Source organism: Pogonomyrmex barbatus, unplaced genomic scaffold, assembly GCF_055798465.1.
Source record: "Pogonomyrmex barbatus isolate J1 unplaced genomic scaffold, ASM5579846v1 scaffold25, whole genome shotgun sequence".
NCBI lineage: Eukaryota > Metazoa > Arthropoda > Insecta > Hymenoptera > Formicidae > Pogonomyrmex > Pogonomyrmex barbatus.
The window spans coordinates 427,460-715,817 of NW_028297122.1; the positions used below are offsets into that span (position 1 = coordinate 427,460).

The 288,358-nt window shown below is 37.4% G+C and overlaps 1 protein-coding gene, 1 long non-coding RNA gene and 4 pseudogenes across 2 annotated transcripts; 1 reads left to right on the plus strand and 5 right to left on the minus strand.

Moving 5' to 3' along the window:
• Positions 1-25,607: 25,607 nt before the first annotated feature.
• Positions 25,608-151,043, minus strand: LOC148936275 (uncharacterized; annotated as a pseudogene).
• LOC105430555 (multicopper oxidase 3-like) lies at positions 51,032-214,101 on the plus strand. The gene is made up of 7 exons (XM_089078634.1): positions 51,032-51,378; positions 116,464-116,602; positions 116,813-116,942; positions 159,813-159,970; positions 192,484-192,757; positions 213,223-213,427; positions 214,056-214,101. The coding sequence occupies exons 1-7, from the start codon at positions 51,282-51,284 to the stop codon at positions 214,061-214,063; spliced, it is 1,011 nt and encodes a 336-aa protein (XP_088934760.1). The 5' UTR covers positions 51,032-51,281; the 3' UTR covers positions 214,064-214,101.
• LOC148936276 (uncharacterized) lies at positions 82,156-91,669 on the minus strand (annotated as a pseudogene).
• Positions 214,102-240,170: 26,069 nt separating the features above from the next.
• Positions 240,171-243,198, minus strand: LOC148936277 (uncharacterized; annotated as a pseudogene).
• Positions 243,199-249,109: 5,911 nt separating this feature from the next.
• LOC112552857 (uncharacterized) lies at positions 249,110-249,872 on the minus strand. The gene is made up of 2 exons (XR_003096807.2): positions 249,675-249,872; positions 249,110-249,589 (listed from the first exon to the last, which is right to left on the minus strand). It is a non-coding gene; the product is annotated as an uncharacterized LOC112552857 (long non-coding RNA).
• Positions 249,873-287,266: 37,394 nt separating this feature from the next.
• Positions 287,267-288,358, minus strand: part of LOC148936278 (uncharacterized) — a 4,300-nt pseudogene continuing 3,208 nt past the window's right edge.

Here is a 288,358-nt window from a genome sequence, read left to right on the forward strand (position 1 = left end):
GAGCAATTGGAGTCGATCCACAGGTTTGTTGGGATCGTCCCAATGTAATCGATCTTGTTGTCGTTTAATTTCATGGTGGATAGTATATTGCCAATACTTGCACCCTTTTTACCGCTTTTCTTATATGTAGATACGAGCAGAGCGATGATGTTAATGTACTTGTATCCCATGTTGCACATAATGGGATTATGGACGCTGTGACCACGTCTATGAGCATTCGTTGTTAACAGTATACTTTTATACGTTTGTTTATCATCTTCGGTGAATATAGCCTCATCGGGAAGTCTCTTAAAGATCAATTCGTATAATCCTGGTGTATCATTGTATCTCACATTATCTATGATTATAGAGTCATCTTTGTCAACATCAAATTTTTTGTCCGAGCATTGTACCACTTTTATCGAAATAAACACCGTACACATTTATCGATCGCTTTATCTATGTCATCACCGAAAAGAAGGCCCACGTACTTTCGTCCCAATGGTCCTAGCTGATCATGAAGCACCTCGCGGCTTCCTCTTTGCGTTTGCAGATTCTGTTTGATGGTTGTTTCGAGTGATAGTTCACTAACGTCTTTTGTTTCAAAAATATTTTCATTTCGCACGAATAGCAGTATTTTCGATGGTTCTTTCGGTAGTTCTTTCGATAATTCTGTCGATGTAGAATTGAACGTGAATGAATCTGACGCGGTATTCAATTGTTTTGTACGCTTTTTAGGTTGCGGTGATAATTTCAACCATTCAACATTCATCCAATACAAATCCCTGTTAGTAGTAATATTATCATCATCATCATCATCATCATCATCATCATCATCGTCATCATCGTTGTCTTCATGTTTTTTTTTCTTAATACCGATACCTTTGCAACATTGGCTTTTTTTTTAATTGGATGTGTTTCCTGGTTTAGACAATCTGGTTTAGAAGTTCGATGATGGGCTTGAAACGTCTCTCCAACGCTACATCTTCATCTATTTTACCAGTTTTCAAAGCGCGATATTTTTTGCGAATCGAATCGCTCGTTTTCGCAATCTGTTTCGCTATTTTCTCGCGATCTGTGGTGTTATCCATGTTGCCTGCTTGACGTATCGACTAATCGTGTTATGGTACCGTGAACGTGTTAAATTCTTTTCTGTGTCGCCCATTGATAAGCGGACTGTCCTTATCTATCACTAGAAATCCATACTCGCGCTGCCAACAATCACAGCATAACGCACAGAATTCATCGTACGACATGTTGGTATTCACGTGATCGTTGTAAACATGTTTCAAATTGGTATCATCCTGTTTGAATAGGATCAGCAGGTTCGCATTGTCGCGTATCAGATGTTTAGGTATCCTCGCGTACGTCTGATAGATATAGAAGCAATCGACGTTCGAGTGGCCCATCGAGAAGTATTCTCTCACCACATTTTGCTTATCGCATGCAACGTCGTCGAAGACAAAGATCGAATTGAAATGTGCCTCGCTCGGTGGAATGACGTCACTGTTGTTGGAAAACGTAAAGTAGCCGATTTCGTCGATCGATGTCAACAAAGTTTCGAGATATCGATATTTTGGTTGTTGCAACGATTTCGAGTACATACACGTTCTCGAAACGTACACCGTGCGGATTTTCGCACGCAAGCTTATGAGAACGTTGATTTTACCGCAATTTGATGGTCCGCAAATAATGGCGCGTACTCGGTAACGTTTCACCATGCTTGCGCTCCGTCGCGATGTCCCCCATCATTTGCGGTTTCTCATCGCAGTTCGCGATGCGTATCGTCAGTGGCTGTCGTACGAATTTCATGTTCGCATTGCGTTATTTAGGCTTCGATTGAACGCCTATAGGCGCGCGAAACCGCGAATCGCTCAATTGCAAAAACGTATCTCGTGCTGTCGCATCTTTCCGATATTCGGGACTTGAGCGCTGAGCAGTTGCACTATATATCGAAAGTCGTACTGTTACGCGTGTGCGACGACTATATCGATCGTGTGGGACAAGCTTCCGGAACATAAAGACGGAGGTTCGAACCTATCGTCGCTGTGTCAAGCATTATAACCAACCATGGCAACGCACACACATTGACGATCCCGCATCGAAGATAAAGGATTTGCCTATGTCAGCAGCAGTGTCAAACGAAAGCTATATTGGAGGTCTGCTCAAGCGAGCGATAAACGCGCTTCCTTTCGAATTACATATCCCCGGCTATCAGTTTTACGGCCCGGGTACTCGGCTGAAAAAGCGATTAGCCAGAGGTGAAACGGGCATAAATCCACTGGACGCGGCGTGCCGTGAACACGACATTGCGTATTCTCAGAGCAACGATCTCACCGACAGACACGCGGCGGACAAGGTACTCGCCGATAAAGGACGTGTCATCGCAAGAGATTCGGCTCTGAGCGAGAAAGCTGAAGCTGCAGCCGTTTGGACAGCGATGAAAGCCAAGACCAAGATCGGCATAGGTATGAAAGCGAAGAAAAAAGCTGGTAAAAAAAAGAAACGAATATTTCCAACGACGAAACGAGGTGGTATATTACCGATTTTGTCAATTTTGAGCGTTCTCGGGTCCTTAATCAACGGAGCGACCAGCGTGGCGAAAGCGATAAACGAAGGAACCGGAAGAAAAGCCGCGCAATGTCAGCTCGAGGAACTGCAACGTCGTGCGATGGAAACGCGCGGACAGGGACTGTATCTCGCTCCGTACAAATACGGATGAGAACTATATCTCGCTCCGTACAAAGACGAACGAGGCATAACAGCAAAAAAAGAAAAAAAGAAAAAAAACGCCAAAGAGACAATAAAAATACCTATGGGTGTAACTACCAACGTACAATTGGAACCAGCTGGCGAAGCGTATGCGCGTACCATACTTCAGAGGCATTTTTATGCGTGACGCATTACCGATTAGCGGCGCGCATCGAAAAGAGAACGGTATCGTAAATCTGGACGACACGATGGGTTCTGGCACTTATTGGATAACGTATGCAAAGAGACATGATCGTGTCATATGTTTCGATAGTTTCGGTAATCTTCGGTCGCTCAAGGAACTGATACAATATTTCGGAGACAATGTTATGATAGAGTACAATCGAACGTCCTATCAGACGTACGATCAAAACGTTTGCGGACAGTTGTGCTTGTGGTTTCTCCAAAGGGCCGACGCGCGTGAATTTATAAAGTCCGACAAAATGTCGCGACGTCTCAGTATTCTTGAACGTTGAACACTTTTTTCAACATGTCGCTGACGCTTACGCTGAGTGGGAAGAGCAGCGTTCTCGCGGCAAATTATTTTCCAGCCATAGATTTGAGTGATGGTGACTACGAGTTTGGTCTAACAATTTTGGAGACTTATCACACAATACCGAATATAAACGCTTCGAACAATACATTTTATTTTGGCAAAGACGCAGAAATTACGATTCCCAAGGGTTCGTATGAATTGCATACCATAAATGAATTTTTGAAACGTGAGATTTTACGGAAACGACACGACGCGCCCGATGGTAACGCTGGTGACACCGCGCGGCGATGACGAGATTGAGGAATACCCGATAGTGCTCCGCGCAAATTACAACACAATGAGGTGTGAGATTAAATGCGCCTACAGAATAAACTTTAACAAGCCCCATAACATTGGTCGATCAACATAATGAACGTAAATATTATCCGTGTAGAGTGCAATATGTGGGGGCATACAGCAACGACAAAAGTGTGCACACGATACACGAATTTTCGCCGAGCGTACCGCCAGGATATAAGATATCGGATCTGCCGATGCAGATCATTTACCTGCCAGTCGTATGGAGCATTACGGAGCTAACGATACGTATTGTTGACCAGAACGGATGATTGCTCGATTTCAGAGGAGAAGAGATCACTGTCAGATTGCACGTACGACGGCGACAGGGATAACGCGAGCGTGACATTTGAGATGCTCGTGTTGAACGAAGCGAAGCATACACAGACAGATAATGCATCTTTTACAAAGAAAACATCGATAATACTCGCTCATCCGGCTGCATCAAAAAGAGGAAACGCGTCGAACGTTAATAAAATTTTTACAAGCTTTAGGATTCGCGGTGCGCAACTTGTGAAATGACTGATATCCTAAACATCGAAGACGAGCCAATCTTCGATCGCATCGTCAAGATTGAGACTCATGCGTACAACCCGTTCGCTAATACAACGTTCGGGTATAGCGATGAGATAAGAATACCCATACAGCAATAGAATCTGTACACATTGCTGTACGAAAGCTTTCTATATATGGAGGAACTAACGAAGAACAGAGTCGAAGGATCTGATGTGGTGTTGGGAAATAATTTTATCACGTTCATATTCGATGAGATTCGATACGAGCTTGATGGTGTGGAAATTAATCGTAACAGAAACGTGGGCATAACTAACACGCTCAAACACTACGTAACAACATCATCCGACAGAAGCATGATTCTGAGGAATGTCGGCTGGGATGCGCGTACTAACGCGGATGGATATTTTAACTTTTGCGTACCTCTCTACGCACTGTTGGGATTTTGCGAGGATTACGGACGCGTGATAATCAACGCTCGTCACGAGTTGATCTTGATACGATCGCGTAACGACATCAATTGCCTGATGGGAAATTCGACGTTGGATCCCGTGATCGACTTATTCAAGATACAATGGCGATTGCCGCACATGTTATTGAGCGAGATAAAAAAACTATCGATGCTGCGCACTTTGGAAAGCGGACGATACTTAAACATAGCTTTTCGCTCGTGGAATCTGTACGAGTTTCCGCTGTTACAGCGTACAATCAAGCATTTGTGGGCCATCAAGACCACTACTCAGCTCGAGAAGCCGCGATATGTCATCTTCGCTCTGCAAACAAGTCGAAAAAACATCATGGCTGAGGACACGAGCCGATTCGACGATTGCAACTTAACCAACGAAACTCTATCTGAACTCAGAATGTTATCCGTACGACAATATGAATCTGAATTTTGACAAAAACAGATGATCCGTGTTGTATGAAACGTACGCGCGTTTCTGCAAGGGTTACTACGGATACGAGTATCTCGAGCCGAGTCACCGTCACATCTTTTCTACATAACGGCCCATTTATAATCATCGATTGTTCTCGACAAAACGAATCGGTCAAGAGCGCAACCGTAGACGAGATTGGAATTTGAGACTAAAGAGAACGTACCGATGAATACCACCGCGTACTGTCTCATTATACATGATCGTGTGATTCAGTACAATCCGTTGACTAATGTTGTACATAAGATCACTTAAGAGCATCGCTGGTATATGAGTGACAATAAAATCTATGATACATCAAAATCGACCGCAATCTCGAAAAATTGCTCGTCATGGTCATGCCAACGTTCATAGACCTGCAAGGTTTTCGTTGGAGGACAGTTTGTTGTAAAGGAGTTGCTCTAAAAGAACGGACCGTTCTCTCTTACTACATTTTCATAAGCCCTATACCATGGCATTTCCTCGCAAGTGCCGACAAGTCTCGCGCACGCTGGATGATACGTCATCACCATAGACTGCGATGAGACGACGGATCGATTCCATACAGCAAAGCTAAGAGTTTGATTACAAAGGCTGTGCACGGAAAGATGATGACAACAACGACGACGATGCTGTTATATATGTCAAGGGACACGAAAAACGACAATGGTCGTAGAATTTGCTTCTGAACGATGAACGTGTACATTGAGAAGCTGGATGCTGATTATAAAGACATAGATTCTCTGAACAATTTGAACGCTGATAATACTATGCGATGCGGATATTACTATACTAATTGCGTTTTACAAAATGTATTTAAATTGTTTAATTGGTGGTCAGATAATCATGAATAAAATAAATAAATATGATATACGAATTATGTTTTTGTTATTTTTTTCCCTTACGTTGATAATATTCTAACGATCGACGTACCGCTTCTTATCATATAACGCCGAGAAGTTTATCTTGCCAGGATGACTCATCGCGGACAGGAATGTAAGTCAGTGTATCGGTTATGCACATGACAAAGAAATTGAATCACGATTTAACAAAATGAAAACTTTTTTTAAAAATATATTAATATTTTTTTATTGCAAAAATAAATTATAGAATGGAATTTTATTTATTCTATACACATTCGTTTGCGAATCTTTGTTAATTATTTAACTATTTAATTATTCAAATGAGAATATCCTGTAGATAAAAATTTCACCAAACTTCTTCATCATCTTCATATGAAAGTAAACCAAAAAGTATCTGCAAATCAAATACGTCCTCGCGAGTACTTTCTTCCCATAAAAAGTGTGAATACTCCTTGTGTTGGCGACGCTGATACCGTATCCACCGCCGATGATTAATATTTATAAAGCTATTAATTTTGATATCATATATGCACAAATACTACAAAAAATAATTTAAAAAATCTCAATTTCACAATTCACAAAATACATCACATATCAAATAAAGGAAAAAAGAAAAAAAGAGAAAAAAAGAAAAAAGAAGAAAAAATTACATATCCCATTCGGGTGGCGTATCTGAATTTTTATAAGATTCCTTATTTACCAGGTGTATGCATAAGTTTTTTCCGGTTTTTTAGTAAAAAAAGACACGTAATTTTCAAGGGAAATTAATTTTTTTTTTATTCAAAATATTGGCCATCGGCTTCTACACATTTCGCTCATCTTTCAGGTAATTTATGAATACCATGCCAGAAAAACTGCTTGTCTTTTGCGGCAAATCATTCGTCGAGCCATTTTCCAACTTCCTCGAAATTGCTGAAGTGCTGCTCTGCGAGCGCGTGCCCCATTGATGCGAAGAGGTGATAGTCAGATGGCGCCAGGTCTGGGGAGTACGGCGGGTGCGGAAGGATGTCCCATCCAAGCGATTTCAAAGTGTCTTTCTGGTTTTGCTGTGTGAGACGGCGCATTGTCGTGTAACAAAATCACTTTGCCATGTCTTCTGGCCCATTCCGGTCGTCTTTCGATTAATGCGTGGTTTAAATTAATCATTTGTTGGCGATAGCGTTGTGTATTAACGGTTTCGCCGGGCTTCAAGAGTTCATAATACACAATACCGCTCTGGTCCCATCAGATACAGAGCATGGTCTTCTTGCCGAAGCGATTTGACCTTGGTGTTGATGGGCCGGCTTCGCCAGGTGAAAGCCACGATTTTTTCCGCTTCGGGTTTTCAAAATAAATCCATTTTTCGTCACCCGTCACAATTCGATACAAAAATGATTTCCTTTCGTGGCGTTGAAGCAGCATTTCACAAGTGACTTTGCGATTTTCTATTTGACGTTCATTCAAATCGTGTGGAACCCATTTATCGAGTTTATTGATCTTTCCCATTGCTCGTAAACGTCTGCTGATTGTTTCTTGTGATACATGTAATGCTTCTGCTAATTGCCGTTGAGTTTGAGTTGGGTCATCATCCAATAACTCCTGCAATTGCTCGTCTTCGCATTTTTGTGGTCTACTAGAGTGCTCACTGTCTTTCACATTGAAATCACCACTTTTAAATTGTCGAAACCATGTCTCACATGTTCTAATCGATGGAGCGTGTTCACCATATGTTTCTACCAGCAAACGATGACTTTCAACAGCCTTTTTCTTTTGATTAAATAAAAAAAACAATGCGTGCCGCAAATGTTCTTTTTCAGGCACAAAACTCGACATGATCACTGAACGATAAAACAAAGACGCTAGTTTTTGGCGGACTCAACTTGTGTGTGTTTGTAGTTTTAAATGTCAGACGAACAAAATGATGTATGTGTCAAATTAATACGCTGCGTACTTTTCGCTGGTGACATCTCTCTTAGTTAAACCGGAAAAAACTTATGCATACACCTGGTACACGGTTTCTATAACTGAGATACCATCGAGATATAATGTCTGTCAAATTACAAATATTGAGTTTAATATTTTTTACAATATTGAATTTAATATTTTAAACATTAGAAAGACATATGTGAATAAATATACGTACTGCTTCAGTTGGATAAGTAATTTTTATAAATCTCTAATATAAGCCAAATAATCAAATTCCTGCGATGCCTTTTCACTTGCCATTTCTTCCCGTTGAGCGTTAGACACTATGCGATTTTTTTGCGTTTTTTTTTGTATGCAATCACATCGGCTTTCTCTCATATTTGATTCTACTGTGATCCTGCATACCTCATGATCTATTATATATCATCTACAGTTTCTTTGTCCTTTTGTCTAAATCAGAGCATCATCATAGATCTCCCCGAATCGCAATTTGTTTATAGCAGTCGGAATATCGGCGCTTCTTTCTTAACACGTCGCGACACGTATGCCAATTTCCATGAAAAAGTCATCATAAGTCTCCCCGATTCGCAATTTGTTTATAGCAGCCGGAGTATCGGCGCTTCTTTCTCTTAACATGTCGCGATACGTACGCCGATTTCTAGGAAAATCACATTTTGTAATTTGACAGACATTATATCTCGATGGTATCTCAATTATGGAAACCGCGCAAATAAGGAATCTTATAAAAATTCAGATACGCTACCCAAATGGGGTATGTAACTTTTTCTTCTTTTTTTTCTCTCTTTTTTTTTCTTTATTTGATGTAATGTATTTTGTGAATTGTGAAATTGAGATTTTTTTATTATTTTTTGTAGTATTTATGCATATATGATATCAAAATTAATGGCTTTGTGAATATTAATCGGCGGTGGATACCGTATCAGCGTCGTCAACACAAGGAGTATTTACACTTTTTATGGGAAGAAATTACTCGCGAGGACGTATTTGATTTGCAGATACTTTTTAGTTTACATCCATATGAAGATGATGAAGAAGTTTGGTGAAATTTTTCTCTACAGGATATTCTCATAACGCGAGTTACTTTTAAATAATTAAATAGTTAAATAATTAACAAAAAATCCGCAAACGAATGTGTATAGAATAAATAAAATTCCATTGTATAATTTTGGAGCATCATCATAGGTCTCCCCAATTTGTTTATAGCAGCCGGATTATGACGCTTCTCTTAACACGCTGCGACATGTTCAGTCGTCAGTCTAAATCGGAACATCATCATAGGTTTCCCCGAATCGCAATTTGTTTATAGCAGCCGGATTATCAACGCTTCTCTTGACATGCCGCGACACGTTCAATCTCATGCGATGAGTCTTGTGGCGGCATATTGGCAGTCGTTGAAACGTCTTCACCATCACTTCGGCATCACTTCGATAATAATTTTGTGCGCGAAGAATCGCCAGTGCGCAAAAAAAATTGCTTTTGCGTGAAGAAATTTCATTGAAACGTCTTCGCAATGGCATTATCACGCATCATCTAAGGTACAACGATGGTTCTTTCGTGATATATGTGCAGGAACAGAATATTTATTACGTTGACAACAACCTTCTCGTTGATGTTGTGGAATTGCCATGGTCAGTAGAATTATATGAATTTATTAGTTCATTGGCTTCGGCGCAGAATGAGGAGCAAGAGGAGGAAAATTATCCAGAAGTCTCCTCGCAGGTTAATTCCGCAGTATGTGGATAAAGTCCCTCTCCTGCGGGTAATCCCGAATTGAAAGGGAATATAAGGAATATAAAATATTATATAAGGAAGGGAATATAAAATATTTCTTCTGGATTATTAAACATTTCTTTTGTGTAGTTTTTAAAGTGACATTTTCTTGGATTATTAAACATTTCTTTTGTGTATTTTTTAAAATGACATTTTCTTGGATTGTTAAACATTTCTTTTTGTGTGTATTTTTACGTGACATTTTTTCTTGGATTGTGACATTTCTTTTTGTATGTGTAGTTTTAAGTGACATTTTTTTTTAATTACTCTTCTATAACCTCAACCTGGTGAGTCTTTTTTAATTTTTTCTTTTTTATTTTTATTTTTTATTCGGCGGCGGCGGGCGCCCCCCCCCTCTGATGTCATGTCCACGCGCCCTGTCTACGCGCAATTTTTTCTTTATATCATCTTCGTTATTTATCTTTTCGTAATTGTTTATTTCGTAATTGTTACGGTGTTGAAGGCATCAATCATCGATTCAATCGCACGCTTAAGAACTGTTTATGCTTAATAGCACTGGGCCGATTTCGTCCAACGTGTGCCATTCCCACCCCTCCCTCCGGAGCTCTTCGGTTGCGCGCCGCCCTCCCCGCACACCCGCACCTCTTCGGAGGACCTTAGAACCGGCTTAGTATACCTACTTTGGTGATCACAAATTTTGTGTGTTCTCATCCTCCTGTGTGCAAAGGAGAAGGATTTTCTCGTTTCCTGTGTGCATTCGAGAATATTCGATGTCCGTTAGTTCTGCTATGTGCGCATAAATTTTATATATTCTCGTCTTACTGTGTGCGGACGAGAAAGACTTACTCATTTCGCGTATCTGAGAAAAGTCACTGACGTTATCTGTAACGCGGCGACAAGTATCGCGGGGAAGCTATTTTTGTGACGAGTAAAAAATGAAACGATAAATCGATTAACAATAGACCCATACACATTAAGAGTATACAATTAAAAAGTGCCCTGAAGTAGCGTGGATTGTCGGATAAAGGCAAGAAGAATGAATTAATTGCTAGGATGCAAGAAGCTGATCCGACGGGAGCATGGATCGAGCAAACGGCGCGATGACGGACCGCGACGCACGGATGCAGCACGACGAAGAAGAGGGCATGGCAGTTGAAGGTTGTGATTCATCGGAAATATCTCGTGTTCAACTTGAAGATGAATTGCGACGTCGAAAGAAATATTAGATGGAACAAGAAATCGACCTTTTACATCGTGAAAACGAACTCTTGCGAGCATCGCCACAGCATAGTGTGACGTCGACGGTATCACCTACAGCAGGGATTATTAAGAATATCGGCAGGTTGCTAAATAAATATCACGGATCTAACAATGATCTGTAGCGATGGAAAGAGCAGGTACAATTTTTGCCTATGAACTCGATGATAATACTGTAAAGATGCTCGTATCGAAATTGAAAGGCAGAGCGCTTGAGTGGTATCACTCACGTCGAATACATGGCGCTCAATACCGACCAGCTCTTTCGGAAGATGCAGCAAATGTTTGATCACCCGATGGCACGGCTAGAAAGAAGAAAAAGATTCGAGGCACATGAGTGGCAAAAAGGCGAGTCATTTGTTGATTACAGTCATAATAAAATGATGTTAGAAAATATGGTTCCTATAGTTGAAGATGAGATGATTGAATATATAATTGATAGAATTCCATCTGAGTCGCTCAAGGATCAAGCAAAGAAGCATTGCTTTTTATTGATGAAGGAAATTATCAAAGCTTTCGATAGAATCCAACTGAAATCTAATCAACCAACGAAAAGAGATAATATTCAAGAAAAGTATGTTAAAAGAAAACTGGACGAAGAAAGATTGACCGGGAGATGATGAAAACATCGCCGAAATCACAACCTCGAGGAGTGGTTAAATGTTACCAATGCAATGAAATTGATCATTACGCAAAAGATTGCAAGCAAGGTCAATGGTGGTGTTAGAATGATCAAGTCAGCTAAAACAAGAAAGGCTGTTGTTAGCAAGCAAGTCGGAATAGTTGAGGCAGAAGATACGGAGTCAGAAGATTGTAGGGATAAAATCGAAATCGAGGAAGATAGCATCTACATTATGAACACTAGAGACGAGTTTCTATGGACAATTCAACTCCGAAGAGGTGGAGGTGAGCCTGTAAAGTACATAACGAGGATTGATACGGGATGTCCTATCAGTCTGATTAGAAGTAATGAGGTATCCAAATTTGATTAGGCTGGTTGGTAAGGAATGGGACAGATATTAACGCGATATTAACGAGTCGAAGCTTCGTATGTTAGGAGATGTAGATGCTTCTATTTTATTAGAAAATGATCGAACAATAATGTTCGATGTGATACCGGAGGAGACGATGTCTATTTCATTATTGCTCGACAGAGATGTACTTAAGCCATGGGTATAGACTTACTAAAAATCCCGAGTACGATAAAGTAGTTATGGAAATATAGGTGAGTTAATATAGGTGAGATGCAAAAAACTTTAATCGTATTCATATTAATTGCAGTTTACCGCCGACTAATTTGTTAAGATTCCAAACTATCTTTGGAATTATTATGTCAAACCAAGCGATTAAAAGAAAAGACAAAAATAAGGGCGGAGGCTGCTATTATTCTGAAAGACTCAGCAATTCAATTCCTCGCAGGTTGAATTATAAAGATAAAGAAAATGTAAATAAAATTTTCGACAATTTACTAGAAATGAGAAATTGGCCGAGCAATTCCGAATACGCATCATTCATAGTGTTAACGCATAAGAAAAATGGCGAAATCCGAATGTGCGTCGATTATAGGGCACTTAATAAAGTAATAATGTGCGATGATTATTCGTTGTTTCTTATAGAGGATCAGCTCGATACATTGCGTGATAAACGATTCTTTAATAAATTAGATCTGAAAAATGGATTTTACCATGTGGTTATGGCCGCCAAATCTATAAATATACGTCATTTATAACACCATTGGGGCAATTTGAGTTTATGAGAATGTCGTTTGGGGTAAAGATCTCAGCAATTTCAACGGTTTATTAATGAGACTATGGCAAGCGTCATAAAATCGGGCAATGTAGTAGTCTACATGGATAACATATTAATAGCAAATGAGACATTAAACGTTCATTTTGACACATTTTGACTCTGAAGACTGTGTTCACATTATTAGTTGAGAATAAGCTCGAATTGCGCCCTGAGAATCTGTTTTTAGCGACGGAGATAGAATACTTCGGATACGTTAACACATGAAGGGGTACGGCTTACGGAGAATGAAATAGCCGCGGTATTGGATTTCTTCGAACTCAAGACAATGAAAGAAGTGCATAGCTTGGCATCTTATTTCTGCAAATTTATCTAGAAATTTGTCATTATTGCAAAATCTTTATATTAATTATTGAAGAAAGATGTCCCATTTGCATTTGGAGAAGTGGAGAGAAATGCCTTTCATATGTTAAAGTTCAAATTGATTGAGGCACCGGTTCTAGCAATTTATAATCCCAGCTTATACACAGAGCTTTATTGTGATGCTAGCATCCATGGGTTCGGAGCTATCCTGTTTCAATGACAACAAGATAAGAGACATCCAACAAGATAAGAGGTATTTTATTCTAATAAACGGACAAGAAGCAAGAGTTTAGGTACCATAGTTTCGCGCTAAAAATTCTGGTAATTGTCTTTGCACTGCGTCGGTTTCGTATATATTTGTATCTCTTTTTTGATTGTGTCTGATTGTAGCGCGGTTATTCAAACATTGGAGAAAAGAGACACGAATAGCTAAATGGAATCTTGAATTGCAAAGCTTTGATTTTAAAGTGATACACAGACGCGGATCACAAATGGAGCATATTGATGTTCTCAGCCGAGCATGTTCTTCGCGGTTTTGATAGTCGAAGACAATCTATTCGAATGGAATTTAATAGTGCTATAGCATAGGAACCCAGAGATTAGGCTGTTAGCGGATAAGTTGGAAACCACTGAAAGCTCTCAATATGAACTGCGCAATGGTCTTATTTACAAGAAGCATGGTGATCATCTCTTATTTATGGTACCTCAGATAATGGAATAACACGTTCTATTTCGTTACCATAACGAAATAGGACATGTAGGAATAGACAAAATGGTCAATATAGAATAATATAGATATTAGAACAACATATTAGAACAACATATTGGTTTCCAAATATTAGAGAGAAATGTCAACAGCACGTCCAAAAATGTTTAAAATGTATCTCTTTTTCCTCAGTATCAGGTAGGGTAGAGAGAGTACTTCATCCGATTGGCAAAGGTAGAACTCCTTTTGAAATGATCCATGTGGACCATGTAGGATCGATTAACAAGCAAATAGCATTAAAGAAATATATCCTAGTAATAGTAGACTCATTCTCAAGATTCGTCCGATTATATGCCACTAAAACTGTTAATTCAAAGGAAGCCATTATTTATGTTACGTCCGTGTTCTCGTCAGGAGGAGGAGAACTCGGGTGGACGCACGGAACCTCCCTTTTTCTCGCGGAACGACGCCGATCCGCGAGTCGAACGCGCGTTAAGGGGGGCAGGGATCGGGTCAGCGTCAGCGGCGCTATTACCCTTACCTGCGTCCGCGCTATTCGGTGGTCCGTTTTAGGTCAGAGAACCGAATCTCTTTGACCAGGGATGGACCTAGTGTGATCTTCAGGGAGCCGGGAACGGCGCGGGGTCAGGTTTAGGAGAAAAAAAAACTGTTTACTACCGAATTTTGATCAATTAATTTTAATAAGAAATAATAAACGTGAACTACAATCTTCTTTTCGTATACATAAAAGGTTAAAGTATTGATAACAAAAGAAATCTTGTACATACAAATATAAAAAAAAACGACCGCGGGGAAGGGAAATCTCTTAAATACCCAATTGCTCAAGTTGGGACAAGAAATTGGTGATAGCGAATGGGTCTATAGGATCGGGTTGTAGGTGTGGAGGAGGATTGGGGTGCGCGCTGCGGAATGCTTTAATCGGGACGAGGTAGGGGAGAGGATCGCGGGAAATGTACATTGGGACAGTATCGGTTATGGCATGCTTGGATATTTGGTCCCAGAATTGTTGGTCGGGTTTAAATTTCCTCGGGATGAAGAAGGTGCCGGGAGGTGGATGGGCGGGAGAGCGGGGGAATTGACGGACGAGGTGGAAGAACTTCTCCACGTCAAAGTTTTCCGGAGTGCACTGCCTCTCGAATTCGGCTGCGGAACGGAGGGCGGAGGCGTATTGGTGGAGCGATATTTTGGCTAGTTCCGGCTCTACTTCTACTAACCGCTCCGCGAGTTCTTCGGCGTGGCATTCGCGACGAATCCTTTTATTAGCCTTCTCGCGACGGTGTCGCAATGCCCGTTTCGTTGGTCCATTACGAATGGCATTTGTTTGGTTCACTATACAAATGAAGGTCAAATATGAGAGAAGTTGAGGAATCGAAATAAGGCAGCTTCACCGAATCAATCGGCGGCTTGCCCGGTTGGAATGTTATGGAATCGGAGGAGGCAGCTTCACCGAGTTAATCGGCGGCTTGCCCGGTTGGAATGTTATGGAATCGGAGGAGGCAGCTTCACCGAGTTAATCGGCGGCTTGCCTGGTTAGAAGGTTCTGGAAATGATTGTGAAGTTAGGGAAGGCAGCTTCACCGAGTTAATCGGCGGCTTGCCCTTTGGGAATGTTGGGGTGGGTTTAAGATAGATAAATTTTTGAGGAATAAATAAATAAGATGTCGCGAACCAAACTGCCAGTAAACACGCGGGAAAAATTGATAAGGTTGGACTTACTTTTTGTTGTAGCGGCCGGGGGTCGAAGAATGTAATTGCCCAGGCTGGATCACTGAATGGTTCGAGAATAAAGTCGCGCACAGATTCTAACTGTTACGGAAGGTGTCGACCTCGAGTGTATCAGGAAGAAGAGAGCGATCCGCTCCGAGTCGCGGTTTTTAAAGGGTTCCGGAGGGGTGGGAATATCTGAGGGCGTGATGGATTTCCGTGTTGGCTTGTCAAATGATAATTTAGGAAAATTATGAATATAGAGGAAGGAGGGAAGCGGTGTCCTATGATTTGTGGTCGTTTTTCCATTTTCAGATTTCCCAGCGAATGGTAGAATTAGTTTTTAGATAGATAGAATTTATTAATAAAAATTCTCCCGCTAGTTCGCACTCTTAATCGCTCATTGGTGTGCCAGCCAACGGCCACTAATCAGTTCTTCTTGATTGGTACTTTTTTGTGTTTCCCCACCAATGTGGGGAGTGTCATCCCCGAACGATCCAACGCGTTTCTTATCCGTTAGGAATTTGCTTTTGTTAATAAAAATTTTTTTTATTGGTAAGTCGTAAACTTGTCGGCGCCGACAAGGCTGTTTACCAAGGATTTTTTGATAGTGAGACATATCTCGGGAGAACGATTGTTTATTTAGAGTTTTTTTTTTTTGTTTGATTGGGTTATTTTTCTTTGATCGTTCGAAGTGCCCGTTTATGGATTAGCAGCCGTTAAATTTTTTCCTTCCCGAAAGAGAAGAATTTGTGAAGTCCCCCGGACGTAACATTTATCTAATTAATTATTTTCAGTTATAACACACCAAAAATATTAGTGTCCGATCGTAGTAGCTGTTTCGTTTCCAACTTTAAAGATTTTCTAGAGCAGCGTATAGTATAAAACATATCAAAATGGCTACCGGCTCCCCTCCAGGCTAACGGTTAGGCCAAGCGTATTAATCGATGTTTGGCCCCAATGATAGCCAAATTAAGAAGTAGCATATAATACAAGATACAGTGATATTGAATACTGTTTAATAATACTATAAATCGACCTACAGGAAAAAGTCCCAGCCAACTGGCTGGAATAGATCAGCGTGACCATGTCAATCATCTTAAAGAGTTCATGGAATTTAGTGTTAATGACTCGATCAGGGATATTGCAAATATTCGGGAAGCAGCTATAGATCGAATGCAGTTGGAGCAACAAAAACAAAAGGCATACTATGATTATAAGCATAAGAGCACTTCCCACTAGTTATAGAACAGGTGATTTGGTTATGGTAAGAAATTTTGATAACACTCCGGGAGCGGCTAGAAAATTGATACAGTTGGCCTGTATGAAGTGAAGAAGATGCTGAGTAATGATCTGTTGAGGATATTCAATTTTCAAATGGTTGTATGCGTGCGCAGATACATCCTATGTCGGTAATCATGCTCTGCTACTAAGAGCGATTGATATTATCAAGTCTTGTGTGTGACAATAAGGACATTTGTACGTTAATAAGTTTATTATACTGTATATGCATATTGTACTTGCTTTGTATATCTATTTGGCGTTTCTGAACTAACAGGGGTATGGGTCCAGGCCATACTCAGATGGCCAGTTTTTTTTATAAAAGAAAAAAAGGCACGTGTTTTTTGCCACATACGAAATTGCTTCACGCTGTTGCTGTTGAGATCAATGTTCTAAGTATTTCCTATTCAAGTAAATATCTGCTACGATTGGATCTACACGCATCGAGCTACACAAAGATAATTACGATACGTAATGCATGCAAGTGGAAGCCTTTATTGTAGCTCGGACTGAGTTACAAGATTGTAATTAGAAAAAGTCCGGTTCGCCGAGCCTTAGAAGTTAAAACTCCGAGCAGGATCATAGGTGGAAGGTTCTTCTGATCAAATATTATTACTCACTTTCGTTAAGTAGCTGATTTATTGGTATAGTTTTTTGACAATGTTTCGTGAATCTCGCTATTACTGATAACGATTGGACGTGTACAACTGTCTTGTTATGTATTGTGACTGTCCCTCTCGGTGATTTAGCGACCGTTTTTATAGTATTCTAGTAATGTCGTCTTATAATTCTAAATCGGACTGTATATGGTCAAAACGGCGCGCTCTTGGAAATTCCTCGTTCGCGCTCCGTTTTGGAATTTGCGGACTTGCTTTTGCATGCTTGCATTTCCGGCCGACGTTTCCGTAGCATCGGCTATTCCGAGATTCGAAAATGATCGTAAGAATAAGATATAATATGGCAAAAATATAAGGAGTAATTCGGGCTACAACACCCCTCCCTCGCCGGAAAAGAAAAACGGAGTGTTTCGCATTACAATTCAACATACATTTATAAAATTTTAAAATCGTGAACTTTCATTTCTTCTGCGCAGTTCGCTATTTTTTGTTTTCTTTTTTCTTATGATTACACTTATTATTCCTACACTTATAATTATAATTATTAATATTCCGCTGAAACCAACGGGGTACGTAAAATGTACGTTTTGGAACACGTTCGGCTTCTCATCTAGTTGTTTATTTAATTCATTTATTTTTGTGCTTAACTTTGTTAATTCTAACGGGTCTTTTATTATCGCAGTTTTATTTTTTCTGTGAGCTGTTTTGCACCTTTGATGTCTTTTGATATTAAATTGTATTCCGGTAAATGTGCTCGTACGTAACAGGTCTGTCGTCGCGTGACTATTGTTATTTCCAGCGTCGTTAATTTATAATCGCCGTTTAATTTTACTTTATCTATACCATTTATCTCTAGTTTTTTTATTTCCGACTTATCATATTGAATTTCTATTTTTTGATTTACTTGTGCGGAATAATCACACTTGTGGTTCCGTTAGCGTTAGCCATAATGAAGTATCAGAAATTATACGTCCTTGTTCGCAATTCTGGAGTTGTTCGGGCGCGTTTATATAAATTTGCACTTCGCATGACGCGTCCGTACCTATATGATAGACGGGAAAATTTTGTTCGCACATGTAAGTTTGATTGTTTTGTATGCACGTTTAGTTCACGCTCTTCTAATAATATATAGTGATGATTTTCTTTATCTATTGCTATTAAGGCATAATTTACCCGTATAAATGAAAAGATATTCGCGTGTTCGCGTATCGGAAACGGTATCGGTTTTATTAATTTGAATGTTATTTGATATTTGATGTGTTTTATGTTAATTTGAATCGGGAAAGCGATTACTGGAATTGGAAGATCGTGTAAATATCTGTTTTATCATAATACGCATTTATAGTCATATATTTCTGGATAGTGCGCCAATTTTTTATATTAATTTTAAATGAAAAGTGTCGTCCTTCTGTCAGCTGTGCCGCGGCTTCTCGCAATTCTCTTATGATATTCTCGAGTAATAGGCAGGTTTGCACTGTCTGTCTTTTGCTAATGATAGATAGTCAATAGTGTTTTCGACATCTTTGATCAGGTCCGTCATTATTGTCTTTAATATTAATATTAGTAAATTTTCATCCATAGCCTCTCGCTGCGTGTATTTTGCTAATTGCAATTCCATTCGCGCTACATTTTTCAGCCGATCTTCATTGTAACTTATGGTTTTTTTTTAATTCATTTATGTGGTCTATTATGGCGTTGATAATTTTTATCTGGTTTCTTGCAGCATGTTCTAAGATTTCTTGATTGTTTCGCAATAACTACATTTGCTCGTCTATGTGCGTCATTGGCATCCATCATATCAAATAATGTTTTGCTCATCGTACCAATTGCATTTAATAATCTCTTTTGCTCTCAGAGGCTCTATATATACTTTGTAAGTGTGCTAATAGTGTCGTTAATTTCTCGTTGTTCCTATGCAAAATTTGTAGGATATTTTGGCAAGTAAATCTGATTGGTCCAATACTTTTACATCGCTGGTTCGTCTGCTCTAAGTAATCTTGTAATTGCTGTACTCGTATTCCTAGAGCGGTGGTATCTAATTTGATAATTAACTTCTATGTAGTTTGTACCTGATTCATAAATCTAATTTCCTCGAAATATATCCCAGGATGATGGAAAAAACTTTTCATTTCAAATGGCGTTTTCTCCTGGATTTCTTCAGTGTCTATGATGGCCTATAAGGTTATTCTGTAATTATAATAAGTTTTCTTGAAAAAAAATTTTTTTTTACTGTTGTAGCGTCGGGACTGATGCGTATATTCTTTTACTTCACGAGATATGATTACTCTTATTTCGTTCTTCATTATATCTCCTCTTAGACTCTGGTGTTTATCTTTTAATTTCGGGATATCCTTTTCAAGATAGCACTTGCTTATCCGTTCTTTTTATTATATTAATGTTAGTTGTTTCCCGTGGATTATTACTAATAACGGGTGCTTTTGACGATGTCTCCTCGCGAGGCTAGTTTCTGTTTTAACAGTTCGCCCGTGTGCGACACTACGACACAACGCGAGTTAAGTGAGGAGGAAATCGTAAATAATTTCTCATCGTACAGTAGAACCTGGTCGCCTATTTGAAAAGTTTTCATTCTCGCGTTTCGGTCGTAATACTGCTTCGATTTTATCTTTTCTTGCTTTACACATTCTCTCGCTACTTGGTTCGTTGCACGGATCTTCTCTCGTAATTCTTGTACGTAATCGTCATACGAATAACTTATCTTTGGTGATTTGGTCAGACTTGTCGTTTCGCTCGGTGCCCGTAAATTAATTCAAATGGTGTGAATCCCGTCGCCGTATGTGACTTGTATTATACAAGCAACCATTGCGTAGGGTAGCTATTCGTCCCAATCTGTTTGGCTCTCATTTATGTAATGTTGAAGATATTCTGCCAAAGTTCTATGTAATCGTTCTAATGTTCCATTACTTTCGGGATGATAGGCTGTTGTTTGAATCTTCTCGATCTTCAACAACTTGCATGTATTTTTAAATATTTCACTCATGAAATTCGTGCCTTGATCGGTTAAAATCCTTTCGGGAATCCCGTGTTCGGCAACTATTTTGGTAACAAAGGTTTTTGTCACTATATTTGCTTCTTGATTCTCGGAATCGCTTTACTAAATTTTGTTAAATTATCTTGAAAAGTTAAGATATATTTGTTTCCGGCGTTTGTAATGGATAGTGATCCCTATATCAAGCGCACATTTTTCGGCGTATCGGTAATGACCATTGGTAGTTTGGTTTTTTGGTTTAGTTTATTTTTCTGACAGAGGCATTTGTTAATATAATCCTCCATATTGTGCGCCAATTATGTAGTTTAATAGTTTAATCCGGTTCAGAGTTCGTGCGACTCCTTGATGCTTCCCTGGCGCATCATGATATTTATAAAGTATTTGTCGCTTTTCTTCTGCAGTATATTCTCATTTTATCTCTTCCTCTTTTTTCGTCGTCATCGTTTCTCTCTTCATGTGCGACGGTGTTTAACTTGCATCCATCGAGAGAATAGGACCATCATCTGTCTGGAGTATCGGTCGTGGAGATTTGAAAGAATACATGTATATATGTATATTGTAATATATGTATATATGTGTATCATTGTATTGTTGACGTGTTATTCTAAACACGTTATTTGCGATAAATATCATCACATGCCTCGATAGTCGAAAGGATAAGATGCCTGCTCGGTAAGCAGGAGATCTAGATTTGATTCCTAGTTGAGGTGATATTTTTTCGCAAAATAATTACGAGTTTTTACGACTGGTTCGTGGTCGGGCCCCTTTGTGACGTACACCCTCCCTTCTTATTTGAGAGTCAAGAGTGATCGGACTTCTACTTAGTGCATCCGCGTTTGTATTTCCTTTGCCTGCCTTGTGAATAATTTCGTAATCATATTCTTCTTGAGTCTCCATCGTATCAATCTAGATCCAGAATCCAGAATCCTAGGACCAGGACCTAGATCTGTAACGCTGAATAGCCAAACTAATGGTCGATGATCGATGATTATTTTAAATTTCGTTCCGTATAAATATGGTCGGAAATATTTAACTCCCCATGCTATCATTAGAAGCTCTTTCTCAGTCATATTATAATTTCGTTCTGCTTTATTTAATACTCTGCTAGGCTATTGGTCGATCTTGATCTATTCGCCCTTGTGATAATATTGCTCCGATGGCGTAATTGGATGCGTCGGTAGTCATTAAAAATTCTTTAGTAAAATCTGGGTAATTTAATATTGGCTGGGTAATTTAATATTATAATTAATTTTTCTTTTAGTGTCTGAAAAGCGTATTGTTGCTCAATACTCCAATTAAATTTTTCCTTCTTTTTTGTTAATTTTGTTAGAGGTTTGGCAATTTTCGAAAAGTTTTGAATGAATTTTCGATAGTATCCGGCCAGTTCTAAAAATGACTGTATATCTTTCACCTTTTTTGGTGTCGGAAATTTCTCTACCGCTTGCAATTTACGGGGATCAGGTTGTATCCCATTTTCAGTAATAATATCTCCTAAATAAGTAACTTCTTTTTTGAGAAACTCGCATTTATCCGGCTGCAACTTGAGGTTATGGTCTCTCAGTCGTTGCATTATTTCAGTTAGTCGTTTATTGTGTTCGTTCAATGTCACACTTATTACTATATCATCAAGATAAACTAGACATCTGAGTCCTTGAATTCCGGTTAACATCGAGTTCATTAGCCGTTGGAATGTCGCGGATGCGTTTTTAAGTCCGAACGGCATTCTATTAAATTCATAGTATCCATATGGTGTAGAAAAAGCCGTTTTATTTTATGTTCTTCCTTCATAGGAATTTGATAATATCCGGATGCGAGGTCTAACGTTGAAAAATACTTTGCATTTCCCAGCTGATCTAGGATGTCTGTTATATTTGGTAGTGGAAAAGAATCTCCGATTGTTAGATTATTTAATTTTCGAAAATCCACTACGATGCGTAGTTTTTGTTTTTCCTTTTTTCCCGAATAAGAAGGGAGGGTGTGCGTCACGACGGGGCCCGACCACGAACCAGTCGTGAAAACTCGTAATTATTTTGCGAAAAAATACCACCTCAGCCAGGAATCGAACCTGGATCTCCTGCTTATTGGGCAAGCATCTTATCCTTTCGATTACCGAGGCATGTGATGATATTTATCGCAAATAACGTGTTTAGAATAACACGTCAACAATACAATGATACATACACACACACACACACATATATATATATATATATATATATATATATATATATTACAATATACATATACACATGTATTCTTTCGAATCCCCACGACCGGTACTCCAGAAAGATGATGGTCCTATTCTCTCGATGGATACAGGTCGGACTGCAGCGGCGACACCCTCCAACGCCATTGGTAAATATACAAATAATCCTCCTGGAGCACGACAGGAGAGATTGCATCAAGCATGGTTCGAGCCTTTTTGGGTACTACTAATAATGGCGCATTCCATTGACTCGTACTGTGACGTATTATTCCGTCATCTAACATCTTTTCAACCTGCCGATTTACTTGTTTTATGTTTCTCTGGCAATCTATAAGGTCGCACATTTACAGGCTATTGCTACGTGTATTTATTTCATGTGCTAGTCGTAGTGTAAGTCGTAGTGTCGTAGTGTAAGTCAGTGGAAGTCGTTCTCTACGTGAAATACGTCGTAGAAGTCAGAGTATATCTGCGTTAATGTCTTCTTTTCCTCGTGATTTAGATGTTCCGTCCGTAGCAATTTTTGTAAGCATTCCTGCCGTGACTGTACAGTACGGTCTTTGCTCTCGAGTAATTAATGCATGAGCATCTCCGCGGCGTTACCCAGCTGCACGGCGTCTAACGTTACACTCGGTGTCGTAATTTCAATAGTTTCGAAAGTTATATTAATTACAATTATTGGGCAGATATAATTATCGGGTTCTACCAGGCAGCTACCAATACTCCTGCTTCCGTTTTTTCAGGTTTCACTATTCCAATCTGATTTTGATTAATGATAGCTTGCACGATGGTTTCACTGCGAGGCGTCAGAATATACTTCTTGTGAGGCTACAACTTTAAATTTACGCTTTCTATTCGCAATATTTCCTTTGCATGATCGCATTTTGCTCGGTGTTTCTTTATGAAATCTATGCCGAGAATTCCTTCGTAAGCGATCAGGAAGTCATCTTTTATCACATACATGGTGTGTCTTATCTCTTCATTTCCGAGGATGATCGTGGCTCGAATCTTACCAAGAGTGTGAATCTTGTGTCCTGTTACGCCGGTGAGGCCTATTTGTTCCTCTCGTACTGACGTATTCCCTTTTAAATTTCCCACTTTAACAAATGTTAGAATAACACACGTATCCAACAAGAAATTCATTTTTCCTTTTTTTATTTCCTTTATTGACAAGGTTATCAAATCTAGAGTAGCGCTGACCCGCGTCTTGCCGATGTTACGTTCTGATTGTCCGTTTTTGGATCAACATTTAAGTACTTTTCCCTGGGATTGGACCGGTTTGTGAATTAATCAACCCCGAATAGGAAACGAATTTTATAAATTTTATCGCGGATCTTTCTTATTAATTTGGATAATTTATCTCGAAATCAATTTTTTTCAATTTATATTTAGGAATTTGCTTGATTATTTTAGTGTTAGGTTGACTTGCCAATTTTTTGCCAGTTTTAGGAATAATGGAAAGGGATCTTTATTTAAAATTATCGTTTGATTTACTGAAATCTTAGTCTTTTAATTTGAACTGCGCCCTCCTCTTTTGGGCATGAATACTTTTGAAATTAATTATTTATTATTGAGACTCTACATTGTATAATATTGATAGATTCGAATTTCGACAATTGTAATAATTGAATTTTAGTTTCTTGTACTTATGGTTCGATTAGCGGTACATTACATTCTTCTATTTCCAATAATGACAATGTTGTGACGTTCAGGTTAGATGTTCCGCAATCAAAGTCGATAATTCCATAGCTTTCTTCTATTATAAGATGTTCTGGATGAGAATTAAAAGAAAGATTTTCGCTTTCATCTGTTTTGAAAGAAATATTATTATTATGAATGAAATTGAAGTTGTTGCGCGGTACAAATTCAATTTCTTAGGTAATTGTCATTTTTTGGTTTTTCAAATTTTATTAGGATGAACGATCTTTGGTTTTCCTTTAAAAAGAATTTTGATATTTCCATTTAAAATATCTGTTATTATATGTGGTCCAGAATATTGATCACCTAATTTTTCTTTTCTTGGTTCACATAAAAGGAAAACTTGATCGTTAATTTGAAATTCTTGTGAATTAATTTTTCGATCATAATAATGTTTAGATTTAATTTTTGAAGCTATTAAACATTCTCGAGCCAATTCTTGTAAATTATGAATATTTGTCATTAATTCACATAAATAATCATTATATGTTTTTCCTTTTTCTATATCATTAATTATTTCATTGGACGATTGTTTGGCCACTTTGCCAAACACCAACTTATATGGAGTATATCCAGTTGATTCATGTGTACTCGTATTATAAAAGAAAGTTGCATATTCTAATAATTCATCCCATTCAGTAAATTTATTAACATATTGTTTCAAATATTCAATTAATACTAAATGAGATCTTTCCAAAGCTCCATGGCTTGTGGATAAAAGGATGTTATTTTAAATTGTTTAATTCGAAATTGTTTTGTAAATCTTTTCATTAAGTTACTCATAAAATTCGTTCCTTGATCTGTTAATATAGCCTTAGGGGTTCCAAAAATGCAAATAAAATATTTTAATAATGCGTCAGCGACTTTTACGGCAGTTATTGATTTTAAAGATATTGCTAAAGAAAATTTGGTTAAGTGATCTTGGATTGTTAGGATGTAGGAATTTCCTTTGGATGTTTCTAATAAAGGTCCAACTATGTTCATTGATATTTTTTTAAATGAAGAAAAGAGTGTGTCAGTTATTAACATAGATTGTTTGGTTTTGATTCGAACTAACTTTTTTATTTGACATTGTAAACATTGATTTATATAATTTCGAATTTCAGTATTTCTTTAAATTATCCCAATAAAAATTTTGTCTAATTCGATTATATGTTTTAGTTACTCCTTTATGTCCTCTAATTTTTGATGAATGAGCTTCTTCTATTATATCTTTTCGATTTTCAACTTCCGGAATTCTGATTAGATCGTGACAAATTATTAATTTAACTGGAATTTTGATAATAGATTCTCGAATTCAATTTAAGATTTCTTCCTATTTTATATTATCAATTTCTTGTATTTTAGCAATATTTAAAATTTTAATTGAATTTTCCTTAATTGCTTCTCGTAATTTATTAATTAAACAATGTAATGTTTCCTTAGTTATTTTTTCGTTAATATTATTTTTGCAAATAAAAATTAAATGAATTTTATTTCCTTTCTTTACTATTTCAATATTTCCTAATTTTTCTTCTTTAATTTTAGGAATTAAATTTCTACTTTGTAATGTTTTTGATCCGTCATCACAAGGTTTACCTTTTGCTTTTAGTTAAAAAATATAAATAATTTCCTTTTTGCATAAAAATTTTGTCACGACAGTTATTATATTTTGCTTTTGTCCGCGTGTCACTATCTGTCTTTCAGTTGTGTCATTTATTTCGTCAAAAGTCATTTCATTGTAAGTTTCGTCTTGTTCACTGTCATTGTCTTCGTCTTCGTCAAATTTTCCTTTGTTGTCTTCTTCAATATCTTTTTTTTCAATGTAATCATTTCTCATGGGTTTTGATCAGCATTTTTTTTTATCGTGTTCCGCCTTTTTACAATTTACGCAATATTTTTCCATCGCATTTACGCCGATGGTTTTTTCGGCTCTGGGTAAAGAAAATCGGTTTGTGTATCTACTAGTTCGACAATTTCGTCCGACATGTCCGATTTTTCCGCATCTTTGGCATTGCAGTATTTTATTTTCGCGGACGGATGTGCATACTGTATTCGCTTTTGCTCGCCCAAAATTTTCCATTGGTCTTTTAAATTTCTCTTCCGCGCTCGCGCCAGCGATGGCGTCTTGCAGAGTTGTAATGTTGAGATCGTACCAATAATTTTATGTCGTCTAGTAATCCGAGCTGAAAATTGCATAGAGCTTGCTGCTGTATGGTTTCCAAGATCGCTCGTTTATTTTCTATTATGTTATTTCGACCTTCTATCATGGACTCGTATAGCTCCATAGCTAGTTTGTCCGTACGTAATCCGAACGCTCTTGCCGATTCTCCGGATCTTTGTTTTAGTGTATTGAACTCTAGTTGCAAGTGTGTAATACTTTTCTTGCTAAGATAGTAAACTTCTAGCTCTCTTTTTAACTGAGCAAAATCGCGTATATCTCGAGTTTGAAAATCAGTCATAGCTTTGCCTTTTAGTTTAGAGCATAGTATTGCTTCCAGTAGCGTTCCTTCTTCCATCGGATTTGTATTTTTCATAGCGTATGATGCGGCACTTAAGAATTCCGGCAGCTTATGAGAGATTCCATCGAATTCTGGAATCATATCGCGAGCTTCTTTTAATCATAGATATCCCGCTACGGTCTCGAGTCGGAGTTCGTATATCTTCGAGTGTTCGTCCGTAGGTTATGTCTAACGGCTCGCGAGGTTGTTCATTAAGTATTTGTACGAATCAATTTTCGTTATAGTCGAAAATAATTTCTAGTCGACTGGTGTCGATGTACGTTGATGCTGGCTCGCTGTTCTACTGCCGCTGATAGCTGTAGGGTTGTCCTAGGTCTGCACTCAGCTATCTTTTTTGTACTCTTTCGATTGTAGGCTTGTTATTTTCTGACGGAGTCTTTTCCATCCGCCTGTTTTTCACAGATCTTGTAATTTGAGAAAGTTTCTCTTCTGCCTGCAGCCTTGGGGATAGTACTGCAGGTCTTATGAAAGTTACAAGAAAAATTTTTTCTGCCCGTTTTGCCTGCTAGGGCTTACTCTCGATTTCTGCTGGCCCAGTTAGCGATTATCCTTTCAGATTATATGAATCGTGGGGATAGTGTCGAAAAGCCCACCGCTGCCATCAAAATGTTGTAGCCCAGATTTGGTTACAAGATTGTAATTAGGAAAAGTCGGATTCGCCGAGCCTTAGGAGTTAGAACTCCAAGCAGGATCATAAATGGAAGGTTCTTCTGGTCAAATATTATTACTTACTTTCATTAAGTAGCTGATTTATTAGTACGGCTTCTTGACAATGTGAATCTCGCTATTACTGATAACGACTGGCTGTGACGAAGTACAATTGTCTTGTGATTGCCCCTCTTGGTGATTTAGCGACCGTTTTTATAGTATTCTAGTAGTGTCGTCTTATAATTCTAAATCGGACCTAAATCGGAATATATGGTCAAAACGGCGCGCTCTCGCAAATTCCTCGTTCGCGCTCTGTTTTTGAATTTGCGGACTTGCTTTTGCATGCTTGCATTTCCGGCCGGCGTTTCCGTAGCATCGGCTATTCCGAGATTCGAGAATGATCGTGAGGATAAGATATAATATGGCAAAAATAATATAAGGAGTAATTCGGGCTACAACATCTTGTTGATCAAGTTTGACGAGTGGGGTTATGTGAACGGAAGGAAGCCAAAACCGCAGGTGAGACTGAGCCTACAGCCAAATAGCGTGATAGAGAGCGATCAAAAGGCAAAATCGGACATTATTTTGTCAATAAGCCCATCTGAACTGCAACATGTGAGAGGCTGCATAACGTCACGAGAAGTTTGATTAAAACTGCAAGATATATACGCATCAAAGGGGCCTGCACGAAAAGCGACGCTCCTGAAGCAATAGACTCTGCACAAGCTGAGTGAAGGTGATGATGTGAGGGAACATCTGATGAAGTTTTTTGAGACTGTTGATAAGCTGGAGGCCATGCAGATCAATGTGAATAAGGACTTGTTAGCTATTCTGTTATTGTATAGTTACCTGCATCGTTTGAGAATTTTCGTTGTACAATAGAGAGCCATGATGATCTTCTTGATCCAAATGTTTTAAGAGTAAAAATCTTGGAAGAAAGTGAGTCTCGTTTACATAATAGAGAAAGTCAGTATACGTCTGGAACTTTGTATGTTCGCTCAAAACAAAGTAGACCTCAGGCGTCTAATTTAAAAAAATGGTAATTCAGGCTCTTGAGGTAAGCAAAGTTATTTCAAGTATAAGTGTTATCGCTGCAAGAAGAAAGGTCATAAAGGTGCTGACTGTCCTGAGAAGAATAAGCATTCAGGTATGCTTAGCACAGAAAATTATTTTGTGAGTTGTAATGCTGACTCTCTTGCCTTTAAAGCAGATAAAGTAACTGCTGGTAATAAGTGGTGTTTAGGTAATGGCTATACAACACACTTGTGTAAGGATAGAGATGATTTTACAGAAATGTTTCGCACTGACAGAGATAAGATAAAGTTAGCTAATAGTGCTATGTTAGACGTGACTGCAAAAAGTACTGTAAAGTTTATTACTGAAAACAAGTCAATTAGCTTGAATAATGCCTTGTATGTACCTTACTCATAAACTTGATGTCAGTCGCCAAAATAACTGACAAAGGGCATGAAGTTACTTTTAAAAGAAACTGTAGTTAAAAATGAAAAGAGTGACAAAATATTCAAGGCAACCAGATGTGGTAATTTATATTACATTGGAGAAGATTCTAGTCACTGTTATAGTATAACAAATGAAAAATTTTCTAACTTAATTTTGTGGCATAACAGACTTGGGCATTTACACTTTAAGGCCATTCAACTCTTGAAGCGACGAGGATTGATTGCTGGAAATGTGCCTGCTTGTCCGCTTATATCTACATGTTGTGAAGTGTGTCTTCAAGGAAAGCTGACAATATTGCCATTTAAATCAAGAGAAGAGATATCTGACCAAAAGCTGAAAATCGCTCATACTAACGTTTGTGGTCCAATGAGAGTGCAGTCTCGAGGAGGATCAAGGTATTTTATATCTTTCATTGATGATTGTACTTGTTATGGTCATGTGTATTTTTTGAACAAGAAAAGTGAAGTTTTAGACATTTTTAAAAAGTTCAAGAATGCTACTGAGACACAGACATGCTATAAAATAGTATATCTCCAATCTGACAACAGTACAGAGTATGTTACCCATAAGTCCGAAGTTTTTTTGTCGATTCAGGGTATTCAATGAAGATTAATTATTCAATACACCTGAACAAAATGGGGTTGCAGAAGGCGCAACAGAACATTGGTAGATATGGTACGCTGTATGTTAATTCAATTTGGATTGCCACCATCATTTTGGGCGGAAGCTGTGGCAACTGCAAATTATATTCGCAACAGATGTTCTTCAAAAACTGTGGAATTTAAAATTCCTTATGAATTGTGAACTGAACGAAAAGTAAGTTTTAAGCATATTCGTAAGTTTGGATCAAGACTGTGTATTTTGAACAAGAATCCATCAAAAGATAAATTTGTATCGAGAGGTCTAGAAGGAATCTTAGTTGGCTATTCTGAAAATGTAAAGACGTATCAAGTCTAGCTGACTGCTAAAAGGACAGTCGTAGCTTCGTGATGTGAAATTTGTAAGTGGTTTTAACAGCCAGGGGGAAATCGTCAAGGATCTCAAGTCTAAATCGGAAAACGGTGAAGTGTATGAGTATAGTAGTTACTTTCAACTTTTAGTGGAAAAACAAAGTGTTTTGATAGCACCTAGCTCACATAAAGCCAATGCTGATAATAAAGGGGAATATTTAGAAGAATCTAGACACAAGAAGGAGCTTAAACAGACAGTACGTCAAGAGAGACTCCTATAACTCAGACGCCTCAGATGAAGAGAGAACCCGGGAGACCTAAAAAGGGAATGACAGGAGCGCCGGGAGGGCCTCCTAAGATATATCTAAGATATATTCTGTAAGATATATTCTGTGATTCTCATTCTCGATATTTCGTTTATTGATACTGAAGATCAAGATTCACCAGCTGATCATGTTAGTAATCAAGAAAGTTCGTCAGATTCTAAAGGCGACATATTTGGGGAAGCAAACGTCATTTTTTATTCTGCAAATATTGTTAAGATTCCGTTCGCAGCTGTGAATGGACCTGAAAGTTCTGAGTGGAAAGACGCTGTCTATACTGAAATTAGAAATTTTGTGGAAAATGATGTTTTTGATATTGTGAACAGGCCGGCAAACCGTACCATCGTTGACTATCGGACTGTTTTTAACAAATAAATATGGACCAGAGGGTCAGCTAATAAAGAGAAAAGCGAGAATCGTAGCACAAGGTTTTGCTCAAAAACCTGATGTAGATTTTAAGGAGACATTTGCTCCTGTAGCACGTTTAAGCTCGTTTCAATTAATGATTGCTTTAGCTGCCCGACTTGGACTCCGTGTTCATCAACTAGATATCGAAGCCATTTATTTGAACGGCGTTCTTGAAAAGGAAATTTTTATGAGATCTCCACCACTTTTGAATGAAATGCTTCAGCAAATTGTAAACGAAGAAGATAAATAATCCACAATGTTTAAGCTGAAAAATTGTTAAAAAGTCTGAATAAAGATCAAACATCTAAATTGAAACATTCATTGATTCAATTGATCATACGCTATATGACCTAAGGCAGGCTGGCCGTAAGTGGCATGAAACAATTCACAAGGCGTTGCTTAGTTTAGGCTTGTAACCTACAAAAGCTGATCCTTGTGTTTATTATAGGAAAAATGATAAGCTAATATTAGTATTGCTCTACGTCGATGACTTTCTCATTGTAAATGAAAACGAAAGTTGAATCGAGAAGATTAGGCAAGGATTGTCCAAAATCTTTAAAGTCAAGAATTTGGGACTGGCATGTCGCTGTTTAGGTTTGGAGATAAACCAGTATAAAGATAGGATCACTCTTCCTCAAGGAGCAATTTATCAAGGAGCTCTTGGAACGCTTTAACATGAGCAAAGCTAATCTTGTTTCTACGCCATTAGAAGTGGGTAATCAGCTGATTAAAGATAATGAAGAACCAATCGAATTGGTGAAAGCTTATCCGTATCGCAAGTTGGTCGGAGGACTGATGTATCTATCTTGGGCAGAGGTGCAATAGGGTTTCATGAAGGAAATCGGATTATCTCAACTGTGTAAAGTTGCCCTGTATAATGATAATCGAGGAGCTGAGTTGTTGGCACATAATCTGATTTACCATAGTCGCAGCAAGCATATTGCCTTATCACTTCATTTGTTAATCGCTGCAGAAGAGTCTGCTGATTGTTCCTAGCAACATGTTCCTAGTGAAGAAATGTGTGCGGATTTTGTGACTAAAGGATTACCTCGCGATAGACATTTGTGTTGTGCTTCAAGAGTGGGACTTTTTACTGTAGAATAGAAGTTAAAGTCGAAACTTTGTAACTCGAATTGAAGGGGGAGTGTTGAGGATATTCAATTCTTGTATGCGTGCGCAGATATGTCCTATGTCAGTAACCACGCTTTGCTACCAACAAGAGCAATTGATATTATCAAGTCTTCTTGTATGTGACAATAAGGATACTTGTACATTAATAAAGTTTATAATACTGTATACGCATATTGTGCTTGCTTTGTATATCTATTTGGCGTTTCCGAACTAACATAATCGGTTGTTATCGATATCTTCGGATTTCAAAACATTCAAAAACTCTACAGTGGTCATACTGCTCATAAAATATTTTATTGTTATATAAGGTTATTTATGATCTACCATTATAATGATAGTTGAGAAAAGGTTTAATTTATATTTTATGATTTTTAAAAAAGTTTAATTTACGTTTTATAATTTTGTTTTTTTACATATTCATTATAAATTATCTTTAATTAAATACTATGTAACCAAATATAATTATTATATTTCGAGCATATAATCTTTGCGAATCATTACAAATCTGTATTGTATCCACGATTGAATTTGAGGGACCAAACTTCTGTCAGCATAGCCGAATTGTAGGTCATTTATCGATCTAATTTATTGATCGTATTATTGACAGTGCCTTGGTTAGACTGAGGGCACGCAATGAGTTTTAGAAAAAGGGAAGGAGAACCTGTGCAGCTCTGCAATTGAGAAGCAATAATAAGTAAAATGCAAAATAAAATGTCTTCATCTTCGTTATGAGAGTTCAGTATATTCATTATCATTCGATTCCCGGCACTTGACAACAGCAAATATACTACAAATATTATATCAAATTAAGATCATAATATATTTTAAATAGAATATAATATTTTCTATTTCATAGTATATATTGTATTTAACAATTTATGTTTATAAGTTATTTATAAGTGGGAAATAACATTCTTATAAATGAAACTTATAAATGAAACAATCTTAATTTTTAGCAAAATAATCTTTTTTAAATTATAAGGTTCATTTAAAACGCAGTTTAATTGTTCAGATCATAATAGTATTTAAAAAATTCCGATTCTTGGTTTGAAGAAATTGTTATCTTCTATTCGACATTTCTTCTCTCAACTCATGAAGATTATTAAATATAAATATATTTTTCTTGATGTAATTTTACAAAATTTTTTATGTAAACAAATTATGTCTTTAATGCTGTATAATTTTATTTCAATATTTAACATTCGGAAACAAAGATGTTTTGAAAATAAAAATATTTTTTTGTGTATATAATTATTAATTTTATACTATCAAGTGAGTTAGTTCCTATCAAGTTAGTTAGTTATGGAAGTAAATTTAATGCAGATAAATTATTTAATATGGAATTGGAGAATACTATCCTATCGTCACTATTTAACTTATTTAATACATGATCAATTATCTAATATTTAATATGCACGTAGTAAATTTCACTCACAATGTATAATTGTGTTATAATATTCGATAAACCAGCTTTTAAAATGAGCTAAGGCAAGAGAATTATTTTAAGAGTTTTATTAAAATAAAAGTTTATTGATTGAATTTATTTATAATTTTGTTATAAATTTTTAACAAATATTTAGATAAAATTCTGTTAAATTTTTTTATATATGTATATATTATGTTTTTTATATATGTATATATTATATATGTATATATGTATATATGTATATATTATATATTTTTTAACAATTTCACATTTAAATTAATTTTTTGTTTACTATGGCTATGTTTTGAGCATTATCAGTAATAAAAATCTATTCTTTATGTCTATTATAAATTTTTAGTGTGGACAATTTTTAGTACTCTTATAAAAGTTTGCTATGCATAAATTCATGGCCCGTGTGGGATTGCTAGTCCCCTATCGGGCGCCTCCCCAAGTGGCGGATTGGGGAACGCTCTCCGATTAGTACCGGGGGACTAAAACTGGCACTTACCGCAATGCATAAAACAATCGAAAAATAATATCCCAAGTGGCAGTCCGAACAGAATCTCGGAAAAGCCATCCTCTTTTGAGGTCGGCTTCATGAATGGGAGGGGGAGCAATCATTGCATAAACCGAAATTGATTGGCAATGCCACTCTTATAAATGAGTCGTATATAGGAGATGATAAACTGTCAGTAAAATTTGCACCTGAATCATCTGTTCACCTAAATAGACCAAGCTTCCAATCCTTAGTGAACTAGCCGCTAAAACAATGGGCGAGCAATGGATGGTCGTATCAACAAAAAAAGACTGAGAAATAGTCCTGACCATAATATTAAGATCAGTAAATAGCCTAAATTAAACGAATACTGGCTAGCTGCTGTAGTTCCAACTTCCAATAGATTGATGATCTTAACAATAACAATAATGACTCAGAAGATCCACCAAATCAAGAAGCACTGTCAAAACCTTCTCCGATTTTTGTTGATAAGGTAACATACAACCTCTCATTTAAATGCTTAACGATTTTGTCAAGACTGATTACGACCTAAGAATATTAAGGGACGATCAGGTAAAAATACAATCTAAAACACCCATAGCATACACTACCATAGTTAAGCAGTTATAACTGAAAGAAACTGAGTTCCATACATACAAGCTTAAAGAAGAAAGAAGCTTTAGAGTGATATTGAAAAACATGCACTTTTCAACGGAAACTCAAAACTGAGTTAAAAAACTTGGGGCACATAGTTATCAACATTTAGAATATCAAACAAAGAATAATTAAGAAATTTCTACCAATCTTCATAGTTAAGCTAAAATCAGATGCAAACAATAAGGATATATATAAAATCAGAAACTTGCTCCAGTGCCGCATCACTTTTGAACCTCCGCGCCCTAAAAGGGAGATGCCGCAGTGCGCGAGATGCCAGAGGTATAGGCACACTAAAACATATTGTCACCGTAAAGCTAAATGTATAAAATGTGCCAAGGACCACCTTTCAGCCGATTGTGCTAGGAAAGGGAAGTGTGACAGTCACCTATGTGCTATGTGGCGGAAATCATCCGGCCAATTATATAAGAGCTGCACAGTGCACAAGAAACTGCAGTACAATAAATATCCTAGCTTAAGACTAAAGAATAAATCCATTCAAACAACAGACAAAACAGTACATGTTACATGAAACAAAGTAGATAAATCTTATTCTAACATACAATTTGGCGTATGCGCAGAAGACCATCTCATGTAAGTCCTTCTATCAAGGAGGTTTCTAAAATTCAATTAGATCCTATGCCTTTGGCAAACAACACTGATAATATACAACAGCTAAAAATCAATGATTATGGGACAGATGAATACACTGTCAAAATTGTAAATTATTATTAACAGTATATTAACAGACTGACAGCATCTTCAACGAATTAAAGTTGGCAATATGGAATGCCAATGGTTCTTCCAACACTCACTAGAATTAAAAACATTCATAGCAACACAAAAATTGATATAATGTTAATCACTAAAACTTATTTTACGTATAAAAACTACTTTTCCATGCCAAACTTTAGATTCTATTAGACTAATCACCCGGATGGCAAAGCGCACGGTGGCACGGCTATCGTTGTAAGAGAAAGCATCAGACACTTTGTGTGTAATTCATTTAATAATAACCACATTCAAGCCACTACTATGCAGTTGAGGGTTATATAAGGTCAATTTAACTGCGGTCTATTGCTCTCCCAGATACTCTATAACAAAAGATGAATATATGGCATTTTTTAATACATTAGGACGAAGCTTTATTGCAGGAGGAGAGTACAATGACAAACACCTAAGATATTCAAAACATAAAAAACAACTCAACTTCTTAATTAAAAAATTGAAGAATGTACTTATGGAGTTCTAGGCTTATATCATCTAAAGATCGCCAATTTTCACTTGCAATTGATACTCTGAAATTAGACGTAATTTCCTCAAGACAATCTACCTACTGGCCTTCAGATAGGAAAAAAGTCCCAGACTTAATAGATTTCTGTATTATAAAAGGAATATCTAAGAACTACTTCCGATGTCAATCATGTTTTGAATTGTCCTCTGATTACTCTCCTTTTAGTCTCTTTGCATTCCCAAGTTTGTGCTAAAGCCGCCAAGTGCAAGCTGCATAACTATAGAACAAACTAGGAAAAATTTCGGGAGATTGTGGAAAACACTGTGGACACGGATATTGCTCTAAAAAGCGATGATGATATAACCCATGCAGTCCAGAGATTCAACGAATGTGCAGAGAGCTGGGAATCCACACCTATCAGTCACTAGTTAACCCTTATGCCTACATGCTCTTCAACAGTCAAGGAATTAAAAAGGATAAAAAGAGGAAATCGCGTAAACTTTGGCAATTGACGAGATATTCAAAACAGCTCAACTTCTTAATTAAAAAATTGAAGGATGTACTTAGCAAAGAGAGGAACATTGGAATTCAAGATTATTTAAGAAACCTGGATGTTACCGTTGCATCTGACTACTCGTTGGAAGGCAATGAAAAAAATCAACCAGCCTCAGCCCTCCTTTGCCCATATACGTGAGCATGATGGGAGCTGGGTAAGAAGTGATGAAGAGGAAGCAGTAATGTTTGCAAACCATCTCAGCGAAATATTTACATCGTTCGTCGAGGGGGATTCTCAAATAGTGTGTGAGAATTTCAATACACACAATATAATAAATCAAACGAGATCATCAATAGCGATATTCAAGGTAAAAGATGTTGGTAACATTATCCAAAAAATGGATTCTAAAAAAGCTCCTGGATATGACCTAATTACAGCCAGACTCCTCAAAAAACTTCTCCCAGTCGATGTCAAATTCCTGACATTCATTTATAATGCCATATTTATATGCCATATTGCGGAATTCCTTTGTTCCTCCTCAATGGAAAGTAGCTGAAGTCATCTTAATCCAAAAACCTGGTAAACCTGCTGAAGATATGAAATTTTATAGGTCCATCAGTTTGTTATTTCCGTCGAATTCCGTCGAAAATTATGAAAATATTAATTCTAAAGAATCTGAATCCATTTATCGAGGAGAAAAAAGATAATCCCTGAGTATCAGTTTGGTTTTAAGTGAATCTACAGCACAATAGAGCAAATCCACGGGATTGTAAACAAAATAAATTACAAAACTCTTTTCAAAAACAAAAAAGTACTGCTCGGCAGTCTTCCTAGATATATCCCAAGCGTTGACAGGGTGTGCCTGTTGACACGATGACTTCCTGAGTAAAATCAAGAATATATTTCCCATTAACTATTTTCTACTACTTCATTCATACCTAACAAATAGACTTTAGGGTTACATACGGTGACGTAACAATCAAGCTATTAGGTGTATAAAAAAGTTCTGAGCTTTAGATTTCATACAATCGAAATAACAATTTAAATTTTATATATCTTCTCGCCCTTTTGCGGCTTTAAAGCGTTGACATTTGGCCTTCTAAAATGCCATACGGTTTGGCGTTTGATGCACATAACCTCAAAAATCAGTAGTGTTCACGATGGCAATAAAAGAGCATATTCGATTTTCCATCCACTTCGCGTTTCATCTGAAGAAAAATGCTGCTAAAGCCAGTGCAATGATTTGTGCTGCATATGGAGAGAACGCTGTAAGTCATACTACATGTAAAAGATGGTATCAAAAATTTCGCCAAGGAGATTTCAGTCTTGAAAATGAACCGCTGGACGCCCTCAAAAGATTGAAACGGACGAATTGCTGGATATAAACTCTGCGCAAACTGAAACGGAGCTTGCGTTACAGAACAGCTTGGCGTTACGCAGCAAACCATTTCCGTACGTTTACATACGATTGGAAAGGTTCAGAAAGAAGGCAGATAGTTCCGCATGAATTGTTTGAAGACAACAAAAATCGTCGGCGTGACATTGCACTCACTTTGCTTTCAAAGTTCCGGAAAAAAGATTTTCTGCACAAAATCATTACAGGCGATGAAAAGTGGATTCTTTATGATAACCCTAAACATAGAAAATCATGGGTTGACTCTGGTCAACCTTCGACATCGACGCCAAAGCCCAATATCTACGCCAAGAAGGTTTTGCTCTGTATTTGGTGAGATTGGAAAGGTGTGTTGTATTACGAATTGTTACAACCGGGTGAAACAATCACGGCAGACCGCTACCAACAACAATTAATCAATTTGAGCGATGCATTAGAAGAAAAGAGGCCATTTACTGGCGTCGTAAAGTGATCTTGCTTCATGACAATGCTCAACCACATGTTGCGAAAGCGACTCAGGACCATATCTTTGCGTTAGGCTGGGAACTTCTCCCGCATGCGGCGTATAGCCCAGACATGGCGCCTTCCGATTACTACCTATTCCGGTCGCTGCAGCATCATTTGACTGATACACATTTTGTGAGATTTGAAGAGATACGAAAATGTATTGATGATTTTATCGCTTCGAAGCCGGTGAGCTTCTATCGTCAAGGAATTCGCAAGCTACCCGAAAGATGGCAAAAGGTCGTTGATGCAAACGGAGAATATTTCGCTAAATAATATTTTTTTGTTTGTTTTTGAATAAAGATTGAATTTTACAAAAAAAAGCTCAGAACTTTTTTGTACATAATAAAAGTAAAGCCGGAGTACCTCAAGATAGTGTACTGGATCCAACGTTGTATCTTTTGTACGCTACTGACCTCTCAGTAACAGAGGGAACGTTAATTGGGACCTTTGCCGATGACACAATTATTTTGACCACACATGATGATCCGACGATTGCCTCCAATAAAATACAAAAAAGCCTTGATGTGATCGATGATCTAAGAAATGGAATATTAGAATAAATGAATCAAAATCTGTACATGTCACATTTACAACCAGGTGTCGCGAGCGCCGAGAACGCAATCACGCTCACCGCTGACAAAGCGGATTGCGGCAAGCGATACTTTATCCGACGAATTATTATTTTACCAAGCGATAGCGATTACCAACGCTACCGTGCTAATCGCGCAAATATCGTGTAATCGTTCCACGTGAAGCAACTGTTAACCGGGTTGCGCGGCCCTTACGCGGAAAACCGCCGCGCGACCCAGAAATATACCGCGAACGCTGACGAACATGTTGATGACACGGCAAGGATCGGCCGCCTGGAACAGGATAAAAACGGAAGACCGATACTAGGAGAGGACTCGTCGAGATCCGTCGTGCCGTCTGTCGCGGTCCGAATTAAAAAGGACAATCTGTATCAAGTGTTAATAAAGTTTATTTAGTATCGAACAAAGTGGTGAGTGCCTCTTTCCCGCCGACTCCTTGATCGATCCCCGAAACGACCCGCACAACATTTCTGGTGGCAGCGGTAGGATCGTTTCGCAGCTACACCCAGTCATCTGGAAGGAACAAACGATCGGAATTCAAGGAAAAGGCCGGAAAAGAAGTCGACATCCCTGCGGCGAGAAAGAGCCGGTAGAGCCACAACGCAGAGCATATCAGTGACACCGGAGAAGCCACGTCCTACCGCAGCCAGCGCCACGTCACAAACATGCGAATTGCGAGCGTAATGTAAGTCATAGAAAATTAAGGCAAGCGCATTAGATAGCGAGAGAAGCGTGTAGGTAGATGTCGAACGAGGGAGTTAACCAAACTCCTGCCCAAAGAAACACGTCGTGGCTACATAGTGCGTCAGCCAGCCGAGCGCTCAGCCCGAACCCTCCGAGCCTCGAGCAGACGGAAAATTCACGCGATCCGCGCGATAACGTACGCCGCGATTTAAGTAATTATTATTCCGACGATAGTCTGACGAGTCAACCGGAATTACATCCGAACATTGTAATTGAACGCGTGTTTTCGCTTAGTGACATAGATAATAGCCTACTACCGAGTAGTGAGAGACGCGACGACGTTCTATTACAATCAACAGACGCAAGACCATAGCGACGGCACGAACGCAAGTAACCCTAGCCGTGGAGAATTCTCATTGACATCTTACGATAGTAGCGTGTTCGATCCAACCGAATTTTACACCGCCTCACGAAATATAATTCCAGCGGAAATGGCAAATCAACCCTCGGGCACACCGTTAAAATCGATCGCGGAAGAACAACAAGTAGTAAACAAAGAATTGGACGACGAAGTAAAAAGGATGAGAGCCATTTTAAGCCAGGCACACTGGAAATCTGACCCGGCGGAATCTTCGCACGACGCGCGAGATGCAATGTTGGTCGAGTTGATAGAAGGCATGTGAACACTACAGGGCCGCATAAGCCAACTAGAAGTCGTTAATTACGATCGGAGTGCAGAAAATGACGAACCAATAGAAATGACATACGGGCGTACACGGGACGATGTCCGAAATTCGCGAGATCCCGCACATACGTTTATGAAACTAAAAGAAGCCCGCGATATGATTCCGGAGATGGACGGATCATCGCGGAACCAAGTTCAAAAATTTTTAAATGCAAGCACGTATGCGATGAGCGAAATAAATCCTGCCGACGAAAAATCATTATTAAAAGCGATCTTGTGCACGAAACTAACAGGGAAAGCCATGCACGATTTCCAAACAAGGGATATACGCACGTTCATGCAACTGAAGCGCGAGATCGAGATGTGCTATTTGGCAAAGCGTAGCACTACGCACATTCAGCGAGAGTTTAATATAACCCGTCAAAAACCCGGGGAAAGCGCGCGAGAATACGGACTCCGCGTTGACAAACTAGCAATGGAACTCTATCAATCTATGGTAGAAGGACGCGAGCACACCGCGGAGCAACGAAAGGCAATCCTAGGTACGATACAAGAATTAGCCCTAGAAAATTTCCAACTAGGATTACGTGACGAGATACAAACAATAGTACGATCCAGGAACTATACGAATTTAACAGCCGCGATGCTAGGCGCGACAGCCGAAGAAAAATTAAAAGGTAGCCAACCTATAAAAATGTACAATAACGAGAAAGCTAGAAGCAACCAAGAACAGTATAGAAACCACAACCAAAAACTGGAGTGCCACAAATACGGTAGGCTAGGACATTTGGCGCGCGACTGTCGTTCAAGCCAATACATAAACAAATATCCGCTACCGCGAGCCGAACGACCGGCGAACGTAAATAATATCGAGAAATACTGCTCGTACTGCAAAAAGGCAGGTCATAAGCGCGACGAATGCTGGTCACTGAACGGCCGCCCGAGAAAGGGGCAGCCGAGACGCACGAGACAGGATAATGAAAAAGGGCGACAAATAAATACCGCTGTAATAATGAGAAAGAATAAGCAGCAAAGGGGGAGCGATGACCTATCGTTCACAAGCAGTGGCGACGACGAAGAAGAAGAGAAATCGAGAACAAAGATAACGCGAACCGTACGCGAGCATCAAGTGACACAGGTGAATACGCCTCATACAAACGCCACGTTAGACTTGATTACCCTGCCGATGCGAGAGACAAAAAAGGGAAAAACAAGTTTCCTCCTCGATACAGGCGCCACTTTGACATTAATAAAAGTAGGAAATCTAAAGGGAAACACACTAATGCGCGAAGAGCGTTTAGCCCTAACCGGAGTTACGGGCCACAAGATACACACACTCGGAAAGATAAGAGCAACGATAACGCTAGGAGACCGAGAGATACGGCACACTATGTATGTGGTAAGAGATGACTTCCCAATAAATTATGAAGAGATACTGAGACTAGACTTTTTGAATAAACAGCAAGCGAAATGCGATCATGGAAAAAACAAGTCCGTATTGGCAACACAACTTTCAAACTCTACCCGTACAAGAAAACCATGCTAACGCCTCGCAGTGAAACCATAATTCAGGCAGTAACCGATCGGAATAGCATTGGAATAGTAAATGCAGTCGAAACCAAACCCGGAGTTTTCATAGGAAATTGTTTGGTCATACCAGAAGAAAACGTATGTCCAATAAGTGTGATAAATACCACGAGAGAATCCGTGGAGATAACAACGCCGCTAGTCACGGTGGACGAGATAAAGACAAAAGACGCCGCACACATGTATATCATGGAGGTGTCAAGTAACGAAATAAGCGACGAGCCCATTCAAGCTCGTAAAGAAAAATTGCACAGACAAATGCGAACCGAGCATTTAAATAAAGAGGAAAAGAAAACCTTGCACCAGATTTGCGAAGATTTCTGTGATATCTTCCACCTAGAAAACGACCGCCTATCGTACACTAACGCAGTAGCACATGAAATAAATACGCGAGCAGATAGCGCACCGGTGAATGTCCGACAATATAGATTACCAGAGAAGCACAAGGCAGAAGTAAATAAACAGATAACGAAAATGCTGGACGACGAGATAATCCGTTCCAGCACGAGTCAGTGGAACGCATCCTTACTAGTAGTACCAAAGAAATTAGACGCATCTGGAGAGCGAAAACTACGAATAGTTGTGGACTTTCGGAAATTGAATGACTTAACAATTGGCGATTCTTTCCCGCTCCCGAATATCACTGACATACTAGACCAACTAGGAAACGCGAAATACTTTACAACATTGGATTTAGCATCGGGATATCATCAAATCCTCATGCATGAGGAACACAAACAAAAAACAGCATTCTCCACACCTTACGGGCACTACGAATTTAATAGAATGCCTTTTGGATTAAAAAATGCGCCTGCAACATTCCAGAGACTTATGAATTCCGTACTAACCGGATTACAAGGCCTCAAATGCCTAGTCTATCTAGATGACATCGTAATATATGGACCAAATTTGAAAGAGCATAACAAAAGACTAATTGAAGTATTCAAAAAACTAAGAGACTACAATCTGAAACTACAACTGAATAAATGTGAATTCTTAAGAAAGGAAGTGACATACTTAGGACACATTATCTCCGAAAACGGTATAATACCGGATCCTGCGAAAATAACGGCCGTAGCAAACTTTCCAATACCAAAACAGGTAAAAGATGTGCAATCCTTCATAGGATTAGCCGGGTATTATAGAAGATTCATCGAGAATGTTTCGAAGATAGCAAAACCACTAACAAAACTAACAAAAAAGGATGAGAAGTTCGCTTGGACAGCAGAACAACAGAACGCATTCGAAACATTAAAAGAAAAGTTAACGATCACACCAGTTCTAGCTTACCCAGACTTCACTAAACAATTTATAGTAACGCATCCGGATACGCCATCGGAGCAGTATTGTCGCAAGGGCCAGTAGGCCAAGACCGACCAATTGCATACGCAAGCAGAATTCTGAATAAAACGGAACAAAACTATAATACAATGGAGAAAGAATTGCTAACCATAGTATGGGCCGTCAAACACCGACCGTACCTCTATGGAACAAAATTTCAAATAATTACAGACCACAAGCCATTGATCTGGCTATTTAGTATAACAGACCCTGGTTCACGATTAATCAGATGGAGGCTCAAATTAGAAGAGTACGACTATGAGGTGATACACAAGGCAGGTAAAGGCAATACAAATGCTGATGCGCTCAGCAGAAATCCGATCGCGTCTGACACACAGATAAACAGCATCGAGCTCGACAAGGAAGAACGCGAATATAACAAAGAAGACAAGGAGCAAATAATGTACGAATATCATAATGCCCCCCTCAGGAGGGCATCAAGGCGTAACACGTACCGTAAATCGAATACGACTAATGCACAATTGGCACGGACTAATACGAGATGTGGAAGAATACATCGCCAAATGTGAATATTGCCAGAAAAACAAACTAAGTAAGAAAACCAAAATGCCTCTAGTACTGACCGACACGCCAGAAAGACCGTTTCAAAAATGCGCCCTGGACATCATAGGACCACTTACGGTCACCATGAAAGGAAATAAATACCTACTAACATTTCAAGACGACTTAACAAAATTTAGTAAAGCAATACCGATATCAGACCAGGAAGCAAACACGATTGCCAAAGAGTTCACCACAAAAATAATATGCGAATTCGGAATACCGGAGACAGTACTGACAGATCAAGGAACGAACTTCGTCAGTGAAATGTTCAAGGATATATGCACCCTCCTAAAAATAACGAAAATTCAAACAACCGCGTACCATCCTGAAAGCAACGGAGCCCTGGAGAGATCGCACAGGACTCTGATCGAATACTTAAGGCACTATATAAACGAGGATCAAACCAATTGGGATGAATGGATCCCATACGCGATGTTCACGTACAATACGACACCGCATACAGCAACGGGCTATACACCGTTCGAATTGATGTACGGGCACCGAGCAACATTACCTACGGCCCTAGCAGCGCCGCCGAAACCATATTATACATATGATAACTACGGGCAAGAACTAAGAGAATGACTCAGAGCCACACAGAAAGTAGCAAAAGAACATATTCGCGAAGCAAAACAAAAAGCAAAAAACTATGCAGATGAAAATACGAATACTAAAACCTTCAAAGTAGGAGATAAGGTCCTCCTGCATGACGAAGCAGTGCGCAGAGGACGATCGAAGAAATTGGAAGCACCATAGATAGGTCCATATCAAATAATCGAGAAAACCTCTGATGTTAATTACAAAATTAAACAGAAACGAAAAATTACGACGGTGCACGCGAACCGACTCAAACTATTCATCGAAGATTAGCAAACAACGCATACAAATAATTATTCGCAAAAAGCAAAAAGCAAAAGCAGTAAAATAAAGACATTAATAATAAAGACAGCATAAATTAGAGTTAGTAAAAAGAAAAAACTTGTCCCTAAACTTGCAGGATGCTCCTTATGTGGTGAGGAGCAGTACAAGCGACATCTGATTCTCGGCATGCTATTGACTGGGAATTGTTCTCGCACCAGCCAGGAATCTACTACGAGGAAATCGGTCAGCTGAGACAGGCTGAATCGGCATGAAAATTAGTGATAAAACTGAGCGCAAAAGAATTGGAGATCAGACATCAGCAATTGCAAGACTATATGGAGGAAACCACAATACAGTGCCGAAAAGTAATAGGCAACGCCCAGTTAGATTGCCGAAACATTATGAGGATAATAGAAAGAAAAAATACCAAACTGATCACGCTGTTGATACAAGTAGAAACGCTATACAAAACGATTGACAAATGACGAGGACTGCTAGATGCGGTCGGGTTGGTCAGCAAAATATTATTCGGAACGATGGACGCCGACGATCAGAAACTAATAGACGAGCAACTGCAAACGTTACGAACAAACGGCAAGGTACTGCAGCACGCAGTAGCAAATCAAATAAAAGTAATCAACGCCACAATAGCGCACTTGGACGAATTAGAAAATACTCTAAATTATAATGAAAATCTGATAATGAGTGCGACAAAACGACTAGAACAACGGTTGACCGAGTCCACACTACAGGCAGACGTAGACGAACACTTACTAATCCTGACAATGATAATGAATTTAACGAAGGACACGGAAAATATAATAGACTACCTGACATACGAGAAAAACGGAATGATACCGACACGACTACTACCCATAAAACATATAATAACAGCCCTCAAAGAAGCGGTTACACAATTAACCATAGGATTACACTTTCCTTTTAAAATCCAAATTGAGCACTGGCAGACCATACACACATGCATCACTTTTAGCGCGTATTCAGATGGTCCATACATATACATAATCTTGCGATTTCCGGTAGCATACCCTACATTTAAAGCAATACCGTTACCAGTACACGATCATGCGAATGTATTCGCCTACATAAAAATAAACCATCCCTTGCTAGCTATAGATAAAGAGAATCACCACTACAAATTACTAGAGGAAGTAGAGTTAGAACGCTGCATACGAGAAACAAACACATACACATGCGAACAGAACTTCGCGACATATTATGCGAAAACAACAGCACCATGCGAGGTGCAAATATATACACATACACCGGGACAGCTCAATTATTGCGAAAAGAACCATATGATATCTAACACACCATTGTGGATAGCATTGACGGAGGAGCAAGCGTGGCTCTACTTCACGGCACACAAGCAAGAAATTAGCATTAAGTGCGAAAAGCAAATAGAAGAGAAAATTATATTAGAAGAAATCGGAAAAATAAAACTAAAAGATAATTGCAAACTAATCACACCAAACGTAATATTAAAAGCACGAAAAATTGAGGAAATAAAATATATCCAAAACTACCTCTCCGAGTACAATATAACATTAGAAATAAAAAATAAAGACATCGATAAGAATAAGCTAGCCAAAACCGACACGTTACGACAAATAATTAAGAACCCCGTAGATTTAACCAAGTTAAGCATAAGTCTAGAAGAAATAAGAAAAACTCTAGAAGATAGCGATTATAACTTACTCAAAAATAAATACACTGTATACTCTATGGGAACAGGCACCTGCGTAGTAATAATAACTATAATAGGATTAATAACATGGCGCACAAACAAAAAACAAAAATAAAAAGCAAAAGAAAAGCGAGACCGCACAGAGGCGCCGCGACGATGCTATGTTATATTAGTCATAAGCACACGATTATATTACAGTTACGCGACAACATATGTAAACTAACAAGTAAGATCACCTTCCATCGAAGGGGGGGAGGGATGCCGCAAGCGCCAGGTAAGGGACACATGGAAGCCGAACCCTCCATGGTTCCCTTCCATCAAAGGGGGAGGGATGTCACGAGCGCCGAGAACGCAATCACGCTCACCGCTGACAAAGCGGATTGCGGCAAGCGATACTTTATCCGACGAATTATTATTTTACCAAGCGATAGCGATTACCAACGCTACCGTGCTAATCGCGCAAATATTGTGTAATCGTTCCACGTGAAGCAACTGCTAACCGGGTTGCGCGGCCCTTACGCGGAAAACCGCCGCGCGACCCAGAAATATACCGCGAACGCTGACGAACATGTTGATGACACGGCAAGGACCGGCCGCCTGGAACAGGATAAAAACGGAAGACCGATACTAGGAGAGGACTCGTCGAGATCCGCCGTGCCGTCATGTCTGTCGCGGTCCGAATTAAAAGGACAATCTGTATCAAATGTTAATAAAGTTTATTTAGTATCGAACAAAGTGGTGAGTGCCTCTTTCCCGCCGACTCCTTGATCGATCCCCGAAACGATCCGCACAACACAGGCATGAGACTTGTCCTCCTGTCAGATTAAATGAAATCCAAATTCCTCAAGCAGATGAAGCGAAATACCTGAGTATGCATCATGGACAGGAAACTAAATTGGAGAATTCACATATTTACAAAACGCAAACAACTAGGACTTAAACTAAGGAGGATATACTGGCTCGTGGGACGTAATTCGCAGCTAAATCTAAATAGTAAACTGTTCTTATATAAGAGTATAAGAGTCTAATATTCCATTCAAACCAATCTGGATTTATGGGATCCAACTCTGGGATACTGCTGCCAACTCATAGAGATTTCAAACTAAAGTGTTAAGAATAATTGTAAACGCATCAAGGTATGTGATCAATAAGACACTTCACATTCAAAGATCTGGGAATCTCGATTGTAAAGGAAGAGATAAGCAAAATGGCAATAGATCACGCTTGGAAAACCATCCTAACAATCTAGCCAGTAATTTTGCTAACATTGATTATAGGAAACATAGATTAAAGCATAGTATTCCTCAGGATTTATTTCGATGCAATAGCATTTTATAATATAGAATGAATCACTGGATTCTCTTCTTGCACGTTGTACTTTTCTACTACACACCTATTGTTAAATGTCTCATTCTTGTGACAGATCGCAATATCAGTAAGGGACAAAAAAATGAATTCATGAAAATATATTGAATTATAATGATAAATTAATTTATTAATAATGTGAGATTCTTGTAAAGAATTTTTACTATTGTATGCTATATCCACAGACTTCTATATATAATACTAGATCGCTAACGGCGATGTTTATGATGAAGCCGCATCGCCATATCGATTGTGAAGTAAAAGTCATATACACGGTGTAAAATTTTAAACTTATATATACTTTATTTTTTATAAATATCAATTCGACGTCATAGGCATCTTTAATATTTCTGAAATCAACAATATTATGTAAGAAACCCGATTATAAACGGGAGGAACAGCTAGAGAAAATGTTTGTCAGGAGAAAAAAGAACTCTTATCGAATCGAACTCCTCTTTAATATAGTTGCACTTTATTTCAGTGAATGTTACAAGACCAAATAAATCGCTAATAAGTCTTTATGCACGGGGCAATAAAGTCTTAATGAACAATCTCTTCGCGTTAATTCTCTCGAGTAGACACTATCCGAACGCTTCTGCCGCTCTATCCATCTGCTCCGAGCAACCTTGCTTGCTTACCGAAATTCCGGAGTTTTTTATAATACAGTCAGGAAGACGAAAACAGCGCCTTCCTGTTGGCATTAATGCCGCCTACAATGGGCATAATTGCCCTCTTCAGATAGTAGCAGTTGATAGTCAACTAGTTACTAATTAACTTAATTAATTTCTTACAATTATTTCTTATTTATTTAAATTAAACTGCATTCTTATTCTATACTTACTGCACATTAAACAATATTACATATTATTTTTCTTAAACACCAAGTATATGATATTTTCACACTTCTTGAGGACTTTGGAGACAATTCCAGGATTATAAGCAAAAAGAAAATTAAAAAAATTTTACAATAATCAATCTGAAAATAATGTCAACAAGAAATACAAAAAACTGCCAATAACAGATCATAATAAGAGAGGTTAAGTAAGTAAAAGAAGTTTATGTCTCTAGCAATGTCAAGCAAGAATCATGTAACAACATTCTTAAATAATAAAACATTTTCATTTCCATCCTCAATGCAAACAAATTTTGATAAGGAATCGTCATGTTCATCTCAAAATTCATTATTAGTACAGACCATTATTTATGCAAATTGTGGAGGAAGATTTAATTCATTAATGAATGTTGAAAGTGAGCAAAATGAAACTCATTCTGTTTTTGATAAAAGAAATGAAAAAGAATCAAAGTCACAAGTAAAGCTTTGTAATTCCTTTAAAGATAATGATCTCTTATTTTTATTTTTTAAATTCAGCTTATTTGACATACTTTATAGATTCTCATAAGATATATTTTCTTTTATCAGCTTATTGTGGATACACACACTGTTACAATGAAATAAAAATTAAATAATACTATGCTTCTGAAAATAGACAAAAATTGAATTCAATGCTAATTAACTAGGCAATCATTATTTGATCTATCAATCCAAATTATGCTAAGTCTATGATACCTTCCAATATACCATTGAAGACAAAAGAAGAGTTTCAAAAAATGGAAACATTTTTAATGGCTAATCATCTCAATTGTGCTGTGGTAAGTAGCTTTTGTAATATTTATTTAATATATATTAGATTAATACATATAAAATATTAAATTTTCGCCAATTAAAAATATTGATATCATTATTTCAGCCATATTAATTTTATAGCATAATTTTATATACAATCTAAATTACTTACATTGTGCTCATGAAGTTTTTTTTAAAAAAGCAAATTTTATTGCCTTATTTAAATCTCAAAATAAGTATAACTGAAATTTGTAAAATAAGTATAACTGAAATTTGACTTTAACTGAAATTTGTATAATTTTCTTATGAATTTAATTTCAAATTATAATATTATTGCAACTATTCGCGAGATGAATAGAATTTTCGGAGAAAATACTGTTTATAAAAAAAAGGTTCAGCATTGGTTTCCAAAATTCTATATAAGAAAATTATACATATTTCTGTAGAAGTTATACTTATTTTGAATTTTAAACAAAACAACTAAAATGTGCTTTTAACTAAAAGCTTTATGAATATAATGTACTTTTAGCTAAAAGCTTTATGAACACAATATAATAATATACTATAATGACACGTAATTAAACTATATTTAACATTATGCTATAAAACAAATAGCCGAAATTGTGATATCAATATTTTTAATTAGCAAAAATTAGATATTAGATATTTTATATAGCTAACCTCATATAATGTATATTGTTAATCACCTTTAATGATTATCATGATTGCTTAGTAACTTTTCAATATTATATGAGGTTAGCTATTATTTTTTATGTTCTAACAGCGAGATCTGTTCATTCAAAATGTACCAGTGCTTCAGGTACATTATCTGTTCTCTCAGAACGCAATGTTACAGGGAACGTTTTGTCTAAATTAATCTCAAATAGTCTTGTTAAAAGAATAAGTTGGAGAGGATCAGAAGTCAAAACAAAATTTGCAGACACAAAACTTTGTGAAGTTGTATTTGGTAGGATAATTAGAATTTTTTTAATTCATCACACACACACACACACACACACACACACACACACACACACACACACACACACACACACACACACACACACACGCGCGCGCAACATATTTTAATTTATCATATATATATATATATATATAAAGATAAAATAAAAAATAAGGAATATATATATATATATATATATATATATATATATATATATATATTCCTTACTTTTTATTTTATCTTTTTTTTAATATCCATATGATACAGGAATTATACATTAGTGTGTTTGTTTTGTTAAAAATATTTTATTTCAATTGTTTTTGCAGGTGCAGTTAAATTACAGTTTCCTGACAATTTTTTAGTTGAGACAGAAGCAAAGATTAAGCGGCTTCATTAAGATTAGCTTCATATATATATTATTATATATATTTTTCTCTCTATAATATATAGCTTTCTTTATAATATATATTATTTTCTCCCTTAATACTTTTTTCTTTGGTGAACTGAACTTATATTGTCTCTATCACTAATTTTGAAACATTAATTCATGCGACATTATGTAATTCATTTGATTAGGGATGCAAACATTGCCACAATGAAATGAAATTGTAATTAAAGTATTTTAGATATCAGAATCCTCCATATCATTCTTCTTTTTTATCCATTAATCTCTTAATACTTTTTTCTTTGGTACTGAACTTATATTGTCTCTATCGATAATTTTGAAACATTAATTCATGCGACATTATGTAATTCATTTGACTAGGGATGCAAACATTGCCATGAATAGCGAATACGTTTTGCAAACATCAATATAATAAGGCTACGCGTTTATTTAGCTCGCGATATCTTTGTGTAAATGATAATGTGAAAGCATATCAATGCTTCCGCGTTATATATATATATATATATATATATATATATATATATATATATGCGTAGCCTTATTATATTCCATTCTGAGTATAATATATATATATATATATATAATATTCAAACGGATTCGCTATTCACGATTCTAGTGTTCTTTCATCATGAATAGCGAATACGTTTTGCAAACTATATATATACACATATACAAGAGTATATATATTCTCTTGTGTGTGTGTGTGTGTGTGTGTGTGTGTGTGTGTGTGTGTGTGTGTGTGTGTGTGTGTGTGTGTGTGTGTGTGTGTGTGGTGTGTGTGTGTGTGTGTGTGTGTGTGTGTGTGTGTGTGTGTGTGTGTGTGTGTGTGTGGTGTGTGTGTGTGTGTGTGGTGTGTGTGTGTGTGTGTGTGTGTGTGTGTGTGTGTACGCATTAATAATGTAATTTCTGTACAAGTTTAGTTAATGAAATATTCTGCATTAACTTAAAATATGATAAATATTCAACAAATTAAAATCGACTTGTAAATAATGTTTGCTAAGTAGTAAACTATATGAGTTTGCGTCAGAACTGATAAGAATCGGCATTTCCATAAACAATTAAGCTTTTTTAAACAAAAGTTGTACAAAAACAAAAGTTGTACCATGAAGTTGTAAAGAACAGTTTCACTTCGAAAGTGTGTTCATAGAATTGTAACGATCGTAAACATGCAATCTTCTTTGTGGTTTTATTATAAGATGTCGTTATCATCAATATTTGCATTTATGCTATTTTGGATAATTTTTAATATTCAGTTTTGCAAAGGTAAGGTGTTATTTATTTAATATTCAGTTTCAATTAGTTTTCTTTTAACTATATATATATTTGGACAATTTGAAAATTTTTCAAACAAATAGACAATAGATGGCTTCCCTCGGCAAACTGAGTTTTCGTATCGAATAATTTTTACTTTTTCTGAATTTCAAGACAATGCTTATCACGAACTACGTGTCATTAAATCAACGATTTTGCAACGTAGCCTACTCAAAGCTAAATCTAAATTCACCTCTTCCCTATTAAATCGATAATAAAATTTGAAATCGATGAATCTCCCACTATTGAAAATTATTTTATTACGAAAACTATTATCCCAGCCAGAAATCGAACCTGGATCGCTCGCTTAACGCGCGAGTGTCTTATTCATTTGATCACTGAGACATGTGATAATATTTATCGTAATAACCGAACAAATAATTTTGAAAAAACGCTAGGTGCCGCATGAAGAATAACAATAATGATAATTAGAGCCAATATATGTTTCAAACAAATTATTTGATACAAAGTAATTATAAATACACAGATATAAAAACTGTCGATTGGTAAATAAAAAATAAATAAAAATTAATAAAATAAGAACTAAGTTAAAAATTGAATATAAGAATTAACAAACAAATAAAAATTAAAAACATAAAACCAAATGGAAAAAATAAATTAAGATTGAAGTATTATATAATAAAAAATTTAAAAATTAAAAATAATAAAAAGTTAAAAAAGTTAATTTTTTAAAGAAACATATATTCTCGATTGTTATCTAAAGTAAATTGGATTGATTCCAGAATGTATATATATATATATATATAATAATTATATTTATAGTTATAATAAACATAAACTTAAGAAATGTAAATAATATTAAAAAAAGATTTACAAATTAATTTAAAATAAGAAAACTATTAAAGAAATGATAATGAAAAAATAATTTATAGAAACAATAATAAAATTAAACTATTGAAGTTTAAAATAAAAAATAATTATAACAAAAGTTAAATTAAATTAATAAAAAACAGATTTTATATAAAAATTATTTATTTTATAAAAAACAAATAATAAATTAAGAACTGGAAATAATTAATTTACATAAAAATAAAAAAAGCTTAAAAAATGTGAAGTGAAAGCTTAAAAAATTTAAAATGCTGCCAATACAACAGTAAATTCCCGGGGAGCTCCGGGGAGCTCATAATATTTTTTGTAAGTTTCATTTTAGTTTCCAAAGAACTCGCACGAAGCTCCCTGGGATACCTCCTATGTCCACTTTTAAGAGCTCTCTGAAAGCTTTATTTAACAAGGGGAACACTAGGACTAAGGGTATTTTGATGCGCTGTATACAGTTCTTGAGCGAAAAAGGAACGATACGTTCTTGTCAATGGCCCATAGTTTCAAAGAAATTGATTTTTAAAAAATGAGTTTAGTCGACTGATATACGGGCGGGATGCTTTATATGTTTGATCATCGCTATTAAGCAAGAGCAGCTGTAGTACAATTGGTAAGACGTTAGCTTTATACGAAGTAGATCGCGTATTCAAATTTTTTACGTATACTTCCTTTTTTTATTAAAAATTTGTTTGTATCTATAATTATTTATATTATTGTAAATGTTCGAAAAAAATTATTTATTTAATTATATCTGTATATTTTTTGTAAATGAAATTTTTATTATATAATAAATATATTTCTAAAAAAACATACTCGACATACGCTACATTCTAGTGACTGTCTACCACCGAAAGCTTTATAGTCTCCCAAAGATCCATAAGATTAATATCCCACTCAGAATTATAGTCTCCTCCATAAACACGGCTTTGTATCTTTTAGCAAATTCTTACACGAAATCATTTTAACTAGTCTGGAATTCAATGATAGACATGTGAATAATAGCTTTGAACTATACAGCACTCTTCCGGGTAAAAAAATCGATGATAAAGACGTGTTGATTTCCTTAGATGTCCCTATTTACGAATATTCCTCTAGAGTTTGCTATCGATAGCGATTACAAATAGATGGGGTCTATCCGAAGAAAAACAACTGTACCTTTTGAAGAATTTATCGAAGCTGTGAGGTTTACTTTGTCATCAACCTTTTTCACGTTCAATGGGGTGATATATAAGCAAACGTATGGAACTCCGATGGGATTATCTTTGTCTCCCCATAATCGCTGATCTAGTTCTACAAGATCTTGAGAATACAGCCGAATAAGCAGAAATAATATAAACTTCCCGTTTTATTACAGATATATTGATGATCTATTATTAGCTGCACCGATGGATCAAGTTAACAACATTTTAAACATATTTAATGGTTTTCACGATAGATTCACTATTGAATATGAAAAAAATCGTAGCATCAGTTTCTTGGATCTTCTGCTGAGAATGATTGACAATACTATTATCATTGATTGATTTCACAAAGATACCTTTTCTGGACGCTACTTATCGTATTTGTCAAACATCCGATTTGCCATAAGATTGAAACAATATATTTTAATGAAAACAATTTAATCAAAATGATATCAATATGACGACAAAACTGTTGTTTATCGTCATGGTGTCAAGGAAATAATGAATATGATGAAAAATTGATACTATGAAGAGGTTATGCGCGATAAAATATTATAGAAAAATATGGAAATGAATATTTAGATTATAATTCTAGTATTATGTAGGAAAAACTTGATCAATGTCACATGTTGACATTAAAATGAAGGCATTATGATGAAATAATTTGTCTTGCTTGGTTATTTTTTATTTTATTTTAATTTTATTTTATTTTATTATTTTATTTAATTTTTTTTTTATTTTATTTTTTATTTTATTTTATTTTATTTTATTTTAAAACATATTCTCGATGTTATTTCGTAATGTGTATTATTATTTCTACATTTTTCAAATGTTTAGGTCATAATTGCGTTTATTATGATATTACTGAAGATTTTGTGCAGCTGATGTTTAAATTTACGTGCGTGGTTCACATTACGTTCGGTACAAAAAATTTTATAACTTTTAAGAATCTTCACTATGATTTTGGTTTATACATTTAGAACTGTGAGGATCTAAGGACAAGAATCAATCATATTAAAAAATTGTACATTTGCTAAGCTATTTTTCTTGTTGAAAGCGGCCATTGTTATCTGCTACAAAACGTGCAATATAATGTAGTTTTAAGTGTTTAAAAAGTGTTATAAACGCAAATGCAGGAAACATGGATAAAAGACCAATAAGTATATATTGTAGTATTTATTCATATTTGCTTATCGCATATTTATTTGACTCCGTAGGCCCGCAATCTATTGTAAGTAATTAAAGTTAAACTAGGTTAACCGATGTTTCTCAGTGAATGCGATTGTTTAATTTATTATAGATTATTACAGACTGTGTTTTAATATTCAATACGAAAATCGAATACTGAAAATCTATAGTATATATAATATAAAGTACTTTATTAGTATATAAATTTTTAGTGTTTGCATTGAATATTGAAAACACAGCCTATAATAATTAATAATAAATTGAACAACAATTTCATTTCATCTTGTAAATACTGCTTAACTTAATTTAATTTCAATTACTTACAATAGTGAACTCGCAATGCCAGATAAATATGCGATATGTGTAGCTAATATGTGCAGCAAATGTACAGCAGATGTAAGATATGACCTATATCTAATCTCAAAGGATCGCGTTAAAAGTAAAAATGTGAGAACTTTAAAAAAGAGAAATATAAAAAAATCTACATAGATTATACACATTTAAGTGCACTAAACAACTTTTTATAAGAATATTATAACTGTGTTCCGTTAATAATTGTTAATACTGAAAATCTATATAGGTTGCATTCCGTAACTCACTGCCTGTAAGTACTGTAATGCCATTCCGAAATTCATTCCAGTGTGCTGCGATAGCACTACGATAGAATAATGTCATAAATTTTGTCATCACTTTCTGCTGCGGCTACTGTAGCTAAAAAGACGCAGCAGTCACAGTACAAAATAATGACGTTCGAGAAAGAAGAGTAACCCTACTCGATGTAGAAATAAATATTCAATATAAAATAATAATAAATAGAAGAAATAAAAAGAAGATGCACAAAAAGCATTGCGAGAAAATAAAGTAAATAAAGAAAATAAAGTAAATAAAAATAAAGTTTAATATTTATTATAACGGATTCGATTATTCGCACTACACCAAGTTTGTATAAACATTATTATATACGAAATTATGCTTTAATTGCTTTAATTATTTTTCGAGAGATCGTACATCTACCTGATTTTTCATCCTTTTTTAAGATTGGCTCTATTAATTCTAATATAAAAAAAAATATATTCCGATGTAATCTAAAATAAATATATTTTAGTAAAATTACAGAAACAGTTTATTGTATTTACAAAGAACAAAACATTATAAAAATATATCGAAAGTGAATTTTAAATTCTTTGTTTGTATATCGAGATACTACATTTTCTACAATGTATTTTAGGTATAGAATTTGATCTACTTTTCTTTAATATTGTCACACTTCCATGACGGTCACTAGCACAATTCGTGCATCACGCGGAAATAAACAGAGGCTGTTTACAAAACAACGAATTTTAATAAACACAACAACTAAATACACAGGTCGTGATACAATCTCGCGCTCGCAATTCGCTCCTAAAAACCATGATTCAATCTAGAACGCCTTCCCGAAACGGAATTCATTTAAACGAAACCCATCTAAACCACAGATTCGACTTTCCGGACACTCGGAAGAAACTTCGAAGATTATTTAACTCCCTATTTACTTGATTTCCTTCCTACCTAAAACCGAGACATCCAAGTCCGTGCCAAACTGAAAAACGTATGTGCGTCCGTCCGATAAATCAAAATAATCAGTGCTAAAATAATCAGTGTAAAAGCATTTTCTTTTACTCAATATCGCGTAAATACAAATTTAAGAAAAATAGAATTTGTTTTTGTTTTCATTAAAACGGAAAGAAATTAATTAATGAATGACTGACCTGGCATTTGGCGTACTTCCTCCGAGCTCTGTAAAAATTCAACTTCATGCCGCTGCACTGCTCGCTCCTCTCGAAGAAGACGGAGCTCCTCCTGCGTAGAACGGAGAACGGCTTCCAAACTTGTCATCTCACCCTCCTCCGGCGTGCGCATACAAATCCTTTTTCTCGCCACACGAGTCATCGTTCTTATGCAAGATTCTCGTGCCTCATCGTTCGGTTAATCTTTCGATATTTCCCAACGCGACGTCCATTGTCCGTTATCCCGGACGAGCTTTCAAAAATGTCACACTTCCGCGGCGCTCATTTGCACAACTCACACTCGCGCATCACGCAGAAATAAACAGGCCGTTTACAAAACGAACTTTAATAAGCACAACAATTAAATACACAAGTCGTGATACAATCTCACGCTCGCAATTCGCTCGCGCATTTTCTCTCAAACCCGTCTCACAATTCTCTTCGACGAATCAATCCTTTAATCAATCAATCGATAAACATAAACAACGACGTTTTATATTAAATATATATATATATAAATTATATATACATATATATATATATATATATATATATATATAAATATATAAATATATATATTAATTATAATGCAATTATAATATTTTCACATAAACTTAAATTGCTTTCAGCAGATAATCAAGAGGGGTCCTAAGCCCCCCGGAATGAGAGAGGGATGGAGGGGAGAAGGGCAGTCGCAGGATTTCCCCTGGCGGTCGCGGGGTGGTTTCCCCGAGTGGTCACGAAGTGGTTTTCTCTGGCGGTTGCGGGACACATATACATACACATATATACACATACACGTACATACACATACACGTACACACACATACACGTACACGTATACATATTCGGTGAAAGCCCCAATTGAAGCGAAGATCGAATCGCTTCCCCGCGCGCTTTCCAAATCATCGGCGGCCTAATTTAGCAACTGTCATACTTCTTCTTCCAACTTCTTTTTTCTGTTCATAAATTAAACTTTTCCAGTTGCGCTAATTGATATCGATGCTCTCTCTTCTCTTTCTCTCCTCCTCATATGCGGCTGACGAGATAGTATTGCATTTTCTCCAGTATTTTCGATGAGCGGAGAAAAACATTTCGTCGTCGTCGTCATTGAACACTCGCTTTCACGAAAGTTTACTGCATATTTTTGGCGTCTGCTAATTTCGATCGGCTTTCCGATTTTGTAGAGAATATTAACACATTAGATGTCCCATCCCTCGATAGTGATGGCATACGCTTCTATCACCTTTCTGGGGGAAATTTCACGTTGAATAGTGGAAATCGGCAGCCGCGCCTTTTTATTCGATTAGGAGTCGTGTCGATTAGGAGTGTTTCTCTTCTTGTGACATATTCCGTCACATTGACCGATGGATGTGCCGTTACGTTTCGCAACGGAAAGATGTTAGATCACTTAGCGACAACAACACATTTCATCGTCATCGATCATTCGCTTTTCGCATTGTTCACACTGATTTACTACCTTGATGGTTCTCGCCATCGTAAACACGACAAAAAGTATTACCAAGAGAGAATCACTTGGATGCGCCAAACCGCGATATTTGAAAAGATAGGACGAGCGGTACGAATTATATTTCCATAGATAACAGAGTCCCATAGATAACAGCCTAAACACAGGATGCGCGCCTAATCGCAGCATCCTACAAAAACAAGACGCGCTAGACATCACGGAAAAAACGCCTAGACACAGGAAGCGCACCTTCCCGTCACCGCGAAAAAAAGAACGCATTTAAAAACAGGAGGAGCGATACGCGTTATATCCCTATAGATAACGCCTAGACACAGGACGCGCATCTAATCACAGCATCCGACAAAAACAGGACGCGCTAGACATCGCGGAAAAAACGCCTAGACACAGGAAGCGCACCTTCCCGTCACCGCGAAAAAAGAACGCATTTAAAAACAGGAGGAGCGACACGCGTTATATCCCTATAGATAACGCCTAGACACAGGAAGCGCACCTTCCCGTTGCCGCGAAAAAGAACGCGCTAGACATCGTGGAAAATGCCTAGATACAGGAAACGCGCTTTTCCGTAACAATAAGATGCTGTGTATACGTAATTAATAAATATATTAATAAATATATTAATAAATATATGTAATAGAAATAAATATATACGAGATATGATTACAATAAAAAAAATGTGAATCGCTATTAATACGCATCGTTGTAATATTTTATTAGGAATGTAAAAAGAGAAAAGAGGTAAAGAGGAAAAAAGATATTTAGATAATTTCGCGACGTGTTTTTTCCGCGCTCGCTACGCGCGGCTACCGGAACGGCGATAACAGATTCGTCTATCGTTTTATTTTATCGTTTTTTATTTTTTCTATTCTATCGCTATTTATGTTTTTACTTTTTGTTCTCTATTATTTACTCTCGTTCGATGAGAATGATCTCGCTATCGCGCAATAGAGAATAGAAACTAATAAAACTGTTATCGTGATCGCGGTTGAAATTTTCGATTACGTAGAGTTGATGGATGCGTTTTTTATAACGTGAGTAAAGCGCGAGAGGAGCGGGAAATCGAACTATCTTTGTTGCAGTTGGAGTTCCGGCGAGTCGTTAGAGATAGAAACGCGCGATCGAACGAAAATAAAAAATAAGACTTCGCGTAGAGCTAAGCGCGATCTAAGCGATCAATGAAAGATCAGAGCAATTCATCGCGTTGGCCTCTGCCCCTCGCGACTGATGGCGACATCGATCGAACGGCTTGCGCATATTTCGGTCGGCGACGCGCAATGTCGATTAGAATTCCGTCTCGCGCGATGACGCCTGCGCACGGGATCGCTGTAGTCGCGTGCGCGATAGCCGTTATCGCGGCGATTCGCGACTTCGCCGCCGATAGCGACGAAGAGGCGATTCAGTTTTTGCAAACCTACGAATACCTGGACGGCGATAACGTGCAAACGATATCCAACAACGCGATGTTGGTTCTGAGACACGCGATCGTGCTTTTCCAGGAGTATTACCATATAATGGGGTTCTTAACGAGGCTACGTTGAAACAGATGCGTAAATCGCGATGTGGCGTCAAAGATATATCGAATTTTGACGTGGACAAGTCTCCGAGGAAATGGGCGAAGACGCACCTCGCTTGGAACTTTCACTTGGCGAGAGCGAGAGCGTTCTACGAGTCACCGAGGTTACATTCGAGATGTGGGCGGCGAATTCGTCGCTGATGTTCGAGCACGATGTGATGAATCCCGATATCATTTCGGAAGGGTTTTCACACGTTCGTAGATCCTCGACATCGAGGTAGCCGAATATGTCCATCGTTGCTGGACGGACCAGATAACGTGCTAGCTCACGCTTTTTTACCATCGTCCGAAGTGTCAGAAGTGCATGTAGATAACGCAGAGAAGTGATACATCAAACTAACGCTAATCCTAACGATTCATCTACTGCATACGTTGACGCACGAGATCGGTCACGCGTTAGGATTATATTACAGTCCTCAGAAGAATTCGATAATGTACGCCTTCGTTCCCTTTAAGACTTTTCCCGTGCGATTGAACGAGGCAGATTTCCTCGCCATTCAGAATTTATACGGTTTAAGTCTCGGTGCCAGCGACGACCACGATCGCGATGCGCGACACAGATCCCGCGGATCTGTGCGCGTTGCGACGCGGTTGATATTAGAAAATAGAATGTACGTGGCGTATCGGCGCCACTTATGGTCAGTCGACGTAAATGGAAAATCTTACGACAGGTCGTTGTTACTGACGGACTATCTGCGTTTCCTTCCCGATAATTTTACGCGTTTGACGGGCGGGTATCGATGACCCTCGGGCCAACTCGTATTGTTTCGTAGACGATACAGTTTACATGGCAGAATATCCGAATTTTGAGCTAGTATCGGGTTGGCCGAGAAAATTGAAGGATATGAATCTTCTTCCTAATGCGAAAATCAACGCTGTAGTTAATACTAATGCGGGACGAATGTTCGCGATTTACAACGACGAGATCGTGGCCGAGATCGACGACTGCTCGATGATAGCTATCAGACATAACTCGTTGCACGCGATATTTCCGGGGATTCCACCCGCCGTAACGTCCGCCGTTCGATACATCGACGATAATCTGTACTTTCTCGTTAAACGACAATTCTTCAAGTACAACGAGTTTATTAGAAGTGTAACTATGGTTGGTAAATTCGATCCAAAGATTTTTGGTATCATGTGTCCAAGGGATGGACTGTTAGAACAATTGTGCACTCTTCTGAAAAGATTCGCTCAGATGAGGAACGTATTTTCGAGCGAGGACGATTTAGAGGAGGAAAGGAAGGAGGAGGCACGGAATTTTTCGTACAGTGTATAGAGCGAAGGATACGAAATGTTTACGATCAGTATCGCGTGATCTCTCCGATCGTAAAGATGTACGATATCGAGAACTCGCAGAGTTCCGAGACGCATCGAGTCGACGAGAGCGACGACGCGAGGAAGAGGAAGAGAATGCTCGACGATGACAGGTCGATCGCGTCGAATTATAACAACGTCGGTTGTACGAATAATCAAGTCAGAGTCTAGAACGAAAATATCCCTTGACTAAGACGGGATACAAGTTCCTCAACATATGCGTCACTCTTGAACATTTCTCGCGCGTGAACATTATCCTGGGAAATAGTGACAAGGAGATCTCGATATACGTGGAGGCAACTTCTCGAGCAACGACACGTTCTCTTGAAGTATCTACAGAGTACCAACGGAGAACCGTCTTTTCCGGCCCCGTCGCATATCGGAAATATGACTGTGCGTTTCGGAAGAATCAACAACCTGACGATATTACGCCTGGAAACGCCCGCAGCTCGCTTGGTCATATCGAAGGAAACGGTGAATAATCTGTTCGAGCTCGAGCATTGTGTCAACCGACTCGTTATCTCGTTGACCAAGATATTAGGAAAGATTGACGCGAAATTGGCGCGTTTCAAGGATCGCGTCCGCTAAGGATACGAAGAATATCTCGAGAGTCATACGCGATAACGATGCCTTCGATCGTAACGACATTATCGATTGCGAACTCGTTCTTTGGGATGTAAGATTGAGATGAAATAAAATGAGAGAGATATTGTAAAAAATGTTTTTTATTTGTACTTCCCCAAGCATGTATGTAAGTGATACGAGCGATAGAATATTATAAAAGAATCTGATTATAATATGATATAAGTAATAGTTAAATGCATCTGATTATAATATGATAAAGTAGTGAATCTGATATATAATAGTTTACAATAATCTAATATATGATATAATTAATTGAAAACAATCTGATATATGATATAATATGATATAATATGATATAATATGATATAAATCCTTAACGCGACATTACAGTTCCATGATACATTCCCATCGTTTCGACCACCAGTCGTACAATTTGCACACGTTTTCCATGGCGCAATTTTTCGCGTGACGCTCGCAGTGGAAGGCGAATGTCGTCCAGGGTGTTCAGGCGTCCTATATCCTCGAAATCCGCATCGATAGTCTCGATGATCACGTCGTGATCCGCGATGACATCGCCGCCGAGAATCTCCTCTAACCACTTCTTCTTTTCCAAGCTTTTGACATACATTCGTCTAAGCGCGTCTCGCGATCGGTTGCACACGCCGCTTCGAATCACGGGTTTCGAGAGTCTGTAGGCGACATCGCCGTCGCTCCACTGCAGACCGTGATGATTGACGGTTATCCAGCACGCTCTAGATTTTTCTACCTTTGTAAGAAGATTCCAGGATATTGCTTCTCGAAACACTCGATGAGTTAGCTCCTTTCCATTTCTTAATATCGCCACCTCTGTAACCGTAAATTTCTCCCGAACGGTAAAACCTTGCAGATCGACGAAGACTGTACGTTCGACATTGTCGCGAGACGGAGAAAAACCCTCGCGCTCCGCTCTTCTTTATACGTTCGTTATCGCTATCAAAACCGCGGTTTCCTGTTTTTTGCGCTCTGCTTTTCTTTATATGTTTGTTATCGCTATCAAAACCGCGGTTTCCTTTTTACGTACGACGTTCGTCAACAGGTTATACTCTACCACTCTATCGTGAATGAGACAATAAGCCGTTGTATTAGCCGGAACGTTCTCTTTCGAATTCTACGCGAACGTCGACGGTGACGTTCTTGATCGATTCGTTCTGGCGGGAACAATCGATGATTACGAGCGGACCGTATTGCAGAAATCTGGTGACAGTCATGAATGGTTCGCAGGTCTCGCATCCGTAATATGTCTTTCGAAATTTCAGATACATATCATACAGCACGGCGAACTTGTTACGTTCGAAATTTAGATTCATATCATCGTAGGAATAGAACTCGGAATTCAAATAGAGTTTTACATTAGTTAGCTTGCAATCGTCGAATTTAGAAACATCTTCCGACGGTACGTTTTTCCTTCCAGTCTGTAGCGCGAAGATTACGTATCGCGATTTCTCCAATTGCGTCGCCACTTTTATCGCCCACGAATGCTTGGTCGTACTTTGTAACAGCGGAAATTCGTATAGATTCCACGAACGAAAGCCCATGCTTAGATATCGTCCGCTGTCCAACGTTCGCAGAAGCGACAATTTGTTGACGTCATTCACGTGCAGCATTCACTACTGTATCTTCAACAGTGTGATCTTTGGTCTCTGACCTGAATGCACTACGACGCAATTGTTATCGTTGCGAGCGCGTATCAGAATGAGTTCGTGCCGCGTGTTTATCACTATGCGCTTGTGATCCTCGCAGAAATCTAGGAGTATGTTGAGAGGCACGCAAAAGTTGAAATCGTCTAATGCTATAGGCGGTATCTCTCATCCGGTGTTCTGTAAAACTCTATCTCTCTCGTAGCACAACGATACATAGTTTTTCAACAAGGTCGTTATTCCAATGTTTCTGCTCTTATCTGCTCCACGCCATTGAGTTCGTATCGAATCTCGTCATAAACATAAACGCGATGCAATTGTTAACTAGTTTCGCTCTCGTAACTTCCTTCACCGTATCTTCTTTCGCCGTACCTTTCTTCGCGCTCTCTCTCGTCGCGAACTTTCCCTCGATGTACAGAAAACTGTCGCACAGTAACGTGTACAGATCCTGCTGCTGTATAGGTATTCGTATCTCGTCGCTGTATCCGAACGTGTTAGTGTACGGATTGTAAGTGTGGGTTTCTATTCTCACGATATGATCGTCAAAGATCGAGGGCATCTCCGATACTTAAAATGTCATTCGCCATGTCGATTCTTCACGACGAAACCTAAAGATCTTAAGAACGCAACATTCGCGGCGTTCAATTCGTTCGTCCTTTCCTTGCGCACCTTCCTCGTCGTTTCGCGATAGAATCGCGGATGTAGCATTTGCGTCTCCTCTTGCATACCATTCGTTCAGAACGAGCATCTTTCGCTCTCGCGTATCTCTCTACTGCCTTCGTCGTCGCACGTGAAGTCGCATCGTTATCTCCTCTCCGCGAAAATCGATCGGTCGCCCGTCTTGATCCACGACTCGAAGCGTGATATCGGTGACGTTTCGCGCGATGATAGATAAATGATCGACATCGGAGCGTTCGATAGTTTATATCCCGGAGGAATGTTCCGGGAAAACTCGTGTATCGTGTGAACCGTGTTCGTCGTTGCTGTACCCACGGTGATATTGCACTCCACCCGAATGATATTAACGCCCATGATATTCACGGGCCCGTCGGACATGTGCCATTTGTTCGGTCGCACACGCGACAAGCGGATGTCGCTCGACGGGAAAAAACGGCGCGAAAGATCGCGAAGACTCAGGATTCTATACGTAAAAAGAGCGTTAAAGACCGGTGAGATAGAGGAGGAAATCGCGCTGGAGAAACGATTCAAACCGATCGTCCAGCCGTTGAAACTAATCGCCGAGAACACCGCGCGAGATGAGTCGACCGAGGGAATCAATCTGATCGCATTCGTCGGCGCTAAGAGGAAACGCGAGACTAACGACGAGCCGCCGTCGAGACCGACGAAGATATATGGGCGCGTTTCTAAGCGGGGACAGACAGAGCGAGATCGATCATGTTTATGGGGTGTACTTCGATATGAGCGGCTCGATGCTCGGCGACAGGCGATTCGACGTGGCCGCCGACGATAGCGTGATCGTGGGCGACGCGCGATATCCAAGTACGGGCTTATACGAGTTGATCTTCAAGAGACTTTCCGACGACGCCGTGTACACGGAAAATGACAAGCAAACGTACAAGAGTATACTGTTAACTACGAATGCCCATCGGCATGGTCACAATGCGCTTATGCCCGTTCTAGGGGGTTTCAAGTACAAGCACATCATTGTGCCGCTATTACTCGATAGAAACAAAATTGGCGCTGGTACTGATAAGACGAGAAAAAGAGGGATCGACTATGTTCCATCCGCTATGCGAGTGAGGGACAAAAGAATCGAGTACATTCACTGGAACGATCCCAACGAGCTAGTCGATCGTCTTCGATTGCTCGACGCCTCTTGACGAGCTGGCAACGACATTCACGACAACGAGATTCTGTCGATACTCGAGAAGCTTCGCGAGATCGACGCGATCGAATAAAACGCCGCGCGCGTTCGCGGTATTCCCGTTATGTTGGTGAACAAGTTCGGAAGACCATTGAAGTTGTTTGGCGGAGGCGACAGGGCACGCTCGCGACCATCGATCAAGTCCCTACGCTACGTGCGTAACAACGCGCTCTAAGTGACGATTACTACGACGCGAGAGACAAAACCATACGGCCGCACCGAGAACCAATACCGACGCCGCGAGGAAGAGCTACGTAGACAGCGCGTTTCGAGACGCGGAAACGAGAATCTCCGAGACGAGCGAACTCTCGGCGAGCACCCGAGCGTTGCTATCGGAGACAAATGAGAACACGGCCAGATCGATCGGCGAATTGGAGGCATGCGTAGGCAGATTGTTTCTAAAATATACGATACGCAGATCGCCGAGATTACAAGAAGATTATCGCGCGTGGTAAATTCGTCACCCGCGAAGACTTGATGTCCGTGAACAAATTCGGAAAGTCTCTGGAGAGGCAGCGCGACGTCGACGATCGTTCGACGACGCATCCCTGTGAGCGTACGTGCGTCGTAGCGCACTCTGCCTGAATCTGGACGACTACGATGTAGTCGATGTAGTTAACAGACGCAAGATACGCCATCTGGATACACCGATTGACGACGCTGACGCGACGACCAAGGGTTACGTCGACGACGCGCTTCGCGTAAGGAGGAAGCTCTAATAAACGAGCTACGAAAACAGCTGGAAAATATGAATAAGCGGATTCGGAATATTTTTCTAGTATTACGACGTAAAAACCGAAATGAACGTTCTACGACACTTCGAAAAGAAGAGGGAGGCCTCGCTCGTCGATCACGACAAACTAGGGGAGACGAGAGACGCGATGGAACGAGCGCTCGAGAAGCGAAACGAATTGCGAGAGAGAGATCTAAGCGAGATCCACAAGGTCGTCGACGCTCAGGAGAAACGGACGCGGAATCTAGAGGAATCACTGCAAAATTTAGAGGAATCCCTGCGAAATCTAGAGGAATCTCGAAACGAGCTCGACGCGTCGTCGACGAGCCGCGAGAGGATCTCTATGAACGTGGAGAATCTCGCGCGTAGCATGATAGATCTGACGAGAATCGCGAGAGAACTGACGGACAAAACGGTAACGAGAAAGACGCTGGACAAAGACGCTGACTTCGTTGAACGTGGGTAAAATGGTGACTAGAGAAACAATAGACGAATTACTAGTCGCGCTAAAAACGGATATCCCGAATACCACGAAACACGCAATTAACGTTTGGAACGAGGAACAAAAATGAACGTGCGAAGCGACGAGCATGAATAAAACTAGCACGAATCGCGCCTCCTTGTAAATCAACGATGAGCGTCGAGAAGAGGAGAGGAGCTTCACGCGCCCGCGCGAAGGAATTTCCCGCGTCGTCGAGTCATAGTGCGCGGTTATGACGACCTGGGTCGATGTCGTCGAGATGCGTCCGTATGCGCGATGAAACAAAGGTTACAACTACGTGATGATGGTTATCGATGTGTTGAGCAAATACGCGTGGGCGGTGCCGCTAAAGAGCAAGAGCGGAAGCCGCGGCATTGTCCAAAATATTTCGCGATGACGCTCGATATCCGCGAAATCTACAAATGGACAAGGACAAGAAATTCTACAACGCCTCCGTAAAAGCGGTTATGGATAAGTACGATATACGTTCACTATTAGACGTACTCGGTGATGAAAACGGCGATGGTGGAGCGATTTAATCGCACACTCAAGAACAACATGTGGAAGCTCTTCACGCTTAACGGATCGTATAGATGACTCGACGCTTTACCGTTTAATCTCGAAATATAATAATCGCGTGCATCAAACAATCAGAATGTGACCGGCGGACGTAACTCCCGCCGTTGCTAAAAAACTCCTCTCCATACCGGTATACAGTCACTTGAAAATCGCAGCTCGCGCAAGGTTCAAGGTGAACGATCCGGTACGCGTCAGCAAGTTCAAAACGATTTTCGAGAAGGGATATATGCCTAACTGGACGACCGAGATTTTTCAAATCGCCAAGATGCAACGCATGAATTCCGTGACGTATCTGCTGAAAGATTATCGCGGAGAGCCAGTGGCCGGAGGATTTTACGAATACGAGTTATTGCGAGTTTCCAATCCCGATATCTATCTCGTAGAAAAAGTGCTACATAAAAAGGACAATAGAGTTTTCGTCAAATGGTTAGGAATGGACAATACACACAACTCTTGGATTCATAAAACGGTTGTATTGTAATGAATAAAGAGTACAAAATAAAACGATTACTTATTCTACATTGGCAAAAGTATTTATACTACATTAGTATCTAATAACGGTATCTTATAATGACCCCACGCTAATGTATCGATGGAGTCGGGTAGTAAGTATCGCTTGTCGTCGTGAAGATTCAAAGTTAGCTTTAATTCGGACACAGTGTAAACCTTGTGCAGCATCGAGCGTATGCATGCCTGGCGTTTCGATTGCTGCGACGATTCGTTCAAGCAACGCGCAAAATCCTTGAACGTTATCATTTTCGCGACGATACTCCTCTTGACGCCCTTTATTCTCTTCGTATCGCTCTTTCCCAGAACTCTCAGAGCGTACATCTTCGCCCTGAGTCCTATGAACTCCGTCATGATCGCTCCGTTGTTCTCGTCCTTCATCAAATCGAGAATCTTCTTGTTCGCGCGTGATATATCGTACGCGTTGTCGTCGGGGTAATCGCTGGTGTCGAATTTCGCGATATCCCGCTTCATATTCTCGTAAACGTTCCGGCATTCCAGAAAATATATCAAGCTATCGGTGTCTGTATATATGATTTTGCATTTAGAGCGATAAAGCAGCATCATATAATCGTAATGAAAATCGTACAAACGCATCTTGGATATCTCTGAATGCACATACCGACGTATCGGTTTGTTAAATTTAACTTCGAGTTTACGCAACTCGACAGCCATGAGATTCTCGTCGAAGACGCTCCTGCTGTGAAAGTTCGGTTTCGCGATCAGCGCCTCCGCTCCGTATCTTCCGTCCCAACGCGTCACAAGCCTCACGTCTACGTAATCGCGCACGTTCTCTATTGTCTTACCGAAAACATTGTTCATCAGTTTATACAAATTCCTCTTGAACTCGTTGTTCACGTTCTCCGTTCCGTATTGAGCTCGATGCACGCGCGCAGCCAAGGAGCGATACCGCAACGCGCGATAGACCTTCGTCACGCGTAAACCGTGTCGCACGCACTGCTGAAAATTGCGATAGTGCGTCACATAACGCGACTTGTCGTAAAGCGTGGCGAGTAGCTTTTCGTTTCGATTTCCCGGCGGTCTCTCGCTCATCAAGCAGAACGGAAAATCCGCGTGGCCGTCGTGAAGATATCGCGGATACTCGAGATCGACTTCTAGAATATAACCGATATCGGAGTCAGGTGGCACGGACATAACGTCGAGACTCTCGACATCCTCAACCCACTGAAATTCCGCGTACGGTAAGGATTCGCACATAGAGATTATTCACGTCGTAGTATATGAAATACGACGACGATCGAGATGAGTCGTACGATGATTGGTTTGTTAACTCGCGCATATCTGTTCGAGCATTGATTCAGACCGCCGCGTATACCGCGCTCTACGAACATGATCATATTGATATCGATAAGCAGATCGAATCGAATGTTCGTGTATTTCAACATAGCGTCCCACGTGTATCCTGGTAATGTGAAATAATGCGCTGGATCAAAACCATAACTCTCCATACAGGTATCCCGAAAATTTTCAAAAACATCCGCCAAGAGAAGCATCTGTTTTCAAATATAGATCGCTGTACTCGCCGAGAGTCCACACGCGAAAACGCTCCCATACCCTTCGCGCGTGCTCGTAATCGCTAGCGCTCACAGTTTCGCCAGTTAGAGAACTGTGAAAAGCTTCGATCGGCGGTAACTCGGTCTCTAATAGTTTATCAACGCTGTCGACGTACTCGTACGGAAATACACTCTTGCACGTGAGCAACTCGAAATCCTCCGCGACGAGACCAGAGAATTCGAATCACACGATCCTCAATTTTTCCCGAGATACGAAGCTACTTTTTCTAAACTGGAATTAAGAAACTTAAACGAATCTACGAAACGTAGCTTAACGCAATTTTTCCATTTTCCGTACGTCGAATCGTTGACAGTTTTCAAAAACGCGATGTAATTCTCCTTAATCAGCAGTAACAGATCGACTTTACCTTCGAAAGCGTTCGCTCCTTGATAATAAAATATGCATCGTAACCGGATAGATTATGAAAGAAAACAGGAATAACGAACGCGTTCTGATAGTTCAAATTGCAGCTCGTATGCGCGGATCCTCTGTAACGTCCGGTAAGATGACAATGATCGCGCATGCGAACGTCGTACGGCCCAAAGATCCTTCCGCACACGTGACAACGTGTCGCCCTTTGAAAAGCGCTTCGCTCGTCCGACGTGAGCTCCGACATCGGTCGCGCAAAGAACCTTCCTCACGCAACACGCGAGAGCGCGCAGCTCCTCGACGAACCACGAGACGCAGTCGTCGCCTCGACGAGATCTGTACACGGATACGATTTCGTTGTACGTGTTATGAAATAATATCCCACGCTGAACGCCTTGTGATGTTGATGGGCGAATCTACCGTCGAGATTGTCTGCGAACTGTTGATCTCTCTTTTCTAAAACGCACTCCAGATCGACGTACACGACTTTCCTTTCTATCGTGATTGCGGAAGGAGAGTCACTTATCGTCCTCGCTCGGAAGAATAACGACGCAGTCGTTCGCTCTTCCGCACTCGACGTTATGCGCGACCAATTTCTTGTTCGAGTAAAAGTAATGCAGACATCTGAAAAAAACAATTTATAATTAATATAAAAATTTATCTCACGACGAGCATAGTTTCTCTTACGTTTACCGATCGCATATGTACTTTTTCTCCTTATGCGTGTTTATTTGTGATGTTAACAGTCGAGACAGGTGCTTTATCCATATGAAGTGACCGACGTTATCGCCGCGCCGACAGATAGAGCAAATTCACGTGCGTAGACTTCTTATTCCTCGTGAGCAACAAGGGAACGACCATGATATGTTCCTCTCTCTTTTCTCTCAAATGGCAAATACATTAATAGACAACTCGTTAAGTCGTTCAAATCTAGCGATGTTTCGTAGCGTCATAGGAAAGTCGATACCGTCGAAATTCAACACTAATGAATAGTGAGGATATGACGAAGATCTGTCCGGGTGTAGATCGACAGGATACAGAGCGGCTATCACCGCCCACGCGAAGCACGCGTTGTCGTTTGAATGTACGTTGATCACGGCTCTCTTATATCTTATCTTCGGAGGAAGTGACATCCAACATCCGTGCATAGGATTACACTTGTTCACATTGATCATCAAATTTAATATTCGAAGTACGCCTAACCGCTGTCGCGATCCTGAAATTCTTCCAGCGACGTCAAGATAACATCCTTAACATCTTTGTCGTACCATTCTCGTAAATCGGACATACCGAATAGCTGACAATTCCTCGTGCAAATGCTCTTATTATTCGCGACGAACTCGCCGTGAAACGCGGTGTTGACCTTCAAACACGCGTGCGTCTCGAGATCGATGCATTCGCTCGAGCACCATGTCCCTCGCGTCCTCAAGAAACCATCGGGATTCAACGTATTCGATGTTTACCATCGCACCCGTTTGCGATTCGCGAAGGCTGTCTCGATATCCACCCATTCGAATCTCTTCGAATCATCGTACCCTGCACCCGAGTAACTGAAACGTCGACTCAAAGCGAGTCTCGCACCCTCCAACTGCGTTACTTGAGAAACCAAAGAATTTATCGTTCCGGTAACCATAGGATCGACTCTATTTTCGCACCTGTTTCTCAAAACCTCGAGACATTCGACGCACTCCCGTTCCCAAACACGATAGGCGCATACCCTTTCAACTCCCGCCGCGCGCTCGAGAAGATTGCGATTCTTCTCCATATCGCAACCCCCATACGGTGTTACGCTGATCCGTAGAAACGACAAATTTAATCTTTCGAAATTCTCTCTCTCTCGCTATTCTCTCGTAGATCACCGCTCTGTCGCTCAGAGCGAGCAACGTTTCGATCTACAGTTTCTCTCGCGGGTTCTCTGTACCAATCTCTCGTCGCAAGTGATACATGGCCACATTCTAGCAAACGTCCTCTCTCTCCACTCCTCATCGTTGATAGGCGCAATAGTTTCGTGACACTCTAAACTATCGTCACTCTCGGTAACTCGCAACTATCGTTGCCACCAATATCGCCGTCAAGATCGCGATGCGTCACGTTATGATTGAACGCGCGTAAAAGCGGATCGTCGCTCTCGCTCGAATACAAATTGAAGCGCGACTTCTTCCATATACCACGTTCTAAACAATGAAAAAAACTGCCTCTCGCGACTAAATATATACTCCGAGGCGTCGAAGACGCGCCAAATCGCGAATCCTAAAATAACAACACGCGCGGCATCCTACATAACTAGAACACGCGCCTTCCTGTCACTGCGACAAACAGACGCGCTAGACCCCACGGAAAACACCTAGACACAGGACGCGCGCCTAACCGCAGCATCCTACAAAAACCTTTTTCCTCTTTCCTCTTTTTACATTCCTAATAATATATTCTCTCGTTATCATTAACACTCCTATGACGATTGCCTCGCGCGACTCCCACCTCTCGTCTCTCATACGTTCCCGATAACGTCACCCTCGGTATCGCAAATTGAAAACTTCCGGCACGTTCGCCTCTCGATCCGTTTCTACAATATGTAAACGAATGAAGAAAGGAAGGGAAAGTCCGTCTCTCTCTCGCGATTAGTTAATCGCTGCAACAACAACGATGCGTATTAATGGCAATTCACATTGTTTTTTATTTCAGCATATCTCGTACATATATTCATTGTTTTTTTACTCAACATATACTTATACATATTCTTATACATATATTCATATTAGTATACATATATAATCTTATACATATAAATCTTAGACATAGACTTATACTCGCGCAAATTCGCATTCTCTACCACAATCAATCTCTTGATAATTCGCGCATAGCAATACAGCCCTACTCGCTGTCGCACTCGACGCTTCTCGCCTCCCCGCGCACTCCGGGCACTCTCCCCAGATCATCGGCAGCCCGATCTATCAACTGTCGCACCAATTCCTTCTTCCAATCCGAATTCAAAAATTGAACTTTCAATTTCGCATGTTTCCACCAGTTGCGTTTTTTCTTTTTAACTATATCTTTGATGTTATACACGTACATTCAAACCAACTCGCAATCGGTCCCCTTCTCGCCCGGCTATTTCGCCTCAAGCTGTCGCCCAGCCTCCAACTTCGTCACGTACTGAACGAATCGGTCAGTCTCCTCCTTGTTTTCAAATAGGAACGCGAACAATGCATCTAAACCGCTGTCACAACTCTCGTCGTTCCTCCTCCTCCTCGCCGTATCCAGACGCACAAGATATTGCTCGTACTCGTCATCCTCTTCGTCATATTCAGACATGCCAGATACTTCCTGTATTCTCGTATCCAAGTCGAGGAAGCCTCCCTCGCTATCTCCATGAGTGACGCGCGCTCGTTCGTCGCGGAACTCTCGACGAAGCGAACTATGTTTTCCCCAGAACAATACGAGTTTAACGAACCTTACCGACTCCACACGTCGGTGACGATACGTATAGCGTTCCTCATACGCTTGGCTTCGCGTATACGCGCGATCGGCTCCGTTCCTCAACGAAGCGCCAAACGTCTAGACAAAAACGCCATCATCAATCGCAAATTACACGTCGTCAAATGCATACACGTCCACATCGCGCGCATCAACTCAAGAGAGTCGATCGCGTCGCTCTCGACTTCCGCCGATATCCCGTCCTCCTCTTCCCGCTCGATCGTCGGTCGTCTTTCTCGTTCCATCGCCACCTCACGTTCCATTTCTCTCGAGAACTCGAGCGATTCGTCTGAGAGCGATATTATTTCCGGATCCTTCAATTGACTCTCCGGAATATTAGACTGATTCTCCATCTCGCAAACTGACGATATATCGTCGATACCCTTGGTTAAATATATACTCTAAGGCAGTGTCGAAACCGCGACATCCTACAAAATAGGATGCGCTAGACCCCATGGAAAACGCCTAGACACAAAACGCGCTAGGCCCCGCGCGAAAACGAGACGCGCGCCTTCCCGCGCGAAAAATAGACGCGCGAAACTACGCATACGATGCGGGACGCGTGCCTCCCCGCGCAAAAACGAGACGAGCGAGAACGGGACGTGCTAGGCTCCGCGGAAGACGCCGCGACCGCCCGGAGGAAACCACCCCGCGATCGTCTAGGGAAAACCACCCCGCGACTGCCAGGGAAAATCATCCCGCGACCGTCAGAGAAAACCACCCCGCGACCGCCAGGGGGGAAACCACCCGCGACCGCGAAGGGAAATCACCCCGCGACCGCCCGAGGGAAATCAACCCGCGACCGCCAAGGAGAAACCCCGCGACCGCCAGAGGGATCCACCTTCTCCCCCCCCCGGATACGAATCCTCCGGGGATTCTATGACCCCCCTCTCCCCTCCACCCCCTCTCTCGCCCTGGGGGGGCTTAGGATCCCTCTTGATTATCTATTGCTTTCATATAAAAGATTCATTAAGATTTTTCTAATAATTTACTAATTCGCGTTTTACATAAACGATAAAACTACTGTGATTGTGTGCGTGCGCGCGCGCGCGCGCGCGCGTGTGTGTGTGTGTGTGTGTGTGTGTGTGTGTGTGGATCTAATATATTTTGTCTTTATTTCTGTATTTTTTCTCAATTTATATTTATTTACTTTTAAAAAATAAATTCTTCTTTTACAGAAATAAATTCAAGACTAATTCTAGACATTTCTATTAATGTAGATTAATTTTAATATTGGTTTAACTTTCTTTTTGTCTTTTTTTTAGTTCTTTTTGTCTTTTTTTTAGTTCTAACAATTAAAAAAAGATAAAAAATAAATTAAATTGAGATTAAAGTTAATTAAAGATTAAAGTACATTAGTAGAAATTGTTGTGCCGCTCCAGGTAACGAAGGGAATAAAGGCGGAAGGGGGAGAAGGAGCCACACAGTTTTTGAATAAACACTTTTTATTTTACACTCGGTGTTCGTTATTATCGAATCACCCGCGAACTATCACATTTCTTTAACAGTCCTACGCGTCGATACTCGTACGTCCATACCTCTAACTCTAAGTCCGCGCTTGATGCTCTCGTCCCTTTTTTATCGGTCCGCTGTTATGTGACCTCGGTCCTCATGTCGTTGTTGGTGCGTCAGCGTTTCGACACGTGTTGCCGGAGTCAGCATCCTTGCACATCGGTTGCAATCGACGCGTTCGCGCATTATTGTTTATTATTTTTTATTTCATATTTTAATTACATAATTCTCGGGTCCCAAGGATTCTAACTAGTCGGCGATCACAAGGTCGGGTTGCTTTATTTAGGTTGCCTCGTAACATTCCTCTCCCCTTGGAAAAAGAAAATGAGGGAGAGTTTTCTTTTAGCTTATACTAGTCGTACAATGATATTTCGAGACGCGGTACGCAATATTTATGCATTGCGCAACGCAATGCTATGCTAATCTTATAGTTAAGTTTTACATGGTTGTTATTTTGTTTTTACATCTATTTTTATATTTGTTTTACATTTGCTCTTAGTACATCATTGTTTCATCGCAAATCTTTGATGTTATGACGGGGGATTCTTTATTGCAGTTTCTCTTTTTCCTTATAATTACAATTATTATAATGGTAGCGATTACAATTACTATTAATCCGCTAAAGCTAACCGGATATACAAAATGGCTACTTCTGAATGTATACATATGTTCATCTATCTGTTCGTCTATCTGTTACTTCGTCTTCTAATATGTTTAGTCTAGCGAGTTCGAATGAATTCTTTATTATCGGTTGTAACTTAATATTTTTTATCGGTTGATTAATTCCGCTGCCGCGCGGCGTGAGCGTTAAATTAAAGTCTGATAATTGTGTCTATATATTTCATCGACAATTGTCACTTACTAATGTTACCTCGGACGTTGTTAGTTTACATTTTCCGTTAATTTTTATTTTTCCTGTGCTGCTTAGCTCTAATTGTTGTTCCGCACTGTTCCTAATTGTTGACACTGGATATTTATCTTTTGATTTGTTATCATCGGTGCGCAATGTGCGAGCGGAAGTAGTGTGTCCTGAATGTGTTCGCGCCTCTTGACTGGTGGTCGACCGCGCGGCAGAGAAGACGAGGTCGTGGATCGAGATAAGGTACCCCCCCCAACTCCCTGCGGATCCGGGTTTGTGCCACTACTGGGCAACGGGTTGTTCGCGTGTTGCGTCGCAATTGGTATGTTTTTCAATTTCTATTTATTAATCTTGTTATTATTATTATTATTATATATATAATTTTTGCTTCTATTAATTTTCCTCGCGGATGTTTCGTCATGCGCGTCCGTTATCTAATTTTTAATAAATAGTTTGAGTCGGTTCACGTGTACAGTCACGACTTTTCGTTTTTGTTTGATTCTATAATTCACGTCCGAAATTTTTTCGATTACTTGATACGGACCTATTGTGCTTCCATGATGCTTTTAATTTCTTTGACCGTCTTCGACGTACTGCTTCGTCATGCAGGAGGACTTTATCACCTACTTTGAAAGTTTTGCTGTTAGCATTTTTGTCGGCATAGTTTTTCGCTTTTTGTTTCGCCTCACGGATATGTTCCTTCGCCAGTTTCTGTGTGACTCGGAGTCGTTCCTTCAGTTCTTGCGCATAGTTATCGTACGTGTAGTACGATTTCGGCGGCGCCGTCGTAGGCATTGCCGTAGGTAGGCTTGCTCGGTGCCCGTACATTAATTCGAACAGCGTATAATCCGTCGCGGTGTCGTGTTGTATATAAACATCGCATATGGAATCCATTCATCCCAATTAGTTTGGTCTTCATCTATATAATGTCTCAAATATTCGGCTAGAGTCCTATGTGACCTTTCTAGAGTTCTGTTACTTTCTGGATAGTATGCGGTAGTTTGAATTTTTGTTATTTTCAAAAGGATGTATACATCCTTGAACATTTCGCTGACGAAATTCGTACCTTGATTCGTTAATATTTTCTCCGATATTCCGAATTCGCATATTATCTTCGATAAATTCTTTGGCGATTGTTTTTGCTTCTTGGTCCGATATCGATATTGCTTTGCTGAATTTTGTTAAATCATCTTGAAATGTTAACAAGTACTTATTTCCTTGTGTGGTGACCGTGAGTGGTCCCACGATATCCAGGACGCATTTTTCGAACGGCTTTTCTGCCATTTCTATTAGTACTAGAGGCATCTTAGTTTTTCTTAACTTGTTCTTCTGGCAATACTCGCATTTTGCGATATCATCTTCCACGTCTTTTGTTAATCCGTGCCAGTTGTGTGTTAATTTTATTCTGTTTATCATGCGTGTAGCACCTTGATGTCCGAGGGAGGCATTATGATATTTGTATATTATCTGCTCTTTTTCTTCCTTGTACTCGCGTTCTTCTTTGTCACGTTCGACACTATTTATCTGTCGCGCGCGATCGGATTTCTGCTAAGCGCGTCAGCGTTTGTATTGCCTTTGGCCTTATGCACTACTTCGTAGTCGTATTCCTCCAATTTGAGTCTCCATCTAATTAATCGCGAGCCCGGATCTGTTATGCTAAATAACCAGATCAATGGCTTGTGATCTGTCACTATTTGGAATTTTGTTCCATATAGATACGGTCGAAAATGTTTGACTGCCCATACTATGGCTAGCAATTCTTTTTCCGTCGTATTGTAATTCTGTTCCGCTTTGTTTAGAATTCTACTCGCATAAGCAATTGATCGGTCTTGGCCCACTGGCTCTTGCGATACCGCTCCGATGGCATAACCGGATACATCTGTTGTTAATATAAATTGTTTTGTAAAGTCGGGGTAACTCAGAACTGGCGTGGTCGTCAGCCTCTCTTTTAATGTTTCTTTAAATGCGTTTTGTTGTTCTGCCATCCAATTAAATTTTTCGTCTTTTCTAGCTTTGTCAGTAGTTTTGCGATTTTTGAAAAATTTTCAATAAATCTCCTATAGTACCCAATTAATCCTATGAAGGACTGTACGTCTTTTACTTTTTTAGGTACCGGAAAATTTGTGACGGCCGTTATTTTTGATGGATCCGGAATTATATCGTTCTCCGAAATGTGACCTAAATATGTCACTTCTTTTCTTAGAAACTCGCACTTGTTTGATTGTAATTTCAGGTTATAATTTCTCAACTTTTGGAATACTTCGATTAGTCGCTTATTATGCTCCTTTAAGTTTAGTCCGTAAACGACGATGTCGTGTAAATACACAAGGCATCTTATGCCCTGTATTCCCGCTAACATCGAATTCATTAGTCGCTGAAACGTGGCGGGCGCATTTTTTAATCCGAAAGACATTCGATTAAACTCGTAATGTCCGTACAGCGTGGAGAAAGCTGTTTTGCTTTTATCTTTGTCGTGCATTGCTATTTGATGTAACCCGACTCGAGATCGAGAAGTATTTCGCATTTCCGAGCTGGTCGAGGATGTCCGTGATATTCGGTAACGGAAACAAGTCTTCTATCGTTAAATTATTTAATTTCGGAAATCTATGACAATGCATAGTTTAGGTATTCCGGACGCATCGGCCTTCTTGGGGATACCCAATATTGGCGCGTTCCATTGACTTGTGCATGGTCGAATAATTTTTTATGAGCATTTTTGTTATCTGCTTATTTACCTCCGCCTTATGCTTCTCGGGCAGGCGGTACGGACATTGACCGGTGCGCTATCCGTGCGCGTGGTAATCTCATGTTGCACCGCGGTCGTGTGCGAGAGTGAGTCACTTTTCAAATGAAATATATCACAATAATCATTACATATTTGTTCCAACGTTTCTTTCTCTTCAATGTTGAGATGATCTGTGCATAATTGTTCTCGCACTCGTTTTCGCCTATATATATCCTCCTTTCATCTATAATCTCGGTGTCTTTTTTCACTATATTGAGCATTTCAGTGCTCTGTGTTTCTATTTCTTCTAAGTTTATCATTGGTGTGCTTATTTCAACGGGTTTTTCTGTCGTATTTATTATACTTATCGGACAAGTGAATTCTTTGGTCCATCAGACAGTATCCGATAAATACTCCTGGCTTCGATTGCTCTTGCCTTATTACCCCTACTTGATTTCTATTGATAAATGCTTCAATTATTGTTTCGCTACGTAGTTTCAGCAGTACTTTTTGGTATGGCAATTTTAGATTTGTTTTGCTGATACTTAGTATCTTTTTCCCGTGATCTTGCCTTTTGTTTGGCTAGGAAATCAATTTCAAGTATTCTTTCGTAATCCATAGGGAAATCATCTCTAACCACGTATACTGAATGGTGAATTTCTTCTTTTCCTAATTTTATTGTTAATTTTACCTTTCCTAGCGTGTAGATCTTATGTCCCGTCACGCCGGTTAACGCAATGTGTTTCTCACACACTGGAGTTTCGCTTTTGAAATTTCCGATTTTCATTAAGGTGAGAATAGCACCGGCAGTCTTTTTTTCGCAAAATAATTACGAGTTTTCACGACTGGTTCGTGGTCGGGCCCCGCCGTGACGCACACCCTCCCTTCTTATTTGGGCAGCAAAAAAGTTGTTTTACCCTTTTTTACTTCTTTTATTGGTTGTGTTATCAATTCTAACCCTATTAGCTTTATTCTGTACAGAATAATTTAATCAAATTGACATTAAACAGACATCATAATGACAGTCAGAATCACTATCAAGGTATGGAACGTTTTCCAGTCATGTAGCCATCATTTTGCCATCATTTTAATCACTCTTTTTGACATTATATTTTTGATCAATTTGATGACACATTGATATCACTTTGATTAAATTGTTTCCACTAGCTTGATGGACAGAGCGTTATTGTTGTCATACCCCACGTTTCAGTAGAAGAATCTCAAGCTTTGCATCGAAATCTTGTTAAATAACGACTGTTGACTAGATTTAATATTTAAAAACGTGATTTACAGAATAAAACAACTTTTTAAAAGGAAATTGAAATATAACAATTCTGAGAACATTTTGGAATGGCGACAGTGAAGAAGATCGAAAGAAATATTTTGTAATATCCTACTTGCCCAGCGTGTCTGATAAGATCAACAATTAGGTTTAAAATTGGGGTGGATTTTAGGGGACTTAACAAGCTCAACTTTTTCAAAGCACATAAAGACAAAACAGATATTACTAGTAAGAGTGACGTTATATATAGGGTGCATTGTAAAGATTGTAATGCATCTTATGTAGGGCAGACGAGGAGACAGTTAAAGACCAGAATGAATGAACACGATAGTAATAAGGTTGGAGTCGTCGAAACACTCGGTAATTACAAAACATATTTTGAAATTTAGTCATTCATTTGATTGGAAAACATCCAGATTCTAGAAGAGAATTCAATTATAATAAGAGACTGATCTCAAAAATGTTATACATTAAAGAACAACATAATGGAATAAATTTACAAAAAGATACTGTTTTTGAACGATTCGTATTTTGGTTTGCCTGACATACTTTCAAATGACAACAATTGAAAGTGATTGTATGTTGTTTATTGTTCATTATATACTTCTAATTACTATTGCTCTAAACTGTTGACTCACTTGTCTGCTTGCCATTGTTAAAACGAGAGCACACATGTCTTTTTAAACGCTCACAATCGTTGAAATTGGACATAATATAAGTGTAACTAATTGCAACTTCACTATTTACGTTCGGACACTAAACATTCTCTATTTTTTCATCTGACTCTGTTTTCTTTGCCTTCCAACGAAGATCTGGTTCACAATTTTATAAAAATAATTTTTCCTGACGATTTGGTTACCTGGTTTGTTTCAATTCTATATACAAAATTGTTAACGTTATACTTTTATGAATGACAAGATCATTTTTTTATACTTTTATTTTATACTTTAAACTTTTACTTTACACTTTTTAAGATATTTAAATTTAAGATATTTAAGTTAATTTTGTACTACTTTTTATCGATAATCACATTATGTCATAGGCAATAACTCATTTATATTAATTGAAGAAGACTTAGTAAAAGTCGAAACATTTTTTATTTATACAAATAAATGAATTCATTTAGTTCATTTAATAATTTTTAATGTGTAACACAAATAAATGTAACACAAATGAATTTAGTTTCTTCTAATTAAAGTAATTTAGTCATCGAAATTGCTCGTTTTTTGATCTTATTTATCTTTATTTATCTTTATGTATTGAACCAATTAAATTCCAACTAAGCTTAATCAATAACTGAATATCAAATTATATAATAAAAATGTATTTTTAGTTTTTTCTCCGTGTTCTATGAAAAAAGATCGCAACGCAAAATTCAAATTTTAAGAAACGTCCACGTCGTCGTCATTGGACAAAAATTTATTGTATTACTTCCGACATCAGAGAGCAATATTTTCACAAGATATGGTTCTTTATCCTTTTCTCTTATTCTTTTATTCCTTTTCTCACTTATTGTTTCTATTTTCCAGCGCTGTTTAGCTACATATTACGTGCGAATATAAGCACGCAGATATGTAAGCGTGCGATAATTTATTCAGATCGCTATATTGTCAACTCTGCAAGATTTTATTCTACAGGAGATAATTTCATTATTAACTAAATAAATTAATAGATTTCTAAATTTCTATAATACCGATTCTTTCGCGTTTATGAGAAAGAATTATCATTTAGAAATTGATTAGAGAAATTGTGTGTATTAAATAATTCTCTCTTTCTCTCTCTCTCTCTCTCTCTCTCTCTCTCCTCTCTCTCTCTTTCTCTCTCTCTCTCTCTCTCTGAAGACATAAGGAAAAATAATCGTAATTGTTAAATCAATTAAAATTGAAGCAAAAATAATGATAAGACGAAATATTTATGCTAACTTGGGTCTGGTAATGGTATAATCGTTAAGATGATATCAATTGTTCAAGATACAAGTATTGAATACATAGAAAAGATTAAACTTCTATTACCGTCAAATTTAGAATATTTGAAGAAGCCAGCATTAAATTTCAAGTGATGGATAGAGCTTTTGTTAAGGAACAATTTCCGTTATTATTGAGTTATGGAATTACTATTCGTAAAAGTCAAGGATTAAGTTTACAAAATACTATTATGAATATTGATTCTGTATTTCTGATTCTGAATTTACTGAAGGACAAATTTATGTTGCTTTGTCACGGATAACATCTTGAGAATGTATTTAATGTATTTAATGTATATATGTATGATTTATTAATGTTCCCTTCATAAATCCTTATTCTTTTACCTTAAGGGAATCCTAAAACAAAGGATGAACGATAAGGCCTTCCGCTAATGCCATCTAAACGGAATTAAAGAAATGTCGATAATGATTAACAATTTAAAAAGTTTATATTATTGACATGACTAATTCCGTTTACTGTCATATTAATTTTTAGCATTTTACTAAATAAATGAAAACACATGTATATATTGTATACATGTATTGTCAATGTAGTAATCTTCATGACGTTCGCTATGTTCAATATCCTTATAAGTCAGAATAAGAAGGACACTACATGTTTCTTAAAGAGAATATATATATACGCACATACATAGTGAAGCGACTTTTTGCTATGTCTATAGAAAAACATGGAACTATTTGTACTATTGCTATTGATTAATTATCTACGATATCTAGTATAAACATATATATAATTTTAATAGATTTTGAGATAACATTGCATATTCTCGCAGTACAGATATATATGTTTGTTTGTGTGTTGTGTGTGTGTGTGTGTGTGTGTATGTGTGTGTGTGTGGGTGTGTGGGTGTGGGTGTGGTGTGTGTATTTCTCCAATTGTTTACAAATAATGCATTTGTAATAATCGGTATCGTCCGAATAGATGTTTCTGGCATACATTTTTGCCAGTAACGTTAAACAGACGCTTCTGATTATTAGTTTCGTCCAAGTAGACACTTCTGATTTTTATTATTGGAAATACTGTAATATAAAATATAGAATGGACTTCTTCATTCTCATGAGAATGCAATTGATAATTTTTTCTTGTCTCTCTGTTTACAAATAATTTATTTGTAATAACCAGTACTGTCACAGTACTGACGCTTCTGGCATTCATTTCATTTTGCAAGTATCGTCAGAACGTTTCTGACGAAACAGACGTTTCTGATTATAATTTTTATCAGTACCGTCCAAATAGACGCTTCTGACATTGATGAAATACTTTTCATCATTGCACTAATTATAAGAATATAATTGTGGATAAAATGGTTATGAAAAGAGCGCTTTCTTCCGAGCACGTAATTTCATGTCACTCTCTGTCTCAATTTTAATTGTTTTGACCATACCGCGGCGGGTTTACGTGCGCAAGGCACGCATACAAAAGATGAGACGTACATATGCGCTCGACGCCTCAACTATTATGGGAGAATAGAATAAAAGTACTATCTTACTATCTCGTGCTCGCGACGCGTATGAGAAGAAAATAGAAATATTATCGTACTCTTTCGCGCAATATGTGCCGTGTGATGGTCCAGCATCTTTTGATTATCGTTCATTATTGCTAATGTAGTATAGCAAATGAATTGAAAAGAATAAACAGACATTAACAATGCATGAAGAGAAACGAAAATCGTTATATATAATCGTATATAATTTTATGTATAAAAATTATTGTGTAATAAGAATGTGTATGAAATTATTTGCTCAGTATAAATGTATAATATATGTTTCGAAAATCTTTAAGAAATTCACAGTTTTGAGTAATTACTTATAAATTCGACAAAACATTTATTGAACGATAAATGAAATAATCAAATTATATTATTTCTTCTTTCTCTCTCCTTTTTATTTGATATAAACAAAAATATATGTAACTTATTGAATTTGTAATTAATTATTTGAAATATAGTAAATTTTTCATGTTTAAGAGTCGGAATATATACAATAAGATTGTAATAAGAAAATAATTTCGTATTTATTCTCACTCATTTATTAGACTCTTCAGTTATTATAATTTTATAAAATTATATAACAGGTCATTATGAGTATGACAAGTAAAGCATATAACTATAACAATTTTCGAATTTCTTTATACATTATTTTCATATTTGCTTACTCTTTTTAATTCATATTGTATATATCAACAATAACAAGCGGTGACCAGGTAACGTCGGAGACGCTCGACGACCGCACGGTGCACGGAGCGCGAAAGAGTACGATAATATTTCTATTTCCTTCTCATACGTGTCGACAGCGCGAGAGAGTACAACGATATTCCTATTCTTTATTCACAGCGCATCGGTGCGAAACAGTAGGATGATATTTCTATTCTCTTCTGCCAACCCAATGTTGCCGAGCGCCGAGCACACACGTACGTGCTTCATCTTGCGTGTGTATGCCTCGCATCGGCCTATATTGCAGCGGCCGATTTCGAGAAATAAATTTATCCAAAATAAATTTGATGTGCGATAGTAAACAAGAGAATGAATTATGTTATAAATTGTATGTAATAATGCAATAAAGTATAGTCCTTTTCGCAAATGTCTGTATATGCATGTTTTATTAACTATTTCAATCTTGTTTACATCAAAAATATCAGAATCGAAACAATAGTTAACGGAATTCTGCATTGGTAGAGTGGCAATGTGTCAGAGTTGCCATGCGAAAAGCTCGCGTTCGATCCCAGCCACTCTCCGTTAGGAGATGCTATCTACTTTTATTTTCTTTTTTTTTAATCTTTTTTTCAACATGAACTATACGACTGATATTAAATTTAATTAGAATATAAAATTTTTAATAACATTTTATTTGCAAAATCGTTATGGCGCTGTATATTTGTAAATTTTTATCATGGTACGCGTATCTTTAAAAATATGAACAATTTACATATAATTGGACAAATATGTAATATATATATGTAGTATATTATTTATATATACACACATATATATATATATATATATATATATATATATATATATATAATAATATATATATATATATAATATTGTTATGTCCGTGGTTCTGGAGGAAAGATAATACCTTTCGTCAGGATGAGGAGAACTCGGGTGGACGCACGGAACCTTTTCTGTTCTCACGGAACGACGTCGTGAGGTCGATCCGCGAGTCGAACGCGCATTAAGGGGATCGAGTCAGTGACGTTATTACCCTTACCTGCGCCCGCGCTATCGGTGGTCCGTTTTTTGGTCAGAGAACCGAATCTCTTTTACCAGGGATGGACCTCATGCGATCCTCAGGGAGCCATGAATGGTTCGGGGTCAAGTTTTAGGGTAAAGAAATTGAGACGGAATTCGAGTTAACTGATTTAATAATAATAATAAAAAAAATGAATTACAATGTTATTCGGAAATTTCTCTGTGTACATTAAAGGGTTGAAATATTGGTTACAAAAAAAGAAAAAAGAAAATTTTTATACATAAATTTTGAATAATAATAAATAACAACAAACAAAAGAAAATCTGGATTTTATATACCCAATTGTTCCAATTGGGGTAAAAAATTGGTGATCGCGAGCATGTCGATGGGATCGGGTTGCAGGTATGGGGGGGGGATCAGAGTGAGCGCTGCGGAAAGCCTTGACTGGGACGAGATAGGGAAGAGGATCACGGGAAATATACATGGGAATAGTATCGGTAATTTGGTGTTTTGAGATCTGATCCCAAAACTGGCTGTCGGGTTTGAATCTTCTTTTAATGAAGAAGGTGCCAGGAGGTGGATGGGTGGGAGAGCGGGGAAATTGGCGGACGAGATTGAAGAACTTCTCCACGTCGAAGTTCTCTGGAGTACATTGTCTTTCAAAATCTGCCGTGGAGCGGAGGGCGGTGGCGTACTGTTGCAAGGTGATATTAGCTAGTCTCGGTTCTACGCCTATCAACTGCTCCGCGAGTTCTTCGGCGTGACCGGTTTCGCGACGAATCCGCTTATTAGACTTCTCCCGACGGTGTCGCAATGCCCGTTTCGTTCGTCTATTCGGGATGGCGTTCGTTTGGTTCATTTTATTGTAGCGGCCGCTGGTGATGGACGAGAAGTGTAATGGCTAGGCTGGATCGTGGATCGAATCATACGAAAAATGTAAGAATCGCGCACAGATTCTAACTGATAAAAAGATTTTTCGATAACTTCGGATGGTCCCGTCCGTGAAGGCGTGGAGCGATGAGAAGCGGGAAGAGAGCGATCCGCTCCAAGTCGCGGTTTTTAAAGGGTTCCGAAGGAGTGGGAATATCTGAGGGCGTGATGGATTTCCGCGTCGAATGATAGTTTAGAAAATTGTGAGTGTAGAGGAAGGAGGGGAGCGGTGTTCTGTGAATTGTGGTTGTTTTTATATTTCCAGATTTCCTAGCGAATGATGGAATTAGTTAGTAAAAATTTTCTCGCCATTCCACACCCTCAATCATTCACCTTCAATCATTTTTGGTGTGGCCGCCAACGGCCGCTAATCGTTTCTTCTTGATTGGCGTTTCCCTTAGTTTCCCCACCAATTTGGGGAGTGTCACCCTCGAACGATCCGATGCGTTTCTTATCCGTTAGGAATTTGCTTTTGTTAATATTTTTTAATTTTATTGGTATGTCATAAACTTATCGGTGCCAACAAAGCGGTCTATCGCAAGAATTATTTTTTTTGATAGTGAGACGTATCTCGAGAGGGATTTTTGTTTATTTATTTAGGGTTCTTTAGATCGTTCGAAGCGCTTCATTTTCAGATTAGCAGCCATTGTCTTTTTCCAAAAGAGAAGAATTCGTGGAGTCCCCCGGACGTAACAATATATATATATATATATTTGGGACACTCTGTATATATATATATATATATATATATATATATATATATATATATATATATACAGGGTGTCCCAAAAAAATAACTAAGCGATCATATGCAGGTAGAGCAGACTAAACTGAGTCAAAAAGTCCTGTACTATTTTACAATTTTCACAATAGTTAACGAGTTATTAATTCATGAAAATAGTCAAATTGTACCAGGTGTATGCATAAGTTTTTTCCGGTTTAACTAAGAGATGTCGTCAGCGAAAAGTACGCAGTGTATTAATTTGACACATACATCATTTTGTTCGTCTGACATTTAAAACTACAAACACACACAAGTTGAATCCGCCAAAAACTAGCGTCTTTGTTTTATCGTTCAGTGATCATGTCGAGTTTTGTGCCTGAAAAAGAACATTTGCGGCACGCATTGCTTTTTTTATTTAATCAAAAGAAAAAGGCTGTTGAAAGTCATCGTTTGCTGGTAGAAACATATATGGTGAACACGCTCCATCGATTAGAACATGTGAGACATGGTTTCGACAAATTAAAAGTGGTGATTTCAATGTGAAAGACAGTGAGCGCTCTGGTAGACCACAAAAATGCGAAGACGAGCAATTGCAGGAGTTATTGGATGATGACCCAACTCAAACTCAACGGCAATTAGCAGAAGCATTACATGTATCAGTGTATTAATAATAATTATTAAAATAAGAGCTTATTTTAATAATAATAATAATAATAATAATAATAATAATAATAATAATAATAATAATAATAGCAGGTCTTGTTAAATGGTCTTGTTAAATGGCTAATGATGTATTAAAGAACGTTCGAAGACTTTAGACATTTACAAACAAGTTACAAATAAAGAAATGATTATTTTTATAAAACATTGTTCATTTAATTTTGACCGTAAAATAGCTATGGCAATGTTATAAATATATTTTATCAATATTTATATTTTGTATTGTAATATACCGATGTCATGCAGATAAGAAATTTGTTTACGCACAGCTTTATTTACATATGTGCAAAAAAATCGTTGCATAAGCTTTCTTAATCCGCTAAACGAAAATAGAATCTTTTATATGTATGCAATATCTGTCAGACATATGTCTGTATTAATATGGAGATATGCACAAGCTGTGGTACTTCGCGACTAAAGGTACTTATTATTTACTATTAATCATCAAAGATATTTGAATTGAACCATTTAAGAAGACTATTATTATTATTATTATTATTATTATTATTATTATTATTAGTGTTGTTGTTATTATTATAAAATAAGCTCTTATTTCAATAATTATTGTTGCACTGATACTGTATCGACGAACTGCGTCATATTCGCCTTTAACGCTGTCCCGCGCAACGCGATATGAGATGAATACGTGGAACGTATATAGAGACCTTCTCGCTCATTTTCCAAAAATGCGATTTCGGAAAATGACTTTATTATAGGTCGTTGTATTCAGCATAAAATGCACTTTAATTTTTGTCCTTATAAAAATTAAAAAATTTTTTTAAATTAGGGGGGTGGGGAGGAGTGTGATAAAAATATAACATTTTTGAAAAATTTGAACACGTCATTATAAAGTACACTTGTAGCCACAAAATTTTTGTTTAAAACTTTTTTTCAAATCTTTAACAGTTTGAATGATACTTACTCCGAAAGGAAAAAACCGATTTTTTTCAAGAGATGGTTTCATCTCTTTAACATACGAGAACGCAGATAAAAAAATTATGTGTCTTATTTTTATCTATATTTTAACATATTCGAAGCTCATTAAAATCGATGAAGGACACTTCTGTCACTTCCCTTGTAAGTCGTGTCATGTAAAAATCCTAAATTTTAGGATTTTCTTAACACGTCGTGTTAAAAGAATCCTAAAATATGCTATAAGTAATTTAGTCATACGAGGTCTGAAAAGTTTTGAGCCTAACATAGAAACAAGTATTTTTTCGGTCAAATATAGTTTTATTTTTCAACATAATCTCCTTTTAAATCGATATACTTTTCCCATCTATACTCTAACCTCTTTAACCCCTCCAAATAGTAATTGGCGTCTTACTCCGCAAAATAGGCGTTTACGTATGTGATGACCTCCTCGTTCGATGAAAATCTCTGTCCTCCAAGCGAAACTTTAAGCTTAGAAAACAGGAAAAAGTCGCTGGGGGCCAGATCTAATGAATACAGTGGATGGTCAACCACTTCGAAGTGCAGTTCGTGAATTTTGGCCATGGCGACCGCCAAAGTGTGAGCAGGTGCGTTGTCTTGATGGAACAGCACTTTCTTCTTCTTCAAATGCGGCCGTTTTTTTGCAATTTCTGCCTTCAGCTTATCAAGTAATGATGCGTAATACGTTCCCGTTATTGTTTTACCTTTTTCAAGATAGTCGATACACACAATTCCGTGAATATCCCAAAAAACAGTTGCCATTACTTTCCCAGCTGATGGAACCGTCTTTACCTTTTTCGGAGCAGGTTCACCCTTTGCAGTCCACTGTTTTGATTGTTCTTTTGTCTCTGGAGTGTAGTGGTGGATCCAAGTTTCATCTACAGTTATGAATCGACGCAAAAAATCTGACTCGTTTCGCTTGAACCGCTCCAACAGGGCCTTGGAAATGTTCATTCGAATTCGTTTTTGGTCCAAAGTGAGCAAGCGCGGCAGCCAACGCGCGGATAGCTTGCGCATATCCAATTCTTCAGTCAATATATGACAAACGCGTTCTTTCGATATGCCCATAGCCTCTGCTCTCTAACCTTGATTCGACGGTCGTCCAGTACTATTTGGTGAACATTTTCGATGTTATCAGCGGTGATCGCAGTTTTTTGCCGTCCCGAACGCTCATCATCAACTGGTACGACCACGTTTAAATTCAGCTGCCCATCTTTTTACGGTGGCAAATGATGGGGCAGAGTCCCCCGTAAACAGCGTCCAACTCGATTTTAATTTGCGCAGGCGTATTGCCTTTCAAATGTAAGAATTTAATCATGGCACGATATTTAATTTTTTCCATTTTTACAAAAACATTGACATCGACATTGACAACGACTGTCAAACAACAACTGAGCGTCCAAAATGGCTGAAATTCTCACAAAAATCTTTCAAAGCATATACTATTGTAGTACTAGAATGGTTTTGACGAATAACGTTATCTTCATGTTAAGGCTCAAAACTTTTCAGTCCTCGTAATAATAAAGACAAATTCTTAATGTAAATTTAATAATATAAAAATGAGTTTGTTAAATATTAATGTGATTTTATTGATTAGGTATAGTAAAATTGTAATGAAATTTAGTCAATTATCTAAAATTGCAGCAAAATAGAGCGAAATTCTGTACAGCTGATGAAAGAATAAAAATTTTAACTTTACACAACGAAGGAAAATTGCAACAAGAAATTGCAAAAATTATTGATCGTTCTAGAAAAATGGAAAATGCATTAAAACTCAAAAATAATAAAAAAAAACTTGGGCCCAAGCAAAAAATCACATCTCGAATTGATCGTCAAATTATACGTGTTTCTAAGAATCTATTCAACTCATCAAATGAAATTAAAAATAAACTAAATCTTTCTATAAATGCAAGTAAAATTCGACGAAGACTTCAAGAATGTAATTTAAATAGTAGAGTTCCACTGCTAGGAAAGTTCCACATTTAAGAATCACGTTCCACGTTTAAAGAATGTGAGATGGAGATTACAATTTGCAAAAAATCATATGAAATGGAGTGATCCAGAAAAATGTAAAAAGTAGAAAAATGTTTCGTGGTTAGGCAAAACTAAAATAAATTTAGGGTCTAATGGAAGATGTTATATGAAGGGCTACATCAAATCAAGAATTGCTATCAAAGTATACTATAAAATCTGTGAAACATGGCAATGGCAATATAAAATTATAGGGAACATTTTTATAATAAGGAATTGGTCCAATTTATTGAATTAGAAATATTATGGATCAAAATAAATATGTACACATTCTTGAAAACATCATGCTTCTTTATTAAGGAGAACATGCCACTCATGTTTGGAAATTTCAAAATAACAACGATCTCAAATATACTTTTAAGAAGACAAAGAAATTGTTATTATTTATTTATTTATTTATTTATAATCCGTGCCTTTCGACTTTGGATGACTTCCAGCTTTACAACTACATTTTACTATACATATATTTAATATCCTAATCTAATACAATTTCCACTCCCTTTCTTATTACTTATCTATTGCACTGTTTATCTTCATTGTTCATCTCTCTCCCTATCTCTCTTTCTCTCCGTTTCCTGTTCCTCTTCTCTCTCCTTCCTGCGACCCTCTCTCCATCCTCCCTGTCTCCCTCTCTCTCTTCACTGCTCCCTTCTCTGTTACTATGCTCAGTCTCCCTTCATCCTTTCTCTCTCCTCCCTCTCCGCCTTTTATTCTGTCTATTCTTTTTAATATATCTTTTCCTTTTTCATCTTGTTCCAATATTTCTTCTATTGGCATTTCCACCTTGGTATCTTCACATTCTTTCAAGATGTGCCATATACTCTCCGTTTCTTTTCCGCATACTCTGCATTTCCTTTCTTTTTCTGCTCTCCAGTATTGGCTTCCTCTCGCTGTATTTCCGCATCTGTATTAAGTTCCTGTCCTTCTTCTTCATTTTTCCTCGTAGATACACTGGCATGTTCTCTGTTACTACGTGCCTATAGTACTCGTTAAATTTTGACTCTTCGATTTTTCTCCTTCTTTCCTCTCTCTCTCTCTTCTTTCTATTCGCTCCATTATTAGTTGCGTTATCCTTTTAGGCTCCTCGCTCTCTCTTCTCTCCCTCAATTCCTCTCTGCTTACTTCTGACTTCTCCATCATTATCCTTCTCTTCTTTTCCCACTTGCTTTCTTCGCTTTCTCTTTTTCTTTTTTCTATCTCCCTTATGCATTCTGTTACTAACTTCTTGTTCGTTTTCCTGTTAGTCTCTTCGTATTTGCTTACTCTTCTTATAGTCTCTATCCTTATTTCCCTCATCTTCGTCTCCTCCAGCAATATGTGGTTCGGTGTCCTTCTATCTAGTCCCAAGATCCATTTTGTATATTTCTTTTTGATCCTGTCTAGCCTTTCCTCATTTTTCCATCCCCATACTTCTGCTCCGTATAACGCAATACTTTCCACTAGCGCATTGAACATCTTCATTCTTCTCTCGAAGTCATCCTTAAACAGTTTCTCTCCAATGCTCCATGTTTGCTTCATCGCGATCATCGTTCTTCTCATTCTTTCCTCTAGGTGCCTTTTTGCTCCACCGTTTTTTTTGTGATATATCCCAGATATTTCATCTCTTTCACCTCCTCGATGTCCTCCTCTCTCCATTTCTACTCTCTCTTTTCTCTTCGTCCTCTTCCTCTTTCGAAAACTTTAGATTTTCCTGGACTTAGTAGTAAATCTTTCTTTTGGATGTATTTTCTAAGTCTCTTCATCATGCCTTTTAATTCCTGTTCGCTTGTTGCCAGTAGTACGATGTCGTCTGCATAAGTTATTGACCAGAATTTTTCCTTTCCTACTACTATTCCTCCTATTTATTCCTTTTTCAATTTCCGCCTCCAGGTTCGCCAAGTATATATTAAACAGCGTAGAGCTCAATGGGCCCTGTATTAATCCTCTCTTTGTTCAGAATATCTTTGATTTTTTGTTTCCTACCCTCACTATATTCTTCGTCTCTCTGTACGTTTCCATTATTCTTTTTCTTAATCTCTCTCCAACACCTTGTTTTTCCATCATTTCTCCTAGCTTCTTTCTATCCACCTTATCAAAAGCCGCCTTTAGATCCGCAAAGAATGCATACAGTTTTCCTTTCTTCCTCTTCGCTTCCTATTCGCCACATAGTTTAGTGTATACACCGCATCAATGGTTCCTCTTCCTTTTCTGAACCCAAATTGTCCTTCTTCAAGATTTTTCTCTACTTCCTTTTTCAGTCTTTCATTTAGCACCTTTGTATATATTTTGTATGCTGTGTCCATCAGCGTCACTCCTCTATAAATTAGTTACCTCATTCTTCTCTCCTCTCTTATATATTGGGCTTATTAGGCCGTTGTTCCATTCCTGCGGTATGCCTCCTCCTTTCCATATCTTGTTTAGCAGCATCACAAAAAAGTTTCCTATTTCTTTTGACATCAGCCTCCATGCTTCGTTTTCAATTTCATTCTCTCCCGGGGCTTTTCCCTTCTTCAATTCTATTAGTTGTTTTATTATTTCTTCCCTTGTTAATTCGTTCTCTTCCTCCTCTCTCTCCTGTTCTCCTTTTCCGTCTCCTTCTCTTCCTCTTTTTCTTTCATTATTATTTTATCTTTTGATCCATCCAACAGTTCCATGAAGTGCATGATCCACCTTTCTATCTCTATACTTTCGCTTATCTCTTCTTTCTTCTTTCTGTACTTGTTTATGTATCTCCACGCCTCTTCTTCTGTCCTTATTGCTTTTATCCTTTCCTTTTCTTCTCTTTCATGTTTGTGCTTTTCTTTCTTGCACCATTCTCTGTATTCTTTCCTCTTTTGTACGAATTCTTCTCTGCTTATTTTCCCTCTTTTTAGCCTTCCAAGTTCTTTCCTCAGTTCCCTTTTTTTCTTATTCCATTCTTTACTATTCCACGTCCTCCTTCCTATCTTCCATAGTGCGATCTTCTTCTTGACTTTTGTGATTGATTTCTTTACTTTTTCTTCTAGTTCCTTCCAGATTCTCCCACTTTCCGTCTGCTCACATTTCCATCCTACACACTTCTCATGGTATTGCTGTATTCCTTCTTCTGTCCATACACTTGTTACTTTTTCAATAGTGTTGCTTCTTCTCTCCTTCTTTCTGTCAGCGCCTTCCAGCTCCACCTCCAGCGGAACGTGGTCTGATTTAATTCTGTCACCTTCTTTCATGTTCTTTATCTCCTCCAATGCTTTTACGTTCGTTATGACGTAATCTATTACTGACGCTCCGCTTTCTCCTATGTAGATCCAACCTCCTACCTCTTCGCTGCTTCCATTTAATATCTATCCTCTCTCTCTCTCTCTCTCTCTCAGTCCGTTTAGCATTATAATTCTCTCTCTGTTTATCACCTTATCCTTTGATTTTCTTCCCCCTTCCTTTCTCCCGTTTCTATCGATCCTCCCCTGTTTCCTGTTCTTGCGTTGAAATCACCTCCTATTATTAAGTAGCTTTCCTTTCCCTCTTGGATTCCTTCCAGTAGGACTTCCATGATTTCTTCGATGCAATGACTGTATACTGTGATCCTCCATCTGCTGCCGCCATGCGCGACTTCCATTTCCGCCATTCCTTTGCTTATTTTCCTCGTGTTGATTAACTTTATATCCTTTCTTGTTGCCATCATGATTCCTCCCTTAGCTCTTCCTTTTTTATTTTCCCTTGTTGCTGGAAACGCTGTGCACTGGAATTCGTTAGGTAATTTCTTTGTGATTTTCTTCCATGCTTGTTCTTCTACCCATGTCTCTGTTAGTCCTATCACGTCGAATTTTTCAAGATACTCCCATGTGTCCTCTCTTTTGTTCATTATTCCAGCTATGTTCCAGAAACAAATTTTTAGTCTCCGAGCCCTGTTCTCCTCTTCTTCCCCTTCTTGTTTCTTCTGTCCTCAATCTCTTCTTCCTCCTCTTTCTTCTTCTAATTTTTCTTCCCTCTCATTCCATCTATATTCCTTACCTCTCATTGTTATTTTCTTGTATCCTACTCTTGCTCTTTCGCCTTTCTCTCTTTCCTCTCTCGCTATCTCCCTGAGTTTCCATTGCATTTTTCTTTCTTTCTTTGTTAAGTCGTTCTCTATGATTACACCTCTCTCCAGTTCCTTTTTTTTCTTCATGACCTCTTTCCTCTGTTCTCAGCTGTCTATCTCCGCTATCACCATGTTTCTATTTTCGCTCCCTTTTATCTTGTACGCCTTCCTTATTTTTATCTCTGCCTTTATGTTATCTTTTAGGAAATTCTCTACCTCCTTCTCCAACTTCTCCTCTTTCCAGTTGACTCCCTTAATCACGATATTGTTCTTTCTGTCCTTTCTCTCTTCTCTCGTTGCTCGCCTCTAATTCTGCTATTCTCTTCTCTAGCAGTTCTCTTTCCTGTGTCCATTCTTCTTTTTCTTTTCTTCTTTTCTCTTCTCTTATTTTTCTTTCTTCTATAATTTGTTCTCTTATCTGCTTTTTAAATCTTTCCATTCCTTCTCTGATCTCCTTCATCTCCATCTTTACCTCCTCCATCATTGCGATCATTCTCTCTTCGAAACCTTTTCTTCGCGCCTCTTCATTTCCCGTAGGCATAGTAAACTTGTCAATTGTCCCTTCTTCCTTATTCTTACTCCTGGTTCCTGCTACCGGTGCCATCTGCCGCCTCTTCTCTCACCGCTTTCGTTTCTTATTGGAATTCCCTAGTGTTGAAGTCTTTCTCGCTCGCGCTGCTGAGTTGGCTGCTTTCGCGCTTGCGCGCTCCAGTCCAGCGCTCTCCGCACGAGGTGTTTATTCAGCGTTGAGCAACTCTAACCTTCTTTGTCAACTTTCTATTTCTCCTTTTATTTTCCTTTGCTCTTATCTTTTTACTTCTCCCTTATTCTCTTCGTTTCTCCTCTCGTCTCTCCTCACTCACTGATCATCTCCTTCCCTCTGTTTGCTCTCTGTTCTCTATGTCCTTAATTATATCCTTCCACGGGCAAGGCTTCACGTCTTCACACTTCGCCTGATCCGTCGGAAGTCGACAAAAAAATTGTTTAAGGATCATTAACTATCTGTGATATCGTAGCCTTTTCAATCACTGGATCTTAACCCGATTGAGAATTTGTGGAGAGATTTAAAGATTACTGCCTCTAAACATAAAGTTCGAAATCAAAAATAATTATGAAAAATATTACAAAGGGAATGGACTATAGTCTATATTCATTGAACGATGTCGCAAGCTTGTCGAGTCTATGCCAAGGCGCTATGAAGTAGTAATTAAAAATCGTGGTCAACAAAATATTAATTATATAGAACTAATTTAATAACGAAATTTCTCGTCAACTTTAAGTATTTCAGTGCCAATTTTCTTGTTATAGCTTTATTTTTATGATTAAAAAATTTGAGACATTTATATTAGTTTATTATTTTTTTATTTTAACGTAAGTTGCAATAAAATAAAAATTTTTAGTTTGGTACATTTGGAGTAGATAATATAATAAAATAAACTTAATACAGATTTAAATTTTAGTATTTTTCCCGATTGTTGCTTTCTTTTCAGATGACTTTCCTTTCTATTTTCATGACTACCGCTCTATATATATATATATATATATATATATATATATATATATATAGCGAAAATATATATATATATATATTATAAGCGATTATATATATATATATATATATATATAGCGTTCTATACTATATTTTTAGTTTGGTACATTTGGAGTAGATAATATAATAAAATAAACTTAATAGATTTATTTTATTATATTATCTACTCCAAATGTACCAAACTAAAAACAAATTTATATATATATAAATATATTTATATATATATTTATATATATATAAAATTTATATATATATATATATATATATATATATATATATATATATATACATACCATATATATATATATACAGAATGTCCCAAAACTCCCGCATTTGAACACTACATGATTTTCTAAACGAAACAACTTTTTCCTTTAGCAAAATTGCGTGCGACGAATAGTTTTTACAATGGATCAAATTAAAAATGACGAATGAACACGCATATGTATGTACTCGTCAAGGCCGGCGCGCGTTTCTCAGGCTAGCGCGCGTTCCTCAGGTCGGCGCTGGTATCTAATCTTTGACGACTTCACGTACTATATTGTTTAAAATATAATAAAAGTTAACAAAATAAATATTGTTTTCATTCTTTATGTAACAATAAATAAAGAAATTATCTGATTTCGTAACATTATCTGGAAATAAAAATAAATGTAAATAATATGGTGTATGAACTGAGCATTCTATTATTTTAATTTCTGTGCAATTGCATATGACAATAAAAAAAATACTGAATATAACGAATACTTACGTGATTAATTACGTGTAATCATGAAGAGTCCAAAAATTATTTTTTTCATAATAGTGTTTAAAGATAAAATTTAAATAATATTTAAATTTATAATTTAAGATATTTTGAGAGAAGTTTGATTCTCTCCTTATTTTCTCAGAAAAAATTAATGTTGTGCGCAAGAAGGGGGGTAAATGACAGACCCCTAAGATTGAATAATATTTATGTGAGACTATCAAGATGAAAAAGGATTAGAAAAGTAAAAAAGAACGTGATAATGAGTTCGTAGCACGGCGTATAGTGGCATGAGAAGTTGCTCGGGTTTAGCGTCGCCAGTTTCGATTGTGTCTGAAGTGTGTCGCTAAGATGTCTTTATAATTAGAGGAACGCAAATCGGTTTACGTTCCTTCACTCCCTCTCATCGTAGCTACGGCTCTTCAGATGATTTTTTTTAATGATACCCAACAGCTCTAGGCAGAGACGGAACTTTGGAGCGGGTACTCCTTTCGTGAGGAAATCTGCGGCTATGTCCGTGGTACTAACGTGCGTAATGTCGAATACGCCTTCGTTCAGTGCTTCTCGCACAAAATGGTCTTACGTCTATGTTTTGAGCGTGCATGATAGACAGGATTTTTGGCTAATTTTCTTGCACTATTGTTGTTACATAAAATTTCTATTCTTGGTTCGTTATCGATTCCGATCTCGGTTAGAAATCGACGGAGAAAATGTGCTTTCCTTGCGGCTTCGCACAGTGCCATATATTCGGCTTCCGTTGCCGTCGTCTTCTGTTTACGCGATGCCCAGAGATTGGAGAACCATTCAAAACGAATATGTATCCTGTATACGATTTGCGATCGATCGGGTCGTTCGCCCAATCGGCGTCCACATATCCTTTGATGTGACCGGTTGATCTAGAGTATCTCAAACTGTTGTTCCCTTTAAATAACGTAGCACACGCTTCGTTGCACACCAGTGCTTTTCTCCGTGACAAGTGTTAAATTGGCTCAAGAAATGTACGGCGTGGTCTCTATGTCGGGTCTGGTACTGACCGACAAGTATAATACATGAGTGAACCTATTAATTCTTGGTAAGGGTGATCGGTCTCTTTCATATCGTTGTCGGCCTTGTCCAACTTACAGTTAACTTCCAGTGGCATGGCTACTGCTTTGGCGCTAGCCATTCCAAAGCGATTTAGAATGCTTTCTGTATATCCTCGCTGATTTATCGATATTCCATCTTTGCTCTGGTAGAATTGTATCCCCAGACAGGATTTTGTGATACCGAGATTTTTTATCTCGAAGTTCTGTCCGAGTCGATTCAGTAGATCATCTACCGATGTATTCTCTCTGCAAGCGACTAAAATGTCGTCAACGTAAGTAGCGATTAGTATCATGTCTTTCCTGTCTTTCTTGATGAAAACAGGGATCTGTTGATAATTTCGTGGCATCGAAATCCGATAATTTTTCGAATAACTTCTCGTACAGCATCTCCCAGCTTGACGGAGTCCATAAAGAGCCTTTTTTAGTAGACAAACTTTATCTCCTTTTTTCAATTTGCGCTTCATTTCGATAGCCTTCTGTCTCACATGACTCTTCGGTGGTTCATTTTCTATCAAGGTGCGTAATCCTCGATGAATATGGTTGGGAACTTCCATGTGTATAGTCTCGTTCAGGGTTCCGTTTAAAAACGCTGTTGCAACGTCAAGGTGATGTATCTTCATCCCGTATTTAGTCGCCAGCGATGTGATTAGACGAATCGACTCCAATCTTGCGACTGGCGCAAACGTGTCATCGAAATCAATGCCTAGTATTTGTGCGTAACTTTTCGCTACGACTCTGGCTTTGTATCTCTCGATTGTTCCATCCTGAGCGAATTTTTGGACGTAGTATTACTCGTCTTCCTATTATGCGTGCAGTTTCCGGTCAGGGTACTAATTTCCATGTATTATTTTTTATTATTGATTTTAGTTCGGATGCGATTGCTCGATTCTTCGACGTCTTATCCGTGTACCGCTTCTTTGACGGATATCTCGCTCAATCCGATGAAATCGATTTATTGTTGCATCGATTGGACGGTATTAAATAATTTTCGGAGTCTTCCCCTTCGACCTGTTCGTTCGAAACGAGGTCTCCCTCTTTTTCTTCTTGTCGTTACTAGAATATCTTCACTCTGACTGCCTTCTGAATCTACCTCGTTCAGTGGGGTGAATCTCTTCGTTGCCGTTGACATTCCTGGCTTATATGGATCTCGTTGGAAAAATCACTTCGTCATTGTCGGATTTTTCTTCGTCCTTTGGTGTGTCATTCGGAGGTTTTTCCTCCATAGAATCCAGCGCAGGGCTATAAGCATAGCGCAGGGTCTAATACTTTGATATCTCTGGTGATTTCTATGTATCTTTTCTCCGGAATCCATACACGCCTTTCGAGATTACCGAATAACCAACGAGAATTGCTGTTTGAGATCGCGCTTGGAACTTGTCCTTTTGGGGTTGCAGGTCGAATGCAGCCACATAGCTTCCGAATATTTTTAAGTGACTTAGATCAGGGATCTTTCCTGTCCATACTTCGTGAGGAATTTTTCCACCCAAGCTCCTGCTAGGACATTATTGCGCAAATAATTTGTCATATTTACGGTCTCGGCCCAAAGGAAAGATGGTAGCGATGACTCCAGCATGAGACAACGTGCCATTTCCAGCAGCGTACGGTTCTTGCGTTCTGCTGTACCATTTTGTTGAGGCGTGTGAGGCACGGTCAGTCGTCTCTGAATTTCACAATTGTTTAGAAAGGTTTCGAATTCGTTGCTCATATATTCTCGATCAGTCTCGATTGTCAGATTGCAAGTATCTCATTCTTTTTCCGGTGAGATTTTCGACCAGTGCTTTATATCTTTTGAACGCTTCCAAAGCTTTACTCTTTTGCCATAGGAAACGAACTTCGCACTATCTCGATGCGTCATCTATAAGTACAATGAAATATTTAGACTTAGCGAAAGATTCGCAGATATCCGTGTGTATAATTTCTAGCATGTCAATCTTTCGAGACATTTTTCTGATGAATAGTTTCCTCGTCATTTTTCCTTTGGCAAATATTTCACAGGTCTTGCTTTTCGCGCTTTTTCCGAGCTTCAGTCCTGTAACCTTGTCTTCTTTGACAACTTTGGCGAGATCTTTGTAGTTTAAGTGACCCATGAGTTTGTGACACATTTCTGTCGCTGGAGACGTACCATTATTGTCGTTTTTGAGTTCGACGTTCGCTGCTTTCCAGTGGCTTGAGCTGAATGCAATAAAGATTATTTTCATTTCGATTTGCCCGTAGCAGTGTGTTCCAGTTCTCGTCTGTTACTCTTGCCTCGTCTTTGTCGAACACGACTTTCATATTTTTATCGCAAATCCTGCTAACTGATAAAAGATTTAGACGCAAGTCAGGTACACAAAGCGCATTGTTCAATGTAATTATTTTATCGCGACCATCTTGCGATAAATTGAAGAATATTAACCTCTTTCCAATCACTTTTGAAGATGTGATTTGCGAGACTCACTTCTTCATATTTTTTTGAAAAATCGGATGTGAAAGAGCTCGTTTATTGCACATGTGCGAGGTACAACCGCTGTCTGTGCACCATGTCTCGGGATTGCCATGTTTTTCCACGTTAAGCGCTTCGAGACTCGTTAATTCCTTCGTTTTCTTGCTTCTGAAATCATAACCAATCATGGGCTTACATTTTTGTTGACTAAGTCATTCGTCGTCACGCAGAGAGACATTTGGTCAACGACGTTTGCATCATTGTTCCGTCGTATTTCTTCGGTACAGTCAGCTGCTTTATGTCCAATCTTTCTGCAGAGATGACATTTATACTTGAATGCCTCCTGTCTTTCCGAATTTTGCGACCTTTTGTCCTTTTTTTCGGTGCCATTGGCCTCTTTTGTTATTTGATTTTCCTCTTGCGAACATCACATTTGGGTTAGAATCGTTACTTACTCGATTTTTATTCTTTCTTGAATCATTTTCCTCGAGTATTTTCAGTTTAAGCGCTTCAGGTGTCGGCAATGTATCCCTGGTTTCGATTGCACATCGAAAATTTGCATAGCTTTTCGGCAAACTATACAGCAGCAAAAGATCACGATTACACACAAAAGATTCAGATTAATGTCGACATCCATTTCACCAAATTTGTCGGCTGTATCGAAAAATCTAGAAAAATGATTACGAATATCTTCGATTTCTGTCATCTTTTGTAGCATAAATTGTTTGATTAAAGTAGCCTTCTTCGCAGATCCGGTCGATCGGTAAAACGTTTGTAGTTTTAGTCAAAGTTCTCTTGACGTTCTACAGTCTTTGGTCTGTTTTAATTCGGAGGGCTTTATCGATAAGATGATGTCTGCTTTGGCTTTTTCATCTTCCTTTTCCCACTCACACAATTCTTCGGCTGCTGCGGCCTCTGGTTTGATCACGCTTCCACATACATAACCCTATAAATCGTTTCGGGTTAATAACGCCTGCATTTGTATGTCATGTGTCATAATTGTCTTTGTTAAGAAGTTCGATTCTTATTGATTCTTCAGAAGCCATTTTCGTGTTCGGTTTCCTCAGCTTTCGTATTTTGTAATGAGAGAAAATGAGAGAGAGAGTGAAAGAATGAGGAAGAAAACGTTCGACGCGTTGCGAGAAAAGGATAGAGATACTATTGTATTCTCTCACGCTCGACGCGTTGCGAAAAGAAAATAAAGATACTATCGTACTCTATCGTCCTCGATATGGTGGTCGAGCGTCTCCAACATTTTTTGGTTACCGCTCATTATTGTTATATATATCGATAGTGTATGCAATGAAAAATATAAGCTATTGATAATATAAATTATTGTTAATATGAATGAATCACAGTTACTGACAATATGAAAATAAAAATTGTTATTATATATAATCTGTATTTTACTGCATTTTACATATTGATATTTGACAATATGGATTGATGAGTGTAGGAGAAACAATGAGAATGAGGCGAAATTCTGCGTTTAACGTCGTGTTACTTTATTATCTCCGGTATTACAAAAATCTATTCTCGCGACGCGTCTTGGCACCTCTAAATCTCGAGACCGAATGAATCTTTCGTTTTGTCCGATCGATTGTTCGGGTATCATCCTTTGTTCGAGACGTTTCTTCTGTCATCAAAATATTTTTCGTCTTGTTATTATTCTTCGTTACAATTTGAATGGTTATAATTCTTGTTGTAGCCAGGTCTACAACCAATAATAAAAGTAGTCCGCATGGCAACAAAATTAGGACGCATGAACCTCGAAAAGTCTTTCGAAAGATGACACAAATGTGTGACCGCCGAAATCGCGACCAGTCTTTCGAAAGACCGCAGAAATGCATCGCGAGAACATTGCGAAAAAGTCTATCAGCAAATTCCTAAATTTGATGATCAAATCGAGCGTAATATTGATTAATCAATATCACGCAACCGATCGACGCAATCGATCAGAATGCTGACCAGGCATCGATCAGACTATATAACCGGTTACACAAGGCGGAATAGACAGAGTCGGGAATCAATCAAACATTACGTGTCGTTCGGAATCGTTACTATAATTATCGCGCAAGATATTACACGAGCACAGCGAAGTTCACGCGAGCCGTACTATCAACGTCTCAGGTGACATACTCGGTCGACGGCCGCCAGAGTAACGCGATACGCGCCCGCCGACGTTTAACCGTGTGTGAAAGAAATAATATAAATATTAAATCCAAGAAATTGTGCAATTGTTAAATAAATCAAATATCATAAAGAAAGTGTGTTAGTGATTTTAAGAAGATTTCCTTCCATTCGTTTGATCCTGCTCGGAATCCCAACTCCTTAGGCTTAACGGACCCGACTATCTCTAAAAATTAACGTTGTAGCCCATCCGGGGTACAACATTCTGGTTATTTATTATCGATGTTACTAATTATTTAATTCCCCGACTGCCAGTAATTAACTAAACCTCTCTAAATTTTACATGTCGGGACAATCAGAAAGATGCATGCAGACAATTATCTGCTCTGCTCAAAACAATTAAGTGGCATCTCCGTTTCGAAAAGAAACGAAAGTACTGTCGTTAAACTTGTCGCTCGATTCCGCATAAATATTCTTAACGATTTCGAATGACCCGGCCATGTGTGCGTAAAAGTGTGTTTTTTTAAATACGCGTGTTCGGCTTTAGAAGACGTGACAAACATATCGCCATAGTACCCCCCTGCCAGTGATTTACTCACGATATGAAGTGAAATATTAAAATGATGCTAATAACATATACATATTAATAACGTATAATAACATATAATAAATACTAAATAGTAGATGTGAATCTACAAAATATAAAACTTGCTATCTAAATTTTATTAAAACTGGCCAGTCGAGTCATTGATATCTATTCTGCTGTTATTTCACGTTGATTATTCGTCATATTGATCTCGAATACAGCAAATAAGCAAATAAAATAAATAAAATAAAATAAATAAGCAAATAAATAACATAAGAAGAAATACAGTTACATGAATAAAATAAGAAATACAGTGAAATAAAATAATGGATAAATACATAACTGAATAAATAAATAAATAGATGAAATAAAATAAAAGAAATAATGATAAAATAAGATATATTAAAATAAAATACTGACTACGAACTAACTACGGACATCGGAGTCAACTAATTCGATTCTGCCATGATGTATAAAAAATTAAATATAAATTGATTCTACTCTGATACAAATACATATGATTCCTCGTACTCTAGGAATCTGCAAATCTTATGCTCTTGGAATAAACTAAGACATTTGATAAGCTCAATTTTTAAAGTTTCGTACGCAGGCGGGTTCATAATGATGTCGCACACTTCTACTGCATAACGCGGACTCAACGTGGTGACAGCGTAACCGAATTTCGTAGCGTCTACTGTAATATCGGCGGCCAAAAAACTGCGGTTTACGATATTAAACCAAAATTCAGGATCGATTGGAGTGAACTCGGGCATTCTCATTCCTACTCGACTTACCTCGGCTCCCGGCGCGACGAAACTCTGCGGTTGCTCCGCCGCCATCTGCTGCACAGGCAATAAATGCTGCTGTTGCATCAATTGGAGTCGTTGCTGCTTGAGCGCTCTTCTCTCTTGCTCTAATTGCAATCGTTGTTGTTCTAAAAAATGCTGCTGCTGTTCCGTCGATTGCTGGATCGGCTCATCTCGCGTTAGCACTCTTTTAATGTTAGCTCGCTTTTATCTTTTGGTTAACCGAACTTCTTTTTAAACATCGGTCACACGAAAGTCATCCTCGACTTATCTTTATAATTGCACCACACTCGCGATCACCGATTTTATTAAATATATAATAATAAAAGAAAAAGTTACAATAATTTTTAATCGGGGTCACTTTGACAATATGGATTAATGAGTGTAATAGAAACAATGAGAATGAAGCGAAATTCTGCGTTTAACGTCGTGTTACTTTATTATTTCCGGTATTACAAAAATCTACTCTCGCGACACACCTTGGCTCCTCTAAATCTCGAGAATGAATCTTTCGTTTTGTCCGATCGATTGTTCGGCTATCATCCTTTGTTCGAGATGTTTCTTCTGTCGTCAAAATACTTTTCTTGTTATTATTCTTCGTTACAAATTGAATGTTCTGATTATTTATTATTAACGTTACTAATTATTTAATTTCTCGACTGCCAGTAATTAACTAAATCTCTCTAAATTTTACATGTCGGGACAATCGGAAGGATACATGCAAACAATTATCTGCTCGAAATAATTAAGCGGCATCTCCATTTCGAAAAGAAACGAAAGTACCGTCGTTAAACTTGTTGCTCGATTCCGCGCAAATACCTAACGATTCCGAGTGACCCGACCATGTGTGCGTGTATACGTGTGTTTTTCTAAATACGCGTGTTCGGCTTTAGGAGACGTGGCAAACATATCGCCATAGATAATATTCATTATAAACTATTAATTTTATATATAAAGATTATAAACAATAAAATAAATCTTAATACAATTGCATAATAATATATATTCCGAAATTCTTTTAAAAATTCGGAATAAATTAAAAATTTACTATGCTTTAGTTAATAAATTACAATGTTATATTCACAATGAAAACATTATGAAAAATTTATAGATTTATTTAAATTACATTTCAAAATTTAACAACGATTTACAACGTAGATAAAAAATTATTTAAGTAGCTAAATACAAGTGTGTTTTAACAGAAATATAATTAAGGAATAATAACATGTAACAATGCGCTTGAATCACCTCTTTCTCTGTAATTAAATTATAATTTGAAACGGCGTAAAATTGTATTTCACGTCCCCGACCGACCATCTCGGGATACGACATGGCGATCCTCCGTGATCTCGTCAGATAATTCGCGTCAACCAATTTGCTACAATTAAAATTCGAATAGTGAGAATTCACGTGAACGACGAGTGAATCACAATAATCCGTTAGACCCTCGTCGCTGGCTCCGCTACCGACCGGACCACCGAATATATTCGCGAAATCACCGAGCCTATTCGGAGAATCTCGCGAATCTCTTGGCGGAATCATCACCAGTGAAATCATCAGCCTCAGAATCCGAGTTCGGCCGACCTGTATCCGATTCTTCCCGATTTACGGCCGACTCGGGTATATTAGTTGACTTCGACGAATGATTTTCGCCTATTACCGATGAGACAGCAGAGAATTCAGCAGAGAATTCTGATCTCATTATACCCATCCTGATTCCGAAAGCGATTTAGGGCGCTTCCTAGGAGTTTCTGGCCGATCGCTCTCATCTCCGAAGCAAGCTTTCTCTCAAGCTAAAGCGCTTCTTAGCTTGGGACCCCAAAGCAAGCCTTTGGATGCAAACTTCCATCGCTGGTGGTGACAGAGCAGGGAACTTCCTGCCTCCGAACCACAGCATTTTCAAAGTCCTGATTCCAGCCCGAACAATTCATCTGAAAAGACTGTGATGAGACGAAACGCTTGACAAGTAATCAGCTGTTCAGTCACGCGACTAATACCGCGCATTCTGTGATCCCGCGTACCGTCGCGCATCGTACGCTTATTTTCGCGACGCGCAGAATTCGCGGAAGAGCCAAAACTATTGTGAAGATTCCCGAAATCCGCGAAGTTTTTCATAGAACAATGGACACGATTCTCGGATTTAAAGACTGAATTCCGGATAACGACCTAAATATTGTAAATAGAAAATGAAATTTGTAACCTACCAATCAGTAGCTGTAAATAGTTATCAAATTGTTTAAAATATATATAAGTGTACATATTAAACGCTTCTATGTTATTTTTCTCCGAAATCCTAACATCCCGATTGATGCTATCCCACGAAACATACCGATCCGCGAACCACGCAAATCGTTTTAACACAACTTCTCATTATTGCTAAAAATGGCACGATGAGTACATTCATACGTGACGACGCGAAGTGCTCTCTTCTTTATTGAAAGAAAGAAAAAAAAAACGAAAATCGAAAACGGTGCCATAAATGCGTCACATGCCAAATAGTGCGAGATATAATACGAACGCAAATTATAAACTATAAGTATAATAAACGAAACGTAATTTTTTGCGGAGTTACGTTATTTGAAATTATGCTAAATTTTAATAAAAATTGTGTGCTGTGTAATTTTGTTGACCAGTATACATAAACCAACATATACCAAAATCAGAAATGATTACTGCTTCAAAAGATATTATAATAGTTTAGATATTATAATAGTTATTGTAAAATTAAAGATGTTCTATAGATCATCAAAATTATCAATTATTTTCGTCAAATGAAAAAGCTCCACAAAATATTGCTTGGTTTTGTATTTCATGCTATGCAAATGCAGTATTACAATATTTATTGCATATAAATGTTATCAGAAAGCATTTACCCAGTAAACACAAATTATATATTATAACATCAACATTGTCACAATGAAACAGAATATAATACGTTATATTGAATGTACGTTACATGTAACATCTATGTTAGTTGTAATTTCACTCAACAAATCACATGGTATGATAGTATATCAATATAACATGTGACTAAAATGGAATATAATTGTTATATAACAACATAACTTCATTGCACTGTTACATAACATCAACATAACTTTATAGCATGGTATTGCCTCCCTCTCTGCTTTTCCCCCTCCGCTTTGCCTCTCCGTCTCGAGTATTCCCGGCCGATCGCTGGTCCATTCTTGATCGTGCTCCGCGAGCTTTCCAGAAAAAGCGCATCGCAGTGGCGCGGATTTCCCGCCACCGTCCGAATATTCTCGGCCGATCGCTGGTCCATTCTAGAGCGTATCCGAGAAATCGGCATGCGCTCGCTGATCTCTAAGCAACCATTTCTACGCATCGCGATCCCTGCAATCATAGGCCGCCAAGAATCTAATAGTCCCACCGAAGTATCTGCGAACAAATCATACACGTCAACTTTCGTAAATCAATGACAACCGCGCGATGCACGACCGCCGTTGCTAGGCAACCACGCTCGCGACAATTCGCAACCGCCTTAGAACGCAAAACACCGCGACCGTGAGTGCCGAAATCTCGACCCGATACCGCGATCTGGCCGAACAATAATCCGCCCGCGAAATATATAGTATTGTGAAATACACATGCATCAGGCATACGTATTCCTATCGTACGCGCACAAATAATCCAGCGCTTAATATCAGCATTTGGATGGATAACACTTACATCTCTTGTTATTTGTTGTTCAATTTATTTTACAATAAATTTTATTCTATTGTTACAAAAAGAAATTTCGATCAATTGCTTCTACGACCGACAAAACCCGTCCCGCCGATGAGCTACTCCGCGCCCAACCTATCCGCACCGCGACGGGAGAAGTTAAAATGATCTAGCGATCATTTTAAATAGTTGAACCTATTTAAAATGATTTCACTTTTCTCGCGCGGATAGATTCTGAGTCGGTTGTCGGTGAGGAAGTGGGAGCGAGAGATATAAAGAGATAGATTTGTAGATTAGATTGTAAATTTGTAGATTTGTAGATTATTTGGTAAAAATATTGATATAAATAATTTGCGATGTTGTTGTGATGTATCTTATTGTATAAGCGGCAAATAGATCATTTGTATTGCGGGCGAGGTATAAAGTTCTTTATTTGTAAAAATAGTAAATAATGGGCCAAGGACTAGTAAGAGTCAAGCGCGGATCTTATTGCGTATAATTTAATAACTATTTAATTAAAACATACACGATAATGTAATAAACGAATGTTTTAGCTCATTTTTTAGCCATCTTCAGCGCAAAGGAGTGATCTTACATACAAGTAGGGGAACAAAAACCGGTGCAGTGGCAAACAATCAGCAAAAATTGTGGTCTGTAGGCAGCGCGTTCCCGAACGAATCCTCGTCCATAAACCTAGTTGCATGACCGGATGGAATCATATTGTATGCAATAATTTGCGGTAATATGAAAAAAATTTACAGAAAAACATAGCGAAGAATACGAACCGAAGGTAATCCGTCGGAAAGCACAACTGAGAACTTACCACAGAACTACATCATTGAGCGGAGAAAACAGAAGCAATATGTACATGTACGTCAATACAAATATCCAGAGAGAATAATATAAATAATATATGGTCAAAAGACGGTCCAACTTTAAAAGTGTATATGAAAAATTTTATAAAAGCATTATGAGGAAAAAGCAATAAATGTCAGCGGTCAAATATAAAATGATCAAGATCATCGCCGGTAAAACACTGTGACTAAGCAATAAACAAATAAGGAGAAAAATAATATAATATTGTTGTCAATTATTAATAAAAACAGAATATGCCCGATTCAATAATTCGATGTCGGTTTTTAAATTTAGACCGTTCTTCTGTATATTGACCGTTCCTGTATATGTATCATTTCAGATATTATACGTTTAACATTTTACTTAGCAATAATCCGAAGAACTTCATATTCGATAATATTAACAAAAGATTAAAGTTTCTTATACACAAACAGAATCATGATTCAAATCTCGATGCGACAACTGAGGAGATGGACGATAAACTCGTGTGGTTCACCATTCCTTATGTTTCTCATATATCGGATAAACTTAACAGCATTTTAAAAAATTCTAATCTTCTTCTTTAAATTAGCTTTTTATAACACGAACAAACTTCGGAACATTGTTAAGGTACAAAAACATCCCTTATCAAATTCACAGAAAAGCAACATTGTCTACAGAATCGATTGTCTTGATTGCGATGCATTCTATGTGGATCAGACTGGACGATTACTTAATACTAGATTGTTTGAACACCGTAATCATATTAATCGCAGTTCGTCCACTCGCTCAATTACCGAACATAGATTGTTAACGGGACATGAATTCGATTGGGATTGTGTTAGAGTTCTGGATGTGGAGAGATCATATAATAAACGTATATCTGAAATGATACATATTCAGGAATAGAAGAACGGTCTAAATTTAAAAACCGACATCGAATTATTGAATCGGGCATATTCTGTTTTTATTAATAATTGACAGCAATATTATATTATTTTTCTGCTTATTTGTTTATTGTTTAGTCACAGTGTTTTATCGGCGATAATCTTGATCATTTTATTTTTGATATGCGTACCTGACATTTATTGCTCTTTCCTTATAACGCTTTTATAAAATTTTTCATATACTTTTAAAGTTGGACCGTTTTTTGATCATATTATTTAAATTGCTCTCTCTGGACATTTGTATATTGACTTCCGTACATGTGTATACTGCTTGCGTTCTGCTTTCTCCGCTCAATGATGTGGTTCTGTAGTAAGTTCTCGGTTGTGCTTTTTGACGGATTACCTTCGGTTCGTACCCTTCATTATGTTTTTCTGTAAATTTTTTTCATATTATCGCAGATTATTGCATACAATATGGTTCCAATCATGCAATTGGGTTCATGGACGAAGATTCATTCGGGAACGCGCATTGGATGTTACCTACAGACCACAATTTTTGCTGATTGTTTGCCACTGACATCGGTTTTTGTTCCTCTATTTGTATGTAAGACCGCTCCTTTGCGCTGAAGATGGTTCGAAAATAAGCCGAAACATTCGTTTATTATATTATCGTGTATGTTTTAATTATTATTTTAAATAATTATTAAATTATACGCAATAAGATCCGCGCTTGACTCTTACTAGTCCTTGGTTCATTATTTACTATTTTTATCAATTTAAGAGTCTTCCTATCACTAATTTATCGATTTCAAATTTTGTGTGATTGTTATCTATTTTCTTTATTTGTGTTTTCGCTTGAACGGTCGATATCCGAGTGTCGTGTCCGCGTGAATTGACGCGGTATGTACGAGACGCGCGCGGGACGCTTACATGCTTATCGTAAGTTATTAGCAAATACTTGATTTTCCCGAATTCGTTACGTGCTAATATCCTCTATACGGATTTTCTGAAGGTGATAGAGTGAATCTCGGGGATGCTGTCACTCTGACAACAAGGATATTGAGAGTTCCCGATTCCGCGTATTCCTTTGACCGTAGAGGCTTGTCCCGTCGTGTATCCCGCCTATGCTAGGGAGCACCCTGGTACTGGAAGGTAAACCAACGTTCGCTACTCTTGTCAAGAACACTTGATAGCGCCAGGGAGAACCTTGGTCCACACCATGTGTTCGGATGGAGTTTAGAGACTCTGAAGCCAAACGAACTCGGCCGTGCGGAGGAACGCTTCGGCATTGTTCAGAGCGGCGAGCGGTGATTGGAACGGAGGCTCTATCGTTGAGCGTACTCGGCCGTGAAGAATACTTCAGTACTTGTGGCTACCTTGCTAGGTATTCGGATTTAGGATTTCGATATCTCTTAGGCTTTTCTCTGATGAGATGTTGCATTCGAGACTCCGAGGACTCACCGAATGGATGATTTCTATGGAGAGTGAGTTCTTTTTATCCGAGATCGGCCACGGTATTTCGGTATGGATCGGATTCGGATTGATCGATCTCAGAGGAGAGCTCTCCGCAGTGGTGCTAAGGAATATTGCAAAATAGATAATGGTAATTAGAGTGGGAAAGGAATAGAAATTTGGTAGCGCGATGCTCAGAGCGGTGCAGGACGTTCGGAGACGCGATACTCGGCGCAGTGCGGGGAACATGTTCGCTCCGCGACGCGGTATTTGGTGCGGCGCGGGTAGTGTTCCGTAAGACTCATAAATTCACCAAATTCGCTCGCGGATTTTCCAAAATAAATCATTTTCGAACAATCCTTATGTTTGGCAAGATTAAAATGACGCATGCGACGCATTAAATTGACGCATTAAATTGCGCCGGTTTGCGACGTCGTGTCGCACTCCGCTCAGTGATCGACGGTCTTCGACGGATAATCAGTCGAGATAATCGAGACAAAGCGAGAAGAATACGTTTTGGTATTAATAGTGGTATGAAGTAATAAACTATATTTCATCATGGCTCAGATATTGAGAAAGGCCATACACAAATATATGTAGAGAGAGAAAATGTTGAATAAAAATTTATGATACGCAAGTTAAAAAGTAATTGTCCAGAAGTGCTAAAGTTATTTATATATTACTTCTACCAAAAAGTTTTAACAAGCTATGATAAAATATAGTATTCATTATACCGCTGTTAATTGTGTTTCCTTTTATAATATTTTATTATTTAAAGAAGTTTTTATAGTTTCTCTCTATCGCTTAATTACTTTTTATATTCTTTTATATATTAATATATAAGTTTGTATAGAATTTATTATTATGTTATGTTGTAATCATGTTGCAAAAAAAAATAAAAAAATATATAGTGTTTATTAGATGCTTAATACAACAAAATAAGTGACATCACAACAAAATTATTTTTTTATAAAAAGGTAAAAAGAAATTCACCAAGTGTAATGTGCACATGCAACATGTGTATATGAAAAATTATTATATAAAAGTATTACTTTTTAATGGAAAGAAAGTCTTCTTCTTCTTCTTCTTTCTCCTCACTATTACCTATGTGTGTTTTGGCTTCCTCAAAGATTTTATATCAGTCCTCTGTATCTGTGATCCTAACTCTCCAATCCTCATCTTTCTCAGATCCACACACTCTAATCACTATTTCTCTATTCCTCAATTTTCCTCTCAGTCTATTCCTTGTTGGTTGGAATTCCATAATCATTCCATGATTGCCCTTGTGTTCCTGTCCCTTGTGTTCTTGTTTCACTCCACTGTTAATTTCAAAGAAATCCGATATCTTGACCAACTATTGCTGCTTTGGTATCAGTTAATGTTAATTGCATTATTTTGACTAGTTTCGTTGGGATACTCATAAGTTGGGATACATAAGTTTCAGATTTAACACTAATCTGCTTCTGTTCACTGTATCGAACGCTTGCTAAGAAATCAATGAACAGACTATTTATATTAATGTTATATTCTGTTCTTTTTCAAGTATTTGCCTCACCATATAAATATGATTTATTGTGGAGCGGTTCGAGCGGAAATCGCATTGGTAGTCCCCGAGTATCTCCTCAGCATATACATTTAATTTTCTGTATATAAGATAGGAGAACACTTTGTAGGATACGTTCAATAATATAATTTCTCTGTAGTTTTTGCAATCACATTTGTCCCCTTTTTTACATATGGCGTGTATAAATCCCATCTTTCAATCTTCGGGGATCCTCTCTTTTTCCCAAATTATATTCACGAAGCTATGTAAGCAGGTCCATAGTTTCTGACCGATATTCTTCAGAAGCTTAGAAGTGATTGTATCACTTCCAGGGGCTTGTTCTTGAGTGATCTTATTATCTGAATGACCTCATTTAGTGTTGGGCTTGATACTTTAGGTTCTGCGGTTATGTAATCCTTATCTTCCTATTTCCTGATCTCGTTCGTTATTGCGACTTCTATCTTTACTCCATAGATCATGGAAATACTCTTTTCATCTTTTGAATATATCCGATTCGTTTGTTCGCACCTTTTCCTTACTATCCTTGCACATGTTTTCTCTTGATCTGAATTCTTTAGCGAGTTGCCTCTCTATAGAACTTTCTATATATAATCGTCTATTACTACTATCCTCGATTTCTTGCAGCTTTTTATTATACAGTTCCCTTTTCTTTCTCCTGCATATTTTGATGGTTTTTCTTCGCTTCATGCAATATTCTTCCCAGATACTTTTTATTTCTCGCTGCATAAACTTGTTCCTTGCTTCATCCTTTTCTCTGATTGTCTTCAAACTTTCGTTACCAAATCAATCAGAATTCAACTTTCTTCTGACCGTTCCAATTGTTTCTATCGCCTTCCTTATCTCTTCTAACTTCCTTCCACTCTCGTTCAACCTCGTTCACCATTTTCAATCTTCAGTTCCTCTTCTATTGCTTCCTAGTATCTTCTTTGAAAGGTCTACATTCCATTTCTCTGGCCTGTGTCCTGTGCGTTTAGTGTTACTTATTCTTTGTCTTACTATTGTTGCAACTAAGTGTCGGAGTTGCAATTTATTCCTCTGTATAAGCAGACAAAGGAGACATCTTCTTGATACTAAGACATGATCTATTTGGTTAAAGTTTTGGCTGCCAATCTTCCATGTGTCTTTATATATTCTTTTCCGTGGAAAGCAGATACTACCGATGATTAGGTTTTGTGCTTCCGTCAAATAGCATACTCTTTCTCCATTTGGATTTGTTATTTGATGTAGACTGTGTCAGCTATTCTTTTATATTATTCTTTCGGACCAATTTTTGCATTAAAATCGTTGAATATATACAATACATCGTGACTATGTATTTTTTGACACTCTTGGTATAATGCGTCATAGAAGACCTCCACATTATTCTCCTCCGCGTCCTAGGGGCGTAAACGTTGAGAATTGATATTTTGGTGAATTTTTCCAATAATCGGATTTTAGATATTCAGTTGTTTATTGGTTCAAATTGTAGCGTCTGTCTAGCCCTTTTTTTAATAATGAATCCTGTACCATATAATCCTTGCTTTTCTCCATCGCTATAAAATAGAGAATAGCTTTGGATTTCTCCGTGTCCTTTCCATCTTACTTCTTGTATAGCTGTAATATTCATTCCAAATTTAATCAGCTTGGTCGCAATCACTTGCATTCTTCCGGATCTTAGTATTATTTGTACATTCCATGTTCCTATGCGTAAGTTCTTGTAATTGTATCCTTGTTTCTTTATTTAAGTCGTTTCCGAGAATCTAGAGAATCCGGCTTCGTTTTGCTGAATATTCGTATCAAGAGATTTTTTTTTATGGGGAGGTCATCAGCCTCTCGCATAACCCCTATCCTAAAGCGTCGGGGACTCTTCTGTAGGGGTTACCATCAGTCAAAGTGGTTTTAAGGCGCCAAAAACTCGCCCTCATTCATCCTACTAGGGATAGGATTTGTGGCATCGACGAATCGACTCGGACGATTACTTGGTATTTAGTAGCAGCACCTGCTCGACACATGAACTGCCACTAAGACCCATTTACTAATCATTCACTCTCCTTCTTTATCCTTGGGACCATCGCATATGACGTGTACCACACGTGGCGGAGTTAATGGAAAGAAATTATTTTATAAAATAATATTATTTTTATTGTTGCAAAAATATTATTTTATTTTACAAACGTAGTGTTTTCTCATTAAGAAATAAAAAAAAATGTTGTCTTTGTGTCAATTAAAAAATTTTTCCTTCCAATCCAAGCAATAATAATTATTTTAATAATTATTTTCTTTTAAAATTCTATCTACCATATCAGTGATAATTCCTATTTTTTTATTGAACCAATAGTGGGAATTATAATTGAGACATCTTTCCGAGAAAGTTTGCTTGTGTAATAATCGAAAATGATTCTTCTCTCTGTATTAATAAGAAGCATGGCATTGAGGAAATTAAAACGACTATCTATCACTCTAACTATAAATTGTAGGCGCTCCTGTAACGAGTTAAATATTTGTAAGATAATGTATAACAATACAAGGAGTGCAGAATTATATATATCGTGCGTGCGTGCGTGCAGGGAGAGAGTCCGGGTGTGTTGTATACGCAATACCCATTTTTAACGCAATCCAATGCCAACAATGTAGACATGAGGTTTATCACTTATGTATAAGTATGTGTATGTGTGTGTGTGTGGCTGCCGTATGAATATTTAATGTGTTTGCGTTTTTGTGCTTGTGTGTGTAATAGTTATGAATATTATTTAAAAGGTATTCAATACATGCAGATGCATGCACCCAAATTCACACACAAACACACATTCGCACATATTATATACAACAACACATACGTAAAGCAAACACATACACAAAAGATCAAATTTCTGTCACATCCACATCATTAATCCTGGATAGCACAGGCAATGCACTCACACACGCACAAACATTATTTGTTTTATTTCTCTTGTAGCATCCATCTCTAAAATGATTCACGTAAAGGAACAAAAAAAGATCTCAGTTTAAACAAAGGTACTACCTTTTACTCGGTTGTGCTTACTTCACAATATTCTAAACGAACTTTCTATGAAAAATTAATAATACATCTTGATAAACATGTTTACGTATTCTTATATAAATCCGTTGGAAATTGACGACTAAGTTATTTGTTTCTATGAATGTTATAATCTTGTTTCGGAATAAGAGATTATCAATCTAATGTTAAACGCATTATTACATTTGTAAATATGTTTTTACTGATTCCACTTGTAAATATTGTGCTGCGTTTTTTGCGACATCTTATTTATGCTTATTGATCATTATGTAATTAATTCCATCACTTTAGATTTTTACTGTTACTGTAACAATTCAATCATGCAAATTTGGAAACTCTTACTGGTTGACTACATATTAATCGTTGGGCTATATAACGTTCTATTCTTTGACCTAATTTGTTTTTCATATGAAATTGAGGAATTAATTATGATAATTAGTTTTATTCGCATAATTGAACCGTTTAATTTCTATCTTTTATTGTTATTTATAGTTTTTTAATTATTTACTTGATTTTTATATATAAATTAATTATTTATATACATATTTTTTAATCGTCTATGCTCATGACTTATTTTAGATTTAAAATTTATTTTCTTGAGTAATCTCCGATCCATTGATTTACTTTTGCGACTGCTTTTTATCGTTATTTATTGTTTAATTACACTCGTATTGATCTTAGATATATCTAATCACTGATATTATCACACCTTGAAGATTAAGTAAGTCGAAATGTTTGTATATCAAGCAGATTATGCGAATTGTTTTAATAGATTTATTTCGCTTAAATACATCTTTAAATACATCTCATCTCGTTGCTCGTTAATTAGCTTTTTTTTATTTATTGTAATTGAAAAAAGTTTGATCTAAAAATGTATTACTTCCATTCCATATCAAGCTGGGACTAATGAAGCAATTTGTCAAAGCTTTGATTAAGGAAGGAGATTGTTTTAAATATTTTGATAAAAAATATTTAAAAATATTTAAAAATATTTCTGAATATATCGAATGCTAAGTTGAAGAAAGGAATCTTCAACGGATAAATACATTAATGAAAGTTGATCAGTTTACAGTTACAATGAATAACGTTGAGAAAGCAGTTTGACAAAGTTTTAAAAGTATGACGGAAAAGTTCTTAGGTAACAACAAAGGTAAGAACTATAAAAGAATCGTCGAAACTATATTATCGAACTATAACGAATTAGAATATTTTATGAATTTAAAATTGGATTTTCTCCACTCTTACTTTCCCGAAAATCTAGGACTCTATAGTGAAGAATATGGTGAGCGATTTCATCAAAGCCTGAAGGAGATCGAGAGAAAATACCAAGATAGACGGAATAAAAATATGATGGCGGATTACTGGTTACGAAAAAAATCTACAAGAAAGAAACTGACACATAACAATAAAGCAATTCAAAAGTCATTCGAAGAGAAAAAATACGATCATACAAAAAGAGTAAAAAATAGGAGGTTAATGAGATTATTGGTTTATCTGTGCCTTGCCTTCATCGGATTATTTCGAGAGCTTGCCTTCACTGACTGGATTAATTCCAGCTATTGTCTTCTTTGGCCGGATCATTTAGAGATTTTGCTTTCACTGGCTGGATCATTTTGAGGTCTTGCCTTCATTGGTCGGATTATTTTGAGATTTTGCTTTCAAGGATATTTGGGATATATGGGTTTGGGGTTTATAAATTGAGAGTTCAAGAGACTTGGTTTAGTTAGTTTATTATTTATGATTGCGATTCTACGTAAATAAGAATTTATAATCTATGTTATTTTAATTTGCGATGTGAATTATGTGATTTTGAATCTTTTTATCACGTGTATTTTATAAATGTGATGTAATATAAATTTTTAGGAAACGGATTTTGTTTCAGCACATCAAAATATATAGGAAACAGTTGGTCTTCCTTCCAGAATAAAATACTTTTTTCTGTGGTCTTGTGTAATTTTGTTGATAACTGTATAATTATATCTGTTTAAAATCTCTTGTATCTAATGTGATATCATAAGTTCGATATGTTTACAATGTATAGAAATGAAAAAGTATAATTTGGGAAAGTTATCGATATGAATTTCTAAATATATAATATATTTAAAAAAATGTATTTTAATGTGTTAAACAGGATATTGGTGGTGGACAGAAACCCAAAATTACGTACAGTTTTCAACACCAGAAGAATGTGCGCGAGAATGCCGAGATAACGAAGCACCGAAATATTGTTATTATCTTTTCGTCCTTGAATATTACACAGTAAATGGCTAGTATGTATTTATATATATTTTATTTATATTATATTATTTTTTTCTTATTTTTTTCTTACATACTCATCACATAGACGCGCGTCTGTGTGTGTGTGTGTGTGTGTGTGTGTGTGTGTGTGTGTGTGTGTGTGTGTGTGTGTGTGTGTGTGTATTATATACATTGTTTGTATGAAAAACTATTTCTTATTTTTCTTTTTTCATTTCGTCTAGTGCATGCAACTTCTGCGATGTACCAGTGAATGACTCAAGAATTACTTCGGTTTGTCAGTGCATCATAGGTGATGGAGTTGAGAAAACAGTATTTTCTATTAACCGCATGATACCAGCTCCAAGTATTCAAGTATGTATTTTGAAATAATAATTATACAATAGTTATACATTGAATTATTCAAAAATAAGATATACATTAAAAAAATAAAATTTAACTTTAATATTAATTTTTAAATGATGCATATTCAGCATTCTAACATTTTTTTCTCAAGCTCTAAACTGCCATAAACTTTTTATGTTATGTTTTTAAGATATAGAAATAACACTATGGGAAATAATATGGATGTTTTTTTATTTTTTATGTCCAGTGGACTCTACGATTCTTTTTTTTCCTAAAATATGTGTTAACATAACTTTTTTTTATTATTAGTAAGATATTATTGCGAAAATTAATGTGTGTATATATACATGGTGTCCCGTAGCAGGTGTAACATCGCTCGTGAGAAGGTACACGGGAGCGAGATAAATGAAAATGTCATATCATTTTGCGATATTCGCAATAATTATTGAATTATTAAATATTAAAATCGCACAAATAAGAGCGGGAAGAAAACGCTTGCCCGCCTGACCCGTAGGAATACAAACAGGAAGCGTGAACAGTGGCTGCTATCTTTCCTCTCGCTGCGTGCGCCCCACTCATCGCCAAGCGCCGAGTGGCTATGTCGACACGCTGGGTCGTCCAAAATTGCGTGCGATAAGTAGTCATTGCAGGAGAGTTGGTTAAAGTTGACGAATAAGTGCTCTTAGCTGTGACGCTCAGGGCAGGCGCGCGCTCTTCGTTCCCTTATACCTAATTGTGTAGTATTTATAAATAACATCTTAAAATGCTCTTTTATAATTAATTTTAAGACTGTACTTAAGATTGTCTCGATTATGAATATCTTAATCTTTTTCCTTATTGTATTAAGTTATGATTCTTCTCAGATAAATTATCTAAAATTAAAAAGTAAGCGACTTTTTACATTTGTCATTTTTAGATTACTTTCATTGAAAGCAAATTTTTCAAATTTTATTTCCTATAAAAATATGCACATTCGAATTTGAAAATTTTAATACAATTAAACCGTTATAATTGAAATCATTATAATTTTGTAAAGTGATCATGCAATAATCTGCATGGGATTATTTTAAAGAGCAAAACCTTTCTACTTTTACTTCCATAAATTGATATTCATTGCAGTTTTCTATAAGCTTTCTAATATTTCATTTTTTTGTAATAAGACTTGTAACTGCATGTTGTCAGTCGTTAAAACGTTTTCTTTGAATTAACATGGGATCACGCGAGAATCGTTCTGAGCGCGATGTGTCGCCTGATGTTTCATTTAATGATGAGTGCCTTCCAATGTTATATTCTCAGAAGGGGATGATGCGAAACTGGAAGAATTTTTGAGTGATCCAGCAACTCGGGAGCATTTTCGTCGCGTACAAGAATGGTTGCGGATTGTTAACTGTTTCTATAATGATATTTTTCACATCGACGGATTCTATTTGATATTTCTAATGACCTGGCTGTTGGAATTATAGAATTGCCGTAGTCTGTAGGACTCTATGAGTTATTTATTTGTATGCCTAAGACAGTTTTGGTTGATGTAGAAGTTAGTGCGGAAAATGATTCAATAGATAATCGTACGGAGGCGGGGAATGTCCTTTCGGGGAATAATTCGGAACAGTATTAATAATTGCTATTTTAGTTTTACGTTTTAGTGTAGTGCTTATGTTTAGTGATCATCTTTAATGATTAGTTTTTTGGATATTCCTATTGGACGTTTCTTCGATGAGTCTTTCTTTTTGTTTTTTTATTTTTATTTATTGATTTTGCTAAATTCTTTTTAATCGAATTGTACGCATGATTTATTTTGTAATATTAAATTAAAATTTCTTATTCTCTAAGAAGAGTTTTTTGGTATCGAGAATTGGTATCGAGAGAACGCGTTTTCTTTCAGATATTATTACTTTATTCCTATTTCGCTTTCTTAACTAAGGAGTGTTGTTCTGTGAATCTTTTGTATTTACTTTTCTCACAGTGTTTATCCTTCTTCCTCTCTTTTTCTTTCTCTAAGTCATGTCTTCTTTATGATAACCGCTTTCTGCTTGCTTTTTATTTTATATTATATTAGTCTCCTTTTCGTCGTTTTTTTAACTGTAAGGATATCTCCACGCGATTTTAATATTGTGATGGAGGATTATTCAGTAGTGTATGATTTACGCTGGGTCATTACAAATTTGCCCGGCGCGTTCTTAGATTCGGACGTCGCTCGTTTGAACATTATGTACGTGCGCGCGTGCGCGCGTGCGTGCGTGCGTGCGTGCGTGAATATGCTTAGTTTTAATTGCTTAGTTTATCTGATTACTTTTGCTGTTTGTGTATAACTTCTTGTGGACCATACAGGATTTTATAGTTGCTCTTCGTATTAGTAAATTCTAACATTTCCTTTTTATTATCTATTTTATGTTTACTTTTCTCTTAATTTTCCACGAACGCTTGTAGTTGCATGTACGTTCGCGTGTACGTTTATTGTGCGGCCCGCTTTTATTTTGTAATTAACATTGCCTATTTTTTCTAATATTACATAGGATCTGATTCATAATGCATCAACTTGCTTCGATCATCCTCTGCGTACTGTCTCGTCATACAATAGCACTTTGTCTTCTTTGCTAGACTTGTCTTCGTCTTTTTATCGTAGCGTTCTTTCGTCTTTTATTTTCCTTCGCTTTCTTTTGCTATTTGATTCGCTCGTATTCTTTCGCGAAGCTCTTGCGCATAATCATCGTATGTATATGAAGATTTGGGTGAGCTAGTTACGGCCGTATGTAATGATGCCTGTAGACTAACTCGAACGCCATTAACCCGGTGGCAGTATGCGAGTATATGCGGTATTGTGTTACGCGAATATCGTATACATTATCCACTCATCCCAATCTGTCTGGTCTTCGTTGATATAATGTCGCAAGTATTAGCTTGTTAGCGTTCGATGCGATCTTTCTAAAGCTCCATTTGTTTCTGGATAATAAGCCGTTGTCTGTAATTTCTGTATTTTCAAGAGGTTGCACATATTTTTAAATAACTCGTTTACAAAGTTTGTTCCCTGATCGGTTAATATCTTGTTAGGAGTTTTTTGTTACGACCATTTTTGTTACGAATTTCTTGGCTATTGTTGTAGCCTTTTGGTTTGGTATCGGAACACCTTTACTAAATTTTGTTAAATTATCTTGAAATGTTGGTATATATTTGTTTCCCGTTGTCGTAACGGGCAAGGTCCTACGATGTTTAAGGCGCATTTTTCAAATAGTTTTGTTGATGTATCTGTTAATATTATAAATGCTTTATCGCGTCGAACGCACGCATGCACGCACGCACGCACGCATGCAATTTATTTTGCACGCAATTTATTTTTCTGGCAATAGTCACATTTTGAGATGTATTGCTCAACATTTCGTTTTAGTCCTGGCCAGTTGTGATGTATTCGAGTTCTGTTTACTGTTTGTTCAACGCCCTGGTGTTCTCCTATAGGTGCGTCATGGTACTCATATATTTTTTATCTTCTTCTTTGTATTGTTTTTCTGGCGCGGCGTCAATCTGTTGTTCCTTCATTATTGCAGCCACGTTAATGCATCGACGTTAACGTTGGCTTTTCCTGGCTTTGTGTATTATTTCGTAAACTGTATTTTCCTAACTTTAATCTCGACCTAATTAAACGCAAATCGAGGTCTGTTATATTGAATAATTAGATATTAAAGATTTATGGTCAGTAATTATTTTGAACTTTGTCCCGTATAAGTAGGATGTGAAATGCTTTACTGCCCATACTATTGCAAGTAATTCTTTTTCGATCGTGTTATAATTCTGCTCCGCGCTTGATAATACGGTGGCGTATATAATATGCGGGTTGATCTTGACTTACCTCGTCTTGCGATAACGGCTCCTATTGCATAGTCCGATGCATCTATCGTTAAAAGAAATTCTTTTGTAAAATCGGGATATTTTAATACGGATATTTTAATCGGGATATTTTAATGCCGTTGTTAATTTGTCTTTTAGCGTGTGAAATGCATTTTGCTGTGCTGTGGTCGATTCAAATTTTTCTCTTTTCTTTCTAAATTTCGTCAACGGCTTAGCGATTCGTGAGAAATCTTCAATAACTTTTTTATAGTCCAATCCAACTAGTTCAATGAATAATTGCACGTCCTTTACCCTTTTGAGAGTGTAGTTTTGGATCCGATGAAATTCCATTTTCTATAATTATATGTTCTAAATAGATTACATCTTTTCATAAGAATTCGCACTTATTTGATTGGAGCTTTAGATTATTTTCTCTTAAGCGAAGAATTAATTCTAATCTTTTGTTATGTTCCTTAAGACTTCCTTACGTTCCTTATGGCTTCCTTAGTGTCGGTCCACAATAAGTATTTAATCTTTAAGTCATAAGAAATTGATCAATCATAGTCGATTATTCTTTTCATATTCGATTATAATTGGTCAATTTTTTACTTCTTAAAGCTTAAATCACCTATTGTGGACCGACATTTATATTCCTTAAGGCTTGTTACGTTCCTTAAGGACCATATATTACAATGTCATCGAGGTACTAGATATTTAATCCCTTGTAGTCCCGTTAAGATTAAATTCATTAGGCGTTGAAAAGTCGCAGGTGCATTTTTCAAACCAAATGGCATTCTATTAAATTCATAATGACCGTAGGATGTAGAGAAAACAGTTTTTTATTTTTATCTCGCTCCGCCATTGGTATCCGACGGTAACTTAACCTGATATAAGATCTAAGTGTCGGTCCACAATAGATGATTTAAGCTTTAAGAAGTAAGAAATTGACCAATTATAATCGAATATGAAAAGAATAATCGACTATGATTGGTCAATTTCTTACGACTTAAAAATTAAATACTTATTGTGGACCGACACTAATGTCGTGAAGTATTTTGCGTTGCCCAGCTGATCAAATATATATTATGTTGGGCAATGGGAATGAGTCCCCGATTGTGAGATCATTCAATTTCTTAAAATCAATCACAATTCATAATTTCGTTTTACTGAAAGCATCTGCTTTTTTCGATACGACTAATAGTGCAGCACTGACTTAATTATGCTTTAGCATTTCTTGAATTTGTCTATTTACTTCGTTTTCATTTTCGGGCAAACGGTAAGGGCGTACGTTTACCAGTGACGAATTTGTTCGTACTATATATATTTATATTTTGTGCTCTATTTTTGTTATGCATGCGTTAATGTGTTTCTAAGTGAAACACGTCGTTATATTCGCGACATAATTCTAATAAAGATTTTGATTCTTTCTGATTTAAATGCTCTGTGCGTGATGAATTCTGTATTCGTTCTTCTCGAAAGATTATGTTTGTATTTTTACTCCTTTACTCTCTGCATTGCGTTTACAGACTTTTGTGTTACATGTTTCTTCCATATCTATATCTTTTAGTGTTACTTGCGGTACTTAACTAATTTTTTCTTCTTCTGTTACATTTAGTATGCTAATTGAAAATGTATAATTTTGTAGTTTGACTAGGCAACATCCAAGCATCATTTCTTCTGGCTTCGTCAATCCGGTTTTATTTTGATTTACCGTGACTTGCACGATTGTTTCACTGCGCGGCCCTAAGATCACACGCCTGTATGGATAGAGCTTGAAATTTGTATCTCTGAATTGTACAGAATTTGTTTTATGATCAAATGCGGTTATATAATATATCACCAAATGAAGTCCGATCCTAAGATCACATTATTATATCGTATTATTTATATTCCATTGGCGCGTTATCTCGCACTATATATACCGAGTGTCGTATTTGCCTAGTGTTATTATCATGTCCTATTATGCAGGTTAATTTAGTTCTTTCTTCGTAAATTAGAACGTGATCCAATAAATATTTCAATTTTATTATCGTCGCTGATGCACCCGTATCAAATAAGAAGTTTATTTTTTTACCGTTAACTTCCGTAACAGATAATGTGATCGCGTTTAGTCCGAGCGATGTCCCCTTGGTGTGTACCACGCGATACTCTGACGCGGGACGCGGGGCGATCAATTTGCTTTTGCCGGTTTCGCTTTTTTTATTTTTAAAATTTTCTTTTCGCGAATTAGTAAAAATTTTTTCTGAATTTCTATTATCTTTTTCCGGTGTTCCGTTTAATGTCCAGCATTCCTGACGCAAATGTCCTACCTTTTGACAATAATTACATTGCTTCTCAATCATGTTTATGTGATTGCCCTCCGGGTTTCGGTAAGGTAAATCTGTCTGTATATCTGCTGCTACGGCAGTTGCGTCCGTAATGCCTTATTTTTCCGCATTTCTCGCAAGCTTTATGATTGTGCTTTAAATGTTGACCGATTTCGATACGCTAGAGTTCAAGTGCTTCGCGTTTTTTCTTCCGCGCTTGCTCCCGCGATCGCCTCCTATAGCATTTTATATCGTTGCGATCATATGATTAATTTGATCTCTTTATGCTCGTAACTCGTTTTGTAGTTATGGAGTGCTTGTTCTTTTATGTTTTCTAAGATAGCTTGTTCGACTGTATGATTTTTTCCTTCTTCTAGAGCGTATAATTCCAGCGTATAATCACAATATTATCGATTCGTCTGCCGAATTCTTGTGCGCTCTCATTCGATTTTTGTTTAAGTAAGTTAAATTCAAGTTACAAATTTGTGCGGTACTTCGTTTGCTCAAATGTTCTTTTTCTAATTCTCGCTTCAATTGTTCAAAATTTACTATATCTTGCATACGAAGTCCATCATAGTCTTGCCCTTGAATTTGGTGCAAAGGATGGCTTCGAGTAACGAGTGTTCGTCCGCAGGATGTATATTTTTTGTCGCGTATGTACTTGCGTTGAGAAACTCTTATATTCTGTATGCTACGTGAGATACCATCGATCTTTGGAATTATTACGGGCATCCTTCAGCAGGAATGCTAGCGCGTTTTCCGACTGATTTCGTATGTTCTGATACGAACGTTCGGGTTCGTAATAAATCTAACGGGTGAGGCAGAAAATCTTGTGATACTCTTGTTCATTCGCCTACCGGTACTTGTGCCTGCCGATCCGTTTATTTGCACGCGGAGGTCTCGTATTTCGTCTAACAATTCATGGAGTATGCTATTATCTGGCGGTGTGTCGATTGTGACATGGCGGTTCGTTCGATTCTCTTGTGGGCCGTTTCTATCTATTGCCTCAACTATAGGATTTCATTATCAATTTCGTTTTGTTGTTCGACGGGTGAGTGTGCCATTTCGTTTATTAATATTTGATATAAAAGAATCAAAAGAATTAAATATGCTGTCTCGCGAGTTTGTTCGGTGTTGGGTGTGAATCAGTCGCTTTTGTTTGAGAGTCTAACGCGGGGTGATCTAACGCGAGCAAACTATAATCTCTTTTGTCGAACGGAAATTCGCGTTCAGTTATAACGTGAACATCTTCGTCGCTTTCGTATTTTAATACATGGCGCACGCTGTCGCGTATTTCTACTGACACGTTTCTAGTGGTAATATTTGCGGTAATAGTTCGGTTCGTTTTTATGTGTTGATCGTGGCTTAGATCAGGTTGCACGCGCTGTAGTGTCCTTCACTGTAGACATTTGCTTTTGATAAAATATTGCTTTTACGATTTATATTAGTAGACATCATCGGATGCGCTTGCATTGTCGTTGTTACTCGTACTGGCGTATCAGTTGGCTGCGCTGATAGTAGTGCGTGTCGGTGAAGTGTCTTTGCTACCTGGTGTCGGTGGACATGGGATGACGCTGGCTCGCTGTTCGATCGTCGTGCATTGCTTCGTTACCATTGGACACTCGTTGTCTTAAGTCGGCGCTCACGATCAGCTGTTCCCGCTCTCTCTCTCTCCATTGGCTCTACAGCCCAATTCGGGCCCTGGCCTCCACCAATCTGCGTCTCCACTCATTTCTATCCCTCGCCATTCTTCTCCAGCTATCAGTTCCTATTTTTCCTCGCATCCTCCGCCACAACATCCTCTCATCTTCTCTTAGTCTGCCTCTGGGTCTCATTCCTCTCCACTCACTTTACAGGACTTTCTTAAGGATCCTATTTTTCTCCATCTTTATGACATGACTAGCCCACAGTCTTTGTAATCTTACAAAACCTGAGGCTGGTGTTTTCTTATATTCTAGCTCATGATTATACCTATTTTTCCAGCAATCCTAATCGTATATACGCCTTAATATTTTTCTCTCAAAGATGTTTATTTTGTCCATTATTTTTTGTGTCATGATCCACGTCTCACAGCCATAGCACAGAATCGGTCTTATGATAGTTATATATCCTCATCTTTGTTTTCCAAACAACTTCTTTACATCTGAAGGCTAGCATTAATGCAAAATACGTTTTATTAATATACTATATATAATATAACTATATATAATATAACCAACATTACTCTCCTCTGTATTTTATGTTCTTCCGACCCATCCTGCGATATGTTGGTTCCGAGGTATGTCAAATTTTGTACTGTTTCTGTGTTTTCCATTCGTGTTTGTCCTTTTGTGATCTGATCCGTTGCGGTCGTTATTCTCCTTGATATAGTTGATATCCTTAATAGTTGTTATTCGCCATGATAATTTCATCTGTGTATGCTGCTATTTGCACTGATTTATTTGCTAAGAGGCCCGTGCTATTATTTGCTGTCAACTATCTAATTATGTGTTCTAATGCTATATTAAAGAGTTAATCCATCCTTGTTTTAATTCTCTTAGTATTCTTATAGATCTCCGTGAGTTGATTTTGTACTCGTATGCCTGTATGGCATAGTGTAATTTGAATTAATCTTATCAGTTTCTCCAGTATCTCGAATTCCCGCATTATTGCACAGCTTCTCCCTATCGATCGAGTCATATGCTTGTTTGAAATCTACGAAGATGGTGGATGTCTACGTTATACTTCCAGCCTGTACTAAGTGTCTGTTTAACTGCAATTAGTTGGTCAATAGTAGATCTTCCTGGTCGGAAGCCTGCCTGATATTCCTGAATTATTTTTTTTATAGCTGGTTTGAGCCTCTTGTTTAGTGTAAATATATGTAAAGATATAAGATAAGTATATGAATAAGTATATGTAAAGATTTTGTACGCTGTACATAACAAGGATATGTTCCTATAATTTTTACACTGTAACTCACCTTTTTTATAAATGGAACACATAATGGATTTGTTCCATTTACTGGAGAGTTGTTCTTAAGTCCATATATCTATGATTAATGAGTGTAGTTCTTCTATTAATTTATATCCCCCTGATTTAAAGAGTTCTGCCGAAATATTATCTATAAGTAGTTGTTTCTGTTGTTTCTTCTTTGTTGTTTCTAAGTGTCTTTGTTGTCTCTAATACCTCCTGGATGATGAGTGGCTCCATTTCCTCGTCGTTTGTTTTTAGTCTCTCCTGTGTTTGATATTGTCCTTCTGGGGTTTATTCGAGAAGTTCGTTGAAGTAGTCTCTCCATACAGTTTTCACTTTTTCTACAGTTGACAATTTTTCCATCCGGGATGATGGACTAGATTCCCTTATGTATCTCCCGATGCGGGAAAGTTGTTGAGCTAATTAGCATATTTCTATTTGTTGCTAGGTCTATTAGTATTTCTCCATTCTCATTCGTTTTCATGTGTAGGCTATGTTTTCCTATTGTGCCCCTATATATTTCCTCTTTTCCAACCTTCGCATTCATATCTCCTATGATTAATTTTATGTCGTTTTTGGGGGAATTGTCATATGCGTTTTCCAAAAGCTAGTAGAATTCCATTTTTATATTTTCCTCCTGTTTTTCCGTAAGGCTGTGTGCATTTATAATTGACAAATCAAAGAATCTTGTTGCTAGTCTCATTCTGCATATTCTTTCACTGATTGGTTGAAAATCTAATATGTTATGTTCGAGGCTCCTATAAATGCCTATTTCCTTTTTTCCTTTCTCTTTTTCACTGTACAATATAATGTGAGATCTTGTGTCTCTTATTCCTCTTCCCTGTCATCTTGTCTCTTGTATTGCAGCTATCTCGATTCTATACTTTTTCAATGTCTCCTTCTGTGCCTCCTATCTGGTCTATATAGCGTTCTTACATTCCAAGTACCTAAAGAGAAGTCCAGGTTTCTTTGCCTAAGTCGTCGCTTGTATATCCGTCCCTTCCGAGGCTTCTTTGGTGGCTTCATAACAATGAGTTTTCCGATAGGTTGTCAGCCCATGACCAAACTCCCTTTGGAGATCCATTTCTTCCTTCCTTGTCCGCCTTGATCTTGCTTCCATCGGAACTAGTTATCTAGTCTCCGACAGGGTTGCTCAGATTCTCCAGGGTTCACCCGCATATCTTCTGCTACGCTTCATGGAGGTAAGAATAGAAATTGAATAGAAGAGGCTATAGGATGCTAGCCGGAATCGGCATCGGCATATTGCGCATGCACTACCCTATTTGAATCCCTATTCAGCTGTTCCCACATTCACTCATTTTTCCCTTCAGTCAAATTGTTCACTTATTATTTTCTGATTCCTTCTCTGTCCGCTTGTTTTCTATAGGTCTTGTAATTTTGATTTGAGAGTGAAAAGAAAAATTTTTTTTCTTCTGCAGCCTTTAGTCTGCTACTGCAGGTCTTATTACTAGAAAATTTTTTTTTCCCCTTTTTGCCCGTAGTTTGGTACGTCAAGGCTTATCCGTTCTACTGACTTGGTTAGCAGTGATCCTCTCAAGTTATTGATCTTGGGGATGGTTTTTGATAATCCCACCGCTGCCACCAAATTGTTGTACTCCGGATGAGCTACAAACTTATTATTAGGGAAAGTTGGGTTCGCCTAAAGAGTTGGAACTCCGAGCAGGATCAAGGGTAGAAGGTTCTTCGTAATCACTTTCGCTCACTTTTCGTAAATTAGTAGATTTATTTTATTAAATACACAATGAATTTAATGTTACATTTAAGATTTCGTTTAGCGCTGGTTTACAATATTCACACACGGGTTCAGATGTCGGGCGACACAGCACGGTCGCGATACTCGGAAGGCTGACGACTGTACGATACTTGACAGTCGATTATCACGTTTTATGAACTTAGCGACGGATTTTCGATGCTGTGACCGAATTGCAAAAGATGTTCACTCCGGTAATTATTTCGTGACTCCTCGTTCCCGTTCTCGATAAATCGGTAACTAATTATATAGTGACAATCAATGCCCGATCAGCGTTGTGAGTGGGTTCATCGTTCGATTATGCAGTATTGATCAATCGATATCGCGCACAATTCAGCTGGACGCGATTAAGGAATTCGTTGATCGACAATCATTCCTTTCGCAATGCGAAATCATTCATTTCGTGCGATGCGTTTCCATGGAATCTTTCCGTGAATCTTTCGAAAGATTGATCGCAGCTTTTGCTGTCTTGCACTTCTGCAATTTTTCGAAAAACTTCTCAAATTTACTGTTGCCATGCGGCTTATTAATATATTTAAATGTAGGTATGGCTACAACAATATGATATAATATAATAAATGTTTGTGCTATAATCCTTATACAATTTGCTTACTGTTTAAGTTTAACTGTTTACATTTTTCTTTGTGCCCAAATAAGAAGCGAGGGTGTGCGTCACGGCGGAAGCCGACCACGAATCAATCGTGAAAACTCGTAATTATTTTGCGAAAAAATACTATCTCACCCAGGAAATTTTTGTGAAAATTTCAGCCATTTTGGACGCTCAGTCGTTTATGTCAGTCGAGGTCAGTGTTTTTGTAAAAATGGAAAAAATTGAATATCGTGCCGTGATTAAATTCTTACATTTGAAAGGCAATACGCCTGCGCAAATTAAAATCGAGTTGAATGCTGTTTACGGGGACTCTGCCCCATCATTTGCCACCATAAAAAGATGGGCAGCTGAATTTAAATGTGGTCGTACCAGCTTGGCTGATGATGAGCGTTCGGGACGGCCAAAAACTGCGACCACCGCTGATAACATCGAAAATGTTCACCAAATGGTACTGGACGACCGTCGAATCAAGGTTAGAGAAATAGCAGAGGCATATCGAAAGAACGCGTTTGTCATATATTGACTGAAGAATTGGATATGCGCAAGCTATCCGTGCGTTGAGTGCCACGCTTGCTCACTTTGGACCAAAAACGAATTCGAATGAACATTTCCAAGGCCCTGTTGGAGCGGTTCAAGCGAAACGAGTCAGATTTTTTGCGACGATTCATAACTGTAGATGAAACTTGGATCCACCACTACACTCCAGAGACAAAAGAAGTCAAAACAGTAAACTGCAAAGGGTGAACCTGCTCCGAAAAAGATGAAGACGATTCCATCAGCTGGGAAGGTAATGGCGACTGTTTTTTGAGATAGTCACGGAATTGTGTGTATCGACTATCTTGAAAAAAGTAAAACAATAACGGGAGCGTATTACGCATCATTAGCCAAAATTCACGAACTGCATTTCGAATTGGTTGACCACCCACTGTATTCACCAGATCTGGCTCCCAGCAACTTTTTTCTGTTTCCTAAGCTTAAAGTTTCGCTTGGAGGACAGAGATTTTCATCGAAAGAGGAGGTCATTACATACGTAAACGCCTTTTTTGCGAAGCAAGACGCCAACTACTATTTGGAGGGATTAAAGAGGGTAGAGTATCGATGGGAAAAGTGTATCGACTTAAAAGGAGATTATATTGAAAAATAAAATTATATTTGATCGAAAAAATACTTGTTTCTATGTTAGGCTCAAAACTTTTCAGACTACCCTCGTAATATGAGGACAATTCTATCAAATATATCAATTGTATAATTCGGAGACATTTCCGTCTGATATGTTGATTGTATAATTTGAGGATATTTTTGTTAAGTATCGTATAATTTGAAGACAGTCTTTAATCAATACCTTCATTCAAAGAATTTGAAAGTATACAATGAATACAAAAATTGCCAACATTTTTTAATTTATTGCTCTATAAACAAAATTTTTTTGTTATATATGAAATAATATATGACTCATTAAACGAATAAAAAAGGAATATCTGAAAATATCCTTTGTATATATATATATATATATATATATATATATGTGTGTATATATAAAATATAAATGTACATATTTATATAAATATGAACACACACACACACACACACACACACACACACACACACACACACACACACACACACACACACACACACACACATATGTGTATGTATTAGGTGTACAAAAAAGTTCTGAGCTTTAGATTTCATACGAAATAACAATTTAAATTTTATATATCTTCCCGCCCTTTTGCGGTTTTAAAGCGTTGACATTTAGCCTTCTAAAATGCCATATGGTTTGGCGTTTGATGCACATAACCTCAAAAATCAGTAGTGTTCACGATAGCAATAACAAAAGAGCATATTCGATTTTCCATCCACTTCACGTTTCATCTGAAGAAAAATACTGCTGAAGCCATTGCAATGATTTGTGCTGCATATGGAGAGAACGCTGAAAGTCATACATGTAAAAGATGATATCAAAAATTTCGCCAAGGAGATTTCAATCTTGAAGATGAACCGCGTGCCCTCAAAAGATTGAAACGGACGAATTGCAAGCACTGCTGGATATAAACTCTGCGCAAACTGAAAAGGAGCTTGCAGAACAACTTGGCGTTACGCAGCAAACCATTTCCGTACGTTTACATACGATGGGAAAGGTTCAGAAGGAAGGTAGATGGGTTCTGCATGAATTGTCTGAAGACAACAAAAATCGTCGACGTGACACTGCACTTACTTTGCTTTCAAAGTTCCGGAAAAAAGATTTTCTACACAAAATCATTACAGGCGATGAAAAGTGGATTCTTTATGATAACCCTAAACGTAGAAAATCATGGGTTGACTCTGGTCAATCTTCGCCAAAGCCCAATATCCACGCCAAGAAGGTTTTGTTCTGGTGAGATTAGAAAGGTGTGTTGTATTACGAGTTGTTACAACCGGGTGAAATAATCACGGCAGACCGCTACCAACAACAATTGATCAATTTGAGCGATGCATTAGAAGAAAAGAGACCATTTACTGGCCAAGGACATCGTAAAGTGATCTTGCTTCATGACAATGCTCGACCACATGTTGCGAAAGCGACTCAGGATTATATCTTTGCGTTAGGCTGGGAACTTCTCCCGCACGCGGCGTATAGCCCAGACATGGTGCCTTCCGATTACTACCTATTCCGATCATCATTTGGCTGATACACATTTCGTGAGATTTGAAGAGATACGAAAATTGATGACTTTATCGCTTCGAAGCCGGTGAGCTTCGTCAAGGAATTCGCAAGCTACCCGAAAGATGGCAAAAGGTCATTGATACAAACGGGGAATATTTCGCTGATTAATATTTTTTTGTTTGTTTTTGAATAAAGATTGAATTTTACAAAAAAAAGCTCAGAACTTTTTTGTACACCTAATATATATGTATATAAGTGAATATATATATGCAAGAATTCAGTTTTTATATATATATATATATATATATATATATATATTCAGTATGTATGTATATATATATATATATATATATATATATATATATATACATATTGAAACTATGTATTTTATATATATATATATATATATATATATATATATTAGTGAATTTTAATCGCCAATAATTTAAAAACTATTATAGCCTCGACATTTTTGTATTAAAATTTTCGTCCTAGAATGTTCCAAAGAATCTGCTCTTAAAAGAAAATGCGTCAGTTTTGGGACATATATATATATATATATATATATATATATACTAGTCTTATCTATTGAATAAAAAATATAAGACACAAAGTGCGTGACTAATCATATAACTAATGCTACCCATAGACTATGAAAAAAAAGTCTTCAACAGAATGGATGCCAAACAAGAGTGAGTCCCAGTTGTGCACAGAATAAATTGGACACAGTGGCAATCGGACACATTGAAAATCGAACATAGTACTAATCGGATACAGTAGGAAATGGACACACGGTAGCTACAATCTGACACAATGTCAATCGGACACAGTAGGAAACGGATACACAGTGATTGCAATCGAACACATTGAAAATCGGACACAATCGGACACAATCGGACACGGTGTCAATCGGACACAGTAGGAAACGGACACAGTAGGAAATGGACGCACGGATAGTTAAATAGATAAATAGATAAAAGAGTCTGGCAAAAAAACGGCGATCTGCCTCGCGAACCAATATTAAGCATTAAAGTTGACGATTTTTTTAGTTTGGAAATCTGTACTACATCTGTACTACTTTTAACTCGATACAGCGCTCTGTGTTTGATTGCAACTACCGTGTGTCCATTTCCTACTGTGTCCGATTGTCATTGTGACCGACTTTCACTGTGTCCAATTTCAACCACTTTGTGTCCGTTCCTTATTGTATCCGTTTGGATCTGTGTCGGATCCATTCAACCTGCTGTGTCCGATTTATTCTGTGCGCAACTGGGATTTCTTCCCAAACAAGACGTGTAAGTAGACACATTATTATTTTATTAATACTTAAACATAATTATTTTTAAATATAACTTTTTAATATTGTTACGTCCGAGCTTCGGAAGAAAGGAAAAGTCGATTTAATTAAGAAAGAGAACTCGGGTGGACGCACGGAACTAGTTTTTATTCTCTCAGATCGTCGTTGAGGTGTCGACCTGAGAATCAAATGCACTCTTAGAGCATAAGGTCAACGTTGATGACGCTATAATTCCTATTTGCGCTAGCGCGGTCGGTGGTCCGTTTTTTGGTCAGAGAACCGAATCTCTTTAACCTGAAATAGGACCTCGTGCGATTTTCAAGGCTCGGGAATGATCGAGGTTTATTTTTAAAATAATTAAAACGTAACTCAGTTTAACAAAAATTTAATAAGTAAATGAAAGAAAAAAAAATACATAAACGGAGCTTGAGTCTACATTTATGTCTAATAACAATACTGATTAACAATACTGATAACAATACTGATTTGAACTTAGGAAATCGAAATCACATAGATCTACACGGTACAGAGGTTAAGGTTTACATGAAAATTTTATAGCGGTACATAATTGTAACTTCACATATTACAGGATTTCTTATTGCTCAAGTTGAAGTAAAAATTTCGTTATAGCGAACATATCGATGAAGTCGGGTGCAAGGTATGGCGGAAGATTAGGATGCGCTCTGGAGAAATATTTAGCTGATATAAGATAAAGAAGGGGATTAAAAAGATATATGGGAATGGCGTGATGAGATTGACGTTTGGAGATTTCCTTCCAAAATTCGGAGATAGGTTTAAACTTGCGTTTTATGTGAAAGACTCCCGATGATGGATGTATGGGAGATTGAGGCGGACAAGGTTATAGAATTTTTCTAAATTGAATTTCTCTGAACACTGTTGCTTGAATTCTGCCGCGGAGCGATGGCATATTCTTCTAATGTTATGATTGCGAGCCTAGGTTCCACCTCTATTAACTGTTCTGCGAGTTCGACGGCGCGTTCATTTTCGCGACAAGCCCGCTTGTTTTGCTGCGAAAGTGTCTTACGCCCATTTTTTTCGGTTGTTCGAGATGTCGGCAGATATTTTCACTATTAGTTTCACTAAATGTAAAGCTGGATTAGAGAAAGGATAAGAATATTGAGGAGCAGGGGAGGGCAGCTTCACTGAATTGATCGGCGGCTTGCCAATCTTGGAGCAGAAATTGGAGTTAGGAATTGATTATTTTCACCGAAAATATCAGCGGCATGCGAATCCTATGGATTCGTAACAGGAGAGGGGATTTAAGGAAGGAAAAGAGAACCAACGATCACGCGGAAAGAACTAAACGCGGAAAGAAAAATGATTAAGACAAGACTCACTTTTGTTGTTGCTGAGCACAAGTAGTGATTGAGAATTGATTGGCAGGATCCCGTGCTGGAGATTCAATGAAATTTTAAGATCGCGCACAGACTCTAATACTAAGGAAAAATGGATTTCACTGACTGCTCCAGAAGTTGCTGTCCTTCGGAAGATGAAGAAAATGAAGAGAGCGATCTGCTTTAAATCGCGATTTATATAGGATTCTGGAAGTGTGGAAAGGATGAGAGCGTGATGGATCTCTATGTTAATTTTCGAAGGATAATTCGGAAAAATTGCGAGTGCAGGAAAAGGAGGGGAGCGGCGTTCTGTGGATCGTGATTGTTTTTATTTTCCAGTTTTCCTGGCGAATGACGGAATTAGTTTATGAAAATTTCATCCGTCATTCCACCCTTAATTACTCATTGGCATGCTCATCAACGGCTGCCGATTGCTTTCTCTTGATTGGCATTTTCTTAGTCTCTCCTCCAGTTTCGGGGGTGTCGGCCTTGGACGATTTCGTTTCTCACGCGTCAGGAATTTCGATTTTGTATTTCAAATTTTATTAGTATGCTATAAATCTTTTGGCGCCGACAAAACTGTTCTCCACAAAAAATTGTTGTTTCCGGATGACGGACGTGTCTCGAGAGGAATTCTGTGTATTTTTTCAGAGTCTCGCGTTTCCGGTAATAAAAAAGAAAGTCTTTCTAGATCGTTCGAGACATTTTTGTTTGCCGATTAGCAGCCGTTATTTCTCTCCGAAAGAGAAGAATTTGTGAAGTCTGCCGGACGTAACAATATAATAAATACTTTTTCTCAGCATTATGAGTGACGCCAGCAGCGATTTTGGCGAATTAGCGACCCTGAGAACCAAAATTCAAACTTTGCAAAGCGAAGTTCATCGATTCTTAAATCGCAACTGGGACCATCACCACTGCCAGGGCCATCACCACTACGTAGGCCATCGCAGCAGCCGTCAAAAACGTAAGTAAGAACATTAATATTTAACACTACTATAGTTCTATTCGTTTCAACTGAATTTCCACAGTTAATCGTTTCCCTTTTTCTTAATCTAAAATTAATAAAATTTTAATTATTAAATCTAAATATTTGTTAACTTTTTATTATTAGAGCAAAAAGATGGCAGAAAAGTAAGAAACATGGCGGACGAGGACGTGACCACGGCCTACCGCCAACATTTTATCAATACTTTTATTATTAATACTGTTATAAAATTATTATAATATAAAATTATATATTATAAAAATAAATAAAGATATTACAAAAATAAAGAAATATAAATATTAAAAATAAGAAATGTTTATTTTTTTTAATACACACCGTTTTAATACACTCCATTTCCATTTTACAATATGAGATCTAACAAGAGACGAGACATGTTCCATTGTTCATTTTTATTTCTTCAAACACTAAAGTATTTCAGAATGTGACTTTAAAATTCATTAAGAAGATCATTCTGTTTTATTAATAATTATTAAAAATATTTTTAAGATATTTAAGATATTTGAGATGAGATATTTTTAATAATTCTCTTTAATAAATTATTTAAATAAATATAACTGTATTAAATAACACAAAAGCAATATTATTAAATAAAACTAACAAATACATAATATGGCAATAAATATGTACACGAATATGTATCTAGAAAATAAAAAATGCTAAAATACTAAAACGCTAAAATGCTAAAATTAGTTAAAATTAAACAACTAAACACAGTTATGAACTGTGTGACTACAGACAGTTACGAACAATAGGAAGCTAAGTTAAAATGTTAACGTAAAACGGTAATATATTTGTATCTTTATACTCATCTAAATAAGATAATTTTAATTTCACATTTAATTTAGAGTTTCACTATACTGTTATGTCCAGCCCGGAGTAAATTGTAAAATTAAGAATTAAGAATTTAAATGGATGAGAATTGAATGGTCCTCAAAAGGACGAACAGCTGCTCTCTCAAGAGTCAGGCGTGGAAACGTGATCTTGAGTCGAACGGACTGTTTATGTCTCGGCATTAGGTCAATGATAAAGAATCGCTATGACGCTTCGCTGTAGACGTACGTTCGTCGATCGTTTTTTTGGTAAAGAAACTTAATTCTTATTATCAGGGAAAGACCTCGTGCGATCAATGGGATGGGGAAAAGAGATCGAGGGATTTAAAGAAAATAAAAATTAAAATTAAACATTGATTTTAATTGATAAAATAAAAATACATAATAAAGAGCGGAAGAAACAAGAGAAGAAACATTTGTGTGTGTATACGAGAGTCGTTCGATAAATCAGATAAAAAAGCAATAAAATCACATTTTCCGGAAAATTCTTTTTCACTTTTCAACATAATCTCCTTGAAACTCTAAACACTTAGTCCAGCGATGTTCCAATTTTTTTATCTCTTCGGAAAAGTAGGAAGTCTCAAGACCTTCAAAATACGCATCCACAGCAGCGATGACCTCCTCATCAGACGAAAATTTCTTTTCCCCGAGCCAGATCTTGAAGTTTGGGACTAGAAAGAAGTCACAAGGGGCCAAATCGGGAGAATAGAATAGGGTAGCAATTCAATGAATCTTAATTCTTGCAACTTTGTCATTGTGACTGTGCAGGTGTGAGCCGGAGCATTGTCATAGTGAAAAATAATTTTTTTGCGCGCCAATCTCGGGCCGTTTCGTTTGCAGCTCTTCGTATAAATGATTCAGAAATGTAAAATAATATGCTCCTGTGACTGTTTGACCCTTCTGTAAATAATCAATGAAGATTCCTTGGGAATCCCAAAAAACAATGGCCATTATCTTCCTGACCGACAAAACAGTCTTCACCTTCTTCGGCGCACATTCACTAGACGCTGTCCACTGCTTCGATTGCTGTTTTGACTCGGGTGTATAGTGATGGATCCAAGTTCAGTCTACGGTCACGAATCGACGCAAAAAGTCTTGTGGATTGCGCTTAAGCATCTTGGAAAAATTTACCTGACTTATCGAATGACCCCTATGTATATATGATATCGCGGGTGTTACATAGGTACGGAGGCCATTGGGTAGGATTCTTATGAGGGAGAGAATGAATGTATGAGTGAATGAATCTTTGGTATGATCCTACCCGATAATACAATTAATATTCTCTGATTATCGTAAACTAATAATTACATAATCAGCAAACGAAAGAAAAATTACTAAAATATATAATAATAAAAATCGTGTATAATAACAAAATATGTGTATAATAACAGAAGATTAATACATGAGGATTAAGGAGGAAAGTATTCTTGATGTTCTTCAAGAGATGAAGTGATTAGGTCTATAGAATGGGATTCTTTGTCTTCTAAATCCTCAAAAAGAGGTTTGTCATCTCGAAATGGGAGACCTGGGGATAGGGTGTAGAAGTCGATGAATTATTCTGCATAGATGCAGTGGAAAATAACTAGGTGCGATTGGTTGATATTGATGTTGTAGGGGCGAAAGGAAGAACAGAGTTAAATGAGGATGCTAAAGGTTGGTTTAGGGAGAATTTAGGAGCAATAATAGTTAATGTTGATGATTCGATCTGTTTTTTCGATATCTGTTGAAACTTCTTGATTCAGCCCTGATTTTTTTATCGTTTCCAATCGTCAGAACGACGACGATGAGATCATTTTTTAATATCGCGTTGTCGAACTTTAGAAGCTGGGACTTCCGTTTGATTCACTAAGAAGAAAAGGATTGATCAATGCAGAGAGATATGAATGAGAAGTGCGTATGAGAGAGAAAGAAAAGGAAAGAACAACGGGAACTTCGCATAGCTCAGACCAGTTCAAAGAGAGAGAAAGAAAAGGGAAGACCAACGGGAGCCTCGCATAGCTCAGACCAGTCCAATGAGACTGAAAAAAAGGGAAGAACAACGGGAACCTCGTATAGTTCAGACCAGTTCAATGAGAGAGAGAGAGGAAAGGGAAGAATAGATTAGAATGTTATGGAGCAGAGAAACGAAATAAAAATCTGAAATTTATAATTAATTGATAATTAATAAATGTAAAACTCACTGTTGATTAGCTGGGACGGTTATCTCGAAAGAACAAGTCTCGACTTCTCTTCAGAAGGTTGGGATCTTCGAAGTGTTCGAATGGTTCGAACAGTTAGTTGAATGGATGGAAGTGACACTAATGAAAAATTATTTAATAATGCTGTCGCAGTTCGGAAGCAGCCCTATTTATATCAGGGTCTGAATCTTGGTTGAAGGGCAAGAACGGTGGCAGGAACTTTGAGATGTGTAAAGATAGGAGTTTACATTAGATATCTTCTTCGCTTCTGCTTGGCACGTGCCAAGGTGACAGTATTCGGACTTGCGACAGCTCTAACTTTGGACTAATAATAATAATAATTCTTAGCATATGCTATTTAAAATTCTTTTAAATTTTTTTTAAAATTAAGTGTATCATTATAATAGTCAGAGCGGTTGCAAATTTTTCTCTTGTTTTTTGAAATTCAATATAATTCAGTATCTAATCGAAGAGGAAATTAATATTCTTATATGAGGAAAATTATAATATTCGTCTTTTTGGAAAGAAAAGAACCATGGAGTCCACTGGACATAACAATACATATTCAATGCATTTGACAGGCTAGAACGTAGAAAAATCTAATTAAGGAAGCAGTATTACTACAAATCACCATATCATTAAATTTGATATATTATGTCTTTTTAGAGCATCATTTATATTCTTTCTAAATATTGATAAACTTTGTATAAATTTGCAAGAGAAAAAAGGTTAAAATATTTAAAAAAATAGATATTCAAAATAAATTAGGGTATTACAATTTTTTACCTATTTCAATTCTTTGTAAATAAATTTTTTTCAATCTCGTTCATTAAGCTTCAAACCATTAAGTTATGTCTGCTCGTTTATCAACTACTTGACTTCCATAATATTTTCTCTTAATTGAATGAAATACTGTAAGTACGAAAAAATAAGATGTTACGTACATAAAAAAAATGAATATTAAGAAATTAAATATTAATTATAGAAATTATAACCATTGTTGCGAACTTATATCTTTATTTAACAATATGAAATCTAACAAACGACGATGTTCCACTGTTCATTTCTACAATCTTTAAATGCTATCATATTTAAAATGTTTCTAATATTTCAGGATGTTGCTTTAAAATTTTTTTTTCCTGGACATTCTGAAAATATATGATACACATAATTTTAGTACAATATATTTCTTGTACTTTTATTAGTACAATTTCACTAGGAAGAACGTTCTGTTTTATCAATAATTTAAATATATCTTTTGATAAATTATTTAAATAGATATAATTGTCTATATTAAATGATTCGAAAGCAATATTATTAAATTAATCGCGATATAAAACTTTAAAACATTAACAAATATGTAATATATAGCAATAAATATGTACATAAATCTATATCCAGTTAAAAATATAAATCTGGAATAATAGAAAGTTATTAGTTTTATCTGCTCATATATTTATCCTAAAATATCATGTAAGAATTATCAATTTTTATTAGTATATGTACATAAAAAAAACAGAATTTAATCATTCCATGGGAAGAAACGTTCATATAAATTTATATAACCTTAATAGGACCTACTTCATCAAATTTAAATGATATGATGACTTTGTAGTATACAATTACTTATAGGAATATAAATCTAAATAATATTAAAACGGTCTCGCTTTCCCGCGCGGAGAGCGGTCAGTCGGTTATCAGGAGGGGAAGCGAGGACGTTGGAGACAAAAAGGTGTTATTAAATTGTTAGGCGATAATTATAACAAATAACGATGTTTTATTTGACTAATAGTGGTGCGATGGAATGCACCGAATCTTCGCGTTAATGTTCGTGGCCGTGGACGGGCGAGACGGCGATCGGCGCGCGGATAGCGCGTGAATATAAAATAAGATATCGCTCGGGCGGTCGGCGCGATACTGATCGCGGCGCGCAATTCGGTGACGCGGGGCGCACGCGGCGGCGGCGGTGTCGCACGTGTTCGTCGCGGGCCTTTAAATCAGCGTGGATTTAAACGTGCACGCGTGTCGCGGGTGTTGTCGCGAGGATGGATATTTCGCGAGGTCGGCGGATCGTTTAGATCGGAGAACGGGTGGGCCCGTTCCCTGCCGAGAGGGCTCGGCTGACGGGGGGTGCGCCCCTCGTCTGTCTGTCTGAATGCTGAGTGAACTCGGCCAGCCGGGGAGGGCTGTGTACGGAGAAGAAAGTGGCGGTGCCGAGTGTACTCGGCCGACCAGGGTGTACCCTGGTGCTCGGAGAGGTAGTATCGGGGAGAATCCCGATACTCGGCGGTGAAATCTCGGGAACGGCGGAGTCGGGTCGAGCGAACTCGACGCGCTGGGGAGACCCCAGCAACTCTCGGCTTGCCGTGCGAGCTACGGAGACGGCTTTCGGCCAGGCCAAGCGAACTTGGCGCGTTGGGGAGAACCCCAACAAATCTCAGGCTTGCTATCGGTTTCGGAGACTCGCTTCCTTGAGACGGGCTCTCGGAAAACGAGCTAGGAACAGGAGTAAACGAGGAGTGATTTCCTGTGGAGAGCGATGCCTTTTTATATCCGAGATCGACCTCGGTATTTTCGGTCGGATCGGTCGGATTGGTCGATCTCGGGGTTAGCATCCCTCTCCCCAGGAACGGAAAAAAAGGATCGGGGATGATTGGTTTTTTGGTAGGGAAGGAATTCGGGAAGGTAACGGCGCGGTGCGGGGTGGTTACGCTTGTGGACGCGGTCGTGGCGCGGTGCGGGACGCTCGCTCGATTGCGTGGCGCGGCGTCGGTGCGGCGCTGGACGCGTTCGCGCTCAGTGGTACGGTGTGTGGCGCGGTGCGGAGTGCGTTCGCGCTTGTTGGCGCGACGCTTGGCGCGGTGCGGGGAAATACCACGAAAACATACGTGTTTTCGTGGTATTCTCCGACGCTTCGGAGTTCGCGTATGAATGTATTAAAAAGGAGGCATTGCTGCCTCTTTGCGGCCACTGCCGCACTCCGCCTGGTCCCCGACGGATGGTCGGTCGGGGGAAATTCGGAGGAGGAATGGAGCGGAGAGATGCGCTCCGTTACAATATAAATAAAGTAATACAAAGCTATTATTATATTTTTGTCAGTTTATATATTTTTATAAAAATCGTGAAATAGAACAATGCTAAAATTAATTAAAATTAAACGATTATAAAAATTATTACGTAAAAGTTATTACGATTATAACGGTTACGAACAATAGGAAACTAAGTTGAAATGTTGAAATGTAAAACGGTAATATTTATATATCTTTCATCTAGAGTCTTAACTTTAATTTCGCCATTAATTTAGAGTGTACACATTAAATGTTTTTGGCAGACAAGAACGTAAAAAAATCTAATTGAGAATTTAACTGAGAGAACAGTATCACAAATCATTATCATTAAATTTGGTATATTAAGTCCTTTTAGGGCATCATTTATGTCTCTTCTAAACATTGATAAATTTTGTATAAACCTGTAAGGAAAAACGACTTTAAAATATTTAAAGAAATAAATAATCAATTTAAATTAAAACACATATTACAATTTTTTTATCTATTTCAATTCTTTTTAAATAAATTTTTTTCAATGTCGTTTACTATACTATTTTTCTTCAATTGAATAATAAACTTATATCTTTATTTAACAATTTGAGATCTAACAAAGGGCGTGACATGTTCATTGTTCATTTCTACTTCTTCAAACACAATCATATTTAAAATATTTCTAATTAAGATTTGTTATAATTTTTCAGGATGTTGCTTTATAATCCTTTCTCCCTAGATATCTTGAAAATATATGATACACAAAATTTTAGTACAATATATATTTCTTATACTTTTATTAATACATTTCATTAAGGAGATCATTCTGTTTTATTAATAATTATTAAATATACCTTTTTAAATTATTAAATAATTTATCATAATTTATGATAAATTATTTAAATAAATTATCATAACTGTATTAAATAACGAAAGCAATATTATTAAATAAAATTTTAAAACAGATCACTTTTTCGCCGGTTCGTATTCCGAGAGGATGTGTTAAGTACGCGGATATGCTCGTCGGTTTGTCCGGATTCGGAATGATAAAGACGAATAAATCCTTGATACTAATTTATTTATTCAGCAAGGAATTTTGGATGACAGATTAATCGATGGTCAATCGTGATGGCGACGATTGCAGCGCGTTTTATAATTTGTTAAGCAGCGGCGCAATTGTTATCCAATGGAGTGGACGCGATTATGTACAGCGGGGATAAGTAATTACAGGCAGCACGGATACGGATATTTACAGCGGTGCGGACGCGGATACTTACGGTGGGCGCGGTCGAGGATCGGAGCGGCGCGGATATTTACAGCGGCGCGGATCGCGGATACTTACAGCGGACGCGAATCGCGCGTATTTACAGCGGATGCGGATCGCGGGTAGATACAGCGGACGCGGATCGCGAGTAGATACTCGGAAGCGAGGACGGCGGCGACGGTTCACAGCGGCGGATGCCGGCGTGTTCGGTCACAGGGCGCAACGGCCCAGAAACACCTGGCGTGGCGAGTTTGCCGTATGTTGCGTTTATTGTTCGGAAGTCGGAGGAGATGCTTAGCCAGCGCCAGTAACTCCTGACTGGGGCAGCGAACACGCTACCTCGAGCGTCCCCGGCAAGCGGATTTGATGGATCGGATAGGAAACGGAGAATCGGCTCTGGCCAGTAACTCCTGGCTGGGGCGGCGTACTCGCAACCTCTGCTTGGCGAATTCTCAGTTCGGGGTCGGAATCGATTTCGCTAAGCGAGCCCGGCGGATGATTCCGAGGATCTATATATTTTCTGATCGGATCGGGCTTTTTTATACCCCGCGGATCAATAATTCGGTGAAATTCGGCGTCTCTTCAGGTCGATCCGCGAGTATTATTTTGCCGAACTAATTTATAATAACAAAATTATTAACAAACAGTTTCGTTCGTTATTTCTTGTATTTTAAGTGACGCGTTCGGGTTTCTCCGGGCGCATCTTCGCCACGTCACGCCAAGTAGTGCAGATTCTCTGTATGACCCGTAGGCCATGATTATTATTACAATAATTTAAGAGTTTATTGGCGCTTTCGTGCCTTTAAACCGACGGGTAGTCGGCTTTCGTCCGCAGGATGAAGGGTCGGACGGAACGATGCAGCGGGATGCATCGTTACAATTTTAACAAATACGTAATATATGGCATATAAATATGTACATAAATATTTGTCTAGATAAAAATATAGATCTAATAATAAAAAGTTATTATTATCTGCTTACATGTTGATCTTAAAATATGTAAGAATTATATCAATTTTTACTAGTATATGTACATAAAAATCAGAATCTAATTATTTCAAGGGAGTTAGAAACATTCGATGCCTTAAAAGGACCTGATGTATCAAATTTAATATGATATGACGATGTTGTGCGGGTCGTTTCGGTGGATCGGTCAAGGAGTCGGCGGGGAGGAGGCACTCACCACTTTGTTTTAATACCAATAAATTTTATTAACACTTGATATAGATTGTCCTTTTTAATTCGGACCGCGACAGTCGTGACGGCACGGCGGATCTCGACGAGTCTCCTAGTATCGGTCTTCCGTTTTTATCCTGTTCCAGGCGGCCGGTCCTTGCCGTATCATCAACATGTTCGTCAGCGTTCGCGGTATATTTCTGGGTCGCGCGGTGGTTTTCCGCGTAAGGGCCGCACAACCCGGTTAACAGTTGTTTCACGTGGAACGATTACACGATATTTGCGCGATTAGCACGGTAGCGTTGGTAATCGCTATCGCTTGGTAAAATAATAATTCGTCGGATAAAGTATCGCTTGCCGCAATCCGCTTTGTCAGCGGTGAGAGTGATTGCGTTCTCGGCGCTCGCGACATCCCTCCCCCTTTGATGGAAGGGAACCATAGGGTTCGGTTTCCATGTGTCCCTTACTTGGCGTTCGCGGCATCCCTCCCTCCCTTCGATGGGAGGTGATCTTACTTGTTTACATATGTTGTCGCGTAACTGTAATATAATCGTGTGCTTATGACTAATATAACATAGCATCGTCGCGGCGCCTCTGTGCGGTCTCGCTTTTCTTTTGCTTTTTATTTTTGTTTTTGTTTGTGCGTCATGTTATTAATCCTACTATAGTTATTATTACTACGCAGGTACCTGTTCCCATAGAGTATACAGTGTATTTATTTTTGAGTAAGTTATAATCGCTATCTTCTAGAGTTTCTCTTATTTCTTCTAGACTTATGCTTAACTTGGTTAAATCTACGGGGTTCTTAATTATTTGTCGTAACGTGTCGGTTTTCGCTAGCTTATTCTTATCGGTGTCTTTATTTTTTATTTCTAATGTTATATTGTATTCGGGAAGGTAGTTTTGAATATATTTTATTCCCTTAATTTTTCGTGCTTTTAATATTACGTTTGGTGTGATTAGTTTGCAATTATCTTTTAGTTTTATTTTTCCGGTTTCTTCTAATATAATTTTCTTTTCTATTTGCTTTTCGCACTTAATGCTAATTTCTTGCTTGTGTGCCGTGGAGTAGAGCCACGCTTGCTCCTCCGTCAATGCTATCCACAACGGTGTGTTAGATATCATATGATTCTTTTCGCAGTAATTGAGCTGTCCCGGTGTATGTGTATATATTTGCACCTCGCATGGTGCTGTTGTTTCCACATAATATGTCGCGAAGTTCTGTTCGCATGTGTATGTGTTTGTTTCTCGTATGCAGCGTTCTAACTCTACTTCCTCTAGTAATTTGTAGTGGTGATTCTCTTTATCTATAGCTAGCAAGGGATGGTTTATTTTTATGTAGGCGAATACATTCGCATGATCGTGTACTGGTAACGGTATTGCTTTAACTAGTTTAAATGTAGGGTATGCTACTACCGGAAATCGCAAGATTGTGTATATGTATGGACCATCTGAATATGCGCTAAAAGTGATGTATGTGTGTATGGTCTGCCAGTGCTCAATCTGGATTTTAAAAGGAAAGTGTAATCCCATTTGTAATTGTGTAGCCGCTTCTTTGAGGGCTGTTATTATATGTTTGATGGGTAGTAGTCGTGTCGATATCATTCCGTTTTTCCCGTATGTCAGGTAGTCTATTACATTTTCCGTGTCCTTCGTTAAATCGTTCATTATCGTTGTCAGGATTAGTAAGTGTTCGTCTACGTCTGCCTATAGTGTTGACTCGGTCAATCGTTGTTCTAGTCGTTTTGTCGCACTCATTATCAGATTTTCATTATAATTTAGAGTATTTTCTAATTCGTCCAAGTGCGCTATTGTGGCGTTGATTATTTTTATTTGATTTGCTACTGCGTGCTGCAGTACCTTGCCGTTTGTTCGTAACGTTTGTAGTTGCTCGTCTATTAGTTTCTGATCGTCGGCGTCCATTGTTCCGAATAATATTTTGCTGACCGACCCGATCGCATCTAGCAGTCCTCGTCGTTTGTCAGTCGTTTTGTATAGCGTTTCTACTTGTGTCAACAGCGTGATCAATTTGGTGTTTTTTCTTTCTATTATCCTCATAATGTTTCGGCAACCTAACTGGGCGTTGCCTATTACTTTTCGGCACTGTATTGCGGTTTCCTCCATATAGTCTTGCAATTGCTGATGTCTGATCTCTAATTCTTTTGCGCTCAGTTTTATCACTAATTTCCATGCCGATTCAGCCTGTCTCAGCTGACCGATTTCCTCTTAGTAGATTCCTGGCTGGTGCGAGAACAATTCCCAGTCAATAGCATGCCGAGAATCAGGTGTCGCTTGTACTGCTCCTCTCCATATAAGGAGCATCCTGCAAGTTTAGGGTTCAGGTTACTTTTCCGTGAATCCTCGTCGTGCATTTTTTGTGTGCTACGTTTAACATTATAAATTATTTTGTTCAGTCTGCCGTCGACCGTGGTCTATCGCGTGTCGTGGACGGGTTTTTGTTTCTTTATTTTCCATCATGCAGTGCACTAGGTGTGGTCGGGAACATGTTCCCATCATGTGTGGTGTGGCGTGCGGCGGTCATACCGCCTGGCGGCCCAACGGGTAGCCTTAAGGATGGCGTCCAGGTAGCCGTCCACGGTCGTCGTGAGTCCTGTATTTTTTTTTTTTTTTTCTTTTTACTAACTCTAATTTATGCTGTCTTTATTATTAATATCTTTATTTTACTGCTTTTGCTTTTTTTGCTTGTTGCGGGTAATTATTCGTATGCGTTGTTTGCTAATCTTCGATGAATAGTTTGAGTCGGTTCGCGTGCACCATCGTAATTTTTCGTTTCTGTTTAATCCTGTAATTAACATCAGAGGTTTTCTCGATTATTTGATATGGACCTATCCATGGTGCTTCCAATTTCTTCGATCGTCCTCTGCACACTGCTTCGTCATGCAAGAGGACCTTATCTCCTACTTTAAAGGTTTTAGTATTCGTATTTTTATCTGCATAGTTTTTTGCCTTTTGTTTTGCTTCGCGAATATGTTCTTTTGCTACTTTCTGTGTGGCTCTGAGTCGTTCTCTTAGTTCTTGCGCGTAGTTATCGTATGTGTAATATGGTTTCGGCGGCGCTGCCAGGGCCGTAGGTAATGTTGCTCGGTGCCCGTACATCAATTCGAACGGTGTATAGCCCGTTGCTGTATGCGGTGTCGTATTGTACGTGAACATCGCGTATAGGATCCATTCATCCTAGTTGGTTTGATCCTCATTTATATAGTGCCTTAAGTATTCGATCAGAGTCCTGTGCGATCTCTCCAGGGCTCCGTTGCTTTCAGGATGGTACGCGGTTGTTTGAATTTTCGTTATTTTTAGGAGGGTGCATACATCCTTGAACATTTCACTGACGAAGTTCGTTCCTTGATCTGTCAGTACTGTCTCCGGTATTCCGAATTCGCATATTATTTTTGTGGTGAACTCTTTGGCAATCGTGTTTGCTTCCTGGTCTGATATCGGTATTGCTTTACTAAATTTTGTTAAGTCGTCTTGAAATGTTAGTAGGTATTTATTTCCTTTCATGGTGACCGTGAGTGGTCCTACGATGTCCAGGGCGCATTTTTGAAACGGTTTTTCTGCCGTGTCGGTCAGTACTAGAGGCATTTTGGTTTTCTTGCTTAGTTTGTTTTTCTGGCAATATTCACATTTGGTGATGTATTCTTCCACATCTCGTATTAGTCCGTGCCAGTTGTGCATTAGTCGTATTCGATTTACGATACGTATTTACGCCTTGATGTCCTCCGAGGGGGGCATTATGATATTCGTACATTATTTGCTCCTTGTCTTCTTTGTTATATTCGCGTTCTTCCTTGTCGCGCTCGATGCTGTTTATCTGTGTGTCAGGCGAGATCGGGTTTCTGCTGAGCGCGTCAGCATTTGTATTGCCTTTACCTGCCTTGTGTATCATCTCATAGTCGTACTCTTCTAATTTGAGCCTCCATCTGATTAATCGTGAACCTGGATCTGTTATACTAAATAGCCAGATCAATGGCTTGTGGTCTGTAATTATTTGAAATTTTGTTCCATAGAGGTATGGTCGAAAGTGTTTGACGGCCCATACTATGGCTAACAATTCTTTCTCCGTTGTATTATAGTTTTGTTCCGCTTTATTCAGAATTCTGCTTGCGTATGCAATTGGTCGGTCTTGGCCTACTGGCCCTTGCGACAATACTGCTCCGATGGCGTATCCGGATGCGTCTGTCGTTACTATAAATTGTTTAGTCCGGGTAAGCTAGAACTGATGTGGTCGTTAACTTTTCTTTTAATGTTTCGAATGCGTTCTGTTGTTCCGCTGTCCAAGCGAACTTCTCATTCTTTTTTGTTAGTTTTGTCAGTGGTTTTGCTATCTTCGAAAAATTCTCGATGAATCTTCTATAATAGCCGGCTAATCCTATGAAGGATTGCACATCTTTTACTCGTTTTGGTATTGGAAAGTTTGCTACGGCCGTTATTTTCGCAGGATCCGGTATTATACCGTTTTCGGAGATAATGTGTCCTAAGTATGTCACTTCCTTTCTTAAGAATTCACATTTATTCGGTTGTAATTTCAGATTGTAGTTTCTTAGTTTTTTGAATACTTTAATTAGTCTTTTATTATGCTCTTTCAAATTTGGTCCATATATTACGATGTCATCTAGATAGACTAGGCATTTGAGGCCTTGTAATCCGGTTAGTACGGAATTCATAAGTCTCTGGAATGTTGCAGGCGCATTTTTTAATCCAAAAGGCATTCTATTAAATTCGTAGTGCCCGTAAGGTGTGGAGAATGCTGTTTTTTGTTTGTGTTCCTCATGCATGAGGATTTGATGGTATCCCGATGCTAAATCCAATGTTGTAAAGTATTTCGCGTTTCCTAGTTGGTTTAGTATGTCAGTGATATTCGGGAGCGGGAAAGAATCGCCAATTGTTAAGTCATTCAATTTCCGAAAGTTCACAACTATTCGTAGTTTTCGCTCTCCAGATGCGTCTAATTTCTTTGGTACTACTAGTAAGGGTGCGTTCCACTGACTCGTGCTGGGACGGATTATCTCGTCGTCCAGCATTTTCGCTATCTGTTTATTTACTTCTGCCTTGTGCTTCTCTGGTCATCTATATGGTCGGACATTCACCGGCGCGCTATCTGCTCGCGTATTTATTTCATGTGCTACTGCGTTAGTGTACGATAGGCGGTCGTTTTCTAGGTGGAAGATATCACAGAAATCTTCGCAAATCTGGTGCAAGGTTTTCTTTTCCTCTTTATTTAAATGCTCGGTTCGCATTTGTCTGTGCAATTTTTCTTTACGAGCTTGAATGGGCTCGTCGCTTCTTTCGTTACTTGACACCTCCATGGTATGTGTGCGGCGTCTTTTGTCTTTATCTCGTCCACCGTGACTAGCGGCGTTGTTATCTCCATGGATTCTCCCGTGGTATTTATCACACTTATTGGACATACGTTTTCTTCTGGTATGACCAAACAATTTCCTATGAAAACTCCAGGTTTGGTTTCGACTGCATTTACTATTCCAATGCTATTCCGATCGGTTACTGCCTGAATTATGGTTTCACTGCGAGGCGTTAGCATGGTTTTCTTGTGCGGATAGAGTTTGAAAGTTGTGTTGCCAATACGGACTTGTTTTTTCCCATGATCGCATTTCGCTTGTTGTTTATTCAAAAAGTCTAGTCCCAGTATCCCTTCATAATTTATTGGGAAGTCATCTCTTACCACATACATAGTGTGCCGTATCTCTCGGTCTCCTAGCGTTATCGTTGCTCTTATCTTTCCGAGTGTGTGTATCTTGTGGCCTGTAACTCCGGTTAGGGCTAAACGCTCTTCGCGCATTAGTGTGTTTCCCTTTAGATTTCCTACTTTTATTAATGTCAAAGTGGCGCCTGTATCGAGGAGGAAACTTGTTTTTCCCTTTTTTGTCTCTCGCATCGGCAGGGTAATCAAGTCTAACGTGGCGTTTGTGTGAGGCGTATTCACCTGTGTCACTTGATGCTCGCGTACGGTTCGCGTTATCTTTGTTCTCGGTTTCTCTTCTTCTTCGTCGTCGCCACTGCTTGTGAACGATAGGTCATCGCTCCCCCTTTGCTGCTTATTCTTTCTCATTATTACAGCGGTATTTATTTGTCGCCCTTTTTCATTATCCTGTCTCGTGCGTCTCGGCTGCCTCTTTCTCGGGCGGCCGTTCAGCATTCGTCACGCTTATGACCTGCCTTTTTGCAGTACGAGCAGTATTTCTCGATATTATTTACGTTCGCCGGTCGTTCGGCTCGCGGTAGCGGATATTTATTTGTGTATCGGCTTGAACGACAGTCGCGCGCCAAATGTCCTAGCCTACCGCATTGTGACTCCAGTTTTTGATTGCGGTTTCTATACTGTTCTTGGTTGCTTCTAGCTTTCCGTTATTGTACATTTTTATAGGTTGGCTACCTTTTAATTTTTCTTCGGCTGTCGCGCCTAGCATCGCGGCTGTTAAATTCGTATAGTTCCTGGATCGTACTATTGTTTGTATCTCGTCACGTAATCCTAATTGGAAATTTTCTAGGGCTAATTCTTGTATCGTATCTAGGATTGCCTTTCGTTGTTCCGCGGTGTGCTCGCGTCCTTCTACCATAGATTGATAGAGTTCCATTGCTAGTTTGTCAACGCGGAGTCCGTATTCTCGCGCGCTTTCCCCGGGTTTTTGACGGGTTATATTAAATTCTCGCTGAATGTGCGTAGTGCTACGCTTTGCCAAATAGCACATCTCGATCTCGCGCTTCAGTTGCATGAACGTGCGTATATCCCTTGTTTGGAAATCGTGCATGGCTTTCCCTGTTAGTTTCGTGCACAAGATCGCTTTTAATAATGATTTTTCGTCGGCAGGATTTATTTCGCTCATCGCGTACGTGCTTGCATTTAAAAATTTTTGAACTTGGTTCCGCGATGATCCGTCCATTTCCGGAATCATATCGCGGGCTTCTTTCAGTTTCATAAACGTATGTGCGGGATCTCGCGAATTTCGGACATCGTTCCGTGTACGCCCGTATGTCATTTCTATCGGTTCGTCATTTTCTGCACTCCGATCGTAATTAACGACTTCTAGTTGGCTTATGCGGCCCTGTAGTGCTCGCATGCCTTCTATCAATTCGACCAACATTGCATCTCGCGCGTCGTGCGAAGATTCCGCCGGGTCAGATTTCCAGTGTGCCTGGCTTAAAGTGGCTCTCATCCTTTTTACTTCGTCGTCCAATTCTTTGTTTACTACTTGTTGTTCTTCCGCGATCGATTTTAACGATGTGCCCGAGGTTTAATTTGCCATTTCCGCTGGATTTATGTTTCGTGAAGCGGTGTAAAATTCGGTTGGATTGAACACGCTACTGTCGTAAGATGTCAATGAGAATTCTCCGCGGCTAGGATTACTTGCGTTTGTGCCGTCGCTATGGTCAGATCTTGCGTCTGTTGGTTGTAATAGGGCGTCGTCGCGTCTCTCACTACTCGGTAGTAGGCTATTATCTATGTCACTAAGCGAAAACACGCGTTCAATTACAATGTTCTGATGTAATTCCGGTTGACTCGTCAGACTATCGTCGGAATAATAATTACTTAAATCGTGGCGTACGTTATCGCGCGGATCGCGTGAATTTTCCGTCTGCTCAAGGCTCGGAGGGCTCGGGCTGAGCGCTCGGCTGGCTGACGCACTATGTAGCCACGACGTGTTTCTTTGGGCAGGAGTTTGGTTAACTCCCTCGTTCGACATCTACCTACACGCTTCTCTCGCTATCTAATGCGCTTGGCTTAATTTTCTATGACTTACATTACGCTCGCAATTCGCATGTTTGTGACGTGGCGCTGGCTGTTGCGGTAGGTCGTGGCTTCTCCGGTGTCACTGATATGCTCTGCGTTGTAGCTCTACCGGCTCTTTCTCACCGCAGGGATGTCGACTTCTTTTCCGGCCTTTTCCTTGAATTCCGATCGTTTGTTCCTTCCAGATGACTGGGTGTAGCTGCGAAACGATCCCACCGCTGCCACCAGAAATGTTGTGCGGGTCGTTTCGGTGGATCGGTCAAGGAGTCGGCGGGGAGGAAGCACTTACCACTTTGTTTTAATACCAATAAATTTTATTAACACTTGATACAGATTGTCCTTTTTAATTCGGACCGCGACAGACGTGACGGCACGGCGGACTCGACGAGTCTTCTCCTAGTATCGGTCTTCCGTTTTTATCCTGTTCCAGGCGGCCGGTCCTTGCCGTGTCATCAACATGTTCGTCAGCGTTCGCGGTATATTTCTGGGTCGCGCGGCGGTTTTCCGCGTAAGGGCCGCGCAACCCGGTTAACAGTTGCTTCACGTGGAACGATTACACGATATTTGCGCGATTAGCACGGTAGCGTTGGTAATCGCTATCGCTTGGTAAAATAATAATTCGTCGGATAAAGTATCGCTTGCCGCAATCCGCTTTGTCAGCGGTGAGCGTGATTGCGTTCTCGGCGCTCGCGACAACGACTTTGTAATATATAATTATGTATACAAATATATATCTAAAAAATAATAAGAAACTATTATTATATTTTTATCTATTCATATATTTTCATAAAATAAAATAGAAATTAAACTGTTTTACAAAAACAGTTATGAACAATAGAAAGCTGAAATCTTATATGTAAAACATATATTTTTTATATAAAGCGGTATAATTATATATCTTTATATTCAACTTAAGCCATAATTTTAATTTCACCTTTAATTTAATTTAGAGTTTCGTGTACAATGCATACTATTCAATGCATTTAGCAAGCAATACTTTAAATTATTATTATCATTAAATTTGGTATATTAAGTGCCTTTCAAGGCATCATTTATGTCTCTTCTAAATATGTCTCTCCTAAGTATTGACAAATTTTACATAAACATGTAAGAGTAAGAGAAAAAGACGCTAAAATATTTAATGAAATCAAAATAAATATATAATTAGGACATATATTATAACTTTATATACCTATTTCTCTTCTTTGTAAGTATAACGGTCCGTTCTCGTCGGACAGTGTCGTGCGAGTTCGAGGGTGCGCGGACATGCTCGTCGGTTGCCGAGAAATTAATAAAGTTATTTGACTCAGATATTGGTTAAAAATATATTTATTGGATTTGATGATGTGAATACACAACGGTAAAGATTCGCTTAGTGCGCTGTTGATAGGTGTTATTTCCTGTTCGACGTGCGTCTTTCGATGCATGTGAAATATGCACTCGGAGTGTGCGGCACGTGCGTTGGGGCGAGTGATTGGTTTGTGACGAGGCCTACTGATCGCGTAGGCGCGTGATTGATTGAACGGCGGTTCGTTGGTAACGCTTGCAGTGCGTGTCGCGTTATTCGTTATTGCCGCGTGATCGGTGTGCGTTCAAATGTCAGGAGTGAGAATGCTCGTTCCTGCTCGTAGATTTTACATGACAAGTATACTTGTCGGAGACCGAGAATACTCCGTCTCGTGTGCTCATATCGTAATAATAAGGGTGATGAGACCGAGAATGCTCCATCTTGGAGTTGGAAGATAAGAGAAACGAGTGACAAGTATACTTATCGGAGACTGAGAATGCTCCGTCCCGATTTGCTCGTATCATTAGCAAAGAAGCGTTGAGATTGAGAATGCTCTGTCTCGGAGGAGAGCCAAATATGCTTGACGAGGACTGAGAATGCTCTGTTCCGATTTTTTCATTTGATGATACTTGATGTCGAGTATGCTCGACGGAGATCAGGAATACCTAGTCTCGGTTGATATCGGTCGGAAAGGTATCGGTAGGAACAAATCGAAGGATTGGATCGGTCTGGTCTTTTTATTGGGAATCGGCCGGGTTTATATACCCGTCTTGTTATTTTGCAGAATAGCGCGAGCTATTCCGTCGGCGGTATTTGATACGTGCCGAGTGCATGCCGCTGCACGCGCAACAGTCGGTGTGTTCGGTCTTACAGGGCGTACGACGATCGGTGTGTTTGGTGTCGGGCGCAGAGCCCGGTGGCACTTATATTTAGAACATGGGAGGCGTATCGTTACAACTCTGAATTATTATATCATTAAATTTGGTATATTAAATCCTTTTAGGCATCATTTATGTCTCTTCTAAATATATCTTTCCTAAGTATTGACAAATTTTGCATAAACATGTAAGAGTAAGAGAAAAAGACGTTAAAATATTTAATGAAATCAAAATAAATTAGGACATATATTATAACTTTTTATACCTGTTTCTCTTCTTTAAGTAAGTAAATTTTCTTCAATCTCGTTTATTACGTTTCAAACCGTCCGGAATTAAGTCCGTTCATTAAATACAATTAATTTTTAATCAATATTTTTTTCTTAATTTACTTAAAATATGTTAAAATATTTCAGGATGTTGCTTTACATTTTTTTCTGAATACCCTGAAAATGTATGGTACATAAAATTTTGATACAAGTACAATATGTTTTTACTTTTATTAATATATTTTCATTGAGGATATGATTCAATTTTATTAATAATTATTAAATATATCTTTCTGATATATTGTTTAAATATATATATCATAATATAATCAAAAGTTGCACAACAATCTGTACAAACTATAATATTTGAACACTTGCTTTGATTTTTGGAAAACAAACACGTATGTAAAAGACAATAAAATGAAAAATTCAGAGAGCGTCCCGTTTGCTTACATTCCCGATTGCCTACAGCTTCGTTTGCACATAGCATATTGCACACAGCACATTGCACACACGACAATATTGCGCGCAGCGCATTGCACACACAACAATATTGCGCACAACGCATTGCACACATGATTGTATTGCACACAGCACATTGCATACACGACAATATTGCACACACGACAATATTGCACACACGACCGTATTGCACACATGACCGTATTGTACACACGTCCATATTGTACACATCGCATCATATACCATCCGTCATTTGAAGGATCTTGCAATAGCCTTGATTTATCGGCCTGATTTATCCATAAAATCGATAATGATAGACTCAGGCACATTGGAAAGAACATATTAGTGGTAATGAAAATAGAATAATAAGAAAAATAATAAATAACGTTAATTTTTGATAAATATTATGCTTACTTTAGGGACTCCATTTTAAAATTAGATAAAAATAATCAGATAACAAATGGCATTAATCGGCAGACCGGGTCCTAGTGTCGAATAATTTTTTGTAAATTTTCAAGCCAAATGTTTATATTTTTTGCATGTCAAATTATTGCATGTCATTTCTCGCTTATGATGTCACAAAACTAATATGACTCCAGCGAGCCTTAAATTCACATAACAAATCTACATGAGAAAATATTTTTACACACTAGTTTACATATGGGGGTATCATTATAAGTATCATTTCATCCTTGTTGCTCACCAAATGTTAAATAAGGATAGAGCGAACACAGTATAATCAATATAGGCATTCCGCAATGGATGAAAGTCTCAATTGACCATCACATACGACGACCAAATTTGAAATCAAATTTCCTCCACTTTCGAAAATTCTTATTGCGAAAAATATCATCTCAGCCAGGATCGAACATGGATCGCATGCTTTATACGCGAGTGTTTTAACAATTTAATCACCGAGATATATGATAATATTTATCACAATAACCGAATAAATAATTAGAAAGAATGCTTGCCAGTGCCGCGTGAAAAATAAACAAAAATAATTTCAACCGATATATGTTTCAAACAATCAGATAATAGAATTAATCGATTTCAAATTTGATTATCGATGTAATAGGGAAGGGAACAAATTTTTAACTATAGCTTTGAATAGGCTACGTTGTAAGATCGTTAATTATAATGTCACGTGGTTTGCAATATAAACACCGACTGGTTCGTGGTCGTGCCCCGCCGTAACACACACCCTCCCTTCTTATTCGGGGGCTCGAGCTTGATGCAATCTTTCCTGTCGTGCTCCAGGAGGATTATTTGTATATTTGCCAATGGCAATGGAGAGTGTCGCCGCTGCAGTTCGAACTGCATCCATCGAGAGAATAGAACCATCATCTCTCTGGAGTACCAGTCGTGAGGATTCGAGAGAATATATGTATATATGTATATTGTAATATATGTATATATGTGTATCATTGAATTGTTGACGTGTTATTCTAAACACATTATTTGCGATAAATATCATCACCTACCTCGATAGTCGAAGGGATAAGATGCCCGGTAAACAGGAGATCTAGGTTCGATTCCTAGCTGAGGTGGTATTTTTTCGCAAAATAATTACGAGTTTTCACGACTGGTTCGTAGTCGGGCCCCGCCGTGACGCACACCCTCCCTTCTTACTTGGCTTAAAAATTTACAAAAAATTATTCGACACTAGAATCCGGTCTGCCGATTAATGCCATTTGTTATCTGATTATTTTTATCTAATTTTAAAATGGAGCCCCTAAAGTAAGTATTTATCAAAAATTAACGTTATTATTTTTCTTATTATTCTACGTTACCACTAATATGTTCTTTCCAATGTGCATGAGTCCATCATTATCAATTCTATGGATAAATCAATTATACTATTACAAGACCCTTCAAATTAATGACAGATGATACATGATGCGATGTGTACAATATGGACGTGTGTACAATATGGTCGTGTGTGCAATATGGTCGTGTGTGCAATATTGTCGGGTGTACAATATGGTTGCGTGTGCAATATTGTCGTGTGTGCAATGCGTTGTGTGCAATATGGTTGTATGTACAATGCGTTGTGCGCAATATTGTCGTGTGTGCAATGCGTTGTGTGCAATATGATCGTGTATGCAATTCGTTGTGCGCAATATTATCGTATGTGCAATAGTGTCGTGTGTGCATTATGGTCGTGTGTGCAATATGCTATGTGCAAACGAAGCTGTAGGCAATCAAGAATGTAAGGAAAATACATACCTCAAAAATACATACATTTTTTAAAAGCAGTATTTATATTGCTTCTTAGAACTTATCTGCAAAATAATAGACACAAACATGAGTCACTTGCACTCCGAAACAAATTATCACGAACTGTCAAACTCACCGCAAAACATCATTGACTACCAATCGGACATGTGAAAAAAAATGCAAGCATACTATCTCGCTCACTCTTTCGTTTTCTACTTTCTTTTCACGTTATGCATATACATCACTGCGAGGGCTGTGGAATCTTAAATTTGATAGAGACTTTTTAATAATCTATCTCAGAATCGTCTATCTAACTCAGAATCGTGACGTTAGAGACTGTAGTTAGAGATACATTTCCCAATTTTTCACGAAACATATTATATTCTACCCGTCAATAATCTCTCATTGAGCCATACAGACCCTTCTCGTTCTGATGATCCGCTGTGTCGATAAGATTAATAATGATAAATATGCAATCATCAAAAAGGACATATTAGCAGTAATCCAGATTATAATTCGAAGCACAACATGTTACGAAATATATATTTATATCTTATTATTTTAGATTATTACTAAATATCCGTTTCGATGCATGCATATTTATCATATTAGATCTTATCAACCCTGCGAATAAATCAGGTCAATAAATCAGGGCCACTATTAAACCCAGCGAATTGACGGACAGTGTACATTGGACTAACTTGACTCAGTAGCGCCTCTCGCGACAAAAATTACAAAGGCGACGACGATAAATGACAATGATTACGCTCCTTAAAGTAAAAATTTCCAAATCGGACTTTGCGTAGCAATATCTCTACTCATAGGGCATGTAGCAGAGAAATAAAAATACTTTTATTGCACAAGTTGAACTCAAATTACCGATCAAGCCTACTTAGAACTTGTTCTGTTTAATCATTATTGAATCGTTATTGTTCTGTTTAGCCGATAATTTCGGGTGCTCGCATCTCGCCGACTCACATAAAGTCACACGATAGTGTTCTCAATTGATTTGACACCCGAGACACTACCATGTCTCCTGATTATATACATACATATTGTAAAAATTGAAGTACGAGGACGGTTTGAAAAGTCCGTGTAAAGTCAGAAAAATAGCATCACGTGTGTGTATCGAGGTTATTTTCAGTTAGTAGCATTTCTTGGAAGAACACACACCAAATTTCAGCCAGATTGATCTATTTCTCTGTATTTGGCGTTCATTTGAATCGAGGAAGTCGAATGATTTCTAAAAAATGGATGAAAGAGAATTTCGTGTTATGATCAAGCATTACTTTATGAAAGACAAATCGCCTCAGAAGACTAAAAAGAAACTTGATAAACATTATGGTGAATCTGCACCTTTGATTAGAACAGTTTATAAATGGTTTCAAACGTTTCGGAGTGACCATATGAGTACAAGTGACGCTAAACGTTCTGGACGCCCTGGTTGAGGCTATTATTCCAGAAATCATTGATAAAATCCATGATATAGTAATGGATAATAGAAGAATCAAGGTGTGAAAGTACCTAGTGCTGTGGGCATCTCGAGTGAACGGGTACATAATATTTTGCATCAACATTTAGGTATGAAAAAGTTATCTGCAAGATAGGTGCTGCGATTGTTTACAATTGATCAAAAATGAAATCGTGTGAAGCGTTCTAAGAAATGTTTGCTGTTCCAACGGAATCCACAGGACTTTAGGCGTCGTTTCGTTACTGTGAACATGAAACATGGATATACCACTGCACGTCTGAGACCAAAGAACAGTCTAAACAATGGGTTGCCAGCGAGAAGTCTGCCAAAGAAGACGAAGACCATTCCTTCAGCCGGGAAGATTGGCGACTGTTTTTTGGGAACAATATTCATCGATTATATGAAAAAGGGTAAAATTATTACAGGTGAATATTATTCATCGTTATTGAATTGTTTGAAAACCGAGTTGCAAGAAAAACATCCACAATTGAATCACAAGAAAGTCCTTTTCCATCACGACAATGCACTAGCTCACTCTTCCGGAGTTGTGGCCGCAAAATTGATAGAGTTACGGTTCAAACTCGTTCCGTATTCTCCCTATTCTCCAGATTTGGCTCCCTCGGACTATTACTTATTCCCCAATGCGAAGAAATGGCTAGCGGGAAGAAGATTTGAGTCAAACGAGGAGGTGATTGCGGAAACGAATGTCTATTTTGCACAGTTGGACCAATCATATTATTGCGGCCGTGCGGTGTTCCGCTCAGCGCTACCTCCAAGGAATCAATCAATATTAATCAATGAGAGTTTTAAGTAAGGATCGGCCCTTGGCAACGCGTCATTCTCTGGTTGTTTTAGTAATTTTCACGGCCAGATTCTGCGGTGGACGTGTTTCTGTGCCGGTGTATCGTTGGCTTAATAAAGAGCGTGTTTTTCTTAAAATAGTGTTCTCCTTTCCGGAAGTGCTCCACCGAGTACCGCGATCGCTAGAAGCAACGCCGCGAACGCGACAATATTATTCGAAAGAGATCAACAAATGGGAGCAGCATTGGACGAAGTGTATAAGCCTTCGTATATGGCATCCTAGATCAGCACAAAGTGAGAAAACGGGACAAAGTATTCTCAGTCTCCGCCAAACATACTTGACTCTCGCTTCCCTCGAGACAGAGTATTCTCAGTCTCAACGCTTCCTTAACAACGTTACGAGCAAACCGGGACGGAGTTTTTTCAATCCTCGACAAGCATACTTATCACTCGTTCCTGTCTATCTTCCAGTCCGAAACGGAGCATTCTCAGTCTCATCTATCTCGCCAATACACGAGCACACGGGACGGAATATTCTCGGTCCTTGACAAGCATACTTGTCTCTCGTGCAAAATTCACGAAACGGAGCGAGCATTCTCGCTCCTAACATTCGAATACCCACCGACCGCGCGGAAATATCGAGTAACGCGGCACGCACTGTCGAGGCTAACGCCGAATCACCATTCGACCAATCGCACGCCAGCGCGGCCCGTAGGCCCCGACACGAGCCAATCTCTTGCCCCGACGCACGCGTCGCGCACTCCGTACACATCACGCACATCTTGTGCGCACCAAGGACTTCGCGGCCAACCATACATCATACTAGTCAGCAAACGCGCCCAGGCGACCCCGCCCCGCTGTGTATCCACCTGATTTGATACAAATAAATATCCTTTTTATCAAACAACTGAGTTATACATTGTTATTAATTACCGAACCCGGCAACCGACGAGCACGTCCGCGCACCCGAACTCGAACGTAGGCGAGGACGGACCGTTATGGCGGTCCGTATAAATCTTTTTCAACGTAGTCTCCTTTAAAAGGAGACTATGTTGAAAAAGGTTTATTCTGAAAAATTAAATAGTTTTCATTTTACACGGACTTTTCAAATCACCTTTGTATTATTATTTTGTAAAATCTTTAGAAGCATATTTTACATATTTACAAAGAAATATGTACAAATTTAATATATATAAATAATATAAATAATAAATTATATAAACGAAAATACGAATTGAAGTTTATACAAAAATGAATGAATTTCTAAATACAACATGTTTTATTTAAAAATGTCTAATCGGAAGTACATTTATATTATTTTATAATATAATGACTTATTATATTTAAGACATAATGTTTATGTCTTTCAAATATCCTTTTTTAGATATATTAAATGAATATATAGTTTTGAATTGAATTAGTATAATTTTATTATTTAATCTATTACTGTAATTAATATTATTTAATGATTTTTAAGGTTTGCAAAAATGACTATGTCATTGTTGACTTAAAAAATGAAGCTGAAGGACTTGAGACGAGTATACATTGGCATGGAATCTTTCAAAATGGATATCAATATTATGATGGTGTACCATATTTGACGCAATGTCCAATTTTATCAGCAAATACATTCAGGTATATAATATATAATAATACAAGAAAGTGTAAAAAAATACTGTAGGATTAATTAAGCGTAAGAAAGTGAGAAATGGGTTATCGAAAGTAGGAAGAGCCGTTGCAGTCATGCAGACTGAGGTACAGATATCTACTTAGATCGTTGATCTGTAGCTTCGACGAATGGAAAAATTGTTCGGCAGAATATTCAGTTTCAGATATTTTACCCTTATCAAAATGTTATCTGTTGCTTTCCGAATATTTAGAGGAAAAGATTAATTGAACCTTCAAATGATCCCACTTTCATGTGTAATATTTGTATTTTATTTACTTAATATATATTGGGTCTATACATAATTCCGTAGCGAAATTCCGACAGATGTCGTTCGCAGTTGTTTTTTCGCTCGTACATGTGTCAAACATATGAAGTGTCGTACATTAAGTGAAAGCTGAAATTTGTGCCGACATTTTAAGAAAGTATTCATCGAGATTCGTGACGTATACGAAGTTTAATTATATTTTGAATTATATTTTGAATGGAAAGAAAAAATGTGTATTTCGGTGTATTTCGCTTTTTTATTTCCGAAAAGGCAAAAATGCGTCGCAAATTCACAAAAAGATATGCGTCGTGTATGGAGAGAATGCCGTAAGCGAAAGTGTGTGTGGAAATGGTTTGCGAAATTTCGTTGCGGAGATTTTGATCTCCAAAATACTCCTCGCTCTGGCCAGTCACTACTGATGTCGATCAAATCAAGGCTTTAATCGACTTCAACCGGCATTTGACGACTACAGAGATTGGACATAATCTCAACATTGATCAATCAACTGTTTCGAGACATTTACGAAAGCTTGGGATGGTAAATAAGCTTGATGTTTGGGTGCCGTACGAACTGAGCGAAAAGAATTTAATGGACCGAATTTCGCTGCTTAAACGCCATCAAAACGAACCATTTTTAAAGCGGATGATCATTGGCGATGAAAAGTGGATTGTCTACAACAATGTCAGTCGAAAAAGATCATGGTCGAAGCGCTCAGAGGCTGCTCAATCATGATCGAAGCCGCAAAGGCTGGATTACACCTGAAGAATGCTCAGTATCTGGTGGGATTGGAAAGGAATCGTCTATTATGAACTGCTGCCACCCAACAAAACGATTGATTCGACCAAGTACTGCTCACAACTGGTCAAATTAAAGCGAGCAATCGATCAGAAATGGCCCGAATTGGCAAACAGAAAGGCGTTGTGTTCCACCAGGACAACGCTAGACCATACGTTTCTCTGATGACCCGGCAAAAATTATTGTGGTTTGGATGGGATGTTTTAGTGCACCCATCGTATAATCCGGACCTTTAGACTATCACTTATTCCGGACGCTACAGAACAATTTGAATAACAAAACCTTTAATTCCCTGGATGTTCTTAAAAATCACTTGGATGACTTCTTTGCTCAAAAATCTCAGGACTTCTATGAAAGAGGGATAATGAAGCTTGTGGAGAGATAGTCATTGAACAGAATGGAACATATTTAGTTGATTAAAATCACTTTTTTTACTAAATATTTTGCGTTTGAAATTTTTCGATTTTCGCTACGAAATTATGCATAGACTCAATATATATATAAGAGACTTATATATATATATATATATATATATATATATATATATAAGAGTATCCCAAAACTCCCGCATTTAGAATACATTTAGAGAATACACATGATTTTTTTATGCTAAAAGAAACAACTTTTTCCTTTAGTAAAATTATGTGCAATGAGTAGTTTTTACAGTAAATCAAATTAAAAGTGACGAATGAGCGCGCATAAGTAGTATGTGGGCTGCTATGGGACGTCAAAACAAATTCCCACCACTTTCCCATTGGAGCCAGGGGCGTGGCCTCCAGCTGTCAAGATTGGACCTCCACGTGGAAATGGAGCGTTCTGATTGGCTGAGGGGCGTGGCTGGAGATAATTAAGTATTAGTAGTGGGGTGTTCTGATTGGATTCTCCCATAGTTGCCCAGGCGTGTGATTGGATACTCCCAAAGCTGCCCGGAGTGTGATTACTTGTCGAAATGCTGAACGAAAAGGTAGGAGGAGGGGGTGAAAGTGTCTGGGACCATTCGGGGCCCAACAAAATGTCGTGTGCAAAGATGGCGAACACCTGAGGAGAATGTTCCGGGGCCTGATCGGGGGTGCGATAAAATGACGACAAGAAGGATGACGGGGTGTTGAAGGGGATATACCTGACCAGCGGAGAATAGAATGCGATTTTTATGGTACGGTAAATTGAATGGGGCGAAGAAAGGAAACCGATTCTTTGTATATGAGGGAAGTAAATCGGGTTTTTCTCAAGAGGATTCTCGATGCCTAATAACTAGTGAAATCATTAAGAATTTGTTCCGGGACTGATTGGGGTCTGATAAAATGGCGACTGCGAAGATGATAGGCGTCTGAAGGAATATACTGATGAGAATGGAATGTGAACTTTATGGATACATAGCTTGGATCGAAGAAAGAAAACTGATTCTTTGCATATATGAGATACAAATTACGTTTTTCTTAAGACGAAAGGTTTTTCCAGATCTAATAGCTAATGAAACTATTAAAATTTGTTCCGGGGCTGCTCGTGGGTCCGAGAAAATGACGCCAGCGATAAGAAGGACGAACGTCTGAAGGAAATATGCTTGACCCCGTTCTAATGAAAAAAGATTTTTGCGATACGATACGCAGAACGTCCCGAAGGTAGGAATTTATTACTTTGCATATATAGAATGTAAATCAAGTTTTTCTTAAGACGAAAGATTTCTCGACGCCTAATAGTTAGTGAAACTTAAAAATTTGTTTCGAGACCGCAGGATTCGATAAAGCGATATCTGCGACAAGAAAGATGAGGGACATCTGAAAAGAATATACTTGACCTGACGAGAATGGAATGCGATGGAAAACAGGAACGAACAGATTCACACTAGATGTTTTTCTAACGAACTCGGAGTTATATGAAGCTCTTATTTTATAACAAACGCAATGTCTGAAAAATTTTTTAAATATTTCTAGCTCGAAGTAACGTAGCGCATTAATTTTAGATTGGAGTAAAAAGAAAATAATACGGACAAAGACTGGAATTTAAGTTATAAAATCATTAAGTTTATTGTTATCGTTGTACATATTATATCAATTCATAAATATCAATTCATAAGAGTTACAAATTACGATTTGAGAAAATAATAGAAGAATTTCATTAAATCTCAGAGAAATTAATTCCATAAATATTATATCGAAATACATATCCAGAAATGTTAAATCGTTTATTTGCGTACGTACATTGCGCGCGATTTCGTGATAATTTCCTTTCAATTTCATTTCCTTTCCCTGAGTTTTACAATATCACTATTTATGTAACTTTTTGGAAGGTTTAATTCTATTTCTTTTATAAGATATTGCGTGCATTTGTTAATATTATCGGTCACGTTTTGTAAATGTTTTAAGTGCGCATTTGTTCGCTGTCTTAATATTCTAAAATAGTGAAAAAGCGAAAAAATGGCACTCTTTGAAGAATTAAGAAAATTTTTTATCGTGTGCGCTGTCGCGAACACCAAGAACGCAATCGCGCCCACCGCTGACGAAGCGAATTGCGGCAAGCGTTCGATCCGACTATTATTACTTTTGTTAATCGATACTGAGTGCTAAACTGCAATCGTGCATTTATTTTGTAACCGTTCCACATAAAGTAATTGCCAATCGGGTTGTGCAGTCCTTACGCGGAAAGCTGCCGCGCAATCCCGAAATATACCGCGAACACTGACGAACATTTTGACTACGTTACAAGGACTGGCCACCTGGAACAGGATAAAAACGGTAGACCGATGCTAGGAGCGGGACTCGTTGAGATTTTGTCTTGCCGTCACGTCTGTCGCGGTCCGAATTAATAAGGACAAAGTATATTATTTAATAAAATTTATTGAAAAGAAAAACAAGTGTTAGTGTTTTTAAACGCCGACTCTCTGATCGATCCTCCTTGTGCGACCCGCACAATATAAACTGGTGGCAGTGGTGGGATCGTTTCGGAGAAATAGCAGCACCTGTGATCGGGAAACGGCAAACAACCAGCTATAAGAAGAAAGCCGAAACGGAAGCTGACATCTCAGCGGTGAGAGAGAGAGCGACAACGCCAAGCATATCAACAATACCGGAAAAGCAGCGATCTACCGCAATAGCCAGCGCTATGTCCCCATGCGAATTGCGGTCGTAACATAAGTTATAGAAAATTAAGGCGAATGCATTAGATATCGAGAGAAACGACTAGGTAGATGTCGGACGAGGAAGTTAACCAAACTCCCGCCGAAAGAAACACGTGGCTATACCGCGAGTCAGCCAAGCGCTTAGCCTGAGCCCCCCTGAGCCTCGAGCAGACGGAAAATTCACGCGACCCGCGCGATAATGTACGCAGCGATTTAAGTAATTATTATTCCGACAATAGTCTGGCGAGTCAACCGGAACTACATCCGAATATTGTAATCGAACGCGTGTTTTCGCTCAGCGATATAGACACTAGTCTATTACCGAGTAGTGACGACGCTCTACCGACGCGAGATCTGACAATAGTCACGGACGCAAGTAATCCTAGTCGCAGAGAATTTTCATTGACGTCTTACGATAGCGTATTCGATCCAATCGAATTCCACACCGTCTCACGAAACACAAATCCAGCGGAAATGGCAAATCAGCCCTCAGACACATCATTAAACCGATCGCGAAAGAGCAACAAGTAATAAGCAGAGAATTGGAAGATGAAATAAAAAGAATGAAAACCACTCTAAGTCAGTCGCATTGGAAATCCGATCCGGCAGAAACATGCATTGCATGACACGCGAGATATAATGTTGACCGAGTTACTAGAAGGCATGTGAGCGTTACAGGGCTGCTTAAGCCAAGTAGAAGCCGCCAATTACGGTCGGAGTGCAGAAAAAGACGAACCGATAGAAATGATATACGGGCGTACAATGGACGACGTCCGAAATTCGTTTATCGAGATCCCGCAAATGTGTTTATAAGGCTAAAAGAAGCGCGTGATATGATCCCGGAGATGGACGGATCGTCGCGGAACCAAGTCCAAAAATTTTTAAACGCGAGCACTTACGCGATGAGCGAAATAAATCTTGCTGACGAAAAATCATTATTAAAAGCGATCCTGTGCACGAAGCTAACGGGGAAAGCCATGCACGATTTCCAAACGAGAGACATACGCACGTTCGCGCAATTGAAGCGAGAAATCAAGATGTGTTATTTGGTAAAGCGTAGCACCACGCACATTCAGCGAGAGTTTAACATAACCCGCCAAAAACTCGGAGAATACTCCGCGTTGACAAACTAGCGATGGAACTCTATCAATCTATGGTAAAAGGCGAGCACATCGCTGAGCAACGGAAGGCAATCTTAGATATGATTCAGGAATTAGCCCTAGAAAATTTCCAACTAGGATTACGTGACAAAATACAAACAATAGTACATTTATACGGAAGGAATTATACGAATTTAAATAACAACCGCGATTCTAGCAACAGCCGAAGAAAAATTAAAAGGTAGCCAATCTACCAAGGTTTACAATAATGAGAAAGCAAGAGGCAATCAAGAACAGAATAGAAACCGCAATCAAAAATTGGAGTGCCACAAATGCAGTAGACTAGGACATCTGGCGCGTGATTGTCGTTCAAGCCGATACACAAACAGATATCCAAACAGCTATTGCGAGCCGAAAGACCAGCGAACGTAAATAATATCGAGAAATACTGCTCGTATGTAAAAAGGCAGGCCATAAGCGCGACGAGTATTGGTCACTGAACGGCCGCCCGCGAAAAGAATAGCCGAGAGAACGGACGAGACAGGATAACGAAAAAGGGCGACATAAATATCGTCATAATAATGAAAAAGAATAAGCAGCGAAGGGAGAGCGATGACCTGTCGTTCACACAAGCAGCGGCGATGACGAAGAAGAAAAGAAACTGAGAACAAAGATAACGCGAGCGATACGCGAGCATCAAGTGACACAGATGAATACGCCTCACACAAACGCCACGTTAGATTTGATTGCTTTGCCAATGCGAGAAACGAAAAAGGGAAAAATGAGCTTCCTCCTAGATACAGGCGCCACCCTAACATTAATAAAAATACGAAATCTAAAGGGAAACACACTAATGCGCGAGGAGCGGTTAGTTCTAACCGGAGTTACGCCACAAGATACACATACTCGGAAAGATAAGAGCAACGATAACGCTAGGAGATCGAGAGATACGACATACTATGTATGTGGTGAGAGATGATTTCCCAATAAATTATGAGGGAATATTGGGACTAGATTTTTTAAATAAACAGCAAGCAAAATGCGATCACGGGAAAAAACAAGTCCGTATTGGTAACGCAACCTTCAAACTCTATAAGAAAACCATGCTAACGCCTCGCAGCGAAACCATAATCCAGGCAGTAACCGATCGAAATAGCATTGGAATAGTAAACGCAGCCGAAACTAAACCCGGAATTTTCATAGGAAATTGGTCGTATCAGAAGAAAACGTACCAATAGTGTAATAAATACCACGGGAGAATCCGTAAAGATAACAATGCCTCTCGTCACGGTGGACGAGATAAAGACAAGAGACGCCGCACACATGCATACCGTGGAGGTGTCAAGTAACAACACGAGCGACGAATCCATTCAGACTCGTGAAGAAAAATTGCACAGACAATTGCGACCCGAGCATTTAAATGATGAGGAAAAGAAGGCCTTACTAGATTTGTGAAGATTTTTGTGATATCTTCCACCTAGAAAGCGACCGCTTATCGCACACTAACGCCGTAGCACACGAAATTAATACACAAATAGATAGCGCGCCGGTGAATGTTTGTATAGATTGCCGGAGAAGCACAAGGCAGAAGTAAATAAACAGATAGCAAAAATGCTGGATGACGAGATAATCCGCTTCAGCACGAGTCAGTGGAACGCGTAGTATTTATACATCTTACTAGTACCGAAGAAATTAGATGCATCTGGAGAACGAAAATTACGAATTGTAGATTTTCGGAAACTAAACAACTTAACAATTGGTGATTCTTTCTCGCTCCTGAATATCCGACATATTAGACCAACTAGGAAAGGCGAAATTTTACAACGTTGGATTTAGCTTGGATCAGGATATCAAATTCTCATGCAGGAGGAACACAAACAAAAAACAACGTTTTCCACACCATACGGACATTACGAATTTAATAGAATGCCCTTTGGATTAAAAAATGCGTCTGCAACATTTCAGAGATTTATGAATTCCGTGCTAATCGGACTACAAGGCCTCAAATGCCTATCTAGATAACATCGTAATATACGGACTAAATTTAAAAGAACATAACAAAAGACTAATTAAAGTATTCAAAAAACTAAGAGATTACAATTTGAAACTACAACCGAATAAATATGAGTTTTTAAAAAAGGAGGTGACATACCTAGGTCACATTATTTCTGAAAACGGTATAATCCATCCGGATCCATCGAAATAACAGCCGTGACAAACTTTCCAGTATCTAAAAAGGTAAAAGACATACAATCCTTCATAGGATTAGCCGGTTATTATAGAAGATTCATCGAGAATTTTTCGAAGATAATGATGCCACTGACAAAATTAACAAAAAAAAAGACGAAAAATTCGCTTAGACAGCGAAGCAACAAAACGCATTGGAAACAGTAAAGGAAAAACTAACGACCGCATCAGTTCTAGCCTACCCTGACTTCACTAAACAATTTATAGTAATGACAGACGCATTCGGTTGCGCCATCGGAGCGGTATTGTCGCAAGGGCCAGTAGGCCAAGACCGATCAATTGCCTACGCGAGCAGAATTCTGAATAAAGCGGAATAGAACGAAATAATACAACAGAGAAAGAATTGCTAGTATGGGCCGTCAAACATTTTCGACCGTACCTGTATGGAACAAAATTCCAAATAATTACAGATCACAAGCCATTGATCTGGCTATTTAGTATAACAGACCTTGGCTCACGATTAATGGAGATGGAGACTCAAATTAGAAGAATATGACTATGAGGTGATACATAAGGCCGGCAAAGGCAATACAAACGCTGACGCGCTCAGCAGAAACCCGACTGCGCCCGACACATAGATAAACAGCATCGAACGTGACAAGAGCGCGAATATAACAAAAAGAAAAAGGAGCAAATAATGTATGAATATCATAATGCCGTCCTCGGAGGACACTAAGGCGTAACACGTATTGAATACGACTAACGCACACCTGGCACAAACTAACAAGAGACGTGGAAGAATACATCGCCAAATGCGAATATTGCCAAAAAAACAAACTGAGTAGGAAAATCAAAATGCCTCTGGTACTGACCGACGGCGGAAAGACCATTTCAAAAATGCGCCCTAGATATCGTAGGACCACTCACGGTCACCATGAAAAGAAATAAATACCTACTATTAATAAATACCTAATATTCCAGGTCGACTTAACAAAATTTAGTAAAACAATACCGATATCAGACCAGAAAGCAAGCACGAGTGCCAAAGAGTTTACTACAAAAATAATATGCGAATTTGAAATACCGGAGAAAGTATTGACAGATCAAGAAATGAACTTCATCAGTAACATATTCAGGGATGTATGCACCCTTCTAAAAATAACAAAAATAACAAACAACCGCGTATCATTCTGAAAGTAACGGAGCCTTGGAGAGATCGCACAGGACTCGGACCGAATATTTAAGACATTATATAAACGAAGATCAAACTAACTGGAATGAATGGATCCCATACGCGATGTTCACATACAATACGACATCGTATACAGCAACGGGCTACACACCGTTCGAATTGATGATACCGAGCAACATTACCTAGGGCCCTGACAGCCGCCGAAACCATACTACACATATGATAACTACGCGCAAGAACTAAGAGGACGAGCCACACAAAAATTAGCAAAGGAACATATCCATGAAGCAAAAAACAAAAGGCAAAAAATTATGTAGATAAAAATACGAACACTAAAATCTTCAAAGGAGATAAGATCCTTCTGCATGACGAAGCAGTGCGCAGAGGACGATCGAAGAAATTGGAAGCACCATGGATAGATCCATATCAAATAATCGAGAAAATCTTCGATGTTAATTACAAAATTAAACAAAAACGAAAAATTACGAAGGTGCACGCGAACCTCTACTATTCAAACTATTCTATGACTCAAACTATTCATCGAAGACTAAGAAACAATCACGTACGAATAATTATCCGCGAAAAGTGAAAAGCAGAAGCATTTATTAATATATAACAAAGGCAATATAAAATTAGAGTTAATAAAAAGAAGAAATACAGGATTCACCAGTCACGAAGAGGCAGAACGACGACGAACCGTCGCCCGGTGACGACACAAACTCGCACCAGCAGAGGGTCGCGGGGGTAGCGTTCCTCAAGAACGGAAGAGGTGCCTGAAACCTCGCCTGGACGCACCATGCCTGCGAAGGAGCACGGGGGCGGTACTTCTCGGTCCAGACGACCGTGGACGACCACCTGGACATTACCCTAGCCGCCAGCCGTTGTGTCGCCAGGCGGTACGACCGCACACATTCACTATACATAAGAGGGATATATTCCATCACATACAATGCACTGCATGACTCGATAATCCCATTTTTTTCGCTTGCACCGAACGACGCGCAATAGGCCACGGTCGACGGCAGACTGAATAAAATAATTTATTAAACGTACCACACAAAGAATGCACGATTAGGATTCACGGAAAAATAATCTGAATCCTAATCTTGCAGGATCCGCAAAATATTGTTTGGAACGATGGACGCCGACGATCGGAAACTAATAGACGAGCAACTGCAAATCTTACGAACAAACAGCAAGGTACTGCAGCACGCAATAACAAACCGAATAAGGGTAATCAACGCCACAATAGCGCACTTGGACGAATTAGAAAATATGCTAAACTATAAAATCTGATAATGAACGCGACAAAACTAGAGCAACAGTTGGCAAAGTCCACACTACAGGCAAACGTAGACGAACATTTATTAATTCTGACGACCATAATGATCTAATGAAAGACACGGAAAATGTAATAGACTATTTGACATACAGGAAAAATGAAATGATACCGACACGACTATTACCTATCGAACACATAATAACAGTCCTCAGAGAAACGGCTACACAATTAACCACGGGATTACACTTCGCCTTTAAAATCCAGACTGAACACTGGCGGACAATACACACATATATTACTTTTAACGCGTATTCGGATGGACCATATGTATACACGATCCTGCGATTTCCGATTGTAGCATATCCTACATTTAAATTAGTTAAGTCGATACCATTACCGGTACACGATTACGCGAATATATTCGCCTACATAAAAATAAATCATCTTCTGTTAGCTATAGATAAAGAGAATCATCATTACAAATTACTAGAGGAGGTAGAATTAGAACGCTGCATACGAGAAACAAACATATACACATACGAACAGAACTTCGCGACATATTATGCGGAAACAACAGCATCATACAAGATGCAAATACACACACACACACACACACACACACACACACACACACACACGCACGCACGCACGCACGCACGCACGCACGCACGCACGCACGCACGCACGCACGCACGCACGCACGCACGCACGCACGCACGCACGCACGCACGCACGCGCGCGCACACACACACACACACTAGGCAGCTCAATTACTGCGAAAAGAATCATTTTATATCCAACACACCATTGTGGATAGCATTGACGGAGGAGCAAGCGTGGCTCTTCTCTACGGCATATAAACAAGAAATTAGCATTAAGTGAAAGCCAGATAGAAGAAAAAATTATATTAGAAGAAATCGGAAAAATAAAACTAAAAGATAATTGTAAGTTAACCACACCAAATATAATATTGGAAGCACGAAAAATTGAAGGAATAAAATATTTTCCCGTTTACAATATAATGCTAGAAATAAAAAATAAAGATAAGAATAAGAGAGCAGATAGATATACTGATAAGAATAAGATAGCAAAAACCAACACCTTACGACAAATAATTAAAAACTCCATAGATTTAACAAAATTAAGCATAAGCCTAGAAGAAATAAGAGAAACTCTAACGGATAGCGATAACGACCTACTTGAAAATAAATATTTTGTATATCCTATGGGAATAGGCACCTGCGTAGCAATAATAACTGTAATAGGATTGGTGGCATGGTGCATAAATAAATAATAAAAATAAAAATAAAAAGCAAAAGGAAAGCGAGATAGCCACATAGAGGCGTCGCAACGATGTTATATTATATTAGACATAAGCATACGATTATATTATGCTCACGCGACACACATGTAAACTAGTAGATAAGGCCACCTTCCATCAAAAGGGGAGGGAGCGCCTTGTCGCGAGCGCCAAGTAGGAACACACGGAATTCAAAACCCTTCGTGGTTCTCTTCCATCAAAGGGGGCGGGATGTCGCGAACGCCAAGAACGCAATCGCGCCCATCGCTGACGAAGCGGATTGCGGCAAGTATTGCGTGCAATACTTTATCCGACTATTATTACTTTTGTTAATCGATAGTGATCGCTAAACTGCAATTGTGCATTTATTTTGTAACTGCTCCACGTGAAGTAATTGCTAATCGGGTTGCGCAGCCCTTACGCGGAAAGCTGCTGCGCGACTCCAAATATAACGCGAACACTGACGAGCATTTTGACTACGCTGCAAGGATTGGCCGCCTGGAACAAGATAAAAACGGAAGACCGATGCTAGGAGCGAGACTCGTTGAGATTTTGTCTTGCCGTCACGTCTGTCGCGGTCCGAATTAATAAGGACAAAATATATTATTTAATAAAATTTATTGGAAAGGAAAACAAGTGTTAGTGTTTCTAAACGCTGACTCCCTGGTTGATCCTCCTTCGAAACGACCTGCTCAACAGCGCGAATATCAATCCGACGATAAACGCGAGTGCTTATATTTCATTATTAACAAATGAAGAAGAAACAAATTATATCACGTTTGCAAAATTTGTACCAGAATGCTCGAAAACCCTATTGAGCGTTATGTTCAGATTAGGGCATTTCGAGGACAAAAGAATTTTAAATATTGTAAAAGAATATATAATTTATGGCTGGTATGGGGAAGGAAGATGCTGGCGGACATATCGCTTTTTTTATAACATGCACCGGAGGAGGTAAATATTTATTTTTAAGGTAATTGAAATTAGAATATGTAAGTATAAAAAATTCTAATTTAAATATTTTTTAAGCGAGAGATAACATCGCGGTACATGCGTACCAACCACGGGGATTGAGACGCCGAAGACGAGGCGGAACTTTCTATTATTTTACTCACGCCATAAACGAGCGTGAGTAAAATAATAGAAAGTTGATATAATTAAAAATCTAGATTTTTAAATTAAAATATTGAATTTTTAGGACGAGTGCGAATGCGAATAGACGCGCAGCCTGAGGAGGAGGGTATCCCAATGATTGATCTAGTTTTAGGTAAGAAAATAGCAAATATTGCTTTCAAAATTAGCTTACTGAATATCGAATTCAATTAATAAAAGCTTAATTTTGTTTCAGATGCGGAAGAAAATATCGATGATGAGGAGATGGCTAAGCGAAGCCGACACCGAAATTTACACACCGCGTAAGTAAAATGGTGACCCCGGTGAAAATTTCACATATATTGAATTACGGGCGGAAAACTCTCGAAAATTTCAAAAATTTGAAATAGGTAAGGAGGCGACATTCTCGATACGTCCTCTCGCGGAAGATGCTAGCGATATCGTGAGTTATTTAGAAAACGCGTTTCACGAAATCCACGCATATGCGATATGTTTGAGCGGACCGGGCGATTACGTGGGGTTATCTTTCGATTCGATAAATTTAACGCATGGCCCGGCAGGCCTTTCGTTTCGTCCGGCGCGAGACTTGACTCACAAGGACAAGGATATGGAAACTCGTGAATTCGGTAGCGCAAAGCGCCGGGGGTTTCGATATCGCGATGAATTTCACCATACGCGTTTTTAATGTAGCGATACCTTTGGGGCGAGGGGAATCAAATAAATTAACACGAGAAAGCGTCGTGAAACGCTCGATTTTACAAATAAAAAATTCCGACAATCTGTGCCTTCCTCGCTCTCTCATAGCGGCGAAGATTTACTGCGAACGTGGTACTCTGCGCATGGGAGAGTTGCACGACAAGTGGGAATCCGTAAGATATGCGAGTTCTTCACAGCGTGAGTTAACGGTTGAGTTAACGAGGAGCGCGGGTATCGCGATCCCCGACGAAGATTGTGGATATAATGAAATCGAGCGTTTTCAACGGTTTCTCGCAGCGGAAAATATCGCTATAATAATTTATAATTTTAGTAGTTTTGATCGAGGTGAAAAACCGAGATATGACGGTCGCGCATTACTCGCCTTCCTCGGACATGAATCTTCGTATACATTAAATATAATATATTACGAGGATTCGCGTCATTATAATCCTATATTAAATTTAAGAACTGCAGCTGGTTCGCGTGGCGGTTATTGCGAAGCGTGCAACATGGGCTTTCGAAACGATAGGGGACATCGTTGCGCGAAAAAATGTCGTCATTGTCGTGCCTCGCCCCCGTGCGTAAAATGATAGGGAAATAATTAGGTGCGAAGCGTGTAACCGTACGTTTTTCGGTAATTTTTGTTTCGAGCGGAAAAATCATATAACGGGAAATCTCGCGCGAGCATATGTAATTCCGTTAAAATTTATAGCGATTGCGGCCGATATACGCGCAAACACGGTACATAAATGTGATACGATTTTGAAACGCGACAAGATGAGACGCTCGTAGATACCGAAAACGTGAGAATCCATGTACCGACTCTTTGCGTAGCGCAACAAATTTGCGTAGCATGTGCAAACGAAGACGACATGACGATGCGCTGCCGATGATGCGTAATGCGCGAGTTCGTATTCCGTCTCGACCCCGTGAAACAATTTGTCGATTTCGCAACGCGAATGACAAAATGTTTCAAACAAGTTATCTGTATCGCACATAATGCGAAAGCGTTCGACGCGCAATTTATCTTAAAATATTTACTAGAAAATCCGAAGAGCACCCATGAACCGCGCATTATTTTGAACGGAACAAAAATCGTAATGACGGTCGGACATACGAAATTTATTGATAGCATTAATTATATGCCAATGCGTTTATCCGTTTTATCTAAGGCCTTTAGTCTGAGCGATACATCAAATAAAGGCTGTTTTCCGTACTTATTTAATACTATCGATAATCAATCGTATATAGGGTCAATTCCCGACGCTAGATATTATTCTCTCGATCACATGTCGCCGGAAGAACGCGAAAAGTTTCACGCATGGCACGCGGATTCGTGAAAATTATATCTTCGACTTTCAACGCGAAATTATCAAATATTGTCGAAACGACGTAATATTCTTCGACGAGCGTGCATGGTTTTAGAAAAATATTTTTAGAACATGGAACCGTGTGTCCGTTTGAGGAATGTACGACTATTGTTTCTACATGCATGAGAGTTTTTTGTAAAAACTTTTTGCGTGAGGAGGAAATAGAAGTCATTCCGCAGGGCGGTTACAGAAACGTTTACAGACAATCGCAGCTCTGCAGTGGTTGGTGTGGATGGAACGCGAATTCGAACATTCCATTATTCACGCAGGGCGAGAATATAAAGTCGATGGCACGTCCGATGGACATTACGAAACGGTTACGGAAAATGAGTCACGGCGCTGGATGCTACAATTTCACAGTTGTTTCTAGCATGGGTGCCCTTCGTGTTTTAAAGTAAATCGCGATAGTACGCTTTCGTCTGTGAATCGTGGATACGAACGGATGCTCGCGATGTCATGGCGTCTTTGTAAACGTGGTTACCACGTGATGGAGAAATGGGAGTGCTCCTTCGATCGAGAAATTTCGAATAATAGAGAAATGCAGAATTATCTTAAGGATCATCCGTTGGTAAAGAACACTTCTCTCGAGCCTCACGAAGCGTTTTATAGTGAACGTACGGGAAATATCGTCACGTGATACGAAGTTTCAGGTATGGAAAAAATACGTTACGTCGACGTATGTTCTTTGTATCCCTTTGTATTGAAAACTAGCGTTTTCCCGATCGGGCATCCTAAAATTTACGTCGGGCAAGAGTGTTCTTCGTTAATCGGGATATCGCCAAATTATAATTTCAACTCGGTCGAAGGTTTCGTGCGATGTAAAGTACTCCCACTACGTAATCTCTTTCATCCGGTACTACCGTATCGCGTACGAGGTAAATTATTGTTTGCGTTATGTCGGAGTTGTTGCGAAACACGTTCTCACAGGTTGAATGTACTTACAAGAGCCCGGCGGATCGAGAATTCGAGGGTATCTTGTGAATTATGCAAAGCCGTCGAGAAGGATTATCTCGTGACACATGTGAGCGAGATTTGGGAATATAAAGTCGCGCGATACGATAGTGATACTCGTTGACTATGACGATGATGCTAAGGAGCGTTACCTTCGAGAATATGAGGAAACCGAGGATATCATACTCAATAGGCGAAACATCGCACGCCATCCCGGTTTACGTTCGGTCGCTAAGCTTTATTTAAATTCATTTTGGGGAAAATTCGGCCAACGATCCAATTTGCCGAATACTAAAATTGTAAAATCTCATCACCAATTTATGACTTTGCTTACGAGTCCTGAGCACGAGATAACTGATATATTACCCGTACGACGGTAGGTAGTATATGTTTCGTGGCAACTCTGAAAAGAGGCGGTCATACATTTTCCGCTTACGAACATTGTGATCGCGGCATACACAACGACGCAAATGCGATTAAAATTTTGCAATTACTTAGAATTATTGAATAAACGGATTGGATTTTTATATTACGACACGGATTTGTGTATATATATTAGTACCGGCGATTCGAACGAGTATGAACCGCGTACGGGGAATTTCCTGGGCGATATGACGAATTCGAGAGCTACAGTCGCGGTAGCTACATCGAATCGTTCGTTTCCGATGGTCCGAAATTCTATGCGTACATTGTTCGTACTCTGTCAGGGCGCACACACGAAATATGTAAAATTAAGGGTATTACTTTAAATTCACCAAATAGCAGATTAATAAATTTTATCAATATTAAGAATATGTTAATAGAAAAGGAAAAAACAAGACGAGACGAAGTCGATCCATAAATTTACATTTCAGTGCAATTCGACGTTGTTACGCGAGATGAAACAAAGATATGCGCATCGGTAAAATGTAGATTTATTAATAACCGTTATTCGGTTCTATACGGTTATGCACCGGAATAAATTTTCTCGTCTTGATCTTTCTTAAATAATCGAGTTTTCCGCCCCCAGTCAAAGATTGTAAGAAATTTTTGTAAAATATATTTTTCAGAGAACGAGATGTAAAAATAATATAAATATGTACATGTACTAATATTAATTTATATCTTAAGTAAATATTGTAATTTTAAAATTAAGAAATTTTATTTTTATAAAATTGATTTTCGATTTATCTTAAATAAATCTATAAAAATTATGTTTTTTAAAACATGTTTTTTCCCTGTAACTCTTTTTCGCCTTCCTTCCATTTTTAAAAATAAAGTATTTACACGCACAGAAAAATTTGATCTTTAATTTCCTTCCCTCGCATACTCTGTATTTTTTTTATAAAAACGATACCTTTTATATTTTAGAAAAGATAGGAATATATAGAATAAGTTTTAAAAAAGATTTTTCTTTTCATATAAAAATATTTTATATTTAAGAAAAATGATTTTATTTTTAATTTTTTAACGCAAACTATACGGCTAGCTTATAACGATGTTTCGCTGGCGCGAGCATCTCCCAGGATAAGCTTCTTCACACCGCGGGAGTGAGTCATCACGCCTCTGCCTCGCGGGGGAACGCTGACGCGAGCGTATCTTCGCCACGGTGGGCCCCCCCCCCCTCGGACGCGGGGATAAGCTTACAACCACCTCATAACCATCAGCTCTTTATGAAATCGCGCACAGACGCGAATTTCGTAAAATAGATGTACAATGGAAACATCTGTGGATGTCGATCATCATGTGTGGTCCCACAGGATGTGAAAAAACGATCTTTATGAAGAGATTTTTTCATTATTTATCCGAAATGGCCGATGTACGTTAAAAGACTTTTGTTTTATTACGCGGATGATAGGATGCTTATCAATAGCTTCAAACTCGAGATTTCGTTGCGGCGATCGAATTTCACGAGGGATTACCGCGTCCGGAAGATTATTCTGGCGATCCAGCTCGTCCGAAATTGATAATAATTGACGATCTTATGAGGGAATCGTCCTCGAGCGAAGCGATCGTAGATTTGTTTACCAAGGGAAGTCATTATAAGAATCTCAGTGTAAGTCTCATCACACAAAATCTCTTTCATCAAGGGCGTGGACAACGCGAATTATTTTGTGGTTTTAAAAAATCCACGGGATCGCGCGCAAATTCATCATTCATCATTCATCTCGCTCGTCAAGTCTATCCGAACGATCCAAAGTTTCTCGAGGAAGCGTATCACGACGCCACCTCACGGATATTTATTGCTCGATCTAAAACAATCGACTCCGGACGAGTCGTATCGTTTTCGCATCGTGCATATTTCCCAATGATACGGTGAATTACGTAGCGCGCAGATTCTTTTCCGGAAGTTTTATATAAAAGTTTTGTATCGTCCATGCATTCTCTCGCGGCAGTCGCGCAAGTTTCTCGTAATGAAGAAGAGAACGTCGTCGATTAATGCGAGAAAAATCGCGGAATGTTCGATCGGAAAATCGATAAGAAAAATATCTGTTTTCTCGAAGCGCTATGTTATTTGAACAAAACTCAGCGCGCGTCTTTCTTATGCCGGGCGGACGGAAAATTCATTCATTATATCTGTGAGCGTATTTTCAATACTCTCAAGGGTAACGTTCTGCTTGAACGCAGTGAAAAAAATCTTAGCAGATATAAAACAACTTTGCGTCACTTAGCGAGAAAACGTTGTAATTAGAAAAGTAAGAAAAAGCTATTACTACAGCGAAGCGGATTTTTACCGTATTTTATCGGGCCTATACTATCCTTCCTATTTTCAAAAATTATCGAAAGGTAGTTCGAGAGAAAAGAAATCGAGTTATGAAAAGCGCAAAGAAGATGGTCTTGATTTCTATTGATCTCGAAAGAATGCAGCATCGGCTCCAACAACATCCGCATTCGGTAATATGCACGACGGAAAACGCCGTATGACAGAATTCGGAGACGATACATGGAGAAAATTTAAATTCCGTACAAACACCCGGAACGACTTTGTCACGATTCGATTCCGATGAGCAGGATTTTTAATTCACCCACCCCGTGCGATATAAGTGAGAAATGGAAATTGTATAAAAAAGTACTTTGGCGATTTCTCCATTTTGATAAATCGCAAAAGGAAGATTCGACGTGTAACGCTGTCGATGAGAACAATTCAGATACGCGGGAGGGAGACATAGCAGAACCGGTGCGCAAATCATAAACGCCAAGCAATTTTCTCATCTTGACGAGTATGTAAATAATACACAACTCTTTGCGTAAGCGCGAACGGCAAAACGTCGAAAAAATATTAGAAAATGTGCCGAAAAATTTTCGTGCCAAGGCGCGTTTTTGAAACATTTAATTGATAAAGCAGTACCCGCGAGAATTATTTGGGACGAAGAAGGAATCGTGACTATCGAGGGTAACGTTATAAAAGATTCAAATATCACGGAACTGATAAACGATGCGATGCGCGAGAGAAAAATCATGAAAGCAATAGGAAGAAGTCAATTTGCACGAAGACGAGCACCCTGGCTGTACTCGTAGAAAATAAGGAATTGTTAGCAACTACATTTGCCGAGATATTATCGCCACTACGAGTGAGTTCCATTCTGAAAATATCAAGAAAACTTTCAACGACGACGACGTATGAGAAAGGGAAAAAAACGCAAGAGCGAGCGAATTGTGCATTGTTTTATTCACCGCCTTTTCATAAAACCGATATCTCTATACCTATAACCTTCATGAAAGATTCTCCACAGGTGAGAAAGAGATGCTTACTCGATTGGAGTGAATTGAAAAGACCGAGCTTGAAAATTTGTACTACGATCCTGCACATTATGCGGAGTATTTGGCAATGGATAACCTAACGCGTGCAGTTAAACCGAATATCTCACGTAAAGAAGTAGCTCGCTGGCTCGAATCGCAAGACGTACACACTGCACCGCCCCTCGAGGCGAAAATTTCCACGATTACAACATGACGATCTGTGGGAGGCCGATTTGATTGAACTCCGTAGTTTCAAGAGTTATAATGACGGATTTTCTTATCTGCTCGTGATTATCGACGTACTTAGCAAATTCATCTGGGTGGAACCGTTGCGGGATAAAACGAGTAATTGCGTGACAAGGGGCTTCCAAAACATTCTCTCGAGAAGCGATGGACGAGTGCCCGTGTACTTACAAACCGACAAGAGTAAAGAATTTATCGCACGACCGTTGCAAGACTTTCTGAAAGAAAGAGACATACGTTATCGCGTAGTTCGCAATCCAGACATCAAAGCCGCTGTCGTTGAACGCTTCAATAGAACGTTGAAGGAACGAATGTGGCGCTATTTTATGCATAAAAATACGTGGTGTTACATCGATGTGTTGCAAAATATCGTGTGTGTTTACAATCACACCCATCATTCGTCCATCAGGATGCAACTGGCGACCATTACGAGAGAAAATGCATGCGAAAATATAAACGGCGTAGGAGGGGAGAGAAGGGCGCGGCGGTACAGCGAAAGGCTAAATTCGATGTTAAGTTAACGATCTCGTATGTGTCAGTAGAGCGAAAGCCACTTTTGAGAAAGGATACGAAGCGCGGTGAAGCGAGGAGAGTTATTTCAAGTTTGTCGCGTTCATTGGCGAAAATCCCGCGTGTACGAATTGTGCGATTTATCGGGTGAACACATCGATGGGATTTTTTATGAACAAGAATTAGCACAAGTCAATAAAAACTTGGCGGAAGAAGAGTTATCGTCGACCATAAAGAGCAGAGGACGCAGTGTTAATAAACAGCTGTTAGTAGCTGACGAGGATATTCCAGCAAATTCGACAGCTGGATGCCCGCTTCGAGTTTAACTTTTCTCCAAGATGGAGGAGGAACAATTTTTCATAGTTCTTTCGAGCGATAGCAGTAAGAAATATTTTCCGGGAAATACAACCTCTTCTTTCTTTTCATACAATTATCTCACGGTGTATATTTATTTAAAGAATGGGAAGTCGCGCTTAGCGAGATTCAATTTCCCACCAGTCTTTTGATGTAAAAATGATAATAAGATTAGATTTTTCGATTTGAAGAGCGTAAAAGATGAGAAAAATGCTGATAAGTTTATGGTGAAAGAATCACACTTACGGGCAGGTGTTTATGAAACTAAAGAGAAGATTATCTACGCGATTAATAGAGAGTGTAGATACGTCGATTCGCATTTTACTTTCGAACTACAAAAAGGCTGTGGTGGTAATATCCTCATAATCGAATGTGATGAAAACTATACTCTCGTTCATTATATAAATCTGCCAGCTAATATTTTTCAAATATTGGGGAGAATCGACACCAATGATGCCACCCTTTTTTACTATCACAAGTTACCTAATTCCAACGAATTAACTCCGTTTTTCAAACTCGGTTTTTTCGCCGGTGATGGAGATCGTGTTATATCTTCCTGGACTGTAAAATCCTGTAGCCTATGGTGCGGTATCTCTGATAAAATGTACGTTTATTGTGATATTTGTGAGCTTTACATAACCGGTGAAGCCTGCTTCTTCGAATCGTTTCAGTCGATACACCCGGCTGTAATTACACGTATGGGACGAATCTGGTAAAATATTTCTCTGCAATATATTCCATTGCGTCAAACGAAATTCCGTAAAATTGAAATAGATATAAAAGATGTTCGTGGAGAAAAAATACCATTCGAATCCGAAACGCTGATAGCGACATTACACTTTAGACGTGTCCGTTAATTACTATTTGCGGTGGAAAATCTAGGAGCTTTGAGAAAAAACTAATCACCCCCCATGGAATACGACGAGTATTAAAGGCAGAAAGGTGGAGGTAGGGGAGGAGGAATTCATCGAATTTTCGTCGGTTCATCTTATCAACGTGATCACGGGATCGAAAGTTTCCTCGAAGGATTATTTAGAAGAGCACTTCCTTATCTAAGCAGGAGTGCAAATACGTGCACTCGGGAAAGAAGCTTTACGCACCGGAATTAGTGTGATAGAGGATGTTGAAAATAATACTCCGTTCAAGGAAGCTCTCAAAACGCGACTCAAGGAATCGGGTAGAAATCTCAAGAGAAAAGTCAGAGAAAATGTAAGCGAATTAATGAAGGAGTCGGGATATAAAACATCCGCAAAAATGCGCGTGGCTCAGTTTCCCTTTGGAGAGCATGACGCACGCACCGGTAAATCCGGGAAAAGCTCTGTTCGTAAACGTAGACGAGTCGATAAAAAAAAGAAATCATCGAAAATCAGCGTGAAAAAAATGAATAAAAAATCATTGAAAAGGAAAGCAATGGTGAAAAAAATTAAAAAGCCGGCGAAACATCGAAATAGCGGGAAAAAGTGCACCGTATCTGATATATTCGCTTAACTGACGCGAGTGTGAATAAGTTTGAGAAATATCCTTCCTCCATACTCATTCGAGCGAGTGTTTAAAGAGCGAGCTCGATTTATCGCTTATTCAAACCAGTATCGAGAGTTTACAATGGATTTATTACAAACCGGTAACTTCGCTCGCGGATGACGCCTATAGAATTCGTCGTACCCGGATACGGAGAAGATTATCTAAATCTCACGCATACCATGCTAAGCCTTTGCGTACGAGTGGAAAGTTTACCCGGCCCTGGAACAGCGACAGGAGGAAACAAAATAGGCCCTGTAAATCATCTACTACATTCGATGTTCAACCAGATCGATGTGTACTTCAATCAAAAACTCGTATTACTCCCGAACAACGCCTACACGTACCGCGCGTACATCGAAACATTGTTAAATTATTCTTCACCGGCAAAAACTTCCCATCTGACTTCTTCTCTCTGGGACACGAACAAGCTCGGTCATATGGACGCGTTATTAAAATCGGGAACCCCAAATCAAGCTCTCATAAGACGCGCCCGATAACGTCCAAAGCGTTTAACGGCGATAGAAAGCTAAGTTTATTTAATTTCAAAAATTACGGTATAAATTTCTTCTCGTTATATGCCAATGGCGTGCAAATTCCGAGCAGACTGCTGCAACCAAATTTTTCAAAAGACGAGCTGCTCTACATCGAGGCTTATAACACTCTCTTCTCGGGAACCGGCATCCATTTTCTAAAAAAGGGGAATTTCATAAGCAGAGAAGATTATGCCGATGGATTCATGTTTTTCGTTTTCGATCTCACTCTCAATCTATCGGCAAATTGCACAGGACATTGGAATCTCTAGACATGGAAGTTTACGATTAGAGGTACGATTCGAAAAGGCGATTACAGCAACGATTAATTGTATCCTTTACGCAGAATTCGAAAACATGATGGAAATCGACTCTTCGCGTCAAGTCATTATAGATTTTAGCGGATAAAGACAATGGTGGGAAACCTTCCCCCCCCCCCCCCCACTGTGGTCGCTCCTTATATTTACTCGAACTACAATGGAAAACTTCAGTTTTACTCGACATACGAATTATGCCGCTTCGGAAAAAAGCATATTTTACATCATGAGTATAATCGTCGATATACAAGATTTCCGTGACATCGAGGGAAACTTTATACCGAAGGAAGTTGCGCTCATCGGGGATTAACGAGGCTTTCATAGATCATTGGATTGTGATGCCACCGTATCCGTTCACCGAATTACTCGAAAAATCGAGAAAAGAAAACAACTGACTCTCGCAAAACTTTCACGGTATCGAATGGATTGACGGAACAGCTGATTCCGAACATTTCATGATGGAACTACGTGAAATTGTACGACGAGTGCGTACATATATAGCAAAGGCCGCGAGAAAGTACTTTATTTGCAAAAGACACTCAGTAGAAATGTATATAATCTAGAAGGAATCTCTCCCGCATTCAAAAACCTAGTGGAAGATGAGGAGCATGAATTACGCTGCGGTCATTATGGGTTTCATCGAAATTGTAACAAATTTCGTTGCGCGTTACGCAATGCAAACTGAGGTACTGGATGGAATCGCAAAAAGGCAGCTGTGACTCAAGCAACGATAATTCTTTTACCGATGAAAGCTTCATTGATTCCAATAGAAAGTGAAGTTTTTATGATAAAATGAAATTTTTCGAATCTCCTTACGTGGAGAAGTAAAAGATTGGAAACAGAACAAGAGGAGTGCGAACAAATGAAAGCGGAGAAAGAAGAGCTATCGAAACTCACACATGAAAAAAAGGAAGTTTTTACCGTAAAATTCAAGCAAGAGGAAAAATATAGCGACACCAGAGAAGAAAGAAATAACTGAAATGTTTCCCCTTTCTGTGAGAGATGAATTCGCTCGAAATCTTACGGGCGCTGCTTTATCTCAGTGTCGGACATGCGGGTGTGTATCCTGCCGACAGAATCCCGATGATGTGGGCGAAGTCGACGGCCATCGTCGCGAATACCGATAATGACGATCGGACCTGGACAACTCTAGGTTGCCTTTTACATAGACAAGCATGGAGAAGGCACCTATTTCGATAGCTACGGACTATCTTACTTGGATTTCAGATTCAATCTATGATTTCAACGAAACTACTCAAATTAGATGGAATATCATGCGATTACAGGACACATTTTCTCAGACTTGCGGACAATATTGCTGCGTATTTCTTTATTATTTGTCTCGTGATTATAATCTTAAACAATTTCTCGAAACATTTAGCGAGGATTACAAAGATAATGATAGATTAATTGTACAATTATTTCGTAAAATCTTTCTTTATAGAAAAAGTAAATGCGATAAATCTCATGTAACGTGCTGTCATATATAAATTTGTACTTTTAAGAACAATTAAATATTAAAAAACACTATTATGAAATGATATGTACAATGATGTATTACATATCAATAAACTTAATGATTTTGTAACTTAAATTCCAGTCCTTTTATTTTCTCTCCAACCTAAAATTAATCCTAGCTACATTACTTCAAGCTAGAAATATCTAAAACATTTTGCAGACATTGCACTTGTCATAGGATAAGAGCTTCGTATAACTCCGAGGTCGTTAAAACAGGTCTAAAGCGAACTTTTCCTGTTTCCTCATCGCATTCCATTCTCCGCTGGTCAGGTATATCTCCCTTCAACACCTCGTCATCCTTCTTGTCGTCATTTTATCACACCCCCGATCAGGCCTCGGAACATTCTCCTCAGGTGTCCGCTATCTTTGCACACGCCATTTTGTTCGGACCTCGAACGGCCCCAGACTTCTACTTTCACCTCCTCCCCCTACCTTTTTGTCCAGCCATTTCGATAACCAATCACACCTCGGGCAGTTTTAGGAGCATCCAATCACATGCCTGGATAACTATGAGAGAATCCAAGAAAATCCCACTAATTATCTAATTATTTCCGGCCACGCCCCTGAGCCAATCAGAACGCTCCATTTCCATGTGGAGGCCCAATCTTAACAGTTAGAGGCCACGCCCATGGCGCCAGTGGGAAAATAGTGGCGGTTTGTTTTTACGCTCCATAGTAGCCCACATACTATTCGCGTCTACTATATGTGTAACGGTCAGGACCGGCGCGGCCTAGGACTTAATCTTTGACGACTTCACGTACTGTATTATTTAAAATATAATACTAATTAACAAAATAAGTATTTGTATTCATTTTTTACGTAACGATTCAATAAAAAAATTGTCTGATTTCGTAGCATTACCTCGAAATAAAAATAAATGTAAATTATATGGTGTATGAACTGAGCAGTCTATTATTTTAATTATTTTTTTATTGTCGTATGCGCAATTGCATATGATAATAAAACAATACTGAATTTAACGAATACTTATTAATTACGTGAGTACGTCACATAATTAATCACGAAAAGTAAAAAAATTGATTTTTTTATAATAGTGTCTAAATAATTCGTTAAATTCAATATATTTTTTTGTTATATGCAATTGTGCAGTAATTAAAATAATAGAATGCTCAGTTCATATACCACATTATTTACATTTATTTTTATTATAATATGGTATGAACTGAGCATTCTATTATTTTAATTACTGCGCATATAAATTGCATATAACAATAAAAAAAATACTGAATTTAACGAATTCTTTAGATACTATTATAAAAAAATCAATTTTTTGACTTTTCGTACTCATGTAATTAGTATTCGTTAAATTCAGTATTTTTTTATTGTCATATGCAATTGCGCATATGACAATAAAAAAATAATAAATATAATAAAATAATTAAAATGATAGATGCTCAGTTCATACACCATATAATTTACATTTATTTTTATTTCCAGATAATGCTATGAAATCAGACAATTTTTTTATTGAATCGTTACGTAAAGGATGAAAACAATATTTATTTTGTTAACCTGTATTATATTTTAAACAATATAGTACGTGAAGTTGTCAAAGATTAAGTACCAGGCCGCGCCAGCCTGAAGAACGCGCGCCGGTTCTGACCGCTACGTACATACGCGCGCTCATTCGTCACTTTTAATTTGATTTACTGTAAAAATTACTCGTCGCATGCAATTTTGCTAAAGAAAGTTGGTTTTTTTAGCTTAAAAAATCACGTAGTGTATCCCAAATTCGGGAGTTTTAGGACACCTTGTATATATTGTCGGATATTCGATATTCGATATTCGATTTCAGTCAATTATACAAGGTGTCCCAAAAAAATGGCCAAGCCATCATATGCAGATGAAGTGGACTAAACTGAGTCGAAAAGTCCTGTACTATTTTGCGATTTTCGCAATAAAGGGGATCCTAAAGTGATGGGAATTACCGACACATTACAGTGCACCAAAAAACTTCTTGGCAGATTGCAAAATCCTTTCAGGCAATTAAAATACGCACAAAAAGAATAAGCGGGATCGATTTAACAAGTAAATAAGAAAAAAATTCACGTAATTTTAGCTCGTACAGCTGTTACATCAGATCTTCGTTTCCTTAATACAAAAATTCTAGCTCATATATACAAAATGAATACGTTCCGCACTTTGGACTACATGAATAAACAATACTATATTTTTGGATTTATGATTGAAAGCTTAGAAAAAAAGTTTGAGACTTGAACAGATTGTGTATGATTTTACGCGTATATATATATATATGCTTAACGCAGATATAAAATGATAAGTAAAGCAGTAATTGTAGTTGACAGATCTTGCAATAGATGGCGTTGCAGAGGAAAGACAAACGATCTATGGGATCGATAAAACGTTCAATAAGCTTGTTTGCTAGAATAAAGTGAATTTAATTTTTTATCGAAATTAACTATCCCGCACTTCTTTTTTGTGCTATGTTTCAATTGCACAAAAGGATTTTGTAATCTGTAAAGCCAATTCAAAGATGCTGGCTGTAATGTGTCAATAATCCCGTCAGTATTTTCAATAAAAACAGTCAACATATAATTTGTGTTTTTACTTTAGATAAATATATATATATAGTAATTATATATATATATATATATTATTATATATATATATATTATATATATTATATATATATATATATATATAAAACTACTATATAAATTATTATATATATATTATAATTAAATATATATATATATATAATTACTTTAGATATATATATATATATATATAAATTATATATTAGGTGTACAAAAAAAGTTCTGAACTTTAGATTTTATACAAAAATAACAATTTAAATTTTATATATCTTCCCGCCCTTTTGCGATTTTAAAGCGTTGACATTTGGCCTTATAAAATGTCATACGGTTTGGCGTTTGATGCACATAACCTTAAAAATCAGTAGTGTTCACGATGGTAACAAAAGAGCATATTCGATTTTCCATCCACTTCGCGTTTTATCTGAAGAAAAATGCTGCTGAAGCCACTGCAATGATTTGTGCTGGATATGGAGAGAACGCTGTAAGTCATACTACATGTAAAAGATGGTATCAAAAATTTCGCCAAGGAGATTTCAGTCTTGAAGATGAAGAACCGCTTGCTGGACGCCCTCAAATGATTGAAACGGGCGAATTGCAAGCACTGCTGGATATAAACTCTGCGCAAACTGAAAAGGAGTTTGCAGAACAGCTTGGCATTACGCAGCAAACTATTTCCGTACGTTTACATACGATATGAAAGGATACGTTCAGAAGGAAGGCAGATGGGTTCCGCATGAATTGTCCGAAGACAACAAAAATCGTCGGCGTGACACTGCACTCACTTTGCTTTCAAAGTTCCGGAAAAAAGATTTTCTGCACAAAATTATTATAGGCGATGAAAAGTGGATTCTTTATGATAACCCTAAACGTAGAAAATCATGAGTTTACTCTGGTCAACCTTCGACATCGACGCCAAAGCCCAATATCCACGCTAAGAAGGTTTTGCTCTGTATCTGGTGGCATTGGAAAGGTGTGTTGTATTAGGAGTTGTTACAACCGGGTGAAACAATCACGGCAGACCGCTACCAACAACAATTGACCAATTTGAGCGATGCATTAGAAGAAAAGAGGCCATTTACTGGTCAAGGATGTCGTAAAGTGATCTTGCTTCATGACAATGCTCGACCACATGTTGCGAAAGCGACTCAGGACCATATCTTTGCGTTAGGCTGGGAACTTCTCCCGCACGCGGCGTATAGCCCAGACATGGCACCTTCCGATTACTACCTATTCCGGTCGCTGCAGCATCATTTGGCTGATACACATTTCGTGAGATTTGAAGAGATACGCATTGATGACTTTATCGCTTCGAAGCCGGTGAGCTTCTATTCGTCAAGGAATTCGCAAGTTATCCGAAAGATGGCAAAAGGTCGTTGATGCAAACGGGGAATATTTCGCTAATTAATATTTTTTTGTTTATTTTTAAATAAAGATTGAATTTTACAAAAGAAGGCTCAGACCTTTTTTGTACACCTAATATTTCGATTTCTCTTAATATTGTTATGACTAAGCGCTTGTCGTTATCCACGAAGATCAATTTTAAAAAGAAAAGATCGTTCCCTATCGGAATGTTTCGATGGTCTTGTAACGCGGTCACGTCACTCCACGCTCGGATCGGCTCGTCGGTGTCCGGGTTCGAGAGGAGGAGATACTCAAGCTTACACAGCGAACACAGATTGCAGCGAAAAGATCGTTTATTTAGAGAAAGATAAATACAGAGCAATGCAGGGCCGGGAGATGTCGCAGTGTCGCTGGTAGCAAAGCGGAGACGCAAAGCGGAGACGCAAAGCGGAGACGCAAAGCGGAGACGCAAAGCGGTTGGTGTAAGGCGGGCGAGAAGCGCAAGACAGGTGCAGCGTGCGGTCGACAACGGATTATTTACACGTGACTACGGTGCGGTTACAACTAAAGAATTTAGAGCTACCGGCTTATGACTAGTGGACTTAATCTCTATCGCATGCACTTACAAACTAATGTCAGGTTGGACGGCTAGGTATTGCGGGCAGAGCCGAATGTTACGTCAAGCCCTGCCTTAGCAACGCAAACTGGCGAAACCCAATGGAGCTGAGCGAAACCTCAGCCCGCGGAGTGGTGACAAGAGTCGGCGAAACCCGACACAGCTAAGCGAAATCTTAGCCCGAGAAGTGATGACAGGAGTCGGCGAAACCCGGCAGAGCTAAGCGAAACCTTAGTCCGAGGAGTGATGACAGGAGTCGGCGAAACCCGACAGAGCGGAGTGAAACCTCAGCCCAAAGATAGAGAAAACCGGTGAAACCTTGGCTCCGAGAGGTAGTAGGTACTAGTCGGTGTCAGGAGTCGGATCGCAGGATGGGATCTGGTCTTGATGTCTCGGCCGGCCGGGCTTATATACCCGGTCGGCGTTCCCCACTGTGCGCCGTCGGTCCGGCGATGGGGAGTCGGTATCGCGTGGGGCACTATGAGAGAGATAGCGCGAGCGAGACGGCGCGTGCAGTGTACAGGCAAGCGAGTGAAATAGCGCGAGCGGTGTGCGTGCAAGCAGGATAGATAGCGCAGGATAAATAAGCCAAGTATACCTATATATATATATATATATATATATATATACACCTAATATATATATATATATTAGGTATATGTATGTATATATATATATATATATATATTAGGTGTACAAAAAAGGTCTGAGCCTTCTTTTGTAAAATTCAATCTTTATTTAAAAATAAACAAAAAAATATTAATTAGCGAAATATTCTCCGTTTGCATCAACGACCTTTTGCCATCTTTCGGGTAGCTTGCGAATTCCTTGACGAATAGAAGCTCACCGGCTTCGAAGCGATAAAGTCATCAATGCGTATCTCTTCAAATCTCACGAAATGTGTATCAGCCAAATGATGCTGCAGCGACCGGAATAGGTAGATCGGAAGGCGCCATGTCTGGGCTATACGTCGCGTGCGGGAGAAGTTCCCAGCCTAACGCAAAGATATGGTCCTGAGTCGCTTTCGCAACATGTGGTCGAGCATTGTCATGAAGCAAGATCACTTTACGACATCCTTGACCAGTAAATGGCCTCTTTTCTTCTAATGCATCGCTCAAATTGGTCAATTGTTGTTGGTAGCGGTCTGCCGTGATTGTTTCACCCGGTTGTAACAACTCCTAATACTTCAATTTGCGCAGAATTTATATCCAGCAGTGCTTGCAATTCGTCCATTTCAATCTTTTGAGGGCGTCCAGCACGCGGTTCATCTTCAAGACTGAAATCCCCTTGGCGAAATTTTTGATACCATCTTTTACATGTAGTATGACTTACAGCGTTCTCTCCATATGCAGCATAAATCATTGCAGTGGCTTCAGCAGCATTTTTCTTCAGATGAAACGCGAAGTGGATGGAAAATCGAATATGCTCTTTTGTTATTGCCATCGTGAACACTACTGATTTTTGAGGTTATGCGCATCAAACGCCAAACCGTATGGCATTTTAGAAGGCCAAATGTCAACGCTTTAAAACCGCAAAAGGGCGGGAAGATATATAAAATTTAAATTGTTATTTCGGTTGTATGAAATCTAAAGCTCAGAACTTTTTTGTACACCTAATATATATATATATATATATATATTATATATAAATATATATATATATATATATATTTATTCTACAAGTAAGACTCTGCTGTTACATCCTTGATGACATGTTGTTGTTGTTGTTTGGCGTTCTTCGGTTTTGACAGAGCTGCAAAGAAATCGCGATTATTTCTTATTCTTGTTTCTTAAGTTAATAAAGTTCACTCTCTCTTTGATAAACGATCTTATTTTGCGAGTGCGACATTGTGCAAGTGCCGAATGGTTGTGCGAGTGCCTGCTGTGAGCGTGACATTTTGGAGGCTCGTCAGGGATTGAACGGATTGAACGGATTGAACAAATCGGACGGCTGCTGGTACGAATGACTGCGAAAGTGTCGATCATTCTCTTGACGGAAGAGCGAGCCGAGTGACGACTCGATATCGATGCCAAATGCTAGGTCAGTCGTTAATTAATTTTTTTTGCGTTCATAATATAATCTTTTTTTAATTTGCATTTGCACAGTTTCAAGTTTAAGTAAATTCTGTTATGACTTTTTAACGCGGATTGATTTGGACGAACGTACATATGTTTTTCGTGTTCATTTCACACGATCTCCGATGTTTCGGTTTTAGATGAGAAGGTAATTCAGTAATTTAGAGTGTTAAATATTCGAAATTTTTCAAAGTTTTTTTTGGGTATTCGGAAAGTCCTATCTATTTAGACGAGTTTCGTTTAGAGTTAGTTCTGTTACAGGAAAGCGATCTTGATTAAGCCGTGGTTTTCATCAGAGCCTGTGGGGAATTGATTGTTCTTTCCGCCCGAAGAAAGAGAAACGTTGAATTAAAAAAACATATTTTCATTCTATTGAGAAGTTACTGCTTTTGTTTTTGTTTTCTATTAAGTTTTCGGAAGATGATTTGTGTGAGGAAATGGGGAGTAAAATCTTTTCGATCTGTCCGACCATCAGGCTAATTTTATTTTTTTTAAAGAAGATTGCTTTGCCCGTAGTTTTCGACCGTGGTTTTCCCGCTGAACCATAGGGCGAATGCCGAGACAGAGATTTGTGGTTTCCATAAAGGCGTAGAGTCCACTAAAGCAAATCCTTCCCTCCCTCCCATATCCGAAGATTCAAGAAAGAAGAATGCAAGGCTCAAAATTGAATAGAAAATAAAAAAGACGGAATAGTTCTCCGCAGCGACTCATTACTTCCAAAAGGATGAAAGATTGGGACCTGAAATACGGCGCTCGGTAACCTGTAACAGCCGCTTGAGGTAAAGCAAAGAGCTATAGGATGCCCTGGCGTCTTCGCCGAGGAAGAGGAAACCTCACAAGCGGAGAAGTTCTCTGGAATTATCGGAACGATAATTTTTAAGAGGAAGAGAGGGGAGCAATGTTACGACTGAGCGGTGCTCCACTCATCGTTGCCCCCAAAGATCGATTTTAGAAAGAGAAGATCATTCCCTATCGATGTGATGCAACGTGATGAATGTTTCGGTGGTCTTGACGACATATTGTGGTTTGGCGTTTTTCGGTTTTGACAGAGTTGCAGAGCAGTCACGATAATTTCCTATTCCTGTTTCTAAAATTAATGAAGTTTACTTTTTCTTTGATAAACGGTCTTACTTATTTCGTCACTCGCCACGAGATTGTGCGAGTGCCGGCCGTGAGCGCGACAATATGTAAACAGATCGATATATCAGATCGAATATATGTTTGTCAAGGTGTTGTCATAGCGTCTTTTCGGGATGTTGACTCACATTGAAGAATAAAAGTAATGCATTCCACTTAGTTTGTGCTTTAGAATGCACATGCTTTAAGGCACCTAAAAAGGCATCTATATCGATTTTCCGCATTTCATATTGGTATAATTTATTTATTACAATTTATTCACTTATAATTTATTTATTACAATTTATTCACTTATAATTTATTTATTACAATTTATTCACTTATAATTTATTTATTACAATTTATTCACTTATAATTTATTTATTACAATTTATTCACTTATAATTTATTTATTACAATTTATTCACTTATAATTTATTTATTACAATTTATTCACTTATAATTTATTTATTACAATTTATTCACTTATAATTTATTTATTACAATTTATTCACTTTTCCTTTTTGGAGATTTAAATATAACAATATTACAAAACAAAAAATTACTTTATATAATACAAAACTGGTATTATTTTGAAAATATTTTAATTACTGTATTTCTCTTTTTTCAATCCTTTTTTTAACTAATTTTATATGGAATTTTTCTTATACAGATACCAATTTAAGGTTAAAAATTCGGGAACTCATTTTTATCACTCTCACGAATCAATACAAATGATGGATGGACAATATGGATCTTTTATTGTACGTGATCCACCAAGGACGAATCCTCATAAAACTTTATATGATAAAGATGTTCCCGAACATGTAATTGTTATTAGCGATTGGTTTCATGAATTAGCGTTGGAGCGATTTCCTGGACGATTTAGAACAAACCGTGGACAAACTCCAGACAATTTTTTAATCAATGGTAGAGGTAATTGGACGGTAAGGAACATAGATTAATTTATGAAAAAATTATTAAAATTAGAAAAAGTTAAAATATAACTTTAATTTCATGTGATAGTTTTTAGATTATGAAGCTCGATCACTTCTGTGTTTATTATTTTTATGTGTATCTTTATATGACTACACGTGTAACAGTGCATATTTTTACGCACCGTTCCGCGGCTGTCCATCCGTCACCAAGTGCCCGACTAACGATCCATCAGGCATCGCTTTGCGCAATTTAATCTGTTCCAAATTAATCTCGTAATTAATTGCGAAACGGCCGTGCATATCATTTACGCGTCCTATACCGCGCCGCCGAATCCGGAAGACCGTCCGAGAACGAGACGCGCTGATCAAAAACAACATCCGAATATCTCCACAATTTTTCGAAGTCCTCGAAGAAAAAAAGCGCTGATCTCAGAGCAGCTTAGAGTGGCTTAATTACCGCTCACTATCTGATCCGAATCGTTCCAAATTCGCCCGAATATCGGATCGTGGCGGTATAAAAAGTCGTCCTCCGCTCTATCAAGCCAGATCTTCGGATTATGTTCGCTTTCACGAATTGATCCAGCATTCCGCTTCTACAAAGAGACGTAGCAAAACTGATGTGAGGATATCCCGCCTCTGCCTGGAAATTCCCGGCAAAAGCTAAGTTCTCTTTTCTAACCCGATCTCCGCTTTCCGCAATCGAGAAGAACGACTACGAGTTAGAGTATTTTTCGCTCCGTCGGGAAATCGGCATCCGGTTACTTACAGTCCATCCAACAAACCAAGCGAATCGCTGAGGTGAGGGCAATCCGCCTCCATTCAGGTGATCCCGGCCGATCGCATTCTTAAATCCGCGTGTATTCCGAAATTCTGAGCGAGAACGCATCGTCGCGGCGGGGATAATCCGCCGCTACCCGGGGGTCCCCGGCCGATCGTTTTCTTCGCAAAAAGTTCAAGTGCATCCGCAATAATCTGCTCCGGCCAGCTATCTTTACGCATCGCGATACATATATATATATATATATATAGATTTATCGATCCGAGTATAGACCGAAATCGCAAACATCGTCTACTCGCGAATCAGTGCGTCTACGTTCGCCAGGCTCGTAATTTAGGACAGTCATTGCTATGTAACCGCATCCGCGACATCCTGCGACCGCCTAAGCGACCACCGAAAAACTCGGTGCCATAATTATAAATATGTCTTCCTGGAGATATCGCACTCTGGCGATCCCGCCAACGCCCGATTTTAGATGTACACGCTATACCTCGCATCAGTATAGATTCCACATAACAGCCACGATTGTTCACAGCGATAAATATGGTTAATTTTTGTTATATTATTTCTTTCGTTTTATTTTATTTTATTTTAATAAAAATTCATTTTTTATTATAATTGCAATCTCGATAATTCCTCTTATCGACTATTTCCTTTTACTAACTTCGTCGCAATTGTCTCGCGCTCGAGATAAAACATACTCGATGCGGACGAGGAAAAATTTTACACGCACGCACGCATGCACACACATAAACACGCGCGCGCGCGCCCGCACATATAAACGCATGTATTTAATCAAATCTTTACTGCTTCTCACATTTAGATGCCTGATTGTCATGAATTTTTTTATTATGTTGAAAATGCTTGATTAGTGTGAATTCGTTTTCTTCATTTTTGCAGCAAAATAACATGAATCATTCACATATAAAATATAGACAAATAAAGATATCTAGAAGTGCGAATAGTTCTGCAATCTCTTTCACGTGATAAATAACGCAACTATAATTTTAAAGACTAATAAGTCAAGAAGTTTTTAAAAAAAGAAAATTCAATTTAAACCAATCTTTTATGTCTGTAAGTAATTAGTAAATAAACACAAGCACAAATAAATATGATAGATATTTATGAGAAAAGTAGACTTGACAATGTATTGCTCTGTTACTTACGAAACAAGTGGAATATAACAGAATATACAAAATCAATGTTACAATAATTATATTTTTTGTAACAACGAAAACAATAAAAACTATTGAAAAGAAGGATTAAGTTCTGGTCATTTTTAGGATAGGAGCAAAATTTTAATTATTGGAACTGTTTGTGGAATCTTCTAGAAACAGAAAATAATAATTATTTTTGACAAGGACTGGAAAAATCGGAAATTATTATTGATTGTTGAAATAGTAATAATGAGTGTTAAAGCTGTAACGCAGTCACCTCGCTCGACGCTCGGATTGTCCGGCTCGTCGGTATCCGGATTCGAAAGGAGGGAAGACTCAAGCTTACGAGAACACAGATTGAAGCGAAAAGATAGTTTATTTAGAGAAAGATAGATAGATATTTAGAGAAAGATAGATAGAGTGCAGGATCGAGAGATATCGCAGTGCCGCTGGTAGCAGGATGCGAGACGCAAAGCGGAGATGCAAAGCGGAGACGCAAAACGGAAACGCAAAGCGGTTAGCGCAAAGCGCCAGACAGGTGTGGCGTGCAGTCGTCAACGGTTTTATTTACGCGTGGTTACAACTAGCAACTTAGGGCTACAGGCTTATGACTAGCAGGCTACAACTAGCGGACTTAATATTAACGGGCCTTATTCCTAGCAGGCTTAGTATTACGGCGTGGTTATAGTTAGTGGATTTATCTCTATCGCGCGGTATTTACAGGCACTTACGAGCTAATGTCAGGTTAGATGGCTAGGTATTGCGGGCAAGGCCGAGTGTCACGTCGAGCTCTATCTTAGCAACGGAAACCGGCGAAACCCGGAACTGAGCGAAACCTCAGCCCGCGGAGTGGTGACAGGAGTCGGCGAAACCTGACAGGACTAAGCGAAGTTTAGCCCGAGGAGTGATGATAGGAGTTGGCGAAACCCGACTGGGCTGAACGAAACCTCAGCTCAAAGGTAGAGAAAGCCGGCGAAACCCAGTAGAGTCAAGCGAAATCTTGGCCCCGAGAGATAGTAGGTATTGATCAGATCAGTGTCAGGAGTCGGATTGCAGAATGGGATCTGGTCCCAATGTCTCGGCCGGCCGGACTTACATATCCGGCCGGCGTTTCCCACTGTGCGCCGTCAGTCCGGCAGTGGGGAGTCGGTATCGCGTGAGGGCACCGCGAGAGAGATAGCGTTTTATGGCGTGAGCGAGACGGCGCGTGCGGTATACGAGCGAGTGAAATAATGCGAGCGGTGTGTGTGCAAGCAGGATAAGTAGCGCAGGATAAACAAGCCAAATATATATATCCACACACACACACACACACACACACACACACACACACACACACACACACACACACACACACACACACACACACACACACACACATACACAAACACCACACACACACACAAACACCACACACACACACACACACACACACACACACACACACACACACACACACACACCACACACACACACACACATACCACACACACACACATATATTTATACTACATAATTAGTAACGAATCCTGCCGTTACAAAGCTTTGAATTCTTCAAAACAAGATAAAATGCATATTTAAGCATTGAAAAATAAACAATAAGTGTAGATAATATTTTTTTAGTTCACATACAAGATGTCCCAAAGTAATATTCGTACGTAACGATTTCGAATCATCTTTGCTGTATATGTTACCATAAATCCGAAATCTTATAATGCGAACTAACTAATAAAAACGTGAAATATTTACAAACATTCTTCAGCAACTTCAGATTCTTACTACTAAATTTATAATAGTGTTATAGTAGACAGCCGAATTAAAAGCTAATATTGGCTATTTACTGAACCTTTCACTCAAAACCGTTCTTACTTTACGCGTAAGAGTTATTACCCCATTTAATTGTGTTTAGCAAAAGAATGCTGCGTACTGATTGGCTTCTGTAATCATGTTGATTTGTTCAAATTCGCATATGAGTGAGGAGCGCAAGTGAGATTGTGATACATGTCAATATATAGTTTCAGTTTAAAATCAATATTTGAGTTTTAAAATGAGTGTTTCATTGCTTGCTGTGTGGAAAGAGAAGTTTACTAACGATTTATTAAAGTGAAGACGCAGAATTCTTTACAATTTTGATTAGGGAACAGTATGGAAAATTATTGGAAAAAATTAAAGAAGCAAAATCGGCCTCGAAGAAAACATTATTGCAGTATCGATGTTTGCAGCATGTAAATTAACTCGATATTTTAGAAATAGGAGGTATTTAGCGAATACCTAAATCTCGCCTAATCTAATCTTGATGAAATATTGTATTATTTACCAGTTGAAGAGATTTTGATGTGATTGAAGAAACTCATATAAGCAAATGCAAAAAAATAAAGTTTTATGCAATTCAAAATGCCACAATAATCTATGTAATAAATAATGTAATAAATAAAATAAAAAAAAATTATCTAAAATTAAAAAAAATTATTTTTATTTAAACTATACTAATTATTTTATCGGATACTACTATTGTTGATTTAAAGTTTTAAGCTATTACTGATTTAAACTATTACTGATAATATTGATTTAAACTACTGTTTATATTGTTTATTAAACCTACTATTGTTAATATTGAATTAAATTATTTGTAATACTATATTCTACTTGTAATATCATATTCTTAATTAATAGCTTCTCTTTGACTAAAAAAAAAATAGAAAAACATGTGTTATTTTAAACAATATTATACTCAAATCGGATAATAATTGTTACATGTGCAGTAAAAACGGGTTTAAACTAAAAAGTGCAGTAAATAACTTAATACTAATATTAGCTTCATTAATTCACTAACAGTGTCCGTTATAACGCGAACTTATCAGTAAGAATTTAAAGTTACCAATGTATTATACTTCACTTTCGTTTTTACTGGTATGGAGGTGAAGGGGTGTGCACCAGTGTGGTGGTTCGTTTATCCCCCCCACCAATAAGTTGTCGTGCTGCTGAGTCTCCGACGCTGGTAGTCCGCTGTTTGAGTACGAGGCGGAATGGGCGACGGGGAATGGAAGGTTGTCGTGCTGGTTCCCAGAAATATATGAATCTCATGCGTACATTTTATGCATATTTAATAAAGGCAAGAAAACGTCGTGTACATTAACGGCGTGGCGCGGGCGTTTGAGTTCCCCGCGTATAAGAGGAGTCGCTGGTGTTGGCCGGGGAGCGTGGTTCCTCCAGGAAACGTTGCGTGCGTCGCTCACGGGCACCGGCTCCACCGTGATGAGGCGTCCGGGCTCGTGCGGCCAGAGCGGCTACGATAGGTGTCGAGGCCTCTGTTTGCGAGGCGGCGTGGAACGTAGACTGCCGGTGGTCTCGGCGGGGCGTTCCCCGCGTGATGTTCCCCAAGTCGAGGGGCAGAAGGCGCCACGGAGTGATGGTGGTCTCCGGTCGCAGTCCTGTGAAGCTCGGGACGGATGGGCGGCGATGTGCCGCGATCTGCGGCGAAAACCTCGCCCGTTGCGGGGTGACTGGTTCGCCACGTGCGTCCCTGCGGGCCAAAAAATGGATGCTGCGGCCCGGTGTGGGCGGACAAGTCCGCGGAGCTGCTGCGTGTGGCGTCCTCGACGTTGGGCCGGATGTGTGACTGTCGGCCGACGAGGAAGAAGTCGAGAGGGCGCCAAATAGGTCGACCAAACGGTCTCGCTCGGAGGCCGTGGGGCGATGTTCGCTCCTCCGCGCTGGCGGCGCGGGCCCTAGTCGACGTGGTGTTCCCGGTGTCGGTGTCTGGTCGTCTCGTCGTCCTCCCAACCGCGTGGTCCGCTCTGCGCTGGCGGCGGGGGTAGTCCTCCCCGCTGAGATGGCGGCCAGCAGGCCGCTGGGGCACGGGCGGATGCGGCTGCGAGGTCGGCGGCTGCGTAGTGGCGGCTGCGACGTGGTGGCGGAATCTGGAGTCGTCTCTGCGGCGTGGTCCTCCTCCTCCGATGTCTGCGATGGTGGCTCGTTCAGGTGCCTCTCGGCAGGAGTGCCTAGAGTCCACTCAACGGCGTGAACGGCCGCTGAGAAGAGGTCGGCGAGAGGAGGCACGGCGTGAACGGCCGCGTCAAAAGGTGAGGAGCCCCTCTATGGCGTGAACGGTCACCGAGGGGAGAGTACGACCTGTGTAGGGTCGGTAACGCCGGCAAAAAGAGCCGTATAGCTGACCGCAAGCGGTCGGACCTCAGTGTCTCCTTAGCCGTGTACGGGCCCCAGAGCGCACTGAGGGGTAGTGCCGGTTGCTGGTGCTGGCCGCTCTTATATAGCGGCCGTGTGGTCTTCCGCGCACGAGTTGCTGATTGTCCGTGTGGCCATCTCGCGGCGAGCGCGCGGATCACTCTCGTGCGCGGGCGGGCCTTACGGCTTTTCACGCACGAGCGGACGGTCGGACGTCTGGCCATCTCGTGGCGAGCGTGTATCACTCCCGTGCGCGGGCCCACGGTGTCGGCGCGTGGCAGCGCGGCGGCGCGCGCCGGTGCAGGGTCGGAGTGGCGGTGACCGCCACACTGGTAAGTTCACATCCGTTTTATAACGGATTTCGGGTATTTATGGTAACATATGTATGTCTGTTGTGCACACATACACACATACACACGCAAAACGTACATGGGAATGCGCTGTGAGTAGCAGAGAGAAAGAGAGAGAGAAGAGAGGGTGAGTAAGAGGGAGGGGGAGAGACGTAAAGTATGATGCCGTTTCAACCAAAATTGCGAAATAATATTTAGACTTATTTATAGAAAAATTTGCATACATGAAAAGTCTATTTTATAAAAAATTTATATAACAGAGAATAAACTATTTTTAATTGATACAAAAAATGTGTATCAAGAAGCAGCGCCGATTTCTAATCTCATAAATAAAGAAAAAAACTTTACAAAAAATTTTTAAATTAAAGACTGATATTAACTTGCAGAGTTGATAATACGAGGGTGGTTTGAAAAGTACAAAAATAAAAATTATTTAATTTTTCGAGATAAATTTTTTTTATTTTTCAACGTAGTCTCCTTTTAGGCTTATATACTTTGTCCAATGCTGCTCCAGTTTGTTGATCGCTTTCGAATAATATGATTGGTCCAAAACTGTACAAAATAGGCATTCATTTCCGCAATCACCTCCTCGTTTGAATGAAATCTCCTTCCCACTAGTCATTTCTTTGCATTGGGAAATAATAGTCCGAGGGAGCCAAATCTGGAGAATAGGGGAGATGCGGAATGAATTGAAACCGTAACTTCATCAATTTTGCGGCCACAATTCCGGAGGAGTAAGCTGCGTTGTCGTGATGGAAAAGGACTTTCTTGTGGTTCAATCGTGGATGTTTTTCTTGTAGCTCGGTTTTCAAATGGTTCAATGAATAATAATTAACCTATAATAGTTTTATCCTTTTCCATATAGTCGATGAATATTATTCCTTGCGAATCTTAAAAGACAGTCGCCATAATCTTCCCGGTCGAAGGAATGATCTTCGCCTTCTTTGGTGCAAATTTCTCGCTGGCAACCCATTGTTTGGACTGTTCTTTGGTCTCAGGCGTGTAGTGGTGTATCCATGTTTCGTTCACAATAACGAAACGATAAAAGTCCTGTGGATTCCGCTGCAAACATTCCTTGGAAGAACATTCCTTCACATGATTTCGTTTTTGAGCAATCGCGGCACTCTTGCAGATAACTTTTTCATATCCAAATGTTGATGCGAAATATTATATACCTGTTCACTCGAGATATCCATAGCATTAGCAATCTCACGCACCTTGATTCTTCTATCATCCATACCATATCATGGATGGATTTTATCAATGATTTCTGGAGTAGTAGTCTCAACAGAGCGTTCAGCATCACTTGTGCTCATATGGCCACTCCGATGAAACGTTTGAAACCATTTATAAACTGTTCTAATCGAAGGTGCAGATTCACCATAATGTTTATCCAGCTTCTTTTTAGTCTGAGGCGATTTGCCTTTCATAAAATAATGCTTGATTAACACACAAAATTCTCTTTTATCCATTTTTTAGAAATCACTCGACTTCCTCGATTCAGACAAACGTGAAATGTAGAAAAATAGATCAATCTGGCTGAAACTTGGTGTGTGTTCTTCCAAGAAATGCTATTAACTGAAAATAACCTCGATACACAGTGGTGCTATCGAATGATCTTTTTGACTTTGCACGGACTTTTCAAACCGCCCTGGTATAGCGATCTGAATGATTTATTGCACACGCTTGCTTATACTTGTATATAACATAACATATAACGCTAAAACAGCGCTGAGAGCATATATGTAACTCCTATATTGCTTACACAGATTTTTTCCAATAAAAGGCGTGCTCATGAATGAAGTGAAACAGATGCAGACAGAGCAGACGATTTGTTCTGTGTATGTGCGACATCGTAAAACAATATAGCTTGCGCAGGTGTGTATGATGAGTATGGGTTAGGTTTCTCACGGAATAAAACAATATGAAAAAAGAAAACCAAGGTTGTGTTTCATATTCTGATTAAAAGTGAAAATTTTTAATATAAACAATTGTTAATTAAATTAATTTTATTTTATACAGGGTGTCCCACCTAACGCATCACCTGCTAATGGCAGATTCCTGAAATCATTTAGAGATGAAAATTCTAATACTAAAATATTAAGCATACAATAGTTTTCAAATAGGAAATATTTAAAAATGTCCAATCGGGCTGTCCATTATTCGCGCGTTCAGGTCTATCATATAGTGAAGATGCTCCTAGATATTAATGTTTAAATATTAACATAATTTTGCGTATATTTTTGAATTTTTTTTCGTAACTTTTTCTACTTATTTAATTAACTTGCTCTATATGTTGATTATAATATTTAATATTAATAGCAATTAAAAATAAAAATTATTTTACGTAACATTGACCTTGGAATGCATCGAGTTATTGTTGCACATCGAGCTGTCAAATGAAGTATCTGTCATATGAAGTATGTTGTAAAAAATAATATTTTTTATGATATAAGTGTCTTAATCAATATTAATAAAAAAATTATTTTTTTAATTGAACAGATAATAAAGAACGAATATACTATTGATAAAAATTTTCTCAATGTCAATAATTTATACAAAAATAATATGAAGAATAATTATTCTTGACATATCCTTTTTTACAAAATACAGTTATGATCGCTAACAATTATAATCCTTCACTAGGTGACGAACCTGAACGCGCGAATAATGGACAACCCGATTAGACATTTTTAAACGTTTTCTATTTGAAAACTATTGTATGCTCAACATTTTAGTATTAGAATTTTCGTTTCTAAATGACTTCAGGAATTTGCCATTAGCAGGTGGTACATTAGGTCTGGGACACCCTTATAATAATATAATGCATATTTAACATAATAATATAATAAATAAATAAATATTTTCTAAATAAAAAAAGTATAATAGGTAGAAATCGAACCCGGGTCGACAGATTGTAGTACAGGGTTGAGCGCCCGAGCTACCTGATCTCGGCGACAATGAACTTAACTCGGCCGATATGTAAGGAATGCAATAAACTTTAAATCGGTTTTTCTCGAAAATAACTGAATATTACCCTATCCTTTTACTCAAGTACTCTTCTAGTAGAGTACTTTAACATATATAAGTTCTTTCAAAATCAGTGTTCCGAAGTCCGCATTCTCCCCTTGTAAGTTATCAATCGAACATTTTAAGTTTTTTTTTTATGAAACGTGCAAAATCTCGATATTATCAAAAAGACAATTGCTATTTTGAAATTGTTTAAGCCATGTCTTACTAGCAAACGTTTGTAGAATATTTTAAACTGCAAAACGTAAAACGATGCTAGATTTTCCCGTCATACGGATATAATTGGTTGAGCGCGGAATAGCTCGCCGGCGGGACGGATTCGGTCAGAGAAATAATTATTAGAGTTTTTAGTTTGTAAGTAACAATAGATCGAATTTATTATAAAATAAAATAAATAAAATAAATAACAGCAAATATGTGACAATACAACAGTGTTGGTGTAACAAAACGCAAATGCTGATGACAGAAATGCTGATTTAAATTATGTATGCCGATGCGGGATAGAACACGGATATTTGCGGGCGGGCGACTTTTCGACGAGATCACCAGAGCGCAATATTTATCGGAGTGCGATTTCAATAATTATAGCCGCGATATTTTAGCGAATTTTTGCGGACTTGAGGCCGCGAATCGTCGCGGGCGTGGTTGCAACGGCAGCCGTAAATCACGTGGCTGTCAATATTTATACGTGTGATATTTATACGGGCGATACTCGGCGGATCTATCAAACTTTTATCGACCTATTGTCGCGTGGATCGCGGCATATAAAGATGGGTATGTGCAGCGGAATTTAACGAATGCACACTGATTTCTCGGATGCACTCGCGAAAGGAACAGCAATCGGCCGAGCGAGGAAACCCTCACTTTAACGATGCGCTTATTTGGAGGCTCACGGAGCGCGAGCGGCTGGGAATACCCGAGCGGAGACGGGTTACCCTCACTTTCGACGATGCGTTCTCTTGAGCAGATGCTGTGAGAGATTTAGAAATTAGCAATTGCATGCAGTTACTCGGGCGGAGCAGGAAACAACCCCCCAACTCGTGGATTTCTCGCAGTTGTAGGAAAGTAGTGGTCGGTTCGGAAGATAGAGAGCTTTTATCGTTAGCTGGAAATTTCCTGGCGGCGGCGGGATACCCTCATCTCGTGGTATTTCGTTTGATTTCTTTTTCGGAGCGGATCGCGAATCGGTTCGTGAGAGCAAATCTTGATTCAAGGAAGATCTGACTTGATATAGGAGGACAGCTTTTTATATCCCCATGATTCGATATCCAATCGAATTCGGAACGGTTCGGATCGGATTGTGGGTGATAATGAATTCACCATCACCACTCTAATTAGTTGATCGCTCTTTTTAATCTCTGGTTATTTTCGGCGGTATTCAGTTAACTTCGGAGATTGCTCTCCTCTCACATTCGGGTTTACTCGGTGCTGTTCAGTTGATTTCGGCGATACTACGTAAAGCAATCAACCGTCGGCTCTCAATTAATCTTACGAGAATTATGGATTAAGATTAAAATGACGCAAAATGCCTTTTGCCCAATGGATCGTCGGGCATCACTTGGCGGCGGATGGACGGTCGCGGAACGGTGCGTATAAAAATATGCACCGTTACAAGAGTTTGAATAGATCAGCAACAAGCAAAAGTAATAAATCATCACTAGAGAGATGGAGTGATAAGAAACTTAATCTATCATCAATCAAAATATTCGGCTGCACTGTTTAGGCGCATGAACCGAATCAACAAAGATAAAAACTTAATTCTAGCAGAAAAATTGATCTTCGTTGGCTCAAGGAAACTCTGATAATAGGCTATTTAATCCCAGAACACGTAAGATCACTGTTGCAACCAGTGTGAAATTTGACGAAGAGGCAATAAATCCATTCTCTCCGAAGACAGTAAGAGCTGAAGACGAAATGTCGTATGTGTGTTCTTTCACTTAGAGGAAGATAATACAGCAAAAATTCAGAACAAGAAGAGAAAATGATTGAATAGTTTAGTATCAGCACTGACACTGACGAAAGAGAAGCAACAGCAGAAAAAAAGTCATGCATTGAAGAAACAAGAATTTTACGCAATCGTAATAAGATCAGAAAACTTGAAAAATTAACTTATCCGCAAGTTAACATAGTTGAGATTGAACCAATAACCTTTGAAGAAGCATTACAAAGTTCAAAAGCCAAAGAATGAACAAAGACAATCCAACAAGAACTCTCAGCACATCAGAAGAATAAGATGTGGTTCAAAGCACCAAGATCTGAAGGCAAGAGAATTATAACATGTAAATGGATATTCAGAAGAAAGGTAACGCCAGGTAAATCGGATCGGCACAAGGCTCGACTTGTTGCACGAGAATTCACACAGCAGCATGGAGTTGACTACATGGATATATGCTCCAGTAGTATGCTATGAAAGCATTTGTATGCTATTGGCTATGGCTGCTGCAGATAACCTTAATATGCTGCAGTTTGATGTCAAAACTGCTTTCCTCTATGGAAAATTAAAAGAAGATATTTGGATTTAACTACCCTAAAAACCTTGAATTGAAGAAAAATGTGTAAAGCTTCGAATGTCGCTGTATAATCTAAGACAGTCTCCCCATTGTTGGAATGAAAAATTCAACGACGTCTTGATGAAATATCACTTGCAAAGATCAAAAGGTGATGACTGTATATATTTTGGCAAAATTGATACGAAAAGAATATATCTAGCCTTATACGATTATATCTCGTTCTGTGCAGATCTTCGGAGACTTTGCAGCAATTTATACAACATCTAAGTAAGGAATTTGAAATAAAAGTATGCACGTCTAGTTATTTCGTAGGCATTGAAATTGAACAAGATCAAAGTAAAAAAATAATCAAGATCCACCAAGCTATACATAACTCAAGAAGCTAATCGAAAAATTCAAGATGGAAGAAGCAAAAAGAGTTTCCATTCCAGTCAATCCAATCGTAAAATTGTTAAAGCGGATGAGTCCATCTTATGACATAGAAAGAAAATCTATGTCAAACATTCCATTTAGCGAACTAATTGGTTCACTATATAGTTTCTAGCAAATGTCATCAAATTTGATATAGCTTTCAGTATCAATTTGCTGAATCAATATTTACAGTCAGAACATTGACAAGTTACTAAACGAGTGCCGAGGTACTTCAAAGAAACATGTAATGAAGGAATCTCATATCAAAATGAAACGCCAACACGAAAACGCACCTGCTTCTCGCACACAGATTTTGCAGGAGATAAGGACGAACACCGTTTCCTCTGGATATATTGCACTAATGAATGATGCACAAGTAGCCTGGGCATCTCGTCGAGAACAGAAGTCGAGTACAGAAGATTGTAACATTATCAATTGTAGAGACAGATTTAGTGCTTTCACAAGCAGCGCAAGAAGCTGAGTCACTGAGACAAATGTTAACTGCAGTATATGGAGTCCAAGAATGAAGAAAAGCGGACCGTCGGTTCGTAAATTATCATTAATGTGCTATGCGGACATGCTTGTTGATTAAGCCGAAATTGCGAAAGACGGAAAAGCGAATATGTTTGATTATAAATATTAAATATTTATTATTTTTAAATAAATCTTAGATAACAACAAAAAATGATTAAAGCGCGGATATTTACAGCGAAGAATTATAATTGATTTAATACGCGGTTGGTTATTTATATCGAAAATTATAAGTTACTATTACGCAATTTGATACAGTGAGTATTACAATCAACTTATGATTATTTACATTTGAATAATGCACGGATACTTATAACGAGATTTTATAATATTCTTTGTATAATATACTTTATGAGGCTTATTAAAATCGGTAAGTGTGCGGAATTGAGACGCCGTTTGCTGGAACGACCCTCGACTGAGGATCCGATGGATGATAGAGTTACGAGATTTCTTAGAGACAGATCACAGTAGTTTAATGAGTCAACGTTTACAATGAGATGTACAGAATGTAGAGTTTAATGATTACGTACATTTTGAGCAAATAGAATAGCTGTTCACCAGTTAGCTTGGTGGCGCTGGTTTGTGTGATTTGTATAAATTGCATAATCACGTGAGAGAATGTCCGCAACGTGTTGAGAGAATGTTCGCAAGCTCGTTACAAAGAAATAGAACCAATTAAATTGAATCCGGATAATCAAGCAGTAATTCAATTAAGCACGAATCAGGTTTTTCATCAGAGAACAAAGCATGTAGATTAAATACAAATATATACGAAAGATAATCCAGTCGGGTAAAATACTGGTTAAATACTGTCCTTCTGAAGATCAATTAGCCGTGTTAACTAAGTTACTTGTTAACTAAGAAGCTGAGAAAGCTTTGCAGAAACTTCAATTCAATATATTTAAAGTGCAATTAAATATGCATTTTTTATCTCAGTGGGAATGTTGGTGAGTTCATGCATGCATATATAATAGATAGCACTATCTCGGACACTGTATATTACTAGATTGTCGTACAATATAATAAGTATATATCATAGCCATTCTTTATCTTTCTTTTATGTTCTCCTTGTGTGTACTTATTCGACTATTTCACATTACATTCCTAAGTTATTTTGTATTAACTATCGAAAATATATTTAATCAGTCTTATCTCAAAGTGTATTCACTCCTCATCCTGAATAACAATATCGATACTCTTCAATTATCTGCGGGGCCTCCCAGGCTTTTGATGGTCATAAAATTTTGCCCAATGTTTTTAATATTATTTCATAGATGACCTTAAGCAGGATTTACACTGTACATTCGATATACGACGATTAATACCTATACTAATACCTATACTAATACCTACTAATACCTATACTATATTGAAATGCTAGATGACATAGGAGGAACCGGGCGAAAAGAAGAAAAATGGATCCATTTATGTCTTTTTCTAACGTCATATTATTGGTTAAAGTTGTCGTACTAGTCGAGTTGAGAAAATCGTTGACCAATTGGGAATCACTAGACAGAGAAAGAAGTGGTCCTAATGCTATCTATGCTTTATCTTAGAATAGTCCGGTTTCTTTACATGGCACTAACATTCCAGTATAATATAAAATGATTTCAGTGACAATGATCCAACATCCAATAGAAAATTTTATTTTCTAGATTAGGTATCTTTATTTCCAATTATCCAATAGAAAAAAATATGTTTTTCTATTGGATATCAAACATCGTATTTCGGATACTGGCTACAGTGTGAATTCTACATTACATTGCATTTGATATTCGACGTACGACGTATAATAGGAGAACAGTTTTTTAATAAAAAATTCAACGCTTTATTAGAAACCCTGAGAATGGTCATACCCTATAAAATCCCTATAAATTAAAATTTTATTTAAGCTATCTCTCGATCCCAGATAATCTTTGAAATTCCCGAATCAGGGATAAATTCCTGGCTGTGACAATATTGGACTAGGGATAGATATTGAATGTTGGTCTTTGCGGCACATACAGCGGTGTATACAAGTGTTTAAAGACTTTATGTGAGTCTAAGTCCCGGTCTACAATAGGTAATTTAAGTCTTAAGCCATAAGAAATGGACGAATCATGGTCGAAGAATAGGAGAATAATCGATTATGATTGGTCAATTTCTTATGGCTTAAATCATCTGTTGTAGACCCAGACTAATAGATACGTCCAAACGACACCAATTAAGGGTTAAAAAAAATTGCCCATCATACACTTTATATATGTATCAATATATGAACGTAATAATATAGTCATAGTTCATAACATTATTAAACATATTGTTTATAAAAAGTAATATGTTTAATAACTTTTAATAATTGTATATCGTAGTATTATTTTTATTTATGAGTTTTTCAATGTACAAAGAAAACATAACAATCTTTTTGTAAGGCGATACGAATAACGATACTAATACCTAACGTATAGGGTTCTCGAAAAGTCCGGAAACGGTCGAAAATAAAATATTTTTAAGAAAAATGTTTCAGACAAAAGTTTAAAACGGTTTCACTTCCGCGCGCGGATAACTTCTTAGTCGGATAATCAAGTATGGAAATGAGAGCAACAAAGGTTGGAGTAACAATAATTCTTTTATTGATATTAGATGTTCGTGATGTGGTGCGACAATAGTTATAATAACATTAATTATTGTTAATGTATGTTAGTCGTGGAGTTTCGTAAAAACAATGATAATAACAATCGAATCGACTATTTTGCGTGGCATCGATATTTTAAGGTTACAGTATATAGCGCGGGACGCGAGTGCTGCGTGACGTCGCAGGGCGGGTGACGTATAATCGTGTTTTTGTCGGCGCATTGCCGGCGCGATCAGCTAGAGCTCCGGAGTAGTGGGCGCGTGATAAATTCCGCTGTTTCAGAACAGTTGATTCTGACAGAAGGATTGTCTCCGGGATGCCGTTACTCTAACGGCGGGAATTGGGAGTGCCGGATTCGCCTGTTATCCTGGTGACTCAGGGGGAGATATGTCGGGTGACCCGACGAGACCAGGGAGACATGGGAGAGCGCTCGACGCCACCGGGAAGCTCCCCGGTGTATTGATAATCGTCAGGGAGCGTCCTGACTTGATCGGCTATGTCGAGGTATTCTTCGACACGTTTTCGGAGGATAGTCGGAACAATAGCGGGATAGTGAATCGTGGTTGAGCGCACTCGGCCGTGCTAGGGTGTTCCCCAGTACTATCACGATTAACCTGCTCGGTTTCGGATTTGGAAGATTTCTCGACTTCTCTTCGATGCTATGCTCGAGATGTCGAGAACGGGACAGTTCTCTCCGTAGAAAGTGAGTCCCTTTTATCCGAGATCGGCCGTGATATTTCGGCGGAAAGGATTCGGATTGGCCGATCTTGGGGTTGGGCTCCCCTTTCACGGACGGATAGGAAATCTGGGGATAAGGATCGGAAACGGAGCTGGGATGATTCTTGTTCAGTGGCGCGGTATTCGGCGTGGTACGAGGAGTGCAGCGATTTCGTGGCACAGTGTTCGGCGCAGTACGGGGAACGCGTTAGCTCCCAGGCGCGGTAGTTGGCGCGGCGTGGGCGATGTGCTCCGCGAAGTTCAGCACGTGTTCGAATACCCGCGTGGATTCTCCGAGATACCTCGAAAAATCTTTTGTTGTTAGGATTAAAAAATGGGCGCAAGCGCCGATTTGTGACGGCGAGATCTATTTGCTGATCTTATCAGTTTAAACTTGGGCGACAAGATCATATAGAGATTTTGTTTTTAAATGGAAACCATAATATCTCATTATATATTTTTGTAGCTGATCTCACGAGTTCTGCAAAACATTAAAATAAACTTTTTCAGTAACTACTTTCTGAGTTATAAGGCTTGAATTTGATACGCAATTTAATACAAAATATAAAATATCTCGCAAACTATTCATCTTTTGGCAACTATATCAAATACTTTTATTACGTCCAGCAAACTACACGATTCTTCTCTTTCGCGGCGAACGGCTACTCATCGGTAAATAATAATGTCTCAAACAATTTACAAAAGAATTCCTTGTTTATCACTAAATTATCGACAAAAGCCGGATTGCGATACCCTCAGAGCTTATCTTCAAAAATAAACCGCGAAACTTGATACACAGCGTACACAGCGGAACTTCTTTTTAAATATATTTCGAAAGCAAACTATTTCAAATCAACAAATACTTTAAAGATAAGAGTTCTGCTGGGCGATCCAAAATATTATAACATCCTATTAATAAAATCGAACTTGCTGACGCGCGAGAAACGCGGAGGACCAAGATTGTTTGAGGCCGACACCCCCAAAATCGGAGTATAACTAAGAAAACGCCAACCTAAATTTGCGATTAGCGGCTGTTGATGGACACATGAACAAATTCAGGGTGGAACGATGGATAAAATTTTTAAAAACTTAGCCCATCATTTGTCGGAAAAACTAAAAACATAAAAAAATCAATCACGATCCACGAAACGCAGCTTCCCTCCTTTCCTTACACTCGTGATTTTTCCGAACTCTGATTTGAAAATTAACATAAAGGTCCATCACGCCCCTACAAGGCCCTATATAAACCGCGATTCCGAGAAGATCATTCTCTTACTTTTATTTTTCGAGGACTCCATCGCCTTGGGTCGTCGGCAAGTTTCTGATAGTAGAGTCAGTATGCGATTTTAAAATTACATGTGAAGTTACAAGCTTAGGACCGCCTTGACTACCGTGCCGACACTTTAACACATCTCTCGATAGCAATTCTTCTCAGCTACTATAACAGTAAGTCGAATTTTTTTATCTTTCCGTCATCCGGTTATAACGTGCTCCGTCTCCGGCCCCCTTACGAAATCGCAAAACTCCGTTTCTTAGTTCCCCTCAGCTCCTAATTATCACTCTATAAATTTCATTTTCTTTCTTTTTCTCTCTCCTTCCTGGCATTTATCCATAGGCTCGCCCTTTGGATACGTAGACACTGAGGAAATCGGTGCATTTGTCCATAGATCCGCCTTTGGATATATGGACGTCGAGAAGATCGGTGCATTCTCTCTCTCTCTCTCTCTCTCTCTCTCTCTCTCTCTCTCTCTCTCTCCTGCTGCTTGTGTCCATGAGTTCGTCCTTGAAATATGCGGCCGTCAAAAGTCACTCAGTGTATTATCCTTTCCTCCTATTTATAATGTTCCGACCCAGATTACCGGCTCTTCCCGGGCAGAAGTGAACGAAGAGAGGCTTGAAACATCTAAGGTGTAAACTAAACAAACAGCTTCGACGCGCACTCGCCGCTGGATCATTCACGGAAGCGGACATCACCGCTCAGCATCTTGCGGCCCTATATTTCCGATCAATAGCTCCATTCACAGAACTAAATTACCCCGTTTCCTCCGCGGAAAACGAACAAACTTCCCCGATCCCTTTTTTCCTTGGTCGAACAACAATCCTTTCTCAATGATTCCGAGCTTGAAATATTTTCCCGTCTAATACAATAATTCCTTCGATCACCTTCCGTCGAGAACATTTTGTTTAGGAACAACCGCGAACAGAGACATCAAGCTCGCCGCTTATGCGAAGATTCTGAGGAAAGACGTAATTCCTTTGTTTCTCCCTTCTGATTCTCCTCTCGTACCTCATTCTTGTGCACTATTTCTATTAAGTTATCCTCTTCCACATATCATGAAATTTATCGAACAATTCCATCCAAAAAGAACCGAATAAACGTAAAATATATAATATATAATACCGGGCAAGATCCTATACAACATTCTATTACACAAAATTAGTACTAGAATCAATTTCCCCGTGAATTCCTGTCCGATGACTTCCGAATTAATGTAAAATGTAAATCGCGACACACACACACACACACACACACACACACACACACACACACACACACACACACACAAACAAACACACACACATACATTGATGCATATACGTCTCGTAGTCTTCATATATAAGTCAAATTTGTAACTTTCTTGCAATATCCCGAATTCATTTTTCAAATGTTAACCGGAATTGTAATTTTTCTTATTTAAAATTTATTGTTAATTAAATTTTTTTTATATTAATTGAATCAGTAATATGTTACACAAAACTACACTTGTGCCATGCCTTCATTTACAACGAATCCTCTTTGTATATATCTGTAATTTATTAACCATCTCTCATTCCTCGCTACCAAAAGATCGCACGAGGTTCTATCCCATATTAAAGAAATTAACTTCTCTGATCTAAAAATGGACCAACGACCGCACTGGCACAGGCGGGTGTTATAGCATATTTGACGTTACCTCATGCACGAAAAGTGCATTCGATTCGCAGGTCGACACCTCAATATCGCTTTCCAAGAGAGAAAAATACGGAGGAAACAAACGATTCCGAGCGTCCTTCCCAGCTTCACCAGTTAAGTCGAATTCTTCCATTCGAAGCTTGGACGTAACACTTTTATTCACAGACTAATGAGATGAAGCAATTGGAATAAAGAAAATACATAGTAGTTTTTTAAAGAAGATAGGTCGTTGCATATTGCAAATCTCCATGTTTTTAAAACAGCAACTAGTATTTTCTTTACACCAATTCTTACACAATTGATTTATCTCATTATTCTGTGCATATAAATATTAAGATATAGTTCAAAAAATGAATGAAATTTACAAATTCAAGTCTCATAACTCAGAAAGTAGTTACTAAAAAGATACTCTATTATAATGTTTTGCAGAGCTCTCGAGATCAGCTACAAGAATATATAATAAAAAAAACGGATGTTTTTATTTAAAAAAACAAGACCTCTATATGACCTTGACAACGCAACTTAAGGTGAAACTGATAAGATAAATATATCTTTTTGAATTCTACAACTTTTGTTTGAAATATTTTTCTCAAAAAAGCTTTGTTTTCGAGATATTAGATCGTTTTCAGACTCTTCAAAAACCTGATATAATAAAGAAATATATATTATTCTAGAGAAATTTGCATTATTATTCTAGAGAAATTTATAAATATTTCAATTTGTTTAATGAAAATATTCTAAAAATTTTTTCTGTTTTCTTGATTTCAAGATACTTGAATTTAAAAAAATTACTACATTGTTATAGTACGCGACGGTCTTTTACGTACACGAATCGAGCGCGCGGAAAAGGTCATTCGCGCAAGAAAAGTACACCGTCATTAAAAGAATCACAAGACTTTATTCGACTTCAAAATAGAGAGAAATAGAAAGAAGCATATGTTCATCTAGTCATAAAGTAATAGCGACATTGAACAATAACGACGTATTGTCTAGGAGAATGCTTCGCTCCTATCAAAAAGGCGGCTCGATTCCGCTAGAACTTAAGAGCCGATTCTAGCGAACATAACAAAATACATTCTTACAAATATATGTTGATTCACTCAATTGTAGCTAGGAAACTTATATTTGATTAAAAATTTCTAAAAGTTTTGAATGGAAAGATTTTATCAGTATTCATTTTATTTAAATTTATTTGCTTTATTTTTTCTTCTAAATATATCTAAAATGGATTTTTACAGGATCCTTTAACGGGAGTGAGCACAAATGTATCCCTGTCAATGTTTATAGTGGAAAGCGGAAAAAAATACAGATATCGTATAATAAATGCATTTAGTACTGTTTGCTTGGCTGAAATTAAAATAGAAAGACACTCCATGCAAATAATTGCCACAGATGGTGAAAATATACAGCCAATATCGGTAGATGCAATTACTATGGCTTCAGGTAATATTGACATAAAATAAATAAAAAATTATAGTATACAATATACAACAACGTAGTAATAATAATATATATTTATTATATATATATATATATATATATATATATATAAACATATATAAACATATATATATATAATCTAAAAAATATATTATATATATATATATATATATAATCTAAAAAAACATATATATATATATGTGTGTGTATATATGTTTTTTTAGATAAAAATGTAAACGTATAAAATTTACTCACGTATAAAAATTACCTCTATGAAATATATTCCTTAAAAGTTGTGAAAGTAAACATAAATAAAATTGAAATTTAATAGGTAAATAATAATATACTTTATATTATAAATAAACAGTCAGTATGTAATATTGTCTAAAACGAGGAAAAATCTAAACATCTTTTTTGTTTTTAATGATATAAGAAATATTTAAAATACAATTTCAATGGTTTCGAATAAAGAATATCATGAAAAAAAAATTTTTTTACAGTCATTTTTAAAAAATTTTTTAAGACTAGGTATTACAAATGCACGCTGCGCGCGCGCTATTTATCTTTTTCAGCACAAGAGCAAAAATTAATATAATACTATTATACTACTGTTATACTATAATATTTTTAGCTTCTTAATATACACAATTGTCAAAACGATCCTCGCTGTGAGATCTATTCACGAAGTTTGCGCAACGGGAAAATCAATCAGCATCGCGGAAAAGCGTCAACAATAAACTTCGAGAAAATAAATTTCGAGAGATACGAGTATCAATGTCATGCCTCTTTTAGAAAAAAATTCGTATTATTTTTCTGGAAAACATATTTTGTTCTATTATATTGTGTAGTAGATGTTGAAATTGGCACATTAAAGCATGCTAAATTATGATCTTAAGATTGATTTGAACACGAAAAGATAATGAAATTTAAAGATGTTAGGATGATATGTAAACTTATTGTTTATGTTATAATTATGCTAAATAATATCGGCAGCGATACTTCTTGTACTGTTGAGTATGACAAAATAATTTTTTTATGGGATTTGATTGCTTAAGGAATTGAAAGGGATACTCGAACTCTGAAAAGGGATACTCGATCTCGAAAAGGAAATCTTTTAGTCACCTATCACACTCTTGTATAAAAAAACACTTATTTTATTGACAAAATGTTATAAAGATTAGTATAGTATCATAATGTTCAGTTCGCATTCGTATAACGGTACTCGGGTTTCGAGCGACTTGGTTCGACGCGTGACACATGTATCGTTCCGTAGACAGTAACGTGATATAATTATGACGCACGAATTAATTTGACTCTGCTCTCATGTTATCACAAGATAAATAATTTTTTGGATAGTCGGTCAGCGTTTTGACTGTCTTATCGGATCGGTTGCATATCGTGTTGTAATCAAATGCGCACGATTTAGCTGGACACATTTAAGAATTTATTGATTTTGTTTTTTCGCAATTATATCAGGTGGTTATTTATAACTCTCAAGATTTATATTTTATAGTCTTACAAAAGACTTTTAAAATTTGGTTAATCATTGCAATGTGCTCTACTTTTTTTTTTAGTTATATATATACGGATTAGTTATATAATATACGGTTATATAATATACGGATTAGTTATATACGGATTTAGTTATATAACGGATTTAGTTATATAATATACGGATAGTTATATAAATACGGATTATAATAACTTTCTAGAGCGGACAATCATGGATTGTGATGCTCTTTCAATTGTTTCTGACATAATAACAACGCAAGCTTTAATTATATAATTTATCATATCTTTTGGAGTAGTAGGTCACTAAACTTTTTTTAGCTATCTTTAAAAAAAAATTCTAATAGCAATTCTAAGATCTGATGAACGTGTTGACTAAGATATATATCTTACATTCTAATAATTTGGATATTTTCGACTGAGTACTTGAGTAGCTGAATAATGAATTAATATTATGTAGGCTGATAAACACTTAATGACATCTTCTATCAATGTAGATATTCCGAATCTGTTACAAATTTTTGTCCATTTAATGTCCCATTAATGAAATAAAATTTAATAATTTGATCATTTAAAATACCGGACTAAAATTTATTGTCTTTGTTTATTTTGAAATAATTGAAAGAACGTGTCATAATTCGTACCTTTTAGAAAATGTATTATTGGACATTGAGCAATTATATAGTAAACAATAAGTTTATGTATCATCTTAAGACTATCTTGGAATTTGATCACTTTTTTATGGTTAAAATTATCTCAAAATTATAATTCATAAAGGAAACTTCCAGCTTTCGGGTCATTGACTATGCTGAATTTCTGCTAAAATGTAGTATCGATACAGAAGTAACAAATATTATTTGAAATATTCAATTATTAACGAGAAATCGCGGTTTGCATTGGTATCACTGCAATAAAAAAAAGTTCGGCGAAATTAAGTGAAGATTAAAAATTTGATTTGCGTGTTCATGCTTCAATATTATATAATCTTTTTTCTTTTTTTACACATAATTTTTTTTTATTATGTAGAAAAACATTTAGATAATAATACGCAAACAAATTTTTTATGCATTGAAACTTTTTTATTCTTGTTTGTTTTTTTTAATAAAAATGAACAATGTTAATATAATAAGTATGTACATATATATACTTACATAAGTAGCAAGATATTTATATAATATAGAAAAATATATTGCATGTATATGCATATATTTATATATATTTATATATAGAAGATTATCCCATGTCTTCGATAATCGCGCGATTATTACGATTCCAGTTCGTACTTAATGCCAAGAAAGATCAGATACGGCTCACGAACGGGCCAGCACACCGGGCACTATGCGTCTATCCTTCCGTCTCTGCCATCGAGTCGCGCAGTATACTTACCTATTTTATGGAAACTGAAAATCGCCATATTCATAGGATGCGGAATCATTCTTCGATTTTCGCTTTCTATTGAAATCGCGATAATCAATACGTATATTACCAATATTGTCGAACGTCCAAGGATGAGCGAATATTTTTCGAGGACATGCTGAGGAAGTTCAACGGACCCCCACCGACTGAATACAGCATCATATATGACTCATTGAACAAACACCAATCAAACAATGGTACCGTCTGCGAAACTCAGCAAGAGATTATAGAAGAAATCCATCGATTATAGAAATACATCGAAATCCATCAGATGCTAAAGAAATAGTCGAGCTTTCTAGCGCGTGGAGTTCTCTGATAGTCTGTAAGAAAGACGATAAACCACATTTTTGTATTGACTTGCGAAAAATTAAAATCGTTATCGAATGAAATATGTATCCGCTTTCGCAAATAAGTGACGTTGGACAAATTACTATCGACTTGAGAAACAATTATTGACAGGTACCATTCTCCCTCCAAGAGCCGACCGCTCACTGCGTTCATCGCACCTGGCTAGAAATTGATACAGTTCATGATTATGCGGATCATTGAATCCATTCGGATTGCGTTCCGCATCATGTTCCAATGATTATTAGTTATTATCATCGGAATTAAAATCCCATACATATCTTGATGATATAATTGTCATTCATTCGAGAAACACTTATAGCATCTTCGCGATTCCATTGTTTATCCGATTTCAGGTCAAGTTTCTGTATATTCGAATTACGGACATGTAGTAAATTACAACCAATCCTGTTGGAGGATTGGTTTGTATCCCCTTGTGATTTACTACATGTCGAGAAAAAACGTTTTATTATTAAATGATTTTCCAGAATTAAAAATATTCGACAATTCTTGGAAATAGCCATAGTTCGCTGATTATCAAGCGTTAAAATAGCAACAGTAACTTGAATCTTCATTTACTTAAGACATTGGACATACGAAGTGCAGCAATATCAAGTTGACATTCGCTATTGCAAAGGGACATTGAAGTGCTTAGTCGCGCTGTTTCGTTAACCTTCTGCACAGTAGGACAAAAATCGAAAATTGCGTGCAAAAATCGCACAAATGAAATTATATATTTTCTATTTTTGAATAGTTTATTATTATTACTATTGTATGATGCATTATAATTTTTAAGTTCTAAAATATTTTATTCTTTACTTAGCGTTAAACATAAACTATTTTACATTTATCATTTCAGTTCTCAAATATTAAAGTTACAAACATTTGTGTTACGTCCGGCGGACTCCACGATTCTTCTCTTTCGCGGCGAACTAACAGGTACTCATCGCTACAATAATGCCTCGAACAATTTATAAAAGAATTTTTTGTTTCTAAATTTTTGTATCTAAATTATCGACAAAAGCCGAATTGCAATATTCCCAAGAGCCTACTTTCAAAAACAAACCGCGAGACTCGATACACAATGGAACTTCTTAGATATATTTCGAAATCAAACTATCCCAAACCAACAAATATTTTGAAGATAAGAGTTCTACTGTGCGATCCAAAATTTTATAGCATCCCAATAACAAAATCGAACTTGCCGACGTGCGAGAAACGCGGAAGTCACCAAGATCGTTCGAGGCCGACATCCCCAAAACCAAGGTGTAGCTAAGAAAACGCCAATCAGAAGTTTACAATTAGCGAGAGCTGTTGGCGGACACACCAATGAATAAATTCAAGATGTGAAACGACGGATGAATTTTTTAAAAACTAATTCCATCATTCATCAGAAAAACTAAAAACACAACAAACAATCATGATCTATGAGACGCCGCTCCCCTTACACCTGCAATTTTTTCTCGAATTCTCATTCGAAAATTAATACAGATCCAGATACAGATAATCCATCGCATCCTCGAAACCTTCTCGTCCCTTCTAAACCCTATATAAATCGCAATCCCAAACACACGTCCTACTTTTCAAGTATATCGTTGCCTTGGGCCGTTGATAAGATTTTGATAATTAGAATTAGTAGGCGATTTAAAAATTACATGTGAAGGTGGAAGATTGGGACTTGACCATCGCACAGACATCTCAACCCATCCCTGTACAACAATTATTTTCGGCTGCTATAACAGTAAGTCGAACTTTTTTATTTCCATCATCCGGTAATAACGTGCTCCGGCCTCGCCCCCCTTACGAGATCGCAAAACTTCGCTTCTCAGTTCCTCTCAGTTCCTAATTATCTTTCGACATTCTATAAATCTCATTTTGTTCTCTCTTCTTCTTGCCGCTTGTCCAGGAGTTCATTTTAGGATACGCGGCTGCCGAAAAATCAATGCCACTTGTCCAGGGGTTCGCTTTAGGATACGCAGCCGCTGAAAAATCGGTGCCACTTGTCCAGTAGGCTTATTCTGTAACTTTTTAACGACAGTTTCACTAGCTAGAAATGTCGTTACGCAGATTTAACGACACTATAATAAAAAATGGTATCTGTAATTTAACATAACAATAAATGTTGTTAAAAATATCGATAAAATACCGAATCTTATCGTTAAGATATCGAGGGATATCGGACTCCTCGATAAGCCATAATGACAACATAACTAAACATAACAATGGCATAACATATCAATGGCACGTTCCGAAGCAGCTCCGAACAGTAGTACAGAAGTATGCAAGTACAATATAATTTTATAATTTGAATATATTGTGGCGGTCCCCCGCTCACACAACTAATACCTAGCAGAAACATACACGAAAAAGAACCGTGGCCCGCATGGCGCAGTGGTAGCGCTCGAGACTCATACACCAGAGGACCTAGGTTCGAATCCCACCGCGGCCAACATCTTTTTTCCGTCATCAAAATTCTACATATCGTGGACAACGCTCCTTCCAACACTAAGTCGCCACAAATTGGTAACCGCCGACGTGATATGAACACGCAACACACGCAACACATGCAACGCAACGCAACCGCAACCTTCTGCCTTCTCCTTGGCCAATCATCGGACGCGCTCGACTTGCCGAGGTCTCGCACACATCTCCCTGTCGACGTCCATACGGCCAGCCCACATCGCAACCGGTACAGACAGCCAATCACTGGACACCCCTCGACTGTCGAAGTTACGCTCACAACCTCACTGTCGATGTCCAAAAATGGCTCGCCCACGCAAACGGAGAAGCAACTAGCGCACAAGAGTCGCAGCGGCAACATGCCCTCCTCACATCGCGCATCACATATCTCCCTGGGCAGACACACACCGGACAACGGGCACACAGAGAAGAATCTCGGAGCTTGTCCACTAAGGGGGGAGTCCTGTGGCGGTCCCCCGCTCACACAACTAATACCTAGCAGAAACATACACGAAAAAGAACCGTGGCCCGCATGGCGCAGTGGTAGCGCTCGAGACTCATACACCGGAGGACCTAGGTTCGAATCCCACCGCGGCCAACATCTTTTTTCCGTCATCAAAATTCTACATATCGTGGACAACGCTCCTTCCAACACCAAGCCGCCACAATATAAACATCATAAATTTAATTTAAACATATCAAATATTAAGAAAAACAAAAAGTTATATTACAAAAAATAATTTAAGTAAAAGCAATGTATTATCAATGTTAGTACTTAAAGATATTAAAATAAATAAATAGATACAGATTATATTCTACTTATGAATCATATGCAATATAAGTTAGATATGATTATAATAATTGTAATTAATATCAACAATAATAATAGCAGTAGCAGTAGCAGTAGCAGTAGCAGTAGCAGTAGCAGTAGCAGTAGCTATTACTGCTTGAAGAGAAAAAATTTCTTGCGCGCCTAACAATAATGATTATCGGGAATATCTTACCGCGCCCTTGCATTTGACAGAGCTGGGCAATATTGATTTTTAAGAATTAATAACTCGTTAACTATTACGAAAATTGCAAAATGATACAGGACTTTTCGACTCAGTTTAGCCTGTTTTATCTACACACGAAAATAGTTCCCATAGTTGTGGGACACCCTGCATATTATACTCATGTATATATTAAAAAAAGTAAAAGAAGGCAAACAAATAGACAATAGATGGCTTCCGTCGGCAGACTGGATCTTCGTATCGAATAATTTTTACTTTTCTGAATTTCAAGACAAGTGCTTATCACGAACGTGTCGTTCATTCAACGATCTTGTAACGTAGCCTACTCGAAGCTAAATCTAAATTCATCCTTTCCCTATTAAATCGATAATCAAATTTGAATTAGTTAATCTCCGACTATTGAAAATTATTTTATTACGAAAAATATTACCCCAGCCAGGAATCGAACCTGGACTCGGTACGAGTCCCCTGCCACTGCCGGTACACTACCAGCTCGCTTAATGCGCGAGTGTCTTATCCATTCGATCACTGAGACATGTGGTAATATTTATCGTAATAACCGGACTTTTATGAATGGTGATGCCATAACTCAAAGATAATGGAAATTGTTTTCTCATAACATATGCTCTCTCCATTACTTTAAATTTAACACTTACTCTTTCAATAAAATATTCCAAATCGGATAATAAAAAAAGTTTTATCTTTTCAATATAATTACTAGTTATATCCTGTACAACTAAAATAATTGTAGCAATTGTAGCAAATATCATTTACAAGACCTAAACTGGTGTCAATATTGCGTCAGTATGTGGGTAGCCATGGCCCATCAAAACAAATCCTCCCCACCACTGGCGCCAGAGGCCTTCCGCTGTCAAAAAACCGTCAGTCACGTGGGAATGGAGCGTTCTGATTGGTCGGTGGGCGTGGCAGGTGATAATTATATAATTAGTGGGGGTGTTCTAATTGGCTGAAGGCAAAACTGCCCGGCGCGTGATTGGCTCTGCCCATAGTGCCCCATGTGTGTGATTGATTGTCGAAATGTCAGACGAAAAAGAAGAGGAAGGGGGAAAAAGTGTCTGGGATTGTTTGGGATCAGAAAACAAAATGGCGTCTGCGAAAAAGAAAGATGGCTGGTGTGTGAAGGGAATATATTTGACGAGAATGGAATGCGATTTTTATGATACGAGGGATGGAGCGAGGAGAAGAAAATTGATTTTTTGCGAGTTTTTATTACGTTTTTATTATTGTATATGGGATATGACGTTTTCTTAGGACGGAAGGTTTCTCGGCGCCTACATAACAAATTTAAATAAATTTCTCGAGTTTTTTGACATTTTTGTATGGAGGAAATGTATGAACATTTTGAAGATGAGAAGTTTTCGGAGTGTAATAACCGTTAGAGTTATTTACCGAGTCGTATGGTATTTGGGGGGAGGAAAATAGGAACGGACAGGTTCGCACTAGAAGTTTCTGACGACGATGAATTTGGAGTTATACGAGACTTTTATCCTATGACAAACACGTGGATTGAAAAAATTTTCTAGATGTAAAACTCTAAATTTTTCTAACATTTGGAGTTATACACTAGGGAGGTTATTTTCCTTAATTCTATGGCAAACAAACGAAAAATATCTGAAAAATGATTAGATATTTCTAGCTTCGAATTATGTGGCTAAAATTGATTTTAGATCGGTGGGAAAAGAAGTAAAATGAACAAAAATTGGAATTTATGTTACAAAAAAAATTAAGTTTATTATTATACATATTATACCAATTTATAATAGTGTTTTTTTAATATTTAATTATTCTTAAAAGTACAAGTTTGTATATGACAACACGTTACATGAGATTTTTCGCATTTCCTTTTTCCATGAAGAAAGATTTTACGAAATAATTGTATGATTAGCTTATCATTACTTTTGTAATCTTCGTTGAATATTTTGACAAACTGTTTAAGCTTATAATCGTGAGACAAATAATAAAGAAATACGCAGGAATATTGTCCGCAAGTCTGAGAAAATGTGATCCTGTAATCGCATGATGTTCCATTTATGAGTAGTAGAGTTTTGTCGGAGTCGTAGATTGAATCTGGAATCCAAGGGCGGCAATCCATAGCTATCGAAATACGTGCCTTCTCCATGCTTGTCTATGTAGAAAGCAACCCAATGTTGTCCAGACGATCGTGATTATCGGTGTTCGCGACGATGGTCGTCGACATCGTCCACACTCTCGGGATTCTGTCGATAGGATACACACTCGCATGTCCAACACTGAGATGATGCAACGCTCGTAAGATTTCGAACGAATTCATCTTTCGCGATGAGGAATGATGTTTGAGTTGTTTCCTCGCTCGTCGATATCGTTATATTTTTATCTTGTGAGGATTATACAGTAGGAGCTTCCTTTTTTTTATGCGTGAGTTTCGATAGATCTTCTTTCTCCACTTTTATTTGTTCGCACTTCGCTTGTTCTGTTTCTAATCTTTTATTTCTCCACGTAACGAGATTCAGGAAATTTCGTTTTTATCATAAAAACCCCCTTTTTGCATCGCTGTCATCAGAGCTTTCATCGATAAAAGAATTATCACTGCTTATGTCGCAGTTCCTTTCCTGCGATTGTATCCAGTATCTCAATTTGCATGCATTGCGTAACGCGCAATGAAATTTGTCGGAATTTCGATGAAACCCGTGATAACTGCAGCGTAATTCATGCTCTTCGCCTTCTGACAGATCTTTGAATGCGGGAGAGATTCCTTCTAGATTATATACGTTTCTCGCGAGTGTGTTTTGCAAATAATATGTAACGGAGTGCATCCCTCTGCTTCGTTCCTCCTCCGATTTTCCCCCGACCGACCATCCGTCGGGGACCGCCGAACAACAGGCGGAGTGCGACAGTGGCCGCAAGAGGCATTTATGCCTCCTTTTTTTAAGTATTACGATACGCGAACTCCGAAGCGTCGGAGAATATCACGAAAACATGTGTGTTTTCGTGGTATTTCCTCGCACCGCGCCACGCGTCGCGCCACCAAGCGTTAACGCACTCCGCACCGCACCACGCACCGTACCACCAAGCGTGAATGCGTCCCTCGCCGCACCGACGCCGCGCCATGCAAGCGAGCGAGCATCCCGCACCGCGCCACGACCGCGTCTACAAGCGCGTGACTACCTCCGCACCGCGCCGTTACCTTCCCACCGAATTCCTTCCCTATCCTTAACCATCCCCCGCTCCTATTCCTTCTAATTCCCAAAAAACCAATTATACCCGATCCTTTTCTCCGCTCCTGGGAAGAGGAATGCTAACCCCGAGATCGACCAATCCGACCGATCCGACCGAAAATACCGAGGTCGATCTGGGGTATAAAAAGGCATCGCTTTCCACAGGAACTCACTCCTCGTTGACTCCTGTTCCTAGCTCGTTTTCCGTCTCAAGGAAGCGAGCATCCGAAACCGGCAGCAAGCCTGAGTTTTGTTGGGGCCCTCCCCAACGCGCCAAGTTCGCTTGACTTGGCCGAAAGCCGTCTCTGTATCTCGCACGGCAAGCCGAGAGTTGCTGGGGTCTCCCCAGCGCGTCAAGTTCACTCGATCCGACTCCGCCGTTCCCGAGATTTCTCCGCCGGGCATCGGGGTTCTCCCCGATACCACCTCTCCGAGCACCAGGGTACGCCCTGATCGGCCGAGTACACTCGGCACCGCCACCTTCTTCTCCGCACACAGCTGGGGCCCTCCCCGGCTGGCCGAGTTCACTCGGCATTCACCAAGACAAACGAGGGGCGCACCCCGTTAGCTGAGCCCTCTCGGCAGGGAACGGGCACACCCGTTCTCCGATCTAAACGATCCGACGACCTCGCGAATATCTACCCTCGCGACACGCGTGCACGTTTTAAATCACCGCTGATTTAAAGGTCCGCGACGAACACGTGCGACACCGCCGCCGCCGCGCGCGCCCCGCGCCGCCGAACTGCGCGCCGCGACCAGTATCGCGCCTACCGCCCGAGCGATACCTCATTTTGTATCCAAACACTATCCGTGTGCCGACCGCCGTTTCGCCCGTCCACGGCCACGAACATTGACGCGAAGATTCGGTGCATTCCATCGCACCACTGTTGGTTGAATACATCATTGATTGTTATTTCTTATAACTATCGTCTAACAACTCGATAACCAACTTTCTGTCTCCAACGTCCTTGCTTCCCCTCCTGGTAACCGACTGACCGCTCTCCGCGCGAGAAAGCGAGACCGTTTTAAATGTACCTTCTCTTAGGCTCTGGTGTATATGTAACGCGCTTGTCGTGCAATTTCACGTAGTTCCGCCGTGAAATGTTTGGAATTGGTTGTTCCGTCAAACCACTCGATTCCGTGGAAGTTTCGAGAGAGCCAGTTATTTTCTCGTCTGTATTTTTTTGGGTAATTCGACAAATGGATATGGAAGCAACATAATGCAGTGACTTATGAATGCTTCGTTAATGGCGACAATCGCCACTTCCTTCGGTATAAACTTTCCCTCAGCGTCGCGGAAACCCTGTATATCGATAACTATATCCATAATACGTAGAATGCACTTTCAATCTGTTTTGCCTGAAGTGACGACGTTCGCGTTTAAAGCAAAACTGCGGCTATTTTTCGTTACGCTTTCGGAGAAATAGAAATGAAAAGTAGATAGCAGTGGGAGGGGGAGAAATTCGTATATTTTATCCATTAAAATCAACGATAATTTGACGCGAGAAATCAATTTCTAATATGTTGTCGAACTTTGCGTAAACGATACAATTAATCGTTGTGGTAATAGCTTTTTTAAATCGCACTTCTAATCGTAAACTTCCATGTCTGACAAGATTCTAATATCCTGCGCAATTTGCCGATAGATCGGGAGTGAGATTGAAAGCGAAAAGCGTGAAACCTTTGGCATAATCTTCTCTGCTTATAGAATTCTTCTCGTTTAGAAAATGGATGCCAGTTCCCGAGAAGATGGTGTTATAAGTTTCGATATAGAGCGGGTGGTCTTTTGAAAAATTTGGTTGCAGTGATCTGTTCGGAATTTGCACGTCATCGCCATATAACGAGAAGAAATTTATACCGTAATTTTTGAAATTAAATGGATTTAGCTTTCTGTCACCGTTAAATGCTTTGTTATCGACGAATTCGACTATTATGCGCTTCGCTTGAAGTTGCCCGAGCATCGCGTTATCAATTGATTCTCCTATCACTCCGACGTGAATCGTGAATGTTTTAACTTCGACTCGTGTCAGGGGATACTTGGTGGTTGTTTTACTCAACATTCTCGCATGTTCGAATAACACTGCAAGACTTATTTTTGCTCTTCTTATGAGCAAACTAGCATCTAGAATATGTATTTTCGACGTTGAGATGCCTTCCATGAGACAAAACGCATCTCTCGAGCGAACGAGTCTCATTCTAACCTCCACTCCGTTAATTAAAAATTTATCCTGATAAAGATATCGCAATGAAGATTAGATCTAGCCTATTAGATCTAGCGAATGTTTTCCTTAGATGTATCGTGCGCGTTTCACGAGAACTTGATTGGGATTGTCCGATTCTAATAGCGCGTCCATATAACCGGGTTTCGTGTCTCATAGACAAGAAGTCAGATGGGAAGTTTTGCCGGTGAAGAATAATTTAACAATGCTTCGATGTACGCGCGGTACGCGTAGGCGTTGTTTGGAGATGATACGAGTTTCTTGATTGAAATATAATACATGTCGATCTGGTTGAACCTCGAATGTAGTAGATGATTTACAGGGCCTACTTTGTTTCCTCCTCCTGTCGATGTTCCAGGACCGGGTAAACTTTCCACTCGTACGCGAAGGCTTAGCATGGTATGCGTGAGATAATGCGCGATCTAGATAATCTTCGCCGTGTCCGGGTACAACAAATTCTATAAGTGCGTCATCCGCGAGCACTGGTTACCGGTTTGTAATAAACCCATTGTGAATTCTCGATACTAGTTTGAGTAGGAGGTAAACTGAAAAGATTGAGCTCGCTCTTTAAATACTCGCTCGAGTGAATATGAAGAAAGGACATATCTTTCAAATTTAAGAATCGCACTCACGTCGGTTAAGCGAATATATCGGATACGGTGCGCTTTTTCCCTATTTCGTCGATATTTCGTTGCCTTTTTATTTTTTCCCACTTTCCTCCTTGATGATTTTTTTTTAATCGTTTTTTTCACGCCGATTTTCGATGATTTCTTTTTTTTATCGACTTGTCTGTGTTTACGAATCGTGCTTCTCCCGATTTACCGATGCTTGCGTCGTGCCCTCCGAAGAAAAACTGAGCGACTCGTTTTCGCGGATGTTTTATATCCCGATCCCCTCATCAAGTTACTTATATTTTCTTTGGTTTTTCTCTTGAGATTTCCCCCCGATTCCTTGAGTCGCGTTTTGACTGCTTCCTTGAATGGAGTGTTGTTTTCAACATCCTCTATCACCAATTCCGGCATGTAAAGCTTCTTTCCCGACTGCGCGCATTCCCCTGCGCTTAGATAAGGAAGTACTCTTTTAAATAATCTTCCGAGGAAACTTACGATCCCATGACCACGCTGATAGGCTGAATCAACAAAAATTCGAGGAATTCCTCCTCTCCTACCTCCACCACCGTTCTGTATTTCGTAATACTCGTCGTATTCCATGGATTAATTTTTTCTCAAATCTCTGTAGACTTTCCACCGCAAATGGTAATTAACGGACACGTCTAAAGTATAATGTCACTAGCGTCAGCGTTTCGGATACGAATGGTATTTTTTCCCCGCGATGATCTTTTATATCTATTTCAATTTTATAGAATTTCGTTTGACGCAGTAAAGTATATTGCAGAGTGGAAAAATATTTTACCAGATTCGTCCTGTACGTGTAATTACAGCCGGGTATTTCGACTGGAACGATTCAAAGAAGCGGACTTCGCGTATCGCCGATTATGTAAGACTCGCAAATATCGCAATAAACGTACATTTTATCGGGAATACCGTGCCATAGACTACAGGGTTCTATAGTCCAGGAAGATATAACGCTCCTCCACCGCCGATGATAAAACCGAGTTTGAAAAACGAAGTTAAATCGTTGGAATTAGATAATTAATGATGGTAAAGAAGGCTGGCATCATTGATTTGATTTTTCCAAATATTTGAAAAATATTAGCAGGCAGATTTATATAATGAACGAGAGTGCAGTTTTCGTCACATTCGATGTTTATGAGGACATTAGGACACCAAAGCCTTTTTGTTCGAAAGTAAAATGCGAATCGACGTATCTACATTCTCTATTAATCGCGTAGATAAGATCCTCTTTATTTTCATAAACACCTGGCCGTAAGTGTGATTCTTTCACCATGAACTTATCACCTATTCTTCTCATCCTTTACGCTCTTCAAATCGGCGAATCTAATTTTATTATCATTTTGACGTACGTGAAAAAGACTGGAGGGAAATTTAATCTCGCTAAGCGCGACTTCCCATTCTCCGAATAAATGTATACTGTGAGATAATTGTGTGGTGAAAGAAGAGTATGTATTTCCTGAAAAATTCTTACTGCTATTGCTCGGAAGACCCATGAAAAATTGCTCTTCCTCCATCTTGGAGAAAAGTTAAACTCGAAGCAGGAATCCAACTGTCGAATTTACTGGGATATCCTCGCCAACTAACTAGCAGCTGTTTATTAGCACTGCGTCCTCTGCTCTTTATCACGTGTTCGACGATAAACTTTTTTTCTTCCAAATTTTTATCGACTCGTGCTAATTCTTGTTTATAAAAAATCCCATCGATATGTTCTCCCGATAAATCACACAATTCGTACACGCAGGGTCTACATCAATGGAGAACGCGACAAACTCAAAATATCTCCTCGCTCCACCGCGCTTTGTATCCTTTCTCGAAAGTGGCTTTTGCTCTACTGAGATCGTTAACATCGAATTTAACCTTTTGTTCTATTATAATATTTTCGGTGTCCCCTCTACGCCGCTTCATATTTTCGCGTGCGATGCGAGCATTTTCTCTCGTAACGACTGCCGGTTGCATCCTGATGAACGAATGTGATTGGACGAGTGTGATTGGAAGCGCGCACGATATCTTGCAACACTTCGATGTAACGCCGCGCATTTTTATGCGTAAAATAGCGCCACATTCGCTCCTTCAATGTTCTATTGAAACGTTCAGCGACGGCAGCTTTGATGTCTGGATTGCGAACTACTCGATAACGTATGCCTCTTTCTTTCAAAAAATATTGCAACGGTCGCGCGATAAATTCTTTGCCCTTGTCTGTTTGTAAGTACACGGATACTCGATCATCGCTTCTCGAGAGAATGTTTTGGAAGGTCACGCAATTACTCGTTTTATCTTGCAACGGTTCTATCTAGACAAATTTACTAAGTACGTCGATAATCACGAGAAGATAAGAATCCGTCGTTGTAATTTTTGTAACTGAAATTACGGAGTTCGATCAAATCGGCCTCTCACAGATCGTCAATATTCGTCACGTTGTAATGTAATCGTGGAAATTTTCGTCTTGACGGACGGTGCAGCGTGTACGCATCTTGCGATTCGAGCCACCGAGCTATTTCTTTACGAGAGAAATTCGGTATGAATTAGCTGCACGCGACAGGTTATCCGTTGCCGAATATTCCGCATAATGCGCTGGATCGTAGTACAAATTTTCAAGCCCGATCATTTCAATTCACACCAATCGAGTAAGCGTCTCTTTCTCGCTTGTGGAGAATCTTTCATGAACGTTATAGGGGTATCGGCTTTACAAAAACGAGGCGAAAGAAATAATGCGTAGTTCGCTTGTTCTTCTTCATAGGTCTTGCGTTTTTTGTCCCTTTCTCATGCGTCGTACTTTCCTCCTCGTCGTCGATGTCGTCAAAAGTTTTCTCAGTACTTTTGAAGTGGAACTCGCTCGTGGTGATGATATCTCGATAAATGTGATTGCTAACAATTCCTTATTTCCTACGAGTACAGCCGAGGTATTTGTCATACGCAGTAATCGCGCAAACTGACCTCTTCTTATTGCTTTCATGGTTTTTCTCTCGCGCATCGCATCGTTTATCAGTTCCGTGATATTCGAATCTTTTATAACATTACCGTCGATAGTCACGATTCCTTCTTCGTCCTAAGTAATTCTCGCGGGTACTGCTTTATCAATTAAATGTTTCAAAAGTAAACGCGCCTTGGCACAAAAACTTTTCGGTACATTTTCTAATATTTTTTCGACGTTCGCCGTTCGCGCTTACGCAAAGAGTCGGCCCGTAGTGTATTACTTACATACTCGTCAAAATGAGAAAGTTTGCTTGGCGTTTGTGATTCGCGCACCAGTTCCGCTATGTCTCTTTCCCGCGCATCTGAATTGTTCTCATCGATGGCGTTACGCGTCGAATCTTCCTTTTATGATTTATCAAAATGGAGATATCGCCAAAATACTTTTTTATACAATTTCCATTTCTCACGTACATCGCGCGGGGTGGGTGAATTAAGAATCCTGCTCATATCGGAATCGAGTCGTGACAAAGTCCGTTCCGGGTGTTTGTACGGAATTTAAATTTTCTCTATGTATCTTCTGAGAATTCTGCCGCGTAGGATTTTCGTGCCTATTACCGATTGCTGATGTTGTTGGAAGCAGTGCTGCATTCTTTCGAGATTTTCCGTGGAAATCAAGATCATCTCCCTTTTCATAACTCAATTTATCTGTTTCTCTCTCTCTCTCTCTCTCTCTCTCTCTCTCTCTCTCTCTCTCTCTCTCTCTCTCTCTCTCTCTCTCTCTCTGACTACCCACCGATAATTTTCGAAAATGAGAACGATAGTATAGATCCGATGAGATAAAAATCCGCCTCACTGTAATAATAGCCTTTTCTTATTTTTCCAATTACCGACTTTTCTCGCTATACAGCGCAAAGTTGTTTTATATTTGCTTAGACGCTATATTTGCTTTTTTTCAGCGCGTTTGAGCGGAACGTTACCCTTAAAAGTATTGAAAACGCACTCGCAGATACAACGAATGAATTTTTCGTCCGTCTGGCATAAGAAAGAAACGTGCTGATTTTTGTTCAAATAACATAGCGCTTTGAGAAAACAGATATTTTTCTTACCGATCGAACATTCTGCGGTTTTTCTCATATTAACCGAAGACGTTCTCTTCTTCATCGCGAGAAAGTTGCGCGACTGTCGCGAGAGATTGCGAGTACAATACTTTTACATGAAACTTCCGGAAAAGGATCTACGCGATACGTAAACGTAGTTCGCCGTATCGTCGGGAAATATGCGAAAACGATCGGGAGTTGATTGTTTCGAGCAATAAATATCCGTGAAGTTGAGACGTGGTGTCGTGATACGCTTCCTTTGGATCGTTTGAATAGAACTTGAGCGAGATGACGAATTTGCGCGCGATCTCGTGGATGTTTGAAAACCACAAAATAATTCGCGTTGAGAGATATATCGCGTTGTCCATGTCTCTGATGAAAGAGATTTTGCGTGATGAGAATTACGTTGAGATTCTTATGATTACTTCCCTTGGTAAACAGATCTACGATCGCTTCGCTCGTGGGCGATTCCCTCATAAGATCGTCAATTATTATCAATTTCGCACGGGATGGATCGTTAGAATAATCTTCCGGTGGTAATCTCTCGTGAAATTCGGTTGCGGAATCTCGAGTATTTTCGTATTGAAGCTGCTGATAAGCATCCGGCGTAATAAAACAAAATTCTCTCAAAACAGACATCTGACGTAGGTAAATGACAAAGAAATCTCTTTACAAAGATTGTTTTCCCGTATCCCGTCGGTCCGCACACGATCGACGTCTATGGATGTTTCCAGTGCACATCCATTTTGCGAAATGAACGTCTTGCGCGTACTTAGTTTAATAAACAATGGGATGGGACATTTGAGATTCTTGATTTTTTCTCAGAAGACTTTTGAGATTAGCTTACTCGCGGAAGAGCCCCTCGGCGGAAGTGTGCTCGCGCTAGCATCTTCGCATAACGACGACTCACACTCGACCGCGACAAGCCTCTCTCGTACGCTCGTGCGGGTGTCACCACGAGAGCACCGGCGTTAACGAGCTTGTACGTGGTGCTCCTTGAATGCTAATTCAAGCCGAAGAAACTTGCTCGCAGAAAAAGTGATTGAATACTTACTTGCGGACGTAAAAATGTATACTTTTTTTTTTACAAAGTATTTTATTCTTCATCGAAAATTGAAAATGTTTCTGTATAAAAAATTAATTTAAAAAAAAAGTTATAGTAATATGGGAAAAATTGGGAGTTTAAAAAATTTAATTTTACAAAAGGTTTATTATACTTTTTCTTACAATTAGAAAAATAAACATTTTTATTACATTACATTACAACTAAAAGTAAACACAAATTCACATTTTTAATTTTACAAAACGTTTTCTAATCGAAACTTCGAATAATAAACATTTTTCGAATTACATTTTTCTCTTAAATTTAATAACTAAAATAAAATGAACTTAATTTTTACAAACATATTTATTTGGTATACATATTTACATTCGCAGAACGAAGAAAATCCGAGCTTTAACCTAACTTAATTTTAAATAAATATTATATCATGTAAAACCGGATAAGAAAGGCGATTGTCGATAAATCTACGTTTTAATAAAATTGAAGCACATGTTTTTACTTCGTTTCGCGTTATTACCTCATGAAATGCGATGCAACGAATTACTTTAAATTGCAGATTTATCTCTTCTCTCTCTTCTCTTTCCTTATTTAATAATAAATTATAAATACTATAAATTAAAATTAAGCAGCTGCGAGTTTTCAAAATTTAATTTGATCCTCTTTATCTTACATGTTTCATATTTGCGTCCGTCCGGTGTATCACGTACGCGTAAAATTTCGGTCTGCCAGATACAAATGCTTCGATGAAGCTACCACATCCGTAACTCTCGAGTTCGTCAGTCATATCACCCAAAAATTACCTGTACGCGTTTCGTACTCGTTGGGATCACCGCTGTTCGTATATATACAAGAATCTGTATCATAATATAATACGCGCCGGTCTAATTTTTCCAAATATTCGTATAATTTTAAACGCGCTTGTGCCGTCGTGTATGCCACTATCACCACATTAGTTATTGGTGAAGGTACCACCGTTTCGCTCTTTAACCACCATGAAACATATTGCATCCTCGTTGACGGGCAATATGCCGATTATCTCGTATTCCGGGCTTGACAACAATTCGGCGAAACGTTGAGGGGTTCTTATTATTTCCGTATTCGGCAAGTTACTTCGCTGGCCGAATTTTCCCCAAAACGAATTGAGACAGAGTTTGGCGACGGAGCGTAAGCCAGAATTACATACGATGTTATTTTTATCAAGAATGATACCTTCGGTTGCTTCGTACTCCCTCAGGTAACGTTCTTTAGCAACATCGTCATTCTCGCACTCGCTCGGCCACCCACTCGCCTCTTGCTTTAATTGTAAAAAGGTGTTGATATACCCAGCAAACAATCCACCATGTTGCGTTTCGGGATTATATCGCATGGATTTGTATTGCCAAATCTCATCTACCCGTGTCACGAGATATTCTTTTTCGATTGCTTTGCGTAATTCATGGACACCTATGTGCCTTCGAACTCACGCTCCGCAGGATCGTGAGTGCACGCATCGCGAGAAAATGTTTCACAGCATGTACGGCAAAGAGCGAATAATAATTTACCGCGTACGCGATACGGCAGTACCGAATGGAAAAGATCATGCGGGGGGAGTATTCGACAATGTACGAGACCCTCGACTGGATTGAAATTAAAATTTGGCGCAATTCCAATTAAACTATTACATCCCTCTACATAAATATCTGGATGACCGATTGGAAAAACTCCAGTCTTGAGTACGTACGGGTACAAAAAACATACGTCTACATACGTCTACGTAGCGTATCTTCTCGGTACCCGAAACCCCGTATCGAGTCACGATATTGCCAGTGCGTCCGCCAAAAAATGCGTCACGAGGATCGAGAGGCGAGATTTGTACCATAGGGTGATTTTCAAGAAATTCTCCTATCTCTCGATTCTCGTGCATTTCTTCATCAAACACGCACTCCCATTTTTTCGTTAGGATATATCTCTGCTAACGTAACCGCTAAGACGTTGCAACCGTTCGTTCATAACGCGTGTCAATCGTATCTTTAAAATTCCCGAGCATTTTATCGCGATTTATTGGATAACAAGATGGGCATCCGTGAAAAAAGCATCCATGAAATTGTAAGACATGACGTTGCGTCTCACCTCCATTCTCACATTCGTAATATCTATCGACAAGCCTTCCGTTAATCCAATACTCGCGTCCACGTCCCGCGTGAATTATTCGATGACCGATCTCGCGTTCCTTTAAAATTAGCCATTGCACGGCTTTGCGCGACTGGTTATCTTTAAATCTGTATCCGATGAAATGATTCCTATTTCTCCTTCGTGCAAAAAGTTTTTCCGAAAAACTCTCATGCATGTTGAATAATAATTGCACATTTCTCGAATGGACACACGTTTCCCCGCTTTAAGAATATTTTTCTGAAGGCCATGCTCGTCGAAGAATATCAACGTCAATGCGATAATATTCGAGTATTTCACGTTGAAAATCAAATACGGTATTTTTATCTGTCATTTTCGCGTGTCACGCAAGAAAACGTTCGCGTTCCTCTGTTTGCATTGTTTCGGGCGAGTAATAATAAACATCCGGTAGCGGTCCGACATATGTTTGATTATCAAGTATTAAATAAGTGAGGAAAGACACCTTTGTCACAAGTATCCGGTAACCCGAAGGCCTTCGGTAATTCTAACAAACGCATCGGCATATAATTAATACTATCGATTTATACTATCAATAAATTTCGTACGATTTGCTGATAAGACCATAATTTTTGTTCCGTTCAAAATTATACGAGGTTCTAATCCAGAGTAATTTTCAACAATGTACCACAGGATAAACTGTGTGTCGAACGATTTCGCGTTATGCTATACAAATAATCCGAGTAAAATGTTTCATAGGATGTGTTACAAATTCGAAAAAGTGTTTTACAGGATCCTCCCGAAAAACAAATTCGCGTATTTCACACCAGTCGCAGCGCACCGACAAATTATCTATCCCCGCGTACGAATCGCAAATCTATTGCGCGATGCAGAGAGTCAGGACGTGAATTTTTATATCGATTCCCTCAAGTGATTGACGCGTCTCAAAATCATAAAACACGAATGTCATTCGTCCCTTTTCGCGTTCCCGTTCATCCGCGTTATTCTGTTCGCTCTCTTTCGTAATTACAGAAGAATCTCTGTCGGACTCAAGAGCGGAGGATCTGTTTTCACGAGAGAGAGGTATGTAGCAAAGATGATTTAGCAGTTTTTGCGAACTGTAAATTTTACAAAAAGAAACGCTACATTCGTGTTTTTTTGTCGCTTTTATAACCCGTCCGCAACCTTTGCAAAGTCGAATGGTATTACAAACACTCGCTGGTGTTTTTCCGTGACTTTGTCGCGAGATGATGCTCGAAGCATGCGTTTCCAAAGAACGAACGTTTGCAAGTCTCACCCCTAATAAATTCTACTATTTCGCGCTGATCACACGGCGGCACGTTGTTACATCGAGAACATTTATTTGAGCAGCGATGACCCCTTTCCTCGCGATATCCGATATTGCATGATATGCAATAACCTCCTCTACTTCCCGCGGCCGCTTTTAAATTTAAAATAGGATTATAATGATGTTGACGTTCGTAATATATAATATTTAATCGGTATAAGTGCTCGCGTTTTAGAGAGGCGAATACCGCGGTTCCGTTCGAATAAAGGTCTCTCGCCGCCTCTGAAAGTGGCAAAATTATAAACAACACTCGCGATATCGGATGCGGCGAAAAAGCGTTGGAAACATTCTATTTCCCGAATCCTGCAATCCTCCGGTGGAATGGTGACGCCGGCCCTCCTTGTCAAATCCTGCGCGAGATCGCGTTGTAACGAGGAATTCTGACGTCTTACCGCATTCCATCGCTCGTGAAGTTCCCCTGCTCGCAACATTCCGCGTTCATGATAAATTTGCGCGGCTATGAGAGAGCGGGGAAAACATAAATTATCCGAATTAGAGATTGTTAAAACGTTTCGCAACGTCTTTCGGTGTAAGTTTATTCGAAACGCGCCCGCGACCTCTGGATGCCGTGACATTGAAAACGCGTACGTTAAAATTCTGCGCGATATCGAGACCACCGACGCTTTGCGCTACTGAACTCACAAGACGCCAAATGTCCTTATGAGTTAAGTCGCGTGCCGGTCGAAATGATAATCCCACCGTGCATTAAATCCTCCGAATCGAATGAAAATTCCACGTAATCATGCGGTTTGGAAGTATGCAACGCATAGACATGAATTTCAGCGAATACGTTTTCAAGCCAGTTATAAAGTTCGACTCCTTCGGGTTAGCGGACGCAAACGGAATATCGCCTCCCTTCCTAATATCTCGAAATTTCTCCGGTGCGAATTTTTCTCGATTAATAGTAAATGATTAAAATTTCTACCTTCTTCGTGCTTGTTCCCTTTCCCCCTCCTCCTCCTCTGTTTCCTCTACCACTTGTTCTTCTTTTACCTCCTCTTCCTCTCTTTCTTCATCAGCTGTTTCATGCTCCTGCTCCTCCTCTTCCAAATTCTCCTGAGCAGAAAGTATTCGGTTTTCTCCACGCTGCGGCTCTTTGATGTTCGCTTCTGCACAAAAGTTACAAAAATTAGAATTTTACTTTATAGAAAATACTTCGATAATGCTTCGAATATTATGTGTATTTAATTTAATAAACGTGCATACATGATATTTTTCGCCGAGGTAATCCGCCTTTTGCCATCTCCTTCTCACATGAAGAATAGGGCTGAGAGGAATTCCTATTAAAAAAATTCGATAATTTAAAATTAAATACGAACATAAATCGAGAAATTAAGAAAAAAGATTATATACCAGCAGGAGATGTTTTTCTAATTTCCTCTTCGGCTTCTCGTTCTTCCTCGCGTTTCCTCCTCCTCCTCTTCCTCCTATTCCTCCTCTTCCTCCTCCTCCTCCTCCTCCTCCTCTTCTTCTTCCTCTTTCTCCCTCTCTTTTTCCTCTTCCTGCTCTTTTTCCCGTTCTTCATCCTCTCCCTCTTCCGGGATTACGGGAAAATACATATGATCGTATTTTAGGAAAAAAGTATATCATAAATTTTTATTCATAATATTAATATTATGCCCTTAATTAATATAATTATTATGTCTTTTAATTAATATTTTTTTCTCTTTATCAACTTACCAGGCGAAACCGCACGCGGATCGGAAGTACTTATTTCTGTATCTGAAAAACAAAGTTGTACTAAGATTTTTTATCTTTTACTATTTGTTTTAGAGATTATTTATTTGAAAATGTAAATCTACCATACGAGAGCTGAATAATTTCTGAAGGCGCTTCTTCCTGCATTAATTCAACACGTGTCCTTCCTAAAAGCATTTAATATTTTAATCTTAGAAAATTGTACAAAATTACATTTTTAATATTACTCCTGTCTAGTTTTTTAGTGATATTACTTACGCGCTGGTCCTGCTTCTGGCTCTCCCTCCGCGCGTCGTCTCCGAATCTCCGAAGAATACATTAACGCAGAATACACTAACCCTTTGACGAGCCCTTTTTCCTTCTACAATTTATTATTAAAAATTAGCTAAACCGAATTTGTTATTCGAATTACTTATATATAGAAATAATAGCGCGGTGCTTACTATTATGGAGATGCGAGAGGAGATTTTGGATGTATCCACCCACATCCTCCTCCTCGTGTCCAGCTGCACGTCGCGATTCGATTATTTCTTCAGAATAACCGTAATCCAGAGTAACCGCACGTCGGTACCAAAGTATCCTAACTGATACAATACTCCCAATATTGTATCGGAACATTCGCACGAAAAACGTGTGAAAAGCAGATAATTAGCATCGAGCGAAACGTTGGATATTTTAGTTAAAAATTTCTCTGCGTTTATGCGAGTATCCAACATCGATGCTAACTTTACGCTTCTAATTACTTCACTGCCCATTTTTCGCATCTTTATTCGCACAAAATAATCCGAAACTTTTAAAACTCGCGTGACAAAACTGAAGTGAACGAAAGAGTTCAACTCAGAAATAGTTTTAGATAGCGCAACCATACATTATATATAGGGAAAATCCTACCTTTTCCGTAAAGAGACTTATAAAAATTCTAGAATTATTCTGTAATTTCAAGAAGGGAGGGGGGGGGATAAGAATGTTATTATGTTACTCAGCCATAGTAATAAACCATTTTTTCTTGAAAATTTGTATTCCTTGTATCTAGACTTGACTCTTTTTTGATTTCATCTTTTTTTGTTTTTACTAACGCATAAATGGCGCCAGACATACGTCGCGTCCAAATGAATAGTTATTTAAGTTTGAGAAAAGTTCTCGCTTCTTCAAATTTAACATTTATAAAATATTTCTTATTCGTAATTCTATTGTATATTTCGATAATTTCTTCTTTTTGAAATAGTTTTTGTATGATTTTTTTCGATGATATTTTTTTAATTTTCTCATCTAATATCCAAGCATATTCGAACGTGATCGAACCTGCAATATTCGCTTTATTCGAGAAAATTCTTTTCTTGTTGAAAAAAGAGCAGCGTCAAATTATAATTTACTCGAATGTTTAATAATTTATTTATTTATTAAGACACGCGTGTTCGAACATGATCGAATCTGTAATAATTCTGTTATTCAAGAAAAGTTTTTCTTTGAAAAAGAGCAGAGACAAAGCGAAGAGATGCGTTTCTTCTAGAATCTTCGGTTTGATTATTATTTATAGAATGTACTTTTTTGTTTATTTCGAAGGGAGAGGAGATGCTATATAAGTAGGTATTGCTGTACATACCAGTACATTGCTTCGCTCGAGTATCGAGTATTCGAAGCGTTCACTTCGAAAATATCCCTCCAAGTTTTCGTTTGTTAAAAGTGAACATTTATTCAAAATTCTCTCGTCAAGTAATATAACCAGACAACAAGAAGCTGCGAATCCCGCGAAAATAGAAAATATTCGCAAGATATTCAAGAACTCTGTGCAAAATGTGCAACAAAATTTGTTACTTTCTACGACGTACCCTCTCAATACCTCTCATACGAAGAAATTACACGTGGGATTACAATTATCTAAGGAGAGTATCTTCGAGCCTGTCGTCAAATTGAGTGGTAATTCTGCAGAAGGAATCAGCTTTGATCCGGACACGTAGCAATTTCAAGAAAGTATTCGGGACATGAACGCGTACTTTAATGGAGGCAACAAAAGAAAAATAAATTCTATCACATTTGCAAACATATTCATCAACTTCACTTCTGCCTACGAAGCGAGAGTATTGGTGACGTATAAGGAAAATGAAAATTTTCCTAAAGAAAGCAGTACTGGAACGCAAACAGACTCGAAAGCGGAGAAACAACCACCATCGAAAAAAAAGGAAAACTTATTCTGTCGCAGTTGTAATGCAGCAAGCTATTTTTCAAGGAATGGAGAATATCATCAAATGTGTTGATGCTCGTAAACCAGCTAGCATCTATCGTCGATACGAGTGCGCACGTTATTTGATCAAGGAAATAGAATTATGTCTACCTAACAATTACATCGACGTCGGTATCATCAAATTCACTCTCCGAGACAACCAAAAAGATATCGAAGTTGCTGTGAGAACGCAAATAAATAATTATAAATAAATAAATAATTTACAATTTGGATACATATTTTAATATTGTATTTTTAGAATTAATTACATTAAAATTTAAAGAAATTACTAATATTTTAATGAATCGAGAGTTATAATTTTTATATAATAATTGAATTATATGTTATTTATATAATAACTGAATTATAATGTATTTAATTTTGTAACAAAACATATTCATATATATGTGAAAAATGTAATATATATAAATAAATTTAGTTTATACTTGATAACATAAATTCAAATTTATGTCGTTTCTTTGTCTTTCCATTTATCCTAAATTTTTCACAATTCCTCCCCTTTTTTGAAAGCCATTTACGCGGACCTGTACGATCAAGTTTTCCTATTGTCTCCTAGTATCTTTATATTTTCCTAACTCTCTCTCTCTCTCTCTCTCTCTCTCTCTCTCTCTCTCTCTCTCTCTCTCTCTCTCTCTCTCTCTCTCTTTCCCTTCAGTATTCGCAAAGTTATCATCGAAAGAAAGTTTTTTTCAACCCACGTGTTTGTCATAGGATAAAAGCATATAACTCCAAATTCGTCGTCATTGTTATCAAAAACTTCTAGTGCGAAACTGTCCGTTCCTGTTTTCCTCTCCCAAATATCATATGATTCGGTAAATAACTCTAACGGTTATTACACTCCGAAAACCTCTCGTCTTCAAAATGTTTATTCATTTCCTCCATACAAAAAAATGTCAAACAACTCGAGAAATTTATTTAAATTCGTTAGCTGAGACGCCGAGAAACCTTCCGGCCTAAGAAAACGTCATATCCCATATACAATAATAAAAACGTAATAAAAACTCCCAAAAAATCAATTTTCTTCTCCTCGCTCCATCCCTCGTATCATAAAAATCGCATTCCATTCTCGTCAAGTATATTCCCTTCACACACCAGCCATTCTTCTTTTCCGGAGACGCCATTTTGTTTTCGGACCTCGAACGATCCCAGATTTTCTCCCCCTTCTCCTTCTTTTTTGTCTGGCATTTCGACAACCAATCACACACATGGGGCACAATGGGCAGAGCCAATCAGAATCACGCGCCGAGCAGCTTTGGCTTCAGTCAATCAGAATACCCTCACTAATTACATAATTATCACCTGCCACGCCCACCGCTTTGGCTTCAACCAATCAGAACGTGATTAACACCCATTCCCACGTGATTGACAGTTTTTTGACAGCGGGAGGCCACGCCCCTGGCGCCAGTGGGGAAGTGGTGGGGATTTGTTTTGACGGGTCATGGTTACCCACATACTACTTGCGTCTTATCATAAGACTTTCGCTCCAATTTTAATTATAATTTGTTTTGAAAGTCCAACTGTTCTAGTATCATCATTATCATTATCTATCAATACCTTTGTTACTTTTTTTTTATATATGGAACACAATTGTATCTTCTGCAATTAATAATATTTCTTTTGAAGCAATATGATTTAACATTGCAGTGTTAAGAACGTCACACATATGGTAAGTAGACAGTAAACACACTATGTCAGATGGCAAATTATTAATAAAATCGTATAATTCGTTTAATCTTGTTTCTGAAGATTGCCCTTTAAAAGATATTTTTCTTTTTTCGAAAATATCACAATCAGATTTTGTTACTAAATCAATACGAATTCTTGATAGCAATTCACGATAAATGTCGTGTCCTTGTTGATTCATTGTCAATTTGTCATAATCGAATAAAATAGTCCACAGATTAATAACACTTAAAGAACTAAGATATTTATAAATTTTTTCATCTGATAAATATACAAAGGCAGGATCTTCATGTACGAGACGTAACTGCAAATAAAAGAATATACTTTTTTGACCAAACCAACCATCACTACAATCAACAGTATCGAATATTTAAGACAATAAATCATAAATGTATATACATTAAAATTAAATTAGATATTATTGATACTTCATCAATTATAATGAGAATAGCATCTTTAAGATCTGATCATAAAACTTGTAAAACATGATCAGATAATTGTTTATATTTAGGAATATGACCATGTTCAACAGGTAACTGTAGCAATCTGTGAACTGTCAAATCATCTATATTAAACGCTGTTATATCAGTAGGTGCTGCTGTAGCAGTATCTTTGTTGAGATTTTGTTTTATCCAATATTTAATTGTTTTAATCAAGAAACTTTTGCTAGTACCTCCTTCTCCACTAACGTATAACCATAGTATTGATTTATCTGACATTACGGTATTAGTAACTTTATCAAACACTCTTTTTTTATCTATATTCAGTTTTGAAATCATTTCAGATATATCGATTTCTTCGCATTTGTCATCAAGATCTTTAAAATCTTGCATCGCTTCACCAGCTTCAACCTATTGGGAACACCTTTGAACCTTATTGGGATCACATGCTCTTTTTTCAAATTATCAAGATTCTTGAAGTAATTGCTTCGCATTTTCAAATGCTTTTTGTAATTCTTCTAATTTTTCGTAATACTGCAATGCTTCCGCAAGATGTAATTTTATCTCGTGAAACGATGCTATATAATTATCACATTCATTTTTAAGTTCTTCTATTTTCCGCCATGGTTGAAACATAAGGAGCAATGAAAAAAAATATTTATCCGGTCACGTATTGACATATCTATAATGATATCATCAATGATATAATCATATCTATAATGATTAATGAGACAGCTACGCTTTCGCCGTTTAAGTAACGTTATTCTGTATTCAATATTTTTATCTCGTGGTTTGATTTTCGTAATATCATATCTTTGTGCAAATTTATATAATGACATCGATTCTAATTCTTCCAATCTATATGGATAATGATTGACTATTATAGATGGATAAAATAAATCTGTAGAATCTCCATCAAGAGCTTTCTTACAGCTTTTGATTTTTCTGTATCATATCTGATTAACGTCTAACCATTTAATAGTCGTGTTTAAATCAGTTCCATATAAAGGAATATCTAGCAATGTATTAGCAGCTTCAAGAGTTCCACATTCCCTATTATTCGTGAATCGCAAACCAATATTCCAAAGAAAGCTTGCCAATGATTTACTTTTATCATTTTTATTATTTATGACTGTATCAGATAATTCACATTTTCCTGGTTTATTCATATACTTTGTAACATAATAAATAAGAAATGATGATTTTTCATCAATAAATTGTATATTCATATTTCCTTCTCAGTAAGAAGAACTGGATTATAATCGTTAATATTAATTTCAATATTTGTTCGAGATAAATCGTAAAGTTTTTTATGTTTTAATTGTTTCCTACCTGCTATTGAACTTATGACATCTTTCATAACAAATATTTCTGTAACAGAACGAGGAAAACCGAAAACGATATACACGAACAATTTTACGCCCTTCTTTCTTACAACGAAGACAGTAATTATTATGTTTATGTCGTTGATGCGTATTAACTCGTCTGTATAATAACAGTAAAATCTTTTGATCCGATAGTTTATAACTTATATATTGTAAAATAAACTTAGAAACTTCTTCTGCAGAAGATTCCCCAATAATTGGCGCATTTTTAATTCGAAGCAATAAATGAAAATGCTGTGTATCTCCTTGGTATTCTCGTCGCCAGAAATGTGTTATCTCTCCGATCGGATGATCTTTAGAAATTTCGATGTTAATACAGGATCTCTAGCAATAAGAACATTAGTAAATAAAGAAGAATCATTAGACCATCCATTTATTTTATGAATATATTCATCTAATTCATTCCCATAATCATTCACTAGGACTCAATGTTAGAAATCATGTCGCAGGTCCGTAATGTTGTGTCATGCAATTTAAATCATTTCTTGATTTATGCCAACATTGTTCCGTATTTCTTAGAATAGAATATTGAACTCAAATTAGATTCTAATAAAACTTTATGCATTGCTTCTAAATATTCTGAAGCCGTATAACGATCTCGAAAATTGTTGGTTACGTTTTGGTTTCATTTTATGATAAATACCACGACTTAGTTGTGGCATTATTTAATAAATAAAATAAGTATTGATTATCTATATGTTGATTATCTATATCAACAATCTATATTTTAGATTTCAAGCGACATTTAATAAATTCATGGTCATGAAGTTTCATCGGTCTAGTATCATCATATTGTCCATTAACATCAAAAGGATATAAATCTGGAAAACAATAAATCTAAATTTTTTTCATGATCTAAGGGTGAATTTTTTAACATTTGATATAAGGCGATAGCAGTTTTACATGTTTTTTTTTTTTTTTTCATACAAAGGATAAAGTATATTGCTCGTAATAACTATCACTGTCATCTGTAATCTGAGTTAACATTGCCTGACCTACATTATTTGCAATATCTTTTAAATTATTATTTGTTTCTTGCATTTCAATGTTTGAATTTAATTTGAAATCGTTCATCCAGAATTGGAAATTGATTATCATTTTCTGCCTCTTGTATTTCAAATTCTGGATTATTCAACCTCTCTAAACACAATCCATCGTGAGTATTTGGCAATATGATTTGCTTGTAAAGAGGATTATTGCATTTCAACCATATTAATGCATCAAATATTTTTTTGACATTTACCATTTCTTCCCAAATAATTTTAGACTTTTTTGTCGGAATACCTCTAACTAAAATGTACATGATTTATATTTATTGGATCATTATTCTTGCATAATTTATTCCATGTTTCTTGCAAAGGAAATGGTAAATGAAATGTTCTGCCTTTTACTTTTTGTAAAAGGCAGAACATTTCATTTATCATTTCCTTTTGCTTTTCATTTGCTTTTTAGGCAATTTTTTATTAATAACGGTTCCCATTTTAACAACGGTTTGAAATGCCTTAACTCTTTGTATAAGAATTTTTTCGAATATGTTGAGAGATGCTATCACATCAGGTATATCATATACAAAGAGATAATTTAAAATATAATATGAAGACAAAATTCCATTACGGAATTTTCGTTCACAATAATCACATATGTATTATGAATTAATATTATATTTTTTTTAATATATGTCATTAAATCTTTCCAAATGTATCCAAATGTATCCATTTGTGCTTTAAGTTTATTAATTACAGATACATTTTTTTTAAAACAAAGTCTCTCATATGATACACAAACATGTCAAGGTGTATCCATGGAATGTTTAGTCAAAGTTTTAAATGCCTTGTTATATTTAAAAATGATATCTTCATCACTCAAAATAGTATTGGTATGCTAATATTTGTACATATTTATTTTTTTCTGTGCTACAGTTATGTCATTTAATGTATCTAAATCAGTAGAAGTTAAAGTTTTCTCCAGATTTAACATCTTATGATAGAAGGAAGTCATTCGATAAACTAAACGTTTAATATATATATAAACGTATAATATATATATTTAATATACCTTTGGGAAATGTGGATATAATAATTGAATAGAAAGAGACATTGCTTTGCAGAATCGAATCAATATAACAAACATGTGTATGACCCTTCTTCTTCCCTTACTCTAATCTTGTTTTCTTGTACATTTATGAATCTTTTGTAGTAATTGTGGTATTTCCTTAAAAGTACATATATTTATTATTTGAAAGAATTTTTCATAACAATCAATTACAAAGATCGTCAATTTTACAAGGTATCACATAATCATTTTTTTTGCTCATCAAAGTGCTTTCATCAAAGGTAATACATTTGTAATTTTTTATATTTATTTTCAAAGGTTGTGATTCAATAATATTGCGATATGTAGTATCAATAAAATAATTCTCAGACTTAGCTGTATGTCTCGATTTGCCACAAAGTGCACTTAATTTATCATTAATTGTTTTGCATTTATCATCATTTGCGACTCAAACATACTTCTGATTTCTTTTTAAGTAATGTTAATATCTTACACATATTGCAGACATAATTGTTCCGAATGTGCGCACCAACGTACGATTGTTTCGGTTTGTATTCGTTTTTCAACATGATTTTTAATATTTTAAGTTTCCTTGAAATCTCTTCTACTGCTACAGGATTACGAAATTTTATAAAATTTTGTGACCAAAATCTTTCATATTTTTTAATAATATTTTTGCTAATGCTACAATTTTTTTTAATGATGGATTTTGATTTCTTTTTTTCGTAATATCGCTTATTATACCATTTACGATCGCAGTTTTCTGTCTGTCACGTTCATGCTGAAAATTTTTTAAGTAACGTATTCGTTTTTTAGTGCGATTATTTTCTATATCGTATTCATATCGACGACGTTTTCTAGCATGAATATTATCTAAATTCTGTTCATATAAACGAAGTTTTTTAGTGCGATTGTTGTCTAAATCTTTTTTATCGCTTCATTTGTTTAACGCGATTATTGTGTAAGTCTTTTTTATAGTGCTCAATTTGTTTAGCGCGACTATTGTCTAAGTCTTTTTTATATCACTGCATCTTTTTAGCACGATTATTTTCCAAATCCTTTTTATATCGCTGCATTTTTTAGCGATTATTTAAAAAATTTTTTTATTTTTCGCAATTTTTGTTTAGCACGGTTATTTTCTAAATCCTGTTCATACCAGTAACGTTTTTTAACACAATTATTTTCTAAATCTTGTTGGTGACATTTTTTAGCACGATAATTTCCTTCTTGATGTAAATATCGATCTTTATTTTGAAGATATTTCTTTTTATTGTTTTGTTCAGTCTGATTGTTGACTAGCTCTTCCACAATTTCCTGTGAAACGCTTTGGATTAATTGTACTTTATTTTGAAAACATTTATTTTTAATGTTTTGTTCAGTTTTGATGCTTTGCGTCTCATAATTATTCTCTAAATCTTGATATAGATTTTTAGAACATATATTATTATTTTGTTCAATCTAAATAATATTTTTGATTATTTCTTCTATAATTTCTTCTGTAATTTCCTTTGTAGCGCTTTGAATTAATTGTATTTTATTAAATTCTTTTTTACTGGCATAATTATCACGACGTTTTCTTAATCGATTCAATTTCTGTTGATCCGTCTCAGATTGACATATTATACGTATACAAATTGTTTCAGCCTCTCTTATTTTTATTACTGCTAAAGGAAGTACTTTTTGAGCAATATTCTGTGGATCTTGAGGAAAATGCTCAATTTGTTTCAAGAATTTTTAAATAAATTTAAATTTTGAATTTTTAAATGGAATTTTTAAATGAATTTAAATGAATTTAAATTTAAATTAAGTGAATTTAAATGAATTTCAAATGAGAATGCATTAACTCATGATATCTTTAATATTAAATAATAATGAAACTGCAAAAGCTATAACGAAAATCACAATCGCTATAGTTCAATTGACGTTGTACAATAGGAAATTTGACAGGATGTTTCTGAAAATCGTATGTTGGAAATAATCTTTTTAAAAATTATTCATGATATTTATGTAAAGTTTTATTATTTAAAGAATCATATATAAATATATTTTTTCTATCATAATAATTACATATCCAATGTCCATCTAATGAACATTCAGATGAACTATGTAGTATTTGTATATGTTTTTTATACCTATATCTATCGATATAGATTATATTAGGTAATTGTATTGGCCATGTTTCCACAAGCATATATTTTGAACAACTTCGTAAAAGAAATGGTCCATATGTACATCTGTCAATCATTCAGTGCGAACAATGATATCTTTCTCTTTAGATATTAAAATCATAAGGTTCTTTGAGTGTCACACATTTTCATGTTATTGATGGATAATCAGTGCTAATAGCAACTGGTATTTTTCAATGTGACAGCCGTTGTACAGCGTCGATTATTTATTGTTACGTCCAGCCTGGAGTAAATTAAAAATTGAAAATTAAGAATTAAAATTTGCGAACAGGGTACGAATTAGAAGGACGCGAACAGTTACTCTCTCTCGAAGACCAAGCGTGGAAACGTGATCCTTCGAGTCCAAGCACTAATAAGTCTCGACACTAAGTCAGCGATGCGAGAACACTATGACGCTATTCCACAGACGTGCGCTGGTCGGTCATTTTCTAGTCAAGAAACTTAATTCCTATTACTAGGGATAGACCTCGTGTGATCAGTGGGATGCAGGGAATGAGACGAGGATTTTAAGAGAAATAAAGAGAAATTAAAATTAAACTAAATGTTTAATATGGTTTAATATGGTTAATGTTGTACATGTTTCCTTTGAGAAGCAAGAGAAATGATGTGGGTGAGTAGTATGCATGTATGTTATCGCGGATGTTACAATCGGCGGCCATCGGGTAGGATTTCTAGTAGGGAGAGTGTGAGTGTAAGAGTATATTAAGCGATGATCCGGTAATACATTACAAAATATGTTTGGGAATAAACTTAAATTAAATAAAACGAAAAATTGACATTATTTAATTAATATGTATGTGTGTACATAATGGAAAATTAAGGAGGAGAGTAGGCTTGAAATTGCTTTGGAGGACGGATTGAGAGATCAAATAATTCAGGAAAATCTATTTCAATATTTGGAAACAGGAATTCTCCATTGGGATTCTCCATCTCTCTTCATTATAGAATAAAGAACCAGAAATAGGACATCGAAGTCGATGATAAATTCAAGGTCAAATGCATAATATGGATTTCCAGCGGAACCGGTAGAAAACTTGGAGAAAAGTTGGGAAAAAGAGTCCAGAGAAGATTCAAAAGAGGGAGTAGAAGAAGTAGAAAGATTGAGGAAAAAGAGGAGAGGGAGATTCGAGATGGTAGAAGAAGTTGACGGTAGCGATTCGGTAGATTGTTTCATCGGTAGATTGTTTTGTTTCGCTTTTTTGTTTCTGACTCTGAACGTCTGTCAGGCTTCACCATTATAATGGCGACGGGGTCATTTTGATAAGCGGTCAAATTGTCGATTTTTAGAAGTCGGCACTTCTGTTTGAACTCACTACAGAGGGAAGAGGGAAAAAATGAATAAAAAGAAATTTGGCATATGAATAAAGCAGGAAAAGAAAACTAGGAGAGACAGAGGGAGAAAAATGAAAATGTAGATAAGAGCGACCGAGAGTCTTCGAGGGCTTTCGAAATTCGAAGATTCCAAGTAGTTCACACGTAAGAGTCCGACGTAAGAGAAAAAGAGAAAGATAGACAAGAGCGATTGGGAGTCTTTGAGAGCCTTCAACGAAATTCGGAGGTCCCAAATAGTTCGCACCGACGTAAGAAAGAGAGAGAAAGATAGGTAAGGGCGACCAGGAGCCTTCGAGAGCCTTCAACGAAATTCGAAGGTCCCAAGTAGTCCGCATCGGATTAGTGAAGAATGAGTCTGAATATTCTTCTGGAAAGTTAACTTGCTTACTGCTTTTGCTTACTTGCTTACTGCTGGAAGGTTAACTTGCTTACTCCAATTTTGGCTCAGACTATTGTTTATCGAGTTATTAACGATTAAAGTTGATCAATCAGATTGCGTCCAGCCGCAAAAGCGTAGCATGCCATGAGGCCCCTCGCGCTTTCTGTACATTCTCCCAATTAAAATTGTATTCTAATTTTTTATATTAATTAATAAATTAATGAAATAAAATTAATTCATCAATAAATGAGTAAATAAATAAATAAATAAGTCAATAAATATATAAGTGAGAAGTTACAGTTAGAAATTTATCCAATTTCTGATTGTTTTTTGTTATTTATTATTTATTTATTTGTTTATTTATTTAATTCAATTATTTAATCCAAGTTTTATTCAGTTATTTGACTTTCATGACTAACCTAACAGTGATGGGAAAAAACTAATTAGAGAGATTTGTTATGGATACAAAAAAAGACTATTGGCAACATTATCAAAATAAATTGTAAATAAATTGTTTAAATGACCTTTTCAGAAATTGTTTTGGCATGTATCACGTATGATTCTTATGTATTTTTTTCATAGAAACCGATGAAGCTATCAATTTTCAATTAAAATTAGATTTTTAAAAAAATTGCTTAAACAAATTGCTTGTGAAAAATTTATTTTCATTATTTCATAACGTTGGCATGTACGATTCTTATGTATTTTTCTTCTTATAATTCGATTCTTATAATTCGATGACGTCATCATTTTAAAATCCGAAATTAACGAATATGTATAAATAATTTAATCTAAGTAATTAATTTGTTAATCAATTTATTTATAACAATTAACAATTAACAGTTAACAGTTAACAGTTGACAGTTAACAGTTAACAGCTAATAGTTAACAGTTAACAGTTAACAGTTAAGAGTTAACAGTTAACAGTTAACAATTAACTATTTCAGAACGCTTTGAATAATTCCCCGTTCGCTGCTAAACAAGCGTGGGCTCTTCAAACGATTTCGTCCTTTACATGCAAACGTGCAACGAAACATTTCGGCATCCACCATTGCTACAGTAGCATGCAATCACTTCCTCCATGTCCTCTGGTTTCTTCCGTGTAAACTTTTTCCTTTAGGTAACCCCAAAGGAAGAAGTCCAAAGGCGAAAGATCAGGCAAACTGACAATAAAAGTCAACTTGAAAATTTATTTATACAATAATTTTTAATTACATAAGGTCAAACGAATCTGACCGTAGTGGCCAGCGGACCGCAGCGCCGACACCGAACCAACGTCCAAGAAACTAGGCGTTGAGATATTCCCTCACACGCCGAGTATTATGCGGTGGTGCACCATCTTGTTGGAACCAACGAGGTCGATTTGCCAGGGGGACATCGTCCAGTAAATCTGGAAAGATCTCCTCGAAAAAAATAGCGTACTGCTCATCTTGAAATAAAAATGGATACGTAATTTTTAAAGTGTACGTGTCTGTGTAGGTGAATCGTCGAGTCACAGATGTAGTGATACTTACCCCAAGAATGTCCGGAAGTTGATAAATGAGGACTTGATCTCCGACAATTCCTCCCCATATGATTACTTTCCAACGAAACGAATAAAGTAGTAACACTTCCTTTATTTTTAAATGAGGTGTTGGAAAAAACGGATGATCTGAAACACCGATATATACAGTGGTCAATAAAATTAATGCATAGGTAAAATTATACCAAAATTTTGTATAACTTTAAATAAGCAGAACTCTACGAAAAATTATCAAATTTTTTTTGCATTTTCAAGAATAAAATTTGTACTTTAAAAAGCATTAGTCATTATTTGAATTTATCTTTCCCTCATTCCGCCTTCATTCTTTAAATAGTAAGGACATGTTTCGTCTCTCTAAAAATTACATAATTAGACATATTGTACGAAAAACGATGAATTTTTTTCGTAAATATTATGGTAACCATTATAAAGTTTGAACTTTTTTCTTTACAAATTAGAAAAAAGAAAAGTTTGTATGATTTTTTTTCGCGGAGTTACAATATGTCAAAGTTATTTTGCTTACAATTTATTTTGCTCCGTCAAATTATGCAATTTATAGTAAACAAAACACGTCTTTACTTTTTAATGATGGCAGAATGAAAGAAAGATAAAGTCAAATAACAATTAATGCTTTTTAAAGTACAGATTTTACTCTTGAAAATGCAAAAAAAATTTTCTAATATGATAATTTTTCGCAGAGTTCTGCTTATGTGAAGTTATACTAAATTTATAATTTTACCTCTGTGTTATAATTCAAATTAATAATTTTACATTAATGTTACAACTACTGACGTTAGATACCATGTAAACGCTATTTTATGACAAAGTTACTATATCAATGTAGTAACTCAAAATCGTTTAGTGAAGAGGCTTAGAATTACTACTACATCAACATACTACATCAACATAAAAAGGACTTGTAAATGGCTGCAATGTAAGCAATAATACCAATCGTAAAAATTAAACGCCTTTTCATCGTTTGCAGGGTTGATTATTCAGTATTTTGTGCCATACAGAAGGAGAGATAAGAAAATAAAAAAAAATAAGAACCAAAAAACGTGAAAGTCACGTTCTTTTAGACAACACTCTTACAACAAGCAAGCATCTAATTCTTCGTTATTTTATATTGATTGATTAATGGAAATCCTTGATTCACTTCATTCGAAAATTGTTAAGCAATTTCAGCTTGGTTGGAGAAAGATAAGCCTGAATATGTAAACGCGACTTAAGTAAGAGTTATAACATCAATGTTCTAAGTCGAAGTTAAAAGCCAGTGTAACAGCCAGTAAACATATTAATAAATTTAAAATCTAATAAACTCACTTTAGTATTACAAAAAAGTAACAAAAAATAACGAATCGTTGCTTTTTAAATAATGGTAATAGTAACGAATTACTTTTTAAAATCAGTAACGAGTAATGGTAACGAATTATCTTTTGCAAAAATAAGACTAACGATAAAATAATTTTTTTGAGATAATGTTCTCAACTCTCCTCGCGAATGCAATTCTTGCATCCCATACTGCACTGAGAAACGATCTACTGTTGCCAGCCAAGCATTATGTTGCTATCCATCAGCACATGAAGCACATTGTATATTCACGCTTGACTTTAACGCATTTTAGTGCATATTAATATGTTTATCTTTTATATTAAAATTCTTGAACTTAATTGTATCTTAACCTTGCTCCTACATACTATTCACGCACATGAGAAATCTTTTTAAAATGGCTAGCATAGAATGAATTTCGCTCGCACTTGTCTACATGTATTATTCGAAGATACTCCACAATTTTCTAATAATTTTTCTCGATCGTTTACAATTTTTTCATCAGATTTAAAATGTTTTTGGTCACACCTAGTTATACAATTGCCATGTAACATTTCTCCACGAAGACTACTGTTGCGACCACTTGCGCTATATGTGGAGTAACGAATTTATATCATCGGAAACTGTAAGGCGTCATCTTTTTAGATTAAGTCACTCTGAATATATAGACGATTATTATAATTGAAGCTTATACACTGATGAGTAAGAGTCGAAATATTTGTTATGTTTATATTTATCGCGTTCTCTTTTGTATTTTTATACTAAAATAATAAATTAGCAACTGTCAACCAGCTTGGTTCGTATAATGCTTTTTTGTATATGTAAAATATTATTTAAATTATTACTATCCGAATTTAATTGTAAACTATAATAAATTGATTGAAATAAGGTATATAGAAACTTTCTTAACCCACTGTAGATAAAGCTAAAGATAGCACAAAAGAAATAGTTAATGTGGGAAAAGAATCTGTTGTTCCCAAAGAACATTCTGACATCTATAAGATGTCTTAAAGACATCTTAAAAATTTTAAGACATCTTTTTAGACTTCTTAAAATTACTAGATATAGAAGCTTTATAAATGTCTTATATCTCGTTTTCTGATGTCATTGAAACGATAACAGACATCTTAATCGATTTTTTATAGTCATCTGTTAGATATCTAAGATAATTAAAAAAATATCTTAAAATTTTTAGGACGTCTTTGAAATGTTTCATAAACGTCACAATGTTTTCTAAGTAAGTGATTCTAATGTTATATAACTTTTATATAGCTAATTATATTAGAGCTATATTATTAGTTATATTATAGCTAGTTATTTCTTTGACACTTTAATTAATAATTGTATTATCCAAATAATATTTAATTTACTTTCATTTGGAAGTCTTCCATTTGGAAAGATTTCATTTAAGTAGAGTCCCATGTTGGGAACTGACCTTCAAAAACCAATTTCATTAGAAATAATTAAAATAATTTTATAATGCTTTGCCTTTTATTCTATTCTGTATGATTTTTATTTACGAAAAATAAAATTTCGCCGCATCCATTTGGTGGCAATGTCTCATACTAGATTAATCTTAAAGATATCCTAAAAGAGACATTTATAAGATTTGTAAAACTAAAAGATGTCTTTATGATGTCTGTTAGTCGTGTCTTTAAGACATTAAAAAGATGTTCACTAGATATTTAAAAAGAGATGTCTGTAAGAATTGATTAAAAGAGTTTTCTAGTCAAATCTTAAAGACTCTTTTAAAACGTTCAATAAATCTTTCAGATATACGTGTTTTCAGGATTATTTTTGGTGAAGGGCAACATACGAGATCTAGTCTCTCAATATTGTATTATTGTATAATAGGAATGATTTAATAAATAAAATGTAGGTAGCAAGCGAAATATAACATTTATGTATAAAGAGTGTTACGCAGTATCTAAAGTATAAAGTTATTATGAATATTTGCTATGCAAATGATAAATATATCATTACATATTTAATAAAATTTTAGATTCGATCTCACCAATATTTATATTCACAAAAGGAAAGAAAGACCAAAAAAACGAGCGAAAATAAAGTGACGTAATAGAAAACAAATTCGAATAAACAATATTTATTGTAAAAACAATCAGCAGAGTTACTGTTTGAGGATGATTAATTATGACTCAGAGACACACATGTGAATAATATATATTTTAGACAAATTTGTATATGAGAGAAATACAGTACGCAGAGAGACTAACGAGCGGAAGTAAATAAAAAGGACAAAAATAAAGTAAGTGATATAAGCGATAAGAGAAATAAGCAGTGAAAAATATATTAAATAAATGGCGCAATGAAGAATCCTATCTATCCAACCAATAACTAAATTACGGCGGGAAACACATATTTTCAACACCTCTTGTTTTCGACGTCATTTTCATTTTGTGTAAGACATCGTGATATTGTAGGCCAGGACAGAGGCTTTGTTAGCAGATCTGCTGCTTGTTCATCCGATGGTACATATGTAACATTGACTTTCTCAGCTTTCTGTTCTTGTCTAATTCGATGAAAAAAAAAACTCCGAACTCCAATATGTTTAGGCCTTCTATGAAATTCAGGATTTTTTGACATGGCTATAGCTGCTTGATTGTTAATTCACTGTCAATTCAGTTTCCATCTGTTTCAAATTGAAAGCTTCAATAAGTGATCTCAACCAGAGAAGTTCCTGTAACGCTTCTGAAATCGATATATATTCTGCTTCTAATGAAGGGTAGTTCGTTGCAGACTCGATGATCAAGCGATCCACTATGACGATCGGTCCACTATGAAATAGAAATATATATATATATATATATATATATATATATATATATATATGCAGACATTGATCTTTTTTCTTTTAGTTCACCAGCATAATCCGAATCACAGTCCAATCAATTCATCTGATGAGCCCCCATGAAAACACTATGAAATATCAATTGTACCCTTAAGATAATTCATAACGCTTTACCGACTTCCAATAAAGTTCTTATGGATTATTGGAACACACCGAACAAGTGTGTTTACAGCGTATGAAATGTCCGGCCTCGATACTGGCAATATACGTCAAACAGCTAATTGCTTTTCTATATAGAAAACATCTCTCTTAATTCTTCTTTTCATTGAGACCAATCAGCTCAACAGATGAATCCATCGGAGATTCACATGTTTATAATCCTCCATTTCAAAATGGTGCAACATACGAGAGATATATCCTTGTTGATTAATGAAGATCTTGTTTCTCGATTTCACGTTATTTCCATTCCAACATAACATGTCGGTTCATGACAGATAACTTCAAATTCCGAAATCAATGAGGAAACAAAAATATTCAACGTTTTCCTTCATTTGTATGCTATTAATCCATCATCAACATAAGACAGTATAATCCAATCATCTGTATGGATACTCTTCAAAAAGACATATGGATCGGCTTTTGATTGTTCAAATCCATGAGACATAAGAAAATCGTTGAATCTATTATTCCAATTCCTAGGTGCTTGTTAAGCCCATAAAAATGACAAACACGTTCTGATCCATCTTCATATCTTTCTGGTTGCTGCATATAGATATCCTTTTCAAGCGAATTATTCAGAGAAATTGTTTTATATCGAATTGTATCAGTTCTATGTCATATTTAGCGACTACAGGTAAAATTGCTCTTACCGACTTATAACGTATTACAGATGAAAACGTTTCGAAATAATCTATGCCCTGACTGAATCTATGAACTGAAATCTCGAGCGACCAGTCTTGCTTTACGACGTATAATTTTACCATCCGGCTGCAACTTTGATTTGAAAACCCATCGATGAGAGTACAGATTGTCCATCTGATAAAGATTTAAGTTTCCATGTCTAATTTTTAAGTAAAGATGATATCTCGTCATCCATTGCTTGTCTCCAAAGAGAGAAATCATCTCTTGAAATCGTATTTTCATATGAGACTGGATCCAAAGATACTTTCATTGCAATAATACGATCTGATTTGTTCGTTCTATCCCGTAGCACTCGATCTGTTAGAGGGATTGATTTTTTATATGATCTTGATGGTCATCCTCTCTTCTTTTATAAAGTTTGAAGATCATCCTCTCCTTTGTCCATAAAATCATCAGATTTTGCATCAATCATATTACTTTCAGGTTGAGCTTCTTCAAATTCCTCCTCTTGCTTTTCAGATGGTAAAGGAAAGAGAACTTGTATAATTTTATTCGTCATATCTTCTATAGTGACATTTGCGACTTTTTCAACAATCTTTCTTTCAAGATCAGAAACTCGAAACACCTTATCAGTGTGACGATCCAACGAATATTATCTTTTTCGCCTTGGGACCATCTTGTGTCTTGCACAATCGGGAACAAAAGCTTTCGCTCCAAAAACTCTCAAATGAGTTACATTAAGCTTTTTCCCATTCATTATATGGAGTCGTAATAGTAATTCCTTGATTTGGTACACGATTATGTAAATATGCTGCCATTCCAATGGTTTCTGTTCATAACAGATGACGATCCGTCTTCGAGAGACCAGTATTGAACAGCAGCGACCGAGCAATATCACATAACGTACGATTCTCTCGTTCAGCCACATCATTACATTGTTTTACATTACGTGGTGACAATTTGTGTGTAATACTCATTTCTCTGAGGATTTCCTTCATTTTATCATTTATATATTCAGTTCCATTATCAGTCCTTAGTGAAATTGCCTTCCTATCAGTTTCCTTCTCTGTTTCTAGGAAGAATTCCTTTAGAATCTTCGATATTTCTTTTTTTTTGACTTCATGAAGAAAACTCTACGATAGCCAGATGCTTCGTCTTTTAGTGTCAGAAAATACTTACATTTATTCTACGATATAATTCCAATATGACAAACATCTGAATGAAAATGTTGACCAGATAAGCATTTACATTTTTCTCGAGTAGAATGTGGACTAATCGTCTGTTTTCCTAGATGACAAGAATCGCAGTCATCCCTTTTTTTTAGAATTATTTCAAGACTATTGACGAGATTATTTCTCACCATTGCTCGTATCACATTGTCACTAATATGACCAAAACGCTGGTGCCATAAATCAATTGATCGAGCAATTTTCATAGAAGTTAAAGGGTGTAAGACACGAATAAAAGGAATATATGATTGTTAATTTTTCTACCACCAAATATGTCTTTCGTCCATTAGTCGTATAATTCCGTTTTCATGGTAGAATCCACATAACCTTTCTCCACGTTTCCAAACATTGTTGACAAAAGCGATTCATTACTCATATTTTCACAGTAATATACCGATTCCCATATGCATTTCTCCCAATCTCTACCATTGATTGACTTTTCAATTTGGATATTATCAATGAGTCGCTTTCAATGTTTTACCAATGTTGGCAATGTTCAACATAAATGGTATACTAATCTTTTGAAAAGATGAAAACCATTCAAAGTTATCAGTTAGATGGACATTTGCTCCAGAAAATCTGCAATAATATCCTTCATTCCTCAATTTAAAAACAGATAATGCAGATAATCCTTTTTCAGCTTCCACATCTTTCGGTTCCTTTTTTCCGTGAATCTGATTTTTCAAATTTCTTCGACTTTTCTGATTTCGACCTACAATCTTTAAGTGTCCTATTTTGCCACATTCATGACACTTGCCTTTAAACTTCTTTCCGATGACCTTCATTGCTTGACTACGATTTATACTGTGACGTGAATGCTGCATCTGATACATCATCTGATCGTCCTTCAATATTCCTTTCGACATTGGCAAGTTTTTCTAAGAAAAGCTCCAAGGATGTCTCATTCGATAAAATGGACCAATAAAACTATCGAAATCCTTCGGTAGACAACCTAAAATCTTTATCATTAAAAGCTTTTTATTAAATTTATTTCCGAAATCTTCTGATTCCAGAGCTTCAATTTTGCATGCAATAACCTTTAATCCTGCTATAAGCATATCATCTGATTTCAAAGAATAAATAAAAAACTCACGTAGCAATTCCAGTAAAGCATTTAACGTCTTGGGTTCATAAAATGCTTTTTATAATGTCTGACATCTCACAGTCGCATATCTGATAAAAGTAGTCATCTAGATCGAATAATAAACCGTGTCTTGCTATCCTTTGCTTTCCAGTCATCAATTTCTCTCACAATGATCACGCTATCCTCAAATCTCACTGCATCGGCTAAATCATTTTTCCAGTGATTTCCCAAATTCGATAGCTCTCAATAGCATTTCGATTTTCTAACGACTATACGTTGCTTTCGTAAGTTTAGTTACTCGAATATCTTTCAATGAACTATCGTCGGCTATTTTTCTTATCTCTCGATACACACAAAATGCTTTTAGCCACAAAACGGAGCGTCCCGTTTGAACATGTTCATATTGATCACAGTCCCAATTGACCACGTTGTGATTGGCCACGTTGCGATTGACTATGTTGATATTGACCACGTTGCAATTGATCATTGTCCCGATTGATCATCGTCCCGATTGATCACTGTTCAGATTGGCTATTTTGAAATTGATCATATTCAATGTACTATTGTTAATTTATCAGATAGTATGTGCTGTCAGGAAAAAACGCGTTTCTTCCCGTTAGCGCACATCCTGATAGTCAACGGTTATGTGTGCTATTGGGAAAAAGACGTGTTTCCACATAGGTTTGCGAGGTCTATCCCACCTCCCCCCCTCCTCCCCCCGATACTTAGGGGCGAAACGAAGTCCACAATTATATTATTCCACATAGATTTTTGAATAACTATTTTTAAATAAAACACACTATTATCCGTTACACGAAATGATGAATATAGTAACAATTATATAGTACATCTGATATTCATAATTATTATTTCATAACCTCTGGAAAACTAATTCTTCTTTACATATTATCAAGATTTGAGATTAATTATTACTCCAACATTTAAGATTTGGCAAAGTTAGGAGAAAACGAATATCCCGCGTACTAGAATAGACTACACATATTATTTGCTATGAAGTAAAAAATACTATTAATCGCAGTGATAACAACAGTACATTGAATATGATCAATTTCAAAATAGCCAATCTGGACGGTGGTCAATCGGGACGGTGGTCAAACTGGATTGTGGCCAAACGGGACTGTGATCAATCGGGATAGTGATCAATCGGGACGGTGGTCAATCGGAACGGTAGTCAATCGGGACGATGGTCAATCAGGACAGTAATCAATCAAGATGATGGTCAATTGCAACGTGTGGTCAATATCAACGTGATCAATTGAGACTGTGGTTAATATTAACATGGTCAAACGGGTGCCACTCTCACAATGGGTCTCACTGGAAGCGTTTGACCACGTTGCGATTGGCCACGTTGCTATTGACCACCGTCCCGATTGACCACAGTCCCGATTGACTATCATCCCGATTAACCACCGTTCCGATTGACCACCGTCCCGATTGACCACAGTCCCGTTTGGCCACAATCCCGATTGACTATCGTCCCGATTGATCACGATTCGATAATCATTATCCCGATTGACTATCGTCCCGATTGACCACAGTCCCGATTGATCACCGTCCCAATTGACTACAGTCCCGATTGACCACCGTCCCGATTGACCGTTTTGAAATTGATAATATTCAATGTTTTTATCACTGCGTTTAATAGCATTTCTTATTTTATATCAAATAATATGTGTAGTCTACTGCAGTACGCGGGATGTTCTCCTAACTCTTTCGAATTTTGCATTTTGCAATCATACATAATAATTAACCTTAAATTTTGATATATATGTATTATATATATATATATAATATATATAATATATATAATATATATAATATATATAATATATATAATATATATAATATATATAATATATATAATATATATAATATATATAATATATATAATATATATTCATACAAAATTTTGGTTAACTTATTAATTGTTTTAATAATACAAACATAATGACACACACATATATATATATATATATATATATATATTTATACAAAATTTTGGTTAACTTATTAATTGTTTTAATAATACAGACATAATGACAATTATATAATGCATCTGATATATTTCATAACCTCTGGAAAGCTAATCTTTCTTTACATATTATCAAGATTTAAGATTAATTATTACGTATGATTGCAATATATAAAATTCGGAAGAGTTAGGAGAACACGAATATCCCGCGTATTGCAATAGATTACACATATTACTTGATATAAAATAAAAAATGCTATTAAACGCAGTGATAAGAATAATACATTGAATATTATCAATTTCAAAATGATCAATCGGGACAGTGATCAATCGGGACGGTGGTCAATTGCAACGTGGCCAATCGCAACGTGGTCAAATGGGACTGTGGTCAATAAATATTAACATGGTCAAACGGATGCCACTCGATCTTACTTAGTTATTTGTTAACGCAGTCTAAGTTTCATAATCTGTTTGAGGATGGTTGATTATGACTCAGACACACATGTGAATAAATATATATTTTAGACAAACTTGTACTGAGAGAAATACAGCACGCAGAGAGAATATCGAGCGGAAGTAAATAAAAAGGACAAGTAAAGTAAGTAAGGAGACAAACAGTGAAAAATATATTGAATAGATGGAACAATGAAGAATACTATCTATCCAACCGATAACTAAATTACGGCGGGAAACACAAATTTCTCAACAGTCATCTTCAATGTAATTTTGATGTTGAATGTTTCGCTTCACGGAGCCTTCTTCAGTAATTCTTTTTAATACAAAGCGATAAAAAACGAAGGGAAATTGTAAATACATAAAAAGTTGACTCGGTGGAACGCATCACATCTAGATAAAGCGCAAACAAATAACAATTATAAGAATGTGAATAATTAATATAATGACTCTCAGAGTAAATTTAAAAATTGACCGTCAGATGTATAACGGCCACATCCAAAACCAACAAATGTCATTGTATAAAATTGTTATGGAGCTGACAAAGAAGTGAAATGAGACGTAAACGGCAGTTATCTTGTAAAATAACATTGATGTTGTCGTCTTATTCTCACATTGATACAGCTTAGTCTCACAATTTTGCAGGAAATGACAAATGACAATATATAACAGGAAAATTTATCGTTGATAAGTGTGAATGATTCTGAGTCAATGCTTAAAAATAGTTCGTAAAAGTTGTCAAGTATATAAAGAGTTTAAAGAATCGTTGTTACCGTGTGCACCAAGTGTAAATCTAAAAATTGTGAAATGTGAAAAGTGAAATGAAATTTAATCAAAGTAAAAAATCAGGAATAGTCAAAATGTTTGTGAGACTTACATGACAGTGTAAGAATAAGATGCAAGAGAACAAGTGGTTTGAAAGTCGAGTCTGACGAAACGGAGTGACTTCTTTGTTCCATACTTTTATTCTTTGATTAAAAATTGTAATAGGCTGTCGTTGGTAATTAACAACACTGAGCTGAGTTTGACCAAACGAAAGAAGCGTTCATAAAATGTATAACAAGGAATTAGGGGGAAGGGGGTAAATAAAACGTTTATGTAATGAATAATTGTTTAAGGATGTCAAAATATAATTCGTTGAGTAATTCCGTGTCTTTATTTAAATTGATACCTTCTCTCTGCTCTTTAATAAAAATCATCTCTGATATCAATCTTTATTTATTCGGTTCACGATCGAGAACCCGTACATTTTCTTAATTGAATTCATGTTTTAATGAAGCAATATATTCCGAGATGACTGTATGTTTAGAGCAGTCGTATTTGATGTTGTTCATTCACGTTCTTTTATTCTTGTTCCTAAAAATCTCTTCGTTTGGCCATAGCATAAGAAACAGGGCAATTCTTTAATTGCATTTAATTTGATAGACTACATTGTTGTTCATCATAAAATGTTTCCTATCTTTGTGCATCTTAATGAATTTGTTAAGTCTTTTTTGTTAAGTTTATTGAGTAGTCTAGCAAAGTGTTAGTATTGTTAACCATTCGAAGCCATTCGAAGCCAGCTCTGAAATTCCTTTCAGATACGGAACAACAAAGTGTCTTTTTTAATACTGTTGTACCCCGGATGGGCTACAACGTTAATATTCGGAATAATCGGGTTCGTCAAGCCTAAGGAGTTGGAACTCCGAGCAGGATCAAAGGAATGTAGGGATCCTCGTGAAATCACTGACACACACTTTCTTTAATTTAATTGATTTATTTTAACAAGTGCACAAATACTGGATATTATAACGATTATATTTTACACACGTTTACGCATCATCGGGCGGCTCGGCGCGTTACTCGGGCGGCCGACGACCGAATGTGACACCTGAGCTGCTGATAATATGGCTCGCGTGAACTTCGCGACGGGATTCCGTAATATCTTGCGCAACTTTTATAATAATGATTCCGACTTATAATTTTGACTCTCCCTCATTCCGCTTTGTATAACCGATTATATAAGTTGACTGATGCCTGATCAGCATTCTGATTGGTTGCATTGATCGATTGCGTGATATTGATTGACCAATATCACATTTGGTTCGATCGTCGAATTTAGGAATTTGCTAATAGGCTTTTCGCAATATTCTCACGCGATACATTTCTGCGGTTTTTCGAAAGACTGGTCGCAATTTCGGCGGTCATATTTGTGTCGTCTTTCGAAAGACTTTTTCCGAAATTCATTCAGACTACTTTTGTTGCCATGCGGACTACTTTTATTATTAGTTATAGGTCTGGCAACAATACAATTGTCCGAAGGCAGAGTCGTATCCAAGTGACTCAGAGGTTTTAGTTTACTATTGAAAAGGATTCTCAATTAGTTGCGTTCGGGGAACACACTATCGGCGCTATCGCGTCATTCTATCTTTGTTATATGTCTAATGCTATTATATGAATGCTAAAGATGGAATGACACATAGCGTTGATGGCATATTCTTCGAATGCAGCCATTATATCCATTATAGGCAAATATAGTTTATATGTACATTAAGCAAAAAATAATTACAAATTATTTAACAAAAATAAAATATTTATTTTATTTAAGAAATTTGCTTTTTGAAAAATCATCATGTGTATACAGAGTATCTTATAATTCATGGATCATTTTTCAGCAAGTAGAACGAGTTAAATTAAATAGAAGTCTTTTACTATTCTCAACCTATGATTGATATTGTTGAAAATAAATTCTATGGGGTACCCGTTATCTAATAAAACTTTTATACAGAATTCAATGTTTTTTTGGTAAAATCATGGATGTGCCAATAACAATGTTCTCTGTTTAAAAGGTTGTAAACAGTTCTTTTTTTTGGCTTGAGTCAGCTTTTTATGCATTTACAATTTCCCTTCGTTTTTTATCGCTTTGAAGTTAAAAAGAATTGTTGAAGAAGATTCCGTGAAGCCGAAACATTCAACATCAAAATTATATTGAAAATGATTCCGCTAATTGTTGTTTTTACAATAAATATTGTCTATTCGAATTTGTTTTCTATTACGTCAATTTGTTTTCACTCGTTTATTAGCCTTTCTTTCCTCTTGTGAATTTATACGAGCTGTTTGATACAATTTTACTCTGTTGAATATTTACTAATGCATTTTTATAACCTCAGCATCAAAATTTATTTTTACATTTTGTTTTATTTCGGCTTTGATATTGCTGATTATTAGTGAAAATTTGTCATTATTGTAAAAAAGAAGATAAGAAAATATAATATATCAATACTTACTGAGTACGACCATGTTTGTCAGCCAACAACCATATTGAGCTATATTGATGCAACAATCCATATATTTATGAATGTTTATTTATGCTTGCTATAATATTATGATCAAAAAGTATCGAGATTGGCTTATTTAAACTGCGCGCTTCGAACATATTGAAAAAATATTTTTTTAGATTTGTAAGACTGTTTCTAACTTCTGTTTGAAATTTTACATTATTACCTTTTTTAATCTACAAATAAACACTTGTTTTGTAATTAAAAAAAAAGTATTTTTGGCAATTTTTAACATATTGAATTTTGTTGAGCAAAAAATTTGTATAAGATTTTGTCTTTATGAAATTTCGTCCACAAAAATAGTGGATATGTTGCGAAACTGTTTCAATGACAAGTGTATGTCAAAAACAAGGATTTTCGAATGACACAAAATATTCAAAGAGAGCAGAGAACACGTCGAAGAAAATCTGGAAAAACTTCAACAGATGAGCAACATGTCAAAAAAATTCATACTAAATCAAAGATTTAGTATGATCAATGATTGATAATTCGAGATATAATTGAATGTTGCAATATCATTCAATCGATTTTGAAAAACAATTTGGGCCTGAGACGCGTTGCATCTTGCATTGTTTCAAAATTTTTTTCAAAAATAACATTGCGTTCGTATTGTTGAAGAAATGATTTCTCAAGACGAATTATTCATAAAACGCATTGTAAAAAACGGCCGGTATTGTAAAAAGAAAATTCATAGATTTTGCATCACGATAATGCTCCTGCTTATCTCTCATCTTGTTCATGATTTTCTAACTAAAAATTTAATGAATATCATTCCATAAGTTCCATATTCGTCTGATGTGGCATTTGACATGTGACATTTTTCTATTTCCTTAGCTGAAATTACTGCTTTATAGACACCATTTTTAATGAATAACCGTGATAAAAGAGAATTCATTGCTCATTCTAAAGGCTATACCTAAAATAAATTATAAAAGATGTTTCGAGAATTAAAAAGAATGTTGGCAGAAATGTATTACGTAAGAGGGGATTACTTTGAAGGGGACGAAATAAATTTGGATTAATAAATTCATAATTTGCTTTATTGTTTTACTGAATTAGTTCCGGTATTTTTGATCACAACAGTATGTATATAATTTTTTGTTAGATACTGTTTATATTTTGTTAATAACAATTTTAATTGTAACAAAGCAAAATAAGCTCGATTCTTTTACAAGATCAAATAAAGATTTAAAACTGTATGCAATTACATCTAAGAAATTTTAAAATAGTCATTTTAACAAAAGATATGTTATTAGTTGTGTTATGTTCAGCCCAAAGAAAATTAAGAACTTAAGAAATGAATGAAGTATGAATGGGCTCGGAAAGATGATATAACTGTTCTTCAAGGAGGATCAAGCGTTGAAACGTGAACCTTCGAAATGCACTATTTGTCTCGACACTGGGTCAGTGTTGAGGAAAGGCTATGGCACCATGGCGTAAACGTACGTTCGTCGGAGTTTTTAGATCAAGAAATTTAATTCTTTTTACTAGGGAAAGATCTTGTGCGATTAATGGATAGCGAGAAATGAACGAAGATTACTGAACGAATAAAGTTAATTAAAAAAAGACAAATATTTAATTGGAAGATTATCTGAGTTACAATAAAAGAAATACGATTACAAATTTGAATAAAACATGAAGTGCAATGCGGCGTAAAATACAATTACAAATATATCTGAGTGTGTGTGTGTGTGTGTGTGTGTGTGTGTGTGTGTGTGTGTGGTGTGTGTGTGTGTGTGTGTGTGTGTGTGTGTGTGTCGCGATTTACAAGAGTACGGAGGTCATCGGGCAGGAATTCTCGGGAGAATTGATCTTAATTCGCTAGTTAGGCGAGAATGTAAGAGGTAAGTTGTCCTTTCGAGCTTTTAAGCTTGAAATAAAGACGTTTCTCAGAGATAGGAGTGACGTTGGAGAGTGTTGCCATCGCGGTCCGACCTGCATCCATCAAAAGAATAGGACTATCAACTGAGTATCGGTCGTCGGGATTCGAGAATATACATGTAGAGAACATATATGTCGAGAATATATATGTATATGTAGTATATGTATATATATGTGTGTGTATCATTGAATTGTTGACGTGTTATTCTAAACACATTATTTGCGATAAATATCATGCTTCTGTAATCGAAAGAATAAGATGCCTGCCTGGTAAGCAGAAGATCTAGGCTCGATTCCTGGCTGAGATGATATTTTTTGCAAAATAGTTGCGAATTTTTACGACTGATTTGTGGTCAGGCCCCATGGCACGCGCTCTCCCTTCTTATCCTCTTTTTATAAGACTAAAATCACCAAGTATAATTATAAAAATAATAAAATGGACTCCTCAAAATAATAAAATACCTCCTTACCTCCTGCCCGATTATACAACAATTTTTGAGGTTATGTGCATCAAACGCCAAACCGTATGGCATTTTAGAAGGCCAAATGTCAACGCTTTAAAATCGCAAAAGGGCGAAAAGATATATAAAATTTAAATTATTATTTCGGTTGTATGAAATCTAAAGCTCAAACTTTTTGGTACACCTGTATTGTCAACAAAACTTGTCAACAAAACTTGTCAACAAAACTTTAGCGTCAATTTTGATCCTGTGTCCTTCGATTCTAATTCATCATTGTCTTCCCTCAACACCATCAGAAAGGGATATTTTATAAATTTATCCTCGATTACCACTCCGATGGATAATCAACTTTTCCTGCAGTTGGGGAAAAACTTTGCACTTACGTCCCGTGATAAGATTGATGCAATGTTTCAACTTATTAAGAATATTGAGAACAACACAAAAAATTTTCGATGGATATCAGAAATCAAAGATCCATAAATAAGGTTATCTTTTACAGATCATAATTTCAGCAATAAATAGTCTACTATATCCTTTGGCGACTTTTTACATAATATCATCCTTAACAGCATTTTAATCACATCAGGGATAGTTTCTATCTGATTAACAAATTAGATGGATATCTTAAGATGCATTGCGTGGTCTCCTTAGATGTGATATTGCTTTTCACAAATGTTCCAATAGACCTTTCAAAAAAAACATCGAGAAGAGATAGTGCCACATCAGAAAGCACACAAAGATCCCATTGAACGAATTCCTGATTGCAGTATCTTTGGTATTGGATTCCACTTATTTCACTTTTAACAAAAAAACGCACACACAAATCTTTAGCACACCCATGGGCTCTCCATTATCTCCAATAATTGCTGACATTATACTATAGGACATTAAGGAGGCTGCGATGAGCTATATCCCTGCCCCCCTCTCATTTTATGTCAGATATGTGGATGACATCTTACTAGCTGCACTGACGGGACTACTCAATGACATAAATCTTCAACTCTTTCCATGGCAGATTACACAATGAAAGAGAGCAAGGGTGGATGTATCAGTTTCCTTGAAGTTACTTTGATCTTAAATGATGGGAGATTGACGTTCGATTTATATAGAAAACCGAACTTTTCGGGTAGATACTTAAATTTTCATTCCAATTCTCATTAGAACACAAAAGAGGTGTCATCCTGGAGAGCGGCAGAGTTGTCAATCTGTCAGATCCTCAATTCCACACCAAGAATTTAAAAGAAATGATTAACATTTTATTAAATAACTATCTTCTTGAATTTATTTTTTCGATGATCAACAACCGAATTTGGCATATGACCCATAAGAATCCAACAGACGGAACGGTGGATATTTCGGAAGAAAATTCAGACCAGAAAAAATTTTTTGCTGTTCCTTACGTTAAAACTATCTCTGAAAAATTCAAAAAAATAACAAAGATGTTTGATTTGAAGATTGCCTACTCAACTGTTGACACCCTCGGAAGATTTATTAAGACCAAGGATCAGATCGGTGTTCGGACGAAATGCAACGTAGTTTACAGAATACAATGCCAGGATTGCGATGCCACTTATATTGGCCAGACAAAAAGGCGGCTGCAGACCAGGATTAAAGAACATTTTAATGATATCAAAAAAGGACTGGTTCGCCTTCTGTTATTTCTAACCATCGATTAAGCAACAATTACGAATTTGATTGGAATAATGTTCGTGTCTTGGATATGGAGTTGTCTTATGAAAAAAGAATTGTATCTGAAATGATTCATATAAAAAAACATTATCACTTAATAAGCAGAACGATACTGATTCCTTGCCGGATTGCTATCTATCTATTATAAATTTACTTTCCCCGACTTAGTCCTCCAATCTCCCCCGCTATCTCTCTCCCATCCCTACTCTAGATTTTTCTTTCTCTCCAATTTTATCTATGATTACCTATGATTTCTTTGTCTTTCTGAGTGTTAATTCTTCATCATTTTGTTATTTACGTTGTATTCATTTGTCGGGAAGGCTACCTACAGGATCTTGAGAGTGCATTGCATTAGGAGACGCGGACTATGTTTCTGTACAAATTCATCATGCATAACATCAACAATTTATTGCCATAGTAATTATTTCAGTAAGATTACATTTTTCTTATTTTTATTACCACGACATTTTTGTTTACTAACTATTATCGTTCTTATTGTTTACATGTTAATTATTAATAAATACTATCATAACATAAAGACCTGGCTTTTGGTTCTTTTGCTGCTATTCCTTTAAAACGGTCTCACTTCCGCGCGCGGATAACTTCTTAGTCGAACAATCAAGTGTGGAAGTGAGAGCGATAGAAGTTGGAGTAACAATAATTCTTTTATTGATATTAGATGTTCGCGATGTGGTGCGACAATGATTATAATAATATTAATTATTGTTAACGTATGCTAGTCGTGGGGTTTTGTGAAAACAATGATAATAACGATCGAATTGACTATCTTGCGTAATATCGATATCTTAAGGCCACAGTGTATAACGCGAGACGCAAGTGCTGCGTGACGTGAGGCGGGTGAGGCGTGTGGTTGGCGTGTTTTTGTCAGCGCATTGCCGGCGCGATCAGCTGGGCTTCGGAGCACACGGTGGGCGCGTGGTAAATTCCACGTCTTGTTTCAAAACAGCTGATTCTGACACAAGGATTGTCTCCGGGATGCCGTCACTCTGACGGCGGAAATCGAGAGCGCCCGTTGTTGTTAGCCCGTTGACTCAGGGGGAGGTGTATCGAGTAACCCGACGAGACCAGGGAGTATCCTGGTGTTCGGAGTTGTCGTCGAGAGCGCTCGACACCACCGAGAGGCTCCCCGGTGTATTGATGGTCGTCCGGGAATGTCCTGACTTGATCGGCTGTGTCGAGGTGCTTCTCAACACGTTTTCGGAGGATAGTCAGAACGGTAGCGAAATGAATCGCGGTCGAGCGTACTCGGCCGTGCTGGGGTGCTCCCAGTGTCACGAGTAATCTGTTCGGTTTCGGATTTAGAAGGTTCTCGACTTCTCTTCGCACGATGCTTTGCTTGAGATGTCAGGAACAGGACAGATGCTCTCCGTAGAAAGTGAGTCCTTTTTATCCTTTTTATTAAAATCGGCCGCGGATTTTGATGCGGAACGGATTCGGATTGGCCGATCTCGGGGTTGACTCCCCCTCCACGGACGGATAGGAAATCTGGGAGTAAGGATCGGAAACTGCTGGAATGATTCTTGGTGCAGTATTCGGCGCGGCGGGAGAGCGCAGCGATTTATGGCGCGGTACAGGAAGTTCGCTAGCTCTTAGGCATGGTAGTCGGCATGGCGCGGGGAGCACGCTTGCTCCTAAGTGCGACATTCGGCGCGGCGCGGGCGGTGTAAAGCTCAGCATGTGTTCGCCGAATGCCCGCGTGAATTCTCCGAATTACCTCGGAGAATTTTTTGTTGGTAGGATTAAAAAATGGGCGCAAGCGTTGGTTTGCGACGGTGAGTCACACTCCGCTGGTGATCGGCAGTCCTCGACGGGTGATGAGTCGAGAAAAATACTTTAGAACGAAGCGAGAGAGATCGCTTCGTTACACAGAAACCGTCTTATTCCCATCATCATAACTTCTGGTACTTTACAGCATAGTACTTATCATCAAGAACTCCTTAACCTACATAAATCTACCAAATTTTACCTAAAAAAATAATCGTAATATTATAGTTACGAGGGCAAATAAGGGGGCAGATAATGTTGCTCTAGATAAAAATGCTTATATTAATAAAATTAATGGAATGCTTCATGATGAAAACACCTACATCAAACTAAAAAATAATCCGACGAGGAAAGTAGTTGAAGGTTTGCGCGGTCTTTTGAGAAAATGGAAGGACTCAGATTTATATCTCCGGCTATATACAGAGTACTTAATAACAGTGATAAGGTAATGCCGAGAGCGGCCTTCCCAAAATTCACAAGGAGGATTGCCCCTTCAGAATCATCGTGTCATTGATAGCGTTCTATATTCTTTGGCATTGCATCTATTATACATCGTATCAACTCCAAAAATGTTTCCAAATCACGCAGTTACATTAAAAACAGCCTCGAACTAGTTAACAAACTCTCCGGGATGCCGTTAGCACAGGACTACAGTTTAATTTCCCTTGATGTGATCTATTTATTCACCAACATCCTCTAGTTTTATCAAACGTGAAAAAGAGATGGGAAGAGATTTCGGTGGGATGCAATATAAGGAAGGAAGAATTTATCAGAATGGTTTCATTGATTCTTAACTCTACTTTTTTCAAATTTGATGACGTTATCTACAAGCAATTCTTTGGTACCCCTATGGGCTCTCCGCTTTCTCCCATCATTGCGGATCTGGTTTTGAATGATTGGAAACGATTTGGAAGAGAGAGCGCTTGAGAAGTGTGATGTGCTAATCCTTTTTTACCTGAGATACGTAGCCATGACTGTTCCTTCCGCAAAAAACAAAAGACATTCTCAGTATATTTAACTCTTTTCATCCGACATTACAGTTTACCTTAGAAGAGAGAGGAAAATCGCTCAACTTCTTGGACGTATGTATCAGACTAAATAGCAATGTCATCGAAACCGATTGGTACCTACGTTCTCGGGAAGATATTTCAACTTTTTTTCTCAACATCTCAAAAACGAGGTGTGATCATTGGCTTGGTTGATCGGGCAACCTCTTACTACTCTCACACCCGAAATTCCACCAATAAAACGGATTGTCAGCAGTTTAAGAGACAATGATTATCCTCTTAGCTTTATTTTCAACACCATCAACTTACGATTAAAAAAATGTTTAACAACGAAAATTATCTTCAACACAAAAACTAATGACATCACAACTATGGAAGGAGAATCGAAGAAATCCTTATGATTTACTGTACCATTCATAGCACAGATTGCGGACAGAATGAAATTAGCCATCGCCGACTTGGATTCTAAGATCTCCTTCTTCAGCCTTAATAGGCTAGGAGGAGATTAATCAAGGTACAAAAGATCCTCTTCCAATCACAAAATAAAAATGTAGTCTATAAAATCGCTTGTAAGAATTGCAACACTTCTTATGTGGGACACACATCTCGATAATTAAAAACAAGGATTTCAGAATATCGAAATCACAGGAACACTGCTATCTCATCTGTCATTACAGAACATAGATTGCAAAATAATCATAAATATGATTGAGAGAATGTCAAGATCCTAAAGGGAACGTTTCATAAGGAAGAGCTTGTCTCGGAATGCTACATATTAAAAATCAAAAGAATAGCCTTAACTTGCAAAAAGATATTGAATTTTTGCATCACGCTTATATCTCGATAATAAGTAAATTATAAATATTTTTGTATCGCTGTTGTTCGCCTTTGTTTATGGCTGATATGTTTCATTCGTTTGACTTTATAATTGTTTTTGACCATTTTGTCCTTTTGACCATTTTATCGGCTTAATTCGTGGTTACCACATGTACTTTTTATTCGTTACTATGTCGTTGTGCCGACTTTCATATTTAATAGGACTGCGATCTGACTCCTAAGTGTTTGACTAATGATTGGACATGTGCCTGAGTGATGAGTTGACAATTGAAATTTATTTTGAATCTCAGTTATGATTCTCTATAAGTCTATGGCTAAATTATGCTCACACTTAGGTAATCTATTAGCCTATGCTACCGACCTGGAAATCGATGTGAACATATATCATTATCTTAGTCTATAACGGATTGTTGCCACAGACACATAATATCAATACACATAATACCAATTGTTGCTACAGACACATAATACCAATCGTCACGGTTATATTTTTATTTTTAATATACCGAGTTTTATTTTATATTTTTGCATTATTTTCGCTGAAGATGGCTCAAAATAGAGCCGAAACGTTAAATGACATGTAATCATTTTAAGGAATTTGTTTATCATGCAATAATTATTAAATTTAAACAAATTACCACGCACTAATTACTGCGTTTTGACTCTTACTGTCTTCTTATTTGCAATTCTATTATATTGTTTGTTCGTACCGATTTTTATATCTATATAAACATATATTTTGTAATATGTTATGTTTCAAATTATAAATTATGCTAAGTAATTGGTCGAGTATTCTTTTCGTACTTGCAATTATAATTTTTAAATGTTTCTAGATAACTACTAATATATTTCTTTCGATATGTCTCTTTCGATTATGTATTTATCATTATTAATCTTATTGACCCAGCGGATTATCAAATCGAGAAGTTAAAGTCACTGTAGGATCCAGCAAATCATTGGGCAGAGTACAATATGTTTCGTGTAAAATTGATTAATATCTCTAACTATAGTCTCTGTTCCTTATGTCACGATTCTGATTGACTGATTATTAATAAAAGGTCTCTATCAAGTTCAAGATTCCGCAGCCTTCGCAGTGATGTATATACGCATAACGAGAGTAAAAAAGTAAAAAACGAAAGAGTGAGCGGGATAGTATGTTTGTTCTTTTTCCATACATCCAATTGGCAGACAACAATGTTGAGTTTTGCGGCAAGTTTGATAGTTGATTTGATTCGAAGTGTAAGTGACTGATGTTTGTGCACCATAATCTATTATTTTGCAAGTAAGTTCTAAGAAGCAATATAAATATTATTATTTTAAATATGTATTTTATTGTCATTTTATTGTCCTTTTACGCGTTTGTACTTATCTCCAGAAATCAAAGTTACAAGTGTTTATATATTATGGTCTGTACAGATAAAACTGAATTATCTTTTCAATGAAATTGTATTAATAAAAAATATATTGCGCTAAAATTACATGTATCATACGTTTTCAGGATATTCCGAAAAAAATGATAAAACAACATCCTGAAAAACTTCAACAAATCTTAAATAAATTAAAGAAAAATATTAAAATATTAAAAAGCATAAACATATACATACGTAAAAGTACAATACAATGCATTTAAAATGATAGTACTCATATTACTTCTTAGAACTTACTTATGAGATAATAGATTATGTCGCATAAATATCACTTACATTCCGAAACGAACTATCAGCAATTGTCAAACTCGCCGCGAAACTCAACATCGTCGATCGACAATCGGACGCATGGAAAAAGAACAAATATGCTATCTCGCGCATTCTTTCGTTCTCTACCCTATTTACTCTTGTGCGTATTGTAGATAAAAAAATATCAAGTATAAAAGTACAAGACGCGTTTTTCGAACATAAAAAGATGGTTAATACTACAAAATGTCTGATATCACTAGAAAATTACCTTTTTATAAAAAGATAAAAAAAGAGTGTCAAGTATAGTAAGATTTATCTGAACGGCATTTATTTAAGTATTCAAGATCATAAAAAAATAGAATTATAATCTAAGTACATATCTTTGCACTTAAATTTTTCCTATTTAAAGCCAAGTGTATGTTATATCACAATCTTATTAAATTCAAGTAGTATCTTATATAAATCTAATATGGAATTCGGGACATGTAAAGTCTCGAAAAGTCAGAATCACGAAAATAAAAAATAACGACAATGTCTTGAAAGTCATAATCCCGAAATTTAAGATATGTGACAATGTCCCGAAAGGTCACAATCCCGAAATTTAAGAAGTGTGACAATGTTCCGAATGTCACAATCCCGAAATCTTACAAATGAGACAATATCCCGAAAAATCATAATCTCGAAATGTAGGAAATGGAAAAATTATTGACCAAAATGAACATATTGAAATATATTGTGTCTATATCGATTTCGCAAGTGACCATAGAGAGAAAAAGAGAGAGAGAAAATATATATATGTGTGTGTGTGTATATATATATATATATATATATATATATATAGATATATATTTATATATTGATTAGTGTACGGAATAAAATACGAAACGTATAGTTTTATTTTAAAAATTTAATGAAGCATATATTTTAATCTGTATTATTATCTGTATTAATATAAATATCTTAATATCTAATTTAAACGATTACAATATTATAATAAAAGGAGAAACATGCAGAGTTATATAAGTGCATCTATGCACTTATATCTATATAAATATTTCCATTATCCATTTAAACTGTTTGTTATTATTTAACAATTTTTGAATATTAATGTACTTGTCAATATTAAGAAACCTTCTATAGGTAGGCCATCGTCTAATCTATCCCAGGTGTTTACTAGAGCATGATTTTTAATGATCCAATTATATCTTAATCTTGTTAAAGGTTTTCCTGCCTTTAAAGTCGTCTCGACGAATTGACGCCTGCAATTCTTCTAATTTTTCTATAAATTAAAAATTAATGTAAATGATTTTTATGTTAATATTTTACATAATATTTAGAAATATGTATGCATATGTTTTTATCTATACATAGTTATCTTCTCACAATTAATTAATACAAAACTTACTTATGAACATCCATGGATCATGATTATCTGTAAATTTATGATTTAAAGTTCTGTGGTATCTTTCTATTAAATTATTTGTTCGTTTAAGCTTCCGATATATTGAAAATCGGGTTGGCATTATTCAAAAACGATCGTAATAACGAAAATAATGTTGGAATAGATGTCTCATATATTCCAACGTGTTTGATTTAATTTTATTAAAAGCTGTCACTATATCTTTTTCTAGTAATAACACCAAAGCCATTAGCTTGGTAAGTTTTTCTTTTGATTGCTTTGACTTTGCTATTCTTTTTCCTATATACTTTTTAATTTTTTTACATAACATCTACAAGATATCAGAAAAATTTAAATAAATAACTAAAAATATTTAATAGAGATTATTAAATTACTATTACTTCATTTGTAATGGTGCATATTTTACGCACTGTTCCGCGGCCGTCTACCCGCCGCCGAGTGATACCCGACCGACGATCCGTCGGACAAAAAGGCGCTTTGCGCCACCTTAATCGCTCCATAATTAGGCTCGCAAAATTAATTACGAACCGACGGTTGATCGTTCGACATAGCGTCGCCAAGATCAACCGAGCAGCACCGAACAAACTCAAGCGGCAGAGAAGATCATGGCTCAACGAGAGCGATCTCCGAGATTATCCGAGCATTACCGAAAAACACCGGAGATAAAAAGAGCGCTTAATTAATTAGAGCGGCTGATTGTCACCCACGATCCGATCCGAACCGTTCCGAAACCGACTGAAAACCGGATCATGGAGCCTATAAAAAGCCGTTTCTCTGCTCTATCAGATCAGATCTTCCTGGAATAAAAACTCGCTCCCACGAGCCGATCCACGCTCCGCTCCAAGTGAAAAGCTTAGCGAAAACCGCGGTGAGGATATCTCGCCGCCGCTAGGAAATTGCCGGCTAATACAGAAGCTCTCAATATTCTAAACCACGTCGCTTTCCTACTGCGAGAGGGAAACGAGTTGGGGTGTTCCCTGCTCCACCCGGATGAACCGACATGCAATCAAGAGTTTCGACAATACTCACAGCATCCGCTCGTAAGAACATCGCCGCAGGTGAGGGCAACCCGCCTCCACCCGGGTATTCCCGGCCGATTGCGCTCCGCGAGCCTCCCGAAAGAGCGCATCACAATGGCGAGGATCTCCCGCCACCGCCCGGGTGTTCCCAGCCGCTGATCCATCATAGAGCGCATTCAAGAAATCGGCGCGCGCTCGTAATCTCCGAAAATCGACATTTCTATGCACCGCGTTTCATAGGCCGTCGGGAATCTGTTAGGTCTTCCATCATATTATTGATCTTTTAATACTTTGAAAAGATACTAAAGGAGATACAATTTCATCTAAAGTACTCTTTACGGTTATTCAAAGAAACTTTAAAACATAATGTTCAAAACCATTTCCGAAATATGAAAGATATATACGATGACGTGAGCAAAGAGTAAGTGTATAATATAAATATATGTGCGCACACAAACTTTTTTTCTCATCTTTTAATATATTTGAATTATTCTTTCTTAAACGCTCTAATATCTCTCTCTAACCGTACTTTAGATGAAATTGTATCTCCTTTAGTACCTTTTCAAAGTATTAAAAGATCAATAATATGATGGAAGATGTTTAAACCTGCATGCATGTCCTGTATCTTTGCGAGATTTCGTAAGAACATTAAAAAGTGAGCAATGGAAACATTTACTAAAATATAATAAAAAACATTTTCTCAGCATTAAAACTGTAAATTCAGAAGATCGTAGCAAAACACACTTGATAATTAATCGAAATTTTATTCGGATTTTATGCAAAACGGACACAATTGAAGAAATATTTGCTGACGCTACGTTTAAAACTGCATCTACTTTATTAGAAAATAAAAATAAAAATTCAACTCTTAATATCTTCTATATGGTCATCAGCTGGATGATCATGTCTCTTTATTTGTCGAAATTTATTATATTTTAAAATTCCTCGTCCAGAATATTCTTTTTTTTTTCTTTACATGATAAATATCTATATTTAATTATTAAAAAACAAATTACACATTTTACATTTTTTTAAAGTTAATTTTTAAAGTTCTTATTAAAATAAAAGTTATACATACATGATGATGATTCGTTTTTTGTGATAAACTTTATCACAAATGTATGAATATCCATTAAATTCATGTTTATTTAGAAAAAAACTTTTTTTTGTATTCGGATTCATGTCAAATTATTTAAAAAGTAACAGAACAAATAAATGATTATATAATGATAAAGCGTAATGACAATAATCGAGAATATATAACGATCAATTGCGACATTGATATAGACATGATGTATGTTGAATATTCATCTTGTTCGCTCGTTCGATCTCGAAAGACTGACTTTGTCACCGGAAATATCATTACTTGTAAGTCGAAAAATATGAATATTATTTATATTGTTGGTTTTCAACCTTCGATTATTTGGTTATAAAATATTCGCACAAATAGCTAACGAATCGCTCAATACAAATTTTTTATATTATAATTGTACAATTATATACAATGTATTTCAATGTTCATTTTGATCAATAATTTTCCCATTTCCTATATTTCGAGATTATAATTTTTCGGGATATTGTCTCATTTGTAAGATTTCGGGATTGTGATATTCGGGACATTGTCACACTTCTTAAATTTCGGGATTGTAACCTTTCGGGACATTGTCACATATCTTAAATTTCGATTATGACTTTTCGGGACAATATATAAGTTTTCCAATTTCGGTACGTTTATTTTCGGAACTTTGCCATGTCCATCCTAATATGTATATCATTTGTATAAAAGAGTTGATATCAAAAAAGTGGCGCCAAGTTATAATCCCATTATCTCGAAAGTTAAATGTACAATTGCTTTTAAAAAATCAATCAATGATTTGTATTTCCATTGAAATCTTCTTATTCTAAAACCAAAGTGATAATAGCTTTAATTCTTTTGAAAAAAATAATGATGCGTAACGCCAAGCTGTTCTGCAAGCTCCTTTTCAATTTGCGCAGAGTTTATATCCAGCAGTGCTTGCAATTCGTCCATTTCAATCTTTTGAGGGCGTCCAGCACGCGGTTCATCTTCAAGACTGAAATCTCCTTGGTGAAATTTTTGATATCATCTTTTACATGTAGTATGACTTACAGCGTTCTCTCCATATGCAGCACAAATTGCAGTGGCTTCAGCAGCATTTTTCTTCAGATGAAACGCGAAGTGGATGGAAAATCGAATATGCTCTTTTGTTATTGCCATCGTGAACACTACTGATTTTTGAGGTTATGTGCATCAAACGCCAAACCGTATGGCATTTTAGAAGGCCAAATGTCAACGCTTTAAAACTGCAAAAGAGTGAGAAGATATATAAAATTTAAATTGTTATTTCTGTTGTATGAAATCTAAAGCTCAGAACTTTTTTGTACACCTAATATATAATTTATATAAAAGGTTTAATATTGTAGATGAGTGTTGGAATAGGAATTATTTATCGTTACATCAAATCTCGTGGATCGGTCAGAGGGCCGAATTATTGCCGAGCCCGTCGGACGAAGGACTGACTGTTTGTCTCAAGGACCTTTCCTCTCGCTTGCGGAATCTAACCAGAGAAGTTGCCTTGATGACAGCCAATAATCCGCGATTGCACGATTACAATCCGCGGATTTACAAAATTTGCGTTCGCATTCTCGCTTCTTGGCGCAACAGGAATATTCAGGGTCGCACCTGACTATTACATGCCAAACGGCTCGGGTATACTGACGATAAAACAAAAAAAATGCCTACAATATAAAAGAAGTGGCGTCAAGTTATAGTTCCATTACCTCGAAAGTTAAATGTGACTGTCGCGCGTTCGCGTCACTTGCACATTCTCTCTCACTCACGCGTCACGCGAAATGAAAAGAGACCATTTATAAAACAACATACTTTAATAAGCTCAATAACTATTTACACAGCTCGTTACACAATCTCAAAACCTTTCAACACCTCGAAAAAGAAGATCTCCCGCAATAAATGCTAACTTAACAGCAAACTTAAACAAACATAAAAACGAAAAAGAATACCTACGTCTTTCAAAACATTTTAAAATATCTATAAACTTATTATTTTCTCACCCATGGGCGAAAAAGAAAGATTGATCATTTTCGGGCTCCAAAAGAAAGTAATCAATCCGACAAAATTGTCTACTCAGAAATTCCTTCTTTCATGAAATGGAGCTAACCTATCCAAGTGTACAACCTTATTCCTATGTCTATTCGATTTCCGAATACAATAAATTACATCATTTAATTTTTTAACTACCACATATGGACTTTCCCAATTACTTTGCAACTTAGGAGCTCTTTAGGAGCTCTACCTTGTACTCTTCGAGAATTAAAAAGTCAAACTTTCTGACTGGCTTCAAAACACAATTGTCTATTCTTTCGGTCATAATAAAATTTTGTCCTTTGAGATTTCAAATCCATGCGTTGACTCGCAATGTTTTGGATATGACTCATCTTTTCCCTTAATTTAAATGAGAATCCTCTTACCTGTGCAATGTCTTCAAGCTCTAGGAGACAACCTTAAAGAAAATCTAAGGACAACTTTAATTCTCACCCCAAACATAACTCTGAAGGAATAAAACCAGTAGCGTGTTTGGAAGATCTATAAGTCAATAAGCCCAACGATCTCAATCTCTCTGATTTTCTGAAATAAATTTTGCTAAATAATTTCCATGCAAATCTACATTGATTTTCCGTTAAAGAAAACAAAGACTTAGCAATCAAAGAAAAACCTTTCACAAATTTCCTGTAATACGAACAAAATCCTAAGAAGCTATGCACCTGCTCCTTATTCCGAGTAACAGGCCAATCTCGTACACAAGCAATGTTCTCAAGATCTGTTGCGATCCCTTCTCTAGAAATCTCATGGCCTAAATATTTTATCTTTCTACTAAAGAAAGAACATTTTTTTGGATTAATCTTCAAATTCGCCGATTTCAAACGAAGAAAAACTTCCCGAAGATTACCTAACATTTTCTCAAAAGTTTTGTTGTAACTAATAACGTCATCTAGATAGACTAAATAAATTTTATTTAATATTTGATAAAGACTCTTCTTTATTAATCGCTCAAAAGTTGCATTATATTCAAAAGACATAATAGTGAATTGCCATAAACCATTGCCTATGGAAAATGCCGTCTTCTCCTTATCCTGAGAACAAATCAAGTGTAGAAAACCAGAAATTCCCAGATAACCGATCAAGAAGATCATTGATTCTGGGCAACGGAGAATCCTAGAATCCTAAGAATCCTTTTCGATGACGGATTGAGTTTTTTATAATCGACGCAAAATCTCAACGTTCCATCTTTTTTTTCACCATAACTGTAGGAGATACTCAAGGACTATGAGATTCCTCAATTACACCTTGTTGCTTCATCTTTTCAAGAATCTTTTCCACTTCATCACGCATGGAGGAAAGGAATTCGCCTAGGAACCTGTTTAATAGAGTAAGATTTCCCGTAATAGAATGTTCAATTACTGAGCAATTTTCTGCTACAATATTTTCAGAGAAGACATCCTGAAATTCAATAATAAATTCAGCAAAACACGTTTTTTGCGAAATATCCAATTTTTCAGACTTTCTCTCAAAGAATTTCAACAAGAATTCTGGGACTTTACTAATGGGACCGCTTATCCGCGAATAAGAAAAACTTTTTCCTTCTTGAACCTCGTCAAAAGTTAAATCAAAGACTTCAAAGACTTTTGTCCAACTTTAAAGAGAAAATCCGCTCCTAAGATGCATTCATAATTAATTTTTGCTATGTACAAGGGGAAATTCAATGAATATTTACCAAGCTTTACTCCAACAATAACTTTAAAGTCAATAGGAACTACTTCACCTGTAGTAGTTTTCTTTTCTTTATGTAATCCAGCAGCGCCAAGTTTTTTTACATAAAATTTTTTTTATTTAAATTAAATTTTTTTTATTTTGTACTATTATCTCTTTAATTCTTTGTAATTATATTTTTCATTCGATTCAAATATACATTTGTATTTGAAAATTTTTTACAGAAGAATATCCCGGAATATTATATATATAATACATATATTATAGATAAAATGAAAGCTACTACTACTTATGTTAGATACATATCATTTGAGTTAAACATAATTTTATGATATTGTAGTGGCCCTGGACAAGCATTGACATCAGATTTGAGGGCGCCACCGATAGTTAGAGTGTGCAATACGAATCGCTCATCTCGTCTCTCGATTTTCTTTAGAAGAAATACGCGCAACGGTTACTTAAGTTTTTTACATACTTATCTTTGTATTTAAGTATGTTAAAATAAATATTAATTGTTACCTATGATTGCCTTCTGATAAATGTGTTAGGATAATCCCTACACATTTTTTGGTGACGCCGACGTGAGTAAACAATCACAGTCAACTATCATCACAACGGCATATATTTTACGCGTCCGACAAGAATTACATAGCTTGTCGATAGCGTCTTTCCATGCTTAAACGGAAAATGAAAAATGCCTATTACGCATACCCCGGGTAAAAACAGCAACCCAGCATAGGAGACACTTCTATTGAACATTAGCGCTAACGCTACACCTCCGGATCCAACGCCGTTCCTCTTCTTGAAATGCATCAAGAAGTGGCTGGTAATAATACCTGTTTAATCAAGCTCCCCACGATTTGGAAAACCAGATCAAAATTGTGTTTCGTTGGAAGCAGAATTCGACGCGTATCGCATCAGGGCAGATGAATCCAAAATCATCACTGTAATATATCATCTCGAAGGCAACGATGCAATAGCCGATATTCTCGAGTCTCCACTTGAACAAGATAAGTATGCCGTCCTAAAGAAAACATTAATCATGCGTTTCTCTGATTCGCAGGAAAAACAGATCCGCAACAGATGAGTGCAAACTGCTGATGGGAGTAGAGCTCGTAGACAAACAACCATCAGCATTATTACGCGAGTTACTTTCTTTAGCAGGGAACAACGTACGTGATGATATGTTACAGATGCTGGCTGCAAAAGCTTCCTCAGCGGGTACAAGAAATATTGGCTTAGTCGAAGACGTATCTCTCAACAACAAACTGGCGAAACTAGTAGATAAAGCTCTAGAACGGACGATGGACACGAACATAACAGTTAACGTTGGCACAGAACTTCACAACGAAGATAAAATAGCTCAGCTAACTAGGCAGATAAACGAACTCGCAACATCTATTGCAGACTTGAAATACAGAAGACGTAGCAGATCGAGGAAACAATAACGGTCCGGTAGCCACTATCGAAAAAAAGAAGAAATAGTGTGTTACTATCATTATCGTTTTGGACAGAAAGCAAGAAAGTATATTCTTCCTTGCACGCAACAGCCTCAGAAGCTTGAGGAAAACTAATGTTGTCGTCTGCGCAAGGAGTCGACATTCCTATTCAAAGTAGGCTCCGCATCACGGAGAAGGTAACTGGAATGCATTTTTTAATCGACACCGAAGCGGATATTTCGCTGATTCTCAGGGACCACTCCGCAAAATTTGTCCGTCCCATTTCGAGCTGTATGCTGTGAAACAAAACGGAACAAAAATTAAGACGTACGGAGAAAGGCTGACACTTCATTTGGGACTCAGGCGCAACTTCAAATGATATTTTTGCATGGCAGATGTAACGCAGCCTATCATAGGTGTCGATTTCCTTAACCATTTCGGAATCGTAGATTACTAGATTGCCAATCTGTCAACGACAGCGCAGCATAGAAACCACTATCGACTGTCTCAATGGTGAGCAGCGATTGCAAGTACCGAAACCTTTTCAACAAGTTTCCTCGATTCACCAGCACGCCAGCCGACTATGCGTACACATGGAGTAGTTCCACATTTTAACAAAAGACTCACCAGTCTTCAGTTGATCTCGACGCTTGGTGAGAAAACTGCAGGTAGCTAAAGCGGAATTCAACTATATGGTGGAAGCTGGAATTTGCCGTCCTTCCTATAGCTCATGGGCATCTTCATTACGTATGGTACCTAAAAAACAATCAGACATATGGCGTCCATGCGGCGATTATAGGGCACTTAATGTCAGTTCCGGATAGGTACCTCACATCCAAGATTTTACCCAAGGCTTGTTCGGTAAAATAATTTTTTCATAGATCTACATCGAGCATACAACCAATATCCGTCGCCAAAGAGAACGTGCCTAAAACTGCCATAACTATACTTTTTGACCTATTTGAATTTCTCGTCATGCCGTTTGGCTTATGCAATACTGCTCAGACGTTTCAACGTGCCATGAACGCAATCCTCCAGAGATTAGATTTTTGTAAATATACATCGATGACGTTAATTGCTTCTGAGACTGACCTAGAATCCAGAAATTCCAGAAAGCAGTATTACTCTCAACACTGCTAAATGTGTTTTCGGGGCTACCGAGGTTGCATTTCTTGGATATACCATCACTCAACATGGAATCAAGCCTCTTCCAAGTAAGGTACAAACTATCTTACAATATCCTAAGACAGTAGAACAGTTACATAGGCGTACTAAATTATTATCGCATATGCATCAAAAACGCGGCACAGCAGCAGGCCCTTTTGTACAAATACATAAGAGGTATCAAAAAGAATGATAAAAGGTTGCTGAAGTGGACTGAAAAAACAGAAAACGCTTTCGAACGCTAAAAAGAAACTAGCCAACTTTATTGGCCCACCCGTTTGATACAACACCCTTATCGTCAATCACGGACATCGGATATAACGATTGGTGCGACACTAGAATAATTGCATCAACATAAATGGCAGCCTATAATTTTTTTCAAGGAAATTGAACGTTCCACAGAAGAAATACAGCGTGTTTGATAGAGAATTGTTAGCTGTGTATGAAAGCATCAAATATTTCAAGTATCTGGTCGAAGGAAGAAAATTAATAATCGGAAGAAAATTAATAAATTAAAACCGCTAACGCTTTTTGCCAACGTCTTGACAAAGCATCACCTCGTCAATCTAGATATCTAGATTTCATAGGTCAGTTTTACTGACATCGTATATATCGCAGGGCATCAGAACACAATAGCTGACGCACTTTCGAGAATACAAACTGGTAATACCCTAGTAATTGTGACAACCGAGCAACTAGCTGAAGAACAAAAACAAGACGAAGAGTTAGCAAGATTACTACAAGGAACAACCTCATTAAAGTTGCAAGAATTCACGCTACCAGAAACTTTTCAATCCATACTGCGATTGCTCGCAAAATGTGATTAGGCCATACGTTCTTTTTTCGTTACAAAGAAAGATTTTCGACGTAGTGCACGGGTTAGCACATCCGAATGGCCGAGCTACCAGTCGCCAAATACATCAGAAATTTATCTGGCCAAGTATTAGCAAAGATGGTCGCCATTGGTCGCAGACGTGCCTACAATGCTAAAGGGCGAAGATAGCAAGACACACCAGAAATATACTTGAACATATTCCAATACACAATAAACGTTTTCAACACGTGCATATTGATTTCATTGGCCCATTACCGCTTTCACAGGGATACAGATATTGTCTCACAGTAGTGGATAGATTTTCACGATGGCCCAAGACTATACCAATTACAGACATCACAGTTGAAACCGTAACTGCAGCTTTTTATCTCAATTGGGTGATTCGGAGCACCGAATAGCATTACCACGGACCAGGGCAGGCAGTTCGAGTCAAATAAGAAGAGAGGGCGGCGTCACGGCGGGGTCCGACCACGAACCAGTCGTGAACTCGTAATCATTTTGCGAAAAAATATCACCTCAGCCAGGAATCGAACCTGGATCTCCTGCTTACCGGGCAGGCATCTTATCCTTTCGACTACAGAGGCATATGATGATATTCATTGCAAATAACGTGTTTAGAGTAACACGTCAATAATACAATGATACATACACATATATAATATATCACAATATATATACATATATATGTATATCTTTCTCGAATCCCCACGACCGGTACTCCAGAACGATGTTGGTCTCTCACTCGATGGATGCAGGTCGGCACCGCAGTGGTGACCTTCCAACGGCAAATATACAAATAATCCTCCTGGTGCGCCAGTGTTCCACCGCTTACGCTTGTTCGATCTCATTACTTCTCAGTCGCCAACGTCATCGAAGTTACACGGTTTCTCTCGTTAGTGCAAAGTAGAGCTGAAAAAACCAATTATTTCCTCTGAGTGAAGCGCGGCGACACCGCATTTTTTCAAACAGACGAAGAAAGAACAATGGGTTCCCTCTGAAATGTTCATCGCTCTCACCAGATTCATCGGCTGCAAACGGATTCATATGTCGTCTTACCATGTCGCTTCTAACGGATTAGTAGAATGCTGGCATCGCACACTCAAAGTTGCCTTAATGATCCATAGCACTGGAAGCAGTTGGATAGAACACCTAACTACTTCTGGGTTTAAGAACGTGCTACAAAGAAGATTTGAAATGTTCAGTCGCAGAAATAGTTTTCGGAACTACGTTGAGATTGCTACGTGAATTTTTCGATAACGGAGACACATCCACAGATATCACCGTATTCGCAAAAAGGCTCAGAGAACGAATGAGAACGAATACGAGCTGAACCTACATCACATCATAGCAAACGCAGTCCGTTTGCACATAAAGAATTACATACATGCACTCATGTGTTCGTACGGGATGACACCGTTAAAAAATCCCTACAGCAGCCCTACAAAAAACAGTACCAGATCTTGCACAGAAGATCTGATAACCTATATACGATCTGCATCAACAGCAAGAAAGTCAATCAATTGAGCGCTTGGAGCCAGCCTTTTTACCCAATCAGAAAACCATGGAAAACCTGGAAGACGCCACTGAGGGAGATATAGCTGTTACCCAAGCAGCTAGGCCAGTGCAAAAAACGGGTAACTTTCGCGCCATGACCTATTATAAGTCATGTCACTTCGGAGAGAGTGATGTAGCTGCTCTGGACAAGCATTAACACCAGATCTGAGCGCCACTGTCCGATAGTTAGAGTGTGCAATACGAGTCACTCATCTCGTCTCTCGATTTTCTTTAGAAGAAGTACGCGCAACGATTACTTGAGTTTTTTTATATATTTATCTTAAGTGTGTTAAAATAAATATCAATTGTTACCTACGATTGCCTTCTGATAAATATATTAGGATAATCCCTACAATATCATTATTTAAAAAAAAATTAAAGCTACTATCACCTGAGTTTTAGAATAAGAAGATTTCAATGAGAATACAAGAGCGAATCATTGATTGATTTACATTTTTTAAAAGCAATTGCACATTTAACTATAACTGGGGCCATTTTTTTTATATCAAATCTTTTATATATATGATATACATATTAGGATTGAGTATTAGATACTTTTAAAAAAAGGTAAAAAAGGGTGTCAAGTATAGGGATGTGCTTGAAAAAGAAGAAACTGTTGTACCAAGTTAAAAAATGGAGTCTAATCGAATATATTATCTTTTACTTTAAGGAAATAGCCTAAGTGGTACATATCTCTATATCTTCTTAGATTGAAGAATCTCTTTACTCTAACCCATGTGGTAGCACTTTTAATTTAAAAAAAAATTATGTTACAAAATTATTTCTTTATTCTAACCAATGTGGTAGTTTTAATTCTTTAAAAAAAAAATTATGTTACGAAATTACCATACCTAACTCAATTCTAGTTGTTGATTAAACTAAAAAATAAAATCTAAGTGCTAGTATCTTTGTATTTTCATTGGTCTTCCTATTCTAACCTAAGTGGTACTAGCTTTAATTAAAAAAAAAAATTATTTCCGCATTGCCAACTCAACTCAAATGATATCATTTGTTCATTAAAAATTCAAATAAAGAGTTAAAACTACTATCACATGGATTAGAGGAAGATTCTTTAATGAAGATACGTATAACTTAGATTCGATTTTCTTTAACACAATTTTTATAGTAAGATTATAACTTGCACCAATTATTGATATCAAAACTTTTATACAAATGATATCATTTGAGTTGGCAATGCGGAAATAATTTTTTTTTTAATTAAAGCTAGTACCACTTTAGGGTTAGAATAGGAAGACCAATGAAAATACAAAGATACTAGCACTTAGATTTTATTTTTTAGTTTAATCAACAACTAGAATTGAGTTAGGTATGGTAATTTCGTAATTTTTTTTTAAAGAATTAAAACTACTACCACATTGGTTAGAATAAAGAAATAATTTTGTAACATAATTTTTTTTTAAATTAAAAGTGCTACCACATGGGTTAGAGTAAAGAGATTCTTCAATCTAAGAAGATATAGAGATATGTACCACTTAGGCTGTATTTCCTTAAAATAAAAGATAATATATTCGATTAGACTCCATTTTTTAACTTGGTACAACAGTTTCTTCTTTTTTTTCAAGCACATCCCTATACTTGACACCCTTTTTTACCTTTTTTTAAAAAAGTTATTTTTGTTCGATTAGACTCCATTTTTTAACTTGGTACAACAGTTTCTTCTTTTTTTTCAAGCACATCCCTATACTTGACACCCTTTTTTACCTTTTTTTAAAAAGGTCATTTTTAAAATATACAACTTGACACCACTTATTGATATCAAATTTTTTATACAAATGATATCATTTGAATTAGCAATGTGGAAACAAATTTTTTGTTTTTTAATTAAAGCTAGTATCACTTGAGTTAAAATAGGGACTTAGATAGTACTTAGATTTTATTTTTTAATTTTATATTGCAATTTCGTAATTTTTTTTAAAGAATTAAAACTACTATCACATGGTTAGAGTAAAGAGACAAGTCTTCAATGAAGATACAGAGATATGTATCACTTTCTATTCTTGTTCTATTTCTTTAAAATAAAAGATATTGTCAGATTCTATTTTTTTAACTTGGTACAACAATATCTTTTTTATTACAAGCGTCCCTATATTTGACATCCTTTTTTTTTTACCTTTTTTTAAAAGGGTAATTTTTTAACGACATCATGTATTTTGTTAAGCTGTTTGAGAAGTGCGCCTATGCATGATACTTTTTATATAATAAATATAATTGACATTTTCTTTATAAACAATATTTATTTTTGTTAAATATAACTATGATATTTTGCTTAATACATGTTGCTATATACGTGTTTAGTAATCATTTTTTTAGAAATAATATATAAATATCTTTAGCACTTTTAGGCCATTGCTTTTTTATAACTTGCGCATCATCAATTTCAAACCAAGTGCTAGATGTTCCTTCTCTACACATATTCGTATAATGACCCTTTTCGATACAAGTTCCATGATGAAAAATAGCATTTATTACTTTATATGCTTGTCCAGCTATTAGTATTTTAGTTGTCGGTACACCACGCAAGCTAAATTTGTGTGGTATTTTTACTAATTTATTATCCTGTAAAGAAAATAATATTAAGTGTATAATAAGTATGTCTCGTTAAAACCAATTCATTTTTAAATAACATATCATTTCTTTCACAACGTTCACATGATTTGTCAAACGATTGACGCCAATGTGATGAAAATGTAGTTTTTAATAGATCATTAAGATCAAAATTTTTCTTTTTCATATTGCTAACAGAAATGGAAAGAAGAATGTTATTTTTAATAGTAACTTTTGTATCACCATATGAATTGCATCGACAAGTTGCAATAACTTGATGATTTACTAGATTTTGTATATAATCATATTTTGTACAGAGAGCTAGTAAGAAATTCAAGTGCGTCTCGTTTTATAGCAACCGAAAAATTCTCTTCTAAAGATTTCCGTATTTCATAGGTATCCAAATTGTTCATCCCATGTTCATATCGATGTGCAAATAAATTTAATACATCCAGTTTATCATAATTTAACAACTGTTTTCTGATAACTTGTAAATGCAATAAACATTGTAATACTGCATTTGCATAACATGAAACTTTGTCTATATTTTGAAAACCATACATAATCCATTTGATATCTTTTGAGAGAGCCTTTTGATCTGACTCTTGAACAGAAGTAATTGTTTTCAATAATATCCATGGAACATCTTTAACTTTACGATAACGCTCCTTCGAAACAATAATCATTTCTGATTCTGGATTATGTATTCGTTTTAACCGATTATATTCTATAATAGCTTCTTCACTAGCAAATATGGATGAAGGATCAAAATTAATTAAATGCAATCCATCCAGAGACGTTACTCGAGATAAAGCAACATAAACTTGACCACAATTAAATATGGAATTACTTATATCCATAATAGCGTTTTGCAACTTAATCTCTGACTTTTATGAATAGTGATACCATAACTCAAGGATAATGGAAATTGTTTTCTAATAACATATGCTCTATCCATCACTTGAAACTTAACACTCACTCTTTCAACAAAATACTCCAAACCAGATGGTAAAAGAAGTTTTATCTTTTCTATATAGTCAGTAATTGTATCTTGTACAATTGAAATGACTGTAGCTATTGTACCATTTACAAGACCCAAACTAGCATCAATATTGCGTCTTATCATAACTTTCGTCCCAATTTTAATTATAATTTGTTTTGAAAGTCCAGCTGTTCTAATATTATCATCATCGTTATCTGTTAATATCTTTATTACCCTTTTTTCATATAAGAAATACAATCAATTGTATCTTCAGCTATTAATAATATTTCTTTTGAAGCAATACGATTTAACATTGCAGTGTTAAGAACGTCACACATATGACAAGTAGGCAATAAACAAACGGTATCAGATGGCAAATTATTAATAAAATCACACAATTCATTTACTCGTTCTTTGAAAGATTCACCCTTAAAAGATATTTTTCTTTTTTCGAGAATTTCACAATCATATTTGGTTAAT

Coding starts and splice junctions, on each gene's coding strand:
- LOC105430555 (XM_089078634.1), top strand. CDS start 51,282: ATGCAATCTTCTTTGTGGTTTTATTATAAGATGTCGTTATCATCAATA. Junction 116,603..116,812: donor TATTACACAGTAAATGGCTA/GTATGTATTTAT, acceptor CATTTCGTCTAG/TGCATGCAACTTCTGCGATG. Junction 192,758..213,222: donor ATGGTAGAGGTAATTGGACG/GTAAGGAACATA, acceptor GGATTTTTACAG/GATCCTTTAACGGGAGTGAG.